We start from the raw sequence: 270,531 nt of genomic DNA, 5'->3' as shown, positions 1-270,531 counted from the left end.
ACCCTGGAGAAGCAAAGCTGAAACCTCGCTCTATGCGACTTTTTTTTTGTTGCCGATGGACCCCCATGGTCCATCACTCCTAGTAGCGCTAGCTAGAGAGTGCCAGGATTCCAGCCCGTACGCGCCAATTGTCGGCTGTTAATTGTGTAATGAAGTTTTTCCTTTAAAGATGTAAAGACCGTGGAATACGGAGAGAAAACTGACCATACAAATCGAGACCGAGAGCGTGGTCAGTTGCCAAGAGCGCAAGGAATCGCCGGCAAGGAAACGTTTAACCGCAAAAGGCTAATTACACCAAGCTTACTAAGAGGTCCCCAGCCGTGGCGCATCCATTTCAATTATTTTCCCTACCATACCATGCCAATGCGGTGTCCGGTGCGTGTGTATGTGTGTGTGTGTGATTTTGCTAATTTAATTAACATTCGACACTGTTTACGTGGCCGATGAGCGCACAGCCAAGCGTCGTCGAGGTGCGGATATTTATTTCACCAGAAGATCGGCAATTTGGTTTACTTCAATCAGACACCATCCACCCAGCCAAGCCCTCAGATCTGGCGAGCACAATCCCTCCCATCCCAACGGAATATGGAGGGTATTTGTAGGGTGAGCTTGTTGCGACATTTTTTTCACCCATCATTTGTTTTCCTCTTGGTCGGTCCGGCACCGGTAATAAATCGCATAAAAGTCCCATTGGACTGACCAAAACGAACCAAATGAACGAACTCATCTTTCTTCTCTATTGCTCCGTCAGGGTGTGTCCGTTTGCCGCCGGCGGCTACCTGTCTGTCGACCCTTCGCAAGGCACAGAGCAATGAATATTAAAGCCGAAAACATGAAAATAATCAAAGGCGGTCTAATGAATGGGATTCCATGAACACGCCAATTAAAGAATACATCCCGGTGTCCGGTGTTACCCATCGTCGCTTTAATTCACCTGTCAGTCATGGTTTGTGATGACGAGATGTGATTTTTTTGCTCTCCTTCGATGTTGAACACCCGACAGGGTCAGTTGTCTGATGACCGAGCCAAACGATGGGACCTTCCGGGAACGGCGCACAATTAGGGTGAGCTTTTGTTGGTGCGGAAAGTTTTTGCCAAACGTCAAAACCCGCTTAGCCCAAGGATTCCCTTTCGCAGAAACTGTCGTCGCTGACCACGACAGGTCGCGAGAAGGTGTCATGCTCGCAAAAGCGGATTATCCCTCGTGCTGTGGGGAATTCGGGATTTGCATTTTCGTACACCTCGTTCGAGAGCGTACGCGCGGAGAGTTGATTTTTGAAATGGGACGCTTATCCTGTCAATTATCCTCCTTCAGGACACGTCGATTGCATGCGCCAACTCGGTTGCGTCAAATGGCCTGTTTGTTTCGGGAGGCATGCTGTTGTGGTAGAAATTCTTTCGAAAGTGGATATTGTCTCGCTCTACTTTTCCCTGGAACATGGTGCACCTTTAGGGGAATGGAATCTTGAGTGGCGTTTCAAGGCGTTGTTTTTTTTTCTTGCTGCCATCATCACGGAGGGAATGGACGTTCTATTTCCAGCCCGGATGACGTGCAACAGCCCGGAAGACGTGCACCATGTGTAAAAATTCGCTTCACCGCATTCGGTATGGAAATGTCGGGCAAAACTGGGATAAAACACTCTCACAATGTTCCACATGTTTGGCTTGCCAACGCCCACGATAACATCAGAATGATGGTATTGTTCGACAAGGGCGTAGAATTCTGTTCAAATGAGCTTTTGTACGTAAGGATGGTGCAAACACACCCACACACACAAAAACCAGGCTCCTCCTTGGTATCTGTGTCCGGCTGTAAAGTGTTGTCGATCGTAGGGGACAAATTGAAATGGCCCACAATCGTCCAAAATGTGCCTTTTCACTTTCCGGTCCATTGAAATATCATCCCTAGTCGGGGTTTAGTTTGCGTGCGTTGGACGCCCACCCGCGAGGACAAATAGGCAATTATCGTTTTCGATTGCAGTTAATCCATTCCGGTCGGTTCGCCGAGATTCGAGCCGCATGGGATGGGCGCAAATAATAAATACCGAAAGTGTTTCGTTAGTGGACGATAAATTTCCCTTCTCGGTGAGCGCTTCCGGAATGACGCGAGCACGCGCGCGCCAAAAAAGCCCACAAAAGAAAGCGAGCAGGGACCCAGGGGATCGGAAACGGATGACGATGATGATAATGACAATCATAAATTTTCCACCCCACGCCGGCGTAATTATTGGCCCGGTCGAGCGAACGGCAAGCGAGCTTAGGAGTGCTTAGGTTTCCGGCAGGACAACGAGCGACACCGGCTGTAATTGACGCTTCAGGACTTTCCAGGACGGATGTTCACAGGAAATCGAATGCCGATTAAGACGGCCAGCCCCGCGTCAGTCGCGGCTGAGTGATGTGACGTGACCGGCGTTTATTTTTCCATCCATTTCGAACCCACCCAACCACGGCAGGAAGAATGGATGCCGCTGACGCGCTGACCCGCTCTCGATGTTGACCTTCGACAGTGTGCTTCACCGAGTCACGGTGAAACGGGGACCACTAGGACGGCACTGACAATCACAGCAAACGTAAACATAATTTGATGCAAATTAATCGTAAATTTCACTCCCTGGTGGACCGACAGTGGGGCAGTTTGTGTTTGATTTTTACGACAAAATTCGAGCCAAACTCGAGTGGCCATTGGAAACTGGCGAATGAACGAAAAGACGCCGACGGGAGCAATAAAATTTCAATCAGCGGTTCTCTCTGCTTTCGGCCAATCCGTGGTGGGGCGGGATTAGCTTTTCCATTATGTCAGTTTCGTTTTCCCGCGGCATTGTGGCGCTGCATAAGATCGTTTGATGGGACGACGAGCACTGTGTTTTTTGAGTGGCAGATGAAATAGCACGATTCGGATTCTTCCGGTTACCCTTCAGCTACGTGCACGTCGAAGGAGCGCTGAAAGGATTATAGATTTTCCGCCAGAAGACTATCAGTTGAAGTGGTGTTTCGTTTTTTTTTGCTGTGCGTTTTCGAGCGGCTTTAATTCGTTCACGCAGTTTGGGTGGAATGGCAGTTTCTTTACGAATTCGGTCGTGTAGAGGATTTAGAATGTTATGGGAGGATATTTTTATTGCCGATCGTTCGAAATAAACCGCAAATAGTGATGATGATTGATCGATCAATCGAGCGGTTATTAAAATGGCAGAACAGCGAACAAAACCTGGGCTTTTTCATTAGCTAAAATTGATGTCAATTCCTAAGCTTGCGATGATTTAATCGTGTTTAAAGAGTCCCGTACGAGGGCGAGAACATTCACCGTGAGATACGTTTCGAGTTAACGTACTCCCCTCCGATGACCTCTCGGTCTTGGGTGTCTCCGGAGGGAACTTTCGCACCATCAGTTGCACCTGATCGAGTGGAGAGCTTGGTAAAGACCAGTGATACAGTTGCTAAACGTGCCCTCGCGCAACTCGTGCAGGATTAGCCTTCGACCGCGCCGGGATCGCATGTTTCTCGCACTCCGGAAAATATCCCCCCCGTGGCGAATATGGCGCATATGTCGGTTGGCATGCTGTAGATGGTACCCTCGCGAGTGTAAGCGAAAAAGAGGATAATTTATAGTCGAGCTTCTACCCACTGCAAAAAGGTACAATGAGAAGAGCTAGCTCACGGAAACTCGACCCCTCACAAACGGCGGGTGGCGATGTAGAACAATCGCCGATGGCTTATCGTCTGATTTCTCCGAACCAGCCACGGGTTCGCTGGCCAGGTCGAGCAAATGTGCTACCCCGGGAAACGAGTAGAATTTACGCCATTTCTTAGTGAACGGTTCTTGCTGACGCGCTCGTGTACACTCTGGGAAAAGTGGAAACTCTCCTCGACGAAGGCGAAGCGAAAAGCGTATCCCACGGTTTCCACACCGAGAGTAATCCCGCCGTTCCCTGGAGGGTTGAGCGAGGGTGGCTTTTCGGAACAAAATGAAGGGATAAAGAGATTAAAGTCCGTCGAGCCCCCGACCCGCCCAGTCTGGCGGGGGAAGCCAGCTAATAGCGGTCGAGAGCACTGGAAAGGTGAAAAGTCTGTTGCTTTTCGTCGAGTGGCAACGCGCGCGCTCGAGGGAACGCAAACGGAACCGACTCTCTCGGTCGTTATGATTATTGCCCGGGATTGTGCGGGGTCCGTTCGTGGAAGACGCTTTCGTGCGTGTGCGTTCTTCGTTCGCTCGAGGATACCACAAATCGACTCGATGGTAATCTCTATCGATGCTCAACGGTGTGCAATTGTGCAGATGAAATCAGAGAGTTTTTTTACGATGTGCTTCCTTTTGGAAGGGCATTTTTCGAAGCCCTTTTCAAAGCCCCACTGCTCTAGAGATCAAGTTGTAATGAGTTTTCGTTTCGGAAACACTCGAAAAGGAAAAATATTTACGACTTCCCAACAACGGCTTCTTCTTCCTTTCAAGCGTGCCGCGCGTGTCCTTCTGTTCGCTTGAAGATTGCTGGAAGGCTCGCGAAGCGAAACGCCAATAAGCGAGCTTGAAGCCACGCGCCAACTTGAGAAAAAAAAAAACATGACGGATGAGATCCCCCTTTAACGGAACGGATCGTCATTTCTGCGTTCGACAAGGATGCGCATCGAAGGAAGAAGGATCGCACCGAAGCGGAACTCGAGTTCTCGAGTTCGACTGATTGTTCGATGTTTGTCGTGCGCTCGCTGAGGAGGTGTTGCCAGGCTGTTAACGCCTCCCGCTTTTTCCGGTGGGGTGGTGGCATTTGGTAGGCTAAATGCAGAAATAATAAACCACCACTCGCGCCTCAGCCATGCCGCCACGCGCGCCAAGGACGCCCATTTTGAGTAATTTCATCATCGTCCCGAGCTGGTGCGGAAACGTACCGGATGCAAACAGGCATCGTGTGATGAATGGCCGATTGAATGGTGCTGTAGCGCGGCACAAATAAATATTCAATTTGCTTCATCGGCACGTGTTTTTTTGTTATTTATATTTACATTCCATTTCCGGTTCCGCACGAGAGCGTTTTTTTTCTTTGTTATAGCTGGTGGCATTGCCCCGCCCGCGTGTAGCTTTTTCGATCCTGTGGGTTCATGATGTTATCAGGCGGTGAAAAATGGGGCTGCGTTGCTGTGTACGGCTTTGTTTGTTGCCATTTCGATATCTCAAACCCTCGATGGGGACCGTGTTGCATAACTTTGATTAATGGTTGTACGCAGTCAGTAGGGAGAAGAATTTAGAATATCAGTTAATAGCATCCAATCCATCGTGTGGGTTTCCTTGTTTTCTTAAATTCGTTCATTTTTGTTCAATGGTTATCGAGCGAGAAACGCAAATCAAAAATATCCTACTGTCAAATGAATAGTTCCTACTTTTCTAGTGACAGTACTGATAGAAAACAACCACCGTGTGTGGAAAAAGAAAAACGTGCAGTTCAAGGTCAATTGTGGTAGCTTTAAAACTGGTTTTTGGCCCATTAAATAGTACCGCTACCATTGCGGAATCCCATGAAGCTTTGAATGTGCAAACTTTTATGCGCAAACTTTTCAACTACCATAAAACAATCAACTTTTCCGACCATCGGTTCGCCGATTGACCGTTTCACGAACTTCCCACAACGCCCAACTGAACAGGCCACAAATCGAAGGGCTTTGATGCCGGTTGCGATACCATTCGCCGTTCGGTTGAAAAGTTTATAATTATGAAACGCTTTCAATTAGCAGCGGGAAGAAGAATTCGTGTTCGTCGGATAATTTCACCGGCCCGAGAACTCGAGAGGGGCAATCTAAGCGAGGTGAAACCGTGCTGGAACGTAATGAACAGAAGCAATTAAGAGTCAATCGCCGGTACACAACGCGGGAGCTAGAGGGGATAATTTTGTGACGAGCGCAACTATCGCACCGGCGAGGATGATCTAACGATCCGGCAAGTTCCCCGGGCACCGATGTGGGATGGGAAAACCGACTTTTCACACCGGAATGGATGAAGCATCACCTAGCACAATCCTCGCCGTGGGGCATTACTTCACCCGCGAATGGCAGAATTCGATTCGATCCTGTTTCTCCTCCCACGGGAAAAAACGGGTGGCTCGTACGGAGGGCGGGATGTTCAGTCGCCGTATCGGTTCCGCACCGGAACGAAATCAATCTGTGATCGGGAAGCTATTCCCTCCCATACGCCCGCAGCAGTGATACGACCTCTGAGCCCCCGAGCACGCGAGGGTCCTGAGTGAAAATATTCAATTTGTCCTCGGTGTAGCCAGCGAAAAATAGCACTTTTCATCACCGTCATCATCATCATCATCATAACCGATGACGAATCAGGGGTACGCGAATGCATCCTTCCGTTGTGCGCTATCTCGTTCCAATGCCATAACGAGACGCGCCACCGAGGAATGAGCGGGAGCGTAAAAAGGTCGGGCAAATGCAGGATAAATTGCATTTTCGTCCTGGCCTGCCAACAGATAAGGTTTTGCTGTGGAACCAAATGATGATTTCGCTCACCATGCGAAGAGAGAAAGTGAGCTTTTACCGCGGTTGTGGGGAATTTCTAAAGGCATCGCTGTGCGGGTTGATACCAAAATACCAAAAGAATTTCGTTATTATTTGTTTTCCCAAGCGAACGCACCCACAATGTGTGTCCTTTGTTTTTCGCCGAAAGGACGTTCGCCATAGAAATCGAACGTGTTCCGTTCTCGGAATGGTATCGATGTGTCCTTGGAATGTTGAAAAGGACGTTAGGAGGTTGGGAGGACATATTAGAGCCGGGGGGCAACGTTACCGTCAATAACAACAAACGAACCAAAAACAACCATTTTTGCCGGGGTTTCGGTTATGCAGGACATCGCCGCATGGCTGGTTGCGGAAGGATTCTTCGACTGGGTTGTGTGAGGATTTGGGATAAAGATTTGCGAGCGCTGGCGAATGCCGATGGCCTCCAGACGGTGGTAATGAGTCGACGGATGATTTGGCATGCGCCAAATGGGACGTTTACCGAGGGATGCAGAACGGGCAACCAAAATCGTATTCATCATCATCGTTTGCCATTCGGACCACTCGGATGCCATTTGCGGGGTAAACATCTTGGTCCGCATCATTCGATGTGGAAATAGTAGTGTATGTTGTTTCATATTCGCTAAAGCGTAGGTTATTATGCCGGAAAACGACCCAAACGTTTAGAAAAGAGAAAACTCCTGCGTTCAGGGTAATAACACTAATATCGGAACATTACTACAAACAATGTAGCTAAAACTAGGTGGTCAGGGTCTACTTTCGATTCTGGTTTCCACTGATTGAAGCTACTTCGAACAAGAATATTCGTCGTCTTTAAATAAACAAAAAATAAAGAAAATTGGACTCTCGTTTTTAGCCAGTACCAAGATTTATCCACCAAATAACGCTGCTCAATTTTGGGTTCTACGGTTGATGAAGAACACATTTTTATGATCAATTCGTTTGCGATAAAACGGAAAGCTTTTGCTCAGCTTCCTCATTTCGCCACGATTCCTACAAGCTGTAGCTGACGGTGACTATCAGAGCTAATCAAAACTGTGGAAGTAACAATCGGTTGTACGCGTTGGTTTCATTCTAAAAAAAAGACGCCTCAATATTTTTACGCTTCTAGCGCAGCAACCGGAGTAGGCTATAATTTTAAAGCGAAGCTCACAAATTGTCAGCCGCCGCCTACTCGCTTTCGTTTGGCCGCTTGCTAGCTTTGCCCTGCACAGGCATATTTTATGGGTTTGAAATTTTGTTCCAGCAAATGGTGGTAGCATTTTACACGCGATAAATCGAATCAAGGCGCTTTCAGCGAAGAATTAACACCCACGGGCGGATGGCGACGAAATATTAAAACAAAAAAAATGTATATAACCCAAGACAAAAGCGCGAAAAATCCCTTTGGGTCGTAGCTTTGCTGATTGATGGGAAGATGATTTATTGAGTTTCGCCCGAAGGACTCGTCGTCGTCCTTCCACTGCTGACGTTCATGCGCTCGCGCAAGATTACGATTGATTGCATTTCTTATGGGATTTTCGGACCATATTCGGCACGGGTGTTGCGTCATGGCCGGGTGGGTCGTCCTCGCAGAAGGATTTTTCCATTGTCTGAGCTGTTTATTTATGGCTGGAGACGGGAGTGGTGTAATGAGTGGAAGAGAGCCGGTGCGGATGCTGTGTCGAGGACAGGCTAGACCGAAATTGCCATTCCTGCGTGGCGTCGGTCACGCTGCTGTCGGCCAAAGGGCAATGAAGGATTAGCTCGGCATTTTGGCACTGTCAAACAAACGGGACCACCGAAACCGAGCCGTCGAAAAGACGAAGCGAATACGATTCCTTGTGTACGAGGCACCACCGAATTGAGTGGTTCAAAGACAAAGAGACGAATAAGGGCTAAAAGAGGGCTAGGAATGTGGGGAGTTTTTTTTCTCTCCCCCATAAGGCTCATGAACCGTTTTTCGATTCACGCGTGTCGCAATGTAAGCAGCTGCATTCTCCACAAGGCTTTTGCGACCAACCACACTCGGAGGGTGTCAATTTTATTGGCATCCTTTGGACTGGTCTTCCCTTGAAAAGGCGCTTTCGCTCGCAACCACACGCCCGATCGGAAACCAGTTCGACGCCCTGCGTGCGCCATTGGGGACGTTCTCGTTTGATGGCTTCAAGCGACAGAGATTAGCTTGGTTGATTGCATTTCTTTGGCCGTGTCTTTATTGTTGGCTGGATTGGGCGCCACAAAAATAATAATAAAAAAGCCACTAGCACACACCAACACACATTCCATCCCACGTATAGCCGGAACACCGGAAGTGCCTTTCGCCCGTCGGTAACGAACGTGGGTACCGTTTGGCACGGACACGCGAATTATCCTGCCACGAACGAACGTCACTTCCTTACGCCTCTGCGGTACCGACCGGCGCTGGTGGCATGAGATGATTGAACCAATTTGACTATGGCTCGAAAGGTTCCATGGTTCAGTGGGCGGAACCACCAACCTTTGGTGCAGGGTCGGGCAAATAGGGTCAGCCACGTGACCGTATGAACCGGGCTTAAAAAATAATACCTATTGAGCGCGCGTTTTTCCCCGACGAGTGGGCGATACGTTTCCTTTTTTGAGATTTCCATCGAAGGGGAAAAAGAGCCACGGTGGTTCCATTTAAATCGGCTACAATTTGCATTCGTTTGCATGTTCTGTGTGTGTGGCACGGAAGGTTCGTAAAATCTCGGTAAGCAAAATGCAAACGCGTTTAAGGGCGCATTTTTTTTTTGCTATCGCTCTTTTGGCTTTCGTTTCAGTTAGTAAGCTCGGAGTGGGTGAATAAAAAAAATGTCATTGATCGCTTTTCGCACCCGTCATGAGCTGGCACATTTTGGGATTTATTATGTAGCGTTCCAAAGCGATAATTCGAATCGCATGGCGTCCACACGCGTGGGATTCAATTTTAAAGTGTCACCGCGTGAAATGGCCGTTTCGCGGCAGGATACGCGTGCACTTTTAATCGGATTGATATTGATAAACCGCACGGGGAAACGCGGCCACAGTATCAGTGTGACCATAACTCAGTCATGGATCGTGATTTACATGACAGTAATTAATTACTCTCAGTATCATCCTACCACCCGGTGTCTTGGGGCTAGCGTGATCGGCGGCCGATCGATCGAGCCCGGGAATATTTATTTCAGCACGCTCTCGTTTTGCTCATGTTCATGATGTGGGCTTCATTTATCGATTATACCTTCCGGGTTTCTGGATGGTGCTATAATCTCTAACCTTCCAAATCCAGCCAGCAGTATGGAAAGGCGTTGGAATGCGCAATAAATAATTCATTTGCGAGGGGCGTCCTTCGAACATGATGCCAAGAATGGTGGCTTAGGGGTGGGTGACGCCGTGAGCCATTACAATCGAAGATAAACAGTCTTTAGAGGTTCATTTAATATTAAAGGGTAAATCAGAAACGAAATGGGTGTCAAAAGTTTGTTTTGGCATTCGAAGGCGGAGAAGTTCCTAAATCCACCCTTTCGTACAAAATGTTGATCTTTGAGCTCCATTTGAAAGCGCATTTAGAATTATCTGCACAGAAGAACGCTTGCGGTTTGCATTCAAAAGTATATTCTACCACGAGCAAACCAAATTCAATCACCTGCGTCAGAGTGCCGCACTATAAGCATGTTGTTTTCCCCTATTTTGTGTCCCTTTTATTGCACGATAATTGATGAAATTCCCTTTGGTTTTTTGGCCCAATATTTGTACATCCGATACATTATAGCGGCATGTAAATGTTCGGACCACGATGTCAATCATGATAAAAAGCACGTTGGCACCCCAGCGATCGGATAGCGCGTTGGATACTGTTTGCGGACAGTGGTTTGATATCTTCTTTTTTTTTTGCTGACAAAGCCAACATATCAAATATTTGCTCTACGTCCATTAAACGTCCGCGGTGGTGCACTTGCGTGTGGCATAAATGGATGTTTTAGAGCGAGGAACCACTTTTAGACGGGCCAACGGTGGAAGCAAAATAGCTCATCATTCGAGTGTGAGTTTGAAGGTGACGGTTTGAGCGTGGCCATGGCACTCCCGTGGCACCGTTTGAACGGCAGCTCATCAGCGGCCCTAGCGGGTGCAAATAGGGGCACTATTAATACACCGATGTGTGATCGTTGGGCTGCTCATGTCATGTTCGCCAACCGGTTGAAGGCAATACCGAGAACGGTTTCCCTGTCACGCGCGCCGATTAGTTCTGGGAGACGAGAAAGGCCGTAATGATGATGAACCACGGACCGTCACAATTCGCTGTCGGCGGTTGGTAGACGTTGCACTTGCCGCCTGGTAGAAACTGCACTATTAGTGGCGCGCCGTTCGCGAAATGACCTCCGAAAATTCGTTGCTAGCGCGTCGCGAGGATACGCAGTGGAGTAAATAATTGCGACAACATCATCACCGGAGGGCACGTTCGAGGAATTAATTAGACATGCAAAGAGAGAGAGAGCGAGAGAGAGAGAGAGAGAGAGAGAGAGAGAGCTGTCTGATGCTTTTCAAAATTGATGTACTAACAGCGTTTCTGAAATTGATTTGAATATGCAAGCGCCAGGGGGATGAAGGCTTAGCGATTCGATGCAGCATTGTAGAAACTTTGTTCGAGCGTTCGATCGTTTAGATCGTAGCGCAAGCGTTCATTATGGAGGTTTGAAATTGGCGAAAATGCGTTTCAAATTAGCTAAAAGCTTATGAAATATCGTGGTAATTTTCTAGTGATTTATCTGTCTACTATTGAGCTTCTCTTCAGAACACGCAAGATAACGCAGTAAACATCTGCCAAAGCTGCCGGATTCGACCATGTTTTCTCTACCAGCTCTGGGAGTAAATTTACCTCGCTCGATCAAATTTTCCACCCGCAAAAAAGAAAACGATGTCTATTGGTTGAAGTTTATTTATTGCGTCTGGACGTTGAGTACACCAAGCGAAACAAAGAAACGCATTGGAATGGATTGGTCACTCCAACGAAAATTTATTCGAACGGAAGAACAAATGCTTTCGGTATCGCAAATGTTTCACCTCTTCTTCGTGCAGTCTCGTGGTGCTTAGACCGGCATTGCGGTCGGTCGGAGATAAGTTTGTTTTTAATTTGAACAGACCAACAAGGAGCTGGGTGAAGGAAAGGAGCAAACTTGGTCGTTTGTCGAATTCCGGGAAGGAGAATTTTGCACATTAAACAGACCAACTTCACGCACGGTAGCACCAGCGCAATCGCCATGCCGGAAACTTTTATAGTTTCCCACCACCAGCGAGGGGTTGGGTAAAAAAAAGGACGACTAATCAGCACCCCGAAATACCCACTGGAAGTCGTGATGATCATTTAATTAACGTAAGTGAATTGAGCGGCACGTTTTTTGGTGGTTTTTAGCCATGTTGTTCGGCAAAGACTCACACAAAGGCACGTAAACCCTTGCGAGCAGCTCGCGTTTTGTGGAACGGATTGATGACGGATGTTTGCAAGGGATTTATTAGAGACCCACTTCCGGAAAGAGACGAAAAACCATATCCGTGAGTGAACGTTCCACTGGGCTGAAAGTAACGAAAGCGAGGAGGAAAAAACTCGAAAAACGTTCTCATAAGCTCCCATCGGCAGTTTTTGCCAACTGCGGAAAGGCGCGCTGAGTGGAATCTAAAACAAAGCTCTCGTCGCGGTGTTGGTAAATAAAAGTGAAGTCTAGCTCCCGCACAGCAGATCCCCGCGTGTCTGCTGCATAAAAATTCGCATTGAAACTAGAATGAAGCAAAAAAAAAAGTAAAAGAAACGGCACGCCATCGTGCACGCGCGCAAATGGAGGCGCCTGGTGGCTAAGCGAATGAAGAACATCATAATCTCTTCATCTTTTTTTTTCTTTTTCGCTTTTTTGGAATGTAATTTCGTGCGACGTATACTACGGTGCCAAACCGGTGGCGACGATAGGTTTCCCGAGGAACGAGGACACCGTCACTCACGGATTAAGATATTGTGGAGCTGAGCCGCCATCCTGAGCCACCGAGGGAGAGTTGGTATTCGAGCGTGGAAGTAAACGGGCGGAGCTTTTTTCTGTTTGGCTCACCATCGCCCACCGGATAAGGGACCCTATTTTTAGAGGCCAACAGTAGGTGTACTTTTTTGTCGGTTTACTTCTGTCGCAAAGGCTGCGTGGTGTCGTGCAAACGACAGCGCACCCCACGAGTGACAGTCGGACGGGAGGACATTATTATAATTTTTCGGTTTTAATTCCTTCACCAGCGTTAGCTCTGGTTGTAGCAGCAGTCCGATTCGTACTAATGGAATGGCTTTGTTTGTTTCCCTCCTGGGTGTTTACTGGCTCTATGGTTGGTGCGTTTGAAGGCCTCATCACCTGCTGCTATCGCATTTGAATCCGGCAAAATGGGCTACTGCAGCACTTTCGGCAAAGCGACGTGTGCGTTTCCCGTAATGAAGTCATATCTTCGAGTTTAGTTACGGACAGTTGAAACAAAAAAAAATGGTAAAGAAAAGCTCCAGTTGCGAGTGAGGAATGATTTGATATGTGCAGTATGCTCGCTTATCACAAGAAAAAAAAACCCATGCGATTCGTCCCCCACCAGTGGAACTAATTAGGTTAAGCTCACAAAGTCTGCCGTGGTGAGATTCTGGAGAATAACGAGTGTATTTCCGCTGCGGTCAGAATGTGGCACCGGTCGCTCCGTTGATAACAGACTCTATACCGCACAATTTTGGCAAAACACGGACGTTGGTCGGCCAACGAGATGGGAAAATTATCCACCAGCCCACGGATTCGATGCAATCCGCTTTCGCCATTCGAAATAGCGAGCTCCGTTCGTTCGGTCTGTGCTGTGGATGCGATTTCGCTGGTCTGGTCGTTTGTGTGACTCTCTCTTTTTTTGTGCCGGACAGTGCGATAAATTTCAAATCTGTCACCGCGGTGACCACTGTCAGAGCCAAATGCCGTCGCATGAAGGACACGAACGAGAGCAAATATGCTGCCGCTACAGGCTGCTGAGTTACACGTTTCGATTTGCATCGGATTTTGGCAACGCATCCAATCATAAGTGGTTTTGTGGGTTTCGCGTACCAGTTCACATTGGCGCTTCCGAGAGGATCGCTAATAAATTTCCCTCAGTCTGTCTTCTTTGCTCTGGTAGTGGCCATGATCTCCGCTAATCGTGCGAATGTATGTTGGTTTTACAAAACGAAAACATGAGATTCTTCATCCTTGAGGAATTTTTGCAAAGACGTCTATAATGATAGATAGGAATGTATCACTCACCATGCGATATGAACATTCGCAGAATGCCGATTTATCGTAATGGTCCAGAACCACACGCCACAGGTACGAAATTGAGAATGGAATCCTTTGCGGAATGGTACACTAAGGACGTATATGGCGCTATTTGGAAGAAAAAGCGATGAGCAGCTGTTATCGTTTTAGCAACAGCTTCGAGGAATAGCAGCACCGGACGAGTTAATACGATACTCATGGCGCATTTTTGACGAAACGTATTGCAGTGTGTTGGGGTTCCTGATAAAAGATGCTTCTCCGTAGAATTCTGTTACCGATGCTCTATGTGCTTGTGTGTATGTGTGTGTGTGTGTGTCAAACATGACGGATGTGATTCCGCCATAATGAGATGAATTCCAGCAACCGTTCCAGTGTCATTGTTGATGTGGTGTTACGTTTCCAGGATGGAAAATCGAGGAAGCACCAGCAAAGAATGTTTGATACCGGAATGTTCGTTCTAAGGCATAAGTGAAAATCTATATGAAATAATCCAACGAACCAGCACACCGGAATGAGAATGCGATTTCGTTGAATTCTGAGTACAACAAATCTCAGAATCTGCAATCCGATTGGCATTTCAACTGGAACTGGCTTGTTGTTCGACAAATTGAATATTTGTCGCTGCGAAAAAGCGTCGTTGTTAGTGAGTTTTGTAGATGTATAAATCAATAGTACAATCCACAACAGTACAGCATAGGAACGTTCTGAATGCAAATGAGCAGCTTTCAGTGAATGCCAAGGGCAGCAGAGTGTAATCTCGGCATTTACCCTAGCAATTTGCTGTCCCAATCGCAGCCTGCCATCCGGAGCGCTTTTCAAACGAAGGGAAATGAATTAGATTAAGCTTTCCAGCCGTCGGACAGCCAGGCATATAAGCCCTCGGGAAATTGATTTTACGAGCAGCTAGGTGCGTTCTCGGTTCACATGTGCCTCTGTTTTGAGTTCCACGAACATTTTGCGGCGCTTTACGAAGAAATTCTACCTCTAAAAAGCCGGCTCACTGGTCTCACCGAGCAGCACAATTTTACCTGCAGTTCGAGTGGATGAGTTTCACCGGAAAGGCATCCGCGTCCGATGGTTTCAACCACGATCACGTGCGCAAACGGTTCAAAGCATTCATGCGACCAGGGGAAAAATGCGCAAAATGACTCATCATAAAGAAGGAAAATTTACGGCTAACCCAGGGCTCCCACCCTCTCGAGAGATGACGATGGCGTGAAAAGGCTGCAAAGCTTAACCTCACTCAGCCGGCACTAGCGGTACGAATAAAATGTACAACTTTAAAGCGACTCCGTAAACGGTGGCACTCGGGATAATGTGCCACCAACGAGAGCCGAAAGGCGTAACCATTTTGGTAGCTCGAGAACCGTATGCTGCTACGGACGGCATCCATTTCGGGCTCATCCGGCTCGAGAAGCGAACAGTCCGCCGATCATATCTGTAACACTAATGTTGAAATATATCCTCCCGGGGCAAAATTGCCCTCCATGGCTAGTGCGACGACTCGTACCAAAGGCGCAATGTGCGTCATCATCGTGTCTGGCCGAGGAATGCGTTGTCTTCCGGTGGGTTCGCAAAGGATCAGAGGATGGAATGCGATGGCAGCACTATCTTACTGCTGCACGAACCCTCCCACAAGCGTTCCGGTTCGTCCTACCACAGTGGAGTGCAAATAAGAGCGTCCTTTCCGAGCGATGTGCAACCGATGTGCAAACTGCACTTGCATGCACCGACGAACTGAAGAGTGCAAATGGATGCCGTTTTTTTTGTATGTTTTCTCGCAATCGACCCAAAAATCGAACACTTTGTGGTACTTTTGGAGTGCGGGAAAACGGAACATCGAAGTGGCGAAGATGTTCATCGACGACCTAACCATTGAATGGTTGTGTTTGTACTTCCGATTAAACATTTCCGCAAACAAGCGACTTGAGCGTTGTAAAAGTAGCTTTATATACCCCTGCATCCATTTTGTGTAAAGTGGCACTCGAAACCCGTTTAAAATTAAAGCGTTTCAACGCCTAACTATTTTGTTGCATTTCACTATCACTATCACCCCATGTAGATAGGAACTTAGGGCGAATTCAATCCCCTCAGCCTGCTTTGATGTTTCGCTTTGTTGCTCACTCGCTTTCTGTCATGGAATCCTCCCGAAATGGAGAAAAAACAGGAAAATACCACTCACAAGATGTCTCGTATTCAGTGTGCTCCAAATTTCCTGCTTGTAAAACTCGTTGCTCGTAACTGACGCTCGGGAATGTCGACCGGTTCAATTGTTGAATTGCTAGCGTTTTGTTTTTCACCGTCTCCATGACCGACAGTTTCCGGAGTGGAGCAAAAAAAAAGCATCTCATTGCTGCTCGACATTACTGGCGCACAAATGGCGGACTTTTTGGATGCTTTCGGTTTACTCTTTGTTGAACGAAAAAGCTATGTAATCCCTATCTTTCGGTGCTGTGACGGGTTAATGGGTTTCTGCTCGCAAACGTTAATCGGAAATGTGCAGACAGAAAAAAAAAGTTTGTTCCCACTGAGCCGTGGCTGCGTTGTTGGCTCACGCATGAAGGAAATATTAAATTTTATAAGATTGACATTGATGTGTCCTTTTCAACGGCATAGGCTCGGGATGTGCTTGGTTCGAGTTTAATGCCATCGTGCGTTTTTTTACCCAGCTGTGTGTTTCGCTATGGAAATCGGATTCTGCCCGTTTGCCCGTGCTGAAACCCTGCAAACCCCTGGCAAAACCCGCCTGCTTCCAGATGACTGGACGATGTTGAGTGGGGTTCGACTGAAGGCGCCAAAAAGGCTCTCCATTTGACTAACGCTCTTATGAAGTCGCACAACTACCACCTGCAGCCCACATACGACCCGCTCGCACGGTTGCGCTCGTGCGTAGGATAGGCTTCGGGTCAGTTGGGATCGAATAAGGTGGAACAATTTGCCTTCGTTGGTGTGAAACTTATCGGTTCTTCGTTTCGTTTTTTTTTGTGTCAGTCGTCCTTTCGTTACTAATCCTCAATCTTTTCCCGCCCTTTCGGGTTCATTTACAATTGAATTCACAGCTCACGTAGAGAAGAGATTGTTTTTTTAAAAGGCACGTTCAATCTCCTGCCGAGAGTGGCACAGCATTCAGGATTTCTACCTATTTTAAATCTGATATGTGTCATCCACAAAGGAAAGGTTAACATTGCCACCCTAGTTGATACATTTTGCAAACGTACTGCTAAACATAGCCACGGGACAATTCTCGGAACTAATGCCGAGAATAGACCGTAGAAAGACCAGGGTAACATCGTAGGTGTTTACTGACTGTACACTCTTTCGTAAGTGGAATCATTTTCGAGCCATTTAAATCGTCCTGTTTGCTTCAGAGCAATTCAAAGCAATTGAGCTCCAAGCGTACGCGTTAAATTGATTGACAAATTGTTGGAAGGAACCTAATCGAATACCGTCACCTTTGGCACGTGTTGTGATGCTTTGTTTTGAGCCGGTGTACCGAACGACATCAACTTTATTGAACGTACGCACGGTACAAGGGATGACTGTTGTTTTTTCCCCCGGGTAGAGCAATGCAGGACATAAAAAAGAGGGGTTTCTTTCGGTTGTCTACGAGCTACTCCCATTCCAGGGTCGTTTGGACAGTGTATTTGTCGGCTGTTGGGAGTAAACAGTGAAGCAAACACTTGCACAATTGGTTGATCAAATTACAACCGCTCCGGAGCGGTGCTTTTATCTCACTGCTATCGTTGTAAAAGATGAGTGATCGGATCGGAACAAACTTTGTGACAGAAACAATTTGGAAAACAGTGATCGGACAACTTGCCTAAGGAGGATGCTTTCCCAGGAAATCTGTGCAGATCTCCCCGTGGAATGCTTAGTGACTCGAACATAAAATGCATGTATGCGGTGAGGCAGGTTTTAAGTGTTTTGCTAACCCCGACCGTCCGACTACAGGGGCTAATCCGACTCCGAAAGCCGTTCTCGATTGCTCGGGATTGGCTCCATCACCCCGCCGGGAGTTTGCTGACGAGGGAAAACTCTCGAATGCCTCGAAATTGCTGCCGGGAAGCGAGAGAATACGCAAGGATTCGCGTCTTATTGCTGCCGCCTGTTGGGAAGTTGGGCCGGGCAATGGTTTCCGGGTCCGATTGTCCGGCGCCCGCACACACCGATACTACCTAAAAACCGCACACGAATGGAATCCTCGGACGGGGCGTAATCCTTTCATAAAAAGCCACAATTGACGATTATTGCCTTGGGAGAGAAGAGAGCAAGGACTATTGCCCGTCGTGCTTTCTACTCCTCGTCGAGGATCAATTTCCTGCTGACAAGGGCAACCTAACCGGGAGATGGCTGAATGAGCGAGAGCACAAAACAACGATAGGAAGCAATTTTACCTTTATTCACCTGCTAGCATTTGCGACTACGCTTTGTGGCGGCTCTAAATCCGTCGGACGTCAAACGATCTCGCAAATATTTTACGTACATTTCGCAAGGTCCATTCTTCGCCTTGACCATTTGAAGAAGGTTTTATTTGCTTCCCAGAGCTCTACTTCTCCCGAAGTGGTGCCCCACAACCGTCGTAAGGGTATGTGTGGGGATAGGATTCGTGAGATTAGCAAAAAGAAATTCGGATGTTTTGCAAGCCCGCAGCAGCAGGAGCAGCATAATGGAAAGAAATAAATCATGCCTCTTCCCTATTCATTACTCACGAAACGAGCGAAAACCTCATCTAAGCTGTCATCTCGACCATCTGCTGCATCCCGGAAGAGACGCAAAGTGGTCCAATAATTGCAGAAAATCCGGCATAGAGACCTGTCCGGTTGAGAAGATTACAATCGAAGGAGGAGTGTACCGTTCCCCTTGTGGAGTGATCCTGACATCGAGCGCCATCTAGTGGCGGGTCCGTGCCAACTGCCAACTACGTGAAAACGATGTGGACAGGTTACTTTTCGTTTCTTTTTATTTTCACAGTCTCGCCTTCGCTTCCACTTCGGTAGCTCATTTGTTTGACTCTTGCCATCCTTTATCTTAATGCTGAAGCGCATTTTCGTGCAGCAACGCCTTCTCTATCCAGCTTGCTCTCTCTCTCGGTAGCGGCATCTCAACATTTCCCGGTTCTGAGGCAGATTATGGAAATTCGTTTCGAAACGGTGTCACATGGGACAGATAAAGTGTTATAAGTGGATCTTCACGCCACCCGAAACCTGTGGCATATGGTCCCCTCTCGGTATAGTGGCATACGCGTCGAGGACCCAGGGTTCTCGGGTTCTCGGCTCCATGCCGATCTCCCCGTATGGCTCGGCCTTTTGGGGGTAGGATTAAATCAGGACCTTTGGCAACGGGGGTTGTCTCGAAACTCCCAAGTTCGCTCGCAAGGAGAGAGGGTATTTGTAGTAAGATTGTTATTGGATTTGAAACCATTTCGGGGTCTCGGCTTCCGCCTCGGCGAACGAACCTTGGACACAGCAAGGAACCCACCGCGTGCTCGCAGGCTTTGTCGCCGTTGAGAAGTGTTGGGAAAAGTTTCACGCTTATCCGCCGCCGTCACAACGCGTCGTCCATAAAGTTTATCTTCTGCAATCATCTCCCGGGCCGGCGAAAACGGGTGCGCCAAAATCGGCTTCGGCCCACCGATAAATGGGGTGGGAAAATTAAAGGAAACGAACTTAGGAAAAATAAAGGATACGAACGAGAAGGATACGCCGAGATACGGATGATGGGCATCGGTTGAAAAGCTGTTTTTGGGTCGTACCGCCTGCTCGGTCAAATTGTTTTTATGGGCTCGAAGGCTCTGGAAAACGGGAAAAGCAAAACACCGACACGGACAAAACCGTTGCTCCGATTAGCTTTAGGCGGTTGTTTTGGGACGTTTATTTTAGCGAAAATTGCGCTCCCTCGCCACCTGTGATGAGGATGAGCAGGCGTGCTGCAAATTGAGGTAATTTGAAGGATAAACAACGATGGTTCCGTTTCCAAAGCAACGTTTCACTCGAAACGATGCATCGAGCGACGTGATCGAATGCCACCGAGATCGACCCGTTTTGGGACCGTTTCGAGCTGGGAAATCAACATCTCACCAGCTCACGAACGTCTTTTCCCTGGGTGGTGCGGTGCGGACATGGCGCAAGAAGGCTTGCTTGCTTATTTCATCGTCCATTCCGCAAGCATTTTATTTCCCACTGCACGCGTTGCAAGTTTGCCCACGGGTTGGCCTAGCGGTGATCGATGACACGATTGCGCTGGGATTGGGTTGGTTCAACAAATTGCCGTGGCACCGTTTGAAGTCGAGTTTGCTGTTTATTTTGCCGATTGCCACCGATACACAATCAAATTGAAAAAGTTTCATCGCACTAAACAAGTAAACCTGTGCACCGCTCTTGCTTAATGGGTGTAGAAGGCAAGGTCGCCGACAGCGATAAAAAGTTGCTGCTGCTTTTCGGTTCGAATTAATTTTACCAGGAATTGGTTTTCCGAGCTGCGTTTACCTCGGTAGACCCAACTTCAATCGTTTTATTTTTTGTTGTTGCCAAACACACAGTTGCCTGCCTGATTTCGTAGAACTATTTTAATTTCATTATTTACGAGAATGTCATTAACCACTTTCTCTGGCATAATTGCACACGTTTCGATCCATCAGGACAATAATGTGTAGAGTCAATTGTTTGACTGGCTGTTTTCTATTTTAATCCTCAACAACCATCCGATCGGATGGATTATTTGCACGCAAAAAAAAACGCCCCCATCAAAACACCGAGGTGCGACAGTGTGCTTAAATGTTAAATGCAAATAATTAGACATGATTAACACGTCCACATTTTTTGCTGTCATGTATGCTGTCCTTCTCTCACGCACCTGTTTGGCGTTAAATAACCGCAGGCTGCATTTGCTCGGAAAGCGTTGGACAACATAACGCAAACCAAACAACGACGTGTATCACACCATTACAGTAAATGAACCAAAAAAAACACCTTCCTCCGTTGACCCTTCGTGGAAATTAATAATGGTAATATTAATTATGCTCATGCTCATCGATTTTCAGCAAAACGGAACGACGGTGTTGGGATCATGATGCTGACCGTCGCACCTGGTGTTCCCTTTTCGCCTACGCGTGTGTGTGTGTTTGTACGCTGTCGGAAAACAAATCATGCACCCCGGCGTCCGGTTCGATGCCACAGCGTAAACATAATTATGAAACGCTCGATTCTGCTGCAACCTGGGAACATGGCTGTGAAAGGGATTACTTTTTCCCGGGCGCGTGCACGTGCGAACGTGTTTGACGCCATGTGTTGCGTCCGGTAGGGTCGATGCAATAATGGTGAAGCTTTTCCACCTGGCCAATGATGCGTGGTTTGCATGGACGTGGGCCAGCCGAGCGATGCAGTTGTCGTGGCAGGGCCACGGGATCGGTATGAATTTTCATCATCACCCTTGCAAAATTGGCCTCGGAAATTTCGTGGGTCCTTTTTGGCCCAGGGAGCAACCGGGGCACACATACATATATTTCATTACACACCCTCTAAATGTTGACGCCTCTGTTCGGTCGTCCGATCCGGTTAGGTCCCTCTTGGGAGGGACGTTTTGTGGCAAATCCCCACGAACGGAGTCGATGGCGCTGGTAACCTCTTTCCTCTCCGGTTTGAAGCGTACGCCCCTACGGAAAGTTTGTACCAATTCCGACATCAATTGGCAATGCGATGGAAGCAAACGATGCCGATTTTCTGGGCAAAATCTTCCGACGGATGAAGGACAAAATACGGACGCCATTCGTTCCGTTTCACGCGAACCGAAAAGTTGTTACCGGCAGGGCGCGAGGCAAGATTGAGTGAAATTGATAAATGAAATAATGCCGTCCACTTGAGGTCCTTCCCATCGTACGTCGCTGCCAGTGTGAATGCAAGCGTTAAAGAGTTGTCTTTCGTTGCCCCATGTCGGGTGGAGAGGTTTTGTGATTCGTTTAAGGGCTCGCGTAACGATGGGAAGAGGTGACGATATGACGCTTAAGTGGAACATTCCACTTCGTTTAGGATCAATCTCATCTCAATGTGTTATGTGGGTCTTAAGTGGCAGTGGCACGGTGTGAAGCAAATTGAGGAATCGTAAGTGACATAGTAGCCAGCTTAGGCGATTTGCTTTTATTTTATCTATAATCACAATTCATTGCAAAGCTTCCCTAAAGAGTACATATTTTTTTTTGACTCTTTGGTTCATTGGTATCTAATCGTTAACCGAATGGTAATGACCACTGTCAATTTTTTGGGAAAAGAATACATTTGTCACCGATTGTCTTTATATATGTATCAGTGAATAAGTATTCTAAAAAATACAATTTTGTAACTTCCTATTTCCTATTCCTTAGCAGCAGTCACTCACCTGTGTTAGTCTTCCCTTAAATCCATTACACGTTAATGCTCTTAAAACCCAACTGCCGGTGAAGGCACAGCTCCGGTGTAAACTAGCACATTAATCACACCTTCTGAAAGCCACCTTTTCGTCGGTACATCTTCCCAGGTCTGCGGTGCCTCGTCCCAGACGCCGTGTTTCGCTCAAAGTTAACCATCGCCGTAGATCGCTACTCGGTACCGGTGGTTGTCTCCGTTCGAAAGTTTCGCACCACGATGGCTCAATTAAACTTTTCTTTTCACGTTTTCCCTCTTTTGCTCTCGGTGATGGTCGCGCAAAGTTCACAGATACCGCGCGAGCAACGCAGCATTCTTTTTGTGCAGCACAAGGAAAAAAAATCTACCAGCGTTTTTGAATCAAATTCCATTCCCCATCCGGTCTCTGCGCTTGATTGCGGCCGGGAAACCTGTGTTGGAATACACAACACAGAAACACCCGCACCCAGACGCAACTCTTGCTCCAGTGCGATCTCCATGGACTGCAGTCTAATGGCCCGGTAACCTAATAATAATAGTATCGGGATGTATACAAGGCAAACCAGGCGAAGGAAATATTTCATCTTCACACATGAATTATTTCATCATTTTTCATTCGACTTTGGGTGAAAAATGATCTTCGCGAAGATTGTGTTGGAATGCAAGAGCGATAGAGAAAAGAAGCAAAAGAAAATTGTTTGCGCTAGGGACAAAGCGAGAGGAAATAAATCGTCGTATCAATTTTGCTTCGCCAATTTTTGCCCACCAAATCGTGCGGGATGAACAAAAAAAGGGTAAAAGTCAGTCGGTGGTGGGGTCATAGCCCCACCTACGAAAAACAGTTCGGAAACGTTTACACATTCTTCTGAGGGTACCAGAAAAAGGAGTCGGAGTAAAGGTTGCGATATGTTTTTCTTTTACGTATTTTCTGGCTTTCCCACAATTTCCAGCCACGCTAACCTAATCCCAGTGGGTTTCAGAAGTGGAAAACTCGTCCGCATCGGATAGTTGCACGTTCAGCTGAATCCGAAGTTGGGCCGAATGCGTATCTTGAATGCGGTACTGCGAAGCGCTCCGTGAGCCGGTATCTAATGGTTATTTTATAGTTCTCTAAAGAGTTTGACAAACCTTGCTGGGCGGCGTGCTTACTGCTTCGTTAGATTCGTTTTTGTGGCATCAACGTTGTTCGCTGCCCTCCGTCCTTGGTGATGGCAATCATTATCGAGATAGTTTGCCGTTTGATAAAATTGCACCACATTTTCCCTAATTTTTCCATGTTCCTTTATGCTGCCAGCATCTTAGCGGGTGGCATCGAGCGACATTGGTGGTCGAAATGTCACGAACCGTGAACTCGGTCACATAAACGGGAATATCCACAGTGCGTTGGAAAACCACGATTGCTACGACATCCTTATAGTTCGCTTTAGACCGCTTCTATCGCCACTAGGTGTTGTGGTTTAGACGGCCGATTCTCGCTCGTTACGAGAGCTTGGAGTGAACATAATAATAATCAACGAAATCCCCACCGCCACGAGAGTGTTCGGAGCAATCAGAAAGGTGGGTAAATATTAGCTAGCGCTCTCGGGGACACGTGAAGGATGTGCTTCAGGTGCGACACCTCATCTGCAGTTCTCCTCCGTAGTGCAACGGGAGGAACCGTGTACCGCCTCGAGACACGCTGCCTGCCAGTGACATTCGGTGAACCTCGGTGACATTTCTCACGCGATCCATTATTTGTCCTTTGCGCAATGAAGGATGCGACCGGTAGGTGGGAATGTTGGGAATTTCACGAGCTTTTAGCTCCCACCGTCAGAGCCGTAAAGTCTGACGAGTGCACAAGGATTATAAAAAGCTCTTTCTGACACGAACGCAGCCTAGAAGATCGTCCGTTTTGGCTTCCAGGAGCACAGGAGTATAAGTGAAACTTTAATTCAATATTTACCAACTTTTGAATTTCATTCCAGCTTGATATAGTTGCTAGCTGCAAACCGGTGTCAGACGTTCGTTTGCATTATTTTTGCTCCTTTGAAGCGAGAAAGAGAGAGAGAGAGAGGAAGATAGAGAGATATGAAGACTTGCAAATAAGATGAAGCACATCTAGCAAGGCAGACAAAACTACTTTATAAGAGCTGCTGCTTGAACGAAGGTGTAAAAATAAATCAAAACCCTGCCCTTTAAAATGGTATGGTAGAGGTATTGTCCTTTAAACAGGCTGGGTGTATTCAGTGGACGTGAATATGGAAAATTAAAAAAAATCATAGTCCCTAAAATAGCTCCATATCGTTATCAACATGCCATCTGTCCACACTCTCACCATTGGCCGATGAACCGGACGAGCAGTACCGGAGGAACGTTTCTACCATTATTAAGCGTCAAAAAATCGAAAACAACCGTGTTTAACAATATTCGGCACTTGTTGTGTTGCGCTTTTCTCTCCCTCGTGTCGTTAGTTGGTATAAATATAAACCGACCAAATTCAGTGAACCGTCGCAGGGCTTCCCAAGGGCCACCCACGGAGACCGATTGTAGCCGAAAACATTGTTATTCAGAAAAACTGCATGCGCTCTGAAATGCCAATGCCATGATCTTATATCAACATGGGGTTTAAATCGAATGAAGCGAGAATATGCCCTCCCCTGTCGGTCGATCCGGTGTCATGTACGACGCTTATGTGTGTTATTTTTGGTAACCTTCTGCCTCGGGCCGCTTCACTCTCGCACTAGTGGGCCCTGCCTGTGTCCTGAACTTGGTTGGCAACGATTTTCCATCGTCGTCCGGCACGATCGTGTTCTGTGCAATTGGTGGCCGGTCGCATCTGTTTCCACTAAAAACGCGGCTCAGTTCGTAGGGTGAATGAAGCTCACGCACACTACCCGCTTTCATTCTTGATGGCAGATGAGTCGATTGGATTTTGAGGGTGCACGTGAAGAATCGAGACGCCAGCGGGTTGGCATAACCCTGGGTTGGGTGCTGACGGTGAGCCGCTGGCAAAAGAAGTGAGAGCGGTGGCCAGCCAGCACCACCTTGAGTGAGGATGGATGAACCTGTGACGAAAACCTGTCATTTGGCGGCCTAACCATGAGTCGGTGGTTGGCGTTTTCCCGGCTGGTGCGGGTTCGATTGCATGGCTACGCGGTTTCGTGCGTGGGCACGGATGAAGAGCCAACGAAAAGAGCACAAATAATAACGATGCCATGGTCGTTTTTGCTTCGGAAATTTTTTGTTTTGTTGAAAATCTCACCGTCCGATGTGGGAAATCTCTCCACTGTGCGGTGTGGAAAATCACCATTGACGTGGTGTTTGTCGCGATGCAATTTTATTTTTATTTTCAAATTTTTTTTCCCACCAAAAATGTTTCCCCGACTGAGCGAAGCTCGAGATATGATAGCCATCGTCGATAATGGAAAATTATTACGCCGGCTGGCGAAGCAGAATTGCAAAAACCCAACACCGGTCTTTCGGAGGGTGTATCATTTTCACACTCAAACACTGCATTTGAGTGTTGAGAACAGGCATGAGAGGCGTCCAGGAAACCGTCTGTACCGGCTGCCGATTTTTGTTTTATCGAGACAGCCGGTAATATGCGGCGGCGCACAAGATGTTTTATTTATGCATGCCCCCACTTGTGGAGCTCATCCGACGGCAGCAAAAAAGCGACGCGTTGTGAGGAAATAATTCAATCCCAGCAATCCATGAGCTACTTCAAGCAGGCTCAAAGAAAAAAAAATCGGCAAACGCGCTCCCGCGCGATGTTTACGTGATTTCGTTAGCACATGAGTGGAGGGAAAAACGCGGTGAAAATGAGGTGAAATGTGCCTCTTCTTTATTTGATTGAGTCACAATTTTGTGCGGGGTGTTTTTACTGTGAATGTTTATGTGTTGCTTTTTTTTAATTCTCGTTGTCATTCTCCCCACCACGTTCGTGCGGGCGTGTTGTGTGAATGGAAAATTTCCAGGAAAATCACACACAAGCTGGCTGTGGGGTGACACATACGCGTGTGTGTGTGTGTGTGTGGGGGGGGGGGATATTGCGTTTTGTTGTCTCGCGTTAGGCACGCGGTTGTGATCGTTAAAATGAGCATCTCTTCGTCATCAACGCGGTAAGCGTTCGGGGTCGAGTTTGTTTGATATTTCTTGCTTCCCTTGCGAAGCGGCGCCCGGAGTCGATGAATCATTCCTGGTGAATAATTGTGTGACAAAATTGATTATCCTGAGTGATGTATCGTTCCATCCTTAAACGGATGGCCATCGCGAATGGGTAGTACGGTGGTGTACCACACTCGAAAGACATTCCATACGACACACACTCCTGAAGTGGGTCACACAAGCTGTGGAATGAATTTAACAGGAAATGTTATCGCATTTTGGTCTCGGAATTCAGATGACGACGTTCTTCGTGCTTTTGATCGAACGAAACGCAGCTTCCGAAGGTATTCCTTGCGTTTTCTGTGACTAGCTTTTAAAGTGTTGCAGGAATCTGGCATTTCATTATCATCAGATACGCTCGCACGCTTATTGAGGAGCATCAGCTCAAATTCAACCTCTTGAAGAAAATTGATTGCTTTCTGGTTTCGTGCGTCGGAAAAGCAATTTTCAAAATCGTTGCCAACCGTACGCAGCATTCGCCATTTCGGTTCGAGCTTCGATTTCCGTTCGAAGAAAATAGACAACACACCACAACGCTGCACCGAAATGGAACGGTTATGAAATTAAAGCACCAATTGATGGCCATTTTGCCCCCAAACGAGGGTCCACTACGAAAAAAAGCTAGAGCGCCTCTTCGTTGCCGAGCGGCCGATGCACTTATATTGTCAGGTCAGATTGCTTCCACACGGGAATGGGCAGAGAAATTGCGATAGGTCCTTGTTTGCCGGCTTATGATGTTGTTTGGTTGGAGCGCTTTTAAATGACCACTACACCACTTCGCTGACCGACAAAGAAAACTGCCCGTTCGTTCGCCCCACGCCCATGGCACGGAGGAGCGATATCGAAATGAAAGAAAAACATTCACTAACAACGCGAACGAGAGAGAGAGAGAGAGAGCTCGTGAACGAGAGGCGGTGTAGAGTTATACATTTTTCATCTACCCTCCGCAACGTTCGTCCTTACGATCACTGGCACAAACCGGGAAGTGACTTGATGGCCGACGTGGGCTCCACACGTAATAATGCCAAGCTTTTCCCATCACTTCCCACACGACCCTGGACTATCGCCTCAAATGATGGTCTTGATAATGGCGAATGTGATAAAGTTACCCATTTTGTCATCAATAAAGTGTAGTCTTTCTTCTCGCTTGTTGCGCAAAGCTCGCGCTCAAGGACATGTGCCTGTGCGATGGAGCACGTATTTTCCCCACCAAGTCCGAGAGCTTTTCCATGCCACGTCATCGAAGTGACCTCCCATTGAACTGCGTTGTCGATCCCGATTTACGACCGAGTGGGGTAGGAAAAAGTAAGCTTTTGTACAATCGCTCATAATTCGCAACACAAGCAAACCGGAAGTGGCACCACAGCTGTTTTGAAGGATCACCACCGATCGACGATGTCAATGGTGTGTCAATGAGTTAAATTAAAATCCAAAAGCTTCGAGCTGTCCTAAGCTCATATGGCAATGGCATTTCTGTTGGGATTTCGTCATATTTCAATGAATGCAGTTCAATTAAAACAAAACTTGGTCATCGATAGTGCCAGAAGGAACGCCCGAAGGTTAGCAGGGCATCGCAATATCTACAGCACCTCGTGTCCTAGCCGATCAGGCACCACCGATAGCATTCAATTACACGAAATGCACAAACCCAACCCCCTGGTGGCTTGTGTCCTGTTCGATGCCAACACCGGTCGGGGTTGAACAGAAGTTACTGCAAGATTTATAGCACCGACCACAGCCCTCGACATTTGCGTTTGCCAATGGTTGGGCGCAGCCTGTTGCGGTGGTTCTGGGTTTTCTTTTGCCCTCGAGGGCGGAACGGATTGGTCTGAGATCGCTGAGTGCACTCGGTAATTGAAAGGAACCGCACTGTGCGTTGTTTCTGCTCTGTCGAGGACAGTGTTTGCGAATTTCACAAAAAGGATTGTAACACCCTGGTCTCGGAAGGCGGCAACTCATGTTTCCTAAACCTCACCTCAAACCCGAACCGGAAGGAAAATGGGATCGTTTGCAGGTCGTCGTTCAGCTCTTTCCAGCTAGCGATCCGTACTTCAAACCCCCATTGAGTTCAGTGTAATCGATGCAACCAGATGACGTGGAGCCCATCCACACGGGGTCCACACGAGCACTAGACAACACACGGTAAACAACCGCAAAAGAAGCAAATCCTTTGAGCAACACAACCACAACAGCGCTGTGGTGCAACCGCTGCCAATTATGTGTAACTTTCTCGCTGCAAAGTAATAATAACTTCCAACAGGATGACGACGACGGTGCATTGCGGATTGGGTGGGTACGATAATTGATGGCACGTATTAACTTGGGTTGGCTTGCAAGCAAAACTTGTCCCTACGGATGCACCGGCACGAAGGTATAGAATGTTAGAAAAACATTATGCATTCGTGGGAAGTTCCGCTTTTCTTTCTCAGAACCTAGACAACTGGGTGAGTTACGCCACCCTGCAGCAGTTAATATGTTCTTTTCCACGTGATACCGGATACCACGTTTACCGGAAGGAAATACGCACCAGATACACCATCAGAGTATGTCTTCCGCTAACAACCGGTAAATGGTGATCGATTCACTGCCTGCCAAGATCTAGATCTAAATGCGCGTGTGAAGAACGGATAATACCTGTTCCTAGCTTTCCCATTAGCAACTACTGGCTCCTTGCAGGCGGAAGAAAACGGATTGCTTTGCCGAGCTTCTACAAATTGACGAACATGTCTAATTGCTGGCTTTCAACGTTCGCCAATTTCTACAGCCAGCATAAAGCTGACGATGTACCGTGCTAATTGGCTCGAAGTATATGCGTTGGGATTTTTTGCCGCCCCAAACTGGGGACGTGTGAAAAAGATTGGTCGAGCCAGCATTGCTGTAGCATCCCTGGACGACGTTCGTCCTAATCTAGCTGTCGTACAGACGTGGACGCGGACGTTTTTTCCCCGATTGGGGTTGGGATTAGACACGAGAGCAGCTCGCGCGTGTGTTTGGAAGGAGGATGGATTTTATCCGACTTCGTCTTCTATCATCCTGCACTCGCTTATGCCTGTGTGTACTCTCAGGCACTCGTGTGTCACCCGGAGTAAAGCGGTGTTGAAAGACGAAAACACACCACCAATCGCCACCGCCCATAAGTGTCCGTTGACCGCATGATGTGTAAACCACGTTGGTTCCCGGGGATCGGTTGACCCGCCCTTGTCAACGGTGTGTAATTGATGGTGCAACGATATGTGGCAGTGTGGCTGAGCGAGCGTGTATGGTATGGGGTTTCGGGCACGATTTTCCCTCTAGTTGTGCCGTTTCCGACCGCGGGAAGGATACGTAAATCCCCCCGGGTCGCATCCGTACGGTGTGTCGGGAGAGCTTTACTCGTTTCGGTGCGTAATTGATGACCGTCGCAATTCGTGGAGAGGAATTCGTTGGAAAAGTGCCTTTGAAAAGTGCCGGCTCGCAAGGTGCACCGGAGTTTGGGCACTTGGGCCACGTGGAATGGGTCATTTTCTGTCCGCTTTTGCTTAACGAACGGTTCGGGAATTTGGGGAATTTTGGTAATTTAGCAAAGTATGCCCCAGCTGATGGAAACAGTTCAAACTAAAATTTCTCACACACCGATAGGTTTCGTAAGCCCCCAGGAATCTCATGGAATCATGGTGAGAAAAACAGAGAAATTTGCGCTTTGATCGTTCCACTTGTTAATGAAGTCGTTCGAAAAGGATCAACGTTCTTCTCCCTTTGACTAGAGAGAGAGAGAGACCAGTCACTAGCCGAGGCGGTGACATTCCTGCAGAGTGTCATTATTTACGTCAGGACCTGCGGCGGTGAATGAACACTATGACTACGGTGTGTGCGTGTGTGCTTGTGAATCCTAGCGTGATCTTCGGAGGGCTGTAAATCCACTCGACAAAGGACAAAAATGGCCCCTCGGGAGCAACGTGTTCGCGCACACACGTCACCATCTCTATCAGCACGTAATTCTTCACGCCCAACCACAACACTACAATCACGACCGTCATCGATAACAACGCACGATTGTTATTGATGCTTGCTTTGTATTCCACCCACGTCAGATAGTAGCATTCCCGTGGTGGCATGGTGTTTGTTATTGGCTGTACCTGTCCCCGGCATTTCTGGCACGGGATGCAAATCAATTGCACAAGCGGTTCTTGCTCGAAGCTAGTTTTCTCTTCGTGCACACATCCGTTTAAAGGAAAAAAACCCACTCACAGGCAAAACGAAAGTAAGAAAAACTTCACCGAATAGAATGGGAACCAATTTGTAGATCGCTGACACTGAGCACGATGAAGCTCGGTGCGTGTGTCATTTGTGTGCGGCAAAATTCCATGGTACGATGGCGCCCCAGATGTGGTAAGGATAAAGACTCCCAAACTGGTGCTGCTGTTGGGGCCTTTCTTTTTTTCTTTTTTTGCCGTTCGATTTATGCCGCGGGCGAAAATACCTTCCCTTTCATGGCGTTTAAATTTGGGGGGTTGCGTTTTTTTTCTTTTCGTTCGCCTGCAAACAAGCAAAACTGGCACAAAATGGCAGTTCGTTGTTCCGTTTCGGCCGCCATTCGAGCACGCCAGGTGTGCGCCATGGACAGCTTTATAAATTTAGCCCTCCGGCGTGTCGTAATCCGGTTGCCATAAAATGAACGGGTTCCTAAATTTTCCTTACTTTTCCGAGTTTGGGGGATCCGCACGGATCGAGAGGACGCTTGTTTGTTCGCTACCTCGAACGGCTTGAATGTTCTTTTCCCGAACATCGAGTTGAAATGCAGAGGGATTTTTTTTTGCAGTTCCTTCGAACATCGCCTCGCAAAAGAACCTTCGGCGGATGAGCCTAGCAAAAAATTTCGGGGTAAAAATTACGATTTCCGCCCCCAACGGGGATGGTGCTTTCACCACGCCGGGATGGCTACTCCGGGTGGCGTGAAAATCTGGCTGATGATAGCAAATAATAACTTTCCCAACGCGGGCTAAGGCCGATCGCGCCCTTTGAAAGAGCCTCCGTTATCGATACAGCGCTTTCAGGGACCAAAATCAGCGTGCAAAATTGCACCACCATCTCCAGTGGTCCGAAGGTGAATGAAGTAGAAAGAAAAAAGAAAGGACACCTACACACCCACACCCACACACACACATACACTAAACTCCCAACCCGCTTATAGCGTGCCGGAGTGTGATGTTAGACTTTTACCTCTCACTTGATTTACGAACCTTCTGACTGACTCGTTCGGTGGTGTTTTCGTAACGCTCGCGCTTCTCCACGGTGCAAGCTTTGTCTGGTGTTTATGTTTGCTGACTCTCCCCTGTACCTATTGTCCACCCACACCACCCCGGTGGAAGCTCGTTTCGCTCCCCCGGAACGGACGTACGCCGAGAATCCGGTGTCATGTTCCGGCCGGTGGCAGTCGCCCACGGATGAGATGCCACAAAAATTAACGACCCGTGGCGGGGTGTAAACCCGATCCAAAAGGCACAGCGAAATCGAATAAAAAGGAACACTCACCCTCACCCGCACTTGCTGTAAGGGGTGGTTTTCGAGAGCCTAGTCTTCTTTGGATTCACCGCGCCTAGAGAAGATAGTGCGTCCGATTTCGTGCGGCCGGATGTCTGATGAGAAACCGGCGTCGGTTGGACGCTTCCGGTGAAATTTAGCCATCCGCACCGGATACCGCGGGTTGAAGCTTTAAAGCCAACCGACCAGCGGTAGTCCGGAGCGCGAAAATTCGGACCCAACCCCACACACATCCTTCAACCATTCGCAAGCGCTGTGTTCTCCGGTTTTTGTTTGTCTACCGCCAACACACACACACACACACACACTTTATCGTAGGAAAATGGAAACATTTATCAACGGTTCCTACTCGAGATGTGGCCAAGCGCAAAGGACGCATTCGAGTGGGCACGGAGGTTTGGAAACCCTCGGCACACAATTTATCCCACGGACGGCATTTTGTGGAAGCTGATGCCGTTTGCCCTCGTGGCCTACTCTTGAGGCGAAGGTACAGATCCTCTTCCTCGGCATTGGAGCATGATGGGCGTCGAGTTTCGTTTTGTTCATCGCATTGAGGGCGAACTTTTTGGGTGTTTGTTTGGAATCAATTTCGTTCGGGCCCGATTGGCGTTTCTTTGGGTTCATTCTTCGCCTTTTTGTTTTCTTCCTTGTATTCCTCTTAGTGCTAATTAGTGCGTCACAGAGTATTACCATTGGACGGTTGCGCGAAAGAGAAATTTAATTTTCATCACACCACCATTCACGCCGGCTTGTGGCAATGTTTCGTCCATGTTTGGATCGAGTTTCGCGACGGATTAATATTGTCCGAATGATGCGAAGCAACCTCTATCGCGTTTTCCGCCCACCGGGCACCCCGGGTGATGGTTTTTCACTCGTCTAATCTGGTGGCCCTTCGCTGTCAATTGATGATCGCCGTAATTCACGCCCACGCGGGATTTCCCTTCGCGGATTATGTAAGATGAGCTTTTTGCCTCGGGGTTTGTGGTGAGAAAATGTTCGCTTCATTTGCGTTTTCTTATACACCTTTGGTACGATTTTCACGTGCACCGATTTTGCGTGGGTTTGCTGACCGTTTATGCAAGGATGAATTGAATTGGCCGAATCTGAAGCAAACTGAAGTGAACTAAGTTCACAAACCCCCGGAACGCCACCAGCTGCGCTGGTTCGGGTGTCGAGCGTGCGGAAGGATTTGTTTGCAATCAAACTTTGCTCGCATCAACGTGCCAGAAAATGAGTTTCCGAGTCGGGAAGGCGAAGTTAACTCGTTCGCTCGTGGTCGTGGAATACTAGTTTTCGGTCGTGGAAAGTTTCGGGGTTCCGGCCCATGTTAAGTGATCACTATTATCGACTTCATCGGCAGTTAGGCGAGGGAAAACTTTCACCGCATTCACCACCAACCCACCTACAACTCAGCTCCGACGTTTGTGCCGTTCTATTTGTGGTGTCCAAAAATGTGTGGAGGCAAAGCTGACGAAAATTAATTCAATTCTAACCCCATTCATCGCCGCGTGCTGACAGCTTTCCCATGGGGGGAAAAGCTTCCGAGTGGATCTTCTCTGATGGCCATGACGGAAACGGCCGATCAGGCTGCACGAATGCAAATGCACTTCCGTTCAGAAATGCCCCCTCTGCTTTTGAGCCATTGTACCATTAGGATGACACAACCGGCCGTCCTGTCTCACAGAAAGAGCCCGGTAAATTGATTCCCCAGTAATTGAAGTTGAAAAGTTATCCCTCTCATGCTTTCGGTATCGAAGTGGAAGCAGTGGTGGCACAAAATGCCAAAGTCAACTGTCGGTAGTGAAATATGGAGTACTCCTATTCCGTCTCGAGCAACATTCAGTTGCTTGGCACGCGATCACCATCAGCGCCATCAATGTTGCATGCAATTGTTCCAATCCAATTGCTCGTCCGTTCTAGGCCCCCAGGGACGAAGGAAATGGGCTTTCTATTTATGGACCACAAACGGCTCCCGTTATACCTATTTCCGGGGAAATTCCGAACGGAAGCAGGCATGAAATTCTACTTTAGCTCTCCCAGGGGCAACCTTTTCTTCTAGGCAAACGAAAAATGACCGGTAGAAGAGTGCGCAAGAACAACGAAACGGAAGACCCTTAGGTGTCTTTTTTGATTAGGATTTTTCTGCCGACAATTTTTACCACCAACTGTGGAGTTTTTCGCTTCATTTGTGGTTTACTTTGCTTCAATCGCATCGCCATTGGGGCGAGGCTCGTGAATATCAATCATCCTTCGGGGAATAGTTTGACGTCACTCAAGCAAGTAACGAGTTTACGCGACCAGCGTCTAGCGGCGCTTCCATTCGCCAAAACTTCATCATTCTCCCACACCTCAGAATAAGGAATCATATCTTCTAATCTGTGGTAGGTGATTTATTAGCTGGCATCATTTTTTTCCCCAAAGTTGGTCTGCCATTTCTGACCGTCTTATCCAACGGAAGCTTTCCCGAAACGGTTTATCTACGCTCCATCGAACACCGAGCCGGATTAGGAGCAATTAGAACGTTCTTCATCCTGCTCTCGCCTGTACTGCGGTCGATTCTGTCCGATGTCTGTACGCAGCCCTTAGGTTGGAGCTTTGCACCCCCTCGATAAGCTCCCAATTAGTAGAGCGGAAATGTCATTAAAAGAAACGTTCATTCCGTGGATAAACGTGCAAGCAAAAACTGCATCGAAACCACACGGACACCAAAAATGTGCCACCTATTAGTTGGCGAGTAATTACTTTTGAATCCGCCACCATAAACGCGCTCGAACGTCACCCCGTTTGTTAGGCTGTTGTAATTGGCGGAAAATTAATTACACCAAATAGCTCCCGGCGCACCAGGCGAAACTCAAACGCAGTGGTTCCAACGGTTGGAAGAGGATCACTTTTCCTCGGGCTATTATTGTGACACGAGGTGAACGTGGTTTAGAGATATGAACAAAGCGCGTCAGTTAGAATAGGATCGCCACCACCAGCGCTCGTCACTAATTTGTGTGAGCCACGCGACCTCAGGAGGGACGACGAAAGCCAGGACCGCGAATAGTGTGCCCCAAATGATTTGTTTGCATGCAGCTGTACGCCACACTTTTGTCACCTTGTCACGGGCAGCACAACTCCCTCCCGAGGGTAATCTACGCATCTACTGTCCTCCATTAGTGGTGAAGCCGAGAAATTGTTGGCACACCTCGCCAATCTGCGGTCCTTTGATCAAAAGTTGGTCCGTTTGACAAATTTGCCAATAAAACCGTGGCTAATAAAACTGGCGGTCCGGGCGAATAGTTGCCCCACTGCGGAAAGTTTGTTGTTCCGCTTTCGCTTTGACTATGGCAAACTCACTCACCACCGCGTGCTGTGACCGGTTGTATGTGTGCAGGTGAGATGATCATTTTTTGTTTGTGCTTTGTAGCGCTCGTTTCACTCTCGCTTCCTGCTCGCGCTACCAGCTGAAAGTCGTTAGGATTCATTTTCGCTTTATCAGCCATCTCTACGAAAGAACTCCTTTCATCCTGGCTGCCTAGTGTTCTGTTTGAACGTGAAAGAACCTCCGTGTGACGGTTGCAGAAAGTTGACCGTTCGTCCTTCCGCTGGTGCTCTGAAGGATGGCGCCTCGTGTATCGTCCGGTTGGGTTGTGGGAATGATGAACAAACCCCCCACGCCGGAACCGAGTGCTCTCGGCGAAGAATGGCGAATTTAGTGTGCTTGGCGTGCTTAGTTTATGTTTTCTATTCTTGCTTGCACTCCATCGCGTTTAGCAAAAACGCACACGGGCACGGCCGCGAGGTCATTTCATCGTCCACTAGCTAGCAGTATCGCGCGAAATAAACGCGCCATCGAACGCAATTTGTCAACTTTTAATGAGCTGAGAAGTATGGAGAGCTGGGAAAACGCGACAGGCTTAGGTCGGTACAACAACTGGCCCGCGTGTTGCGGGTGGCAAGTTTTAATTAGATACACGCTGGTGGCAAACCCGATTGGCGAATGTGTAAAGTTGATATGGCAATCAAAAGCCGTTGGTTAGGGGGCACATGTGAGGAGATATGGTGGCGTGGTTAATGTTCTGCAACCCCCAAAATACCCAAGGTGTTTTCCCATCGTCAAGACATTGTCAAAACATCACAACAAAAACGGTGAGTGCGTGTGTGTGTGTTTGCGTGTTTTAGTCTCTCCCGCTAACCCCTTGGTAAAGAACGGAAACGTGCCGAGAACGGTGTAACGCAATCATTAGGGGATATTGCACTATTAATAGATAAATCATTCGACCGAATACGCCGCGGTGTGGAGGTGAATTTAAGAACCCCACGTTAAACGCACAGGGAACGTGAGCCACCTGGCGCCTCCATTGGTTTTCTAAGCAACACGTGGGATTTAACCACTCACCGATGCGATATAAAGCAAGGAAGGGAAGATGGCAAATTTTTGAAAGTAACATTCATCACATCAGAAACGCCCCCCAGTTGTCGTCACCCGAGGATAAGTGAGTCCACCTCGCGGAAACGGCCAAATTACATCCGAAATGGAACAATACGAGCATTTTCCACGCGGATGAAAGATATGCACCGTAACCTGGCGCATATTAAAGTGCGCCATAGCACAAAAAAAAACAAGTGTACATCGTAGAAACACGGCGAGTTGCGCCGCAAGGAAGAAATGTTTCCTTGCAAATTGCGTTAAAATTTGATAAGAATTTATATGAACTCCCCGCATCCGCACCGTGAGGCAGCAAACCGGTGAAGCCAAATCGGAGCCAAAGTATGGAGATGTCATAAAAAAAATCCTATCATCCAACCCCATCGCAGTGAACGGACGAATTATCTCGATACGACCTGGTGCTTTTTGGTGTAACCCTTTCAGAGCAATGTTGTGCGCCTCCATTACGGCATTCTCGCCTCTTTCGCTTGTGCGGAACTTCATTAGCCATGATTGGAACAGGGAAGGGTTTTCTTTTCTTTTTTTTTCTCTCGTACCATCCACCCACGCCATCCTCCGCTCGACCAGCGCCTGCCAGTTAAACACACAGCTTCCGCGGATCGAGGTTTTTCTTCTCCGTTTCTGTTTACGGTACGGAGCGAGATAATCATTTATTTCATTCGTAATCGAGCCATTGCGAACCCAGGTCCAGGACCTTTGCACCTGCCCCTAGGGGCGAATGGATACGGTTGAGGTCCAGAATACGCCACAAGTCAATTCGGAAGCTTGAAGATGCTTACGTTTCCTTTGCCGCCCCACAAACCCCGACTTTGATCTCGGGGCGAACCCTTTTACTTACGCCTAATTATGCTTCCAATGTGTACCACCCTCTGTGTGGATATATACCTTCGTTGTGTTTGGTGGCTCCTCGAGGGCTCCTCGGTCGCGTACTTTCGTTTAAGTTTGAGTTTTTCTCGTTGTCCACTGTTTCGTAGCTCCGATGAGGTGCTCGAGATTTAGGCGAAGCATACACCAACCTATTGGGCAGCCAGTCTACCGACGGAAATTATGCAACACTCTCACACACACACACACCCACGCTCGCACAAAATCGGTCAGCCACTTCCGGCTCGTTAGAGCTGGCTAGTTGCTTTCTTGCCGACGGGTGGGCGCAATATTCGCCGTCACTCTTCACGCACCGTTTGTTCGCACGGATTTATTTCATTTTCCGCCACTAACAAGGGATTCAATTTTTGCACATTTTCTGTTTCGACACTGGCCTTTTTGGGGTGTTGGATTTTTTCTCCCTCTCTCTCTCTAGGGGATCCCTCTATTTGTGCTTACTTACTGTACGCGGTGGTGATGGAAGGCCTGATTTGTGATTCCAGACAGGATTTCCTACCGACGTCAGCACTGACTTCGAGAGGCGCAGAAATACGCACCGTAATGGTTTAAGGACCGTGGGTAAAGGCCACGGAAAATATCGCATTACCGTTGCAGATGAATGACGCTACACTTTTGCACCGTCGGATTAGGGCGTCTTCTTAAAGGGACTCGGGAGCGTTGTAACACTCCGTCCGGCGTAACAACCCGATGTAACCACGGTCGGAAGTTAAAGCACGGCCAATTTTATCGAACCTTTATTGGCATCGGTTTTGCGCGGCCACTGCCACAGGCTAACGGCTAACGAGCGAAAGTTAGCTCATTTCGAAAGGGCGCATCGATAGCGAAATGCCTTCCCTCGATGGGACTCCACTCGACTGACCGGAAACGCGCACACATACACACAAACACACCCACGCACATACACATTATCGGCCGGGCGACATGCGGCCTCAGTGCCACTGCATTCAGGACACTACTTTTTTAATTAAAACTAGCACAACAAAAAGTAATCACCGCTCTTGTATACCACCACCCCACTTCGTAGCTTTCATCTCTTTTTCTTATCACTCGCGATCGTCACACCGACAAACGTGCGGGATTTTCCGCTTCCACACCGTTCACGACACTTCCGCTCGGCTTTTCTATCGCAAATAGTTAGCGTCAACTGCAAGCGTGTTGTAGATTTTTATTAGTAAAACGGGGAGAAAAAAAGAAAAACCGTTAGAAACAGGCGCTTTTCTTCTGCTGGTGGTTGGTGCCGGGCATTTCCATTCAATTTTCCAGTGGTTCGACCACTTGTACAACGAGGAATAGGGGAGGATTCGATGGGCGAACATTCCGCGCCTATCCATCGACATCCGGCAGAGAGCTGCGTGCGGATCAGATCGAGCGGCAATTAATTTGTTTTTGTGTCCTCTGTTGACTCGACCAGATACACAGCCGCTGGGCCAACGATGCGCGTCAAGGGCGAAACTACAATTTTCACCATTATGGCGCTGCGGCCGTTGTTTCGAACCGATTTATATTATTTTGCCCCCTTCTGGTGCGAGCCCATTCATCGTGCTTATTTTTTGTTTTGTTTTGTTTCGGTTGTATGTTGCTTCAATGTTTGAACTCAGGGACAACCATTTAAACCTGTGCCCCCATTTGAATGGGGTTTCTTCTCGCGTATAACGAGTTACTTATTTTTGTGATGTTTATATGTTATGTTTTCCATTTTACAGAACGCGCCCTGAATAAGCCATTTTAGGTTCTTATCGGGTCGAAGTTTTCCTTTGAGTCGATCATCCCCCATCCCGGTCGATAGTGTGTTGTTTTCCATTTTTTATTCCACATCTTACATGCGTGGCTGTGTGTGTGTGTGTGTCTGTGTGTGGAAGCAGATTGACCGATCGCAAGGACGGCCGGTCGGCCAAACTTGACCGACACCGATTCTCGCGCACCACGACCGCACACGACGGTTCCTAATTATTTTTATTCCTCTCCCCAATCGCGTTAAGGCAGCATAGCAAAAAACAAGCACCTCAAGCAAAAATATGGGACTTCGAGGGGGCGTTTCGGGAGCAGCAGGTTTGAGTAGCAAAAAATCAACTTAAAACTCGAACCCGCGCGGAAGGAGAAAAAACGGTGCCGAACAGCCGCTAGGCGATGTTGGTTGGAAACAAGGAAAAGGTGAAGGATCAAAGAGAGAAACACAAATAGAAAGCGTACTAAAAAAATCACAAACACACATCCACACACGGTCACACGTTTAGTGTCACTTTAATGCACGCACGCACACACACAAACACACACGCGCGCGATCCGCTAAAAATAGTTAATTATTTCACATCGCCTTTCGGGAAGGACCCCATCGTCGGGTTGACTTTGAATTAGAAGAAAATAGCAAAAAAAAACGCAATTTTTATCCACCGATCATGCAACGCACACCCGAGGGGATGATCGGGAAGGATTTGAACCGGACAGAGCAATGAAAAACAAAGCAACAACTCGTCAACGACAGATCGTGAATCAATGGAAACGGCCAAGCCTCCCGTTTGACACACGCATTTCGATCACGGGACGGCAATCATCCGGCAGGCGGTCCGACAGGCAGGATTAGATGAACAATTTCTCAAACATTTTACGCACGAAAAACCCGTTCGCGGAAAATACACTTCACAGATTGAGTGGGGAAAAAAACCCCACCTACTTCGATTATGTCACAGGTTGCTACGATCTACCAAAGCTGACTAGCTCCGATGGCTGGGTTTAGCGGTGATACTGATCGCCACAAATTGATCGCGTTTCGTCGAACAACGTTCTCGTTGTGGCTTTCTCGAACCAAAACTCCCACCGGTGAGGTTCTTCGAGCACGAACTTGAACCTCCACCATTTTTGTTTCGACTCTGGCCTCGTCCTAGCCCGTTGATCTTCTCGGATCACACTGTCACCAGGCGGTATTCCCTGCCAGAAGGTGTTATCTCCTTGACACTACACAATTTTCACATCTACCGCCGGGAGGTGGACTTACACATTGTTTAGCCGAGGACCGTTAAACCACACGTTCGCCTCACAGCGTGGCGCGTACGTCAAACGCGATGCTCTAGTCACGGTTCGCGCTGACATAGAAGGGAAAGTCTCGATTCCGGTCCGTTCCGTTGCGCTTCGGCGACACAACTGCGAGGCACTCACCTCGACAGCTCGATGCGGTTCGAAGTTCGGTTGTGCAACCCCCCCTAGAAAACGCAATCGGTTAGGAACTCGCATGAACCGGTGGGGAACGCGAGTTTGTGGCACTCACGTTTAAATATACCCACCAGCTGATGAACACGCCGGTCGTGGGAACGGACGATCACTGTTGCTGCTGCCGGTTTGTCTGTTCCGGCGTGTTTCTTCGCGCGAGATGGTCGAGAAGAGCAACACGAGATCGGTACCATTATAGCGAGCGACTGATCCATCACGTTGATCTTAGCGACAGTTGACGAGGCGTGGTGCAGCGTGCGAATGTTTATTTTTGTTTAACCGTTTTAGAAGCGCCCGTGTTTGGGCACATCGAAGTCATGCCGTGGTGTTTTCGTTTCCAGATGGAAGTATGTGCCGACACCGTTTATCGGCTGGATTCCTGCGCGATGCGGATGCGATTTACTGCCTCCTGTCCTGGGGAAGTTGTTCACATCGGTGAACAAAAATAATCCACCTTCATCCGTCCACGAGCCGAACAGAACATGCCGTTTATTACACAACTCATCGAAGGTTAATGCGAGGCTAAAGAAAGCGGTGTCTTTTGCTTCTCTTCAATCAAGCGATTGGGTTAATGTGCTCAGTTTTTACAAACCTATAAACCTCTATCGAACACTGCTCCGATAAGATAGCTGCCGGCTTGGCTGCTGTGAAACTATTTCGCTCTGCTTTACCCATGGCACTCTCGCCACAGCAACACTCAGTGATGTAAACAAACGGGAACTCACCCCATCGGTTTGGAAATGTTCATTTTAGCCTCCCCTTTGGGGGGCCCATGAGTTCCACGAGTGTGGCTCTCGAACGTTCCGTGGTTTTCCCGCGCGCAATATTCAAAAAAGCCTCGAGGTTGCTTTCGAACTCGCGTGTGTTTTTGGGTGCCGTTTACTGCTGCTCAAAACACCCCCCGTAGCACACATTGTGTTAGTTTGTTTCAAAATTCGAATTGACATACGTTTGTTTTTTGATAGAAAATGGACTTCATTTCTACACCAGCATGGTAAATATTTAACTCGTCAATATTATTTAAAAGACACGCAAGTTGCATAGGGAATGCCTTGGAGTCATTGATAAAGTGCAGTCGTTTGTTGGGCAAGCTTAGAAAGCTCAGCAGTTGGTTTAGAGTCATCAAAATGAGGTTCAAATCCCAGTTGAGATACATACTTTTGAAACTTTTGTACCAATCTTGTAACTTACATTCGTCGAGCTGCATATTTCGGGCATACAAGACGTATTATTTATTAACAAAACCCACGTGAAAACGTTAGAACCTGGTACAAGCGCACCCGCCTTCGTCATGGCTTGAAAAGTGACCATACCAAAAGAGCTACCAAATACACTTAGATCACCCACCGTGAAGGCACTCCATTCACATAAGACGACAAATATGACGTCGACTTGCTAGCAATCGGTCCGCATACATCGCGTCAGACACACGGTGATGAAGCACGGAAAGAAAAAAAAACCAACGAGAATGATTTAAGTGATGAGTTTGGCTCTTTTTCTACTCGTAAGTCCGCAGCTGCTCGCGAAACATATTGCTAACCTCCATCGTACTCCTTTCTCGTGTCGTCGACTCGTACCCGTCTGATCTGATGACCTGGGATGCGAGTTTGCGAGATAATTTTTTCTGCCACATCGCGAAGATCATTCAAAAACGTTTCCAGTTTTGTTCGCTTCCTGTCGTTTGCCAAAAATCATTCAGTTGCTTTTGAGTCGCGCTTGGTGTCGGCTGGGCCTTGTATAGTCATGCCGAAAAACTGTGAGTAATGGCACATAAGCGTGGGTTGACCCTTGAGATAAAGCTCCGGTGTCGTGTTGTTCTCTGCAGGTGTTGCAATTGTGGTCGCCCTGCTGACGGTTGGGTTAACCGTTGGAGCTGCCACTGAAACGAACGGGCGTGTTGTGTGCAGCTTCTCGAGTGCAGCCGCCAATCGAGCTAACGAGTATGAGTTTCGTATCGAAGACATCCCGCTGCCACTTTGTACGCACGTTGTCTACGATGGCATGCAGCTAGACGTGTTCACTTTGGAGCTGATCCCGGGAAATCCACCGTTTGATGTGCTGGAAAATGGATGGGAGAAATTTTCCGACCTAAAGCGTACCGATCCTGACGTGAAGCTGTTGCTGAGCATTCGCAGTCCGTTTTTAGCACGCGCAGCATCAACGGCGGAAAACCGGGGAGCACTGATCAAAAGCATCCTCTCGTATATGGATTGGATGCGGTTGGACGGGATCGAGCTACTGTGGCTCGAAGAATCTTTCGACTCCTCTGATTCAACGGATGCAAACGAGTCGATATACACGCTGCTAGAGGAGCTGAAGCGAGCCTTTGAGACGGCTGGACATCCGACCTGGGAGGTGATCGTGATGCTCGAGATCGAGCGTAACCAAATCGATCACGAACGATTGTGCAAGTGAGCAGCAGATACAGATGTGCATTGGTGATTTGTGAACGCCTGCGTTAGCTCACGTTTTCTCTATCGCTTTTTTTGTTGTTGTCAGGTTGGTTGACTTCGTGCACTTTGTGGCCATCTCCGAGCAGAAGGTGATTGATCCACCCGGAACGAAAGAGGCTTCGTTCACGTACCGTTTGTTCAACATCGGTGATCGCAAGCATCTTACGCTCGATCGTGCGGTGCATTACTGGATTGAGCGTAAATGTCCCGCCAACAAACTCGTCCTTGGTGTTCTGTTTCCGGCCCGCACTTACACACTTCCCGAGGGCGTACGATACGGTCCTTCGAGGGAACCTGGACGGGCTTGTGCACAGACGCAGGAACCGGGACTTTGCGGGTACTTCGAGTTGTGTCAGCTGCTCAACGGCACCGACTGGACCGTGGGATGGGACGATGTGCAAGGGATTTTCCCGCGAGCAACGGACACTACCGATCAGTGGGTGGCGTACGAGAACGAGATCTCCGTCGGACGGAAGGGCTACATCGCGAGATCGAACGGGTTGGCCGGAGTGTACGGTTTGTCCATAGATCAGGATGATTACCGGGGCAAATGCGGTGATGCGTTTCCACTCACGAAAGCTCTTTGGCGATCGTTCCTGCACACGTTGGACGCGAAATTCAACGTTTCCGCAAGTTGGAATTTGAATTGAAACCCCTGTGGGATCTCTTTCAGGAATTATGAGGTCACAGCATGCTTAAGAATTGCAGCAATAGGTTTGCGTTTGTCTTTTGGAGCATTAAAATGATGATACCATTCATTAGGGTGTTGATGAAAGTCGATTAATTAATTTGTCCAAGTTCGTCCTTCGCCGCCGCTTCCGTTCGAAAACAACACATTCGTCCGCTCGCAAACAACCGAACGATAACGATTGTTCTTGTCTACTTCCGCCGAACAAATTGCCAATCGTTTGTTTGCAAACCCGCGGCGTGGGCGTCGAACGCAATCCGGCAGAACGTTGGGCCTAAAGTTCGCACAAAAGTTTCCTACGCGTCGCCAAATGGCGTTGCCAAATGTTTATCTCTCGTCACATAAACAAACGCGCCCGTTCTCTCTTCTCACTGCCGCGACAGCGAGCATAAGTCGTGGCCGCCATCCTGTCGGGAAGGGGCCGTATGAATGAAACCACCCAGGACTACCGAACAATGAATGGATCGCGTGGACCTTGCTGCGGCTCGATGGGTTCGATGCCGCGAAGACAAACGGCGACATGGCGTTACGCTACGCGCGGAACTTTTTGGCGATTTGCCATAAAGAACCAGCCAGCGAATGCGTCGACGTGTCGCCGACGACGATCCGTTGACGACCTCCAAAACCAAAAAAGAGGGCCGATGCTGGTTGTTAGAGCAAAACCCCCTGTGCAAAGGGGTTCAATCAGTGGGCAGAAAGAGGCAAAGAAAGAAGAAAGTATCATCCTCGCGTGCCCTCAAATCCTCGAAGTTCGCTTCTGTCCGCACGCCATTGGAGGTCACGCAGTTTTCGGTTGGCCTTTTGCGTATGACAGGGCGTTGGGACAGCGATAAGGAAATTCGAACCCGCTAAACAACGGACGGAACCATCGTGTGCTTTACAACAGCGAATGAAACACGCGCTCTATCGTGCTCCAGTTCACATGCACGCGAATGTGGAGGCTGTCGGCGATAACGGGGTAGGACAGTGGCATAGGGCAGATTCAATCTAAGCTCCAATTCTCCGCTGGCATCGATTTTTGGCAGATGAAGCCACACGCACGACAGGACAGCAGAGGGATGTTTTTTTCTTCGTTCCTTCCTTCGTTTTATCTGGTACACGTCGCGTGCTTTGTTTCTGACACAGATAAATATATTCATTTGTTAACACACTGTTTAGCATAACGCAGCGTGGCGCCGCTGGCTGGCACAGTTTGTGAGTGTTTTATCATTTTGTATCATGTTCGCATCTTAGCGAACCCAGGATTGAGCCCTTTCGTTCGCCTTTAGATGCTACTCGAACGCGCGCGCTCGCTATCTCTTCTCTATTGCGTTCGTTTGTGAAAGCAAACCAATAAGTAACGTAATTGGCATGATGGGTGGCCTGTTTTCCGCACCATTGGGTTTTAATTTCGCAGTACAAGTGGAAAGCAAACCGGAAATCAAACGAATCGCGCTTCCACCCTTTAATTGTGATCCATTACCCAAATGAGCAAAATGGGCGCTCAAGGATGGCTTCCGAAACGAGCTGCCATTAGAAACAGGGACATTCGGGTGGTTGCAAGCCTGCCAGAGTACGCCTTTTGCTTGTCCGTCGTTTAAGCGAAGCCCTGTCCTAAAGGGGTCCAGGATCGTTAGATACAATCTAGCAGAGAGAGAGAGAGAGAGAGAGAATAGCTCGTGTTGCACGTATCACGTACGTATTTCTTTCGACGCCAGCTGCGATATTTTTCAACTAACAAAGCAGCTTAAAACCGCATCTCAAAGCCGTGCGCTTCGCTTATCAACCGATTGCATCGCCCGGTGGATCGGATCGGAAGCGAACGATATCCAACCTGCAATAGCGCCCGAGGCTGTGTTCCGGGAAAAGGATACTAGAAGCCACATCGCAACTGGTTATCAATTTCCACACCTAACAGCTAGCAACTAAGGTAGCATACGCCGCCGAGGAACGACGGTGAGCTTTTTCTTTGGGAGGTTTGGTGTCGCAAAAATAAAAAAAAAACCAAACACACGGATGGACGACGGAAGTGCATGGAAAACTGCATCGACAACATGGCGTGCAGCCAGCCAGGACCAACCTGTCGTGTGTGGTGGTGTGTAGGCGACACCAAACGATGTCCTTTTTTTTCTACACAAAAAGAAACAAGCGCTTCCGACGATTGTTTGTTGCTTCTCGTGTTCTCGTGAGGGTGGTGAAATACGGTGCTTTAAAAGCGATAAAAATCCCATCCCCAACGCGGTGTTGACATTCTTAGAAAAAAGCTTCCCGTGTTAGCGTGTTGTCGATTGTTTTTTTGTAATCTTTTTTTTCCCACTAATCCCTCCCATACACACACATGCTTCGTTCCATTCCGACATGGCTCCTCGTTTTCTGGGGCGCATTCTGGTCGATGAACATTCCGTTATGGTGCTTTGCCTCCCGGAATCATGTCCCCACGCTAAACGCTTGCATCCATTAGCGTCCGGTTCGGAGTCTCTCTTCGTGGGTGAAGTTCGTCCTTTTCCGGGCATTAATTCTTCCAGGAACAGTTCAACCGCCAACGCGCGCGCGTGTGTGCGTTGATTGGGAAAGGTTGCTTCCTGGGATGTTTAAAACACAAGCGACTCATTCCCGGAATACGGGTGCAGCAGCGGCGTGAAAGGCTTAAACACCACGTCAACGCGTGGACATCGCTCACACGCGCGTAAGCTTCTTCCGGTTCGATTAAATTCTCTCCCGGGGAATGCATAAATTCAACCACCGTTGGACGGCACGTCGTTCGTGGTCACCTGGATTGATAAATATGACAGCGTAATTAAAACGTAACCCATCACGCAAAACCCACCGCCTGTCTAGCGATGCTCGATCGTATGGGCCGGAAGGAGAAATGCTATTAAAACGTTTAATAGAAAAATTGTCCCTCTTGGAACGGGACTTTGCTTCCCGTTGCCGGTAAATTGTGGAAAGCATGTAATTATAATTACAAACATCGTTTCGGGACACTCTCTCTCTCTCTCTCTCTTGCTTCTTCTGGAATGTTCGCCTTTCCGCTTCTGGCCGTGATGGGTCTCGTTCCGTTCGCGTTTCGTATGACTTTTTTTTACCTTACCCATGTGGTTTGTGTGGTTTGTTATTTTAAGCCTCGTGTGGGATGTTATTAAGCTCAAGATGTAATATTATATTTTGTGGTTATCGATTTAATGTGTGCTTTTTTTTTTTGGTCTCTCGTTTTAGTGACCCACTCATTGCCTGCCTTTCAGAATGCCACGAGAGATAAAGGAAACTATTTAATCAATGAAACACGACTCCAGCTTCTCCATGGGCTCCAGTCCTGGTATGTGGAATTTCGTGGAAGTAATTTGGTGCAACTCCATACAACATCGTCTCAACTAATCTATTTTAAAGACACAAACTTCGTCCCCAGCAGCTTCACGCCGCTTAATGTGTTCTGGCACCTCTGTACCGTCGTGTTCTGGTTTAATACTCCCGAGCGTTAAAAGAAACTCGTTCCTCACTTAATTATGGCCCACTTAATTTGCAACTACGGTGGGCTACTCTGTTCAGCATGCAAGCATCGGTGCCATCGCACGCGTTGTGCACGAGAAAAATTGCTCTCTGATTCTAGTTAATTCCCTCCCATTTCCCAACGCAAAGAAACGCGCCCCAGCACGCGACCCTGGTGTGTGTGTGTGTGTGTGTTAAAGCTTCCGGTTGCGTTTAATCTTTTCCCACGCTTCTCTCCTAAGCGCGCGTCCTTTTCCACGCCGTGTGTTCCGATTAGCTCCAAAGTAATGATGCTCATTAGTCACCGAGCTGAAGCCACCGGGTGGCGTATCAAATCTCCCTGTCGGTTTCTCGCAACCTCGAGAGACCATTTTTGGGACGTGGTTAGCCCGGTATATGTGTGTGTGTGTGACACGTGCCACGCTGTCATCAAGGACTGCTCGCAGCTTGTCAAAACCATCGTCCTTCCTTCCGGCGATCGTCTCATTCGATCGCAGGCTCTGAGCAAAGGAAAAGGACGACCGAGGACATATTTTGCGAAAATGTGAAAAGAACTTTCCGCTCGTGGGTTTCCTTTTTTTGTCACCATTGCTTTCTTTTCGATCTTAATGGCCTCGCCGCATTGGCTGCTTGTTTGCTGCTCCAGTCCTTCGTCCTCTCCCATTGGGCGTTTGTCACGAGTAGTTAATTCAATATTTGTCCACCCGCCAGAAAATGCCGGCCGTTCTCGCCGTCGGGAGACCTCGTTTTGTGCAAATGTATTCCAGACGCGTGCACCATCGACTCGGCACCAATTTTTCCGAGCTATCGCGCGAGCCCGCGTGGCTGGAAAATCCCAAGACACCACGCTCATTGCGTTTTTGTTTGCGCGAGGCAATGTTTCTGTGCTCCTGCTGTCATACATTGGCGGGCGTGTCGCATTCCCATCTTCATGCCGTCGAGGAAAAGCTCTCTCGAGTGAATTTTGTCGTGCCGCTTTTGAGTGATGGCAATTGAGGCTTCATCCTTCGCGCGTTCGTTCGTCCATCCACACTCTAAAGGATGCGCCTCGAGCGTCTCCCAGACATGCCGTCGTCTTTTGACGGGCGTGTGTTTGTGTGTCTGTGCTTCAAACCGATACGCATGGGATGAAAAGTTGATTGAGGTTAAGGTGCAATATGATGCGATGTCGTGCTGCGATGGATGAAAACGGTCCGCGAGACCAGCTGTTTGCTTTTTGGTTCCCATTGTGCACCTTTTTTTTGTGTGACGCGCGATTTTCCACATTCCTTCAGCTCCCATCAGCCGATAAGCGCGTGCGTGATTCCTTACGAATTTGCAACTTGCAGCCTAAGAGTACTCTTCAAATTTTGCCCCTCCAATGAAAGAATGGAGTGAGCTACAGAAAAGCGTTGACTCCACGCGGGCAATTGTGAAATTGTCTTTATCCATCCTGCTCATTCTTCCAGCGACCTGTGAAGGAACCGACGATACGACAGCGCGACATCGCTTTGCTTTTGCGAGGGATAATTTTTCAAACTTCGCACCCGGAAGGATTGACACGCCACTTAAGACGCCGAGGACCGCTACGAAGCCCTAACGCAATTTCGCGCGAGTTTTGTCAGCTTTCCCGGGAACCCCCGGCACCAGTGGTGTCCCATCCGTGTTCCGATTGTGCTCGCTCTGCAGGGGTTTGGATTTTTCGTGGCCTCATTTTTGGTCACCACCTCCCGTGCGGCCGTTGTGACGAGAAGTAAAAGTGAAACCGAATCCCCGGAGCGGTCGAGCGCAATTGGAAACATTCCGCCGTCTGGCGTGGGGACGGACCGTTGGGAAAAAGAGGACAGAGCAAAAGGAAAATACATTCTTCTTCGCATGTGTCGAAAAGGGAGAGAGACACGCACACACACCCAAAAGAAGCGACACTACGATGTCCTTCGGCCCAGCACCCGGCAATGAATCATGGAAAAAGTTCTAGTTGGCCCTCTCCGCTCACGCCGCTTCCGAATTTCCGCTTGCCCGTGAAAAATGAGACGTTCTTATGGCGCTGAAAGACCACACGGATTGCGTCGCGGAAGCGGAAGAAGCAACATACACACATTAAGCTCGGACACAATTTATGGCCACGTTTCACGAATCCTTACGTATCGCTTTTTTTTCTCTATTTCACTTGGCTCTCCCACGCAACACCGCTCATGGGGGGGAGAAAGTAAAAGTTGTCCTCACGCCTCCAAAAAACCCCCTTTCCACCTCCGGGTGGCTTAGAACATCGTGCAGCATCGGGCTTGTGCTTGTGTTCGATGACAACGTGGGCAAAGAGCCCACGCACGCGTCACGCATATAAATCAATTCCACCGACTCGGACACCCCGGAAGTGAGAGCCACCGTTTGGGGGGCTGCTGAAATATGGCTGCATCATCGGCTTTGATGGGTCAGCTGTGGGCGGCAGCTATGGTTGGTTGTCGAATCGCATCGGTCATCATATACCGTCCGGTATCGATTTCCCGTAATATGCCATGCAACCATCGACCCCAAACCCTGAGGTGCTAGAGAAAGTCTACGGCTTCAGGTCACCGTTGCATCGATGACGACGAGAACGGGTTCTAGCGTTTGATTAGAGTTTTGATTGAAATCGTGACCAAAACCGGTCCGTGAACTAATTTAACGTGCACCCACCATGTGCGTGGAGGAACCGTGTTCCGTTCAGACAGGTTCCTTCGCTCCATTCCGGTGACCCACTTTGTGGCTGGCGGCAGAAGAGCTTTCGACTTTTATTTTTTAATCACCTTCTTCTACCACCGAAAAGCTGGTGGACGTACGTTTTGGGGGTAAAAACCGCTGTGTCGTAGAGTGGGCCTCATTTTTTTTCCTCCAAGGACTGAAGCTATAATTCACCGGCGTCTAACGGTGGTACTGTGGAAGTGCGTCCTCAAAGATCGCCACAAAAGTATATAAGTGCAATGCTAACGAGCCAACACCACACAAACGTGTACCTTATTTTATGCTTGCCCTAAATGGGGTGTTTATTGTTTGGGCGATGCTCAGCATTCGAATACCGAGAGCCAACCAGCAAGGGCACAAAATGTAACCTTAAAGCATCTCGCTAAGGCCGCGTTGCAACATGGTTTCGTTACGTGAAGGACGAAAAAAAACCCCACAAGAGCTCATCCGCATGATAAACCACGGAAGACGAATGCCCGAGTGGTATTAAAATATAATAAAACTAACGTAAAACCGGATAGCAAGGACGAAGTGAAAGAAGAATGGGATACACCCTCCCCAACGGGATAACAAACGGTTTGTTCAGTCCAAACACTGAACCCAGAGACGTAAACGCTCACTGTGGCACCCTTCACAGCGTGCTGCGATGCTGACTCCGATGTGGTGTGGTATGGGAGCGATAGTTAGACAACTATTCGAACAATTTCGCTGAAGCAAACGAAAACAGACTTCCCCGAATTCCGGGTCGCGGTCACCCAACCGTCCCGACCGACGAAACTCTCGCGGTTTGGAAGGAAAATTTCTCGCACCCGGCAGCTTGAAGCCAAATTTTATTACCACAAAAAAAACGGCGCGCCAGGCGTGAGTGAGAGCGGGGATAAATAATTTTACGACTTCCCGCACGACTTCTCTTCCCGAAAGCTGCTCGAATGACTCCATCAATCGTCCCTTTCCACGGCCTGGTGGCACCATCGGAAGCAGGCGGTTGGTTGATGATGGAAGCGTGTCCGGGCGAAAGTTGAACTTTTCACTTCATAAACCTTCCAACCCTCGGAGCGAGTGAGTGAACGGCCAACAGGCACGGCTAGAAATGGTTCCCGCATCCTTTGAAGTCGGTCGACGTGGTAGATAAAACAAGCGAGGAGTCGACCAAACTAGGTCAGCCGGATGGTTTGTTATCAATCATATGGTAAGTCTCTTTTTTTTCGGTGGTGGAGACGCAATTTTCCTGTTGCAGAAAGCGAGACAACAGCGTGTCTGCTTTCCAGAGCCGAGGGTGTCCGGCATTCTGTTCAGCCCACGTAACACCTGCGGTTAACCTCACACACGTCCTACGCATGCTTTGAGATGAAGCCCATCTGTTTCGTTTGGCAGATCCTTATCTATTCATTGGTATACGGGTAGTTCCCGAACCTGGTTCCAGAGATTCCAGAGTGACAAGTGTCTCTCGGAAAAAATGGCCAATCAACTATGAGTCGCAACCGGTGACAACACTGGACGTTTGTTGTATGTGATTCCTATATCGAATCGCTCCCAAGACACGATGTTTGTGAACCCGGGAAAGAACTGTTGATTGAATCAACAAACACCCCAAGCACAGTCTTTTTGCCCTTACGGAGGTTGACCTATCGAACGGGACACACCAAAGTAACCACAGCCCATAACTGGCGGAAGGTAAATTCCTTCCCACAACGAGTTGACATTTCGTTAGGCGCGATTTTGGCCCTCCATCGAATGCCGTTGTCAGAATTCTCCTGCGGCCCTACGAAGCATACCACCATTGCGCTCCTTCGCGCACCAGATTGATGGAGGAGGGATCATTTATCATCCCTTCGTGCGGCCTTGCGAGACACCCGGTGTCGTCGGATTTTCTTCACCTCCGGCAAAGGCGCTTGTCCAACCTGAGAGGTGTGGTGTGGGTCCCTTTCTATCTTTCTTTCTCTCTCCTGCCCAAGTGGTCCGTGAAGCAATGATTTGTAATTTTCCATCCGGCAGCTGTGCCCCAGCTCGGTGTGTCCCGAGAGATTAGCTCGATGATGAAGCCAACCAGCCAACCAACCAACCGGCCATCCGAGAGCCGCCTGATCAACGCCTTCCAGCCCTCAATTGTGGGTCTACTTTCTTGCACCCCGACAACCGACCGACCGCCCAATTAGCGCTCCCTTCCGGCTGAATAAGGCACCGCCTCCACACGGTGTACCTTCACGAAGCGATAAATGGACATGGGGTTGGTTATTTGGTGGCAAGTTGCAAACGGGCTTATAGACCACCTGTTTTCGGTAGGTCCAGCGGCACCAGATCCGAAACAGGTGGCAGCAACCCCGGCACACTTCTTATGCGACATGCAAATGCTTTCTGAGTCCCGGTGGGGGTAACAAAGCCACGTGGTGGTAATCTCGGGAAAGTCGATCCGGAAGCCGACGGAGCACTCGTTGGTAGTCGCCAGAAATTTATGAGATCATCATCAAGCGCCGCCGTTACCATTCAGCTAGCGGGAGTTATAATTTATCGGAAGGCCATCCACCTTTGACGGTTGGCTCGATTTATTACGCAAATGTTTTCTTTTTTAGGTGTTTGCCGCTCTAATACCCCCAACAACGACCTGCACCGTTACAAAGGGCGGCCAAGGTAAGCCAACCTGTGGCGTTGGGGTGCATGATTAATTAAATTGAATCGTTTGGTGTTTGTTTTTCCTTTTCTTAAAAAAGGAAAGTGTTTATGATACGCTCTGGGTTGGAGTGTCATTTAGATAATAATTCACGAGATGTACGGCGGATCGAAGCGTTGTTGCTGCTACCTTTGCTGGGGGATTTTCATGCGAAAAGTTTCAACGCCTGCTGCGATGGAGCTGTAGACGTACTCTCCAAGTCGACGTGCGCGCTACGCTTGACAACCCAATGACCTTGGTAGACACACATCAAGATCTCGCAAGACCTCACGCGCTCTTTCGAGGCTTTTTCAAGATGTTTCTTTCCGACTTTTCGGGAAACTCCCTACTCACAGTCACAATTCTGACAGTCGAGCGCCAATGTAGTGTTGTGTGCGGAAGCTATGCCGTCAAAACATCGGTTTCCTTTCATCCCTGGTTCTGGCTTGCTGTCTGTCATCGTCATCAGCAGAACCTGATCGGGTCTTTTTATTTCGACTACTCAAAAGGGCCGGTTTCGGCTCCTTAAACGAAACATGAAAGGGTCTCACTTCGGCTACCGCACGCTCAATCAAACCGAGAAACCAGATGGCATTGATGGTCTAAGACCTCATCAACCGGGGCCCAGTGTTACCGGTTCTCATCCTTTTCTCTATTTCTCCCACCCCCATTTAAAGCTCTCGAGGTAAGAAACTCGAGTCAAAATGGCCAAAAATGATTGGACAAAATTCCGCTCGCCTTCACCGGCTGGAAATTGGAGCGCATGGCTCACGGACCCAGCTCGGTTGTTTGAATATTAATTTCTCCAGCTCTCACCCAACGCCTTCGTGTGGTCGCCTAGACCTTGGTCGCCCAAACAAACTGTCGGACGACCGGGCTTTTGTGCCTGTGCCGTGTTACTACGAGGTTGTGGTTTCAAAGGCCACCGGTGGTGGTGGGATTGCCACGGACTCCGACTCACTGAGACTCCGATCGTACGATCGTGTACCGGTTTCTGTGTTCTGGGATTTCCTTGTGGGAATAAATCCCCCTGCCGTGACGCACCATCGACCGCTCGCTAACAGCAGAAGCCACAAATTAATTTTCCGAAATCCAAACACTGCCAATGGGGGCGCATTCGGTCGGCGGTTTAAAGCAACCCTCAACCATTGCGATTTCACTCCGCCGCCGTTTTAGCTCAGTCGTATGTGTGCCCTAAAACACACTCATACTCGCGTGAACTTCGACACGGAATGGTGGGAGGATTGGTGATTCTACGTCGGAAACAACTTAAAAGCTAGTGCTTCCTGCTGGGGCGCTAGTGCGCTAAGAGGGGTTCCAAAATTCCCTCGAGTGCTAAATGGGAGACCGTGAGCGTTGGGGATGGACGCGCGCGCAACACATTCTGTTCCCTCCCGGGGCGGTCTCGCGTACCGGATGATGATGAATCTGCATCCATTTCCGACATTTCCGGCACCACTTCCGGTACCCGTGGCTCGTCGGGAAGGCAAGGAATTTGTTTTAAGTGCAGTGAAGTTGGGAAATTTAGGCGCTCGCGGGGAAACACCTGCACTGGATGCTGCGTTGGGTTGGGGGTGGTTCCAAGGATGCCTTTTTTCTTTACTCTTGTCAGCGCGCCTGCTGGCTTGCTGGCAGTACGATGGGTCTGGGTGTGGGTGTGTGTGGTCGCACGTGGTTTCCGGCGAAGCTTGTCATTGCCATTTACGAAAGATGCCCGTCCGGTTTGCGGCGAAGTGGATTAAGATGATGGAATTCATAATGCATGGGTTCATCGTAATCGGCATGCGGAAACCGGTTGGATGCACCGACAGAATGTGAAAATTTCTACCACCTGGTGGGCGCGCGCTCCATCATCAGCTGGTCCGGAATTTCCCAATTCAACCTGCCCACACCCATGGATGGTGGGATTGGAATCGAAGGATCATCTCGAGCGTAGGTAAGGATGCTTCCAGATGCTGGTGTCACCAAAGGGTACAAGATGTTGGCACAAATTGGGCTTACGATGGAACGCGTCGGTTCGTTTCCACTTGAATGAATGGAATTCATCGCCTATCGGGGGTAATTGAAAGGAAACATTATCCAACTCCTAAGAGAGAGAGAGAGAGAGCGAAAAGCATTGAAGGTGTCACCATGTCTAGCGTCACATTTCTTCGGTTGACGGTCACGCTGTGTTTGATTTTCTAATTTTGTCCAGCAACGCCATCAAAAGGACGACGGCGCTGTGACAGCCATGAATACAAAATCAGACTCAGGCGCGTCGCGTGGGGGAATGCGACCACCCGCGAGCGAAATGGACTTTCTCGCCAGAAGAAGTCGATCCCAAAAGGCGATATGATTTGCAAAATATTGCGATTTTCCAGCTTTTCCGGCTTCCTCAAAAACATATTTCCCTCCGATTCCAAGAACCTTTCGCCCGGCGAGGCGAAGGAACGATAGTAGATGCCGAATAAAACTTCTGCTTCCTGGAGGTACATTGAATTTGTACCGTCTATCTAGAACGTGCCGCCGTCGGTTTAAAGAACTTACAGTTCTGAAACATGTTTTTCGCGGTACAGAATTCTAGAAATTCACGACGGGTTAAATTTCTGAATCGAATGAAATGGGGCAGTTTTCCGCAAGTTTTCCGTGGGGGCTGGTGGGCTTCGGCATCAAGGAGCGAAACTTGAAGCATTGGAGTAAAAGATAAACATTGACATATCGCAAGAATAGCGTTTACTTAAGCTTTATCGTTTGACTGTTTGAATCAAGCGAGCGAGAAGTTAAATGCCGGAAGGTGTGGTTTTGATACGCCATAAGCATTTGTCGTGGAACATTAATAATGATAAACGCGCAGATTACGACGTGTAGGATTCTGCTATCAAATCCAATATTCTCGGACGAGCCAGAAGCTGATTTATGTGCTAATTAACTTTAAACACAACGTCTTTTTTGAATGTAAAATCGTCAAAACGAAGTAATGAAAGCTGAAACAAAACGCTTACCCTTAACCGCCTTTCCGTTAAAATGTCAATCGTGCAATAACACAGGGGGATTTAGTTTTAAATTACATTCCACCATTCTTCATCGTTCCTTCTAATATTCGATAGCGTTTCGATGGTCTCCAGCAGCAGATGAAGAAAAGCGAAAAGCGGTACCACGAACCACCCACCGCAAAGTCAAACTAAATCGAATCAGGAGGTTGTGAGGTTAGGTTGTTGAAAGGAGAAAAAAAAACCCTACCCAATCTGAAAGTGAGCAACGTTCGACATATGGAGCAAATTTCTACAGTGGCTAGTCACCGCGTTGCTTTATCGCTCCGTAAAAAATGAAGAATGGCGGCTAGCAAAACCAAAAAGAATGAAGAGTTTGTTGTGCTTTGTCTGATGCACTTGTTTTTAGCCACGACAAACAACACCGCAACCGGCATACGTGATTTTAGTTCGCTTCCACCGCATTCGTGGAGTTCCACCGATTTTCCACCATCGAAGCAAGCGGTGATATCCTTCGAACCATGGGTTGCTAGGGATGTTTCATTCCGAAAATTCGTTCAAAATCCCCGTTTGCTTACGCCGTTCATGTTTCCTCATCCGTTGTTTCTATTGCAACTCTGGCCGAGGTGTACCGTCAGCATCTTGTGATGAAAAATAACGATTCTTTGTCGTTCCGAACTGGTTCTCTGCTCTCTATCCTGATTCGTGTGATTTTTTTTGCATTCCTTCTTGTTGGCGTATATTTCAACGCTCAAATCCGGGCAGAGCCACGTAGATAACCGAGCTGATGCCGCATCCGTGCCGAGGGAAAATGGGGTTTAAAACTCTTTCAACCGCACCATAATTTGGAGAAGTGATTGAATTGAGCGAAGTTTGCGAAAACAGCGAATAGTGCTTTAAGCAGTTGTTTCCTCCCATTTCTCAAATCCTATTCTCAACGATCTCACGTTCATAGGAAACTAGCATATGCTTCGTTCGTTTGGTGTAAGAAATTTAAAGCTCTCGATGGAAATGTTTCAATTTCGTTCGAGAAACGTCTCACATCTGTTGCGCTTACGTGTATCGGAAAAAGAAAGATAATTCACCGCACTGCTCGTGAGTTTACTAGCTGCGAGGAGGAAATCTAATAAGGCGAGCAATTAATTGAATAAAGTATACTTCATCAGGCTTCGTTGGGAGAGAGCGAGATCCCTTAAAAATGGATACGTTCCTCAAAATCAGACTTCATTTTCTTGCTCATATCCACGTGCCCTCAAGTGCTGCTTTCTCTATCAGTCTCTTTTTTTGCCTCTTATTCTCCTTTTCACTCTCATCAGCTTATCGATTCTACCTTCACGTCGCCATAGTTGAGGGTGTCGTCATGAGCTTTCGGTCGAAATTAAATTGCTTTTAATTCAATTTGCCATAAACGCCCCTCGTCATGGACCGGTTACTAGGCTTTGGGTCTAAATTGGTTCCATTGGCTTGCAGCTTTCTTCCTTCGGCACACGATGGTGACATTTGTGACGGCTTGGCAGCAACAAAGTAAAGCGTTATGTGAAGTGCATGGCTTTGAGACAACGATTGAGCTGTCCAAAACATACGACAGAAATTGAATCATATTTTATTAGAGAATAGCTCAGCAGCTTGCTCCGAGATCGATGTGAGCAGTTCAACATCAGCAGTGAAAAATTGCCAATTCTTTATTGCAATCTATCAATGTTCGATGTAAACGTTGAACGTTCTCTTGTCAGTGGCATCTCTTGTCAGTGATAATAGACATAGATGTAAATATTATCTCCACATTGGTGGACAGGTCTCGATTTAGAAAAATCGCAAGACGAATGCAATTTACTTTCGAATTTGCTTTTGTTTCACACATTTCAGCTTTCTTGATTAAAATGCAAAATTGTCAAATTTGGGCTAGAGCCCTTAAAACTAGTAGTTCAAAGCTACATCCAAAGGCGTTTGCTTTTTCTCAACTTTTTAAATTTATATGCTTAAACTATTTGTGCCTAAAATTTAAAACAAATTCTCAAGGTCACAAAATTTATTTGACGTATATTTTTTTAAATTATTATTTTATTCATATATGATTTTTCATACTCAATATTTTATATTCCACCCCACACCATCGACATGCTGACAAATGTAATCAAATATTTAATTTATTTGAATACTTATCTAACCTTTAGGGTCAGAAAGTTTCCGGCTTCTTTCTAAAAAAAGGGAACCAAAAAAGAAAACTCATCCCGACATTCTGTCAATCTCTTGTGCATGGAAATAACGAGTCGAAAGAGACGACAGCCATTTTTTTTGCCCGTTTTGCCTGGCATCGCTTATCCGCTCGAGCAGTTAATTAAACAAGTTCTGACACCGACCTGTCTATCGAGGCTCATCACTGAGAAGCGCCTGTTAGTACGAGAGTCTTCACTCTGTCCGCTCGAATGCTTGCGAACGGTTTGGGTTCCCGAATTTTGTCACCCGGCAAGAGTCCCATTTATGCGCGCAAGTTGACCGTGAAAACAAATCGGTTCCAATCAAACCTAACCCTTTTCGTCATCCCGAAGTGGCCATTTGCCGAAAACCAAGAGTTAATTGGGGTTTAATTGTGACAGAACCGCGTCGTGTTGCCGCTGCTCCGCGAGAAGCGAACCTCTAATGGTCGAGAGGCCGAACTTTTAATAGTCCTTTGGCCTCGATATGCCGGAAGCATCCTATCACCACTGCCTCGTGCTGGAGCCACAAAACGGATATATCATCCTTACCCGGAATAAAAGAAAATGCTCCCACAGGCTGTGCAGCTGACACAGCAGCAAAAGATACCCAATTAAACGATCGACAGAACACCCCCGAGGGCGATGAAAAGTTATAATGAAAAAGTGTCTAAGATTTCAAAAATCATTAGACATTGTTTGCGTGTTGAATTACCGCCCGGAAGCCGACAGTAGAACGTCCTTGTGCCGAAGGATGGTTGCGCTGCTCGTGGGCTTTCCGCCGCGTCATCGATAGCCGTTCCATCGAGGGATAAATAGGCGGCTCTCGTGCTAACGACTCCTTATTCACGCCTAAAAGCTATGCAAAGTGCCGTCACAATTCACCGCTTTGTACAATTTCCTTCCGCAGCCGGGTTTGGTTTCGGCATTGTTACACCTACACCGTCACCGATTGACTTGTCTCGCCTAACCGCGTTTCGCGTGCTGTCGGTTTTGTGGGAAAGCGTAGGCCATAAAAATGAGCATATTTCGACGGTCGTCGAGGGAGCGATAAAAAGCTAACACGTGCTCCACCTCCACGGTGGCAGCCGCCACGTGGCTGGCACGTCGTGTGGAAGTCGCAGAATTTGTGCCATCCTTAATAGGACACTAGCTTAACGAGATCCACGCATCGAGTAGGACTTTTTCCTTTCGATTTCGGCGTTCATTTGGCCCACTCGAGGATTTTCCCACCCGAAAAATATGTGTATTTGTAACGGGTCCTTGCTTCCCTGCCTACCGAAGCTGTTGAACGTCATGGCATGCTCTTCTCTCGTCTGTCGACGGTTTTTGCGATGGTTGCTGTGTTTGTCGAAGCGTAATCAAAAAATATATGCCCAATACTCAGGCACTTCGATTCTTCGATCACTTGCGGCTCAATGGTCGGTTTGAATGCTTCTACACTTTCTTCCTTTTGTTGCGTGTCTATCCTTCGTCTGTTCGATTTGTGGCTACATTATGCTGCGGCCGTTCTGCGTCAAACCGGATCGGCAGTCCGGATCGATTTATTATGCCGCTGGGCACCGATGTGCCCCGCACATAGGCTGGCGGAAAATGGTGTTCCGAATGGTGAAAAAAAAGTGCCATTCATCAAAATGGGAAAGTTTGGCTGAAAGGAGCCGGCTCACTCTGCTTAATTTCATCACCGCGCTATATTGTTGCAGATTTCATAGCTCAAATGATGCTCTGGGCTACGCGGATGGGACGACGATGCGGTGCTTTTCTTTTCCATTCTAACTGATGAACCAATTGGGCTTTTCCTTCCGACCATTCGGTGGCGTTTAAAAATGCACGAAAGCGTATCGTTAAATTACGACCATTAGGGCGATAAAATGTACATTCATCGCGTTGGACCCACGTTCAAACTTTAGTCGTTCTACAGCTTTTGCGATGGGACAAAGAAGGTCGATCATTGAACTAACTTTCGTATGAAAACGTGCAAGCATGCGAATAAAAGCTAGTCGCCGTTTCATAGTATTCTCGAACATATACTCACAGCTGCGGATAGGCGTCGTTTATAAGACCCGAGATCACCTGACGGTCAGGATCACCTTCAATCTCTGCTTGCTCCTTCAAAACAGCGTGAAGAGAGAGCGTCTCGGGATATTTCCCCACGAACCAACCGTCGCCTGTTTTCGAGCGCCTGCGAGGTATGCAACCATCTGATGTCAGGTGACGCACGACGACGCTTCTCACAGGCAGGAATGCGAACGATAATAGGATTTCCGTCCTTAAGCTACAAGACAAACCCCGCCTTGACGGGGCAAATTAATTCGCGGTAAAGCCTGCACGAGCCTGCGTGCCGCTATTCGGGGCCTCATCCGTCTTGGGGTCTGTCGAAGGAATCAATAATTTGATTTGTTTACCCAAATTACATTCGGTTTGCTTTATCTGCATCGACCCCGAACGAAGGCCGTTATCTCGGGCCATTGTGTCGGGATCATCTTCGCACTCTCTCTCCTTCGTTGGCTTTGTCAGGATAGTAGAAAAAAAGGGATCGCCCGGAATTAGCTTGTTCGTCCGTCCGATAAAACAGCCCGCCGGTGTTAAACGGATCGACCGCTTGAACCAAACGTGACATCAAAGGGACGATGAAGTTTCGGCTATCATTCGATCCAGCGAGTTGCTGCTGGGCCGGTAGTATTACGCGGGTGAATTCCTGGAACGGATAAATTTGCCATTTGATTGGTTTTTTTTTAACCCCGGATGAACGAAGAATGCGTCCCATTTCATGCGCTAACTCGGGCCCTTCGGTCACGGTGCACGGTGACTTTGATTTTCCCGTTTTTGCATAGCAGCCGGCATTAATAATTAGTTTTACCGGCATGGAAATAGTGTTTGATCGTTTCACTTTTTTTCTCGCGGCTATTGATACTCGAGAAGGTCGAGTAATGGTATTATTTTTGGGCTTGGTTTGTCAATAGCACAAGGCAATTCCCTCGTGCCATATCAATGTTAAAAGTAATTTCATAAACACCGAAAAAAAATCCTCTATAAATTTAAAAATTCGCCTATCATTTCAATTTATGGCTCCGGAAGCAATTCTGGTCGCATCTAATATCGTCATATTTTCCACTCAATTACCTTATTAGAACCATCGATCAAAGCTCGGACCTTTGTTTGGCGGCGCTGCCCGTCGAAGGAGCACAAGGATTCGCATAATTTCACTCCACCATCACTGGCACGATGGCGACGTGGCGAATGTTGCGCGTCTTGAGCACGGCAATGTAATGATCAGGTCGGGCAGCTTTTGTTGCATAAATTTCATCCTTCCCTGAAAGGAAGAAAGGTCTCGCCGCGCGATGATCGAAGACAATCGAAGCATCCTTCTCGAAACAACGGTCCGTTCCGACACCTAGGGCGACTTGGCGCGTTAAATCGACCTCCGACCGGTCGGCTTTTGGGGGAAGGCAAACGCGAAGGCATGGAGGAAATAAATCAGGCATACGGTAACGTTAAACGTATCGTCGTGCGTCTCCATTCGCTGCCACCTGCATTACGAACGAACGACGGGGCCATCCTGATTTACGAGATTTCGCCCCCTCCGAAAAGCCACCTGATCGCGCCTAGGTAAGCTAAAGGACGGCACCAGCATCGAACGCCGGCATGTTGTTGTTGGCCATTGTTGTGCTGCCTCGAATTATTAGCGGTCGGGGTTATAAATTATAATCAAAGCCCTCCAAGGCTCGCCGATATCTTCGTCCGGCTTCTTCTTGTGCGCAGCCAGTGCGCCCCACAACCCGGGCCGGGCCATGTATTCATCATCGGCAGCGGACACTTCTGCATTCTGGCTTTGGACCAACACTTGTGGGCCGGGATTGCGTCTCGACTTTCGACGATTCGATAAATAATTGTAATAAATTTTACCATGCTCGAGCACGGGCCACCGTTTGCGCTCGTCAGGTATTACATTGGCTCCTTGAATTCCACCCCCACAACATGCAGACTCTGGACCGAAGTTATGTGTATCATGGCTCCACGTGGAAACAACATGAAGCTGGGTGTTTATGTCGAGTAATGGGTTCGCCCCTCGGAATGGGGTCGTCGGGAAAGGATACATCGTTGACCCGATAACGCGTGTAGGCCGCCGTGGGCTGCGAATGGTTAGGAATTCATTCATTCCAATCCAATTTCCACTCGATCGGGCGTGCGAAACCTTTCCGCCTCGGAAGAAACCCTTAACCCGTCAAACCCTGAAGCTAGCTCACGGCAGGGAGGGTGCTTGGAATAGATAGTTATTTTTTTTTCTTTCATATCCATCGTCCGGTCTGAAGTCCACGAAGGATGTTGGAGAAACGCTGCCAGGTTGAAACGAATAGATTACGTTCGAGTCGGGCGGAAGGGATATCCAAGTTCGAACATGCTATTGATTTTTCACCTGTCTCGACCTCACTGGTCGGAAATTGAAATGGAATAGAAACAGGTAATCTCCAGCGTGCGGTTTCCTCTAGAATTGATCCATAAAACATTCGTATAATGGCGTCCACCGAGGAAGACATGGATGTGAGTTTAATCTCGAAAGCAGACAATTAATTTTTGATGACACGTCAGTCGAATAGATAGTAGCCTTTTCCCAAATCCTTTTCAAACGGTGGTGTAACATTTCAGCTTACTTCATTTTGCCTGGCAAAATATCCCATAATGCGATCACTGCATTTCCGTGTTTCGTGCGTTTGTGCAATGTTTGCAGTCATGCAATCATGATCGGCACTCGTCGGAGGTGCAACATATATTTCTTCCGCCTTGTTTCCAGGAAGCTTGCATCCAGGATAAGCTGCATTATTCACATCCTGCTGGAAAGCAAATCAAAAGAGATGCATGTGCACATGTGTTTGTTCTTGGAAATCCTGGCTGAAATGTGAAATTTTTGCCGGATGTCGGTGATGACACAGTGAAGCATTCTACTGAATGGTCTTATGGCCATGTTTAATTGGAGCGGGCTCGTTACGAATTTTCCCATTAAGCTTTTCATGTAGCATTGGCCTTGGCCACTACAAAAAGCGATCGACTTATGTTATGTAACAACAAGTTTTCGATGATAGCCACCTAAGGCACTTTATTAATGCTTTCATGCGGCACACATTTTTGTCCAGTGCTTCAAAACATGTTAACTATTCTATCATGACCTACCCACCACCATGGATGGGGGGTGGCCAGTGTTTCTCAATCAAGAGTGCATGAGGTACTTCTTATCGCATGGAACGTTATCTATTGAGCTCTCCTGCGGGTTGGAAAATACGAATAAAAATTGTGATATACCGAAATGTCGTTGTGTGTCGTCATTTTTCACTGGTCGACGTTAACGACACTCGTAGCGTTTATACACGTTTTCATCGCACTGCGGTGAAGAGCCGCTGGCATTATCTATAATTTGGGCGTTAGATGCGGTTGTACGTACACCACCAGCATTAAGCTACTGCTTTTTGCTGGAATGCTGTCCACGATGGAACGCACACGGCCACGTTCCACCGCAGCAATAGAATACTGGCGGTGGTCTGGTCAAATCGGCTAAGTGGTCATTCAGTTGTGAAATTCGTTGTTTTTGGTCGGGTGCGCAATTCTTCGCCGTGATCACTTAAGTCACGCTGGGGCCTTCGATTTGCTTCCCGGGTGCTACCAAGGACGTTCGTGATGTTTCTCGTGCTGCTAACGACCCTTCTGGGCATCGCGATCTCGTGGATGGTGGTCACTATCGTACGGAATCGCGCTGCAGCGGCCAAACTAAGAAACCTGCTGCCAAACTTCACGTGCATACCGTCCGTTCCGGTGCTCGGTTCGGCGTACCACTTCAAAGACCCGACACCTGAGGGCATCTTCAAGACGTTCTCCAATTTTCATCGGTTGTACGGGCGGAATCTCATCACCGAGGGGCTGTTTAATCAACCCTCCTTGCAGATCTGTGACCCGAAGGTGATCGAGCAGGTTATGCAAGCGCGCACGATCGAGAAAACGATCATCTACGACTTCATGGTACCGTGGCTCGGCACCGGGCTGGTCATATCAACAGGCTCAAAGTGGGCCCAACGGCGAAAGATCATCACGCCCACGTTTCATTTCAAAATCCTGGAGGACTTTCTCGTGGTAATGAACCACCATGCGGACGTTCTCATGCGAAAGCTGGAGAAGCATGCAGGAGGTGGTGATTTCGATGTCTACGAGAACGTGACCTACTGCGCGTTGGACATTATCTCCGAGTCTGCCATGGGGGTGAAGCTGAACACGCAGCATCAGCCCCACTCTGAGTACGTCCAGGCGGTCAAAGAGTAAGTTCGCGTCAGCTGGTGAATAGGGAGAAGCGTCACTAACGATCGCGTCATATTTCAGGATCTCAGACATCATCTTCAAGCGGCTGTTTTCGTTGCTACGCGAGTACAAGTGGACGTTTCAGTTCACCAAAGCACACCGGCGCCAGGAGGAACTGGTCAAGGTGGTACACGGATTCGCTCACCAAGTCATCAGCGAGCGAAAAAAGCAACTGCAGGACGAACGCGAGCAGCAGCGCACGCAGGAGCAGCTTCAGGAGAACGATGTGTATGAAAAACGGCGCATGACCCTGCTCGATCTGCTGCTGAATGTCACGATCGACGATAAACCGCTGTCGGATTCAGACATCCGGGAGGAAGTGGACACGTTCATGTTTGCCGGTCACGACACGACCACGTCGTGTATCAGCTTTGCAGCGTATTATCTCTCGCAGGATCCTGTCATCCAGGAGCGCGTGTACGACGAGATACAGGCGATCGTTGGTCCGGATGCAAAGAGCCAAGAGCTGACGTATGGCACGCTGCAAGAGCTGAAGTATCTCGAGATGGTGGTTAAGGAAACGCTTCGAATCAATCCCTCTGTGCCGATCATGGGTCGTCGATCGGCCGGGGATATGATCATCGACGGAGTAACCATACCGAAGGGTATCGATTTTGGTATCTTCATCTACGCACTCCACAACGATCCCGTGCTGTATCCGGAACCCGAGCGTTTCGATCCGGAGCGGTTTAGCGAGGATGCATCGGCCCAGCGGCAACCATACAGCTACATCCCGTTCAGTGCCGGATCGCGAAACTGCATCGGTCAGCGGTATGCCATGCTGGAGATAAAGGCAATCCTTGTCAAACTGGTGGCCAACTTTCGGCTGCTACCGTGTGAAAAAGCCAACCAACTGCGCATCAAGACCGACATGACGTTGAAGCCCGTGAACGGAGCGTTCGTAAAAGTTGTCCGACGATAAGCCAAGGATAGAGCAGCATGCGTTTCTCGTAAACCAGCGTCGATAAGATAAGCCCGCCTAAAGAATGGCTGACAAAACAGCACAGGATCGGCAAATCCATCCATTATCGGTTGATGTGATAATTTTACCATTTTCTCATGCAAACATGTATAAATAAATATATTAAACGGCGATAGAATCACGCTGCAATTGGTCTTAAATTCTCAAAATCGAAGATTACATTTAAAGGGCACCTACTTAAAATTCAGTTCGAGATAACCCCCAGCACGACACCAAGCCGGCCTTGGTGATTATAATCCCCCAGCCAGCTGCTGCAGCTTAAAAATAACAGTGCTGGCTTAATCGCATTCAGATGTAAACGGAAGCAGCATAAGGAAAGTTGCTTCTACGTAGTCCACTGTGTACCCGTGAGAGATGGCGTTGAGCTCGCTCCTGTTGCTGACCATAATACTCGCCACAACCGTGTATGTCGTGCTGAAGGTGCTCTCGAACAGACGCCGTGCTGCATCCCTGGTGAAGCAACTTCCAAACTTTCAAACGCTACCGTCGGTGCCACTGTTGGGAAGTGCACATCTCTTCAAGGACACCTCACCCGATGGGATCCTGCGCACGCTGGTCGATTGCCACCACCGGTATGGGAAGAACTTGGTACTTCAAGAGCTAGGCAACGAGTTTAAGCTTCTGATCAGCGAACCGCGCGTCATCGAGCAGGTCATGCAGGCGAAAACGATCCTGAAACCCAAATTCTATCGCTTCCTGCAACCGTGGATCGGTTTAAGCAGTGTCCTGTTGAGTGGAGAACGCTGGAGCACCCGCCGGAAGCTGATAAACCCTGCGTTTCATTATAAAATGCTTGACGACTTCTTGCACACGATGATCGCACAAGCGGACGTGCTGGTGCAGAAGCTATCGCAGCATGCAAACGGTACCGACTGTGATATTTATGAACCGCTGCGGTACTGCGCGATGGACATTATCTGCGAGACGGCGATGGGCGTACAGTTGCAGTGTCAAACCAACCCGAACGTGGAGTTCGTACAAGCAACGGAAGAGTAAGTGCAACACCTCGCGCGATCGGTAAATTCGATCATATTTTCCACGTGCTCGATTCTATTGAATTCCACCCGCAGAATGATCGATCTGGTACACAAGCGCATGTTCAACCCGCTGGTGAGCAATGATCTCGTCTACTCCTGGACAGATGCCGGACGTCGCGAAACAAAACTCAAACACACGATCCATCGCTTCACGAGTTCGGTGATTCGCGAACGTAAGAAGCGGCTGGTTGATCCACCGGTTCGCACACGAGACGAGGAAAATCGCACGTGCAAGATGACGTTTTTGGATCTGCTGCTGGAAACGCGCTTCGACGGACAGCCCATACCGGACAAAGACATCCGTGGCGAAGTGGACACGTTCATGTTCGCCGGGCACGAAACTGTAACGTCTTGTATGAGTTTCCTGTTGTACTTTATCTCCCGTGATGAGACCGTACAGCAGCGGTTGTACGACGAGATCGTCTCCATCTTCGGTGACTCGCGGGATGCTCATTCTGTGAGGCCAACGTACGCCTCCCTGCAGGATCTCAAGTACATGGAGCAGGTCATCAAGGAAACGCTTCGTATTAGCCCGTCGGTGCCGATGATTGGCAGGACGTCCGCGGAGGATATGGTCATTGACGGTGTGCCGATTCCACCCGGCACGGATATTATGCTGAACATCTACGTCATGCAGAATGACCCCGATTACTACCCCGAGCCGGATCGTTTCCGGCCGGAACGGTTCGCGGATGACGGTGCCGAACAGCAGAAAGCCTTTAGCTATCTTCCGTTCAGTTTGGGCGTGCGGTCCTGTATCGGGCAACGGTTCGCGATACTTGAGATGAAAACCATGCTGGTTAAGCTACTGACGCGGTTCCGTTTGGGGCCGTGCGAGGAACAGAATGTATTACAGTTAAAGGCCGACCTATCGCTGAAGCCATTTCAGGGGGCTTTTATTAAAATTTTAGAACGATAGTTGCTCACCTCACAACAGATGCGATGGAACGGTTGAATTTCATTCGAAGGCACAGTAAACAACACCCACACTCCTGGAGTGTGCGGAGGAAACTTTCTAAAGTACGCGTGTTTCGTGTGTCATGTGTCGTTCAGATCTCGACTGCGCTGCTCGACGCCCGTACGAAGAGAAGGACACTCGTGTAATTGTATTATGAATTTATGCCATCATAATTATGACCGTTGCACTTTCCGACCCGTAACGACCCGCCGTTCGGCCATTTTGGTCATCATCGTCTGGTCACGCTGGCGTCATAACGCAGCAAGCACTACCGGCCGGCCGGCAAGCAGACCTAGCCACTAGCGTCCGCCTAGGATACGGTTGAAATTGTCCATATGGCCTCGCAGCTTGTAATCAAACGCAAACATCAAGTGCAGACGTCGGTTTTGGGTACGTGTCCCATTCGAGAGAACATCGAAAATCATCCGAAGTGAAGTGACGTATGTCCCAAAGTCCCTTGCATGATGGCCGGCCTGACGACACTTTGTCATCCGAGATGTGCGTGTGTCGTCCCTTCTGGGGGTCGTTTGTTAAATTGATATCTTGCGGGGTCCGTTTTATGAACTATCATTTTGCGTCTTCCCACAAGGGTTTGCCCACCACGTTGTGTCCTGCATTTCCTGCGGTCGCATTCCGTGCGGGTGCAATTTCCGGAAACCTAACGCGCCGCGTGGTTTACGAGAAACAGCACGCGTGTAACGGTGGGAAAAAATAATGAACAACATAAAAATGTTGATTACGAGCGGTGTAACGATTTTCTGTGCTGTGGTACGCGTGTCAATATGTTTGCGAGAGTGCCACAATATGGTAATTTTTATATCCCATTGCAGCGTGGGGGTGGGGAAAACAAGCCTTCTTGTCGAAACCCTAGGGATATCACCGGTTCCTCACAGGAATGAAAGATTTTGCGAAGTTAAAAATATGATCTTCCATAAGCGAGCCATAACTTCTCGTTGCCAAATGCAATCAAAGTTCCTGTCAGTATCAGATTTCCAAGTAGAGTGTCCTTCAGGCGGGGGACTCGAAAAAATCATGGAATATGCTCCATTCAATCTCATTTCAAATGAACGGGGAAAAAGTGGCGCTCAATCCCACGCCGCATTTGTCGCTTTCATATTGTGTTACATCTATTTTCCTTGCGCGAGATTTCATATGAAACGCCGCGTCTTCTGTTTAGTTCGGGGAATAGCTAAGAAATCCCTTTCCCATATCGGAGATGCGCAACGAAACAATATCCTTGACACAGATTTCGGCTAGGGTGTACGTTCGGATGTTTCGGACGGAGCGACGACGCTATTGCCCCTTTTATGCTCGAGGTCGTCCGAATGCGCGTATTCCATAATGGCGATTGTAAATAATCTCAACGACCGACCTCCCTTCCACAACCCAAAAGCCGGACGGGGAAAATCAATAATACAGCAACACCGCATTTACATTCAATCTTCACGCAAGAGCTTTTCCCATGCTTTCATGCTCTTTTGCGACAATTTATTGTTCTTGTGTTCTACTATAAATCTAAATAAATGACATTAAACTAGGTACATTGGACTAGGCTGACGGTTGAGCCTTTTTCGGTGGCTCGTTAGCAGTCGTTTCTTCCACCACTGGAGTCTCGACCGGGGCACTGCCGGGTACGATCTGGGCGGCAATTTCCGCGTACTTTTCCCTCCGGTAGTCCTTTTTCGCTTCGTCCATCAGCAAATTGTGCAGCAGGTTTCGGTTGTTGGCTGGATTGGGCAATAGCGCAGGGTACGGATTGCCTCGTAGCTCCAAAACCGCTCGCTTGCGATACCAGCCCGGGTACTCCTTTGGGGCTTTGTACATACGCGTCGCCGACACTTTGTATTCCTCGAAGCGCGGGGCCAGCACCTTGAAGAGCTTGTGAACGAGCTGCTTTTCCAGCAGCCAGTAATCGGCCATTTCCATCGTCGGCTTGTGGCGATCTCCATTGCGTATAGCGTCAGATATTAAACGTTCTGCGTACGCACGAGCCTCATCCGCTCGTTGGTAGTTAAGCTCGATTCGCTCGTGTTTCACTAGCGCCGTCACCGTTTTGCGTAATTTAAGCAGCCGTCCTTCGGGACCGTCGATATTTTTAAGGTTGCGATGCCGCGGGCGGATAGCTATTCGCAGCTGCGACATTAACTTCGTCACCTCGGCCTGATTCATTGTAAAAATCTATTTAATCCTGAAAAACTTTAATAAAATCGCGTGCGTTATTTAATCAAAACACATTACCCGGCTGTTTATGACGTTCGAACTGTCAGACAGAATGTTGTGTGTCAAAGTGACTAGATGCGAGGTGGTTGCAGAAAACACAATTCGCCAAAGAAAAGTATGTATACGATAGTTTAGATCACGTTTTGTTTCTATGTGGATTGCAGATTTGTTTAATGAATATCCATTTTTGGCCAATCGAAATCTAAACACCCCCGTGTGGCTATTAATCGACCGTATAAATGTCAAACAATCAAGCTGCTGATGGCAGTCGCGAAAAAAAAGCTGTGAGCTCAGCTCACGTATACACACCTCGAGTGCGGCTTCTTTCTCTCTCATTCTCGCGCGTTCGGTTGAATTCGAGTTAAACAATGGAGTTGTGCCTCGGAGCCTAGCTCAATGCCTAGTGTTTCTTATTCCAGCATCGCCCGGCTAACGACGAACAAACAACACAGTAGTGTCCGCCGTCATTGTGAATTGCTTCAACGTGTCCTGCCCCCCGACAGGACACCTTCCTTTGCGTAAGTGCGTGTGTACGTGTGTGTGTATGTGAGGATTTAAACCAAGGATCTTGTCGCGTGGCAGGATCAGGTAGAGATAATCGCCATCGGGCTGTTCTTTTTGTTCGATTTACGGCATTTCTTCTTCGGGCTTCCCGTACGAGTTCCACGAACCGCGCGCGTTCTCTTTTTCTTTCCCATCTCGCTTGCTCGCTCGCTCTTTCCCTTGATTTGCACAACGGTCGCGCAACCCGGGCGGGTTAGTTCGAATTCTGTTCTCCTCGGTCCGGGACGAAACCGGTCAGCAGCAGCTTCTCCGTGCGTGCGCAGCGACAACAGCTTCCACAGTGTCAAACCACGGACGGGCCGGAACGGGTTAATATCGATCGAGCTGCTTGGCCGCGTCGTGTTAGCGCACGTATTTATACGCGATGCGTTCTTCTGCGTGTTTTCAATAGCATCCGGCAGCAAACGGGTCGGGTGATATTTTTTTTTCACCATTCGGTGCAGTGAGTAAGAGTGTGTGCAAACCGAACGAGGCTCCTCTTCTGCGCAACCCCTTTCTGCGTCGAAGCGTGCCCCGGTGTTCCCGTGGTGGTGTGTGAAAGCCAAAATCTAGTGCCCACCAGACAGGACGCACCAGGAGCAGAGTGAGAACGCGCGCAGCACCACTACTGGTCCACATTGGTGGCCAGCTAACGAAAACGGCGGTGCAGTTCCATTTAACCAACGCAACGTGGTGCCTAAGCGAAATCCAAAAAGTGCTTCTAAACTCGCGGCCGGTGGCTTAAGGACGTCTGAAATTAGATCCGTTACGTGTCGTCGCTTTTTTCGTGGTGTGTTCTCCTTTAGTGCACTGAGCGTAAGTGTGTCCTTTCTTTTGTCTCGGGTTTCGTCCATGTGTGTGTGTGTGTGCGTTTGTTTGTGTCTCCTTGTGTGTGCGATACTCGCGGCGCGTGGTTGGTTGTTCTGAGCGAGTGAAAACTCGATTAATTGCATGCATGCGCGTTAGAAGGTGGCCAATGAGTTGGATGGAGTGGAGGACAATGGCGGCCACCTACACCACACTCACAACCCCCCTCCCGACCATCAGGTTGACCTCAGTTCTTGAACGGTCCGTTACAATTTCCTAAGCTCCATGGCATCTCCCATTCTGACGACAGCCACTATCGATGGCTGGCCACCGTGTGCACTTGTTTTAATAGGACCACCGTCGTGTGCGCGTGCGTGTGTGTGTGTGGTGCTATTTCTTCGTCGGGTATTTATGATGGGTATGGGAAAATGCTCCGGCTCCGGCTCCGGTCGCAAAAGTGTGCTGTGAAAATGGGCGCTGGGAATGAGCGCAACACCCCGGGACCACCGAGCATTTAACAGCTATGTGCGAGCGAGATAGAGGGCCGAGTGTCGTTGGCCTCGTCGTCTGAAGCTGGCTGACTTGCTGGCTGGCTTGTGACAGGAAGGACGACGACACGCGTCCAACACCACAACCGGTGGTGACACACCTGACATCAGGGCGCGAGAAAGAGAGAGTGCGTACGAACCGAAACGTCGGTGGCTTCATAGAACAATGCACGCACACGCAGCACAACGCTTGACGGGCGGAATCCAGAGCATCAGCATCGTCCATCGTCCCAGCAGCAGCAGCCATCCGATGGCGGCAACCGAACGAAAAAAGGGAAAAACCGCACAGAGAGATGGGTGCGCTTGCGTGTGCACGCGTGGGAGGGAGAAAGTGCGATATTTAGAACGAAAGAGCTGAGTGTGAAACAAACGAGAACGAGAACGAGAACGCTTTTGATGCGAGTATCCGTTCGCGCATTCACCTGTGATGCCTTTCTGCGCGAGTGAGCGAGAAAAAGACAGAGAGAGAGAGCGAGAGATAACGAACGAAAGAGCGAAATGGCGTCTCATCTCATGCAAACGGTGGCAGAGATTCGATAATAAGCCGGGGCAGGGTGGGTGCTTTCGATTGCGTGCGTGCGTGGAGGAAATGCGCTTCATGGAGAAGAACGAAGAATCCCGCTGGTGGGCTCCTTCCACCGACTCACGACCCCCTTCTCGAGCCCAGCAGCAGCAGTAGAGAACAAAACAAAAGCCAGCCTGAACGGCTGCTGACTGCTGGCTGGAAATAGACAATGTATTTCCTTCGTCCAGTAGCGCCGGCAAGCGTTTCATACGATCACGATGGTGTTAGTAAACCTGTGTGCCTCGCGCGCCATGATGCAAATGTGCTGTGTTGCGCTCTCGATCCAGTTTCTGGTTTCGTGGCTGTATAAAGGGATAGGGATCGTCCGGTGGGCGGATAGGAAGGTGGGGAGTTGACGTGCAAAAAGAGTTGTTTGAACTCTCTTCAGCTGCTGGCACTTTTCCATCGCTTCGCTGAATTTCTATCCCATCGCTGAGAGCGGCATCTCTCAGTGGTGTGGAGCACATTTTGCTCTGTTGTGATCGGTCGGAGTTTGACGGGCGCGGCTCCTTGTTGTGTTTTCGCTTGTTTTTGTTGTTGTTGGGCTTCGTTGTTGTTGCCTACTTCATTTTCTCGCACACGCACGCAATGGGGCGCCTCGATGGTGGTGATTTTTCCCTTCACACGTTGGCTTTTCGTGCCGATTCGGCTTGTTTTTCCCCCACGGCCGCCTGCTGTGTGTTGTTTTGTTGCTTTTCCGAGGGCCCAACGGGTTAGGACGAGCGAGCGAGAGAGCATACACTTTTGACAGCTTTTTTTATTCTCTCTCACTCTCGCGCGGCCTACGTCGTTTCGTGCGTTTGGTTGTACTTCCTGCTGTTGTGTGGTGGGTTGTTTTTCGTCCGTTTTTTTTCTTTGCTCATGCAGCCCTGTTTTCCCTTCATGTTTGGTCACTCGAAAGCTGCGATTTTTCCCAGCCGCAGGGCGTGTTGCTGGGAAAACAAAGTTCGCCCGTTTTCGCCGGGTTGTGTGCGTAACAGCAGCGGACGGGCGTGTACGGTGACCTTAATTGGACGAACTAACTAACAGACAAACGCGATTCTGCAATAAAAAATCGAACACCCTTGTACGGGAAGGAGTCACGAATCTCGCGTCCTTCTCTCTTTCGGTCACTTTGATTTATCTTATCACGCGGCGTCGATGGTCGCGATCATATGATTGACAACGTTCGGAGGGTTTTTTTGCTTCCTCCATTGGCGCTGGTTCGGTTGCAGCCGCGTGATAACAGGCCACGCAGATAAATCGAGCAATAAACATAAAAGCAAGCCATCGAGTAGTCTGGGGACATGACACACGAACCCTACGGGCATTGCGGCGTATTCCAGTGGGAGGGAAAAATCGAACACCACCCTCGATTTTGCGTCCTTTTCCTCCCCAGGAGGATGAGTAGGCGGGTTTGGAAAAAAGGCTAGATTATCTGCCTGCCAGCCTTCGTGTAGGGGCTGTAGACTTGTTTCGTCGTCGTTTTAACATGCGCTTGGTATTGATTTCTTGTGCCCCCAACCCATCATATTATATACATATATCTCTTCCTGGCCACACGATAACGTGGCTATCTGTTAGGAACCATCATCGTCGGCCAGAAGGTGACCGAAAGGCAATGATAAGGGTTAGGTGAAACCGAAACCGACCCGGAAATTAGAATGGGGAGCGGCCTTTTACGGACATCGAAGGACAACCCGATGAATCATCGACAGCTCCTGCCGTTCTCCACGCAAAATGACGTTGGAAATTTTCCATCCATCGTTAGCGCGCGCTTGGTTTTTTTTTCGAAAAGGGAGGCAAAAATGTAAAGCGTTTTCTGTTCCTGCACTGGCCCCTCCACCCGGGGAATGTTGGAAAATAATTGATTTAATTCAACCCCAAACCAGCCGCCACCAACCCTCCAACCCTCCCGGTGTCCGGTGCGTAAAAAAAAGGGGTGGTTTCATTACACACCGCTGGTTCAGTGACTCGTCCGCACGGTAATGAGAGACCAGATTATCAATTAGGGACGGTTTCGGTATGCGGTGACGAGGGATGGGTGGGAGGAAGCATCGCATGCCAGCGGAAGGAAGAAGAGAGGGAAAAAAAACCGTGATGCATCAACATGAATCGGCGAGTAATCGGCCAAAGCCCATTGACCAAAACCCAGCGGCCAAATGAAGGAAATTGATTCGCCGGTGGTGTGGTGTATTTTTTTTTCTTTCTCTCTTTCTCTCGTCACCCTGTTACTTTTCTTCGTATTATGAAATCGTTGGGTTGAAAAAAAAAGAGAAAAAACATACCACACGCTCGCGTTCACCCCCAACAAAACGCCTCACCTGGGGGATGATTTTTTTTTCGGTTAGTTTTTCACCCCCCCCATCCATCGCAAGTCAGAAGAACATATTTGCTACGCATGAAAACACGCATAAGCGCGCGCGCACCTGTGTGTCGATTCATCGTTTTGTTTCGATTTTTACTTACTTTTTCGCTCGTTTCCATGTGTTTCGTTTGCAGTTTTGTTTTTTTTTCTCCCCCAGGCCAATGGACAGGCGCGCTAGGCCAACACCACCACTGAACTCTGTGTGCTCTTGCGTGGCACTTGTGGCACCGGTATGCACGCAAGCGCAAGTGTTGGCCTAGCCATGTGTGTGTGTGTGTGTACGTGTGGGGATGGTAGGTGAAAGTATCCCAACCCGACGGGGCAGATGAGAGCCGTCCTTGAAAAGACAATCTCGAAAAGCGACGTTAAAAAAAACTCCACCAGCAGCTTCAGGGCCGGTTCAGGGAGGGAATGCTACGAGGCACGCATATGTTATGCTGGTTTGCCATTTTTATGCACCAAACCGGTCCACCGGTGACGTTGGAGCGGAAAAGCGCTACAAAATGAACGAAACCAAAACGAGCAATGGGCCACGGTTCTCTTTACTCCTGGGAGGTTTTTTTTTTTAAATATTAAATGGCAAACAAAAACCAGCCTCTCCCGTCGGTTGTTGGGTGGGTTTTGTGAAACACCTGAACCACCAAGCCAAGCCCGTCGCTATCACACTCGGGTCACTTATCGGGAAAGTGGACACTGGACTGCAGAAAAGAATGTGACCGCCAAGGGTTGTTGTAGATCGGTACCGGTTGATAAGGGCCCCGACAGCTACACATTCGTCATGGAGGGCCAGCAAACAGCCAAAAACGAAGAAGCAGAAAACACCTCCGACGGGGTGGACAATCGGTGAAGCACCTCTCTAAAATGGCGAATTCCCCACTTCAATTAGAAATATTACATGCTCTGGCACACGCGTGTCTGTTTTTTTTTTGGGCTGGGGATTCGTGGTGCGCCCTTTTCATTCCCTATGGGTTGTTGTTTTATGTAATTTGACTCTCTTTGTTAAATGAAAATGTCCAAAATCCGATACACACTGCCCGTAATATCGCTTCCCGAGCCACACTCCACGCCACGCGAAAGTAATTAACCGATCGGTATAATTTATACTTTCCAAAAAGTAAAACCGACCTCACAAATTACACCACCCGGTGGTTAATGTTTCTATCGAGCTGTCCGGGAAGCGAGGGTGCGAAAGTAGAACCGGCAGGGGGGGTGGAATAGACAAAACCCCATGCTCAAAAAAAAAATTACTGATCATCGTAAAACTGTTCCGATACCACGACCGGGAAACCGTGAACCGTGGGCCATCAGATCGCCTTTCCATAATGGCACCGGATCGTTTTAAAATATGTCGAAAGCTGGGTGGAAAATCAGAATCTTCCACCTCCCCCTGAGGGTTGGTATGTCCCCCGGCCAGCATTTCCCCATCCCGTGCAATCGGAATGTGCAATTGAGAGATGCGATTGTTGCTTCATATCATTTCACAGGGAAAATTGGGCCTTCCCCTTTTGACCGCCTCGCCCAATCTCGACCTCTCTCTCTTTCTCTCTCTCCGTGAGGGGGGGGGGGGGGGGTTTCGTTTTCGGATTTAGTGGAAAATAATGACATATTTGCATTTGAATGGTCTGGTCGGCTGCTGCACCCTCCGTCGCGCGGGCTTTCTCACGGTTTCATCGCGTAGAAAGGTGGGATGATGGTGGGTTGATGGGAGCACGAGAGAGAGAGAGAGAGAGAGAGAGAGAGGAATCACCTAGTGGGAAGGGAATATTTTCCAAACAGTGTCAGCAGCCCCCCCCCCCCCCCCCCGTACCAGCGCAGGTAATTAAGTTTAGGAAAGGGTGAAGACTCGTATAGAAAGAAGAAGAAAAAAAATACTAACTCCAAACTTAGTGAAAGCAGCCGTCAACGTTGGCGTTAGCGAAACAAAAGTAGCTCAAAATCAACAACAACCAACCCGCGCTGGCTACAATTAACCTATTTGTCGGCATCCGCACGTCGGCCGTTGTTTTCCCCCGGTGCCAAAGCACCTGTGTGTGTGTGTATGTTTGTCCCCCAGTCGTTGTGTGTGTATGAATAATATGCTAAATTGCTACCGAAAAGAAAGATAATTGCGCCTTCCTCCGAGTGTCGCTAATCTAATCGCTTAACTATTTCATCTTTCATTCATGTTCCCGCAAACTGTATCGCATCGTGCAGGGTTCGACAAATTTCCCTAACAAAAGTGCCAAGGACACAGTGCGACAGGTGTCCTGAAGTACGGCAGGACGATTCCTGCAAAGACGCAAACGCCCTGCTTGATCCTTGATCCTCGTTACGATCGCTAACAGCATGATGGCCGATTCGCCCGCCAGCAATACCGGCCCGGCCATGGCTGGGGTTCCTGCAGGGACGGTGGGTGGTGGTGGTGGAGGCCCTCATGACCCCACCGTTATCCCCCAGTGGAAAAAGGAACTGATCCAACGGCGCAAGAACCTAGCCAAAACGATCGGAGCCGTCGCAACGCAAGTTCACGATTCGGCTTCGACGGTGGCCGCGGCCATTTCTGCTTCCGCTTCGTCGCCGGTAACCGCTCATCCGCGCACACCCACCGGAAGTGGGGCGTTCCCTGTTGGGAGTCCTTTTTACGCCGGTTCCGGAACGAAAGGTAAGTCCGGTGGGAAGAGAGAGAGAACCATGTAAATTGTGTGTACAAAGATCCAATGATCCCTTTCCCAATGTGGAGGTTAAGAGGATCCTTTTTTGTTAATTTTTTGTATTACTTTACTTTATCAAACCTATTTTAAACCCCTTCCTCGTAGCTTGGATATAGCGTCGACATCAATCTCACTGTTACCGATGGTTATACCTAAATAATTGCACGTTCAGTACATCAAACCTCTTAACTAAGCTAACAGTGTAAATGTGTAAAGAAGGTTTATTAGTAAGTAGAGCTCGCTTCAAAAGACTTCACCGTATTTTGCGACTTATCTTATCAACAGCAGAACACTACAACAATTGTATGTTTTGTTTGATTGGATTAACGACTGCGATAAGATGAAGCGATCAAATCGCCTCTCGCCAATGCTTGCAATCAAACCCCGGAGCGATCAGTTTTTGCTCCAATAAAACGGCTTCATGGTTTGTTATCACTCTACTCCTGGCTACCGAAAGGCCATGGGAAAGGTCATATACATATGTTGACCTCGCATTAATCATTGCCCAATTCTAATCATTGAGGCACACCAGAACGGCCATAACCATAATGTGCGTGATAATGAGCTCATAATCTTGTTTTCCGACCTAAAGCCCAGGGTGAACGAAATGAGTCATCAGGTTTGGCTTTTCGATACCGACTGTTAAAATTCTCCATTTTGTTGACTCAGCTTTCCCAGGCTGGTCGTTGTTTTTCGCGCATCGATTGATCCTTGCTAAAGGTTCTCCCACTAACAAAACGCGGCAGATGTGATAAGAATCCGTCCCCTTCATGTTCGTTGGATTTTGCTTCCGTTTCTCTCGCAAGCAGAATGCCGATTATCTTATCATGCGTCGGTGGTGGGCTTTGGTTTGGTAACCGGCGATATATCCACCCTTATCTCACAGGGTGGTTCTTTTAGGGTTTACTACCCAACATGGTGATCGTGGAATCATGCGTTTTTTTTTTGCGTGAGTATTCCGTGCCGCAAGAACACCTTAAAAACCGAAATCGTTATGCGTATGGATGAGTTTACGATCCTTTCTCCTGCGTTCGTGTGAACAGTTGACCTTTTGCCGATGCGGAACGTTTGAACTGGTTAAACTATATGCAACAATTCGGTTTGTTCGCGAATTACTACCGCATACTGCCACCACCTCGCCGTTTTGTGGTTCTTCGTTTCGTTTCATCAATTCCATGCCGGGGCGATTTGTTACAATTTGCCTTGGCGATTGTTCAAAAAAAAACAAAGGAGCAAAAAATGTGTCATCGCCACCGTCCTTCGGCACGTACGAATTAAATGGCTTCTTTTGAGCAGGACGCAAAACTGAAAAGGCTTCGCTGGGTTGAAACCCGCTCACCCGTTGGTTTAAGGTTTTGTTTTGTAAATAATCAAAGCAAAGTGCAAAAATTATAGACTTGCTTAAGACCCCAACACCCAGCTGTACTTCAACCTTCCCCACCCACCTTCTTCGAGATTCCGGGGGGCGTGGGGATGGAAAGTGTGAGATGTGGAGCGCGCGTTTCGGGTGCAATTAAATTCGAAACCGTCACCGGTAATTGATTATGCAGGTTTTTTTTGTGTTTTCGGAGGGGTCGGTATCAAGCGTAATGTTTTTTTTTTCACGATCTATTGGTGGCTTTTTTTGTGCCTCACTTTTTGGAGTGTTTTGGCAGCATTAGTGCGATTTGCGCTGTGGCTAGAGCTGTTGGACGGGGACGCATTAGGCTGCTGGTGGATTTGTGCCATAAGCAGCAGGTTTGAGAGGGCGCTGAAGGGGACAAGAGGTTCATTAATTAGACGCGTTGCACTAATGGGGTTGACTGGGAGCATCAGCGAACCATCGTGCAGTCGTGTGGGGAGACCTGATATGATGTGGTGCGCGAGACGGAAAAGCCGGAAAGTTCTTCTCTACGGTGGTTTGTGATGAAAAATTCATTAGCCTCGTCGCTACTGGAGCTCGTAGAAATACGGGGCACAGCTTGGCAAAGTTTTGGACAATTTTCTGAATAGTTTCAATCAGCGGTAGCTTCGCGAGGAACCGCACGGCGGAGCCACGTTTTCTATAGACATTTTCCAGCTCAAGAATGGAAAACTTGGAAGAATGAAAGGCTCGAGAGCACGCTCCAACAAATGGTTGGAGAAGAAAAAATGCATACTTTTTTGCTATGGTAGCTGATTTTAAAATTGCTCAAACAGCGGTTTTCTGCTTGAACTTTTCGACGCCACTTCGTGCCAAATTGCCATTTTGCTTGGTTTCTTTTGTATAAGGCAGGGACCCTGAGGGAGTGTTATTGCTTTCAGAAACTGTAACGAAAACTTCAATCCGATTTGTTTCTTTTTTGAACTAAATTTCGTACAATTCCGCCTCGCAAAGGTGACGAAAATATGGGCTGCCTTTTTTTTCGAATTCGTATACACTCGAATGGCACCCAATTTCACTTCGTGCGTTCACAAAGCAAATCGAAAAAAAAACAACAAAATTAAATCCACACCGAAGGTAAATTTGTGTCGGAATGCAAATACGAAACCGTGTTGCGTAGTATTCATTTCTTTTATTCTCTTTCCTGTTGTTGTTTTTTTTTTATTGCTCGAAATATATCAGATACTCGTCGCGGCGTCTGCAAAGTCCAGCACTAAACGGCCAGTGCTCGGAGACCTGCCACAGGGGCGCATGAGAAAGGGCGTTGTTTTATTTAGTGCTTTATTCGCGCACACACGCGTTCATATGCAAATTAAACCAGCCGATGGATGTGTGCTGGGATTGTCGAACGAAACGATGCGCGGCGTTTCTCTGCCATTGGAATGTCTCTTGTGCATGTGGCAACAGTACCATCGCCCAGTAGTGGAAAAAGGGGAAAATAGCCCATTTTTCCATATGCACGTTGACCTCACGTGTTTATCTAGTTGAATTCGATTTTCTGCATCGCTCCCGGTAAAGGTTTTCTGTCTGTTTTTGCTCTCCCGACCGCTGACGTGGCTAAAAGGTGGCCAGAAAATCCCCAGAAATAAGCCAGCGAGACACCTCGGCATTGGCCTAGGTGTAATTTGCGAACGAAAGATCGTCAGCGGTATAACACCGTGACATAAAAGGAAAATACGATCAAGCGGCACACGCGTACACGCCCGTCCGTATACACCGTCACATTGAATGTCGGAAAAGCGCATTAACCACCACGATCGTGTGCAGCTGCAAAGTGGTGGTGCGTTTCCTTTGGTTTTCGGGTCAAAGAAATAACACCTTTTTTCCTGCTGCTAAACACTGTGTTTGTCGCTTACTCTGAACTGCTCGTACTCGTTTGTTTTGTCTGACGCAAGCAGTTTTAATGCTTTTGCTATGCGAAACGGTTTCGATGAACATTGGTCATAAGAATATTGCTAGGGTAACTGTGAATATTTGAAAAATGAGGCTTCTGTGGGATCAAACTGCTCGTTTTATGGGCCCATATCTTAAGCAGAGAATGGGAAAGAAGCCCATTGAACAATTAAACCACCTTTAATGGCTTCAATTCATCCTCTCGAAGCCCTCGTGGCAAGAAGCTATCGAAATCAGCGATATCGCACCATCGGCGGTATAATAAGGATCATCATTTGAGCCACGATCTCTCTGAATCGGGAAAATATCTGGCCTGGCCCTGAAAACGTCTAAAAACACACCTCAAAAGGGAGTTAGAATGAACTGCCCGCGGGACGATAGATCGGCGCGCGCGCAGAGCAACCGGATAGCTCCGCTTTGGTGGGCTTTATTTATTTACATTTTATTATGCTATTTATCTACTCTCCCCACCATCCATCCCTCGAGCCGGTTAATCCACGCATGGGATGCCTCACGGGAGGAGCTGGAGAAAGGAACGGAGATGCGAGCCCCCACGAGCCTGTTTATTGCTTTTCTTTCTTTTCCATCGCCGCTTCAGGAACGGGTTTTCCATGGACGAAGGAACGGAAAAGAGTTGATAAACATGCGTGCACCTCTCTAGAAGCCGCAATGGTTCGTTCGATATTTCGTTTTTAAGGGAACAGTGATATGCGCCCGCCGAATGGACATTGAATGTGCAGTAATAGTTAACACCAGTGATCCTGTTTTCCCTATCATTGAAATCGTTCGATTGTCGATCGAGCTACCAACAATTCGTACTTTTCACTGCGCACATGCTCAATGGAGCAATGATCATTTGGCGTGTTTTCGTGTTCATTTTTTTTTCTTCTTCTCTCCTGGGGAAATGGATTGCGTTATTCGGATGCCTTTGACTTATCGGTTGGAAAATGGTATTCATTCGTTCGCGATCGCATCAATGAACCCACCTCTCGGACGTTGCGCTGGGCAATGAACTCCGTGCAGCAGCGGTACTTTGATTTATGTGGTTTTGTTTTTCCTTCTCTATCTCCCACGATCGAGCATCTCGTTCGCGCATGCGTGTCTTTCGCTCCGGTACTAACCGGCGAACGCGTGTAGTTCGTGGCTCAATTCATTAAATGAATGGTCGTGGTACCAACACTGGGAAAAAAATACACCGGAGGAGAAATGATCGTGTGCTATAAAAATGTTCACTTAACCCTTGTGGTGATCAGCTCAAAAGCTATCTATAAAGAGGGTGGAATTTTCGACGAAAAAAATAAAAGCTAGCTAGGAAATATAATTCATATTTAACAATGGTTCATAAATCTTCGTCACTTCAAAGGGCTTGTACATTTTTTGAGCTATCTGATCATCTCAAGTTTCTGTAAATACTGCACCAGTACGTTGTTAAAAAAAAAAACTTCTAACCCGTAATAATCCAATCAATGTAGGAAAATCCAAGAAATAATACATCTATCAGTGAGATTGCTGTTCGGCGGTATAAAATAAAGCCACTTCTTGCTGGTTTGTGTCTGGGATAGTTTATAGCACACTATTTTGTGTTCATTGCGTATCGTCGAACTAATCATTCATGTTGTTCATTTTCCTCTTCCCTTTCATTTTCGCTCTCTGTTATTCCTGGTAACTGGTACGAACGTCGACGCGTGTTCAACCACACACACACACCCACACACACATCCATCTCCATTTGTATCCGCACGCGCTCCTATTGTTGTTTCACCGTGTGTGTTGTTCATTCGTACTGCCATCAACCCATCGTTGTAACCAACTAATCCGCACACACCTGCGTGGTTTGTGTACATATGCCGATCGTACACTACACGCTTGTCCACGTTGTGTGAGCACGTCACCATCTCTCTCCCGCACAAACGCACACACCACCTTCACGCACCTACATTGGGTCTGGAATTTGTTTACTTCCTGCGATTGCGTGTGTGTTGCTGCACACGCCAGACACCACCACATGTGCGCAAGCCGATGCAACTACAGTGACTGCCAGCGAAACGCTGCATCAGCTGTCCGGTGGCGCAGAACAACCAGTAGCAGCCGAATCGTCAGGACAGTTGGCTGAGAACAGTGGAAATAATAACGATTTCACATCTTGCTCCATTTCCGACCATGCGACAGTCACGACAACAGCATCTCCAACGTCACCTGGCGGTGCTTTTGCCGGTGTTCATTATGGAGCAGCGAATGAACACCTCCAGCAGCAGCAGCACTATCACCACAGTCAACAACACCACCACCAGCAGCAGCAGCAGCAGCAGCAGCGAGGTGGTGTTGGTAGTGCCACACGCGGCCCAGCTGAAGCCGTAGCAGTGTTGGTGCCACCATCGACAGCTCCAGCAAGTGGATCATCGCCATCGTCGCTCCCCACGGCTAACGGAGCTCATTCGCATTCCAATGCCACAACACAACACAGTTCGGAACAGAGCGGCAGTAGTGCTGCCATCGGATCCGCAACACAACACCGCACCACGGGCGGCACAGTGATCGTCGAGCGTGAAAGTTCGTCCGTCTGCTCATCAGCAGCAGTAGTTGGTGGCAAGGTGGTATCGGGAACGCACTCTCCGACGCAACAACAGCAGCAGCAGCAGCAACAACATACTTCGAGGGACGGCGTTGCAGCCAGGAAGATGGTGGCAGCTACGGCCGCGGAAGAGATCGTCGTTGTCTACGAAAAAAGCTCCGTGCTCGGGGGTCTGGATGTGACGGGTGGTGGCGGTGGAGGCATCGTGGGCGGTGGTGGTGTTGGTGGTGGTGGTGGCGGTGGTATCGGAGATGCCGGCGAGGAGCTAAAGTACGGGCCAGGGATCGTGTCGCGGTTGCGCTGTCGCTATCTCAGCCTAGCCCTACGCCAATCCGTGGCCAAACAGCGTCCTTCGCTGAATAGCATGCGCCGTGCGACAAGCCTCAATAACCTGCTGGATGAGGAAAGTGAGGATCTGAGTGAGCGCGAACAATCGATCGGTAGCGAAGGTACCGGAGGTGGAGGAGTAGGTGTTGGTCCAGGTGCCGGTCATCATCATCATCATCATCATCAGCAGCAACAGCAGCAGCAGCAGAAAAAGTACCAATCGCAGAATTATCATCACCAACACCAGCACCACCAACAGCAGCAACAGCAGTACCATCGCGAACACTACACCAACGGAAACGGCAACAATCATAACCATAACCATAACCATCATCAGCAGCAGCAACAGCAGCAGATTCATCCAACGGTAGTTCTGCAGGCGCCTCCATACCTAAAGCAGCAGCAGCAGCAGCACCAATTCGCCCCGAAACAACAGCCGTGGGTCCAACAGCAGCACCAGCAACAACTCCAGCACCAAGAGGAGCAACAGCCAGGAGGTGGTGCGGTCAAGACGGCACCGTTTCTGCGCGGCGTGCAAAACAGTTATACGCGAGCGAGCCGTCAGGTGGAGAAGAAGAACGAGTACAATCGCTACACCAAGCACCATCGAGGCGCTGGTGGTGCCGATGCGATCCTGCTCAAGCGTGCCCGCTCAGTCGAGGCTTTGGTGCGCTACGATCACAAGGCCTGGGAGCGAGACGCAGCCAACCCAGTAGCCTCAGCAGCAACAACGGCAACAACAGCTCCTCCGGCACCGGTTGCAGTAGCTCCAGCAACCGTAGCAACAGTTCCATCAACAACCATCACCACCGTGTCGTCCTCTGTCGAGGTGGGCAGCAATGTGATCATACTGGACGAGATCGCGCAGCCAACGACGGCGACGACGACGACGACGGTAACGGCGACGCCGCCGGCGGCGGTGGCTGCAGCAGTAGTGACCGCTCACTTGAACGAGGGGCACGTCACAAGCAACGGTATATCCAGTTCGAACTTGATCACCACCACCGGCAGTCCAACGGCGTCGACGGCGACGGCGACGGCGACGACGACGACGACGGCGGCGATGCTGCTGAATGGGAAAGGTGCCACCGGTGCAGGAGGAGCACCAGATTTGCCGCTTTTGGTCAGCGATTGCGTGACGATCGAGGAGAAGATCATTAACGGGCGCGAGAAGGGTGATCCGAAACCGAAGCGGTTGACCTCGTTCATAGACGCCGACGAGCGGCCACCGCCGGATGTGGTCAAGCAGACGATGAAGATCTTCGAAGCGAATGCGAACCGTCGTGGTGGCCGACCAACGGCCGGAACCGGTGGCGGTGTTGTGACGTCGGTGGCCACAACGGCGGTTGCCGCCGGTAGCGAAGTCGCACACAAAGTGGCCAGTTATCGATCGATCATCATCTCGGGTACGGTGACCACACCACCGGGCGTAACAACGACGGCAGCAGCGGCGGCGGCCATTGCGGGTGAAAAACCACCCATCACACACCCGAAACCTCCGTTAAGCCCCAAAAAGCCAAATATCAAACCACGCACCGCTAGTCCGAAGCAACAGCAGCAGGTTGTTAGTGCCGCCGCAGGTAAACCGCCACCGACACCGAAAACGCTCGAGGCGGTTAACAATCTGAAGAACGTCGCTTTAACACCGTCGTCGTCGTCGTCGCCGCCGCCGGTGGTAGCTGTTAAAAACCACAACAAACCGCCGACGGTGGGGATGACAGAAGCCCCCAAGCAACAACAACAACAACACCAACAACAAGCTACGCCTCCATCGCCTCCAGCACGCAGCAAACACACCACCCCGGTGGTGGCCAATGGGGCCAACGGTGGTAGTGGTGTTGGTACGAAGGGCCCACAAAGCGACGCACTCAAGAACGGTGCGACGATTCGTGATCACAACAACTACGAGAACGGTACGACGCAGACACCATCAACGGGCGCTAAGACGCTGTCGTCGACGACGACGGCAACGACGTTGGCCACACCAGGGTCAGACCACCAACACATGCACACCAGCGGTACAGGCAATACGGCACGGGAAGCGGCAACATCGCCGACGACGACGACGACGACGGGAATTTGCGACTCGCCTTCGATCCAGCAACTCACGGGTAAGCTCGCCAGTCTGCATCTGGCGACCTCTACGCCGACTGGAGCTGCGAACGGGTCGGTTCTGGTGCAGGATCGACGCAACCTTGATTACGTCACGAGTGAGGAGGACGACACGACCACCGCCGAGGAGGAGGAGGAAGAAGACGAAGAACAGGAGGTGCGGGATAAGGTGGATCACGGGAAAGCTGGCGGCATCACCGGCGCCAGCGGTTCTTACACCGTCAATCCGGACTCGAGCGAAGAAGGTGAGGACGTGCCAGCAGTGGGTGGTGGAAGTGAACACGACGCGGACGGTGAGGACGAGGTGAGTCCGGACAGTAGCGAGGAGGAGGAGGAGGAGGAGAACGAGGAGCATCGATCTGTGCGGAAAATTTCCCGCACCGCCATGGAAAACATCGCCCGTGCCGGTACTACGACGCAGTTCCGGTTTAACGGAGCTGTCAAATCATCGTATCTTCCGGGGGCCAGCGGCGCTGGTGGTGGTGGGATGACACCCGTGGCCAGCAACAAACCACCCGCCCCACCGATTCCGATGTCACGGGAAAGCCTGACCGGTGGTGGAGTAGGAAAGCCACCACAGATCGAGGCCAACGGGCGTCTGCCGCCAGAGGGCGCTAGTGTGGTGACCTCGTCGAACAGCAACGGTGTCAGTAGTGGTAGTAGTAGTGCCCTCTCAGCAGCCAGTGTTGCCAGTGGAGGTTCTAGTGCGATCGTACCGGGTGGTGCTTTGATCCCAACAGCAGTGCCGGTGCCGGTGCCTTCGTTAACGCGGCGCGAGATCGAGAAGAATCAAATCAATCGCGAGAAAAGCGGTGAATCCGTCGCCGTACCGGTGTCGTCCGGAACGAACAACGCTAACGGTGCCGGTTCGGGCGTGCAAGTGGCAAGTGCGAATAATGGTTCTGGTGGTGGTGCGAATGGTGCTGGTGTGAAACCGACGATGGCGCCGACGACGGCGATCGACAGTACCACGTCGTTTGTGGCCAAGTGGGGAACCGGTGGGAGTGCCGGAACGGTGGTGAGTGGCCAATCGCCCCTGGCCGGGTTGGTGCCGGTGCGTAAGAAGACGAAACCACCGCCAAGCCACCAGCAGGATGGCACCAACACGATGGTGTTTAACTTCAGCGATCGCAAGGACGTGCCGGACTACATCGAGAACGATGGCGTCATCATCCGGCCACGCCCGAGAGAACTTCCCAAGGTAAGTCACGAACCTTTGCGTCAGGGAATTTGGGGGAAACATGCGAGGAAAGGGATGACTCCTTCATTTACTCATCCGCTTTGCCACGCGCGCTATCTTATCGATCCGTGTTTTCCCCTTCGATTTAATTCCCCAAAATCCACAATGTGCCAGCTCGGGAAGGAGGGTGCTTTAAATTCGTGCGCTGTTGCACCTCTTTTTTGTCGATAGCGCGCAGTACGATGAGTCACGGTCGCTGTTGATGGAGATTTCCGCTTAACGGCGGTCGCAATGAAAAGCGTGTCAATTGACGCACCACCGTGAAGTGCGAATCCAATTTTCTTCCCTCTTGTGTGGTTTCGAGTTCAAGGTTGATGGACAAAAATAGGCAACGGGCGAGTAAACGATGATCATGATGATCGGTTGAATGCCTTTTATCATTATCAACACGAACGAGTTATCGCATACAGGCGATCTGTAAAAAATTTGCAAACCGGTTTTTGAGAGGCGTATTGCTCACACCTTTCTTACGCGATCATTCATGCATTGGATTCTCTTTTGTCGAGTGTGATGAATATGGAAGACCGTAGTTTAGGTTTTCCAATTTATTCAACTCAAATTCTTTTAGTCTGTAGAGGTAAAAAACCCTTGCTTAGCCCTTTTAAAGCCCTCCTATATGAGTGATTTGAGAGATTCAATGACAACGTTCTTCATCGATTTTAATCTGATGCGCTTTCTAAAAAAAGCGACCCCCATCTAAACCAATTTACGTTGGTTCATTGGTTTCTTGCTTGCCTTTTATTCATGAGTTATTCGGAACCTTCGTGACCTAACTTCCCGGATGTTTGCTCTCTACATACTGATATCAGTAAATCATAATTTATCGACAAATAACGCGCAGAGTTTCATCGACTTATCGTTCATTGCGCATGCTGGATGTCTCATTCGCGCCGTGGTTTTTTATTCGCTGAAGAATCACCAACAACAGTTGGGTCATGCTCTTGCGCATGCTTCAGTTCGGCTTCTAGTTCACGTTTTTTCTTCAGCAATAAGGCCAACCGTGCATCCAGCTGACATTTTTCGCACGGCTGCGTTTGTTCGTTCTCCAAGTCCGAATCCTGTACGTCTGAGTCTGAATCGTTCAGCTGGACGTCCGAGTCTGCATCATTCAGCTGGACGTCCGAGTCCGAATCAAAGTCCGTGTTCAAGACAGATGACGTACTCGGGATCCGCTCGTTTAGGGTCCCAGAATCAACTGGCTGTTCTGATTCTTGCCAGGTGAAGTAAGCGTACCGAAACGGTATAATAGTGCCGCTGCGACATTCGGGACAGCAGTGTTGTATTGCGATCCAGCTTAGTATGCAACGCTCGTGAAAGAGATGCCCGCACGATGTGGCCACAATGCGCCCAAAATTCAGCTCCTCCCAGCAGATGCTGCAAATGATATCCATGGTTCTAGTTGAGAACTGATTTGATGAAATTCGCACCACTCACAAACAGTAACTACTTCCAAATCGTGAGCAAGGTTGTTTCATGAGCAAGGCATTCTAGATGAGGAACAAATTCTGCTTACTAGATTGTCTAGGAAAGGATATTGTCTAACAACACCATACTAATAGCTGTTAGCAAGACATAGATGGGTGTTGCTTAGCAACAAGAGAGAACATAATCGGCTATTTTGGACTACGCAGTTCATAAGCCGCCATGTTCGAACTTTTTTTTTGCCAAAACGTCCTGTTCCATAACCCTAAATGTGATATGTTGGAGGAGATTTAAGACGAATTAAAATTTGCACGCTAATGTTGAACCACTCTATATAAATCGTCACGATTTGAGATCGATCGTTTGATTTGGCTTTTTAACGGTGTTAGCTGGCATTGGCCAAAGAGACCTTCTCCGTTCGTTCTCGCTGCAGAATTCGCGCTGCCCAAGCGATGAATTCATTCCCCGGAGACAAGAATGATATTTACTCTACCCTTCCCCATTGCATTGTTGCAATCGTAAATGTCAAGCAAAGATCCGGGCGTTGCACCGTCGTGTCGTCGCGACGTGAGGTGATTATTTTCGTGAGCAAAATCGCTGAACTCCTCCTGCTCACTGTGCACGATCGAGCTGTGTGCGCATATCGTGCGCCCGTCACGATCCATCATCACCCGTAATCTGCCATTGGGGATAGGTTTGTTTGCAGAATGTACCCAGTGTCGGTGGAAGTACCTCCGATGCACCGGAGCGAATTCTTTGTCAAGGGATCGAGCCGATATAGACCTTTAGGGAGAACTGGCTCGGATTGGGGTGCACAGTTGTGACATTGCTGAGTTACGACATGCGATCTTTGCCATTTCGCTGTGGTTCGCTTTGGTCGATCTCTGCATTCCTCCACGGCGCAATCGAGCCCAATGTCGACGAGTTGTCGATTTGCATTTTAGATTTTGCGCCACACTTTCCGGCGGCTGTCAAACTCTGTCTCAGATCGCACACCGGCGGTGAGACAGGTATGTCGGAATAAATTCTGGCAACTTCTCTGGGACGACAACTTCACTGAGGCCGCGCCTCGTCTGGCGAATCGATGCGTTGACACCACCGTGCGTTTGTGTAGCAGCGACAGCGTCAGTTCCTGGGTCGTAAAGCTAGCAGCGAATGAATTATTTATTAGGAAGCTCAAATATTGCCGCTTCTCGGCGCCGTTTGATAGTGCAAAATTCACTTGGAATCACCTCACAAAAGAAGACCATCATCTAGAGAAGAGTCTTCTACAGGACGTTGTCGATACAGCTACTCACTGGCTGTGCAAAAGGTTTGTGGTGCTTGTTGTCGGTTTGAGAAGATACACATACGGGAACTTGAATATTTTAAATCTTTCCACGGGTAACGGCTTGCCAACGGTTGCGCAGGCTTACAATTTGGCTGTGGAACAGGAAATTTGCATACGCGAACGTTGGATAGCCTGGAAGTATGACACTACACGCAGGTTTGATTATTCCCAAGGCAGTAGATTGACGGTTTGGGCTCCGTGCAGTTTTCACGTTTGTATCCGCTATATCGTTATGTTTTTTTGTGTGCAAGCTATAGGTAACTTTTTTTATGTGCATTTTGCGGAAGGTCTAATTGTATACGCTCAATGTACTGTTGTTGTATCCTCCGAGTTTCTAGCCCGTGTGTGTTTAATGTGTTGCACGTGGCCTCGAGAATGACTAACGAACCGGCCGGATGGAGATGATGACGCATTCCACAGCCATGACTTATCGATGCAGATAGTTGCGACACAGAGATAACAAAGAACTGCAGCCTTGCATCTTTACAGAGCCTTATTTGAGAAGCTCGTGTATTTCATTCAGCAAAAGCACAGTTTCCATACGTTAGGAAGAATCGACAAATGCATGGCATGTCCTCTCTGTTCCTCATTTTCTTTAACGACCAAAGTTTCGACAGCTTACGAAAAACGTGGGAAATGAACAGAGATTCGGTGACGTCCCAAAAAAAACAAAAAAGCCAGCTGTTGATCGAATAGTACCGTATGGTTCTCATAAATATTGTACCGCATATCAAATGGGCACCTGCGACTGCAAACGAACGACCATGAGGTGGAAAACCGATGCGAGTGAATCAACACGCGTGAACAAACCAGATACTGGCAGAATGCTGTCGAACATGTTATTTTTTCGTGCGATACACATCAATTACGATCGGACCCTAATTGATGGAGCAAATGGCGCGGCACCCTCTTGCGGATGGTTGGGCGTGGAAAATCCTACCTCTCTTGTCACCCCTTGCCACAAGGGATGGACGCGATAAGACGCGAAAGTCGCCGAAGTTCAGGAGGTGGTAGACGACCAGTTGGTCGAGGAAAGGACCACCACCGATTAGGTTAGCACATCATCACACACGACTGATAATGAAGCGGTGTTTTGGGTGCGCGTTCTCGTTTCGATTGGGCCGCGTGCAATGGGAAAGTAGAAAGCGGAAGTGCCGTGGAAGGGTCCGTTGTATCCATCGCCGGTAATGAACACGGCACGGAACGTTGAGGCTACCGTGTATTTACACAACGACCTCTGTTTAGCGGGGTTTTTTTGGGGAAAAGATCGCGCGATCGTCATAGGCAGAACGTCTAATGTGGGTCATGTAGGGAGGTGCATGCTTTTCATCACACCCTTATATTTTCTCTTTCTTTTCCTTTTCTTCTCCGCCATTGGCATGACGTGGAGAAAACAGTCATCCAGGGTATGCTTGTTTAAGGGCTCTTAGGTGGGGCGCTTCTTTCCCGCTGACGGAAAGTATCAATTGCGTCCGATCTTGACGGATTTGATCGTATCCCTAAAGCCCTCTCATTGTGCCGAAAAATGGGGGCTCGTTGTTTTATCCGTCCAGCCGGCCGTTCGTTGTTGTCTTATTGCTTCTCCTTTCGCCTAGGGCTGTCAGTGGAGTGGCTGTGGATTAATATGCTACTTCTGAAGGCACGCATCCAACGAATCATCAACACCACCTCGCAAGGGCTGTGAAAATAATCTCCCTCAAGCAGCGATTCCGCTTTGATGGCGTTGCAAACGGCGAGTAATGGATAGAGAGAGAAAGAGAGAGAGAGAGAGAGAGAGAGAGAGAGAGAGAGAGAGATCGAGTGCTTGGGGCGGTGTAAATTTTTCCCGAGATCGATAACCGAAAATGAGCACTCAAATCAGCATTGCGATTATCTGTTTCACCCTACCCAGCTTCCCCAGGATCGGGCCTTCCGCAAACACAGCTCTGTGATCATCATCCGGCACTGAGCGGTGGGAAAGAAGATGATCGCGAAGGAAGGGAACCAGTGGCCATTGCTGGAGATTGGGAGGGTTTTTCGGGAGTTATTTGCCCACTGGCGGTTGATGAAGCTACATACTCCGACCGGAAGTCGGTGAAGTGATCAACCGGATTGTGTGGAGCTTCGCCAAGGTGCGGTGTGGGGCCACATCACGCGTTTCCTTCTCCTTCTTGGCCGCTGGCTCACTTTGGGTCAAGTGGCGGAGTCTGTTTGCAAATTGCCAATTCCGGGCGCCTTTTCCCGTTTCCAGCGAGTGTGCAAATATACACTTTTCTGAGGAGGCGAAATAAAAAAGGAACAACAATAAAACAACACAGGAACACAGGCAACATAAAATGGGCGCGCTGTGCTGGGAAAGAAAAGCGGCTTGCGAAGGCCACTTTTCTTCGTTGGCTTTACGGGAAAAATAATTTGAGGCATGTTGCGGAATGTATGAAGTAATGGGGCTCCTCGCGAATTTGCGAATGCTTCTTATCTGCCTTTTTTTTTGCTATTCGCTATTGGCCGGCCTCTCTCTCGCTCTCTCTTCATTCCTACAATAAGAACCAACACCCCAACGTACGGGGGAACTTACTTTCGAATCAATTTGCAGTGGTTGCTAGTGTTGCTGCTGCCTTCGATTATTCGAAGGTATCCGTTAGTTCTGTGTAAAATCAAAAGTCATTCCTCGGCACCGTTCGGTGGCGAAAATTGAGTTGTTTCCAAACGATCGGTTGCAAGGTCCACGACCACGATGACAAAGAGTCGCGCGAATGCGCAAACCTGTTCTGGTTTGCGAATCCGGTTCGCTAAAGATTCTCGTACAACGTACAGATCACTCGACGGGGTAGTCTCGCGGGCAGACTAGTATAGAAGAAGCTGAAGAAGGAGAAGCAAAAAAAAAGGTTACTCCACCAGCCAACGTCACACGCCCTGGCTCAAGTTGGCGGGTTACGCTCTCTTTTTATTCTACGAGCCCCCCCCCCAGCTACAGCGAGCGACAACTAAAGGAACTGGATCTGGAACTGGAACCTGCAGTGGATTCTTTGTTGGGTTGTGTTTCGGGTTTTTTTGTTATCCTACGTGTGTCACTTCCAACCACTCATTTCACATTCTGCAAGAAATTTTGCAGTCTCCAAGGACATTAAGTCTACGATCGCACCAGATGAAGGTTGGTTTTTTTGGTTGCTGTCCTTCCCTTGCTTCCCTCGCGAAACCAACCCGATACGGTGCGTGGAGTGCTCTGTTGAAGTGAATTAATTTTTAAACAAAAACTCGCCACCTTCGAGGACACTTCACGGTGTGGCTGGCTGGCAATGGGACAACTTTCGTTGTATCGATCAATGCGCGCCTGTCATTTTGCGATCCTTTTGCCGCTCCCGCCGGGCGTGTGTCTTTTTCGATTTAGACGTCTCTGGAATTGGTCGCCGAGCCATAATTACACAGATTCCAGTGCAACGATGTTGCTACCGTGGTTTGCTGAGTGATGTAGCCCAAAGAAACTGTCCTTGATGGATGGTCTTTTTTTTTCCTTTCGATGAAATGAAGGCGCATCGGATTGACGGATCGACGTGTGGCGAAGGGACAACTTCTGAAACCTTCACAGGACGACTCGTGCATCTGACCGAAAATGGGACCCCCCCCCCCACACACACACACACACAGTTCATGACTTGGTGCCATACGCGTACCACAGCAGGCTGGAGCGTCAGGCTGGGTTACGTGACATTATCGCATTTAAAAAAAGGGCAACCAACCCACCCTGTGCCGTTTACTGCCGGTGGGGAAATTTGATGCCGCCTCCACACATGTAAAGTCCGTCACGCTCCGAGGGCTTCCCTCGTCGATGTACCGCGTCCGTCCGTCTGTCCTTTCCCTCATCCGCCATTTTGTAACGTGGCATTGCCGCAATTGTCCGCAGTGATTTCGGTCCTTCCGGTTGACGGTACTCGGGACGGGGGCACCCTGTAGTTGACGCGGCCGTTACGCACAATAATCTTCCGACTCCCCTCCCTTCCACCCGATCTAGTCCAGGCTTGCTACCTCCCAGGGGGTGGGTGAAATATTATGAAATTTCGGAATTAGTTACGCATCGATTGCGCGGCGGTGGCTCGCCCCCGGCGCAAAATTGATAGCTGGGCGGGGTGCGCTATGTTTCCACGATTCGATGAGGATAGTACGCGCGTTGTTTAACAAACCAGGTAATAATAATAGACCACCGGCCGTTGCGAACTTCGAGCTGGAGAGCGAAGTCATTCACTCATTGACCAGAGACCCTCCGATGCCAGTTATGTGCTAGGTGTATAGGAAGCACTGCCGTAAAAGAAAACAACAGACAAATGCAATGGTTGGTGAAGAAACCCTTCAAGATGATGACTGTCCATGCTAGGAAACGTAGCTATCTTTCTCTCCCCCTGGGGGTGTAGGTCAGCTCTGTAGAAGGGGCGCATCTGCAAAGTGCACCCTAACAACTACTTTTACGGTGTGTGGCCGAGGTGTAAATTTCTGCACAATAAAGAAGAAGCTGTTCAGCATTAAGAGCCTCTTGCTCCATTGCGGCGGCCTTCTTCTTTGGCGTAGAGCGGTGGAAAATAGGCGGAAATACTCTCACGAAGCACACGGCGGAGCGCATCGATCGCCGGAGTTGAGTTGTTGCCTCAAGGAAGGGAAGCCCTGGTGCTGTTACTGCGCGCACCCATCATCATCATCTTCGACAGAAGAGGCATGCGCAGGCCTCTTTGTTCGAAGGGAACCGGTTCTCGTATCTCTCCCATGGTGGGGATGCAGAAGGACGACGACGGTGACGCCGATGAAGAAAGGAGGTAGCGGGAGGGAAAGGGAGGAGGATCGACGGGGTCGCGAACTGCCTTGAACTTATTTCATATCGCGCGAGCCCACAACAGGGGAGAGAGCGGTCGTCGGGCCCGCAGGCTTGTGTTGCGGAAATTCGCAAACGGATGAGGCATCTGCTGCTCAGCTGGAAAAGAGGGGTTTGTTCTTTAATGCAAAAAGTGGATGACGTGACCCTGCGAGGCAACTTTTTATCCCTCGCATGTGGTGGCATTAATTTTCATTTTTATGTGGCTAGCTGCTACTACGGCTAGTTTTCTAGATGCTTCAGATTCAGATACTGACATAATATGTCGCAAATCGGTGGCATGTTTTTGTTGTATTTAACTTGAACTCTCAGAATTTATTTTCTACAAATGTCACTCGTGTTACTTGACAGCTGTCAAACGTGGCACCTGCTGTTCCGTGCTCAGTAGGCGTTGCAAATCTGATTTTATCTCGTCCCAATCCACTCCGAATCAATGCCATTTCATTTCAGAAGCAAATTGAATTGAACTTTAATTTTAAAAGGCTACAGACCGCCTCCTATTCTTGTTCGGGTGCACCGATGTCCAAAGCGCCCGTGATATTTCATTTCATGAGGGGTGAAAAAAGTAACTAAAATGAAGCAAAAAAAAAAAAACACCCAAACTCCGATAGTAATAGCCGGCCCCGTTCGCTCTAGACAGGCCTACGTTCACTGCCGTAAAAAGTCAACCAACCTGTGCGCGATCGCGGCGTATAAAGGCGTACCGCGTGTGCCAACTATCGCGCGAACAAAAAGGAATTCCTCGACACCCTGCTCCCAACTGGCGGCCTCTCTTGCCCCGAGCTATGGAGGGCGATTACTCTCGACAACCTTTGTGCCACTTAGTCACCGGTGGTGGCGTTCGTTGTTCGTTGACATTGCCTTTTATGCTCCCTTCAGACCGCGTGTTCCTCACCACGCCGTAAACGCTAATGACTATGTACCGTACTACGCGCGCTCGAGCACATGGGAGGACAATGACATCGATCGTGGGTCTCGTAGATCTCGCGATGGTTTCGGCTTATTAGCCGTGGTTTATCTGTTTCGTGTAGATCTCTTGTCAAATGTAGTCCGCGTGTTTGGGACGGCTGTGACACGGACTGGCAAGTTAGCGGACACGTTTTTCGCTTAGAACCTTCCCAAAGTGCTTGTGTCTAGCCGATCATCACGAATCATTCCCTTGTCATCGACCTAACAGGACTTACCTGGAAGATGATGTACATCACTTGAAGACCCAAAATTGAGGAGGGTTTTGGAACAACGAGATTTAGTAGAAATAGACAAACTTTTGCAGCTCACACATTTGCACCTGGCAAACAACTAAACCCACTGGAGGAGAATAATAACGATTAATTCCATCTGCCCGAGTAGAACCGTTATCAAAGAACTCAACCACAAGAGAGAAATAATTTATGTCACAACTTGGCCGCTGTGTCGTTAGAGTACCACAATGGAGTGCTCGCGCGCCTCATTTCAGCACGGCAATATTCACCAGACGACGAAGAACTAAACCGCCAACACGAAATCCATTAGTTCGCATTATCGTGTCGTGTTCGGTGCGCATTCTGCAAAATACCGGCGCACCAAACCCAGCTGGTTGCCCGGTGAAGTCCGTCGGGATGCAGGACAATGTTTATTGCCCTTCCATCGCACGCTATTTATTATACGCTATCGTCGGTATTCGCACCATTTAGCGCAGGCTTGGAAGCCCTATCTTTGGATGCATGTACGTGATCGTTCCTTGTGTGTATCGGGTTTGTGGGCGTATAAGATGCGCATAAGAAATCTGCACCCATTAGTCACGTCCACCCGGTGTCTGGGTAGACTCCATTTGTCCGGACGCCGATCGGATTCGCAAATGCAACAGCCCATGCGGCACAACACCGGAAAAGGGAATCTCAACTGACCGGGCTTCTCGTACCATTCATCCACCATTTGATGGCTTTTTTATCCTGCCAATTATTTAACCCATTCAGGATGCGATTTACCGAGAAAGGTTTTTATCTGCTGGAGGTTTTGTTTTTTGTCGTCTGTTAGTGCAGCGATTTCACGTACGGCTGAAATACCGTCAGAAGAGGACATGACGTCGATGGTGTCGCGAGTAAAAAGGAAAGTCCTGGTTCGCGTGCCAGTTGCAATTTGCGTTCTTACTTCATCCAATTTGTGCGGTGACGCGCGCTCGAACCTGGGAGGGACAAAATGGACCACGACTGCTGCCCCTCCCTGATGGAAGCCATTTTCAAACGGTCGAGAATAGTCACGTGCCGCCATCGAGGGTGGTTCGTGGAAACCGTCGTCACTTCGAGGGCACCGACTAATAAAATATCCTCTCCACCGGTGTGTCCGGCTGATTGTCTTGCCTCATAGGACCAATGAGTATGATAAATTTAGAAGGGTTAAAAGGGTTACGCGTTGGAATGTGCGAATGATCAATCGATCGTTGGTGTAGACGTGCCGAAAGAGAGGCGTTGTTGAAACGACAATCATCGCCACCGATCGAGCGCACAAAAGCCGATCCTCCTAACGGCCATCGGTCTCACGTGCGCGCTCAATGTTTGCGCCAACGAATATTAATTACGATCGCTATCGCCGGCATATCGACAACCTTTGCCCAACCAAACGCTTTCACCCTTAAGCGTATCTGCGCAGCGACGTGGGATAACGGTTTTTGTTTGTGCTGAGGGGGGTTTATTACTTTTTGTTCGGCCCAACTCCCTCTCGCTCTCGTTGTCGAGAGAGGGATGTTGATTTTTTCGCGCATTCATTTTGTTAGTACGCAGCAATAGCGATCGAAATTGAATCGAATCGATTGATCGCCATGACGCTCTGGCTCTGTGTATGTGCTTAAGGAATTTTTTCGAAGGTACTCCTCGCCAAAAACGACTCTTTGCCAACCGAAACATAAGAACTCTGGTGCTGCTGCGGACGTGTACAAAAGACAATAAACCCATTCGAGGGTTACGTGAGCTTACCTTACTGGTTGTGGATTCTTCTATCGCAGTTTGCCATCGTAAACAATCGCGCACCATATTCGATCGATGTAATCATTCGTACGTACGTTTGTACAGCTTTGTTTTTCGGTGTTTTCGCGTTTTTACGTGTTCCGGTTCGATTCCGGCGCTTTCAACACACCAACCATGTGCGAGCTCTCTGCAGCTGTGTGTGGTGCGCTTCCTCGTCCTCGAAACTCTTTTGGCCTCGCATGTGGAAATGTGCGGATCGAATTGCGTCGAATCGCCTCATCCGTATCTGAATGTCATCTTAATTAAAGTACTCACTCAGTGCGCTTTTTGGCCACCACCGAACCTCGAGTGTCGTAATTAGATGGATAATTATCGCCGCAATCACCCTCGGCAAAAGCACACCATTTGGTCAATCTTGAAGAGGAAGACGCCAAAGCGAACGCCACCAGCCGAAAATGGGTCATTTGCATGTTATGATCATGACGATGATGATGATGATGATGATGATGATGTTATGCTTAAACTTACATGGGCCGCTTCTGGTTGTAATCAAGCCCGGAACTCGCGGTTTGCTACCGCTGGCCATCATGATGGAGCGTTTTGTGCCTCCCTTTCTGGCTGGTTCGGAGTGTTGTAAATGATTCAGTCATTAGCACGAAGTCGGCGACTGGCGTGTACCGAGGCTACCGAGATGGATCCGTTTTTAATTCACTACACTCATTTGACACCTTTTCACTCTATTTCCGTTGCTTAGGGAGTGGTTATCTTTGCAGTTAATTTGCATTTTACGTTTCGTCCACCAAAAGGAGAGGGAGTGTTAAGGAAAAGATTATTTCAATTTTCGAGATTGTTTTTCCTCCCAGCCTAAATCCGAGAGGGGATGCTTGGGAGTTTGTCCCGAGGTTCTCTCATCTTAATTAAAAGTTTAGAGTTTGTGCTGTTTATTTTTTTCCCTTTCACAAACGTACGTATCTGATTGTGTCACGTTAATTGCGGACTTCTCCTCCTGCTACTGTGTGTCGCTCGTGTCTTTCCAAAACGTTCACCCAACGGAAACAACGAAAACTCGGCCATTAAGCGTTAAGCGCATTTCTCGCCCGATTTCCGGCTTCCGTCCAGCCTGCCCACCTCCTTCGGAGAACGTTAACCTTCCTTCTGGATCGGGAAAATGGCTGGATCCGCAGGTCAACTCCCAGCGCGTGTTCCGTGACCTCATTTACTGAATCGCGAATTCCGGACGCTCACAGTCCGGCACGGTCGAGCTAATTGCTCTTTGATAACTTTTGCTAGAATTTCTAATTCACCCCCCGCAAAGTTGAACGAACGGACGAACGGCTGCGGTTGGACATTGTTTCGCGAAATCCAAAATCATCCCCCCTCGGCAAATTTGTGGTTTTCATTTCTTCTTCCCCATCCAAGACGCTCAAACGCGTTTGTTTTTTTTGTTAACGATGATGATCATTATTAAATTGTTTCCTTATCTTTTTGTCAGGCACAGTTGGTAATATTAATCGGGACATTCGTTTTGTTTTTCTTCTTTCTCCAGCCCGGCGAGTCCGGTTTCGTGGTGCTGGGCGACCTGACACTGGAAACCTCGACCGATCCGGACGACGCGTGGGCCACTGGACCGCCATCGCCGTGCAACGGTGAATTCGCCAACGCCTACATCGTGATCAATGGCAAATCGAGCATGAGAAACAAGACTAGTAGAAGTAGTAAGGTAAGTGTTGCGTGGGGATCTTTCTGGCCCAGAAATGGTCACATCTTCAACGACGGATCGAGACTTAGTAGTATCAAATGCACCTACGGATGGATCTACGCTGAGCTGATGTACAGACAGCAGGTGATGGACGAACCTTTGAGATTATCGTAGATATTTGAAATGATTCCCGATTTTCTTACTCTCGAACGCCAGCAACGGAATAGTCGCGATGGTATTGTCGCTTGACGCAGTCGTTGGGTGTTATCACAATGGATGTGTGCTTTCGTATGTATGTTTTTACCATTTCGCTATGGTAAACATTCCTTCTCCCAACCAAAACGCTTTGCAAACAGCGCTCAAGAGCCCTGGAGGGCTTGGCCGTACCGGACGATCGTGTCACGTGTGCCACCGCGGTAAATATCGCTTGTTTCCCGTTTGATGATAAGCCCATGTAGTCACCGGGTGTGTGAGGTTCGTCATTTTCCGTCCATTCCGGGCCTTGAGATGGTGTGAGAGTGCAAACTCGTGATGAGGTGAAACTTTTCTCCCCATAACGATTTTTGCGAAACGTGGCACCGTATGCCGGCGGAAAATCAACTCCCCACGTATGGAGGAAGAGCACTCCGAGTTTGCGTTTCTGCGTAAGAGTGTGTGTGTGTGTGTGTTGTGGCCCCAATGGAAAGGAAAAACCCCAGCACTAGGGGTGGGTAGGCGCATGGAGTCGAGTCGAGGCGCGAGGAAACAAACATCGGTGTGGATATTTGAGCATATATTTGAGTGTGGCCGCATGGCTGGCGGATGAGCTGGCGGATGATGGCTGGAAAATTGCTTCCATCGCGAGATAGAGAAGGCGCCCACGTCCAAGAGCGTTTCCAACAGCTTCAAACACGCACATGCTGCTGTTGCTGCTGCTGCTGCGTCTCAGCTCAATGCAGGCCAGACGGATGCGCTCAATGAAGGAAAATGAAATGGAACTCCATCGTCTGAGCGTCTGAGAGTTGGTGTGAAAGAGACAGAAATGGAAGACGAAAGCGAGAAAGGAAGTACTCTTCATTCGCACTCACACACACGTTGCACACGTTGGCCACATCATCGATTGGCGGCGACGCGGTCTCGTCTCCAGTGGAAGGTTTTGCGAGATGAAGATGAGGCTTTTTTTTTCCATTGCCTAATGAATGTTGAAACGCACTTTTCCGCCCATCGGACGGTTACGCGGGGGTAAGACTGGCGAGACGCGGGAGTTCGTGTAAAATTCCGTTTCCTTATGTTGAAAATGAGATTTTCTCCGTTCGGGTCGGAGTCGTCTGTGTGTTGCAAATGTAGTGTAACGAAAACGAGATGTGACGCCCAGACGGGGGTGATAAAGAAAAGGAGGAAAAGCTACTACCCCACTACTGCTCCACGGAGGAAAGCAAAGCGCCACGAGATTGGGGAAAATTTATCGTCATTTATCGGAGTGTGCGCCTAGCTTTGCTTGCCCGCTGGCATGAAATGGCGCGAAAGAGACCGCTGTAAATAAAGGGAGCCATTTTTTGTTCGAGCAGCCATCCGACTTTTCACGGACACGAGGACGGGAAAAGGACACTTTTAACCCAATAATTAGCCTCCTTCTGGGTGTGAGGGAGACTGGAGAATAAATTATTAGTGTCTTCGTTTGCGAGATTGCATTCTTAACGGGTATTGGCCAGCAGAAGGAAATACGAAAGTTATATTTTCGTCTCCTATCGAGATCTAAAGAGGCGAATTTTTCCTTATCTGTCACTATAAAGCGTGATAAATGGTGCAAGATATGCTTACTTCTTTCCAAAGAGAACTAAATCTTTAAATTATGTATCTCACGGTCAGAGATGGCAGCTAGGGAAAATTAAAATGTCTTTCTTTGAATGGCACAAGTTTTTTTTTTTATCCAGAAATATGCCGCATAAATCCACACCAATCTGTATGCACATTGATAGCGTATCAGATTCAATTATCGGTTAAATAGATTGATGATTGCTTGAGCACCAACACACCACCACGTAGTGATCTCCCATCATCTCATGGCATCTAAACCGCCATCGCATTAGTGCTTTGACGCCTGGAATCCTTCGACATCACACGTGAGGCTTTCAATTTCTCCGCAAACCAATTATCGCCCCACCCCGACCATCGATATTGGAACATCTCCCCATGGCGGAGTCTTGCGTGTGTACGAGTCCAATGTGAAGAGCATCCGTGCACGGACAGAAGATCCGTCCGTTCGCGAAGAAAAAGCATCCATCTTGGCACTCGGCAGCAGCACCCTTGGCGCGTGCAGCCTCTCGCCATAATGGGGAGAAACCACGGCCGGCGGCGTGCTGCGTGCGATTGGGGCGCAAGTTTTCCCCCTTTTGGCCTTGGCTTGCGGACGACACGTGGATGAAAGTGTCCACGAATGCTCGAGGAATGCTGAAACCGGACGGACGGACGAACTGCGAGTACACAAGGAGTCGCTTCTCGCGGGGACAAGATACACAACTTGTCAATCGAGCATCACTAATCATCCTTCTAAGGCTTTGGAAATCAAACATCGCACCAGTCAGTGATATGTTTGTGTCCTTGTATTGAGTGAAAGCGTCCATGTCGTGTCGATCCATGTCGATATCCAAGCGTCCAGACGGAAGATTTTAATTACTAATGAGTCGGACTTGGGCAGGGCTGCGCGTTGTCAGTGATGAATTGGATTTGTTGCAAACCGCACGGTGATTATAAAAAGCCAAGTTTGCTTTGGTCATGTGCCCGCAAAACGCCTTAATTCAGATCTTAACAGATTAGGGGCAGAAAAACGACACTCCGCAGCTAAATGTCGTTGGGAAGGTTACGTTTGCTGTACCTCCCATAGCAAACCCACAACAACGGAGTTGGTTGGTGCTAAAGCCTCTGGCAAGCTGATAAGAAGGTGGAGGTTTTTTTTTGCTCCCTTCCCGTTAGTTGCATTTTGTTCTTCCTATCCTCTGTACTGAGAACAGGAACCAACGTCGTGTACACAAAGAAATGGAATATTTTTATTCCGATACGGGTACGGGTGCTCCTTTGCCAGCAATGTTATGTTTAGCTTCGCTTTATTCCGCCCGCAAGATAAGCTATATCAGCACCCGCGAGTACATGCCAGACGCGAGTTGGCAGCGTCGTTTGAAGGCGATTCTGACCGGTAGCAGTTTGTTCCGGGGCCCGTCACAAGCGCTTACACGGTGCATCCTCCTGATAAGCTCCAAAATGTAGGCGGAAGGATAGGAAACTCAGCCACAAAAGCGAGTGGCAGCTCTTGTCGAGGGGTGTATATTTGCATTCACTGTCAGAAGTCTATCACCCGGCATTCAATGTTTTTTTATTGCGTTTCAGCACGCAATTATGATGTATCGGGATTAGCTTAGTACGAAACGCATGAGCGCAGTTGGGTATAAAGAATTCTTCCGGAAGAAATATTAACCAACTGACTCGAGGTTTGTGTCACGTTCTTTTGAAAAGCTGAAGTTAGCTATCACTACTCTGTTCTGTCGTTGTTCCTCATGGAGAGTTCCTGTTTGCTTTTTTGCTGTTACGGTGTTTACCTAAACCACATGCGTATTTATTTTTATCATTATCAAACCCTTGGAATTTTCTTCTTGTTGATCGAACTACCGAAGACCCACGATCGTGTATCAATAAGCAAAGCTATGTTTATGCTTCCGTGCGATACGTTAAAAAGCCGAAATCGTGCGATTATGCTGCGCGTAAAATGGAGCGATCCGTGAAAGAGTGAGTGAAACGCATACAAATGTTGATAAAGGAAAAAAGGGGTTGGTTTAATATTTTCTTTTCATTTTCCTCGCCATCCCGCACTACAGGTTTCCCTTGCGAACACCCAGCGATTGACGCTCGATATCGGAAACTATTCCCTTGAGTGAAAGTGATAAAACCACCATTCGCATGCCGTGTTTGCCGTGTGCTCCCATTAGTGGGGTTGCATCTTCGGATCGTGGATACGTAGCTGGATGCAGCTGGCAAGTGGTTTTTTTTTTATCTCTCCTCATTCGATGGCCTATTAGGCTGTGATTGGGTTTTATGGTCCGCCATAAAAGAGCGCGATAGCTGCGCGCTGCATTGGTGATCATCGTGGACTGTTGCACCCTTTCACCCTTTTTATGATCGATTTTATTTTCGTCTGCCTAAAATCCCCCAACCTTGCGTTGTGATAGATTTCTCCAGCAAGAATGAAAACGAACATATTTGTAATTCAATTTCGGCTAGCGCATCCAATGGCAAATGGAAAAATTAATTTTAAACTACTGATAATTACCGCTCAACCGCAATCAACCTTTTTCCCGTATGCCGTAAGGTCCCACGAGACTCTAGCTGACGCGTGTGTGGCTTTTACCCGAACTGCGTTTGGTTTTTTTTTTGTTTGCCTTGCAAATAGGAAGCTGGAAGTAATAAATTCATCCCGCCCAAACATGCCCAGGCCGCAAATTAGCGCAATTGTTGGCTGTGTAAGGTAACAAGCAAAACGTGGCTCTCTTCCCTCCAACGCAAAGAAAGGTGGAAGTTCGTTCACGACGGTGAAATAACACGAATTAATGCTCTGCACGCGTGCGTACCTCAGACAATCGATGCCACCGTGCACCACCGACAATGTTGCTGCCTTTCCCGGTAGTAAGTGTGTGTGTGTGCCGGGTTGGGAAAATGCACCCAGAAGCTTACTCCAGGAACTCCGAACGACTATTTCGTCGATCGCGGTGGGATCGTCAGTGGATTAGGGCGTGGTGTTGCGTTGCGTTGTGTTCACCTGCCACGCATCAATAAACGCAGCACACCTACCAAGTACTTCCCGCAGTGCCGCTCACCTAGCTTAGGAAGTCGCAGTCGAAATCATCATGTGCTTTTCAAACAAGCAGCCCTCGTGGGTGATGGAAAATCGCCCAACACACAAGCAGGGGGGTATGGTGATTACGAAAATTTTCCCAATTTTTCCAACATCCTGAGTTGGGGATTCCGAGTGTGGAATGCATCGCTCGTTGCGTGCGTATTTTAGCGGCGAATTTGGTCTCGCAAAATATGACCAAAATAACGAATTCCAGACGTTGTGTTCGATCGATTCCGCGCGTGCCGAAAGCAGCCGCCTTAGCTGTAAACATCGCCCAAGGCGGATGAATGCTGAAACGCAAATCACCAACCCTCCTGAAAGCGGACAAACAATCCTATTCCAACACCCAACCTCCATTCCGAGCTCGAGATACAATCAGAGCAGCTGCTTATCAACTGATGGTGGAGCATCATTGCCTGCGAGATTTTCTCCAATACCTTCGATGTGGAATCAATCACGTGTCTTGTGCCTCACATCCACCACCGGGTCACCACGTGTGAAAGTGTGAAAGTCAAACAAAACTCCCTTTTTTCCGGCACGCTTTTCCAGGGCACACTCTCCCCCTAGAGAAGGAGTTGAATCTGATTGATTGCGTCACGGTGCAATGATTGCTTTTTTCAATATTAGTCGCGGGTTGGTTTGCGATTTTCTCACCTGAGCAGAAAAAAAGCGGGGTAAAAAATTACACGGAACATTATGCAAGCGCGAACCTAAAGCATAAAACCCTAACCACGACCCAGTCAATGGCACAATGGCGTCGTCGCAAAGGAACCAGGTGGCTACAATTGGGTAATCCCACCAACTGCAGCATATTGATTGCTGCTGTAATCAGCTGTTACACATCATCTATCGCCCCTGGCTGTTGGATTTGCTGATGGATTGCTTTTCCTTCTTCTTGGAAATCTCTCAGCTCCAGCGATCTTATTTAATTCAAAGCTCTATTAAGCTAGAGCAGCACCGCACATTAATCACTCCGGGGCCGAGTGAATGATGATAAACTTTAAAGGGCTCAATTTAAACTGCAAACGGACGTGCTAAGGGTTCTGACCTTACGATTCCTCGATTGCGACGGCTGAAGCCACACATCAGCAGCAAGAAGCCGCCCCACATGTATAAAGGCAAAGATGCATTCTCCGCGCATTCTACTGGTATTTGTTGTAGCACTTTGAGCTTTCTTCCCAGATGGAAATCAGGTTTTGGTTCAGCCACAACGACCCCAAATCATGCTCTTTCTCTCGGGAATCGTTCGAGCAGAAAGGACAACCCTTCTCCGCCCTGCGATCTAAAGAATGTCGTCGTGAAGGGTCGATCGTTCCGAGGGCTACTCACTTGTTTTCTGCTTCGTTGGGTATCGTTCGCCCTGCTCACTCCGAAACACTGGCTGATGATGGCTTACTATGGCATAATTTTTTTTGGTTTTGTTTTGGGGAGATGCTCTGCGGTAAATTGACCGACCTGGCCAGTTTGAGAGCTAGCGCGTGGCCATGTGTGAGAGACGACCGAAACGGACCAAGGGATGGGAACACCAACGATCGAGCACACGCGAGAAGAAGGTCACGCTCGTCTCCACGGCCGGTGGCTCGCCACTAACGGGAACAAGCTGGAACGTTTTCATTACCGCAGGCTGAAGGCTCTCCCCGGCCTTGTGTGTGTGTGTGTGTGAGAGTGAGAGGAAAGCCCACCCGATGGCTGGTGGTTTAACATTCCTCGAAGAAGTCGAGCTAGAAAGTGGACGGTGAAAAACATGGCCGCGGGAAAATGATGGCGTGAGGGCGAAGTCGAACGTAAGCCGATCTTCGTCGGTAGTCGAAGAAGTTGCACAAGTGCACGTGGCGAGAAGAAGGCAAAAGAAGCTGTGTTGCGTCTTAACCCGGTCCCAGTTCCCGGTTCAAACGCCGCATCAGGGACGCGTACACGAGTGTGCCTGTGTGTGCGTGAGCTTCCCAGTCCATGTTCCCGGGCGTACCAGGCCGTGGGGCGGCTAAATAGTGGTCCCGGATCGCGAGCGAACGAGGTCGCGGAGAAAAGCAAAAGCGCGCGCCCGGAAGAAGCCAATCAATCTGGTCTGGTGTTGTCTTTCCTCAAGCGAGCGCACCCTAGAACCCGTTGTGCGTTTTACGTTTGCGCAAGAATCGGAGTGGCAAGAAAGCGAAGGGTCTTAAAAGAAAGAGCAAAGAAAAGGCGTGCGCACGATCATTTCGCGGTTTGGCGACCAACGCGACGCAACTGTTCTTGTTTCGGCAGCGATCTAACTGTACTTTTCGCGTGTTTATCCCATCTTGCTTTTACCCGACATTTGGGATCTTCTCGCGATCGGCTTTTGCGTGATCATCGCACGCTGCTCCCTCTTTGGTCGGGTTTGGGCCACAATTAATATCGCTTCCCTTTGCTCGCTGTTGCGCAGTTTGGCTTTCTTTCACGCTTCTCCAACACCATGTGAATCACAGATGGCATAAGTTCGCGGCTCAAGTTCACCCTCCTTTATCATAAACCGGAAAAAGGCTGCCTCGAACTGCGCTTTACCCACAGCCGTAGCTGCTTTGACCGACAAGGGTGGACGTTTAACGATAAATCACGCCCGTCCAATCCTTCAGCTGACCCAATTTTTGCTCCAGCCGAAACCATAATTGGACCACTTTCTCATCTGCTGCCCGTTGCGGATGATCGTTCATCCGCTTTTCGAGCTCCAAAATGTGTGTTGTGATCGTACTGATCGTGCTCGTTCACGTCGCGTGTTGTATTTCGCGAACACTTGCTCCCTACAACAACGGAAGCGCAGATGACGTTCGGACATCGCTCAAACTCGTTGCGATGCAATAAAATCCGGACGTAATTCTCGCGCAATTTGCATGCTTGCTTATACCCCGGGGGTTGTACAAGAGAGCACGTTTCCTGTTTGAGGTACTCTATCAGTGTGTCCGAAACGGCGGCAGTTAACCGAGCGGGGCACTGTGTTTGAAAAATCGCTTAAACGTGTGTTGTCCTGCGACCGGATTAACGAGAGCGAGCGAACAAAAAAAAACAATTAAATTCAAACCGGAAGCGAAGAGGGGAAGTGGGCGTGCAAAAAAACGGAAAATGATCGTAGAGAAAGTCACAGGAAAACTGATTTACTCTGACCACGTGCGCCTGACAAATGTGGGCTTATGCGAAAAAGAACCCGCACTAAAAGCAAGATAAAAAACCCAAACTATGGACGTACATATCCATGTATGCAGTTTGAGGAAATGCTGGCGACTAACGCAATGTGTAGTGAGGGCAATAAATGTAGAAGCGGAGGAAAAAAAATGCAGCATCAATTGTCAAAATTTGATTCCGGCCAACCGTCGCCATGTGACTCACGTAAATTCGTGTGCCATTTTTCTGTTTCCCTTTTCCGCTGGGGCGATTATTTATCAACAGCACCATTTGTCTGCCACCGTCGCTGTTTTTATGCCGATTTATGCATTTTATATCAACGTCATATTTCACGAGGTGTGGCGTTTGCATGGTGTGGTCGCAAAAAACGGAGTCCTAACAAAAACGCGCCCCCAGTTCACGTTTAGCCCATAACGGATGCATTTTGATCGCACCGCGGCTAGGGTTATGTTTCCTGATCGATGCGTCAATATTCATTCTGGCCTCCATTTTGTGACGATGTTTTTTTTTTGCTTCGCGATTTCTCTTTCACTGTTTCTCGTGGCCATACGTGAGCTTTTTTGTTACTAGAGAAATCCACAAATTTGCACCAAAATTCAATGCCGTCGCATTAGCAGAATAAAGTGCACTACGAAATTGCACTTTTATGCATTCACCTGGTGTGCACCATAATCAAAAAAACGAATTGCGGAAGCACCGATGGACGTGCCTGCTGTTGCGAATGTACGCCAGCTTCTACGCCGCATGATGCAAGCGATGGCGCGCACACTGGCGCATCGAAGGGGGGAAAAAACATCCCCCACATACAAAACACGCATTTGCATTCAAAAGCAAACACATGCGGGCCGCTCCGGTAAAGTGCGATTAATTTAACACCACGCATATTCCGATTACATAAATTAATTGTGTGCTTTAATTCGATTAAAAGGCGAGGTCTTCGTCAGCTGGCCGGCGACGGCTTGAACGAAAGTGGGGTAACGCTGAGTTTGCCTTCGAAAGCAGGCGAGAAAGAGCAGGAAATCGATGTCGGCCAAAGGACCGAACACGAGGGCTTTCTATTTGCCGTCGTTGCATAATGTTCCATAGGATGCGCCATTTATGGCATTCGGGTGTGATTGTTGGGGGAAGGTTGCCAAATAAAATTCGAATACTGCCCCTATTTACTGCAAATGGCAAATAATTTCACATGACGTCTTCACGTGTGTTGGCGTCGGCTCGTAAAAATTTCACCTACTATTTTCCGGCCTGCAAACAACATGAGCTCCAACATCCGTGTACTGCATTCGACAACTGTAATTTGAAATTTGACAACCCATCGCGAATTAGCTTTCCGATTGTTCTTCGCACGTTCGCCTGGCGCTGTTTATGACAGTAACAATGTTTGAAGCGCTAAACCCGGGCCTGTAAATTGCACGCAAACAAGACGTGAAAGTCGATGCCTGCTACGATGCTGCCAGCTAAAACATTACCACTGTAATGAGCTTTTTTTTCGTATGCCTACGAATACCAAGCATCATCATTGTCCTATTTGACGGGATTGTCACGTGTCGTCCCTTCTCGAGGATACGAGTTCGAAAATGGCGGATGGGTGAAGAAGTTCAACAGCACCCGTCGTGTGCTCAGTGCAACGTCAGCATAATATGGAAAGCATTAATCACACGGAGCAGTCTATTTTTTACGACTTTACAATGTGCTGCACAAAATGATGCATTATTGCTGGTTCTCGTCATCATCCTCGGCATCCTCCAGAATGTGTCCCCGGCCCCGAAAGACTGTGCATCATTCCTCTCCAGCTTGGTTGAGGGTTGGGACGGGCGTGCAAATAATAAACTCCCAGTCGCAAGCAAATGTTACCCTCCCAAAGGGACCGATGTTCCCGGACAAAGTGCACCCAAGTCACAGCCGCCGGTTGAGGCAAAACATTATGCAAACGATGGAACGCTGCAATGTGCAATTTTCGAACCTTCGCGTTGGACCGCGCTCTAGGTCGCATTTTCACTCTTATTTCCAGCTGATGAACATGACGAACGTAATTTGCTCGCGGAGCAGTTGGAGGTGTGATACTAATGGTAATGACGATGTTGGAGCAAAGTTGTGAAATCGATGTTAACGACTTTCAAACCGCCAACGGTCCAACGGTGCTAGATTTCGGGAGTACCCTTGGTCAGGATGTTTATTGGAGCACTTTGTGCAGCCGAGTATCCTTCAGCGACACGCAAGAGCACCGATCCCGGGGATGGGACAGTTGATAAAACTTTCCGGTGAACTCCTTCATCCTGCGTCGTGAGGTTTAAAATTTCCATGATTTGTTGAGCGTAGTGAAGGGGAACTACCCCGAAACTGATGCGCGCGTCGTCATGGTGGTCCCGTAAGCTCGTTGAACCGACGGGAAAACCCTCCTACAGGGGTGGAATATTTTTGCATATCATTTTTACGACGACGCTCCGACGACAAAGTTCAAACAAGTTCGATGCTCGTCCGGCTGTCGGTTTTCGGCTCGCGCAGCAAGGTCAAGTGTCACAAAGGGGAACCGATATTTCATCCAGGTTTTCTTTTGATGTGTACTTCCTTCGGATCCATTCCCAGTGACGACTGGTGTTGTGTGCGAGCTGTGATAAAATCAGCGTCTCGAAGCAGACGAACAAGAGAACGCGCATGAGAAGTCACACTTTTACACGCCCTGACCTCGAGCCCTTTTTGGCCCGTGAGAATGTGCTGTTTGGGGGGTTCTTCGGGTTTCATTTCTGGCATTTTCCTCGGTGGTGGGAGTCGTCAGGAATGTGTTCCATCCGGTGGAACTACACGCCGGCGTGTTGACCGTGCATGAGAGAATTCTCAGCAAATGTCTTGATCTATCGTCTCATCCACAACAAGCGGACAGAAATGGTTTCATTACAGCGATCAAAACGCTCGTCAGGTTCTACGCGAAGGTGAGGTTCTGAAGTGTCATGATTTGGGGGCTGTTCCTTTGCTTTTCATGGTTCTGAATGGCTCGACTTCTGGTGAGACCTCATGTTTTAGTTCTCTGGAATGTTTTACCACACCATAGCGCAAGAACCTCCGTCATCTCCGTCGTATACTCGTTTACCATCTGATTGTCCCGATAGCAAGCAAGAGAAAACGAGCAAGATGTTATGATAGGATGTGATGCGTGTCTCACATTAGTGTCACATATCTAAACTATCATCTTAACGACCGGTTGGATGGAGTTTGTGCTATTTCGGACGAGGACAATGGCAGTGATATCGACCCAAATCACTTTCTCATATCGCCCTCCCAGATAGGGTTGAGAGGATGGAATGAAAATTTGTCCCATCCGGCTGGCCATAGAATGCACACCTTGAGCGAAGATAACCGGTCACAATCTCGTTACACCTCATCTGGGATGTCAAAATAACCACATCAGGTGTCTAGAAGTCTATAAAAAGACACGCCGTGTCTTGACTTTGACCACGGTTTCTTGGCTTCACACAAAAGTTAGGTAGGCGTCGTTAGCGCTTCGTTCGAATTGGGGAAAAGATTACGTAGACGATATAGCCCAATGCCATCCGGCAAATCATGGCAATCGAGAATAAAGATTATGAGTGTTTCGAATCATCGATCAAAGTTCATTGTTAACGCTCCCTCATCTCGTCTATTGGCGCTTTGGAGCTAGTACATAGATTTATGCCCACCGTGTTAAGATGAAAACCCACACTTTTCATCTAAAACAACCCACGAGAAACCTCTCCGGTGGTTGGATGTTGGAAACAGCGGTCAAAGGCGTTCCTGGTAGCAGGTAGAGCTACCTTGTCCGTTGAGTAGGAGGAAAACTTACTGGTTCGAGAAGAAACGCCCCCGCTTTTAACGGCATTCTATAGTTGGTTGTCTCTAAGGGTGGGAGCTTTTTATTTCTAAGGTCTCTAATTAAGATACGCACCAAGTAGGACCTTCTAGGGCGATTTAACGTTCTACGGGAGTGCTTTCCATTCATCCATTAACCATCGATCACGAGCTTTTAATTTGATCGTGTGATTGAGCTGTTAAGCTACATTTTCGTTAGTATCGGTCACAAGATCTGAGAACCACCTTTCTCCAGCATAAAACTTAACTCTACTGGAGCACAATGTTTACACAACCCTGTATCACCAATTGGTTGGTGTTGGTAAATCACATTTCACCCACTACAAACGCCCTGCCGTGGTTATGCTGATGACATCAAAAGCGTTGCTTCCGACATTGCATGACATCATCGAGCAATCCGCCAGCCAGCCAAATTGGATCATCGGCCATCCGTCGACCGAGGTTATTCGTAGCAAAGGAAACAGCTCGTCCAGGTGCTGGTGTGTCACCTGTTTTATACCTGTACGGCTATTTACATCGCGTATCCACTGGCGCACGAAACAATGATAAGTCCCACCTGCATGGATGGGGGTGGCTGGTCGCTCACATAATCATCAACCAACCTCCATGGCATGCTGCTGTCGCTGTCGAATCGGAGAAAGAGGACCGACAGGAAATGGAAAATCACCGCCAGAGAGCGCGTGTGTTTCGTCGTTCGAAGGTGCCGGTGTCCCTGAGTTTCGGACGTGAGTTTGTCTCTCTACCCCCTTAGCTTCCTCTTAAGGGAAGGGGGTGGTATTATGCTTAGTGACGCCGGTGTGTGCGTTCATGCAAATCATTCCGTGGTCCACCCACAACGTCCGTATCGCGTTGGAGCTCAATTTGCGTGACGGACACGAAAATTGCTTCATTTTGGAAAAGGCGAACCTTCTCTTCCTTCGATCCATCCGATCCAGTGTCATTGCCTACGACGTTTGCTTGGATTGTTTTGTGTGGTCCTGGCGTGATGTCGGTGGACGGTGGGGAAATGCACCGGAAAACTCACCGTACCGTGCGATTTGTGCGATGGTTTGTTTGCAAGAGTTTTCCACCCACCACCATCTTGTGTGACTGCATCTTCCGAGGGGTTGACTTTGGCGAAAGGGAACAAAAACAAACATTTCATGATGACAAAAATGTGCATCAACCCACCCACCAGCAGACAGCGGGCATTCGCAGACGAACGTCTGCTAAAATAGTCGTTCGTGCGATGGCAGTGCAGGGTGATAAGGCTTCCCTGACTAGGGGAGGATAAAAAAAACCCACAACACCCTCTAACACAGCCATCCTATCGATTGAAATCGTGATTTATGGCCACATTATTTCTCTTCGGTTTTCCTCAACGAAACCACGGGACAAAGGTTCGCATCACCACCCTGTGCAAAAGTAAACCCAGTCGCGACCAGAACGAAGGACTCCACCACCTCGTCGTGTAGTGTAGCGTTTTTCCGATAACCGTACAACGAGGTGCAACCAACCATGGAGCCATTTGAGGCAAAAAGTGAGGCCGATGTCGACCCCCAGAAGGTTGAAGGCTTCAAGTTGAAGCTGAAGTCACTGGCACGGTCGAAAGGGGTGAATATATGTGTGTGTGTACCACGGGCATTGTGCCGCACACGCGACGTTTATCATCCAGGCTCAGGTTCGTCGATAATTGCACCATCGCGTTGGTCGCGCGACAGTCTGCTAGAATTCTTCGAACTGCAGCACTTCCCGAGGTCGACTGCTGCCGCTAGCGACCGGCGTTTGTTTGTTTGTTAGGTTGCAAAATCGCTCCGCAACGTCGTGGCGTTTAACCGCGAACGATTGCACGATTGCATTAAAAATTGTGCCCCTCTGTGCACGCTGCAGAGCCGCGTGACCTTAGTCGCGCGCATTGTATGCACTTTTGCTACTTATCTTGCATTATCGATGCGATGTTGTATCGGTATTTTAATGTAAACTGTTGATAGCAGCCGTAATGGAAAGAACCGTACGGCAGCACCCGGTTTAGAACGATTCATTTGTCTAAAAATAATGCACTGCAGAGAAAAAGGCAATCGGCATAAGGAAAGGCACACCACTCCAGAAGTAGTGTGACTCACGGTCGCTGCTCTAAAACAAATGGCACCTTCACGATCCCCATGACGGTCTGGGTCGCTCTCCCCGTTTCATTGCGATGCATTCAAGTGCACGCATTTGCAATTTCTCTTTTTTGTCTTTCGTTTTCTCCACTCACTGCTCTTGGGAAGGGTGCGTGCAGTCGTTGAATGGCACCTTTGACTCGCTGTGGAAAATTCTGTGCCATGTCTCTGGCTTGGGGTTCGGATCATGTATGCGTCATGGCGTTTTCCATTTTTAAGGAGACTCACAGTGAGTTTTCCGCTTCGCTTTCGCGGTAGTGCCCTTGGATGGTAGCGCCCATGTCTGCTGCGAATGTAGTCTGCCCTTTTACTCTGTAAGCGGCGCTCGCTTATCGCAAGGAATAGCACCGGGAATGAAAATGGAACGTGAATTCGGTTGCATTCACTTTCAAGCTCGCCCTTTGGCGTTCTTGCTCTTTGCTCTATGCATACTATTCTTCCCCCTGTTTGTTTCGCCGGTACAATTTTGCAACCTAGTTGCCAATGCTGTGCCTCTCAGAGTTGCATTAAGGCACGTGCTCGCGGTGCATTTGGTTGGGATTTTGCACCCACCGCTTTTTTTTAGTGCCAGGTGTCTACTATCGGTTGCAATCGGTTCTGCAAGCTTCGTTCATTCAAATTCCCTAATGGCCTTCGTTTTATGATGATTCCGCACACCGTATGGTTGCCCATTTTCTATTCTTCCGAAAGGATTTCCAAACCGGGGCGTGTTCGAAAGGGACCTTTTGGGGAATGATAAGCGAGCCAAAGCGAAACTAATGCAGACAAAGTTGATTCGTTTCCAACTCACCACGTGTGTCTCTTCGCATTGCATTGTATTTCGAGGCACGTATACGAGAGAGTCCATTACGCCGAGTAAACCAACGGTGAATCGGCAGCTTGTCATGGATTTGTTGCGGCATTTTTTTTCCCTAACAATACACCATTTGTGCCGACCGTAATTACATTCGTAACTGAATTTTTTCTGTTCCTTTTCTGAGATGATTATTGTTTAACAACGCTCGGACCTCACATACATCGGCACAAGACGGAGAAACGTGTCGTCTGCCCTGCAATGACGATGGGCAGCATATCAATTGGATCTCTGTGCAAATATGTGAATGAAGCTGTACAATTTGTCATGCCTACTTACGGTGGAAAGCTGCTACTCCCAAGCTAGCAACTTGTTAATTTAATCGCACCGCTTTCGTCGGGTGAATAGATTTTTTTAAGCTATCCTCACTTCGATCGATCGTACCTCAATCTATTGATTGCTACATCTCGTTTTCTCTCCACACAAGGCGACGTGTGCGCCACGGGACGGGACTCAACTGCACCAGCTGTGCAGGACTGCTGCAATCGGAGTCACAATCTGTCACAATGAATCTGGCCCCCCACAAAACCGGTGGACAAATCGATGCACTTCAGAAGTGCAAGCACACGATGCAACAGTACCGGCAAACTGCATATGCACCAGCCGCCTCAATGCTCCGTGGACAATGGTCCTCCGTGGATCGTGATTTGAAACTCGCTTTTCGTCCGTGACCAATCCAATGCACCGTTTCAAAGGTGGACCTCGTGAACAGCTGCCGCTTGAACCGAACTCCGAATGCGGTGCAATGAATAAATTGTAAAAGAAAAAGCGGCTACCACCTAGCGGCTCTCGGTCACGTAAGGCGTTGTTCAAGTTGCACGGATTGCGTCAGCTAGCCCTCGCTTCAAACCGTTTCTCCTTCCTGCAATGGTTTAAGAAAACATCTACACCGCCGAAAGAGATTACCATTCGGGTGTCGAATGTGCAAACAGAGTGTGCCTGTTTAGTTGCATTTTAAAATGGCTGATTTGCATCGCCTCGAAATGTAACACGTTTCTTCGGGTGCAAGTGTTTTATTTACGAGAACATGACCCGACCGGAGCACGTGTTTGGCTTACTAAAGATACAGAAGTAATCGGTTGTTGAGCCAAGGGCTTAATTGATCGGATTTAATTCGCAATGATTAACACACTCAGACGTTTTGTTGTTCAAATTGAAACGTTTTCTTCGAGACACCAGATATTCCAACGTAGTTTAGGCACATATTTGAGGTGCAAATTGGTTAGCTTCCTTGCCTCGTTCTCGCAGAATTCATTCGCCAATCGCAGCACGAATAGAAATAACTCTCAAATAGATGACTGTGTTCTTACCTCCTCTTTTTTTTTGTTGGACACGCTGTTGGTGAATTAATCCCCATCGAATTAGAAAAGCCCCGCAAAGTTAATGGACGGCTTAGTCTCGGAGGGCTTCTTTTCCTCGCCGCGGGAAATCAGCCAACGGCGAGTTGCTCTTTATCAAAATATTATCAGCTTAATTTTCGCGGGGCTTCTGTTTCTAACGCGAACAATGGTTGGCTGGATTTGGACGGAAATAACTAAAGAGCAGAGTCCGTTATAAATGGGCTTATAAAAATGCGCTGTTTTGTGTGGCGAATGGTTTGTTTACATTTTTTTTCTCCATTTTGTGGTGTCTCAAAAAAGAAAGAAACACGCCACCACCATCTTCTACCGAGCCGATGGAGGCGAGCCGGTCAAAGCCCGTGAAACGTATTCGCGAATGTAACCGCAAAGGAGGAAAATGCGCTTGAATTTACAAGTTGACATCAACGCAGACTGGTGGCAGTGTTGGTGCAAAAGGAACACAACAAAAAAGTGATGTAATAACTGGATTTTGCACTCAATTCCTTTTCGCGCATTCGGGGCGGCACGGACTGGGGAGGGGCCCATTTGTCGGATGAATTCGGAAGGCTTTAGCGGTGTCTTCTTCACCGCAGTAAAGTCTCTTTTCACGATGCGAAACGACGCGCTGCCTTTGCTTCTCATTCGCCCAATATTTATATCCTGCGGGTTTCGGTTCCAGAGGCCCCCTCGCGATTCAGCACAAAGTGGGAAAACTTGCTGTTCTAAAACGCTTTTAATTGGCACGGTTCCGTTCGCCAGTTTCGGTGATGGAAACTGCCGGAATCGCTTTGCAGCGTCATAATTACAGCTTGGTGGCACTGTCGCACGCTGAAAGATATTCTCGATCGTTGTTACGTACCACGCCGAAAAGTAAAACATCCGCTACGAGAAGCGGCTTTAATTGCACAACATTTACAATCAACAACCACAACAACCTCCTCCAGAGAAAAAGAAAAGGCAGAGGCCGCCGGCTCTCTGCTGGAGCATCATCATCATGATCGTACGGTTCGTACGAATCCATTAGCTTTCGTCTTTTTGATTGCTTTGATCTTCTCGAGAACGGGAATGGAATGGAACAGCAAGCGAGCGAGTTTCAAGAGTTGTTGATGATGCATTCATTACCCAGGGAACTTGTGTGTGTGTGGTCGTCATATTTCATTAATCAAAATTTATCCCGATCTATATTCAATCATCATCCTGCCCCAGCATCCATCACAATCGCATCGGAAGCATCGTTGACTTTAGGGAGTGAACGTTATGCATATCTCCCATCGCGCAGGGGTAGAATCGCAGTCCATGGTCGATGTTGTTGCCGGTCATTCCTCCCGATCGATTTGCGCCCAGTAAAGAATCCCCCATTGATGGGTTTTGATTTTCAACCCTTTTCTCTCGCTGGGAACGAATGTGCTGTGTGGGAGACTCCGTTTCATCGATATCTTTTCGACAAAGAGCGAGAGTACAGGGCTTCGCATGTAAATCACTCCTGAAGGAGATGTGCCTTAAATTGGTTTTCATTATTGCGCTTGAAGGCTAGTTATTTTTCATTTTCCCTAGAGCCCCGGCTAGAATGGTAGCAGCAGACTGTGGGTTTTTTTTTTATTCATATCCAATGAGGAAAAACAGATTTTTTGCTTTCGCCGGCCATTCCACTTCGAGGTGATGATTCACAAAAACCAATCCAACACTACTTCGTTAGCAGTACTCGGTATCTCCGGAGTGAGCTGATATATTTAGCAACCCTGCTCGAGTGCAGTTTGGCATCGTAATTTGGTTCCACTGGCCCAGAGTAGTGGAAATGATGCGTCATGTTCAATAGCACATTTTGAACCGCAACACAGTCAGTCATAATTCATCAAGCAATTTCAGCCAACATTATTTGCTGTTGATTTATCATACCTGCAAAGAAAGGTTTGTGGGTTGATTTATGGTGAAACATTATTATTTCTTTACTTGAGTGAGTATTGGAGTATTTTTAACCCATCATCTTAAAAAAAAACATAGTAAATGCAAAAACCGACGTTTGCTTTACAGCAAAAATGCAAGATCTTGGGGGTGTTATGTGACCTCATAGTGACCCGAAATCGTGTCTATTGGACTAAATTTTATCATGCCAACTCCGTTCGGTAGCCAATTTCAAGTACACGTGTACCGATATCAACTACCAACCCATCCCATGGCCATGAATGAGCAACCTGGCTCGCTCTCGCCCGAGAAAGGTCATATATTTTCCGCACAATTCAACAGTCAGCCGACCAACGGCTGCAAGAGTCATAGACGAGGGAAAACTCACCCCGTCCGACCGAAATAAATAAACAGTAGAAACAATGTACTGTTAACACCGGCAGTATATTATGTTTTGATAGCCCGTAATCACTAGCTGCGTGTGTGTGTGTGTGTGTGTATGTGTGATCACACCCACGCACTCTCAAAGTGCAACGGTTCGGTGGAACTGCATAATGGAAAATGTGCGTGTGTGTGTTTTTTTTTGTTTCTTCTTTGCGTTCGATCTACCCAGGGGCGCGTGTTTTAGTGTTCCTGTCGAAAAGCATAATCAAACTGACACTGTTTTCCGACCACCCCGCCCACCCACCCACGCACCACCCAATTATGCTACCATGGGCACAACCTGCGCACGCGTCAACCAAGCCGCGCAAATGGAACCGATGTGATTTTTCATGCTTGCGCTTTACTTGTTCGCCACGGAAGTGCCGCAATAGCGCAACATCGCGTCATACTTACACCCCATGGGGGTGAACCACGGGTGGCGTAGTTTTTCCTCCCCCTATACATACGGTGGTGTTTTATTGTTTTTCGCTCCTTCTCTCGCTCGAGGCTCGTGTCGTCGTTTCACGTTGAACTGGTTTGTATTTTCCACTAGCCGCCGTTGCATACTTTCCCTCTTCTGTTTTCCACCAATTTTCAACCCTCACACACCCCCTGTAGGTGGGTGGAGGATAGGGGGACTAATTGTCTGGGGCTTCCGAGTGGGTCGCGGCCGGCAGCGCGGTTAGTTCCAGGCCATAATAATGCAAGAGCTAATTCTCACTCGCTCGCCCGTCGTCCGAACTCGGCGCTCTGCTGGTGCTCGTGGCAGAAGCTCGCACCACTTCCCTGCCGGTGGATGGAGAGGGAAGTGTAGGTGGTAGGTGGAGTGGGGGTGTGGTGTTGTAATTTTTACTTTTCGCGACCCACATTCACGGGCAAAAACAAAACCTGGGCGCGGTCTCTTTCGCTCGCTGTACGCTTTATTGTAGTATTTTATCCACACTTCCTACGGACAGCAGAGAGAGAAAGAGACAATGAGAGTAAAGAGAACGATAGAGAGAAAGAGATAGGGTAAGGTGCGTGCTTGTTTCATTTTTTTTTTGCCAACAACCCCCCATCGGGTGTTGGGCCGTGTCGATAGTAGTTAAATTTTGTAGTGGCCCAATTGTCGGTCATTTCGGCCATTACGAGACGGAAGCGGTTTTTGGGGTTGTTACATGCATGTGAAATTGAAAACGCACCGCAGAAATACGGTACAGTATCGCACGCGGAGGCTCTACACGATCCTGGTGATCGAACGCCGCTGGTAAAAAGCTGTTTGAGCATTCGCATTTCATTCACGCGAATGTCACGTTCGATTCTAACTCAATATTTAGACATGCTCGGGCAACTGGCGGATGTTGAAGGCGTACTAAGTTGTTCCAATAGTAACCGTTTTGCTAATTTCAATACGCGAAAAACAAACGTTCGTTGTGAGTGTTTGCACAACATCTGCCCACCATTTTATGGTCCCGTGCAATTGGCTGGATTAAATTGCATGATGGAAATGATGTGTACGTTTCACACGTCTACAAATATGGTTTTATTTGCAATCAGCAACGCATTGGGTGCTATTTGCAGACGATAAATTCACAAACGAGCTTCACCACAAGACTGCACCAGGTTTCATTCGCGTGAGGATAATCATATTTGAAAGTGCCAAGTCCATTTCAATGACTTCCTTTGGACCTTCAGGCTTTTGCAAGGCTTCTAGCCAACGTTTTCGAAGAAAGAATCCGTACCTATCGGCGTAAAAGAAACCCCAACAAAACCTTCCAATTTTTGCTATTGATTTGCGTTAATCATTCTTTGTTTCTTTCTTTCTTTCTTTCTCCTACAGTTCAAAATTCAGTTCGACGATTCGCTCACCTCCACGTACGAGTATCCCTCGGAGACGTCCCTGCTGGAGGCGAACGGGTATGACGACGCGGACACCGGAACGGACGCGAACGGCGCCGCAGGACTCGCCTTCGTCGACAACGGCCTCCTGTCGCACACCAACAAGCTCCTTTCCTCGGTGCCACTCGGTAAGTGTGTCCTTCCTAGTGATCCTCTAGTCCAGCCCAAACAATCCTTTCTCCTCGAGGCTCTCACTTACCTTTCTTTTCGGAACAACGATCCTTCCGACATCCGGACCATATTTAAGCCTGAAGTAGAGAAGCCTCCGGTAGTTTTTCGCCAAAAAAACGTAATTTCGTCCATTGTTTCTTCCAACTGCTCCTCTCCAAACGGAACTCTCCATTCCATTCTCCTAGAGCTGAGGCTGACACACAACCGCACGCTCGTACACACACTTCCTCCGTCCCAGCCCAAGTATGTCCTGTAGGTGGCGTGTCCTTATCCCCCTTGTTATCCTGTAGCACGTAACCCTCCGAGCCAGAAACAATCGTGTATCATATGCATAACGTTTTGTGCGTTCGTAATTTCGTTTCTTCGCTGCTAAACGGCTATGGTGGTTGCGTTTACCACCGGCCGGAACTGTAATGTGCCGCACACCAACCCTCCCTCAATTATCACCTGCCTTCTTGCCCTTCTCCACCGCGACGCTAGACATTCATTCCGGGATAACGTCGTGATTCGGTAAGCAAGTAGCCATACTCTCTCTCTCTCTCTTTTTCTCTCTAGTCCATTATACACCCACTCACACAAACACACACACACACACTTTACATGCCTTTCGTTCATGCTTTATGTTTCGTTGTTTTGTTGTGCTTTTTGTTGCATGTGTGAAACATTAGCGATCAATTACCCTAAGAACGCAGGAACGCGATCGTTCTGTTGCTGGTGCATCTTTGGATGCATCTCTGTTTACGAAACGAGAACTCTGTTTACGCTTTTTTCCCGACAAACACACAGATGCCCGTTCTCGGGTGCAGAACGCCCAACATAAACATGCTCCCGAAATAGAGAAAATGGACTGAGACCCGTCAAATTAGTCCTAACAAAGCACGGGTGATTAATCGCGGGGTAAATGGCCCACTGCAGGCACCATTAGCTGGTGTGCGGATGGTTTTCGGATTCCCCCGAAAACATTGCAAAGAGGAAATGTTTTTTTGACGGAAATCCACGACGGTGATTTCATGGCGATTTCATCTCTCGATCTCGTTTGCCGGACAAACAAATGGGTGGTTCGTCGTTTTCCATCACACCTCGAACGTTTTTACGTTACACCGGTGTGTGACATCATCACCATCGGGACGAACCGATTCTCCAGCGTTTTCCAGTCGTTCCGGCCAGATTGGGCTCAATTAACGGCGTATGCAACAATTGCGCAACCACCACCCCCAACGCAGGCGGCGAGCTATACTACCGAGAGCTGCCTGGGCGGTCCTTTCCCGGGGGCAAGAGTGGCAATAATATGGCTGGCGATATTGCATCAGCTGCAATTCGATCCGAAATTGGAGCCCGATTGGACGCCGCGGTCCATAACAATAACCAACCGGACGATCGCGCGGGACGTTCGGAAATGAAAAGGAAATCTTCCTTCCCGGGTATATAGCTGGGGGATGGTTTTGGGACGGACAGCCGGGAAAGAAGAAATGAAACTGCATTTATTAGTGCAATAGTTGCACCCACTTGTGCGCAATGACGCAATGCCGGGTGGTGATCCTATCGAAGGGATAATAAAATTAGTACAATGCCAAACCGCCCCACGGGTGTCGTATGGCTTTTGTTTTCGTTTCATTTTTGAATTTCTCTCGATTTTTACGGCCGTCATCGATCCGATAGATGGGCCATCTTGGCTATGATGATGATGATGGCGCTGCTAGAGAGAAAGCAAGCAGTTTTTTCCCTCGTGGAATGAGAATTGTACTCCAATTGAAACGAAGCTGAATGAAGTTTGCATTACTACAACTGAAGCTCTCGGACGTGGAGGAATTCGATCTTCCCTGACAGAGGAGAACTTCCCAACACTCTTACCCTCGACCGAAGTGGGCTAATGAGTGCAAATCACTGGAGGATGGAGGCCTCGAGTAAACGGGAAACTGGCCCTGGTAACTCCACGACGCGGGATCTGATGTCGTTCGAGCGGTGTAGTGCCCGTCGAGAAGATGATCGCATTTTTCATTAACCGGTTGAGATGACCGGAGCAGAGTGTGTGGAAGAAGATGGCCACCGTTTTTTTTTTGTTCCATGTGTTAATCGAGTAACTGACTAATCGAGTAAGGCAGACATCTTCGCATCGAATCAAAGACATCAGCCACGCCTTCTCTGGTTCTTATGGAAGAAAATTTTATTGTATTCATCGTCACCACACTCATAACGAATGGGAAAAAGGCAGAGCCCAGACAGGACGCAAAGGAAAAGAATGTTGCGATATCTTACGGGTGCATTCGCAAAAGGAAATAGACTGAATTCTTGTCGGTCTGTGGGTTGAGTTCAGTTTGCTTCCTCGCATCCGCCTGATGACTTCCGGTAGGGACGGATGACTTGTGGGAATTGGCACTCGTTTAACCTTGTCGAAACAGGCATTTCTGTGACTCGCATCATTACCAACGTCGCGACACACGATCGGTGCTTCTCTAGGGAAGGAACACCAGCCTTTGAATTTGCTCAAGCCGTAAAAGTAAGCACAGTGCTTCCGTTTTTACATCAGCTCTATCACAAATGTTTGGAGCTATGGTTTTTTTTTCAGTTTATTTTAGATCACAATCGTTCACAGCTTCTGAAATAAGGCATATTTTGCAGCTTGTGTTGTCGATGAATTCGCACTGTAATTTGCAAGCTCGCGCCTTTCGCCGAGATAAATCCACTGTGAAAAGCGAGATAAACCCGCCGTGATTATACGCTTGCCTGGTGTTTTGCCCAAACCCCGTGCCATCGAAAGAGGAAGAAGGCTGCTTTTGTGCTGAAGTCTACTCTTGAACGGAAAGCCTCGTGCGCGAAAATCGATTGCGACGATCGCGCGCTCAGCCACAGAAGCTCAACCATCAACCGTGGGGAAAAGCCGTCAACGAGACGATGCCAGCAAACCGAGCGAACGAACGCCAAAGATCGCTTCCCAGGGCGCACCCGAGCTGAAAGCTGCTAATTTGTGTAATTTAACGGCGAAAGCACAATGGGAAAAGCTCCATCTATAGCTGCGCAGATGGAAAAATGTGCGCTTATCAATGAAGCAATCTGTCCCGAGCGGAAGCGCCCGATGCCATTGTCGATCACAAACACGTTTGTTTATCGTGTTCGTTCGTACGATCGTCGGTGTTTGTTCTTCGACATAAATCCGCCAAAGTAAACGCTAAATTTTCACGAGCAGGGTTAGGGTCTTTGCATGATTGAACTGCTAAATGATCGGCAATTGAAGAGTGTTGAAATTCCCACGTCGTCCGGGAGACGAACAACGGCTACTCTCTGTCCCAAAGGGCGCGCTGTAGCTGTAGTGGGTGGCTGTGCAGTCCTTCGAGTGGGCCGCATTTCACTCCCAACCGATAGACACGATCATGGGGATCCAATCCGACAATCACCCCCCCCCCCCCCAAAAGCAAACCAAACGTGCACATATCGGTAAGGAAGGGAAAGCTCTAGGGAGCGAGGGAAAATGCGGTCCGGCGGCATTTTAATTGAGCCCACAGACAGAAACCGGCTGGCTGCGCTTTTCTTTCACCCTCTCGCGCCCACCGAAGCCAGGGGGTGGTGCACGTTTTCTTTTCGTCTCCATTACGTGGAAGCCCAGGGAGATCGGCAAGAGGATCCTTTGGCACGCGAAGTGCGACGTGTTGGTGAGGCGTTTGTTTAATTTCCCCCGCATGGCTAACAGCCCTCACTGATCGTTGCCGGACAGTGAAAATATATACATTTTATCGAAGAAAAACAAAGCGTGGGGAAGATTGAGGGAAAATACTCCTCAACTCGGCCAACTATCGCTTTCTACCGCTGTCTCGACGTCCGGCCAAAAGCGCCAGGCGTTAATATTGCTATCGGAAAATTGGATGGAAAATTGGATGGAAAATTGATCCCTTCCTTCTCACTCTTTTGCGCCGTTTCACGTGCTGATCGCGTGGAAATTGTCACACATTTGGCCCTTTATGCGAAAGAAAGGTCTGTTTGTTAAAAGAAGCATATTGCCATCTCGTCGGGAAAAATGTGTCCCCTCAACGGAGCCATAGCTAGGCTTTGTTGCGCGCCCCCCTCTATTTGGTGGCGCAAGTTTCGCTCCCTCGGAATGGCCAAACTGTGAGCTTTCACTGACGTTTTCCCGGGGAAAAATCGTAGCCACCCATCCGGAGGTCAGATGAAGCGAAAATAGAACACGACGCGGCAGCATGATGGTGTATGAATTCCCTCAAAGTCTCTCCTCACTGGCTACCCCACACAGCCACCAGGTGGTCAGTCAATCGGTTCACGTCTAATTGGTCGAGAGGAAAAACTAAAAACACACAAAACGCGGTATTATACCGTTCGATAACCTTCGCCTTTGCCTTCGCCAACCAAACCCCAACGAAGGCCCGCGCCTGTTGCCGATCGATGTTCGATAAATTATGGCTCCAAATATTTTTCACCACTCCACCGAAAGTACCGTAAACCGCGAACGGCGCTTTCCTGGCTCCAACCCCCCACACATACACACACACGCGCACGCAAGCAAACGGGTGCGCGCGTGGCGGCCAACGGCCTGGCCAAGGGTTCCGGTGTTGTGATTGTTTTATATGAGCAGCGTGGTTTTTGGTGGCGATCGCTCAGCTGGAAACGATGAATTTCAGCAACATAACTCCCTCTCACCTCCGGTACACGTGTGCGCGCCCCCGTGGATTGCGATGGGGTGGGGTGTGTTTCTTTTTTGGGTTAGACGCAGGTGATTTATCGCATTATTGAGATTAATAATGTTCCAATGGTGCAGAGTGGAATAGAGAGAGAGAGAGTTAACCTGCGCATCATTTCACTCCGGAACAACGTACGGGCGGGCGAGCAGCGTGTTTAAGGGACTTCGTTCTGATCGGTTTGGTTTAAATTCGGTCTCAGAATGTAACAGCACCATGAGCATTGTAACACACGTTCACGAGAGTTTAAATTGTACGTAGCAATGGCCGGGTGGCCCATTTTACGGGCACCTTAAATAGAGCAACGATCATGTAAAATCGACACCATAATTAGTTCGATTTCGATTTATTCCCCGCCCTGTCTCTCATTATATGCTAGTGTAGTGAATCATACGCACCCTCCATCGTTGTGCCATATTGCTCTCATACACAGGCGCTAGAAGAAGATCCGCACCTTTCCGATTGTGGCTTCTTCCAAGAACACCAACCATCTAGTAGGCGTCGTGCGCGCTCTGTCAAAGCGAAAATGCCGCCTCCTGTGATTATTGCCATATGAACTGAACGCGCAGTGCAGATGAGAAGAATTCGTTTATCTTGTTCTTTTGCCTCTCATACACACGACCTGTTTCTCACACGCTGCGTTCCATCAGTCGGGCTGCAAACCACCCACAACAATCATCCGCACCAGCGTCTGCAAATGGCAAAAGGCCGCGACAAAAGCATTCCGGAACGGCGCCACAAACGCCAGCTCGTTGCCGCGGGCCAGGTGAAAGCGACCACCGAACCCATTCCAACGCCTACTACTAGTCGGCTGGAAAATTTGCGATCTCAGCAGAAGCAACTGACGGCATCACAACCCTTGTTGTGCCATCGTGAGGAACCGGCTTTTATCCTTCGTGCCGGTGGAAAACCCTCCGGAACGACAGCTCGAGTGTACTTCCGTACGGTGTTGAACCCGCAAACACGTCCATTGGCCACCACCGTCACTCGGCTGGTAGTTCTACCGATTGGCACGGAATCGATCGTCTAACGCTGTTTGCGGAAGGTGATCCTGAAAGTTTGTGACAATTTCTATTTTGTTTTGTTTTAGTTTTGCGTTACACTTCACCCTCGCTCATGTTCAATATGTGTCCCATAATTCGACCACGAGTTATCAGAACCGTGCACTAAGTGAATGTTGTTCTTTTGTTTCCTTCTGTGTACCCTTTCTCATGTACTACGACAGGTTCTGCGCCGTTCGCTAGTTACACCCCAGTAAAAGCCGCCATAGACACGACCTTCGAGCTCGGCGTGACCCGTACGCCGTCCCCGTCGGCAGCCAGCACGGCCAGCAGCACCGGCTCGAACGGAAGCCTTACCACATCGAGCAACAGCAGCAACCATAGTCAGCACTCTGCCACATCCGCCACTTCAACCCACAGCGAGCAGAAGGCACAATTGCAGCACTCCACCGTTAGCAGCAATGGTCACCATCACCACCAGCTTCAGCAGCACCAGCTCGACCGGCCGAACAACAACGGTCTGCACAGCAATGGCCACAGCAACGGGGACGCGATGTTGAACGGCGAACCGCTTCTGGGTAGCAGTGGGACTGGCGAACCGGAAAGCATCCAGTACCTCAAGCCGGCTTCCGACGAACAAACGGTCAACTGGAGTCAAGGCACGCGCGTCACGGATCTGCTGTTCTAAGCTCGTCGCCCTCGTCCCGGTGCCCGTCGTGGACACATCCCCTGTACAGTTTATGCTTTAGCGATTTAGTGAGAGACAGAGTGCTCCCGATGGAGGTGTTAAACCCCTCCCGGAAGTTACTTCTGCCAACTGGCCACCCGTCGTCGTTGTGGTTCTGCCGCAAGCTAAGAGGTGGTTCGATTTGAGAATTTGTACATCGAACTCCATATCCTTCGTGCTTACCATCGAAAAGAGTGACACAGAGAGAGAGAGAGAGGCAGACAGAGAGAATGAAAGCGACTCGAAGCGGCGCTCATCGTGGCTTTTCGGTGGTGGATTTTAGTCTTATCCCTGATATGTATTCTCAGTTATTGAATTTCTTCCTTCCGACCTCATCTGAAGGGAACGGGAATGAACAGTGGATGAACGACGACGATGGTTCTGTTCTCCGTATCTTCCCTGCTCCCTTCCCATAATATCGCCCCACGTGGGTCGCATTGATTGCGATTCTTCCGAGTTAAATTCTTTTTCCTCGCGAGGAGAGTGTGAGCTCTCCTCACAGGACGAGGACATTCCCTATATGTTTTGTTTTGTTTTTCTAACTTCTTTATGGAAATCGGGCTTTTTCCGCGTTCCTTTCACCCCGCGCAATAGATTGCCACGTTTTATGAACTAAAGTGAATAAAAATTAGTAGCATAATAGAGATTAACGGAAAAGGCGTTGCTTATACATGGCCACACCACACCAGCACCGTTGCTTCTGCACGCTGGGACTGATTTTTGCTGCCTCAGCACATGTCGTTAAGCGAGAGGGAACTGAAATCAGACTAATTCCGAGAACATTCCTCAAGATCCTTGGCGCCCTTCTTCCCTGCGACACATGCGTGTGGGGGAAATCGTGAGCTGGTTGAGCTGCGAGCAGACACACCATGCCCAAAAATATTGTGATTTAATGAGAAACGCCCTTGCGAAGGAGCTGAAGTTGGGTGAGCGAATACGAGGGCTGGTGTTGAGAAAGCAGCACGATCCAGGCGAAACGAGACACAAGAATTATTGCTATTGTCACTACTCGTATAACTACTATTATTATATTATTATTATTGTGAAAACTTATACAGAGACGGTAGACACGGAATACGACGGCTGCGCTAGGTAGCAGTAGAGTAGAATAAGATTTTTTTCTCTTTTTAAGAACGTACATTGTATAAAGCACGCATCTTACGATCGGTGTTTGACCACCGGTATGGTGGCAAAGTGTGAAAAGAAACGTTGGAGAACAACGGCAAGAGGAAACACCCGACACGGAGAAGCAACTTGGCCACCAGAAAATGAGGATTACGAGTTTTGATTGCTGATTGCGAGTATTTTAGCTTTCCGACATTGCTGCAAATTAGCCGGAGCTTTGCCGCTGCAGATTGATTGCGCTCCTTGCTGGTTTGTTTGGGCGCATTTAAAGCCTCAAAAGTACGACCTCCTGCCTGTTAGCGATCGATGGGCACCATAAGCATGTGATTGAGCGTAGAAATTACAGAGCCTTTTTTCGGGAACCAGCAATAGTGTGTAAGGATGCCGAGAATGAGAGAGAGAGAGAGAGAGAGAGAGAGAGAGAGAGAACGATGCAATTTGAAAAGTCGAGCGCGCGCGAACCCGTTCTACCGAAACACTGCCGGACTAACGTGTACGTGCCCTCCCAACCAAAACGGTGAAGGAGTTGCCTCAGAGGTGCCGTGCTTTTATTGTTAGTGTGATAGCAGGTGATAATAGTGCAGTTTTTGCATGCTTGCAGAATAGATTCCTTTCCCTCTTGCCCATAGCTAGCTTTCTCCTCCGGTGCGTCGGTTGGCTACCATTTCTGGTTTCTGGCCGCTAGAGCGCGCTTGCATTAATCATTATCCTTATTACTCTCTTCGGCTTGGCTCCTTTTGCATGGCAGTTCGCATTCCATATGATGCAAGAGAATTAATGACCGCGAATGGCTTCAATTTTACGGGAACCTCGATCCAGTATCGAAAAAAAAGGAGAGGGAGTGTGTTCCGTTTCGAGGGGTTATTTTCTTCGTTCTAGTTACGCTCCCAAAATTCCATAACGTTCTTTGCGTATTTTTTATACATATACATGCATATAAATCGTATACAAAATAAATCTATCGACAAGACAGTCTTAATGCATTTTATGCAACCAGAGTAATTTACTAAAGGTGTATGAATCTGTAGTGAAATGGGGGGTAGTGTTATTTATTATATGGTGAAAATTTGAGAGAGTTCTGACGAAAATATTGAGCAAGCCTTCAACTCGGAGCTGTACATCATCGTTTGTACAGAAATACTATTTTATTTACAACGTGCTACACCTATTCAGTCAATCCGTGCTTGGATGATTCGCCTTTTTCGAAGACGACATCGCTTCCATGGCGATTTTTCACCAACGCCGTGCCGTTTAACCTTCCAGCGATATGCCGAGGCGGCATGCAACCCTCAGGAAGGTGCTGGTTCAGTGCTGCTTCATATGTCATGTTGACTTCGTATTTGTTCTTATCCTCGATTTGCTCTTCGCTGGAACTTTCCTGGTCTGAAGGTTCCTGCTTCTCTTTGCTCTTGTCGGTGAGAAATATTCGCTTCATCCGAAACACCTTGTCCGTTTTGTCCACGTACTTGTACATGTCTTTTATGTTGTTTTCGAATACAGGATCCAGCATCGCCGTTCGCTGAGGATCTTTTTCGAAGAAAACGTTCGTTCCGAACGCGAAATCCGGCGTGGCCCGATACACCTCGTCGTTAACCTGGATGATGGGATTTTCCGACTCAATTCCTATGACTTTGATGAGTAGATTGGGGTCTTCCAAATCCAAGCATATATCAAAATCGACAAAAAGCTTCATTTCCTCTTCGTAAAAATCACTCTCTTCGCCGGTATGCCCGCCGCCCAAAGCAGCAATATCTGGTTTTTGCTCATCCACGTCCATCGTTACCTGTGGTGCGTTTGATCACTCGTTTGCATTAGTCGTTGGGTTTTAAATTAAAAACATTACATTTGAGCAGCAGAATTACAACTTTTAGAATTTCTAACTAATTTACGGAATGCTGGCATGCGAGCGCACGCTAGATATCTATATCGTGTTTGTTTACGTTTGATCGCCTTCCTCATTTGACAGCAGCTGCGGTGCTCAGAAAGTAAACATCAGTTGGGTGATTTTCGCAGCGATGGTGAAGCGTTTTCGCTAGCAATAATACTAATAATTACCCGTTACTAGTTTATTCTACTGGTATTGATAAAAGAAAAGCATAGACAGTGCCGTTTTCATTTTTATTGTCAAGCTGCTTCGTCCGCAGCTAGGTAAATTACAAAAATAATTGTTTAGGCTACACGTCCAAGCCCATCAAATGCCCGAAGCGAGATGCGATGTAGAAAGTGATCAAACCGTACTCATAAACAGCGGCGGACGAACAAGGGCCATCTAGTTGTGGATGTCAGAGTAGTGTCAAACCGAAACAAAAAAAAAAGTAAAAAAGTAGTTTAAGTTTTGTGAATAAATCCGACTTCTCTCTAACCTTTTCTACTCCTTGCTCCACTAATTCTACTAACCAATCTGCACCACTTGTGGCAGACGTTACGGATCCCTCCAGATCCACGGTGCAGTGGGGGAGAGGCCCAGAAGTACGGGATTCCTGTGCCGTACCGTGGGATAACCTCGTAAAGAAGGAAGAAGAAGAAGATGTGGACACGGCAGAAAAGTGTATTTATCACAGTTTTGCCGTAAAACTCTCCTATTCTGCTCCCACTATCTCCCCGCTGGACGGACGTTTGCTAAGCGCGATCGGCAATCACAAATGCGGGAAGTGCAGTGACCACAGTGAGGACGTTGCCGGGCCTAATCCTCCCCGAACGGGAGCGGGTGCTTTGTTTACCCACCTTCCGTGGTTCCGAGTTTCGTGCGTTGCCGGAATCGACTCTGGCCAATGCTACCGACGGGTACGCACCCGGGTGCACCTTCCGACAGCAGGACCAACGACGTCGGAACAAGTGGCGGCACTACGATGTCTGGTAGCTCGATAGACAACCGCATCACGATGATGGAAAGGCTGATCCAAACCCCGACGCCCCGTACGACTCCGACACCCACACTGTCACTTCCGATCTCATCGCAGTCCCCGGGGAACCGCTTCAATCGTACGGGAAGTGGTGGTATGGGCGGTGGAGCTGGACGTAAGTATCGAACTGTGCCTATCTGCTTGTGTCGTGTGTCCCACCAAACCCCATTTGCTAATTGAGCTTTCCCCGTTTTGCCGCTCTCTAGCCAATAGACCATCGTTGGATCTCAACCTACCCATCGTTTCTGGGACGCGCCGGAGCGAATCTGAGCTCAAGTTCCAGAAAATTGTAGAGAAGAGCGGACATCTCAAGATAAATGACAAAAGCTATCGAACGCAGCTGAGCGATCTGGAGGATTTGGGCGAACTCGGGAACGGAACCAGCGGTCATGTTGTCAAGATGCGTCACAATCCCAGCGGATCGATCATTGCTGTTAAGGTAAAGCGTGCTTTTAACCGGTTTTCCGTTCATAGGACGTTCGAGAACTCACTGTTACCGTGCATTTGGTGTCCCGTTGCAGCAAATGCGACGCACCGGAAACGACGAAGAGAACAAGCGAATCATCATGGATCTGGACGTAGTGCTGAAGTCGGAAAACTGCAAGTATATCGTCAAGTGCCTGGGCTGCTTTATCACCGATGCGGACGTGTGGATCTGCATGGAACTGATGACGACGTGCTTCGACAAGCTGCAGAAAAAGTCGAAGAAGCCGGTTCCGGAGGAAATCCTCGGCAAGGTGACGGTGGCGACGGTTCGCGCCTTGGCTTACCTCAAGGACAACCATCGCGTGATCCACCGGGATGTGAAGCCCTCGAACATACTGATCGATGACCGGGGCAACATCAAGTTGTGCGATTTCGGCATCAGTGGTCGGCTGGTGGATTCGAACGCTCGGACTCGTTCCGCCGGGTGTGCTGCATACATGGCGGTAAGAGCGAATTTAAGGAATTCAAGCAGTCTCTGAAAGGACTGAATAAACGATCCTTTTATTCCAGCCTGAAAGAATCGATCCAGCCAAGACGGTGTACGACATCCGAGCGGACGTGTGGTCACTCGGAATCACGCTGGTCGAACTGGCGACGGGTGTGTTTCCCTATCGCGGATGTGTGACCGATTTCGAGGTGCTCACACAGGTGCTCACCTCCAATCCACCACGCTTGCCCGAGGACCAGAACTTCAGTCCCGAGTTCCGCGATTTCGTGCTGCGCTGTTTGCAAAAAGACTACCAGGCGCGCCCGAAGTACCCGGATCTGTTACGTCACGCGTTCCTGCAACGTGCGGAGCACGACAGCAACATCAACGTGGGCGAGTGGTTCCGCAATGTGGCCATCAATTGCGGCATACAGCTCACCAGCCCCCAACCGCCTGCTGCAACGGGCTCGACTAGTGCGGCTGCTTCGGTTGCTTCACCGCAAACCTGGACCGCGTCGTCGGAACAAACCAGGTAAATGCCCACCGGGCTTCTCCCCTAGCTCCTTTATGCCATTCCTGAGGCTCTCGTCGTGCCCCCTTGGACCCCGTTGACCCATTGCGGTATGTTGTAGCATGACGAGATATTGCGGTTTTAAAGCGTGTGTATTTCCCAACGATTTATTTGTCTTGATTTTCGATCGTGTACACGAACGCCCAGTCAATCATGACTCTCAGCACACTCCTTTTTTCTCGTTTTCGCGTGTCCTGTGCGCTTCCACTAAACTCCGATGTTGGTATACCGATGCCGGTTTCCTCGCTCTTCTAACGAATGCTAAAACTTTTTACTAATGACTTCAACTCAGACGCCCCACCCCGTGTCGCGATTGAACTCTCAACCCTCTCGAACGCTCCCTACGCGGATCGAACGAGAATCGTACTGCGAATCACGCCCTTCCTGCGCCTTCTGTTTTCCTGTTATTCCGTTCCGTTTGTCGTTTGTTGTTTGTTTGTTTTACAACTTGATTTCTCTTATTTGTAGGTAACTATTTCTTTAGTAATTTTTAAGTTGTTCTATGAGTAAGTATACCACACAATCAAACCACCCTTACGATCACGTTTATGTACGCGTCCCTTAACTGTCGCTTGCTGTCGATTTCATCCCACACATTTGTACGCACGATCTGTGTCTAGTGTCCTTCCACGTGTCCTAAGCTATCGCTTCTATCTGTTCTATCTCTATAGCTCTATGGCGCGTCCCATCTAATTCTCCTCATGCCTTGTGTTGTGTATTGGAATTTCTATTTGCCTGCCCGGCCACGCTTACCCCACTAACATTCCCATTAATATTGCTTCATTACGGGCTCTCCCGACCTAACAATCTCGCTAACATTTCGCCACCATTACGTAGGTTTGGACCGACATGCTAGCACCCGCTTGGGTATTGGTTCGAAGACAACCGAATCGATCCGTGCCAAATTCTTCTGGTATTGGTTCGAGAGAATAAAGAGGAAGTATCTGCTCGCAAAATCGACCTGGGTCATGTGCCACCGATAATAGAGCGATTGAAAGAAGCGCGTATCACGTTGCCACAAAGTTGTACATTATATAGCCCCATTATGATTAGTGAATCCCTCGCATCTCTGAACCATAGAGTTGTACATTTCGATGTGGGGTCGTACTAAGTGTTGTGTGTCTTCGTTCCTGCTTAGTTTCACTGACGGTGTTCTCTCTCTCTCTCTCTCTTTCTCTCTGTTATCTTTTTGCTTTATTTCTCTCCAATCTTCCTTCACCGTATGTCCTTTTTACTGACCGCCCACGTGCTTCTAGAATACCGACCCCGCTGGGAAGCTTGACCGAAGCAGTCCAGGCGCAATCGAATCAGCAAAAGCAAACCATCGCCATCGCCGCCTCGTCCATACCGATCAAGTCCACCGCAACGATCCTTACGCCGCACATTGCCAACGAAGCCCCGACCAACGTCGGCCACGGCCAGCAGCGTCCGCAGCAACATCAACACCAGGTTCTCCAGAGCAAGCTTAGCAATATCAGTCTAGCGTCCTCGTCCTCGTCTTCATCGGCAGCCGTTGCGGCGGCAGCGGCCCTTCCGCCACCATCCTACACAACTACCTCGTCTTCCTCTCCCGCCGGCTTCGATCCTCGCCGATCGCCCTCTCCCCAGGCCCTCTACCTAGCGAAAATGCAGCCAAAAAGTGCCATTACTAGCACCAGCGTACCTATAGCAACGGGCGGCGTCAGCTCAAGCCCAGGTCTCGAACGGAACGGTTCCCTCGGTCCGCCGGTGGACACGGCGCGCAAGTACAAACACTCACCCTTCCTGACGCGCCGTACGGCCTCCGAATACGGTAGTGGCAGCCCAAAGAAGGAGTCCACCTTGAGCAGCTTGGGACAGAGCATCTTCAAGAACCTGACGACGTCACCGTTCGCACAGCGGAAATCGGCCCTTCAGCCCGGGGAACCGAAGCTCACGGTGTGCTTCTCGTCCGGATGTCCATCACCTCCGGTACCGGTGGCATCGACGGCGATCTACGCCAACGGAGCGGCACCCGGAAGTGGCCCATCCTCGCCGCTGCTCGTGCTCAGAAAGGCCCCGGAAGCAGCACCGGAAGCGGATACTCAGTACAAACACCTCCAAGGAAATACTAGTCCAATTGGTAAGAGATCTACTTGATCGCGCCCGAAATGGAAATCCGATTGGCTTCATTTCTTTATTTTGTTTTGCTTTCAGTTCTTCAGCGATTCTACCATCAGCAGAATCAACTGATGGAGCAGCAACGGGAAGCGCTTCACCATCATCACCAACAGCAACATCAGCAGCAGCAGGCCGCCGTTTACGGGTTCCCTTCTTCTCCGCCGATCGCAACCAGTGGGGTGAGTGATGCGTCGCCTCGTGCGATTCGCTACAGCCCACTGCCTTCCCATCGAACCGTACATCACGGCGTACATCCCGTGCTGGGAACGTCCACGATACACCAAAGTGCGATCCCGCTCTACACGCATCACGAACCGGGTCATCCGATGGTGGCGCCACCTTCCGGGATTCCGGTGTACCAGCAACAGGCCGGCGGAAGCACTGCGAGCCCCAAACACAAGCCAACGTCCTCCTCCTTCTTTAACACGTTCAGCCGTGGCATGAAGAGTGCCGGCCGCAGTGATAAGGTGATCGATCGAGGTGGCACGTTACCCACATCCGATCGTGTGCATTATGCGCCCACGGCCAACCCAACGGTGTACTCTCATGGACCGACGAATGTCCTGCACCGGCACGGAGCACTTGGGACAACGACGACGGTCAGCAACGGAGGGATGGTACCGGATGGCGTCAAGGAGGAAACAGGTACCGTACTCAGCCACGCGTGTCCTTTTCGGCAGGTCCTGGCATGCATTCCAAACCCACTCATTCATCCCGCATCCATACGCATTGGGGGTTTTTGCTCTGCTTTAGTTGTAGTTTGTATGGCTTTGTTGATCGATCGCTCTTTCATTCTTGTATTATTTTTCTTCTTCCGTTTTCTTGTCTTTATGTTGCACTTATGCTCACCGCTCGCTCGCTCGCTCGTTCGTTCGCCACCGCCAAAATGATGCTGTATCGATGCCGCGTGTTCGTCTTTTTGTCGATCACGCGCTTTTCCCGCGTTACTGCACCATCACCATCATCTGACCCCTTGTACGCACGTTGAATGCCAAAAACCACCACCACCACCATGCACGCGTCCCCGGATTGGAACTGCGATCGGAACACTTCCATGGTGCGCGTCACCCGCACCGCTTAACGGAAATCGCGATGGCCGTGTTATTGTTGCTTGTTTGCTTGTTTTGCTCTGCCTGCCGCCTGCCGAAACGAACGAAACAATCGAACATAGGTTGGTTGAATTCCTTTGCAGATATTGCCAAGCGGAAGTTCGCCTCGTTCGTGAAGCTTAACCTCAACAACAGCGGTAGCCCCGGTGCCGGTGGAACCACCACGATCGGGGACAAACGTACGCTCAAGGAGAAACACCTCCAGCACCAGTTGCAACAGCAGCAGCAACAACAACAGCATCAGTTTACGCAGCAAAACCCATTCGATCCGTCCACCGGACCAACCGGGGGACTGATGTATGGGACCACGAGTGCGTACGGTGCTGGTCCATCACCGGTGACCGGAATGGTGCAGCCTCCGTCGGCGATTCCAGCCATGACGCACGTGCTCAGCAGTTCCTCTGCCGCCGATCGACGCCACCGCAGTCCAGATCCGCCTCCAAGGTGAGAGTGTCTATTGCTCGTGCCCCGTTATGAGCACTCTCATGATCGTTTACTTGTTTTCACGTGGATTGCAGGTTAAACCGAGGTCAGTCACCGTTGCTGCTGCAGCGCAAACTGGAACAACTTGGACACACAGGCTCGCCGTTGCTGAACAGGAGACCGTAAGTACGCGTGCTCACACAGGAACGATGCAAACCAAACCCTTACTAATGTCGATTCTCGTCATCTTGCCATCAGGTTCACCTCTACCTCCCCATCACCACCGCTGCCACCCCGTCGAGGCTCCGAAAGCGTGCCGGGATCACCGCAGCATGTACGAACGCGAATCAACTTCACACCGGAACCGCACCGTCGGCCATACCGCACCACGATCGATCAATGAGTGGGACTGCAAATCCTTGCCATGTGATCAAGGTACACCTTTCTCGAGTAGGCAGGATCGTCGTGGCGGGAACCGCGCGCCACCACCGTCAGGTTGGGATTTTGGAGAGCGAGTTTTTTAGGGGGGAAATCGAGACGCGCGAACCCCGAGAAAGGAGACGACCAGACGACGAACGAACAAAACACATACACAAACACACTCACTCGAAACGAAAGTCACCTCACATTTTCCCGAAACTCTCGAAGCGAAATGTACACACACACATATGCGAAATGCGCATGCTAGAACCCGTGGGGAATCCACGGGCGCTGTAGTTTGTAGGTTAGAAAGTTTAGAAATTTTGCCACCACCCGCTCTCTCCGCCACACGGGGGAAGGTTTTGGTCGGTGGCAGCCATTGTGATTGTACGCGAAAACGCCTACCACCACCCTTCGGTAGATGCTTCCGGTTTGTGTGTTGTTGTTTATATGCATACGTGTATATCCATCGATATATATATATATATAGACATATATATATCTATATATTTTTCTCTCTAATTCCCATTTCCCCCGTGGTTTCGGCTACGGCTACGGGACTAGAACGATTTTACTTTTCGCGTTTGTTTGCGCATACGCTTCCGCTTTTGGCGATGTTTCCAAATTAATACCTCACAAATGTATATGATAATCAGAGAACGATAGGGCGACAGAGATAAAGAAGAAAGAGAGAGAGAGAGATAGAGAATGGTGTGTGCGCACTTGTGTTCCCCCGGCGTGTGATGTGGATGTGCCGGGGTTCCCGAAGTGTCCTTTACGCTTAGATTGCGCAAAACAAAACAAAAATCCCGACCCCACTAGGGGCGATAAGGTTTATAGCTTTCTTTTTCGTTTAAGTAAAGTTCACAAACTCTCTGACATGCTCAACTGCGAGAGGGGGGAAACAGACGCATTAGAAACACGGCACGCATTTTTGCATATACATACAGGCTACGCTGTACATTTGTCTGTGATTTGTGGTTTTGCGAATTAGCCTACAGAAAGCTTCTAGCGCTTATACTGAAAGATTCTAACGATAACATTCTCCCGTACGCAATAAAACCGTTCAGCTTGGTTTGGTTTGCCACTTTTCGTGTCGTTTCTTGTCCTGCAGACGCGATTGCAGGCTCCAGCACAAAGTGTTAGAATTAGAGACGCGATTTGCAAACTATTTCAGTTGGAATTCGATCGCAGGAGGCTATATTGCTTTCATCTCGTGATCGAGGGTTTCCTCGACTTGGTGCTTTGGTCGCCCTTGGTAACGCGCTAGGGAGTGTCACCTTGGTTGCTAGGATTGCTACTGTTTCCTTTTTTCGTTGCTGTGTTGCAATGCTTTGCGTTTTTGAGTTACCTTATTTTTTTCTTTTTTGAACTCTTCGGAAACAATAGACTGGGGTCAGTTTGTGTCCCCGTTGAGCGATTCCGTCACTTTTTGTTGCTTGCTGCACGAAGCTTTGTGATGGAAGGCAACCGTTGGAAGCCACTGAATCCGTCTTCCCACGCTGCTCACTTGTGCTTTTGCTAAAATCGTTAAAAGGACATAAAAAAGAAACGCCATAGTAGGCGACGAAGGTACCATACTGCTGGCTCTCACACACTACACTGTTTGCAATATGGTTAAACCCTAACCCTATCCTATCCGCTGCCGTTGCTCGGGCGAGATAAATTATTACACGTACACGCTGCCAAAAATTAGCCCGCGTTATTACCGCGCAATTAGGTCGCACTCACTCTAATCCGCCGTTGCGCCGGTCGGGTAAAGGGGGGTCGGTGGACGAAGGTGAACAGAGGTTTTTCAATATTTAACGAATTATTACAATTCAAGCGTTCATAATCAAACATAAGCCAACAGCAAAGCTCTCGCCCATCAGCCCTTACATACATTAGGATCAATTGTATCGCGTACACAGTGTGGAGGATCATTCAGAGGACGAAATCGGAAGTTGTGTGAAAGAGAAACAGGGGGTTGGGAGGCATACGTTTGTAGTTCGCGAGAGTGACAGAGAGAGAGAGAGAGAGAGAGAGAGAAAGGAAGTGTGCGGTGGTATTGTGCAAGCGAAAAAAAAATCGATAAAAACGGCAAAACCGAACGAGAAAAAATAGTCATTTATTATTATATATTATTATATTACGATATACTATTATTATTATTACCTTAAACTATTGACGAAACGAAAGAATGTGAGCGAGAGCTGGTGACACCACTCTAGAAGACAGAGAAGAGCGAAAGAGAGAAAGAGATTAGGAGAACAAGACGTTTAGGAGTGATTATTTATGAAACAAACACGAAAATAGGACGCAGAATGGAAAACAGTGTGATGTAAAATGGAACGGATAGGGAATAGGTGTGAAAGAGATGGAAAAACGAAAGCAAAAAGATAAGGGAAAGGAAAAACTTCACACACACACACACATACATCCACACAAAAACAGTCTAAATAGGTGAAACGAGAAGAGACAGTTAATTTTGTAAGCTGCGCAAAAGGATAGGATGAAGCTAAAAATAAAGAGAGAAAAAAACAGATCAACCTGCAAAACAAGCATTTTCCTCTTCGATGAAAAACACAGTCATCCGAAATTGACTAACTTCAAAATTTCGAAAATTAAAAAAAAAATTTTTGATACCTCCAAAAAATCCTGCTCCCCTGGTACTAAAAACCGAATTTTTCAAAATTTTGAAAATTTTTAAAAAATTTTTTGATACCTCCAAAAAATCCTGCTCCCCTGGTACTAAAATCCGGATTTTTCAAAATTTCGAAAATTTTTAAAAAATTTTTTGATACCTCCAAAAAATCCTGCTCCCCTGGTACCAAAATCCGGATTTTTCAAAATTTCGAAAATTTTTAAAAAATTTTTTGATACCTCCAAAAAATCCTGCTCCCCTGGTACCAAAATCCAAAATTTTCAAAATTTCGAAAATTTTTAAAAAATTTTTTGATACCTCCATAAAATCCTGCTCCCCTGGTACCAAAATCCAAAATTTTCAAAATTTCGAAAATTTTTAAAAAATTTTTTGATACCTCCAAAAAATCCTGCTCCCCTGGTACCAAAATCCAAAATTTTCAAAATTTTTAAAAATTTTTTTGTAACCTCCTAAAAATCCTGCTCCCCTGGTACCAAAATCCAAAATTTTCAAAATTTCCAAAATTTTAAAAATTTTTAAAAATTTTTTTGTTACCTCCAAAAAATCCTGCTCCCCTGGTACCAAAATCCAAATTTCAAAAACGAACGGGTATTTTTGGATGCCTCTTTTTTTCCTGCGCTCCTGTTACTTCCGAGCGATTTCTGAATCTCCCTAGAGTCCATAAAACACTTTTTCTTTCATATTTTCGGATGCCCAAGCAGTATTAGCTTGAAAAAAACACACACAACACAAGTTTTTTTATGGTTTTGCAATTGGCATTATATAAATAACGTCTCTTTATTCATAAATTTGCAAAAAACTATAATTTAACACAAATAAACAGTTTATCATTCTCTAATCACTGCTGCAGGTTCTTCGTTACTATTCCTCCCTCTCTTCTCAGCCACCTCGCGCTACACCTCCTCCAGCAGGAGGTTGAAAAACACAACAAAACCCTTCGTTTCGTCATTATTTTTTTCAACTCGATTTCCTAGCACTCTTTCTCTAGCTCATTTTCCCTGTCTCTTTTCTACTCTTTAGCTTGCTCTATTTTGCTCTCTCATGTAGGAAAAACGTGATTGTTTCTAGTTTCTGGGATACTACCATATTTTTATCTTGTTTTACTTCTTTTGTTCCTCGTCCTTTGAGTGGTTTTTGTCCTTGTTCTGCTCTTTTCCTCTTTTTTTTTGTAGAAAAAAAACGATCGTATCAAATTTGTAGCCGCGCACGAGGTGAGTTGTATTGGTGTGCTTCATTTCAGGTGTTTTGTGTCGTTCAATCTCGCTTATTTCTCGCTTATTCAAGCACGCCTGCACTGTTGGTGTGAATCAGGTATCCACCACCCACGCACGTAACGCACTGTCAAAAAGGTGTTCATGTTCGAACGTTCGAATAATCCCACCAAACGTGGATCTGACGAGTCCTGGCGGCGTCGGCCGCGAGAGGGCAATCGATGGCACTGCGATGGTGTATGTCGGCCGGAAGAGTGGTGGCCAAAGACGTCGGTCCGCCGGTGCGGAATGATAGCTCCATGGTGCACCGATCGGACCTTCCGGATCATCTGTCCGCCCGCATCTTCCAACCGCATTGTTCGTCGGATCCTGCACTAAACCGACGACGGAAATGGCCGTCCCACGTAGTCGCCCTTCTCTGCTTCCGCATAGCGTATCACAACCACGGAACGGCCATTTGGGAATGATCCGTGCAGCTTAACGACCGCGAAGGTCCTAACCGAAGGAGTAACTCCCCCAAACTCATTCCTTCGCTCGCCTTCGACTGTCCTCGCGGTTACCTTCTCTGCATAAAGTTTAGTCTTTTGAGTGGGTTACGAATTAAAGTACAACAGTAATCATAAGTGTATCCAATAAACGTCCAACGCCTCGCGCCCTCACCGGTTACAGGTCTTTCTCTTTTTCACTCCATCAAGTTTCGTCCTTTCGCGCTGTAAAAATTCACTCCTATTTCGAGCAAGATCGCTCGAGTGGCGTCACAAAAAGCCATCATCAACCGTGGCAATGAGCTCCATTCCGGTCTAGATCCGGTTCCCTAGTAGTCACGCGAGACTGTTTCGTATCCTTTCGCCTGATCCTGCGCTTTTGGCACACAACCCTGCCATAGAGACACCTTCGTTTGTGCACAATCCCTCAACACCTCCTGCCAAGCTAAGTAGACGCCCTACCAGTTGTGTGCTTGCCCTGTATTTAGCAGCTAAAACGACAATATTTCTACGCACGATTACACCAAAGATACGGTAATACGTTATTGCTATGTTGCGATAAAATTGTGTGTGTGTATGCCGTCGCCCCCACGTGTTGGGTGGCGAACAATGCCTTTTCACGCCCATTCCGGCTTTCACACTCACGCTCGAAACAGTCCGGAGTGCAGGGACACTCCTCGGTGGCCAAAATATTGCTGCCGGCGTCCAATTCCAGTTCCAGTCATGATGTGAAGCGGGTTAGAGATTAGATTTGCTTGCGATTAAGTACGGTTGCACCTCCCGCCGGCTACTACCGGGATGAGTTGACGAACTACCCGGGATAATGATGATTGTAGCAGCTCTCACGCCGTTAGCACAGGAGGATGGATGCCGGGTCTGTCTAGTCGAACATCGCCATCGTAGTCGTTGGGACCACTTCGAATAGCATTTGGAAAAAGAGCGTCACGTTATCTGAAATGAAAGAGGAAAAGGCAAACAAACATTAATACGTTATCTTAACGTCAAGGGAAGGAAAAAAATGTGCTGGCTTCTTCTTATTTTCCTCTACAACTGCTTTGTGAGCATAATCTGGTATAGAGAGGTCCTCTAAACGCATTATTATAGCACCGTTGTTTGCTAATCATTTAACCCAACCCTTCTGCCACATGAACACTATTACTCCATGTCATTTTGGACTTATCGAAAAGGCCTTTTTCGACACGTTTTTTAAGAGATTTTCATCATGTTTTTCTCCGTGAAACATTGTCTATATCTACACGCAATTGTTGTTAATCTGAGAACGATGAAATTTAACTTATTAGACAGTTTTTCTAAAATATTTGGAATGCCATAAAGTGTCCAATAGAAAGAACTATGAATGAATTTTCCCACACAACGGCCCGCCACAAAGTAGCCCGGTATTTCACACTGGCGACAAAGTAATCAATGAGCCTTGCTTTAGCTGCAGAATTCAATTAGTCAAAGGCACACACACACGCTGCCTGTAAAAGCGTGTTCCATGGCCAACTGTTGCCATGCTCAGTGCTCACGTAAACAATTCGCGACTCCCTTGCCAAAAGCTACCGACCGCGTGTAGTGAGTGAAATGACGCGATTTTAATCGAATTAAAAATCCCCTATCTCGTGGAGCTCCAACTAACCCGTTACTACCTCTCACCCACCTATTATCACTTACGTCCTGTGTAATAATTTTTGCACCACAATCTAACCTTCACCGAACGTTGACCGTTTGGGTGAAATGGGCGGAAAAAATGTTGGCAAGAGAAAAACGAATAAAAAACCCGCCACAACAGGCAAACCACCATCACCACACCACCGGTGTGGTTCCGAGGCGTATGTGCGGCCGAGCAGAGAGAAAAATTGCTATTTTTATCGGATCTGCAACTTACCCATGAACTTTGGATGATACCCGTAGTGCACAAAGGGAACGTAGAAGATCAAACCGGCCAGTATGAACAGCACTGCGTACAGGTACTCGATCTGTGGTTTCTCGATGATGGGAGCCGCCACAAGGTAGCCGGAAATGACCATAACCAGAATTGGAATGATAAGTGGGACCTGGCCGTGACAAGAGAAAATTGGAGCGTTAAATGATTGTGAGACACGCACGACAAAGTTGGTCACTTACTTTGTAGGGCCTCGGGTAGTTGGGTTTGGTGTAGCGCATCACAATCAGAGCGACCATGGCACCACCGTAGAAGATCCACGCGGTGAAGCTGAAGAAATCGATCAGCGAATCGATCGTTCCGTAGAGCACCATCGCGCCCGCAATGAGAGACTGCAATTGAAAGGGTGGATGGTTAAACGGATCCTTCAAAAAAGGACTCGGTTGAGGTTTACACTCACATGAAAGATCAAACCAGGTGCTGGTGTGAGGCGACGAACGTGCACGTACGATAGAATGTCCAGCAGATGTCCTTCACGACTGGCCGCAAAACAGAGCCTGAAACGAGAAGAGCGATGTTTGTTTGTGTGTTCCAATCTACTTGTCCTTCGAGATCGATCGCTCTTACCGTCCAGCAGCAAACAAGGTGCCATTAGCACTACCGAACGTACTGATAGTGACACTGAGTGGCATAAGCCATGCCATCACTCCGAGAATGCGGTTACCAAACGTAACCGCGACCGCTTCCGATTCAATCATTTCCGTCGGAGACATAGCCGCCAAATAGGAGACGTTGATCAACGCATAACACAGTGTCACCAGCGGGATGCCGATGATGATCGAACGAGGGAGGTTTCTGAAAGAAAACAGAACGAATGTTAGTGGAAACAGGACGAATCACTTCCGCCGGGATATACGTACTTGCTCGGATTTTGGATCTCCTCCGTAACGTAGTTGAGATTGTTCCAACCATCGTACGCCCACAGACCGGTGTAGAATGCGGTGGCGATCGCACCTAGCGAAGGTGTAGTGCCAGTGAACGCATTCTGCAGGTGTTGGGTGTTACCCTGACACAGCTTATACGCACCGCCACAAATCACGATCAACACCGCGATCAACTTGGCCGACGTGAACACGTTCTGTACCGCCATGCCGAGATTTACGCTGTAACAGTTCACGAACAGGATGCTCACTGCAAGGGTCGCATGGAAAAATGGGAACGAAAGCCAAAAAGCCCGGTTAGTGTCTGTTCCTGTGAGTTCTTCGGTGTTGTCACGAACTACGGCAAACGACGTTAGGCTTTGGTTCGCGAATGGGATTTACGGGATGGAGTACGTAAGTTAACAAGCTATAGTGTGGCATTTTCCATGCGAACAACTGTGTTGGGGGTTTCCCCCCACCTGCTTTGGAACAGGTTTGGCATGGAAAATGACCACCTAGAAAAACAAAACATGAATCTACTACGAGGAAGGATGTGAAGGATGCCGGAATGGAAAGGACACTCGGGCACGGGAGATCGATCGTGCTCGGTGCACGAAACGAAAAGGGATGCGATAAATGGCAACGAAACAAAGAAAAAGAAACCTAAAAAATGATGGCCGTGCACCACGCGGCCACATCTGACCGACGCCGGAAGGATACGCAACGTACACATGCACGCGAGCACAGATAGAACCACGCAAAGAGAGAAGCCGGGGTGGCGGCGGGAACCGTGTGGCCATCGTCGTGGATTCCGCTCGCCGGATGAAAGCCATGCCCGGAAGTCCCGTTGCAGGAGGTCTACAAGAAGAGAACACTTTAGAGCCGGTCCGACCGGGAGAGGATAAGGTGGTCTGCCTGTTCGAGACGAGTCTGTCCCTCGCCGTGCTGCTTCCGGTGCTCCCTCTCGCTCTCTCTCTCTCTCATTTTTCTCTATGTATCTCTGTTTTTTTCACTTTCCCTCTCACACTTATTTCGTTTTCTTTCGTTTTGTGTCGCTTTCTCTCTTTGGTGGAAACTCTCTGGAAGGCGCTCGTGGTGTGCGTCCTTCGCTACCGGATCGCCCGATACATTCAGATCCTGCTCGCTTGTCTGCAATAGAATGGGAACGGTTCTAGCGACTACAAACCAAGAAGCACAAAAACAAACGAACGGAACGAACCGAAACTCGGCACATCAAACACGGAAGCGCCCCCACGGGCCGGAAGGAAGGATGAAAGGTAGTGGTTGTGGGGGTGGGTGGAGTTGAGTAGGTTCCCGTCGCATCCACACCGATCCGACCGGACGAAGGTGGAACGAAGCACTTACCAATCGCAAGGATCGCGACCATTTTCACGACCGCAAGTGGCGGATCACATTCCGAGACGAACGCTTCGACGGCGTACTGCGCGAATGACAGGCAGATGATCGCCATCTGGGACGGTTTTAGCACAAGCGTCGACACCCACGAGAACAGGAAAGCCGGCCAGGCCCCGAACGCGTCCATAAAGTATGCCCATTCTGCTCCGGATGATGTATTCATCGTGCCTAACTCAGCGTACGCCAATGCACCTGCAAAAGGGGAAAAGCAAAGGGAGCAAAAATTAGTATCAAGAAGTCAGCGACTGGCCACAGACAAGGATGGTGCAGGACATTCATCTCGTTTAATTGTTGGCCGGTGTTGCCGCCGATTGCACTCGTTGGAGTTAGTGGTTTGTTGTTCAACATGATCTGGCACATTGACAACTGCATCCTTCCGCTGTCACGCTTCGTTTCGCTGTCAACGATGCACTCAAGTGGCAAATAATGTCAACGACGCCCGTGCTATTATTACAAGCGGCGATTTATTATACGCTACCACTAGCAACAACCCACTCACACATGGTCACGAAAACAATAGATTTGGGATCCAAAAAGCCAACTCGTCCAACGCTACACATGAAAGTTCGTGAATAATTACACTGACTTCATTGGTAATGCATGCCGGCATATGCTTTGTTTCTTCTTGATCGCTCACTATCCCCGATTACTCGTCCTGCAAGGGGTTTCGAGCTTTGGCGTTTTCGACAACCGTACCACTCATAGATATTCCAGGCATGCTTCGGTTCTTGATGCCGCAAACAGAAAGCGGATTAAAAGATAAGCTGGGGTCGTGGTATAAATTAGCTCGCCATCAGCGCCAGAAACTTCTAAGCACGTCGTCGTATCTTCAGCGGTATCTACGCAATACCCATTCGTGACCTTCCACCAACATTGGGCGTAGTCTGGAGCCTTCTCTTTTACTATCAGTGTGTCTGCCACAGGATACCGAGTTAGTTAGAGCACCCCCAGAAAGACATTCGCGAGTGGGATGCACTTTTCGCTTGGTGAATAATTAATTTCTCCCCTATTTCTTCCTTTTTTCACCGTTCCTACCAAACCGAGGTTGGTGAGGTCTATTTTTAGGCGACCCAAACATTCTTCAACAATTTATTGCACTAATCATGCCCCCTTCGGTCGGACAATCGCGATGAGAAGGAGCACTTATTATTATCAACCTCTTTTTTGGTTAGGTCCTTCACATCTTTGTTGCTGTTGTTACTGCGCTCGATAACTGCTTCGGCGTGCAAATTAAGCTTGCTTGCTATTAATACCGGCCCGGTGCTGGTTCGGGAACGGAAAAGCGTCTTAAGATGGGAAGGTGTTACGCCGAACGCGCATTCTTCGGAAACGTTGCGAGGCAGTGTAAATGTTTGTAAATATTGACCGTACAGCGATAAGCGGCAGCTCGGTTCGTTCGTTCGCCGGGACTTTCGAAGAAGTTTTCGGTTGTCTCCGGATATCCGTGCTGGTTGGGTTGCGATGTGAACGATCGATAGCGGTCGTGGTGAACCTCCGCTTTGATGGGACACTATTTGATGTGGTTTAATTTCCATCTACGTCGTAATGCTTTGCCTCGACGGTCCCGTCGTTCGGTTGATATTTATTGGGCAAAATATATCACGCGGCTCGCGGCTTTGCGGAGCCATCTTATTTCAACCTTGGATCGCATCGAAACACCACCACCACCATCGAAACGCTTGAAACAGGACCAATTTATCTCGAGTGGCCTAACGCAAAGTGATCGGTCCTGTTAACGACCAGGCGCCTCCATCGTCGAATTTTGCGAAGGCAAACGAAAGTAGGAAACCCGCGTCAATGGGGAAATTGCTTAACGTTACGGCAAGAAGAGGAAAAGGATTGAATAGAACGCTAATTACCCTAACAACACAAAATTTCGCTAATTAAAAAGCAGCGACAGAAAGAGAGAGAGAGAGATAGAATTTCTGCTTTGCGACCTCAACGCCACTTTCGCAGTTCATTCATGTGCGTATAAATGGCGTAGCAAGTTCGTGTGTTGGACTTGCGTTTTAAATATACTTTTACTTCTGCTACCACCTGCAAACCAGCAAAACTGCACTCATGGTCACGGGAAGGCGTTTACTTTGATTTGCGAATAAAGATCCTTGATTCGCGAAAGAAGAAAAAAAAACAAACAACGACAGAACCAATGCGAGAATCGAAGAGAAATGTGACGCGTTCTAGCAGGAATGTGGGAAAGATTTATCGCCGAACCGGGAGATAACTGATCGCTTCAATTCACAAAGTCCTCCCGCCGCTACCGGCCCCTTTTTACCGCAACCCTCCTCCTTCACCGTAATCATCAACAAGCAACAGTTTGATACCATCGCTCGACGCTCTCGGTGGTATTTTATTATTATTTTTTTTTTACTTTTTTGTCGTCGCGAATAAGAAATATTACTGCCGCTTCTGTTGTTTTAAGCGCTATTTTTGGCGTGCAGCCGCCATCAGCGAACGGCGGATGGTGTCACACGACTCGATCGTACGACACACGTTGCATCCGTTTTTGCTGCGATAGGCTAGGACCGGATGTGACCGCATCGACAGATGTGTGTGTGTGTGTGTCCGAGAAACCCTAGAGTTCGAACATTTCGCACGTCCTTATCTCAAACGGGAGTTAAGCTCCATTCCACTGGAAATGAAATCTTCTTTGAGAAAGCTTTCAAAAAACAAAAATCCCACACATTTTCTCATGGCTTGAGACGTGATCCTGCGGAATTGTGTGATTACTCAACCGCTGTGCGGTGAACTGACAGTTCGTCAACGTTCACTGTCCGGGTGATGATGACGCACGAGCGTTACACCTAGAATTGCTACGAGATTATGGTCCCAAACTGTGAGAAATGGTTACACGCCAACACGAGCATGATAGAGTTTTTAACGTTTCACGTTTCATATAATTAATTTCAGCACTTAGAGTCAAAACTTACCTAACAACGAGAGCAACCCACAGGCCATCCAGATGATAAAGCTCACACCAATGGAACCAGTTCTCACCAGTAAACCAGATGGCGACACGAAAATTCCGGACCCTGCGTGTGAAGGTAAAGCAACATTAGCATTAGAAAGACATTCATTTTGCCGCTGTCCGGCCAAAGTCTACCTACCGATCATGGTGCCGACAATTAAAGCAACCCCACTGAAGAGTCCCACCCGTCTCTTGAGGTGAATAATGTCGTTCGGCGTTGAGCCCGGCCCCTCCAGCGCGTCCCGCATCCCCCCGGTCCCTGGAATGAGAAATGCGAAGGTAAGTGGAAAGTTTTGCGGAAGTTCGGAAAAGAAGGTTAGGAAATTTCGCAACCGATGAAACAATTCCGCTACACATGATCGGATAGCAGCTACAACCTGCGCGAAAGCAGTAGAGCTTTGTTTAAATACCAATTTTTAACCACCAGTTGCCTAAAAGTATGACGCCTTTTCAAAACGGAATGCATTTAATCCGATCCGCCGGGATAACAATCGCGTTCCGTTAAACCCGTTCGCTAACGACGAAGCATGTAAATGGAAATGCTCGCAAGTGAAGACGTTTAATCGCTGCTTTATCTCGTTTAGCTTCTCGGTGGTGCTTTACCACCAGCAGATAGCAGCAACCTCAGCCGGAATGTTGAGTGCACTTCACTTGCGGTTCATCCGCACCTAATTAAACCATCCAGGCTGCGTTAATGCTGCTTGGGATTACCCGAGTTGGGATTTTATCGCAACCGCTCGATGAAGCCACACCACCGTTGCAGTGAAATAAGTTCACGGCCACATTCCGGCAGTGGGTATCGTAATCTTTCCATCGGAAAACTCCATTAGCCGCTTCCTGGTGTACGAAACCGCTCGTAAATGCTAATCGCTTGCACTGCTGACGTTGTTGCACTCGACTTCCTTCACAAAATCAGCCCATTTTTGCCAGAGCTTCGGAGTTCTTCTTGTCGCACCTACCTGATGAGTCGGTCTCTGCCGTTTCGGACGTCCCTCGCCCGAGAGTCCCGTTGTGTTGCGCTGTTCCGTCCCCGATGCGGGAATTCCAGTCTGTCTTTGATACATCTTTAATTGATCCACTGTGTCCTGCGGAAGAGATCGGGTGAAGGAAAGCATCAGCAAAGGCAGCAAAAATTCAACATCCGACACATCAATCACACCACCACCGGATGGGGGGAACTAGACGAGCGAATAAATAACAATCAAGGAGACAGTCAGTGGCTGTCATGGCGACGCCACGGTTTGTGGACGTGTTTTTCATTTTAATTATGGCACATGCACATGCTCGAATGGTGCTAATTAATTTTACGAAGGATATATTTATCGTGCGCCACCGTCCCGATACGATACGATTCCCGAGACACTTGAAACCGGTTCGGCAATCATCGTCATCCGCGTCGACAGTCCGAAGCATCCCGGTTGTCCTCGTATGGATCCTCGTATTTCCAATTTAGTGGACGAACGATTTTGCTGCCCGCATTGTTCGATCAGCAAACTGGCCAATTTAACCACGTGATGGGCGATGGCCAATGAACTTTGCTTGCGGTTTCCGTTCCAGGCTTTAAATTAACCAATTGTGATCGCTTACGCATTCGATCATGTAATTTATAACTGACGCATACGAAAAACCGATCGATCGTACAAACTGCTCCACCTACACACGACTAATGCGTATCAATATCAGCCAGGCAGGCCAATTCACCCACCGCCTACATGAGCTAATTTCGAATCAACGCCGCACGATTTATGGTAGCATTATGCTAGCTTGAGAGTCCCGAATAGCAAACACACACAATCACACACACACATGTGGTTGTTGTTTTCGTTTGGTATGATTCACGCATCGGCCTCTCGCATCAAGATGGCCTTGAATCGTTTGTTTTTCTTAACTCCCCGTTGAAAGACAAATAAAAGAAAAAATGGAACGAATCCGCTCTAAATGCTGAGAAGCAAGAATGCAAAAAAAAAGGTTGAAAATGCTCGGAATTTCCGACATCTAGTTGCTTTTCGGCGTTTTCCTGCCAGGTTTGATAACATAAGTCTGTTTAATTTACGCGCCAAGTTTTTGCGTGTCTTCCCACGTGGTCGATGGAGACGCCTGGTGCTTCACGCCATTCCAGTGTAAAACGCGTTTCACTGACGGTTGGCGCTACGGCTGGCCGCGAACGTTGGCCTACTTTCGATAAAGATAGAAACACACGCGTCACAATCCGTCTTAGCGGTAAGATCTTTGGTATTACGTGACACTTTGACTAGAACCAGTATCTGTGCCCGTTATATCACCACCCGATGGCGGGTTACACCGGACGTTGGAAGGATCCAATCGAATCCGTACATTTCACGTACGCGTGTGTGTGTGTATGTGTGTTTTGGTGCCGGAAAAATGATTTCAATAAACACCAGAGCATTGGTGATCGAGAGCTGGAAGTGAAAATCCCCTCCCGCGTGTCCCATCACTCGCGCGTGTCCCTTCGACATGTGCTCTCACGGGAAGAGCATCAATTTTCACTCTCCTGCCCAAAGCGACAGTCCATCAATCATCGCCCAATCTGTACGCCGCAATTACCGACTGTCCCTCGTCGCCATTCGTCCCTTTCTTCTCCACCTCAATCACCACACCCATCACCCATCATCATGGCTATTTTAGTCCCACACCACTGAGCTCCCATTTTTTTTGCCGGAAACGATGATCCTAACCGACGGTGTAATAGAACGAGAGGACCCTTTTTGCCGACGCCTCGAAGTGGAAAGAAAACGCACCTGCATAACCGTTAGTGCATTGTAGTGTAGGGGAAGTTGCTGGTCCTGCCGCCGTGAGCTGGTGTGTGTTACGCCCTCTGGCATCGTGGTCTGGTGCTGCCGAGAAGAGCTGGGAGATTGAACTGCGCATGGCATGAGCGTTCTGAGCAATGTTCGATCCCGACCGCGTTTTGCAAGACCTGGTGCACGTTCAACAGGCGAACCGCGGAATCACGCGGAATGGTTAGGGAAAAGGAGGAGCGAGGTTTTTGCGGAGATACGATTGCGATAGGATGATGTGGATGAGGGGGGGGGGGGGGAGCGAGAGTGAGGGGATGTTATGCTGTTATCCTTCAGCCCCGTTAGGGAAAAAATCCGCTACGTTATCACGCTATGCAAGAATCGAGGTCACGATCAATCAACATACAAGATATCACGGGTCGATACACACACACACACATACACACACGGGTGGGGTTGAACGGCTCGACACTTGAAATGGCCACGTGGTAAACGTGGGTCCTGTGGACTAAGTGCTACAACGAGTCAATCACAACACAGAACGAGTCGTGTACACACGACAACAAACACATACGTTATAAAAACAAAAAATAGGAACACAGTAAACACAGCCACGAGATAAAAGTGAGTTTCACACGTATAAAGCGCGCCCTGCTTCTACTGGTCAGTACCTCACGCGCGAACAGTAACAACCGTGTAGGTGAACCGATCACAACCAACTTGTGCCACCTTGCGATCAGGCGCGAGTGCTGTCAACTAGCTCTGGCCCGGTTCGGTTTCAATGTTCAACTGAAAAGATACCTTGGTTGTGATTTGCGTTTTTATAGATTTACAGATGCTGCCTGGCTCAGACCGAGAGAGGAATCGACCGATCAAGAGAGAGAAAGAGAGCATTCGATCCGGTCGCAAAACAAAGCGGAATTCGGTGCTGTCAAAATCGAACCTCTGACGGCCGGTCCTGAGCTCCTGGGTACGAGTATATCCATCGCTAGCAACCGGCGTCACCAACACAAACCACCACGGGATCGGTACTGTTTGGGCGTGTGATAGAGTCGCCCGTATCGTGAATATTTTCCCGCACTAGCCGGTCGGTAGGGTTTTTTGAACAGACAAAAATAGCTCAGACTAGCCGTCATGGGTGGCATAGTTCACTCGCTCTGGTCACGATCGTGGTCGATCTCGCAGGACGCCAGCTGCGTAACGATCACCCACAACCCAGCTTCAGTTCTCTAGCTCCCCGTTCCGTTCACGTTTCGTGCAGGTGCAATGGTGCACTTCTCTACGGAGCACCTCGGCAACGCCTTTATCGGTGGAACCACTCTGTTGACATGCCCTATTAGCAGCAGGTTTCTAATCGACGTGACGCGATATGTTCGATCGCCGAAACGAAATAATCACATGGCAGGAAGCGACAAAAAAATGCGAATTTTATGACCAATTCCATATATTGTAAACACGGTTCGAATTAGCGCAAACAAGCGCATGGTTATGGCAAATGGGTTATTGGGAGGAATCACGTCATGTTTATCACATGATACGGTAGGAAGATGATGCGAGTTCCTTGAATGAAATCTTCCTTGAATGAAAAAATGAACATATAGCGACTGCACTGCACAAAGACTCACAACATATGGTCAACATATGTGCGTGGCTCAAACTCACACAACCTCTAAAACCCCAGCCAATATGCTGTTACAATTTTTCCCAGTTTCATCCGATTAACTTCCCACCTTCAGTAGCAGCAGCTGGTGCAACCGAAAGAGCATACAGAGTCCTCTAACGCGTTATGACACACCTGTCAACGCCAGTCGCCCGCCAGACGCCAGAAGGTCCGCCGTATAAAGCCCCCAAACCCCAAGCCCAAGTGTGGCAAATTGCTCGTTTAAATTGATTCTAAAAGCGCTGTCCGATTCGGTAATTGCTGCTGTCAGCAAATAGCGAAGGGATTACCGGCAAAGGCCTCGTTCGATCTCTGCCAGGATCCATTGGGTGACGGTGTCGGTGGCCAGTTTTTCACGCCTCGTTTCACTTTTCCATCAACCGATGGAGTCTCAGCTTATCCCAGCCGTATATCAGGGGGCATCGATCAGGTCCACAAATCGACGGGCGTGTGCAGGGTTGTCCCGACATCATGGAGTCCTTGAATGAGTCACACAGTTCAATGCGTTGATGCTGTGTGCTTCACAACTTGTGACCGTAGGTCAGCGCCATTTGCTTCTCGACCTCTTCAAGCGGTACGCATTCTAATCATCACTCTATTTCTCTCTCTCTCTGAGTCTGACTCAACCCTTTGCATTCTTCTTTCTATCAAAATCATCCCCACCCCAAACCATTATACATCAAGCGCGACAACATGGACGCCGATCGGGTGCGAAAAAGTAACATATTTCTCACATACACATAAGCAACCTGCTGGTGTATAGGGTTGTTGTGGTTTCTTCGTTGTTTCTGTTCACCATTGCGTCAGCTACGTTTCGTTTCCGTCGCCGGGAAACAACCTCAGGAGCTCCCGGCGGAATGCCGAACCCCGGAATGCTCGGACAGCTCATGCTGCGCTTTGGGGGTTTGACCGTGCGTGTCGTCTATTTTGGGAACCTCGTGACCCACCGCTTGTCCCACCTCTTCCATTCCACCCGACACTGACCTTCCTTAGCCGCCCAAGGTTTCCTCTCCCAGTGGTTAGACTTTTTCTTTTCATTATTTCACCGCAAGACCCCAGCAACCGAACACGATACATTCTTTTTTCTTCATTGCGATGATTTCAGACAGATAACAAACGGACTCACCCGTAAGAAGGAGTGGTCAATTTTCACCCATTCAATTCCACCCCATTTTCCATTTGGCGCCCATCGCGCCCCCAATCCCTAGCCATGGAACACGATGAAAAATGGTCTTATGATGGGGCAGTGTCACATCGCTAGCGAATCTGCCGAATCCGTACGGGTTCAGCGGCTCTTCATTCATTTTCTCACACACGTATCCTCGTTTCTTTGCGCTATCCATCCTACGGCAATAATGGCCATAACGAGCCGCATCCCACGCCCTAATCAACAAGTCCTGCAGCGTGACGTCTCGCCGAAACCGACGGCGCATTGCCAACCGCATCCCGACGGCTGTCAATGGTCGCCAAAATTCCTGAGATTTTATGATAGCCGCTAGAAATGCGCCTCAGAAAGCGGCGGCACGGTCCGGGAGTTTACATCAACGCCCCACAAGGGGCCGATGTACGTGTCAAGTAACTGCCAGGAACAATTATAAAATTAATCCGTCAACCGGACTCGTCTATCGAACCAGGGAGGAATAGTGGCCACTCAAATTCTGTGCCAGGACGAGATTGCTTGAAGTGTCGCCTGCCACAGACCACCGCACGGTGGACTCATTTACACCTGCAACCCTGTCACGTTGTTTTGGTGGCCCATCTGTGGGCTTAAGAGACGGACATCGTGTTCACGTCCTTCGAGATGGTCGTTGATAGTTAAGCGATAAAAGTGTTTTGATTTCATTAAACCAAATCCTCAAGCACACGCGCTGGCGAGCGTTGTGTGTATTTTGTTATAGTTTAAGCACAGTCAAGGGCTCGAAAACGCTAACCAAAGATCGTAAAATGTTCGTCTTTGGGTCACGAGGATTGCTGAATTGATTTACGGTCCGTTCGCGGACGTGACGTCAGCCTGTGGTTCAAACAACCAGAAACAAGTCCCGGGCTTCCTGCTGCTGGAAAATCAATGAACCATTATGACCGTACTGTTGTCGAACATTCTCAAACCCGCGGAACAAATCATCGTACAGCTCGTACGGCCAAATTTGCACCAAATGCGACATCAATTCAACAAACAAATGCCTTTAGCCTGCCAAACAAGAGTACATCCTGGAGGTCAGCAGCGGTCGTTAGGACACGCACTGTAAACAGCAGTGCCCAGTACTCCGCCAAAAAGGAACGCGACCAGAGCCCGGGTCGGTTTCCGCCAAACAAATGAAGCACGTGAGAGCGAGCGGCTGAAAGTGAGGTTAGAACAGGACGATGCTGGTTACAAAAAAAAAGCCCGGCCCGGTTCAGTGTCCTTGAAGCGTCGATCCGGACGCTCCAGCACGCAAGCTACCACGTGGAACCGGAACCGGCCATCAGAGAGGAAGAGAGAGAAGTTGAGAGGGAAGGAAGAAAGGTGGAAAGAGAAAACCACTCCAAAAAGGATAACAATTCAATCTATCAGGACGATGTGCTGAGAAGCTTCCGTTCTCGGTCTCATTCTCATTTCGCAGGGCGCGGATATCAACACAATAGCGCAATCGCAGAGAGAAACGTGAATAAAGAGAAACGTAGAGCACGAGTGAGAAAGATAAAGGGAGAAAGCTCACTAGATGAGTTGTAGCGGTTTCACTGTACTTCTCACGTCAATTTGCCGCACGTGAGTGACAGCGAGCTCACTGAGTGAGATCTCACTTCTCACACACGATGGAGGCGCCATTCCCGCGGTGGAGCCCGTTTTGAAAGAAATGGAATTCAATTTTACACCTGCTGAAAGCACACGCACTGTGCTTCATGAGCATTTTTTTATCCATTAAGAGAACCGTTCAAAAAAATAGCGTCACCCAAACCGATTACACGAAACTCACTAATTGTATTGCCGCTTTCATGGTCCATTCAAATTGGCGAAGGATACACGTCCTCTCAGCGTATTCGGAAACGCGCAGTTTCGAGATTTCAGTTATTTTTTTATCTTAATGTCGCTAACACCCTCAACTATGCACCCGAAATGACGCAGTTGAAAATTCGTCTCGTTACAAATGGAAACGCTTTTGATCGCTATTTGCTGATTGAATTAGTTAATGCGACAAAGCTCGATGGAGTTATGCTAATCTATGGTTGGTTTAGAAACATCACATCCCGGCAAAGCCAGCAGGTCTTAATTTTGCTATAATTTCCAACCTAAATAGTGCTCTAGGGTTTTTTAAGCTTAGAAGCTCATCGTACCACAACTCGCAACATCGAGCGGATCACTACTGGCGACCGTTTTGCAACTTCAACGATCGGCTTAATTGGATTTCGATTTTTGCACATCTGCTGCCGGACACTATAGCTGTGGGCTCACAGCCGTTGGACGAAAATCGAATTACATCGCGTTGTAACGCCCGACGGTGAAGCTCGCGTGAAGCCCAGCATTGTGGAACCAATCACTATCGGTGTAATGGATAATGGAGATGGCCCAGCGACATGAGTGTTATACAAGTTCTTCTAGAAGCATGTAGCATATGAGTTATACGTTCAGTTATGTTCATGGTTATTTTTATAGCTCTAAATAAATGCAAAAGTTTAGGAGCAAGATAACAGCAGGATTTGATTTTAAACATTCTTGGCCATGCCGTACAGAACTATCAGTAAATCAAGAAGGAAACGAACGAAGCTTATGCACTTTCCGCAATGTAAATGCATCCGGACGGATGAGGCTTCCCACGGTGCATCGCTGCGACCAATTAACGATATTATTTCCATTCCGGTTGAGTACATTTGCATTGACACCAATACCGAAATTGAAATCGAAGCCGTATGCCACGCCGGGTAGGAAGTTTCCATCGCAACTGGCGAGGAAATCGAATGAACATACGCCATTTACCAGGCCCCCACCCACCGTGTCAACCATGTCACGTTTCACCCTTGACTCACGCTCCCACGCTTACCTGGCTGCCATTCCTTGGCCTAACACCCGAAGGCTGTAATAAACCGAACAGGGTCTTTTCATTTCGTTCCGAGGCACATTCCATGAAAGCAAAGCTGTCCAATAAAATGTCGCTCTAAACAGGCCGCGAACGGAGATACGGTTTGAAAAGAAATGAAAAACGATATACAAGCGCATCGGGCGGGAATGTCCGGGAATTAATTGCATTCGCGAATGCACCCGGATGCCCGTTGACCGGAAGGTGATACGGCGCAAAATGGGACAGAATCTAACCGAGATGGGAACATTTTTGGGAGAAATGCATCGTGTGTATGAAGAAAAGAAATCCAACATTGCTTCGAACGCTCTGCAATAAACCATCGTTATCTGTAGAATGGAAAATTTCGTGTCTTTTCTTTTCACCACGGCCACATCCAACCCGATGAGGTCAGAGCCCTTTTGACGGTCGATTTATGAGTGACGCACAGACTGATGCGCACCAAATGACCAAAGGATATCGTTCCGCGAAGAAATTCCGCTTGAAAAGGGATCCAAGGACTGGAAATCAAGTGCCATGCCTCAGTCGAGATCGCTTCCAAGTAAAATGATGGGATAATTTTAGAGACAAATTTACTATGCACAATCGTTTCGTGTTTCGCACGGTCATATCCGACACACCATGTTGCGCAGGCGTCCATGTACAAGAAAAATATAAAAAGGAACATGCGAAAATGTTTTATCGTCGCAAATTGAGCAGCATTAGCAGCACCTGACGCCATGTAACGACGATGGAATTAAAGACAACGTCTATCAAACGCACAATAATATGTGATCGATGGATTGGGAAGTTCCCACTACCAAAAGTCGTAGCGAAAAATCGTGTGCACACTTAAGTTAAGAAATTAACCACTAAGAGGAGCATTTTTCGCCACGTCGATCGCCATTTGCCACTCTCATCGCTAGGAAAGCCACTCTCATCAAAATTAATGGGAAGTGCGGTGAAACTAATTTCAAGATCCCGTATTTCAGCGAATAAAAATGAGCCACTTAGTTAACCCGTTCAGCGCCCCCCGAGGGTGAGTTTGAGCCACGAAAACTCCATTCACGTGTTACTCCCTGACGACATTAGCGGCAAAAATGGTGATGGTGATTTACTGAACCATCCCGCGCGTTCAACATTCCACCGAGAGCTGGATCGAGTAACCGTCCACGTCGGGACGCCTTCACGTCGTTTGCATCGATTGGACCCAATTAGTATTAATTGAACGTCAATTGGACTAGCGAGTAGAACCGCGGGCCAGCGCTAACCGGTCCGCGTACCGACGATCGGCATCTTGATAAATTCGCAACCCACCATCGTCACACGGTGTTCCATTCCATTCCCATTGCTTTGGAGTGGGGCAGATTTATGCCAGCGTATGTTTGTCGTAGCTTCATCCGCGTGGACTTGATGCCGAGAGACCTCCGTCGACAGGATAACGTCGAGATTGTCACGAAAGGAGTCTGGGGCTCAGATTCGTTTACATTGGAGAATCGTCCATACGCGATTCCATCGCCGATAATGCATATATTTTTCATCCGAAAATTAAGTGCCTTGCAAACTGACGAACCACCGACAATACGAGGACAAATGTTATCAGGCTAATAAACGTGATGGATAATGCAAGCTGTGGAAAAAAGATTCCATTTTTTTTATCTCCCCATGAAGATGCCCCCGATCGTCGTCATGCGTCATTTTTATGCGAGTATCACAAAGAAAAGGAAATCATTTTGTGTCGCTAATCTGGCTTGCGGATTTGTGGTGAATAATTTCCCGAGCAGCTGCAATATTTCCCATAAATCTTACGGTTTCATGGAATCGTTAACTGATTTCAAATCACATCGCCCGGAAAGGTACGTTTTCGTACACCCAACCTAATCAGCACCTGTTGGGGTATTTACATAAGCCAATCTTTTGGGACCGACACGCAGATAAGGACTCGTGCGTGGAAAACCCCATCGATTTGCGTGTTTATAAAAATACTTTTTCATCGTTAAAATCGTTACCAACCCCTTAGCCTATGTTACTTGGAACCCGCTTTCTTACAAAATTGCATACATTCATTTGCCTTTCGTATCTCCATCCACCAGTCTTACATGGTAACCATGTTGCGCTCGGGACGCAATTCATTCATAAACTACGCGTCAATTGATCAACCACGTTCAGGCTTCTGGCTCGGAGTCTGTCCGCGAGATGGCGCTTCAATTGATGGCTCCCCAACCCTCCTCAGTCAATCAATCTCGCTTCCCCAGATGGAAAGACGATCGGGATGGTGTGCCTTCTCGCGTAATCAACGTTCAACGAGTTCGCACCAGCGAAAACCGATCAAACCTTGACCTACATCCCGGGCCAGGATTCGCTAGGCCAGTTTTTTTCCTTTTGGCGGCAGTACCACCGAGTAGCCCGCGGGTCACAACCGGCCGGGCGATCCAATTCACGCCCAACTAATTCCATTTAGTGTCACCAGGAAGGCGCCACGCAGGAGGAACCCGTCCAACAAGCAAAAAAGAAGCCCTGACCGTCCGTCTGTCGCGTGGCTGCTCGTGAGGTCGAGTGAAGGTCGCTCTAGAACTCGGGGCGGCGACAGTTGCATTTGGGACAGGGGATTTTGGCATGGCTACTCGTTGGGAAAGGCCATGGAAGGAAGGAGATTACTTAGGCAACGGACGTGTAACCGTGGTGCCGTGAGATGTGAGACGATCTCACGCTGTTAGCAAGTGGCGAGAAAGCCCGTCCTTCTCACGTGATTCAAATCGCTCACGTCGCTTCTCACTTCACGCTCACGAAATCCTCCGTCGTGCGGCTAACCTCAAAAAACGACCAACACTTCGAATAGAAAAAGCAAAAAAAGAAGAATCACAAGATGATTGCCCACTAGACAAACGTTTGCCATAATACCATTGCAAAGTTAAGTTGTCTCACAGCACGCCGTACGGGCCCAGCTTTTGAACCAGACGCACACCAGCGAGGTGCTAATTAATGCCAACAGAGGCATGCATCGAGAAAAGCACGACACGCAGATTTTGCACCGGCGGCAAACCGCAATGTTCCCGTTCTGTTCCGTCTATTCCCACGCATCACGCGGCCCTGGTGACGCCGAGACATGACGTCAAAAAACAGCTTTGGTTCACTAATTCCATTTCTCTGTACACTGCGTTATCCCGTTTGGCCAAACCCATCTCCAATCTGGCCACGATTGCATCATCTACGGTCACTAGTGGGGCGACACACGATGAGGACGCTGCTATCGGTGAACTGTTTGCTTCCGACTAGTGAGCGGATATCGCAAATCTTGGCACCGGCTTCACACCGCCATTTTTAAGCTTCCCGTGGGTCTTCCGTCGAAATGGCATGGCGATTTGTCAGTATGGACAGCACACACACTAGGGGTGTACTTACCGTTTCCAAATTGATTTGTTTGAAAAGCATGCTGAAACATGTCTTGCAGTCGATCACTTTCGATGTCTTTACTCTCATGTCACTCGGCACAGACTGAATGGGCTTCGTGAGCGAAATGGGACCGATTTTATACGCGCGATATTGCAGGGCACTTCCACTCGGTTTTCCCAAGGACACCGAGTCTCGCATAATGATTTCGCTTTATCGTAACACGATTTTCATACCCAAACCTTGTCATTAGTCAGGATACCATGTTGGAGTATTTTTGCGTACAATTTGGTGTGTTCAAATAACTAGTTTTAATTTTTACGGCATTGCATAGTTTGGACGAAATCCCCTGCATCGTAGTGCTCTCATCGTCTGCGCTCTCTCTCTCTCTCTCTATCTCTCCGTTTATTTTAGTAGTTCATGGTACTAGCTCACCATACATGGGACGTCGGTACTTTTAAAAACCTTCTCGCCCACTCCAGCTCATTAGCCTATGCTCACTATGGAAACGGAGCATATTGCGCAGAATCCCTCACGTCGAGAGCGAAATGAAAGCGAACGATGTTCGGCGTTTTCTCGGCCTTCCTCTCGTCCCGTTGTCAATCCTCCCTCAACAAACACGAGTTCCCAGCTCGCAATTCATTCAGTAATCCGGAAATTGTTTGCCTTTCGCTTTTCTTTGCATTGTACAAAAGGAACGACACATAATACGTTTACACAGCTCGACCTCTCTAGCGTGCTCACCACTGACCATTATGCAGAACCCTCCGATCTCCGGTCGTGGGCGAATAAATGAGTTCGATTGCAACCGATCGCAGCACGGTTCAAGTTTATTTAGTCAGACAGTTGGAAAGGATCGACGGAGCTGAGCCACTAGGCAAGTACTGCAAAAGAAGTGTTGGAAATACTTCCCAAACATCTCTATTTGACAAATATATTATTCCCAACCGATGATTTTACCAATGCATGTGATATTACACAGATGATAGCAGGTACCGTTAACGCGGAGTACTAAAGGATATAAAAATGCTTTTCTTAAAATTGCAATAGCACAATTAAACACATTCAAAGAACAACTGACATAGCACATGGAGCGTGCCGTTGGTTTTTGAGGGTTTTTGAATTTGTATTAGCCCAAGGTGAATTTTTATTAATATTTTTTGGATCGTAATCTGTTTTGTATAAAAATAAATCATTTCTCATTTTATGATTTGCATCTCTTTCAATTCGAAAACTACTATACTCGTTATGATATTCTTAGTCCAAAATTGTAAAATATTCATTCATATGTAAAGATTTTCTTCTCTATGGATTATGGCATTTCGTGATGTCACATTTGATTAAGGAAGTTTTAAACTCTTTCTCTCTCGACCCATTTCTGAATGAAGTTCAATGTAATAAGCCATCTATGTCGTCGTTGAAAAGAAAAAGCCACAGCAAAATAAAAACAATGAATGCTGTTATTGGTTAAACTGAACTCGACTCTCTCCACATTCATGATATTAAACATAATAAATGGAACACTCTGATCCTCTATACAAAAAGTACAACTGAACAAAAAAAGGATTTGCTTCATTTGAAAAATATACCAGAATGCAATTTAAACCATTGTACTACTGCAAAACCAGGCATTAACAAAGATTTGTTATGTGATTGATCAAATAGTATCCATCTGTCTCCTACGTTTCCGAGTATCAGTTCAGTGTTGCTTCTGTTGCTTAATTTCATAAGATAGTTTTACCAGTACAGTTTAGTCTAGATTGATCGAATATGTTAACACTTGATTAACATGTTGTATACTGCATTGCTGGGGCAAATGGTAAATATGAACAATTTTGACCTTAATTTCAGTCTTGTCGAACGTTTGTTACATATGAGTTTTAGTATGTAAAAACCATCATAATAAGCTTCGTTTCGTTTGCAGTTTAACTTGATTGTTTTTTTGTGCGTCATCAAAATCGAACCACACCAGTCATTTATCAGTTAACCTCAAAGTTGATTTTTTACCGGTGATACACTATTTACTTCCAAGCCGCAGATCCGGTACCACTGCTCGCTATTTTCCACTATGAGTTAAGCGTTTTATTGTTTTCTGGCGTTGCCACGGAGTGACATAATTGCATCACATTATTATTGAATACTTTTGCGTGTGTTACAAATATTACTTATTTGGATTTACTCTCTTTTCTTTACAACAGTCTATCAGCAGACGAAAGAAGCACTTCATTTGCTGTGTGTCTCACTATTTCATGGCTATAGCTCAATCGAAACTCAGTTGTTATATCTTTTTCGCAGCCCTTGTCCTTTGGATATGGAAAAAAAGAATAACAGTTCTAATATACCACTTCTATTGGATCGAACAAAAATTAACACCCATCGAATGGTTATTAATTTTGTTTTAAAAACAGTTTTGCTGCTATGCTTCAAAAATATCACACCGATTTCTTACGATCGGGACTTTGTTTTCTTTATTGTTCTATATTTTTGCATTCGAGTGGTGCCTACTTTGATTTCATTTTTGTATAGTACCTTCCAGTATTTGTTTTATATGTTTCTAGCTTTAACAGTAATTTCCAATATCCAACTGCTCGAACCTTATTTGGCAATATAAATTGTCACAAAATGATAATACATACAGCACAGTATCACGTTTTAAAATCGCAAAATATTCGAAACAATATTTTTCCGGTTGAAGGTTGGCGAAGGAACGACCGGAAAGAACTCGTACATATTTTTTTATGTTTTTGTATCATTGCTACTGGCCTATTTTGAGCTTCATTGTTATGTTTGATGATTTAGGTTATTAGCCCACACTAATTTTTTAATTTGAAATCAAACTTATAGAATACCCGTCATGTTTAGTGATGTGCAATTTTCAATTCGCATCAAGTTTGAGCATATTTCACCCAGTATAAGCGAATGTAAGTTTCGTGAATTTTTCAACAAACGGCAACGACTATTTTTCAAAAAAATGTTGAGACTCATTATCATTGAACAGTTTTCTTGCTATCTTGCAAACAAATAGTGTCTTATTCTGATGTATGCTGTTATGTTATAAATGTTCCTTTATGATTCGATACCATCTCATCATCCCATCATAGCACGAATTGATCGGAAGCTTCTTGTCATGCATTTATAACAATGTTACTGTCAAATTTTGACCGGTTCACTCTACCTCTATCAGAGATTTAGTTTAAAAGCAACCAATTGCTTTTATTCTTTTACCTATTGCTAAGTGGCTACATATCGACGAACGATTCGTTTCTTTTTCAACATGTTGCATGTACTTTGAGAAGAAATTTAATAAAAAGATTCTTTATTTGCTTGGGTTCGGTTTAACGTAAATTTTACATATCATTTGAAGCGTTTGGCAGTAGTGAACTGTTTTTAATGCGTTTTTGCCTACTCCAATTCAAGTGTATTTTATATGTAAGAATTACAGTTTACCAGCTCAAATGCATCTGACGAGCCAAGTTTCTTTTGTTATATACTCAAGATTATTTTATATATTAATAGAACGGCAATTGAACTCTAAAAGTACACCCAAACAGAAAACAGATTTGGGTTGCGATTCAAATCGAATCATAAATCCAATTGAAAACAATATATGAATAACCAATTCCGTAACAGTTTTTCAAGATGAGCTTGTGTTTTTTTATTTAAGCATAACGCCTAATTGGCGAATTGTTAGCTCCTCGGGAACGTAATAGCGACAGTTAATATAAAATTTGAGGTTTAAATATGTATGCTTTTATCACTGCATTTTAACAACAAAGCTATGAGCAAAAATCCATGGAAAATAATGATAACTTTAAATATCCAATCTCCAAAGTGAAATGGTATGCTGTCTAACATAGTAATGGCAGCCATAATAAGAGAAACATTTAAAACCCGTATCGTATAAACAGGAAAAGTAGCTACTCAACAGAAAGAATATGCCTTGTAAAATGGATTGAAAAAATACAAATTGCCATTTTTGGAAATCACAGCTTATGAATCTTTGTTGCATTGTTGTGCTAATCCTTGAGAGTGCATAAATAGTTTAGGAGTGTTGATATTTTGTTTCGTTCTATCCTGTATCACTGTACAGCTTTCAATGCATTTATCTTTTGATTATTTCAATTTATAATAAATTTCTTAGTATTAACGATTATAATCATTAGCAGGATATAGATAAATGTATGCGGAACATAATAACGGGACAATGTTTATGATATATTCGAGAAACTGGTTGGCATACGATTCATAAGGTTCTGTGCGAAGTGAACCTAGAAAATCTTTTATAGATCGTCGTCATTTATAATGACTGTGGGAAAAGACAATTTCCATCAACCATTACTAAACGATCCCGTCACTTTACCAGCTAACACAACTAACTATTACAGCGATAAATTGTTAGCCAAGTATATGCCACAAATATGTAGTGTATATGCTATCGGAAAGGTAATGCCGCTGAAAATGGTAGACAATAACACTGAATTACTCATTATCAGATCGTTTTTTCCCCCTTCGGCGCCACCTTTAAACGGTCGGCCCGCAAGAGAAGCTTCAGTCGCCCGAGATTTAGCATCTTCATATGGACAAATAACACAAAAGGACTTAGTCGTTGAACATACTAAAAGATTATTTGAATAATAACCGTGAAAGATTATTTGGACCATAAAAGAGTATTATTAACCGTAAAAGATTATTTGTACAAATAGTTCAATATAGAATCAATATGCGCTTCCATAAAAAATGTAATTTGATATACAGCAACTAAAGTAGTATAATACGACAATCCAAAAAAAAACAATAGTCGAACTGATATAAAATTATGTAGTGTGCGTGGGTTGGAAATTGTATCAACTTTGGATGTATTAGCTTGAATAGCCAATAATAACCTTTAATACACTTTGCTTTAAATGTTCATGTCGATCATTTCTAAGTATAAACTGATACTTAAACATTGAAACTAATGTTCCAATGTTCATTTACTAAATGCTACGATTGTAAATTTATATGTCATCGTTTCGTTCTAACAATCTATGCATTGACATTAATTTTATAATAATATTGTTGGTAGCGTATTTCGGTTATCGTTAATGTTACAGATCATTAATGAAGGTTTTCCGATTATTACATACCCAGCGATGTTTTAGAAGAATAGATTTTTAGCAAACGCCTCGATGAACTTTGCAGTGTACGCGTTGTACCCGCACAGCTCAAGCATTCCGCCTACATCTTTGTTCTCCGGGAAGTTTATCGATGGCTCATTTCCGCTGAGTGAAATCGCAACATATCTGAAATGAAGGTACATTAGTCACAGCGTTATTATTGTGACAGGTACTGCACTACCCTGCAATACGCCGCTACCTACCTTGCGAGATGCAGCTTGAACTTTTTGCGATATTCGTTCAGTTCGGCGATCGGTGGCAGCCGACTCGGATTGACGCGAATTAGCGAATCGGTAATGGTGATGAACATGTCAATCTTAATTTTTTCCGCCGTGGCCAGCTTGATCGGAGCAGCGAGGGATACCTTCGTTTTGGGTAACACCAGCTTTGCGCAGCATTTGAGAGCTTGCTCCCAATTCATAGATTCATCAAATGAAACGGGGGAAAGAACTAAATCCGTTTCGGTAAACGACCCGATGAAAACTGATTTTTCCCGTTTGAAGATCGAAAATGCCAGCAACACCATAGCTTCAAAGCAGGTCACCACCCGGTTGCGGAACACAAACTCTGTGCAAACGAAAAAGATGTATCATTGTTAGTTGTACATCGTTGATAGTCATATGTGCCAAATTTGCAAACAAATAAAAACTCTTGTCACTGCTTACTTTTGCTATGTGCAACGCGTAGATCGAGGGTGATAAAATACCGAATGCCCGTTCTCGGGTGGTGAAGAATCGAATGATCGAGAGCCCCTTTTAAACCATCTAGGATTGGCTTCAGCGGAGGGCTCATTTCGGGCTGTGATCGCTTGTGCATTGCTTCCTTCACGAGAAACTGATACCGTTTCCCTGATGAGTACAGCTTTTCAACAAGCTGTACATTGATTGGATGTATCTGCTCCGTCTCCAGTGCGTCGAGTCGTTTTGTAAGCATTTCAGCGTACACATTTGCGTTCGTATCACCCTCCTTCAGCAATCTGAAGTCCTGCATGGGCAAAACCGCATTCAACAATTCACGGTATGTGAGACCCGGATAGAGCGCCTCCCAGATTTTGGCAGAGCGTCTTAAATGTCGCGGTAACAATTCAAGCTTTGTTTTGGCACCATGCTGTTTAATCAACTCTAAAGCCTTCGTAACGTTCGGGGCTGACTTGAACTGCAGCAGCGTCTCATAACGTTTAAATGCTTTCACCAGTTCATCTACACCATTCTTCTTCCCGTTACTCTCGTCCAGCTTCATCTGTCCCAGCTGACTCGTGCGTTTCATGGCGGCTTCGATGAGAAACTGCTTATTTGGACACGACACCTTCGGATGGACCTTTGCAATCACGTCCTTATGTGTCCACCCAGCAAATCCATGGGCCCGCGCGAACATTTCTACCAGCTCCATCGGTGTATGTTTCTCGTACCAGCGCGTAATCGCTTTTCGCAAACCATGACCGAATCCGGCATGTCCGGATTTTACAGCCAACTCGATGTAGAAAGAAATAAACATGAACAGATCGTGTGAGCTGCGGATTACCTCCGGAAGCAGATCGTACACTGCGTGTTTTTCTTCACAGGTTGGAAACTCCCGCGCACAGAACGCTAGCGCAAACAGACACTCGTCAGTCCGACAAAGCGTCTTGTTTTTTATAGTCTGCAAGAATACCGAAGCAAAGCATGAGTTAGTTAAATAGAAGAAGAAATATTCAATTGATAATTTATATTTAAAACTCCAAGATACTTACCGTTTTGATCATAGCAAGCAGCGGCGACATTTGCGGAACTTTTGTCTCAGTGGTATCCTTTCCGTTCACTGCCGTGCTAACGCCTGGTTTGTTCAGCTTTTTGGCGACCATATTTGCGGATTTGGTGGTGCCTGTGTTTTTCGGGTTCGAATTACCTTTTTTTGGTTTCATTTTCTGCATAGGCTCCTTCGTAGCAGCAGGTTTCACCACTGGTGTAAGAATTTCGATTCCCATTGGTACGTCCAACGGTTCGGTAAGATCAATGGCGTACGATCCATCGTTGCCGATGAAGAGGTACCGCTGGATCATTTTTAGATCCATTTTCAATCGAAATGAGACTCCGATCACGGAAATGCGTCGATGATGCTTCTGCTGACGACCGTAGAACAAAATCGGAATTATTCGATGAAACCATCCACAGACAAGCGTGAAGCTTAGGCGAAATCACGTTGTAGATGAAATCACCGCGATGCTGAATCTTTTGCCGACTGCACCAACAAACATTCACATACTCTAGATTCTTCGCTTCGAGCGGCAAAATGTTCTTCCTTGCGTTCTATCGCGAAACGTCAAACGTCAAACATGTAGCTAAGTTTTTGCGAGCCAAATATGTATCGCTAGTTCTGGATGAGAGAAACCAAGAAATATGCTCTAATATAAGGCCCGGATCCTTTCGAAGCACAATGACAACATAATCTGCCCAAGCACATGTACTTCTACTGCATTTTGATATGCTTACCTGAGGCGATCGTTTGGCAAGATAACATGCACACTTTACGAGCTACACTGAAGCGAACAAACGCAAAAAAGAAAATGGTAATCCTGGTAATCTTTACCTACGACCACGTTATTTGAGACGCGCAGCTGCCGCCTTCCTTTTGTTCTATTTGACAGATGAGGAGTTGCTGGAAGACGTTCCTGTCTTCAAGGAAGGAGACAAGAAAGGAGCAGAAATCCCCTGGCAATAGGATGGCGATCGGGTTTTGAATTGTCAGTTTTCTCCTTCAATTTATAGTTCGCACTTTTGTGACTATTAGTTGATTTTATATTGAGCAGATGTAGTTGAGTTGAGGAAAAAATAAGTGTTATTACTTTGCATTAGCAAGGACGTTCATAACTTACCATATTTTTTTTTGCGAACAGCTGGTATCATGATACCTGTTATTTCAAGTTATATACATCTAAATATGTATAACTTAGGTATATATATATACCTCATTTCGGAAATCGCTCAACTTCTATCTTATTCTATAGAATGCATTTATTTATTGTTTAAGGACATTTCCAACGTCCTAGATTATTTCAATGCACTATTTTCCCCAGGTGGAGTACGACTACAGAAACACCTTGACCCGTTAGCTGGCTCTGTGCGGCAACGGAAAGAGAATTCAATGTTCAAACTTGATGATATTACAACAAAAAGAAGCTTCCTGTGTCTAAAATCCGAGAAAGAGATTAAGAATACGGTTGCGGTTCTGTATGCTTAATTGATCAATTGTTTCCTAATGAACATTGAATCACATTTACCTGCTTATCCAAGAGTTTTATCACGCACAGCTACGTTTCCGTCTTTTGTAAAAGTATTAATCACAATCCTACTCAAATGGTTTAATGCAGGTGAGTGAAAAATATGCCCATCTCAAGTTCTCATACATCACCAGAAAGAATTTCACTTTCCAACACTTAACACCGACTTTTTAAATCGGGTATCAAAGTTGTTTCTCGCTGAAGCTGAGTCACAAAAGTAATTTAAAAAAAAATTAAAGCAATTTAACAATCCTAGACATGGAAACCAACTAACTTAAAACACAAACATACCTATTGAGCTTAAAACATGCGTAAAAACTAAAATGCTTTCCTTTTCTGATGTATAAAAGTAAAAAAAAAACACTATCTCTTAGTAACAAACGGCTGTTAACGAGATTATTAGGAACGTTCCGAAAGTAATCGGATGGTTGGCTCAGCTTAACTGCAACTGAATCATTATTTTGGTTCGCATTTCAACGAAACAAAACAAGAATGGAAAATGTTCGCTTGTTCTCGTTATCTGGATTGTGTGTACATTGTTTGCTTCTCTCCGGAAAGAATAAGACTAACGTGAATGATTACAAATTCCAAGAGATGCAACGAACAGCATCATGCGAATGGCTATTTCTATCGATGTTAAGTCTACCGTGCAATACTCTCACATTGTCCGAGACACGTGCGCTATGAAGACAGGTGCTATTTTCCCGCAAATTTGAATTATCATTAGTTGTGTTACAAAATATAACTTGCTGCTGAAGTATAAAACACAAAATAAATAAAAAAATTCTTGCTACCACCTCATCAAACGACATGAATGGCGTTTTCATGCCGGCAAATAGATCGATGGTAATGCTGTTGCTACAGTATTATAAATGGCCTGGGTTTGGCTTGCCATTGACTATAAGATAATCTACCTAACACGGGTACAGTGCATATTCTGCTGCTACAGCATATCCTCTTTCACAAAGTATATACTCGACTTGAACCATGAACAATGCACATTGTGTTTGCTCAGACTGCGGCTCGATGCGAAAGTGAAGGCCTTACACGGATTGATTTATAGAACGGACATTACACTTAAACCGACGAGAGTTCACCCGAACCCAGGGAGGCCTTTAAAATAGCTTCCAGTACTGAGACGATAGCTGTCCACCGCAGTATCCAAACATCCCTGTCGGTCGATCAATGTTTAGGAAAAAATCTTTTGTTTTCGAAACAATTTCCTTATGAAAGATCTGCAAATGTGGGAAGTTGAGAAATGTACGTATTGAAAAATTAGAAATGCACAGAAAAGTATGCTGTAACACTTACATCGTTTTCGTTGATTTCCAAAACTGACGAAAGATCCCATTCTACGCTCGGGAGAGGATTCGAGATGAATCTGGCTGCCGTAGCCACTGTTGGCAGTACATGATTTTGCAGAGCAGCTACCTCCCAGAGCGAGCTTTCCAACGCTTTTGATTTCATCGGATCGCGCTCCTCCATTACGTACGGATCGCATGACGCTTCGCCACCCGTCGGATGAAAGATAAGGCGCTTAAGGGCTGGATGGCGTAGTATTAGATTGCCGATGAAACGCAATATGATAACTATGTCCTGCGGAGGGGCAATCAGAGCAAGCCGAGCAAGCCGCTTCACAAACGCAGCCACCAGTCCTTCCGGAAGATGACTAGAACTTAGGAAGATATCTGCCAAGTAGAACAGGCGCGCCTTGAATTTGGTGTGAAAAATCTCCGGCTCAAACATGGAGTAAAGTTTCTCGTAGATGTTCGGGTAAGTCAGGTTATGCTGCTGGATGAGCACGAACACTCCCTGCAGGGCAAGCACACTAACCGTACCCCCCACATCCAGTGAATCCATAAGGAAGTCGGTTAGTAGTACGGGTTTATCAAGATGGACAAACACTTTTTCCAGCAACAGTATCAACAGCTGCTCGTGAACGGGCTCGATGTTCTGCCAGTTCATTACGAAACCCCACGTTCTATTGATCTGCTTGCGCACGTGTGCGTAGTCGAAACCATCGACAAGTGGCGCACACAACACGTTATCCGTTTCCTTCATCTTGTCCTTTCCAAACGATATGGCATCGAGCAGAAATAGAAAGTTTTGCTTGAATACGTCACTAGGAGCACTGTTACGCGGTACCAGCGAAGGTACCGCTTTCCAGCAGTAGTAAATGACATCTAAATACGACGAATACTCCAGGAAACGATGAAAGAGATGCTTATTGAGGCACTCGGAAGACAACATCGCCATAAGGACTTGCTTCAGTCTCGTCGCTGGAAACTGCTCAGCGTCTGATTGATGGTGAGATTCGACAGCGAGAAGTTTCATCGCAGTCGCAAGGGCTTGAGAAGCTTCTACCTGTTTTTCATGGTTTATTCCTTCAACGATTAGCTCGAACGTTTCCGTATACTGCTCCAGCAGCCATTGTCTGTGGTTCGCTTGCAGATCATTATCTGGAAGCATGCAAAAAAAAATAAATAAAGATGACATCACTGCACCATCGTGTAACTTATAGTGAACGAAAAGTCCTTACCAAAAGGCACTTCACCGTTTGTCGAGAAAGAGCGCATCTCTCCTCGACGAACTAGTTCCGTGAACAAATATTCCAATGTCAGCAGACATGGTGTCGTTGGAGCCTTCCGCGCAAGACATTCCTGCGAAACAAAAGGGTCAATACGTAATCATATGATAATTCAACGTCACTGTACGAAAGAGCCTCCAACGCCATTCCACCAGGCTACACTTCCCACAATACACTCCTTGGTACAGCTAACAGAGGATATGCATAGCATCTGGAGCATACTGACCGGGCCCTTGCTAAATGACAATTGTTGGCTTGCACTTCGCTTACCTTAAAGTACTCTATTATCTCTAAGAGGGTTGCCGTGGTTCTAGTGCATGCTAGAAATTCAGCAGCCTTCTTTTTGAGCAACTTCGAGGCTGATTTACCAGACGAAAATTGCGTCGAATAAGGGACGAACGGCAACGACATCTTCCTTTTCCTAGACTAGCACGCACTTTTGCGAGGAAAGAACACACATGAAACACTTTGTCTTGAGCAAACGTCAGTCTACGTGAACGCGTTCATAGCCCTACATTCAAAAGTTATTTTGACAGTTGTTGAAGTTACGCTGCGAGCGGTTATGCCGAATACGAAACTACGTCTCGTAAACGAGCTAGATTTGTATTTTTCGTTCGATTTCTATCGTCAATTCCTAATCATACTCTCGGTTGCTTTTGCGAAATATATAGACTACATCAAAACTACAATGACTTCTACAGCTCAGATAATAGAAACGCAAAATCAACTATATATAACATATTTATTTTTTGCCAATCCGTGGATTTGCAATGCCGTAATGTTTCATGATAGAATTTGGGTTCCGTTGCTTATCACGTTTCCTTTGCTGGTGCATGTTATAAGACTGAACCGCTCCAAAACCTATTTGACCCTGTCTTCTTTTCGATGCGGTATCCCCATCATTCTGCTTAGCAGCTTTTTGCTCCTCCAGCATTTCACGATAATTCCGGTATTGATTTTTGGGGGGTTTAGCTCCCAGTTTTATCGCCAACTGGACGCTTGCTTTGTGCTTGCTCTGCTTATCAAAGCCGCTAAAGCCGAAGTTCATGACATCCCGACGGGCCTTGTCCATATCAAATACGGTAGGATCTTCTTTTCGCTTGGGTTTTTTACGAGAAGCATCAAAGAATATGTCGTCGATATCATCCTCGTCGTCTGCAGAATTGTTCTTCTCGTCATCGCTCTTGGGAGGAGGCCGTGGACGAGCGGTTCTCTTTTTCTGTAACGCTGCCTTCTTCGGTTCAAATACGGTCACTTTGAACGTCTGAGGAGCGTCTTCATTTAGTGCTATCGAAGCTTTAGTTTTGATAGGAACAAAGCCTTTCGTTTCCGAACTTGCCATAGCTAAAATAGCTCAAACTATCTTCATTTAACTTCTAAACATCACTCAAATGTAAACAAACTTTCCAATACCAAAGCAATATCACACATGTTCTCTAGACGCGGTACTAGATTTGACATATTTCTCGCATAAGGTTCGTACAGCTGAGCTAACCCTTCAACTATGTCGGCAAATGGATCGGATGACGGTTCGATAGCATGCAACGACTCAAGCTTTTTGTTATATGCTAATGTATTATTCATAAACGTACGTCTCGTTTCCGGCAAATAGTGTTTTGTCACTGATGTTACCGCCCCATTGCTTGCCCCATTGAAACTGCTTGCCTGCGTTAGACGGAGTGATTCTCCTTTAATCCTACAGCATGTTACAGGATGCGTTGTGCCAGTGGCTGCATGTGTTTCGTAAAAACTAACTACTATAATTTCCTTTTTTTACAATTGCATCTAGTAGTTTACAGATTGTTTGTTACTACTATTAATAATTTCCAATTATACCCTGACCGATATCTCTTATTCCTTGCATTCATTTATTCTGCTACTTATCATTCTCATTCAGCGCGTAGCGATGTGCGCTTATTCGAGCCATGCATCCAATGTAATAGAAAAAACGTTATGGATTGTTGGGGTATTTCCAAACCAAAGCATCAGAAGTAGCGCCGATGCCATCTAAGCGAAAATGCACGCTGTTTTTCCTTTGGCAGTTCTGGTTTGTCTTTTTGCAACGAGGACGGGCATTTTTGTGTAGGGTAATGTTTGTGTTTCGAGACTTAACAAATAATCTTGTAAAATAAACCGTAGATGTATCAGTATCACAATATATAATCGTTTTCAAAATTACTTGCTCAATTAATGACTATCATGTTTTTTTTCCTTTCCGCTATCTCCTTCTCTTGTCTCGTTCGCTGTTATTGGTCGCTCTATATGACCATCTTTTCAAAAATATATTTTTTTACGTTTCCATCGCTGCAACAAGATAAGAAGTGAATAAAATGTTCCAAACCGTTGCAATACAAAACGCGCGTGTTATGTTGAATGTTAATCTGACATATACTTAAAACAGAGCTGGACGCTTTATGTATGCGAACGAAACAGCGAGCGAAACAATTACAGTCTTATAATTTTGATTTTCTTTTTTCAATAGGTGCGCATTGTGTAAAGCAAAAATATAAGTATGTAATTAATGTATAAGTAACGCACTGTTTGCAGTGCTTACTCGAAAGCATAGGATATACTATTGGCCTCACAATTCATCTCCGTATCGATAAACTCTTGTTCATTTCCTATAAGTGTAATATATCAGCATTCTATGGTATCTTCTCTGACCGCTAAAGCAATAACAATCGAATACGTAGCTTCTGTTCAACGGGGTCTGTGGTATCATTAAATTTGCCAGCAATTAACTCGACATTTCCCCTAAATTGTTTGACCATGCATTCCATAGATCATGCCATCGCATCGTCGATGCATCTGCGCAAATTCGCTTCCTAGAAAGGGATCGCTCAAACGCTGCAGAAAACGTTTTTGTTACCTCTGTACGTTTTCCGTTTAGGTCATGGAACCGTAACGAAGGGACGCATCGCCCGCCGCACCGGAAGACGACGAAACATCATCGACATCGTGGGCGCTAGAACGCCGGAAGTTGAATCGCGGTACACGAACCGATTCCCGTAAACTATCCATAAGCCGCTGGTGGAACGTCTTGTATTCCATATCGTCGTCCAACGAGCTTGTATCGCCGAAGTTAAAGTCTGCTACTTCAACGATAAAGCGATCCCGGTTTTGAATGTAGTACGCCATCCCGAATACTACCATTAGCACGGCCAGCAGACAGAACCCGATCGGCACAATAATCACGGACAGCTGTGACTTTTGTTGATCTGTAATACGCAAACATTAAAATAAGCCACTCGTATGCAGCAGGGTCGTATTGAATGCAAGAAGCACCAAGATAACTCACTTTCGTAAAACTGGATACCGATCTGGGTGAAGTAATTCGACACCCGGTTTCGAACGAAGATTACAACAGAATACTGGTCATTAGTAAAGAAAAAACGGTGGATTTTGTATCGACAGACGCCATTTGTGGCCGGTTCCCATTCACTACTGCACGTTTCGTTATTCGTCATATTGTGCTGACCTACAACCACAAAGCATAGAATGTTGCCAAACTTAACTTAGTACTGCCAACCAAATTCAATAGAATACTATACTTACCGTGGTTTAAATTGTAGCAAAATTCAAACGGTGGAGTTCCGCTACACTGGAACACGAGGTCTACTGGTTGCCCTTGCTTCACCCACTGCTGGCCGGACACGTTGAACCGTGAGATCGGATCTACGAAAACGGTCATTCAATACATGTTACCATACGACTCAACTGGAGCAAACAGATTTAATAATCTGTGTAATACTTACTCTGCACAGTAACCGTTCGCTGGAAGTGGCCATAAACCTTCTTCGGGTCCGGTGCAACCATAGAGCTATTGCCGCAGACAAACGGCTGCAGAGCATCAGCCAGATTAATCTTTCGGTCAGATTTCTTTACAACACGAATTAGCGACTCATCCTCCGGAACGCTGCCCATAGACATAGACTCTCCCGACTGTCCTGGAAGCAAAATATCTGAAATATTTACAAATTGTATACGTTCATATTGCATACAAATTTATAACGTTTTCTGGATTTCTGTTGAAATTGCACGTACTTTTTCGATCGGTCAACTTCAGTAGCGCTGGATTGATGCCCCGTAATATGTCCTGCGTATCACCAGCTTCCATGGCTCGCTTGTTTCTCGTGCTACTCGATTGAGTCGGTTCCGGGAGGCCACTTACAGTCGGTACCTTCGTGGAGGTGATCTCCGAAGTTGATGATTTTGGCGTAGTTGTTGATGTGGTGGACGACGACGAAGTAGTGGGAGGCGGCGCCGGAGTAGTCGTTGTGCTCGTTGTTGTTGTTGTTGTTGTGGCTGGAGTCGTCGTAGTCGTTGTGGTAGTTGTCGTTGTGGTCGTGGTTGTCGTAGTCGTCGTTGTGGGCTCGGGCAACTGAAACAACAAAAAAGCCTGATTAGTTTTTATTCCCATAATGGCTACAAAAGTTCACATCACGTAGTACCTTTTCAAAGGAAGCCACCACAAGGGCTTCGATCGTGTAGGTATCGTTTTCCTTGGTGAAGTTGCTTAACGTGGATAGCTCGCCCGAAGTGCCTATGTACTGGCAATTGACGAACCAAAACGTGTTCACGTATACCGCTTTTTCCAGCACACGCTGGTCGCTCATGGAAAGGACGATCGTTTGATTGAGCGGAACGGCGCTCGATATGTAGGACTGGTCAATTTCGGTATCATTTTGCTGCAAGCGCATCTGCCCGTTGAGCATACCTGAAACATTAATGAAAAAATGACCACGGTTTATCCGTATGAGAAAGAAAGTTTGCTTAGAAAATTTTTAAGTCCTCGCATACTAGTAAGATTGAAGTTCACAGTTGCTGTCTGCAGCGTGTATGGTATGTAGATGATTGTTTTCTTCACTGAGATTTTTGCCTGGTAGCTTCCAGGCTTTACCGGATACGAGTACATGACCGTCCAATTGAACCGGGGGGTGTTGGAGGTAAGACCCTAAAATTAGAATACGGAATCGATTAGTACGACCTTCAACGATAAGACGCCAGTAACAATGTTAGCGATGAAAAAGTTTCACAGGAACAGGATATCAATCAAATAACGATAAAATGTAAGCCTAGGATTATTTTATGACGCAAAAGATTTTCGATGAAAGCACACAAGGAAGCTGTTCAAAAGAATCGGTTTGATTGAAATGTGCATGTAAAGAGAATGAAAATAACATATATAAAAAATTTATGATTATTTCCTGGTAGCAAAATTAGTTAGTATCATTGATCTAATTTTTGCCATGCGCAGCCGATTTTACAATTTAATTAAATCGCCTTTTGTGTAGTGTGTGTTTGAGAAATTTTCTAAAACACGTTGATTGATATTTAACTGAACGCTTTTTCTACTCATTTTCGAAATGTTTCTGTGTGATAAGCCAGTCATGATTTCGACAACGGGACAGCGGGAGCTATTAACTCACTTCTAAACTATGCTGGGGGTTAGTATTGTCTGACCAGTCGATGATGTAGTCATCATTCACCAGAGCCCCATCCGAATACAGCACGGCATAGAACTCCACCGTCGTGTTCAGCCCCAGCACCACTGATCCGGAGGTTCTTAGGTCTATGCGGTATTCGGTGGCATTGACTACCATTGCGGAGCAGAGATACGCAGCAAGCCGAAACGAGAAATGTAAAATACAAACAAAACATAAGTTAGACATTGTTGGTGGTGGAGCGCTGCGATGAGTAAGCTGATAAACCCATCGGTAGCTGCGCTGTTCGCAGCCAACTAGGACCGGCTTCAGCTTTGCTCGCAAACTAGTCTTTTTGGGGGATTTTCACTTACCAGACTGCACCAAAGCCGACACGATAAGAGCGACAGCGACGGGAAACGTGCTCCAGCCGATCGATCGGTGGATAAACCGCGGGTAGGACCACATTTTGTCCGCCTATTTTCTTTCTTCCTACTGTAACTTTACAGTCACAGGCGCGACTTGATTGCGTGCGTCTTCGCTTTCACTATTCGATTTCGTAGATCTTGTCGCACACGGTTCGGTGGCGACCTGAACGCGAATGCAACTTGCAGTTGGGATTCGCCTCTCTCGCACCCGTTACCCCACACTAACCACGACCCCAACCCAATTAAACTCCGACGGTACGGCTTTGTACGAGCACTAGTGATAACGCGCGACCTGTCACAAATCGTTTTGATGTGAGTACGGCGGCTTCGATAGCTGACTAAAAAGTGAGACGCACTTTAGCCTTCGCCCCTGTTTGTTCACTTCACTGTTACACGATGATGGGAATCTATTGCGGCTTGCTACAGCTTAGCACCCGTACATGCCTGATCCAGCCACTAAGTATTGTGGTATGAGCGTTTATGAATACGCGCCCAGATTACAACTATGTTGCGTATTTTTTCCCTACGCTTACGCGTGAACTCATACTAAGCACACTTCCACACGATCCAACAGTTGTTGTTGGAATGTTCGATATATACTTTCCTTCTACTGGTCCAATCAAAAAAAATTAGAATAAAGATTAAAAAGGCAAAGATTAGACTCCAAATCGGTCCGATATAGTCTACTCGATCGTAGATAATAGAAAGATTCGCTCAATATACAAGCACTGACCGAAACGCAGCCCCTTGTTGTCCGTCACAACAAACCGAATGTAACTTTTCTCGTGTGCCTTGTTTTCACCTGTCTTCACTTGCACTCTTTGGGACGCTTCTTTTGCGTCAGCGATTGGCAATAGCAATAGCAGAGACGATGAACTGGTGATAAAATTAAATGATGCGAGCAAAATACGGCAAAACAACGATGTTCCTCATCGCACACACATTCTTACATGCACTCCAGGGCAATTGACAGCGCATGCTGCTGTCAAAATATTATTTTAATTCAACTGACAGCTTTCCGGATGTTTCAGAATCCATTGTGGCGGTTACGGAACTACTTTTTTGCAACGTCGTTTTTTTGGTACGTCGATCCATCGAACCCATTTTCTTGGCCCATTGCCTATATTGAGGAAGCGGATTGCTTGCGCAGCATGTACGCTTATGAATATTAATGCACTGTCGTACTCGTATATTACCTGTAAGTCAGCTGTTTCTGAACCATGAAAGGAAACTCCATACTCATCGGAACGGAAAAGCGCAACGAGGGTTAAGCACGAGACGCTTTTCTTCGTATGTCTTGTATATATTTATGTGTATATATACTTTTTTATTCATTAGAAAATAGATTGTTTTGTTTGCAGTTGGTTACACAATTATGATCGATCAGTTTACCTTTTACGTTACTTCCGACTTAGCGCTTATTTTTCGCTGTTGCTCACAATTTGTGAGCTGGTTTTTACAAGTGAACGCTAAAGTAATAGTTATGAAATCAACGATGACGTTGATTTTCACATATTGCGGGGTTTCTATGAGCTTTTATTTTGACCATTTCGATACTTTACTTCGAATATGTAGTAATACTTTCCATCGTACAGGTGACTGGAGAAGGCAGAGATGGAGAGAAAGTGAATAGTATGCCGTAATTCCGCATGCAACCAGTAACTTATTTCTTCACTAGTTTTCGTTATCGTTTGATTTTACGCTTCCCCATAACACACTTTGATGTTTATGAGATTGCATTAACAACTGACTGCGATCGCATTCATCACACATGGCAGCGTAGAAAGCCCTTACGAGGAAGCTATAATATTAAGAAAAAATATATTAGACGTCTTGCTTCACACTGATTCTCTTAATGTTCCCAATGGTCCTAATTTTGTCCTTTTCCTACTGATTCTATACTTGTTCGAAATGGTGACAGATATTCATGCGCTTGATGAATATAACCGATTACGGAACGGGTCGCACGATCATTTTCCAGTATTTGATTCATGGACACACGGCTCATGATAAATGCAGTTCGATAGCATGTGTTTCGTTGGTATGGGAACTACAGCTTCTAGTCACGATCAAGAAAATAGCTAGATCATTCCAAGATCACCGAAAATGGCTCGTTGTACGTGGGATGGTAGACTTTTATAGGAAATTTAGAAACACCTAACGATACCTATCAATCGTGCCGAATGAAGAAACAACCCCGATGAACAGCAATGCCCCACCAGCTGGGCTGTCTCTGAGGATGTAACGTTGTTTTGGATCCTTTCTTCTATTTTGCTTAGTGATACACAACTACAACAAGACGACCACACGTTGACCGACGATCACACACCAAAGGGAAAACTGTTCATTTGCTTTGCTCCTCGCTACAACGACTGTGCAGCAACGTTACGTTACATTATCGTCATTTCGCTAAGTATGTTTAACTATGTAACTGCTTTGCATGTGTATAGTAATTGCATTTACTTAATTTTGTTTCCTAATACCACATAATACATTATTGAAGTTGGTAGCGAGAATTCATCTATTAGCTTATCCTCCTGCACATATACATATCAAAATGCTGAGCAGACAGAAACTGACTACATCCGAACAGCGTGCGTCTTACGGAACAACGGTGCTTGCAATCGACATCAACAAGTCCAACCAACGTGTAGGGTGGGAGAGTGTGTACCGGAAGATCTGCTGAGAGCCATCCCCGGCAGGAGCGGATAATATTCCAGCAACCTATGCAAAATCAGTGGAAGGTAACTATGCAACAAAGGATCGTCTTACGGATCGGAGGAGCTAGAATCTATTTTCGTAAATTCTTTGTTCTTGATATTTCTTCATGCGCAGTTAAGTGCTATCAGCGCCAGTTCGCAGTGTGTTATTATTGATTTTCATTCTGCCTGCTAATTTTTGGCACCTTTTGCCACTAGCAAGAGTGGAGCTACACTAACAGATAAGGGCTTGTCGAACCGGGATCAAGCTCAGGAAGGACAGTTCACTTTCACTTTCTCTCTTCCCTTCTGCCTTTCTATTTCGTTTTGTTTCTAGCATACATACACGATCATCTCGTCAGTGTGTTTTTTGTTTTTGCATCAATTCGTTACCTAGAAGCATAATAAATGAGGAGTTTGGTTTTAAACGTAACACGTGCATCTGTTTTACAACGTTCTTGTCAATAACTTTGCCCATTCCACTGATTTGCGTGCTATTGCACTAGAACACGTTTCTCTTACTGTTGCTTATTCGATTATTCAAATTTAGTTTCATGAACGATTAGAAGGTTTCCGATTGTTTTGAAAGATGAATATACCGACAAACAGCTTCTATACCGCAGCACTATCCTCGCAAAATCAATTTTGTTCAGTCAAAGAAAGATAGCACGCGTCGAACGTTGAGACTAAAAACATACGCAAGACGCAATCCGCAAGGGATCACGTGCTACATCATCGGCCGTTCACTACCCGCTTCGATACCGGCATTCCTCCCCAGAGCTTTAGATTCTCACAATTCTTACTACACAGTATCACACGCCGTTCAATTCCATTGCCAGTTTTCGTCGCAAAAGTCGCGCTTTGATTTATTTTCACTTCGTCTCTGCCCATAGAACAAAATTCAGATAAAACCTATAATCTTAATCGCACGAACGGCACTCATCAATAAGCATGGTTCTCTAGCTCTGGTGACAGAGAAAGTTTACTCAGCTCGCATCACATCGTAACAGTGTACAACATAAAACCCTTCTTTCAATACAAACCAAGATGAAGGCGACAATAAAGTACAAGCTATGTGTTATAGGTAAAGTTGTTTTTCTTTTACTCCATACTAATGGTTCTGATTCCTTCGCTCGTTTCGTCGTCTATTGCAGCAAATAATGTAGTACTAAACTTGGCCTTCGTGCAGCAGAGTGAAGAAAGAGAGGAGTTACACTATGACCATCTCTCGATATGCACAAGCGCCGCAGTCGCCTTCTCTCTACCTCACTTTATTCGATCCGCTTTCCCAACCCCTCGAACAGCGTCCCCTAACGCTTGCAGCAGCAGGACAGTGCCACATCATGACCAGCGGTATCATTATCTGGATTGATTTGTTCGGGTTTTGCAATTAGCAGCGTGATCCCCTTGAACCCCTGCCACATATTGGCGCGTCTGAGGATGTGTTTGAAATGTCTAGATCTATTACCATCCATCGCGTTCCTCCTCCGTCGATGGATGTGTTGTAAATGGAGATGTGTTCTCTCTGTTTATGATCAATTAAATTTAGCAATTCTTAACCAACGCTGAGCCTTAACGCTTCTTTATAGTCAAACCTAGTCGTCTCCTTTCCGTGCCCGTCTCGTTTGCTTTGTGTATGCATGCATGGTGTGTACGTATGTATGTAGGTGTGTATGTTTCTCTGTGTGTATGCACGTGTTCTCGAGATGCGATCATGCCGTCATGAGAACGAGTGGCGTGTAGTGTGTGTGTGTGTGTATGTGTGTGTGTGTGTGTGTCTGTGCTTGTGTTTAAGTGTCCGATTCTTGTCCTTAAGATTCCTAATTATTTCCACCCTTTTTTGTTGCTGTTGCTTGTTTATCCCTTATCCTGCCCCACACACACGTCCTTCGTTCTAACGCTGATTATCATCTTTTTACCTTTTTTTCTGCCTACTTTTAAATCCTGATCGTTTTAAATCCTTTTCTGAATCTCTGCGTTCTCACTCGCTCGAAAACTTCAGATTCCTGTGGATTGTTCTTATGCGAGCGCATGTGCTTACGTGTGTGTGTGTGTTTGTATGTAGATGTTTGTGAGCGTTTTACTTGTCCACTTTGCTCCTAAGTAGTGTTTTTACAGAAGCACACATAGAGATTTCTTCTTTTTATTGGGCTTTCGTTCCGGTGATTTCTTGTTGATTTGTTGCACTAGGTCGTAGAAGATCTGTAATGCGTAACATGCGCAGAAGGATGGATTAATAGCATCGGTGAAAGGTTCGTCATTCAGTAGTTCATCAAACTTACGTCGTTAACATTAATTTTGGCTTTGGCAGACGTTTCCATGAATGCACAGTTGAACTGCGCGGCAAGACTCCTGCCCAGATCTTTTCCTACGACTCGCTCGTCTTCGAGATCGCATTTGTTGCCGACCAGCACCATTGGAACATCGTCCGTATCCTGTCCGTGCAACAGAAGGGAATAAACGTGTCATTAACTGATACTTCGAGGGGTCTCTGTTTCCTTCCAACACAATCCGCGCATTGCCACTTACCTTCACCCTCAAAATTTGCTCCCGCAGGTCCTGGAGATCGTTGAAGGTCGATTGCGCCGTAATGGAGTACACTAGCACAAAGCCCTGACCATTCTTCATGTACAGATCTCGCATGGCGGTGAATTGTTCCTGAACGGCGTGATATCGTACATTAGTGTCGTGCAGGTTGATGAAGTCTATTTGATGCTTGTGGCTTTCGCTACTTACCGTGCCGGCTGTGTCCAAAATTTCCAACATGCATTGCTGACCGTCCACCTCAACCTGTTTCCGGTAACTGTCTTCTATCGTGGGATCGTACTTTTCCACGAATATACCCTGTAATCAAGCGAAACAGCAACTTCATTAGATGAGCACCCACTGCCTGATGTTAGAAACTAAGGTTCAATTTGCAGTGATACTAAAAATGATTTCTGTGAATCCTAAAAATGTGTTTTTTTATGAATCCTACTATCAAATCTTATAAAAACCTGTTAAGCAAAGATTTATTCCCGGTACGTTCAGAGGACAAAGAATGAGATTTTCCATCAGGTTAGTGTTTTTTTAGGTGTAATAAAAAAAAGAGCAATCGCACAACACGAAGGTATAAGGTATGATAAGGTATGATTTAGCCGTAAGAATGAATAGCTTGTTTACGTAATGAAAAGCAAACAGTCTGCCCCATATCCTGGCTCTATCCGTTTCGCTTCCTTCTCGCGTCACGCTGGGGGAGAGCATTGCTTGTGCGAGGCTTGCAGGCTTCATTTCTTTCTTTCGCCGATTTCGCCCCCAAAAAACACTCCCTCCCCCTCTCTGCTGCTCCGACCGAGGGCAAAAAGTCCATCAGCTTTTAAATCAAATCAAACGCAATCAAATTGGACAGCTCACCGCGCTTTCACCCAGGACGAGTGGTTGGTTTCCTTTAGCCCAGATTACCTTTAATCGTGGAAAAGATAATGGAAAGCGCCATGGTCGCGTTTGCTAATGATGACCAACTCTTTACGCCTCAGAGTGAGCGAGCGACCACCTCCAGGCAAGTCAAGTGGGAAACCAATCTCGAGTTTGGTTCAGCCATTTGCTTCTTGCTCAATTCTAGGAAAAAAGTCGCGCTAATAATCACAGTTTCTCGACTCGTTCGAGTAGCCATCATTAGTGGCTTTCGTCCTGCAACACCATCGCCGAATCGTTTGTGGGGTACGCTTTTTTTGGGACGGAATGTCAAGCTCATCATTATCCTTGGTTCTGAGATGTGCCACCTGCCCACCCCGCTGGATTTGCCAATTATCGCCTAGTCAATTACATTAAGAATTTATTTCCTCACGAACTCGGGGTGGGGAACGAGAATCATTTCGGGATAGCATTCCGCATTGGTTTCCTTTCGCGCACGGAGCGGCCACGCGATATGCGCCCGAGCGTTCGTTTTATGCCGATAACGAAGGAAATGAAAATTCAAATCCTGTCCTATATAGCATAGCTTGGCTTATTATCCAGAGAGAAGGGAGAAAAAAAGCGCGTTTCCATGGTCTTTCAGAGGTCTTTCTTCGTTTCGCTGTATTTGCATTTGCTTGTGGCAAAGAGACGCCAAAACTCAAGCCAAACTTCTAAACAAGTTCCTTGCATCACCGCGTTGGCTGCAAACATCGCGACATAATGTGTGCGTGTGTGTTTCTTGCATTTCCCTTTTCCGTTCTGCTCCAGCAGAGTCGAAGTGGCGGCTTATCTTCGCTTTTAGGCCAGATTGGCCGCCGCCCGCTCGTTGGAATGTTGAGCAGAGTTGTCTTATCAGCTACAAGCGAGAATAAAACCATAAGAAGAATAAAAAGAAGCTAACGAAAAGACCTCGTCGAAAGTTCATCACTCGAAATGGGCCCAACCGACGGGCAAACGGACGGATCGATGATGCCACAGTTGATAAGAACGCACGCAGTGTTGAGGGTCTATTTTTTATCAGTCAGCAATGCAACCCACACCCTTGAAACCACTCTACTCTGCCCTTCGCTCGGTTGCCCAATAATGGTGCGGAACAGCGACACAAGCGTTACCTACGAGACGTGGAATATTTTTAACATCCTCTGCCGGGAAGCTTCGCGTACCACGTACTGGGGCGAACTCTGTGATTTGATTAATAAATTGACACGTGATTTTGGATTTCTTTTCACTCTCTCAGTGTCCCGTGACACGTGGGGAGAAGAGGACTGGATTCCGCATGGAAGCGTCCAATAAGCAATATGCTTCCATGGAGATCCGTTTGATGATGAGTGAAGCTTGCTTGTTGCTAAACTTGATTGGGAAAAGAAACGAGAATCGCTCGTTTTCATTCAATTAAAATTTACTTTATGCCGAGCAGCCGTAAAGTCGTGTTTTTGCTCATGTTTGAATGAACAGTTTTTCGCTTCTTCGAATTACGAAGCAATGCGAATACCGCTAGCGTGGGAGAGAACAAGGACAAAGGTCCTGTGGAATACCGGCCAACGGGAGGACGCGCGCATTCCGCAACTCACAGCAGCACAGAAAGCCCTTTCAGGCGCACCGAAGCCACAACAAGGCTCTTTCTCGGTGCGCGGGTCCCGATGGAATCGCTGGGTAAATATTTCCACCCATCTGCGATGAATGAATAAATAATGGAAAATAGATTAAATTTATCACATCCATCTATCGGCTCCGGAGCGATATTCGTGCGTGAAGCTGGAGCTAGGCAAAAGATGGCAGAAAAAAAAACACACACACACCCAAGGGCTTAGGGCATGCTACTGGCACTCTCTTTCTCACTCTTTCTCGGTCCTACCTTTGCACCAACAAGCCGGACACACCTCTGGACGATTCCCGCTGCACGTCGTCCGCGGTTCTTGCGATATCGAAAGAGAGGAAGAGAGATAGAGAGCCCTCCAGGGGGTGGGTGGGTGGGTAAGCATTCCGCCCAAGTTGCTGGCCTCTTGGCGCCCTTTATCAACCCACACCTATACACGCACGCCCCATCGGAACATGGTATCGACTGGGAGAAAGGTTGTTGACTGCACCAACCATGTCTACCCTCCGTCTCTCGCAATAGTTGGTTGGGGAGGTTTTTTTTTACATTTCCTACACACATGCCGCGGAGAGTTGAGTGCCTCTTTCTTTGAGGCGAGCAAGAGGCCACGAGACCGGCGGGAAGGAGGGCACATTAATGGTAGAAATCAATTTGTCTGTACGGTGAAGCATGCGTTTGCCCTAGTTTTTTCGATGCACGGCCGACGTGGAGGACGAGGCGAGGGGGCGTTGTCTTTTCGAGTGAAGGGAAACGCTAACCAGATGGGGACTATGAGGCGAGGCGGTTGTTTGGTTATTTACTTAAAATCTTAAATCTTGAACGCTATTTGCCTGCCAAGAGAGCTCTTCTTTTTCGGTAGTAGAGCCATCGAAAAAAAATAGATTTTCTTAGAACATTTCTCGACTCACTACAAACCAGGGATAGTGGGTCTTCAAAACTCTGCTCTTAAAGCTAGCAACGGATTCCGATTAATTTGAAGCTAGCATGCTTGAACCGTAAGCATGCGACATCCACCGGCTAGGAACGTTTCTTTTGGGGAGGGAAGAGGGCGATTTATTAAAAGTGAAACTAAACATGAAAGCAAGTAAAAAAAACAAGCTGTAAGCTACCGTTGCGAGGTAATTTAGAAATGATTTCCATAAACACACGTGTACGCAACGGTCCGATAAAGTCCGAGTCCGGATAGCGGATATTTAGGCCTTCGCTGGTTACCGCCTAGTGTAGTCGTCAGCTGCTCTGCTGGAAAACCGAAGGAGAGCGGTGGCTTCCTCTTTACTGCATGCGTGCTGAGTGATCGTTAGAAATTACCAGCAACAGCACACTAAACACTCTCTCTCTCTCTCTCTCTCGTGTTCGCGGTTGGTTGGAAGTCTGCAATCGCTTAATTATTTCCCTGCACTGCCTCCATAAAGGCGCGGGTGGGCCCGGGAAAAGCATAAGCCCTTATGAAAAAGCAAATAACCTACCGTGGCTACCACCACGCGTTCACACAAGGTGGAAAGGAGCAAACGCACAGAGGAAATAAAACTCTGTACACCCCCTGTATGCAGCAGCAACAACAAAATCGATACGATTTATTCCGCACAAATTTCCCTGCGCGAATGAGCCAATGAAGAGAGGATTACTGGCTCTAGGTGTGGGTGGGTAGGTTTCATGGTAGCACTCGATCGTGAAAAAACGAATAGATTAGAGCCAATAGCTTGGGGAATGGGCATCACACCAAAAGCGAGAGGTCTCAAGTTCCCTGAAGGGAGCGAAAATTTCTAATCAACAGCTGAAATTGCATTACATCGAAAAAGGATGCGCAATCAGCGAGTGTAATTGAACACACACACACACACACACACACACACACACACATGCTCACCTCCGACGCACACCACCCACAACTCGATCTTGAGTGCATTGAAATGAACAAAAAAAAGGTCCTGAAATTGTATCACACTCGACGAGAACGGTGACGCGTCGTTCCGGGTTTTGTACAGGTTTCTCTCGCTGTCTCTCTCTCGATTTTCCGAACAGAATTAACCATTCCAAGTGGGTGGTGGAGAATGGGAAATTAGACCAAAAAGTCTGAGCCCGAGGGCACGAACAGGATGGTGGTGGAGGGTTTATTCAATCAAAACACCCCCCATCCGAGGCTCGTGTGTCTCGAGTGTCGTTCCATTTGATTGCGAAATCTGATTTGTTTAGTTGCACGAGCGAAAGCACTGGACGGCAACTGATGGAATCTGGAGCATCCAAGCGCAGAGAGTGAAATCAGAGAGAAGACACTAAAAAAACACCTCAAAGGCGCTGCACAAGTGCTGCAGAAAGGTCACTTTAAAACAGCACCACCAGGTGCCGGATTCTAGGCCAGGCTCATATTCCGTTTGTTCAAGTGTGTCAGTATTGGACCGCCGTTGTTTCAGGGTGCGTAGGTACGATCCGAAGGACTTCTGCTTCGCCGGAAAATCGTGGGCGAAATGTGGCATTGAATCATGCCCAAAAGTCAAACCCACTCCGCATTCGCAGAAGTGTGGTTCCACCTACATCCTGCTATACAGCTGCGTCTCATATACCCACGCTGGGAGGGTGGCACAAGCAACCCACCACCACAACACCTAGATCTGGACGCCGACTGTTCGCACAGGTGAGTTGTAACTGTTTTCTGTACTCCATATTTGCTCAATCCATGACCATGGCTCAGGGGTCTTTTCCCGAGTAAACCCACGTGCATTCAGGATGTTGATAATTTGGATCCTCTCGAAGCGAAAGCCACAGGACCCCATCTGTCCGCAATGGATTTTCCCTCCTTAACGCTCTCTCGTTCTCTTTCCAGTGCGTCTAACGGTCCAATCACGCACCAAACCCACACCGTATCACGTGCGTCATATCCTGTGTGGAGCAGCGTGCATATGTTGCAGCTCTCTGTCATCATTGCACAAAATAACATTCACTCGCCCTGTTCGGGATGGTTAAGGGAGAAAAAGGTGGCCAGCCATTTTTTTATAACATCCGATCCCTCGTTGCCTCCTTGCTGCGCACCTTCTCTGAGGGGTTACACACTCTGCATTGGTCGTAAATTTTCACTAACCTTCATCGTTACACCGCCCCTACGGACCACCCGCTACAGACAAACGTCCCGGCAATAAATTTCCATATCCGAAATGGACCGACCACCGCCGCGCAGGACAATGCGCTCGCGGAGGACGAGTTTATGTGCCGCTCTTCATGATGGATTGAAAAGTTGATCTCCCGACGCACCAACGTGACGGACGGACGGGCAGCGGAAACGCCCACGGATGTGCACGACAAATTGGGGCAAAACCAGCTGGCCCGGATGGCAAGGATACAACCGACAATCGATCCTGACACGGTTGGTGACAGTTCTACAAAAGCTACCAGGTCTCGTTCACACAATCCGAATTTGATGGCAAAATAAAACGATTAGCAACACATTGAGTTGTACGTACAACCAACATGATGGATCTTCCATTTCCACTGATTTTCATGATTCCACCGATTGGAGTTCCTTTGGCTTGCGGGGGAATACATCTAGTGCTCACATGGGTTACCAACGGTCAGGAGGCTAGTTTTAATATTCAATCCAAACTCAACATGCATAGACCTGCTCAATGGTGATACTAAACCAATACGACCATCGTCCACCTGTGTACTCGACTGGCCGCGAATTCTCACGCTAAGAAGACTCCCAGCCGTATCACACCCTGAGCAAAAATGCCATCAAATGGGGGCTATACTAGTAGGGGACTACAAGGTACGATTCTCCAGAGCACACCTCGGTTTGGGTTTGACCAGGTCGCAACTCATGCCCTGCAGTAAGCGGTGGCAAACAAAACACCCACCCATAACACCCGCAAGCCATCAAATTGATATTCAAATGCGCCCACGACTTCCTGTCTATTTTCGCTGCCAAAACGTGTCTGCTGCTGTTCGTTGGGCTACGACGAGCGAGAGAGAAAGATAAAAAGTGAGAACGACATGCTGCCTCTCTTTAACGTTCAACGCATACACTGGCGAAAATCCCACCCACCCCCAGGGGGAGGTGATATGCTAACTAGCTTCGGGCCAGGGAGCGTGGGTTTGAATGACAAAATCATTAAATCGGTCACCGACCAGCGCCAGCCCGTGGGGGTGATGTTCGATGTGCCTACCGCACACGGTGAAGGCAGGTCAGAGATAACGTCCTGTGCCACGTGATCGCCTCTTGCCGTCACGAGCCATTCTGCGGATACCCCTGCGGATCGATTATGATAAAACAAATGACAGTGTTTTACAAAAAAAGACAATAAAAGCGTCCTGATTGCACTGTAAAGCTGTCATGGTCCTGTAGCAAAAGAATTATACACATTTTTTAGTGCCTCAAAGGTCGAGCAACAATGACGTACAAAAATGACTCCAATACATTCCCGGAGCGATCGGAATTAGTAGTCAAACACAGACAGCGCATTTAGCTTGTGAATTTCCTAACATCAGCAGCAAACACCCGGGGGTCAAACATATGGTGCTCTGGCGCGAAACCAGCTGACGTCTTTCTGACGTCGGAATTGTCAGTTGATGCTTCCTCTAGCTGAACCCCAGCAACTGCAATGACGAACAGCAGCGCAAATAAGAAAACCGAAATCAATCACGATGGCGAATTTTATCGGCCCACGTACGCGCTCTCAGAGGCAAACAATCCCAGACATCACCGACGTGGTGGTTCGTGTGCGCTCTACACCACCTCACAGTAGGCGAAACGTACTACTATAATCTTCTCATGACGCCAAACTACGTCGGATGGTTGATAAGACGGCTTAAATGGAGGGTAGAGAAGAAGACTCTTAATGTTTTGCACGTGATAAGACGACAAACGATGGTTGGGAGATAGGAGTTGACATCGTGTGGGATGCATTGCACCAGACTGTTGTTTTACATTTTCACAGTGTCAAGTGCAACCGGTTCCAGTGGGATTGTATCAAATTAACGTGCCTCTACAGGGGCTGATCAACGACAGAGACTCCTCCTTCCTTAAGATTCACTTTAGGAGATCCTTTAACTTATTGATATTTCAATCGCTTGAAGCCATCGAAATGGAAACCTCGATGAGCCGTTTAAGAACAACAACTCCGAAGGTTCCGAGTCCGAATAAGGTTCTGACGTTTTCTCGAAATTCAACAACGAATCCAACGCATCATCTGGCGCGTGTCCTTCGGTGTCAGAGCTGTAGCAAATAATAATCAGTCTTGCACGTCTGCCACAACGTAGTTCGCCGAATACAACTCCACCGGTGACCCACATACAGCTATTATACACCAACCAGTGTCCACGGAACCAGTGTTGATCCTGGGCAAGGCAATGGCGTACCACGAGTTCGTTTACTTCTGCACCACGCAGTGGGTCAGCTGTGACAGACCGTTGGTACTAGCGTAAGGCTCTCTAATTCTACCATTCGTTGAATGCGCAACAGACAACGTTTCTCATCATTCAAGCGATCCTTCCCGTCTCTCGTCACGGTTCCTGTTGGAAGTGAGTTTCACCCATTTTGCTTCTGTCTGTTCCCTTGCGTGTGCTCCATGGAAACAAGGACACCAACAACACAACAGATGCCATCGAACCGTGGGGAAACTCGAGGGGAACACGATGGTGGTGTCCGCTTGCTGCGTTCATCATGTAATGCAGTGCAAAAGCACACACACACACGTACGCACACCAAGCAGCCTGCTATGATGAGCAATTACCGAGGCTGTCACGGCAGGAGCCCATCGTTCAAACGCCTCCCCATCCAGAGTTCGTTGCGAATTGTCGAGACTACGGCATTGGCAAGCAATAAATCTATCGATTACGATGAAGCCAACCGTATGCTGTCGCATTGCTCCCGCGTGCACGTGTTTGTGTCTGTTTTATTTCTCACTACATCGCTACAGCACGTTTGCCGCGTTTGTGGTTGCACAAACTGCAAAACCAGCCAAGCCAAAGCAAGCGCACAGGAATGCGATCGACAACGTCTCCATCTCCGTCAATGACAAAGGTGTTGTCATAACAACTGGCCCGGCGATGAGACAGCTGCGTTGCATTGGAGCAAGTGTGCGTCTATAATGCACGCGTTCGGGAGTTCGCCGCTGAAGACCCCATCAGAGCACAAGGGTGGTGTCAACTGGAACGATCGGAATTCGGGCCAATTCCGGCAAACGGGCCGACGGATGTGATGTGATTCAACGGTTAACGTGTGGAGAGATGCGCGCCCGTGCTTACGAAACAAGCAAAAATTCTCCATCTCGTAGAGATAGGGTTATGAATCGCCAGATAGCCAGAAACACAAGCGACACGTATCGGGGAAGATCGAGGTGAACTCGCGGCGAGGATTGGAATGTCCCTCCCCCCTCCCCCACCCTTCCTGCCGACTCCGCCCAATGGGGGAGTGACTGACGTGCTGCTCAAAGGACCGGAACACCGGCTGTGGCAGCGTACCACCAAGCGCATCAGGCAACAAGGGGTTGTTGGACGTCGCACAGATGCCTGCTATTTGTCGATCAATACAAATACGCTACCCCGAGAAGGCGATATGCGCGCCTCTGTTCTCTGTCTGCCACCCCTCCCCAATCGGTGACGAGGAAAAGGGTCATCTCGCTGGGGAAATGGTGCGGGTGGTGTATGTGGGTGGTTGTCGCAATGTTGCCCTGGCGTCGCTCAACCGTTCGACCTCGTTCTTCGCTGTTCCGAGGTTCGGTTCCATCCGCCCGCGCCGGGAAAAATCTGCCCGCTAAACAGACATTCACACACACGCACACACACACACACACACCGGGGGAGGTCTGCTAACGAATAAACAATAGCTCACCGGCGAACGTAATTCGTCGGGGCAGACCAGAAACTTTCCGAGCCCCAAAAGGGGTTCAAATTCCTTCCGGTGAGGCGATCCCACCAGCTACCTATTGTGGGGGATCAGACCAACCTTTAACTAGACGCGTTTAGTCACTGGAAAAAAGGAGGCGACTATACAAAGTGTGTCTGCGCCCCCAAGCAGCAAATAAGCTGAGGTGAATTGAGAGATGGAAGCTAGATCGAAATTTGTCACATTTTAGCTGTAACTGATATAAGAAACACGAAGCTGCTCTCTTTCAAGTAACGTATTTTTTCATTCCATTCCCACTGCAAATGATTTTATTTATTTTTTCCTTACCGAATTTGCCCACCCAAAAACGTGATTTGGATTAAGAACATTCGCATTCTTCGATACCCTACCATGTGGTGGACGGCAAATGTGTTAATCTTTATTTACGACCAGCAGCCCTCGTTTCTTGTCCTGCTTCCTCAAGACACGACCGTCGCAAACTTGTCAATCAATGCAAATTTGATACTCAACAATCGGTGGGGTGGATTGCTCTCGGACTAGGCCGAAGGATTGGGGAGATCAATACGAAGAAGAAACGCCCTTTCTACCCTTATGCAGGAGGCATAAATTGGAGTCGTTTGTTTAGGATTTGACACAAACACATACACCCCCCTATTCGGCATATTGTGTTTGAATTTTGTGCACACATAATTTTAACGAGATTCCATTTAATCCATCCACCGGAAACGATACCGGGTGCCAGAGATAGGGGGAAGGACCACACGCTGCTTGCTGAAGGTAAGCGAAGGAAGCGGATTAGAAAATCGAATCGCAAACAACAAGATCCCACGCCCGTCGACAACGACGAGAACGTAATATGACGCAACGTCAGCTAGCCGGTAGATTATTAACGGCACCTCACTTCCACAAATCGATCCAATTTCGCTTTCTTTTACCAGTGAGTTTGGGATTTGATTTCTGCCGAAGGCCCATCGTTTCAAGCGATAGTGTTTTTCTTCTCTTCGTTACGGGAACTCGAGAGGTTCAGCGAGAAGAAACAAAAGAATCCGCCCAGTTCCGAAGGATACCCGGGTCTAACGTTGGTGTCATCGTAAAAGTCCTCCCACACGTGGGTTTTGAGAGGGTTTTCCAAGCGAAAACAATGTCTCTTGTCACTTATTCTAATCCCCTGGGTGAGAGGTGACAGTCGAATTCGTAACCTGCAATTTTCCCATCTGCAAAATGGTTGGTTCGAGAACACTAAAACTGAAATTAGATTTAATAGCGTAACGTCATGTGCCAACATCGACGTCCACTGAGGGCGAACCCCCAGAACGGAACGAATATTCTCGGTGGTCCCATCTCAAGGCGGTACGAAAGCGAATGGTTAATCAGCTCTGTTAATCAAATAAAGCGATAACTAACTAACAAACCCTAGTTCACTAGGAAACCCGTTAGCACCGGGTAATATTCGGATGTGAAACAATAATCATCATAGCTCTGACCAGCTGCGTTTGCGGATGAAACCGTGGAGCGAGTGTTCAATTCAACGAAGCCGATTAAAATGGCAATTGGTAATTAATAGCGCGAGTGGTAAACTGCTATCGATTGCATTATCCGATCCCCCAATAGTACGGTCAATTATTAGTAGTGGTTGGATGGCCAACGGAATGTTTAAACAAAAAATTACCCAACCAAAGATAGGGGAGTAATTTTGGGGTGAGATAAATCATCGACATCGAGCAGCAAATTAGACAGGCAACGGCTTCGGCGTAGTCCTTCCATTCTACTGCACAATACGCTACCACCGCATTTTAGTTTGATTGAAACGAAGGGCCGCACAGCCGCAGAAAAGATCAATTATCAAAATGATACGTTAGTTTACCGCAACATTAGTTTCATGATTGAATTTCTCCGCGCATCTCGACCGTTTGCTTACTGTGAACTAAATAAAAATTGATTTCCATTCGCCGAACGCTTCATTTGTGTGCTGACGGAAGTACGTGTGTCCTTCCCACACCCACGCGGGAGGTCTCCGGTCCGTCCGAAAAAGGTCCGGTGCAGGCGTGGTTCAAACAACGAAACCTTCGCCAAACATTTAGAGCGTTTGCCGGTAACTTTCGGGACGCGCAAAGAAGATGGAATTTGATTCTTCCGAACGCGTCCCTTCCGATGATCAGGTGGCAATGGAAGAGCACAGCGCCAGGTCCGCCCTCAGTCGGATGATGGAGAAGAAAAGCTGCGCAAATTCCCCGATGACCGCCGTGTGGCCGGGTGTCTAAATTCCCAGCAAAAAAAACAGTCGCCTAATTCCCGCTAAAAGCAACTTTTGGCCGGAGCGATTCGTGGCTTCCTTCACCACGCAATATCGAGGCGATATTCCATTGAAAAACGCCATTTTCCTTGCACTCGGCAGTAGAGAAGAGTTTTTCAAAGAAAACCATCACTGTAGAAAGTTGGAGCGGTAAAGGTCCTGCTGCCAGGACGCCTGGTGACTAGAAGTCATCCAGGGAATAATTCCTATATTAACAGCTTTAGTTTGGATAATGCCAAATCTTGAAACAACTCCTCCACCAGCTACGTGCTCCCAATTACGTGGTCGATTCCAATCGCAACAGGTTCCAAGAAACCTCCTCTCCCTCCAATTCAAATTCATCGTTCATCGAAGGACAATCGAACCGGGGGTGGTTTGTTGAAAGCACACGCAACACCTTCCCCGAAAAAGAAGGTATCCCCGAAAAAGAAGGTATCCCTGGGGTCTTTTCGTTTTCCTGAGGCCGCACAGACCTCAACACACGCACTCAGCCGCCCTGTATCCTTTTTTTTTACACGGGACGAATTATTTGCACATCCCGCCATCATGCTGTTGCCGTGGCTCCATTTTCTTTTTGCATTTTGCTCATTTTTCAGTGCCGTAGATGCCGTTGCTGATGACGACGCGCCCACAAGCTCTTTCGGTTCGTCTTCTTTGGCAGCAAACAAAAACCAACAAAATTAGGCAAATGTGCGAATACCCACGTTTTGTAGGTGAAAGAAAGAGAGCGCGCAAGGAGGTAAGTGAGAGTGTATTATAAATATTTCTAATTTCAGATCGCATTACCACACATTGGCTCGAGCACCGGGCGCTTCCTGCCATGTCACGGAGTGGTTATTTGGAACCCGATGACTAAGGTCGAGGTTCGAACACAGGCGGATGCGAAGAATGAGACACCACACTCATCCGTTATCTTCGTTCTCTCTCTCTCTCTCTCTCTCTTCGCATATATCCCGAAGGACCAAAGTCCCCGACCCAAAAGGCGACGTCCTATTTGCCAAACATCTTCATTTATTATCCCCTAAGCTCACCTCTCTCGCTCTCATGCTGTCGCTTTCGTTGTCGACCCAGCAACAGGTCCATCCCACCCACCCACCCACCCATATTTATCCGAGCTTCCGCTCTCCCCCGACAGCCACACCGAGATCCTGTGACAGCTTGGAGCACCCTCTTGCAGTCCGTTCTATCCTCCTCGTCTCCTTGGTCGTATCCTCGTGGATGGAAGGCCCGTATTGCCAAGGCGTTAAGGACGAGTGTATGTGTGTATCTCCCCCCCCCCCCCCCCTCATGTACCGCTTCCTCCTAGGACATCCGAGCTCTCCATGCTCTCTCGGTTGCCTGAATTGCTAGATTATGCAGTAGAATGAACAAAAAAATGCGCTCAAAAAGGGAGCATCAAGTGGCATGATGCATGTTGGCCCAACCGCACACCACGGACGAATACGCACACACACACTCTCACTCTCTCTCTTTCTTTCTCTCTCGCTGTGCGGCTATGCAAAATGATCCTGTGATAGGATAGCAGGAACCGGGACCGAGAGCCTGGATGCGGTGGTTATTGCTAAGAAAAACAAACAAACATCGACGGGTGGCAGGGCGTGCTGTGATTGCGATAACAGGCCTGCGAATTGCCTTATTTAATGCTGTGTTTTGTCCGATTCACGGGTTATACTGCCGATCGTCACAAATAGGCGCGGCTTTGGCTAACTGGCGGCACTACACCAACCGAAGCGGGGGGAATTGAATAGTCATTCTCCACGCATTTAAGAGGTGATTTATGTAATCAGTACTTGGTAAAGTTAGCTTATTAATTATTCCCTTCTAAACAAACGGGAGACGCAACGTTTCTCTGATATGAGTGAACCTATTACAGTCCTTCCAATGATCCTTTTATGGACGTTACATACAAGGATCATTTTTTGGATGAAATATACTTGAGTTTTCATTCACTTATTTTGAACATTTGTAACATCACAACGAAGCTCGATGAATTAAAAAACCAAAAAACTGTTGCAAATATATGTCTATAGATTCTACTTGCAACAATCATCATCCGGCTGTTTTACCACATTGAACTAACTGCCGTACTGACTCACAATTCCCGCATCAGAAAAGCTGCAAAATGACGAACGTACAACTCCCATCCCCATCATCTACGCACGTCTAGCCATGGTTGTTTGTCTGTTGTATATTTACATTTGACAGCATAAAACCATCAAAGGAACCTCTTTTTGATGAGACGGTACACGAAGCGCGGCACGTGACTCATTCTCCGTTTAGAAAAGCTGATTTCTGCCACCCAAACTGTCGGTTGGAAATTGTAATGCCAGCTCCCACCCAACTGCGGAAGAAACACACGCCATTTTCTCTCATCATTTCACGATCCCCGTGTCTGTCTGTCTTATTTTTCCTCCCAGCTCGGAAGACGTTGAATGCAAACGTTTTCAAACAAATCCTTTTACCGGCTTATGCAATTGAAGAAAATACGCACAAGCAACGTGGGAGGGAAAACACACACCAACACACATACGGTGCATTGATGATGACAGGACACTTGCAGAAAACAGCGATCAACCGCACCAGCACGAAGCACGAGTAACGAGGATAGTTGCAAGGAAGTTTTACTTCTCGCATTGTTAGGCGCTTCTTCAGCGCATTCGGAAAGAAAGAAGGCAAAAAGTTTACGCATGCCATCCACCGATTCCGGACGGTACCGCACAACAAAACCGGCTGCCAGGAAAAAGGAAAAGCTCTCGAAAGCCCGCGGGAAGCCGCGTACCGTTCCGTATGGCTGGCCTTTAGCGATTTCCACCGTCCTGCACTCGACTGCGGATTGATGATGGTGGAGATGGTAAAGAAACAACAAAAAAAAGCGAATCCTTTTCATGTGCAAAAGGACTTTCTTCTTTCGGAAGGGCAACAAATCATCATTTTTCAATCCCTTCCTTCAGTAGCGCCACTGCGTGCCCAAGCAACTAGGCCAAACGAAGCTGATTTTGCTTGGATTGGATTATATTACAAAGGAATGCAGCAGACAGCCTTTTGAAGTACTTTCTCTATCTCTCTCTCCCTCTCGTTCTCGCTAGCGTTGTACATCATATTAAGCATCTTACTGCTGGTCTCATCCTACTCGTAAGGATGTGTGAAGGGTTGGCTTTCGACCTTCCGGAAGTGAATGAATCGGATTAAGTGCATTCATGTCCTGTAATCCGCAAATAGCCAAGCCATTCATTCGACACACAGATTGCAGCTCATTTAAAGGCACAATTCATTATCTAACAAACGCGTCAGCTAAACCGCTGGCTATTCTCCCATTTAAGGTGTTGTTTAACTACGCGAATGAAAACATCCGTCTGTCATTTTGCGTGTCCTGCCGTGGCATTGTTGCCGATCGGAGAAATACCTATGCTGCAAATGGAAGCTCTCTTCGTCGTCCTTCCAGCAATACGACATGAGCGCCGAAAATTTACCTAAAATAAACCACCCCCGCCTGGGGGTGGATGTTTGAACATAGAAAACCGCCGTGACAAGAGCACCCAGCACCAGCATTTCCGGTGAAACGGAAAACGAACCGCTATCTGGTTGGCACCTCTTTTGGGTTGCGCTGCCATCAAATTTTGGAAAAGGCTAGAGAAGATCACCAGCCAACGAGGGTGGAAATTCAAGCCTACAAAATCAACCTCCCCGGGCGGGAGAAAAAGAGCAAGGGGTGGGGGTTTAAATGGTGCCGGTGTGGGACGGTGTTTCCTGTGTAACAAATAGGTGCCGAGAGAACGAGAGGTGACATCCTGCGGATTCTGGAAAGCGAACTTCGACTAGCTTGCACGGGGTCAGATCCTTCACCGAGATACCGGGGGTATGGAGACACCGAGAGGAGCACCATTTCGCGTGTCCTCCAATTCAACGGAGTGGGGTGAGGAAGGAGAATGAAGGAGGAGGAGGAGGAGGAGGAGGAGGAGGAGGAGGAGGGGAGTATGTAACTCATGGAATTAACCCTCAGCTTCCGCCGGGCACCGAACCATCAACGTACGGCCAACAAAAGTATGCAGAATACTACACCGCGTCTCATGGCCGCCCCCGCCCCCTCCCTTTCATCCACCATCCAGGATGTACTCTGGATGAAAGTTTTAGCTACTTCCGAAACTCCGACAAGCCCGTTGGCCCGTACACAGGGCGGTGGTTTGCAAATAAAACAAAGTAAACTAACCCACTCTGCCTGTTGGTAGCGCTTTAATGGCACAAGAACGAGGGCTTGTGGTGGGGGTTGATGAAGGCCACCGAATGAATGTGCCGTGCTTTGCTGGGAACGTAACCACCATCAAAGCGGCCCGAATTGCACACCACGTGTGGGGAAGGAGAGTCTTTTTTTTATTCATTCCGCTTCCCACAGCGGCCCCAAAAGCTGTACGAGTCCTGCCGAGCGGGAGTTGTGCAGGTATAGGAGGAAGATAAAAGAATTCGTTCAATAAACCCGGTAACTCATACATCCATACCACAGGGGGTTGGTAATAATGGCATATTCCCGTCACCGATGATATCCGATGGTAGATTCGACAATTTACAGCATGTCCAAACTTATCTCATTAAAACATCACCGCACTCGAAAGAAGAAAAAAAAACGTCAAAGACAGCTTTTCGACGGTCGGCTAAAAGTTGGCAGAATGCAACGAAAAGCACTCCTCTTAACTTCTAGGCTGCTCAAACGACGACGACGACGACGAAGCTTCTTTAGAGCTGTATGATAAAATATTTAGTTCTCACGCTCGCTCCTCCAAATGGTCGGGCAGGGATAACAACATAAAAATAAAATGATCCAAGGGCCAGAAACACATCCACACTTACCTGAACGAACTGCACTGTCAGGGCCGATTTGCCGACACCTCCGCTGCCGAGGACGACGATTTTGTATTCACGCATTTTGGCTGAGGATGAGATCTACTGCCTACTGCTACTGCTACTACTGCTACTACTGCTGCTAGACGGCCGTTCTATTGCTCCACGTCCTTGGCGGAGCTGGGAGATTATAGAAGCACTACTGTCCTTGCCGTTCCGGTCGATCCGGTGAAAGTTTATTGCAGCCCGGGGGCGTTTATTTGCGAATCTCGCGTACCGACGACGGGGCAATGTTTCCCGCAAGACTCGGCGACTTCCGTTCCGGCGTTATCCTGGCGATGCGTTGTCGCGCTGGGCCGCGATTTTTATTGCTATTCGGAATGTGAGAAGGCGTCGTAGCTATCGTCTTCGTCGTTCTTCGCCGCCTAGCCCTCAAAGGAAGACGGATTCTAGAGGACGAAGAAAGAAAAAAAAAAGATTAGTTGGGAATATGGTTGAATGTGCGTGAAGTTCATTGCCGTTGAAATTTATTCTCTCGGGTCCAGTATTAACGAACCAGTGAATCTGAAAGGTATTAAGCTTGCGGAAAACTCAAACGAGATGCGTAATCGTCTCAAATTTCGGTAGAGTGCAAGCCGAATTTTTATCCCAAGACCATTTTACATACAACAACAGAAACAGCTCGATTTAGTCGACCTTTTAATTGAAATGAAGTTCTCATGCGAGCTGCCTTGTTTAACTGAGTCCACAAACCTGATGAGTCGTCTTTTTGCATCAGCGAACATCAAACAAAGTTCTTCGAAAAACGCACATAAATAAACGGATCAATAAAGGGGAAAGTAAGTGAATACTTTTCTGGATTTCCAAGAACTAACGTAGGACTAATGCTAGAGCGCAGAGTTAAAAAATAAATCAGATGTTTTATTGTGTTCGTGTACTAAAAGAATCTAAAAAAAGTAGAACGATCCGCAATGGAGGCAGAACAATTGTATCGAGCTTTAAAGCGATGAATGAACAAACACTAGAGGAGATTAGGGACAGCGATAATGATCAATCGCATGTGTACGATCGATCCCACAGGAAGCATAGGACGATGAAATGGTAGAACAACAGGATCGGGAAGGAGCAAACAAATCTCCAACCAGCTTTGAGCGACACAAATGGAGCAGTAAAAAGCAATGGAACAAAAAGAGCACCAGCCGGGCGTTAGAGTCCATCAAAAAAAGGGTAGCATTTTTACGCCTCCGGTCATCATCCATGTAACAGCTCCCCCGTGGTAGAGCGTTGGTTTGCGGCATTTTTTTTCTCTTTTCGATGCAAGCAAAATAAAACAATATATGCACACCACCGTAGCCCAACCGACGTGTTGTGAGGGATGGACGTGTGCCGACGAGGAGAGCTATCATAACAAACAATGTGCGCAAAAATAAACACACGCCGGACAAGGAAACGCAAAACAACAAAAAAAAAGAAAAGCGAATGCACGCCACAGCGATAACAAACCGCGTCGAGCACTGCCCTTGAAGGGATACATTTTCTTTTTTGCGCCATACTTTTTTTTGACAAAAACTCTCAAAACCTCATTGCACAACCATTGCGGAAGTTCACAAGGTGCTCCACGCAGGCATATTATCTCGTGCACAAACATTGAGGCTAATATTGGCATGAATTGTTCGACTGTATGCGGTTTTGGAAATCGCACACTTGATACAGAGAGTTAGCGATATAATATGCTCAAAATTGTAATCCAACCTACAGCACTTCATGTTTAACCCATGATTGCGCTTTTACATCTTGGCGTAATTTGGGCTACTTCAAACTCCCGTGGGAAAGGCTACAGAGGTTGTACTTTATGAGTAGAGGCAAACAAATATTCACCCAACCGGCGCCAACCGAACGAACCACCCCGTTGTTGCTAGCCCCGTCCGAAAACGGAACTGTATGCGAACCATCACCCGAACCCGAACCCGTCCTTAATTCCCTCTTTCTCTCTCTCGATTTCTCTCTCATTCGCATTCGCCAGCAGCCGCGAAAAAACTTTACAACGCGATATGCAAATGAGTCACGAAGTACCAACGTGGAACACATACACGCCGTCATACCAGGTACTCCATTTTCATCTCTATTATTCCTTCACTCACTCTCTCTCTCTCTCTCTTTCTCTCTCTCTCTCTCTCTCTGTGCGTAATAGACACACACGCACACCTTTGGATGATTAATTAGAGGAAAAAAAAGCTCGTCAACAAGTGTCCGGCTCTGCCGTCAAGTGTGCAACTAATTCGCGGTGTGGTAGCAACAGCGGGTACCGGAATTACGCCGAAGGAAATGACGTCTACACTCTGCCTTTTCCCATATGCTACACACCGTCCGATGCGAACACCACCGGAAGTTCGTTTGCGGAATCGTTAATCAGCTGCAAGCGAACGAGAATCGCAACGGACGCAGATGGCCACAACTGACGGGAAAGTCGTCGAATCTAGATGGATTTTATATTACTATTCCACCTAGGGAGCAGGGCCTTACAACGGCCGAGTAATGCGATAAGTTCTCTAAAGTCGCAGTCACCAACAGATTCGATCAATTCGTAACCATTACATGGTTATTAGTATGAATCATGCACATGTAAAAAAAACTTCTACTGAGCATTTGCTATCATTAAAATTGATTCAAATAAACTGTGTGGCTGTAGGTACTGATTAAATTTACTTTTTGCCATATATTATGTGTTATTAATCTGACTCAAGGCATGTTGACTTTGTGTATTAACGTATTATAACTCAGTTAAGAGGAAACAAAATATAGGCGCAATGAGCTGTCAAAGTTAAGAAAGCATTATTGTACACACGCTTTCATAATGATCCACTAGAAGACTTGCGGTAATAAATTGTCTTCCTGTTTTGTTCGTTATTATGTATTCAATGAGAAGAATAGCGCATTCTTCATGGAAAAACACAGACCACACAGCGACACGTTCTCGGTAACAAAGCGCGATTAAAAATGCTCCAGATGCAACGATTTCGTTGATACAAGGTTGCGTATTCCTTCCCTGCTCGTGTTGACATGAACCAACGTAGAAGCCCTTGCCAGAACGTCTGGAAGACGGGAATAACTCTCAAAATTCACCTCCTTGTGGGAACGAGCCTGCATCCTCGTTCGCTCCGGTTCCCTCCGGAAAAATCCGTCATCTCCGCGTCACAAATCACAATCGCCAGCATCTTCATCCACCACGCGGTCTTAATCGTTTATCGTGCGACAAACAACCGTTGTGGCCCGTTCTTTCTTTGACTCTCCCTGGTTCCGCATCATTTGCCCTACACCATGCCGGGATTTTGATCGCCAGCATTGGAAACACACCCGCAACCTTTCCCACGCATCACTTCGGGTCGTCTGCTTTTATGAGCTTTTTTTTAGTTGCTTTTGTGGTTTATCTCACTGGACGCGTAAACGATTCACGGCCCAACGCAAAAATACGCAAACCTGGTCATGTTCTTCTTGGCTTTATCTCAAAGCGACGAATCAGCCGCCCTTTTCACGAGCCAGATAGCACGCGGATGGCGCCAAAATTGTGCCACGAAAGCTTTTCCCCCATAAAATTCGTTTACAACGCCTATCGTGGGGTAAGATGAAGCAGTAACAACAGGAAAAAAAAACCACCGCCAGCCATATTTTCAATCCCAGCGAAACGGAACACTCTGCGGGGGGTTGTTGGAATGACGGTATCGTTTTTGGGTGATCTTCCATAAAGCGACGTTTTGCACAGTGGCGTGCAAAAAAAAACGACGAAAACGATAACTCCGCGGTTCTGGCGTCTTTGCACGCAACAACACACAAAAAAGTGAACCTTTCTCTCGCTCACAAACATCTCTCGTCTGATCGGCCCGTTGTCACAAAATGGTGCCCCATTGTCATGCTGCTTCGAAGGATAATGCCTAAACGCTTCCGTCATTAGCAGCAACGGTAGCAGCAATGGTAGCAGTAACAGTAGCAAGGTCACCGCAGCGTGAAAGTTTATTTAAGCGCATCCGGGTACATCCGGCGTGCCCTCGGGCGCGGTTTGACAACATTCAGGAACGGATCTCCGGTCACTCTCGCTGGTGTTCCTCCCACACTTGTGGGGTGTTTTCTTCTTTCCACGTTTTTCGCGCTTTATGCCGGGGTTTTTCGCCTGTCGCTCTCGTTAGCACAGTGCAACAAGTCGGAAAAGTGCGGCTCGCTGTGGACTCTTCAACCTGCTCTGGCAGCGGGAGCAGGTCAAGGCTGATGCTGCGACCAATGTGGACAATGGATGGCAACATCGCGAATACGTCCGGAGCCGGAGGCACAACCACTACCATACCACCGGTAGGATTAAACGTAGCGAAACCTTTCCAGACGTCCTTGCTTCGACGGCGTGGTCCCGAATTTCTCCGCAGGGATTACATCATCAATCTTCGCGCGGGATTACACGTGTACTTCACTCCATCGGCCCGCGGCAATGATGCTGCCCCGGAGGCGGATTACGACGGTTCCGGAATAAATTAAAGCTGATCACACCCGCCCGGGCTGAGCCGGTTCCCGTATGAAATTGACTTCGAAATTAACAGCTACAATTAGCTGCGGCTCTCCTGTGTCAATCCGGGACGCCCTAATCGGACACAATCCATGTGTCTGCTCGGGGCGCGTCAGTAAAGGACCGCAAAGGGGATAAACAACGTGCGTCCGGCTCCCGAGGGAGGGGTTGGAAAAAGAACAAAAAAACGCTGGACATCAATATTCATGAGATGAGCCTCCTCTTAGCCCATTATACGGGCCAGGGAAGGGACAACCCGCACGGACGACCATAGTTCACGGGTACCAACACTTACTTGGCAGGATGCACACCATCAAGGGTGAATCATCACCGCGGCAATCGGAGCAAAATGGCCTCATGAATAGGGCCGATAACGTGTTCAGCAATTGCTCGCAGATCGCACACGCTAGAAAAGGAACCCACCAGAAGCTACCAACAAGTGCATTGGCGTCGCCTGCAGTGAAAAAAAGTGAACGCATTTTGCGCGACTCAGGCAAACGGCATTACACGCAATAACTTTTGTGATGGTGCACACACCGATCAGATGATTCATGGGTGATTTCGTGTTACAATTGCGCAAGCTTCTCATCAAGGACCTTATCAGGAAGCAACGAGTCTCGCACAACAGCGTGCAGCATCATCGTTCTGCGTTTGATAAGCGTACATCGAGCACATCTGAGCCGGTGATCGATTGGAACCGAAGCAGTAGTGCCTCCAGCTCAATTTCCATATTCATTCAAGTAGCCTGGCCAATTCCCCCCACAACCGGCACAAAATAATCAACGGCAAAAACAAAAGCATATCATGCTATGGTTGCAAATTTGAGTCGTGCATTGCGTGCATCTTTTCACGCCCCCTCAATAGAAGGGGTTGATATCTCTCGGTCGTTCGTTGCCCTGGCGTTGGTTTGCTAGATTGATGTGACCTTCTTCTCATCCGCATCTGAAATAACAACAACAAAAAACAGCCGCCCAACACGGACGGGGATTCACGACGAACCGGGCAGGGGCGATAGGAATGGAGGCTAATTGAATTTGTTCAATTCGATTATCGAATTTTGAAATGCTACGCAACCTCCTGCACCTGCTCTGCCTCCAACCAACGACCATACGGATGGCAGGACTGGGACAACATACGACGAAGGCTGCTCGTGAGCCAGCCTGGGGACGTCGAGTTTTTTTTCTCTTCCTACGCCACCGGGTGCCCTTTCTGATGACTTTGCTCGACTTCTCCCGCATGATGGTGACAGTTTGGGACATGCCGATAGGTCTTGCTGGTGCTCTCCTCAGGTCGCGGACGACGGTAATGTGAATATGCGATGACGTTACTTCGCCCTGACAGCTGCCAACCAATCCAGGAAGATAAAAGAATAAGATTCTATGCTGGAAGGGTGCACGTTTTTCTCTGATGGCATCAACATTATTAAAGGCTGGGACGCGGAAATGCCGGTATCGAGAAGCAAATGCTTGAAAGATTAACCGCATTGCTTCCAAATGATTTCCGACGCAGGCACAGAACGTTCTCGTCGCCGTAGTCGTTTGCGATGAGTCATAGTAGAAAAAATAACTCGAGTATATTGGTCGCAGTATTGGGGGCAACAACAAGGAGTACTCTACAAATGTCGCGAAAGATATTAGCCGACTTTGATCGTTGTCGTACGAAATCCATACAAACCAAGATCACCCAGAATGGAGATCGTGATGATGCGCTGTTATGTTCGTTGCTAAGATACTAGCAGCGAACCTTTATTGTTCTCTTTCTTTGGATTTTACCATGATGCCAACATAATGCAATGATCATGACTATGAATGAACCAATCAAACCAAGAAAAAACAAAAATTCACTTTGCACGTTCACGAAGGAACACTTATTCTTGATAAAAAAAAACTGGCAAATTTTGGGTTTAACTTTCAGCACAGCCACCACACAACCGATGAAGTCAAAAGTTAGTCTTATTTTTCTTCCGTCCTTCTTGCACGAATCGGCTGCGAAAGCGAAGGAAGCAAAAGCGACGAGCCAACCAGCCAGTGTGCAAATAGAGAGAAAAGAGGTAAAATATCGTCCATTTGCTTGACGGCTTCTTCAGGCGACAATCTTATTGCTTACTGCTCTGTTCTGCTTTACTGCCTCACATTGCCACATTCCACATATTAACATTAATTTGAAAACGATACACAATTGTGCCAGCGGAAAAGCTGTCTCGCCAATCCTTATAAGCTTTTAGTGCAATTTCACACGGTATTTCGTTCTGCCTGTTCCTGTTATAAACAAATAGCGCTAAAATCATCCAAAAATGCTCGAACCCATTAATAACCAAACGAACGAACTAAATGCACGGACGCGTAGCGCCACCACGCACACGGCTGTTTTGTTGTGTTCACACACCGCGTCGCACTGTGTGAGTGCGTAGGGATCTTTTTTTCTTTAAATTTGCAGTGCAGTGTGTTCGTGAGTTTGAAGTTGAACAAAACCTTCGGAAACCTTCGGCCGACTGAAGAAACCTCGCGAGTGAATATTATTCACACTGAATTCTTCTCATCTCATCTCATCACGTATCACATCTCACACAGGCTCCTCACTTTGTGACTCACTCTCTTCTTCCTCTTCCACGGAGCTGCCTAGCCCAGAAGAAATCCGCTTGCTATGACGAGTTTCCGAGTTGCCTTTTGATCGCCTACGTCCGCTACTTTCGGCCAATGCTACTCGACAACCGGTGCATATGGCTAACTAGATCGAAGAAATTGGGAACCGATGTTCTGATCCCAGGATGAAATTGCACTTTGCGCTCGACGCTCCTCCCGACGAACGACACGCACGCCGTGGAAACTGAACCGAACTGACCGAGAGAGAAACGCACAATGAGACTGGTCGGGTATCGTGATCGCGCTTCGCCTCTCTACCGTCGATGCTTTGAAGCTAGGGGAGCCAGACACCAGCAAACAACCGGAAGTCGGCTAACCTAACCTAGTACGGTTTCACTATGACCTGGAGTAATTGGTACTTGTATCTTTACCTTCGGAATCCGATGGCTACAATCCGCTACAATGAACTCCCCAAACTACGAAACAGTCACAATTTGCTCCAAAAACTAGTACTATTCACACTCTGCCACTTTTAACACTGTCAAACGCCACGAATACCACGCTCATCGGACTTTACCCTATATTATTTGCACAGCTCTTTATCTACTATATGTAGTGCATGACAAACAAACGGGCTTAAATTCACTTTTATGGTAAAAAATTACTAAAAACCTTCTCTAACAACAAAATACCGACCAGAGCAGCCGCATTCACACACACATTTACTTTGACATCCAGAACGTCAGAAAGACACGTCTATTCGTTTTCAAACAGCATCGGACAACTTCGTAATCTTTTGAAACAATAAACTAATGTTTTACAAACAAATCTTTGATAAAGGTAACAAAATAACACAATTATGTTTAAATCGCTTAGTAACTAATTTTACTTTTCTAGGCATAAGACTAATTTAACGATTTTTTGATGTTCAAAAAGAAGCATTGCACTATGAGCTGTCACCGCTACCGTGGACATATCGAGTGACAATTGACAAACAATTCAGACGCGGTTGGAAATTATTTGAAATCAAACGGTTTATTTGTCGGCATTTACTCGTCTAAAAAAACTGCTTAACGAATGTTGATTTTTTCAAACTAGCTATTTCGCCCAATAAATTTTCTACATTATTCTACTTACAAGAATAATACGATTAATTCATTTCGTTTTACTTTTATTATGCATAGCATCCGTCTTAGGCACATAGTATAGTTAGTCATCATGTATCAGAAGAGCGCATCATGCAAACGACTGGCAGATATTTTTCTAAAAAATGTATTCGTCAAAATAATGCGCGAATCAAATAAATTACATGCTACCATTGCGTATCCTTCGAACTCTGTGTGCATGATGCTTCTTTAATCAATGTTTTCTCTTCGTGCTTCCTTTAATGGACCTCTATCTGCATGCTTTACAGCAGTATCGCCCCCCGGAGGTGGACTTTAGCAGCACTTAACAAGTGAATAGCCGATGAAATGAGCTCTTCTTAACCCTACCGATAAGAAACTCTAGCTGATAAATTATTTCATGTCCTGCGTTTCCATGTATCCAGCGGTACTCGTTCAATGCGCTCGTCAAAAATGCACCAGCATTGCTTTTCTTTAAACATTTTCTTCAACGTTTGCGTCACAATTTACAATATATTTGCACTCGAGTCTACTTTGCAGGGGTATTTCATTATATACATTCATTGATCCCAACTTCGTCGACTGTTGAATCCCATTTTTCATTGCTTCTTTTTTCTATTACAAACATGCTTTTAATCTACACGTTGAAAAATAGCAAAGAGTATAGTGTTAAAGTAGGTTAGCATCAAATAAATTTAAAATCCCGCCCAGCTCCAGGAACGGTCGTGTTTTGGCCGAATGATATTTGCCTACACTTGGTCTCCCGTAAACAGGAGCAATCGTTCCCAAAACAACAAACAAAAGCAAGTCTGCGTTGTTTTCACATTAGTAGCGTAAAAGCGTCATATATTCTGAAAGTAGATAAGCCCTCGGTTTTGTGCAAATATGTACATTAACAGACACTGAATTCACTACTCTCGATTTCAAATTGCTTCCATTGCTTCAAACTAGCGTACCCAGATAAACAGCCTTTCAATATAACGCTCGTCACAATGCCTTTGTTTCGGTTTATCATCCGATAAAACTATAGATTTTTGTTTGGATACTAGTTAACTCTTTATACGGCCTTAACGCCATAAGAGGACGTTTGAATGTATCGGTTGGCGAGGCTATTCACATCGCAGTGACCGAACAAGGAATACTTTAAGTTGGAGAGGGAACGGGAAAGGCTGGTCTAAATCTTCCTTTTCAATGCCCAATTGGTATATACATTTGGACCAACTTGTATTGTGTCATAGAATATGTCACATTTTTGTATTCCCTTGAACATCCACGAATCCCTAGAAGTACACTAGTGTACAAACATAAGGTACAGCTGCAGCAAGTGGTCAAAATAATGTGAATACTAACTGCGATCGAGCTGGGAGATTTGTTGGATGTTTTAACCAATTAACAGCTTCGAGAATGCAACTTAGCATGCTGGTTGTACAAGTATGGTTCTAAGTATGTTTGAACCTTTCATTAAAAGCAATACAAATAACTGATGATGTCATTCTATCCATTATAACATCATGCTGCGCTGTGCGGACGAGGAGGCAGCAACATGCTGAACAAATAACACAACATCTACCTAAACCTAAACGTGTCTTACAAGCAACGAGATTAGTAAGAGTTAATAAAGAGGTTACAGCTGGTGTGCCATCCGTTTGCCATTCCACGTAACGAATGCGGATAGGGGAAGGAGTGTTTCATAAATCCATGACATAATTCAAACAAAATTAACCTAACTAACTAATCATTAATGCTGCACGATCTGTCCCTTTGCAAATGCTCTCAGCGAACCACCCCGGCTCGACTGTTCCGAAAACTTGTGCTGATGGGATTCGATTACATTTAAACCAGGGTAGATATTTTAATTGGCGACTGTTCCTTAAACTTACGAACACGTCTGTCTGTTACGGGTTGGCATAAAGTAATTGTAATACTAAAATTAACCTCTAGAAACCAATGGATGATGTGTGCAATTTCTTACAGAATCTTTCCTAATTATGAAATGTTGCTAATTATCGTTAAAAGAGAAACCTAACAAACGTCTGTGCAATAACTGTGGTTACAACAATATCCTTACGCATAGGTTAGATAAAACCATCAGAAAAAAGTTAATGTTTCCCAGCGACCTTTTCTCGTCCAAGTGGCGGCGTTGTTGAACATTACGCACGTCTTATCCAGCAGGTATGTACATCTTTCTTTAATAGCCTTAATTAATTACTTTGGATAAAATGAGGGTTTGAGTGCAGCACGAGGTACCGGCAACTCGAGTAATGAAAGAAACAAATACGTGAAGTTCAGGATTTTGAAATAGCGCTGCATAAGTAGGTAGATGCTATCAGTACTAGAAGCATGCATCATGCAGGAATAGAAAGGAAAAATAACAAAATGCATGCATATCGATGTCTAATTTTGGGCTCGTTATCGAAAAGGAACAGAACGAGAAAGTAGGCTTAATAGGCGGTAATTTTACAACCATTCCCATACCATTCCATTACTCAAGAATCCACCTCCGTCATTGTCATATGTTTTGACCTTTTGCCAGCCAATAGAGCTATTTTTGATGCTGTTTGCCGGTGTTTGGGGCAGTGGTGTTTCACTGAAACTAACCGTTATTATCCGGAAAACCATCGGAAGGTGGTTACTGTTTGATGACGGAACCGCCAACGAGTGGCAGCGACGATTGTGGTTTCATAGAAATCACACCACTAGTGGAACCAATCGCACCCATTCCCATACCTTGGACTGCCGGTGGTTTCCTGTAGTCGGCATTGTTGTTGTTAAGTGTTGCAATATTTTCACTATTGCTGGACAGTACCGTGATAGGTTGTGCGGTGGCTGGCTGCAGTTGATGTTGCTGCCTTCGTTCCCGTACGCAAGGGACACAGAGCGTCCGCAAATGTTCTCGTATCTTCGTCAGCTCGTTTAGCCCGTACTCATGCGTCCACTCAGCAACCATTGCTAGCTGCTGTTGCTGTTGCGCGGAAAGATTCGGATTCGGATGCCCTTCCGGTGTTTGAGCACCGCACATGCCACAAATGGTGCAGATACAGCAATGCCACCGACCTGCATTGAAAAAGGACGGGAAACCCGAAATACGTTAAAAATACACTCCCATTTTCTCTGTGCACCAGTGTTCGGCTAACCCGACTTACCTTCTGGGAGATTGCGGAGGCCCTTGCAAGCCAGATGGTAACCACGATCGCATTGATCGCAGTACACCATTTTGCTGTCGATGGCGGACGGTTTCCGTTTGCATTTCATACATATTTTACACTCCGAACACTGCCACTTGTACTGCTGCACGCGCCGATACATCACCGACGACATACCGATACAAGACGGATGGGCTGAAATGGTACGAATCACGTCAGCGGCTGTTGCAAACCACAAACTGTAAGTTTTAAGCTATGCGAACTTACCTTTCCGTCGGCAACGGTTACAACGCACAAACAATTCCGGTTTGTTGTACTTATTCTTGTTCTCCGGATTGAGACAAACGGCGCACATGAATGGATTCAACGGAGGCCGCTTGATGGGGGGTGTTACCGATTCCTGCATCCTTTTACCACCTCCTGCCGAGGGTCCGGTAGCGGTCGCAGGTGAAGTGGCTAAGCTGAGGTTCTGTTTCTTTTTCACGGCGTGGGCAATCAACGGCACGTCGGAATCCTACAAATAAAACGTTACACCAAACCGAACGTACGACACGCTACGAGGATACTTACATCCGAATCGGTAAGCTCCTTGCACTCCACCATCGCCGTAAGGGTCGACACACCGGCACTCATTGTTCGGCTTGACCTCCGCACGGGACCGATCACAACCGTACTAGCAGATGGTAATGGAACGGCACCCGGTTTACCGTCGGTGATGAGCTCCCTATTCGTGGTTTCCCTCCGATTGCGGCGACGACGACGTATCGTCGATTTCTGTTTCCCACTAGCTTCACCTTCACTGTCGCTGGAAGAAGCTCCACCATCAGATGGGCCACTGCAGGACGTAATACTGCTTCGTCCATCAGCGTCGTCGTCATCACTGCTGCTATTGCTACTATCAGAGTCGTCACTACTGCTGTCGTCGCTATCACTATCACTGCTACTGCTGCTGCCACTGCTGCTATCAGCCTCGAGCAGGCGCGCTTCTTCTGCTGCTAGCAGCTTTTGATAGCGCTCAGACGATACGATTTCCTGCAGTTGCTTCGGATCCAGCAAGATCGTATTGATGGGATAGCAGCTGTTAGAGCACGGAAAAATGAAATTGTAAAAGCCCATTTCGGTAAACAAAAACATGAAAAAGCTGAGGCCCTTTCTGAGCATCACACTTACGCCAACTCTTCCGGTGTGTAGGTGGTGTAATATTCGCTGAACTGCCCAGGTACCAGGGCTACTGGGTAATTTGAAGATTGCTGTTTCACAACGGGCTGCTGTTGTTCATCTGGACGTGCCGTTGTCTGTCGTTTGGGTACCTGCACCACGTAGGTTTGCAGATCCATGCAAGCGCGTCTGGAATCCCGCCGTCTGAAGGTGCGAAATGTACAACAGATTGATGATGAATTAGTACATGAGATTGTACCGACGTCAAAGGTCGATACTTACTCTTTGTTGAAGCTACAATTCCAGTTGGCCGCCGATTCGATGGCTTTGTCCTTCTGCAGCTGCGCCCGGTCAATTGGAACAGCAGCCACCGCACTTATGGCTTCCTGCTGCTGCCGTTGCCGGTTGCTCAGCTCGCGGAAGTGCTTCTCGTGCGTGTACCGCGTGTACTCCTCATACTTCTCCGGATAGTCGGTGCACATTATGTCCAGTATCTCGGACGCGAAGACGGCCGTCAGCCCGAGATCACACATCTTCTCCGACGCAAGTCCCTTCTCTAGGATGAAGTTACGCTCCTCCATGTCTACTGGCCGCCGCATCAGGTCCGGGTACTTGCGTTTGAAACTTTTCACGCCCAGAAACTCCGCGATCTGCTCCTGAATCATGAACGTGTCGGCTCCCTTTGTGCCCGGAGCTGGCGGTGGCCATTCATACTCCGCTAGTAGATCCACAGTGAACCGAGCCCGGCTGTAAAAAGTGAGAAATCAACAGCAGCGGGGTGAGTAAAAATTTGCACTGCCGAAACAACTGTCATCAATGGGAATGCTTACTGAGAATCGAGCACCTCCATCTTGCCCTTGTTCTTTCGACTGCTGCTATTGCTGTTACTAGCAGACGTTGCCGCCGCGAGGGCATCCTTTTGCGCTTCTGACGGTGCGGTTCCCGCTGCCGTTACCACGGCTGTTCCATCGGCCACCGCACCCGGTGCACCCAGCAACAGATCCACCTGTCCTATGGACGCGTTGGCAACGGAAAGGTTGGTAGCATCCTGCGTAACGCTGGTACTACTCAGGTACGAACTTTGGGATTCTTCGTTTTGCTGTAACAGACATCCGTCTCCGCTGCTTATCAACCGCACCGGGGTCGTGAAGTTGAAGTCCCCGCTCATGCGGGTATCCTCTTCGAACACCTGCAAACCGCTGGCATTACTGGCCCCGCCCGGGGTCGTCGCTCCCGGCGTACCCAATGGTGTGGTGCCGCCGGACGGTGTGGCCTGGGCGCTGGATGGTGGTGTGTTTGATTTAATTGCATTTTTCGGTGTTTTCAGCTCGCGCACGTGTAGCTTCGGTCGGTTAATATCCTGCAACAGAATGCGACAAAGGAAAGACATTTAAAATGTGAATTTAAGATGCAAAAAAAAACAGATATTCAAATCGCCTTTCCAGCAGTAGATGCCTCCCTCAGGCGCTGTGTGTTGGTGTTAGTGTTCGCTTTGTGCTTCGGAAATACTTCTCTTTCTCTCTCTCTCACGCGCGCTTTTTCTTCCATGCCGTTTCAAGCAGCGCCCTTTCAACAAACATGCAGCATTATTCCGGGGAAACCGGATTCAAGATAGCAGGCGGCAAAAGCAACCAAAAAAAGCAGTTGTATTGAGTGTGCGTTTTACTTCCTCCCACAAACGCACGCAGTGTTCCGAATGTCTTTCTTTACTCGCGCCCTGATACGTGGTGCGCGACTACACCTACACGATGAACGAGGGGTGCCATTAGAATACCAGCGCACGTGCACATGTACGCGGGAGTCTTATTGCACCGCGGCGAACAACTATGTTGTGTGATTGCCGTCCTATGTCTTCTCTTGCATCGCACCTGACCGCTCCTTCTGACCACCTGGCTGGCTGGCAGGGTTATAGCATATGTTAGATTGGAGGAGAGTTCGCTTTTGTCCATGGCGGTCAACCACCTTACCACGGCACCCCCGCCGCAATGAAAATACATCACATTTAGCTTTTCTGTCATCGTCACCTGTCACGAACCGTTCGAGGTTGACGACGACGAGGGACATTCTGCCAAATGGTGATTCGAAGCAAATGACTTCATGTTCTATCTGTACACCGATCTAAATCAACTCGCCGAGATCTGTGGCGTGCGCAGATTGCGGGCAAACCCTACAGTGGTAAATAAATACATATATATATTTTTCCATTTAAGCGCATGACATGAAAAATAAGCATTTGCTCAACCCATCGGCAGCACAACACGATTTCTCTGACACCACACCACCACCATTGCCATAACTGATACACCACACCAGCTAGCAAAATACACACGCTTGCTGTCTGATTTTGCGAGTCAGCGCCTACTACGGCAACTCTACGCTGCCTCTTCCATGCAATTTTTATGGCTCCGACAGCGATTGTTGCGCAAATGGAAATTACCCTTTGCAGTGTGATGTAATTTGATCGATTCCCAATGCCAAGCAACTGATGAGCCACACCGCATATCGTGCACCTGGAGAAGAACGAGCAACGGTCACAAAGGCAAGCATGAGGCATATTGTCGTTTGAACAGCAATATCCATCCAGCCAGGTCGTCGTATGACTCGACGCATGTTAGAACTCCTGCAAAAACAGCCGATCGATGGTGAAAATGTTTGCAACGCTTCAAACGTTTTCTACGTCACCCAGGTGCAACAATGACGAGGTCTTACATATTCTAAGATTTATTTCTCCACAACCAGCACCAGCAGAGAGACAAAACGATTATCATGTCGGTGATACCGGCGAGTGGATGAGAATTGATTATCAAAGAGAACCACCACCCCTCGGTCGCTTTTCACGCGAAACGTTTTCTCCGAAGCAGACTTTCTCACGGCGCATCATGTAAGCATGTCTGCGCCGTCAAGACCGTGGTGTATATTCTCCTCCTTCGGCTTCATCACACATCCGACGGCTATGACGATTTCTATTTCAAGTTGGAATAAGCAACGGGCCCCATAAGAATAAATGCGCACGCAAACACGAGTACATTGCACCCGAGGCACCAAACCAACACACCAACGCGTAGGGAAACTTTTCTTTTTCTCTTCCTGCTACCAGGTTGTTTTTCTTCGTCCATGATTTCCACCCCACAAGTGACGCTATTTCTGGTGGCCAACGTCCCGATTCTCTCCAGGGAGGTCTCCATCATCTTAAACACATCAGCTTCATTTTGTTACTATCTTTCTAAACAACTTCTAATTCTTCTAACGCAACACAAATTTGATATTGGATAGGAAAAACCAATAACTTATTCGCAGAGGGAAACGGAAAACGGAGCCTAACATTCAATCAATCATAAGGACGGGACGTCCTAGAGTAAAACGTACAAAACCGTAGCAGGAGGTCGCAACAGCTCATCGGAAAATCTGCAAAATTCGATCAAAATGACGATGCAAACCCGAACCGCCATTGCGCTCTGTCAATTCTCGCCGGATTCGTTCGTGATTATTTCGTCTGCAACTACCAGGCAATCATAAGCTCCCGAAGTATCCCACCAAAAAGTCCCTGGGCATCGTCGTACTACTCGCACACTATGCTCGCGAACGGCTAGAAACCAGACAGCCGTCGATTGAAACAGACTAACGAAACAGCGCTTCTTCGTTCAGTCGTCTCGATACAATCATGCTCGAACGCGGTACATGCGTTTTTTGGGGCTTTCACTTACCAAGCCTCCCGCCATTGGCGTCATGAAGATGGCATTGTTTGTTTGTCCTTCCACCGGAACAGTGCCACCACTCGGCGGTAGCTCTCCTACGACACCCGACATCGCAGGACTCTGGAGTTGCTGAAGTTGCTCGAGTGCTGCCGCCATCTTTCGTGCTCGGGCCGATTTAGGGCCAGCTCCTCTCGTCGATCTCCGTTTGTTCGGTGACGTTCCCGTTCCGACACCCCTAGATCCACGTCCACGGCCTCTCGCCTTTGGTGAGATTCCAGGTGTGACCGATGAAAGCAGCTGCTGTTGTTGCTGCAGCAGGGGATCAAGCAGCTGGTTTATACCCGCCACCGGTGATGCTAGCTCTGAGAAGGAACCAACCATGCCTGGTTCCATCGACTCGGACGCAGCCAGCAATGCCGCTGCAATTGCCGCTTTTCCTGCTCCCCTACCTGTACCGCGCGGTGTCCTGGATGTTCTTGCGCCTCGTCTACCTCCACGTGTTCGTCCACCAGCACCACCACGTGGCGTTCGCACGTGATTGAACAGCAGATGGAAGTTTGACAGGTCCGTGGTGGCATTGGGATCGTTACTGTTGGGAGCGCCTGTAAGGAAGAATTAAAGCATTGAAGCACGTGACCATGTGCACACCCCCTCAAGGATCGAGGACGGTTACTTACCAATGAATAAGGGATCTGGATTTCCTCCGGCACCCGATTCGTCGGGCAGTGTGAATTTCGTGGGACTTTCACCGAAAACGTCATCATCTTCTGCTCCTGCGCTTTCTCCTGCTGCTGACTCCGCGCCACGGGCTAACTTTCCTGCTCGTCCTCTGCCTCGTCCACGACCTCTCGTCCTGGCGGGAAACGTAAAATACAGATGAATTAGAGCACACGCAAAAATGTCATGACCTTGAAATGCACCTCCGTCGGATCTGTGTACAACCCCCCTACCTAACAGACCTCCTTGAAAAAGGACATTCTACGTTTCCCGGTGAGGTACAGCACAGCATATTCGTAACGCACCACCAACCCCAGCAACCTTCAACGTCCGGCATCCCGTTCTAGTGGACTCTCTGGGCGTCGCACCCCTATTCAACAACCCGCAACAACAATACGCAGCATAAAATGGGCGGGAAAAAACGGGCTGCATGAGAAACAAACTCGCACCGGCAAAAGCGGCAACATGCCGAGCGCAGTTGGCTACCATGTTGTGAGCATAAAAAAAAGAAACGAAAACGATTGGCACCCACACCAACACGGACCTCGGGGTTCGACACATCGCGCGCGCGACCCCCCCAAGGACACTATTTGGAGCAAAAGCAACACTCTCAAGCTGCTGCTGCGTCTCGTCAGCTGATATGCGTCCGTCGGAAGAGCGGTTTGGTGGTGTGTGGTTTCTCGCTCACGCTTGATCCTGGGTGCGTTCTCTCTTTCGCTGCTATTTCTCTCGCCCACCGTCGTTTTACCCTCATCTCGATGGGATAGGTGTTTGCCGGCACGTTGTTCGTTTGAATGGTACAGAGCGTGGCTGGAGGCCGGTATCATGGGATCTTCCCAGCAGAGATGGAGCTGGTGCTGCTTTGCTTGTCCAGAGTATGCTGGGAACATTGTTCTGTTCCTACAACATCACCTCATTAACTAAGCTGCTCATGTTATCTAGCAGAGCATGGACCTATCGAATTTAATACACACGCCTAAGAGTCTGAGCTTTGTACTCACTCAGATTCTAGGTGGTTATGCGCAGTCAAAATGAGGAACGGGACGAAACTTTAACATTTTTTTCCGAAAATGTTATACGGACTAATAGCGAAAAACATGCATAGCTGCTTGTGTGAAATGCTCCATAACATAGAATCAATTATGCTTTACTATTTGAGTACTACATATCTTGCATAGTAATGTGTTATAAATGTGCTATGCTCTAGTGGTTTAGGCCGTATCGTCAAACAGGAAACACAAAAAATCAGTTATGCAAAGACGGATATAGGTGAAACTTTTTCATCTAGGATCTTCAGATGCAGGACCTGAGTGCAGACTAGAAAGGTCACCTCTAGAGGCTCATCCGCAAGTAGGCTGTTCGACTTAGTAATATACTAAGAAACGATTTAGGGCGATTACTCTGCCGTTTAATCTAGTATGCAATGATCTGACATATCTGGTCGAGAACAGAAGTTATTGTTGTTAATTGTTTAAGGACGGCCTGGCCGTATTTAGATTTATATAATTATTTGTGAGCTGGAAGGCATTTCCTCCCAACAGCCGCTGAGAGCCTTATCCCGGGCTGACTCGGTTGAGAACAGAAGTTGTCCAAGCTGCAATTGCACATTTCACCTGAGACCGTAAAGAGCCCAAGCTGTCCAAGCTGCAATTGCACATTTCACGTGAGACCGTAAAGAGCCCACACGCCAATTCCGTATCCTTGCGTGAAACAGAGGAAAAACCAACCGACCCTCCGATAGAGATTCGAGGTCACCCCATTTGGCCCCACCCCACCACACCACCCACCCGGAGAGCCGTGTAAGTGAAAGGGAGAGAGAGCGAGAGAGAGAGAGAATGGGATCTGAAAATCGCACGCCGGGAGAGCGTCTCAAATGCACACGAGAGAGAGAAACCCCGCGGGGCGTAAGAATGCACACGCTACATCGCATGCACGTGAGTCAGAGACGCGCGAGCAGACGCGCAGGGGAGGGAGAAGAGGCCTAACTCACGCTAGCGGGCGGCCGGTGGGTAAGGTGAAAATTTGTTATGAAAGGAAGCATCAAAACGGAACCGAAAAAAACACCGCACCGGATTCAAAATAGGCGGCCGGGTTGCTGCGCGCGATAGACGCATATTGCAGACGTTAGTGCGCGTGCTAGGAGAGGAGCACGTGGAGGAGGATTTAGGAAGGGTGGTGGGTGGTGTGTAGAATTCGACGGTCGGGCGACGGAACCGCGTGTGACGCGCGTGAGAGTGTGTGCGAAAGAGGGCGCGATGCTGCTGCTGCTGACCCACCGGTTTGCAGGAGGAGATGCCGTTTTATTCGTGACGCGCACACACACACACACGTATACCAAACGGATGCGAGATTGTACCGGCTCGGGAGTTTATTGATTCGGCGACAAGATTAGCCTCCTGCAGTAGAGCGCGGTGACCGGATGAAGGGGGAGTTGATTAATGGGCCTTTGAGACAATTGGATGGTATCTCGGTGTTGCAATTGTAGTTAACATTTTGCACAAAGAACCATGTACGCATCTGTCCGCAACTGGTGTAAGCCTATGAGACCTTTGACATCCTAGTGGTCGGTCTCTTCGATCAGAAAACCTGCTCAGTTTCGATTGCTAGAATTTGCAATCATACAACTAACATCCTTTCTATTTGGTATGAACCGTTAAAGAGTACAACCTAGATAAACCCGAATCTGCGAACAGGACTTTTGCAATTACTACAAGTAGGCTGTGAGATCGGGTAACTCAACCGTCTGACAGATCCACTGAGTTCTTCCCGTGCGATGGCAAATTTATGTTTGTTTTGATTGTTATGAAGTTTCTTTCCCAAGACCCTAGATCTCTGTACCATCCTACCATCTGTCAACGTGCGAAGACCAAAGGGTTAACAGCAGCAAAATGACATCGCAGCAGAATATATCCCTAACCCGTCAGCGTTCATTACAACTCTGTATGGATCAACAGCTGAACAGATCGAAGGATCCTTTCGCTTTCAGATCATTCCACTTACCTCGGTGTACGCCCGGTCGGTGAACTCGGAAGTGGCATGATACCGTCCATCATCAGGTGTGGTCCTAGCAGCCCTCTGCCTCCTTCGGGTCGGGAAAGCAGCGAAGAGCCACCTTCCATACCCATCACCGCCATAGCCAACAGCATGTCATTGCTGACAGCATCCGAAGTTCCGTCCACCGAACTACTGCTTCCACCACCGTTCGTTTCCATCGTCAGATCGACCGACTGTTTCTTAGGCCGGCCACGGGGTCGCTTCGAAGGAGTCGCACCTTCTCCATCCGTTCGGGCCTCATCAACACCGGAATCTCGATCCTGGTGTTTGCTCGCTAGCACCTCCTTCAGCAACTGTCCGGCGGCACGTCGTGTACTCATCCTCACTCCGGCGGTCGGTGTCCGATGACCACTCGGAACCGGTGTCGAAGCAGCCGGCGGTATCGACCCACTAATCGAGCTTGTAATGCTCCCGATCGAGCTGTTACTGGCTGTACCGTTTTTGTCCACCTCACTGCTACCGGGTCCACCGGGACCAGTCGTCGAAACGCCGTAGAAATTGCTACTCCCCGTGCCGGATGATGCCACAGGTGAGGGTGCAACTTTCGAGCCTCCTCGCAGGAGATTCTCCAGTGTCAGGTTGCCATGGACCGCGGAACTTGACGATGCTCCACCGCCTTTCGTGGTTGTTGCCGCAGGTTCATCAACAATCATGCAATCCGAACTGGAACCATCTTCATGATCATCCTGTTCGAGCAGTCCCAGTAAATGAGGCATCACCACCGAATTGGCAGCGATCTGTTGTTTCACGTTCGTCGAAGCAGCTCCACGTCCAGCACCTCTTCGAGATTGGCGACTTCCGCTGGCACCTCGGGCAGATCCCCGAGTACGTCGCGATTTCGTACCCGGAGTACCACTCCCAACATGTCCCGTGGCCGGATACAACTGATGCTGCAGATCGTTCACGGCCAGTGGATCAAGCACCGTGTTTGGTGGCATCTTTCGAGAGATCCTCGCAGAACCACTACCACTGTCACCTTCCTTTGGTGCCTCGTTCTCCGACTTGCTGTCGTCGTCTATCACAATAACGTCGGTGACATTGTTAGCTATGGGAGCGCCTGATGCCGAGGGTCGCATCTGAAGTATCGATTGGCGCAGGATGTTGGAATGCTGATCCATCGCGCCCATCTGACGAGCCAGCGATTTCTGTGTGAGATCCAGTTTGCTCTTCTTGGCCTCGGGCGAACCCGGATCACCCTGGTCTCCTCCACCGCCGGATGACGGGGACGCCGGGTCGGAACCGGCCGACGACGAGGTACCCGACACCGACACCGACGTCGACGAAGCGCACGACGACGACATCGACGATGAAGAGCCCGAAGAGGATGAGGAGGACGAACCCGTGGCGGCATCGGGCGCAGGTCGTTTCAGTTCGTTCGCAAGGATGGAACATCCGGTGGACGGTTGGGCGAATGGTAACGCCCCACTACTATCCGTACCGGCCGTTTCCGACGGATCTAATCCAGTCGTCTTTATTGACGAGGATCCCTTGTTGATCTTCAGAATGATTCTCGGAGATTCCGATACATCCGATGGTCCACCGCTGTTCGACAACGAATGGCCGGTGCTGTTATTGGTCAGACCTGGAGAGCCCATGGTTGGGTGTTGCTGCTGTGGATGTCGCTCCAGGGGACTTCCGGGCGCTCCGGACATACCGTCTAGAGATGGTTTCGGTATCGGCTTCAGTGTTACTTTTGGCGTGGACAAGATTTCCGTTTCTTGGCCTCGCGGATGGGCTAGCGTCTTGATGGTCACCTTCGGGATTACGATTGGTCTGTGGGATTCCTCGCTTGAAGGAGGTGTCGAATCACCTTCATCCGACGTCGTCGTAAGCGTATCCTTGTGTCCTTGCAAATGCTCGTGGCCATCTTCCTGCTGGTTCGGGTCCGATTGTTGCTGCTGTTGCTCTCCAGCCACCGGTTTCAGGATAGGCTTTATGTTCAGCCTTAGCACACCCGTGGAAGCCGGAACCGGTACACCCGCCGGGGAAGAAGAAGTCAGCACTCCGGACAAAGCCGACCCTCCAGCGGAAAGCCCCGCGAGGCTGTTTTCGTAGTGCTGCTGCGGTGCAGATGAAGGTACCTTGATTGTCATCTTTAGAGCCGCCGTCGGAGAGGTCGTCACCGCCGCGGATGCCGCCACCGACGACACCGAAGAGGATGAAACGGGCGATGATTCGAGTGAGTTAATACTGGTCTCGCTGGAGCTGCTGCTGTCCTCACCGCAAGCGGATTGCTTGGCTGGGGGCAATATCGGTTTGATCGTCAATTTCGGTACCACCGTACACTCAACTGGGGCATTCGACAAGCTGCCGGGATCCACAAAGCGTTCGTGGTTTTGTTCTGTCTGTCCCGGTGTCCCTTTCGGTGGCAGCGGTTTTATAGTAAGCTTTGGAATCGAGCTAGAGCTGATGCTCGAATGCTGATCACTTGGAGATGCCGGTTGCTGCTGCTGACCGGATGACCCAGCAACGATGGCCATCAGGTGCGGTGGTAATTTCTCTCCCGATGTACCCTCTCCACTGCCACCACCACCACCCACGGAGGGTAGTAACTTCGGAGAGAAGCTGTTGCTCGTTGAAGACACCAACGCAGCGTCGCTCGTTTCCGCGATAGTGCCTAGCCCGGTGGTTTTGATCGTCAATTTCGGCAGCTTCGGTGGTTCCGGAAGCGGCTTTATCGTTAGCTTCACACCCTCGGAGCTGGTCAGCACGGGTGACAAACCGGTGGCGGAAGTGTTGCTACCTTGACCACCCGGTGACAGAGAGGAAGCGATAGTGCTCACGCCATCCTGACCATGCTGAATGGTTTTTATGTGCAATTTCGGTATGGGAAGGACCCCAACGATCTGTCCTGGTGCCACACCATCACCACCAGCCTCCGGAGGATCCTTCACGCGTAAGCTGTTGGGGTGATGATGCAGATGATGATGATGCGGATGGTGATTATCCATTTTAATCGTTAGCTTAGGAACTAGAGGCGTAGGCGATCCTGTTCCTGCGTCACTCCTGCCGCCTATCGAAGCGTTAGATGGTAATCCCTCCAGTACATCGTCCGATGCCACCGTTCCGTCGTTGGAGTACGACTGCAGCTCCGGTTGATTCTGTGGAAAGTGATGTTGCTGCTGCTGCTGCTGGTAGTGATGATGATGATTGTGGTTATTAACACCACGTATCGTTAGCTTAGGCACAATGTGGGGCTCCATCGCTCCCTCGCGGCCGTGGCTCGCATCGAGCGAGGAACCCTTTATGAGTAACTTAGGAATAATATGCATTTGCTCATTTGCCACCGCCGCCAACCCCGGCACCGAGGCGTCATTTGCAGGCGCGTCATCCGCCGGATTGATGACCGGCTTAATGGTAAGCTTTGGAATGCTGCTGTACAAGGGCATCCCGGATGCGGAAACCACGCAGTTACCCGTGAGGTGTTGTTCAGCCCACGACGACGTCGAAGCCGCTGCCGCCGAGGACGATCCGGCCACAGCCGGGCACGTCTCCACCGACGGTTGTGGCGGTTTCGGCGGCTTTATCGTTATCTTCGGTGAACCCGGTACGTCGCGTATCGTAGGTGACAACTGCTGGAAGTGATCCGCCGTAGAACTCGCGCCCGGTGTCAGCTTGATGATCGTGCGGATTGGTTCCCGGTCGCGCACCAGGTTGATTTTTAGCGGTTCCACCTTCCTTTCAGTCGACGGTACGACGACGCAATCGCTGTCCTCACCAGATTCGACCTCACCGAGGGGAGCCGGGGCCGACCGGTGGTGAGATTCCTGCGGATCGCGCATGGTCAACCTCTGGCTTTGGCGGATAGTTTCTTCGCGCTCCCGTTCCGTCCCGTTCCCGTTCGATTCTGGCTCAGTCCGTGTCCGTGGGAATTCTCCGTTACCGGCGTGATGATCCGCTAGAAGGTACGCCGTCGGGACATCGTTTTGTTGGTTATGGTGTTGTGTGTTCTCGTCGTAGCCAGTGCCAGTGCCATCGGGCGGGATGATGCGTGGTGTTCCGATCGTATCCGCGTTATTCCTACCGACGACGTTCGCGTGCTGTTGAAAAGAATCATCCATTACATTTTCGTTAGCATGCGGCAGCAGTATCCTGCAGATGGGTATGTTGCTGATCGTACTACCGTTGTCCATTCGTTCTCTTCTTCCCCGGCGTTATCGTTTGTCACCAACGACTCCTGCTGAAGGTGTTGCAGGAACTGGTGGTTGTTGCTGCGTACCGGCTGCTTGCTTGCGCACGTCACTAGCGCACCTTCCGCAATAATAGACACTACTTGTTGCTCCTGTCCCACCGGCTCGTCGCGCTGAATCCTCGCATCAATTTCTACCGGATCGTTTTCACCACAGTTCATCTTTTTCACTTGGGCGCGTGTGAAAAATTCTCGTTTGATGCCCAGCCCGAGACGAGATTAACGCACGGTAAGATGTCCAGATTGCCACCAGCTTTACGCGATTTACATCCGAACGGCGTTTGGTAGTAGTGGTCGATGCACACTCCCATCGCTTGCCGGTGGAGCACACTTCACCGCATGTACGAAGCAGAGGACAATGATGTCCTGGCGATGGACAGCATGTCGTTGCACTTCAATGGTATCCACTCACGCACACGACGCACATGCACATATACACACAATGCACCGCCCGTCAGCGCCTGCTGTCTACGATGTTTTTCTTTTCTTGTTGTTGTTGGTGTTGTTATCCTGCTATTCCTTACAGCGTTTGCTGCAAAACACCCACTTAACCCCCTTTTTTCGTTAGGCACTTTGACGCGAATTCGATAATTACTCGCCCCGCGCTCGACTCATCCGACCCCACAAGAGTAGCGTCACGGTTTCGCCGTGCGAAAAGCTTTCTTCTTCACTGCTCGCGATTTTCTTCCCAACTTTTCATTCAAAACACGATGCACGCCGTACGCGCGCGGGGTCACTGTTTTCGGGCAAATTGCACATTGCAGGTTTCCGCTTCCACTTCAGAGACGCGCGCTAGCGACGGCCCGCATTTTTCATCCACATCCGGCTAGGCATTGCACCACCACCACGATCTCACCATCAACAACTACTGAGCGGTGCAAGGGCACTGTGAATGGGGAAAAGGGGGTAAAATATTAGAGACTTTCTCGTCACTCACCACACCTGGAGGCGGAGGGCGGTACACAAAGCAGAGCGCCGTTCCGGGACAGCCCCTTGCGGAGCAGTCGGAGGAGAAAGAAAACTAAGAAATATCGCAACACTCAGAACCAATCTATCGCGCGCACCACACACCATGCTCTTTCTCACGACCGACAACCGCCACCCAACTACTCCCCCTGAACCTGCAGTTACAACTGTACGTTCGTTGTTCGTGTTGGAACAACCGTACAAAAAACGACGTTTCAACTTAAGCAGCACCACACAACACCACCGCATAAGACACCGTACCATGGATCAGCATTTACGCACTCTAATATTATTGATTAACGTTTCGCCGTCACTATTTCTTTTTGTGCTCCCAGCCGCTCTCCAGTTCAACGCCAACGAACTAGTGGGCGCTGGCGAACACGAAACGACGACCGCGACCCCACAGCTGCTGTGCTTGTTGGCTGGGGCAAGCTGCTTGCTTGCGTATGTCGACGACCATTTTCTTTCTGCAAGTTAACCCTCAACACCAACAACCAACCAACACATACTGGCGGACAGCGCTCCCGTCTGTCAGCGGCTCGTAACGACATGAGGGTTCTCTGTGGTTGAGTACTTCACTTCTCGACCCGTCTGCCAAAGCGTACTCATTAAATGCTCCTGAGGGCACTGCTTGCTTCGATGCGCCGCCTCACACAAAACGAGGATGAAAAACAATTATTTTGGAGTACATGTGATTGACATTCCCTCATGGCAATTACGGCACTGCACTCTCTGAGCCCCTGGATGGCGGCCCATTAATTGAGCTCCTCATTACCCACTGGCGCTACGGTGGCGTTGAAACAAACTGAACTTGGAACCGCGAGATTCGGCGTTCTGGTTTCCCGTTGGTCACTACTCGGTTGGATTCTCCCGTAGGCTCCAGTTTGGCAAACGTACCGACACAAAGCCCCACTGATGCAGACAGTAAAACGCATGCAGAAAAGAAGGTCGTGGGGATGAATGAATTCAAAGATGCCCTCGATAACTTTCGAAGGCACGCACACACACCGGTACCAGCTTGCACGGACACATCCAAACGATGGCAACCTTTTTCATCGGCCATCGACTCGCACGATGGGCGACGAACGAATTGTAGCGGATTTGTGCTTACTTCGGAATAGGTGGGAAAACTTGTACTAAGTAAACACCACACGAGGCTTTCTCGAGCTGGGGCGACGCAATCACTCTATTGTTTGCGCGCTAGTTCGAGAAAATCGCCACCATTTTTACCCACCAAACAAACACTTTGACACTGGTGACGTTGACGTTTGGCTGGTACGTCCCTTTAGAAACCGACTGAGACGGTATAGTGAGGGCTACGTTTGAATATTGTACGTAAGTTGCCCGGTAATAAAATATAGCACGAGAAAACAAATATTTCTGAGAGTCAATTATGAAATAAAGCTTGCTTATTTATAGAGATTTTTATGCAGATAATCGTGTTCAGATAAAGTATCAACATTTGCCATGATTCCATAACGATTTGCTTTGACGCTTTTTTAAGTTTTACATGCCAAAAACCCGGAAGAGACATTCCCAATCGAAGCTGTAAAACATTTGAACGATTTAAATCTATGTATCATTGAAATTAAATTCGTTTTACATATAATTGTTTACGGTTTTCATTTTTGAAATAGCTTCAATTTGATTAAAAACCATTTTACCATGCCTTGACGTGCATAACGTCACTGTAGATGCGTGTGTACACTCACAGTTGTTTTGGTTGGTAAATTTTAAGATATAAATTTTGCCGTCAGCGTGTAACGCTAGAGCTGAAAGGATCTGCCGGTAAATTCCTTACTCGAATCCAATGGTGTTCAATAAAATCCTGCTTGGATGATTTCCGCTTTTCGTGTGGTACTCCAACACCCTAGCTCCTACACCAATTGTTAAAAATAGAGAATAGAAAGCAACAAACATGTGTCTGATTGCAAAGAAATGAATTTTGTCATCCTATGAAAAAAATATTAATTTTGTAAATTTTCTACAATTTACTATAAACTTTTACTTTTTCTTTTACAGAAAACTTCTCTGAAGTATAATCTGCGAAATTGGAACATAATCTCGCGTACGGCAAAAGAATAGCGGGTTCGTACAACAGCTTGCGGTAAACCTCGTCACTTGCTACAAATCGCAAGGATAAATTGTAATGACTTCTCTAAGACCATTTACCTGTAACGACATGTTTCGGTTCAACAAAGTGTATGTACATATAGCGGAGCAAAATAACTGTTCCTTGCGTAACGATTACTTACGATCATCTTTGTTGCCTCAGGAACCTCGACCCGCTCACTGAAACCTACTGTCTTTCATTCTATATGCAGTACCTCGCACATTGGCCAGAATATTTTCAGGTGGCTGAATCCCCTACCGGAGAAATCATGGGTTACAGTAAACTATCTTTCATTACTATAAAATCCTAATAGCAACATGGTAATCATTAATCTACTGAAAAAATGTTCCTTCTAAATGCAGTCATGGGCAAGGCCGAGGGTCAAAACGAAAACTGGCACGGACACGTAACAGCTCTCACGGTATCTCCGGATTATCGACGACTCGGTCTAGCGGCTACGTTGATGAACTTCCTGGAGGACGTTAGCGAAAAGTAAGCTATATTCGTCCCGATTTGGTTATATACTGAGGAGTAGCTCATTTTACTATATCGCTTTATCCATCCACGTGCTGCAGGAAACGGTGCTATTTCGTGGATTTATTTGTCCGCGTGAGCAACAAGGTCGCCATCGACATGTACACTAAACTGGGATACATCGTTTACCGAACTGTGTTAGAATATTATGTTGGCGATCCCGACGAAGACGCGTACGACATGAGAAAGGCCTGTTCGCGGGATGTACAACGGAAATCGGTCATTCCCTTAGAACACCCGGTTCGACCAGAGGAAGTAGACTGATTGCTTTTCTGAAATGACAGTGACAGAGCCTAAATACACAGTGAATTTTGATGTAATGCGTAACCGCACCGAGTGGTTTATTTCTTTTCCTAAAATTACTGCTCCTCGTTGGCATCGTTCGAGTGTTCTTCACTTTCCTCGGGAGGTGACAACTCCTCGTTTACGGGAACAGGTTCTTGTGCGCTAGATCTGGCTTCGCTACTTGCAGCTCTTTCGACGGTAACGGGCGGTTCCGTGTCTTGTTTGCGCTTCCAGTTCTTCGCAGCGGCAAGCAGCTTCAAATTAGGACGTGTCATCTCATCTTCAGGGAAGATGAAATCGAATACCTCCTCCCAACCCTCCTCGACGCCAGACTCCGAGATGATTTTCTGTCGTTTCTTCACCTTGCGGGGCATTTTCTCTAGCACCTTGTTCAGGCTGGATTCGTCACCGTGGTCGCGCTCGAAATCACGCCATGCCTCTAGCACCAGCACACGTGATTCCTTCTCCGCCAGGCTTTTGAGACATTCGTTTGCTCTTTCGTAGATACGCCGGGCGAGTGGGACGTTCAATCCTTCCTCCTCATTTTCAGCACTTATTTCGAACTTTGCGTACGAGATCCACACCTTCACGTGAATCGTCCGCTCTAGCAGCCGTTCGTACAGCTGGCGTGCTAACAGAAACTCGCTCTGTTGCACTTCGAAATCGATGTAGCTCTTCCACAGCAGCTCGGGCATGTCGAGCCGTGGTTGTTGGATCGCAAGCTCGTAAATAGCTCTTGCTCGATCCGTATCGCCCAGCAGCGACTCCAACTCGGCGAATTTCATCCAGGTGGTACAGTTTTCCGGACCGAACTCGAGGAACTTTTCGTACAGAATCCGGCACCGATCGAACTCACGCAGCTGTATCTCGAGGTCGATATAACCGCGAAACAGCTTATCTCTCGGACAGCGTCCGATTGCCATGCCGAGCGTTTTGCGAGCGGTTTGCAGGTTTTTGCATCGTATCTCGAATTGCGCATACAGCAGCCAGATTTTGCTGAACGTGAACACCTTGTGCGGAATCAACTCAAGAGATGTGCGATAAATTTGTCTCGTTCGCTCGAGATCCTCAGTTTCCAGCTCCTCGTACAGGGCGTAATTAATCCAAAGATAGATGTAACGCCGCCAAAGATTCTTATCCTTCGCAGGGGGAACATTTGCAATCGCACGCTCGTACGTTTCCCGTATCAGTTCAGGTTCGTTTTCGTTCTCCACCAACCGCAAGTAGTCGAACCAGGCATCGTAGTTGGTCGGATTTTCGTTAACCTCCTGTTCGTATTGAAATTTCCGCTTGGAAACTATCACGTCCTCTATTCCCGAACGATCACCGTACTTTTTCTCGTGGATCGTGTACGCCTTGTAGAGTTCCGTCGTGCGGTCCTTAGGCAGGTGATCAAGCGCGTACTTGTAGATGACACGAACGCGATCATGCTCCTTTTGGCCCTCTTCAAACCTCGCAAAGGCTATAAACAACCGCTCGTCAGCGTGATCGTCACCGAAAAACTCGATCGCTCGTTCGTACACCGTCCGCGATCCGTTGATGAACCCATGCGCTTCCTCGAATCGAGCGAACTTGATCCAATACTTTACCTCGGGATGCACCATCACGAACCGCTCGTATATCATTCGCGCCCGGTCGATTTCCTTGTAGCGCAGTTCGAAGTTTATGTACGTTTGCCAGGCTTGTTCTTCCGGTTGCCACTCCATCCAACGTTCGAATACTTGCCTAGCACCAGCCACATTCTCCAACATCTCCTCCATGTAGGTGTACTTGTACCAGAACTGGTTCACACGCGGCATTATGGTGACCGCGCGGTCCCACAGGTTACGCGCATGGTTTACCTGTCGGTGTTTCATCTCCATCTCGGCATACTTCAGCCATATCGTGATGTTACGATGCTCATTATCGATCGCACGCTCCCAGATCGACCGGGCTCGCTGGATTTCTTTTTGCGATTCCTCCCATTGGGCATACTTGATCCAGTTGCTTACAACCATACGGTTTTTGCGCAAGTTGTCTTCGAAAGTTTTGCGCTTTCGCTGTTGATAGTCAGCCAACTCGGCGGCATCGGAAATCTTTTGCTTCGGTGGCGGAGGTAAGATCTCAAGATCGCGTTCTTTCGCCTCGCGCAACAGCTGTTCCGCTGTAATCTGCACCTCTGCCGGTGCTTTGTTTTTCACCTACAATTGAACAGTCATGCGTTAGAAATCATTTGCTTGAAATGGGCTCTAATTTAATCTTCGATTACAAACCTTAGCCACTTTGGGCATTTTCTGTGGTTTCTCCATGTTTGTTTTTGCTGAGTTCAGGTGTTCTAATCTCGATTCTCACTTTTTGTTCGTACTGCGTGTTACAGGTAAGCCAGGTGACGCCGGGGCGATGGTTAAACTAATAGCGTTGAAATACGTACGTATGTATCCTCGTCGAATGACAATTGCAAAGAATTCTCTATGCATTCACTTCTGAACTAGTAACTAAATAAAACACGAACTGGACGATAACTACACATCCAATTCAACAAAATGCAGAGCGCAAACAACTTTCCGCCAGCATTTGGTAAACAGCTTTATCTTTTGACAGCTAGTTTTCCCTTACTATTGAGCTACGTTTAAACCATACACTTGAATTCGTTCCAGTGGTTTGAAATATTTCACACTGTTTCAATATGCTGGGTGTCAATATAGTTTTCAATGATTTCGATGCCAATGATCATATAAGAATAAAATCGATCAGTTGCGCTCAATATTAATAGCAATTCGTTTGTTTGATTAATATGTTCTTTAGTAACAAAACTTCATGGTTGAAACACCACGATAATTTTTTAAATGTTATGTACCGTATACAATTATAGATACCGATATCCCCACCGCCAAACGCTGAGTAAGACAAGTACAAGCGTTTTTGCAACATAATATCATACCGCTCAATATCCCGCCAAGGCACAAAACTGTCTGTTTAATAACCCTTTCCCAACCGGAGATGCGCCCTTCGGTTTCGTGCCAACGGAGAATGCCCGTCAGCAGCACTTTCTGTTCGATGCTTCCTCAATTCCGCCCTCATTACGGAGGGATGCTGCATTATTGCTATTAGTGAGGGTCGGATAATCCTGCGGTTTGGAAAAGGTGCGAATTTCTTCCCACCCCACGTCACACATACAGAGGCCGGGAGGTGCAGAACTGCTTTGTTGGCAAGCATTCCCGCTCCCAGCGCCGTTCACCGGACCGATCGATCGATCAATAAATGGTGCGACGATAACGTGCGTCCAAAATACGGCATCTTTCATCAGCGTTGTCCTCCCCGGGGTCGCAATCGGGGTAACGTCGTTGCCGCCTGCCTGCATGTGGAACAATGAGGAAATTCTCGGTAATGCAGCTTCCGCCTTACGCTTTAACGTCACACGGACGTCCTTCATGGGCGTCCGTTTTCGCCTTCCAATCGAAGCGACCGAGTAAACAAACGGGTTAGCTAAGGGAAACCACGCTAGGGGGACGCCATGTGTGCCTTTGTGCCGTTTTCCGCATTCTCGATGGGCTTACCGCTGGCAGCATTTGGCCGACAAACCAGGAAAAGGGATTGGCCCTCGGTGGAACGCGGAAGAAAAACGGAAAGCAGTGTCTCGTCCGGCAGCGGTAAATAAAGTGCACACGATAATGAAATCAACTGTTCCATCTCGAACGAAATTAAAGGGTTCGAAACATTCGCATTCTACCATCGAAGGGGTCGACTCGGTCCGCAACATGGCCGCCGCAGAGGTTTTTGGCTTTAGAACGTCGTTTCGTATTTTCAGTGGAATGATGGTTCGGACGCAATATTCCCCCATCGGCGTGTGCACACGAAATAAAATTGGAATGTAAGGATTAGGGTGATGCGTTCTTGTCACGAATGGTCACCATTTTTCTGCTAAGCGCAGCATGTGCCCTAACATTACCCCCAAACCCGAGGGATATCATCGTTCCGGGCACACGTACGTACATTGCGGCGGTCAATCCATAAAACAGAAGGATTAACCTGAAGTTGCGTTTGGAAATGTGGTCCTTCGAGCCATAAAAAGACACCGAAACCTTCCCGCTAAACGTTGCCAAAAGTCGGCCCATTAACCGGTCCTTGGAGGCGTTCCAGGCCAACCCCTTTGCCTTGGGTGGGAGCGCTTGTTGACTTTTCGCTCGACGGCAGCGGATGGAAATATTAAAGTTAAACAAACGACAATAAACCAATTCGATGGCCCTTCGAAATCAAGCGGGAAAACCCCACGTGGGAGCGTTTCTGAAATGACCGCGCGATCGGTGCCAGAAGGACCCAAAAGGGCACATTACATCACTGGTCGAAGGATTGGTTCGTTTGAAAAAGAAACTTTATAGGGTTGCGGGTGATGAGCGTTACCCTTCGATGCCGCTGCACACGGGGCACAGGCCACAGGTAACCCAACACACAGACACACACGTGCAAGTTTAAGCCGCTTTACAATCACAGTTCCTCGCAACGGGAATTGGCCGGGAAAATATTTGCATACCGTAGCGAAAAGGATTATGCCGGTCAATGTTTTTGCTGCCAATGTTTCACTGCCTTCCTTTTCGTACGAGGATCCGCAATAAGTGCCGTGTTCGCTTTTCGGGGCGGCATGGCAAGGACCCGCGTGTTGAAAAGAGGTTCCCTTAGGTGGCGGGCAAGGCGGGAACGGACATCGTTGCATCGTTATCCTGGCCAGGGATGGTCAAGGTTGGTTGGGGGTTCTCACTTTGCGAGCTAATAAAAGGCAAGATTAGGTAAAAGCGACGGGGTTGCAAATTTTCTTGTGCGAATGTCCTGCCGGTCCTTCAGTTGCTTTAACCATGTCCTTCGGCGGGATCGCTTTGGCAACCCTTTCTTCTGACCGTGCTTTTGTGTGCAAACGATGCCGGCCCTACGGAACGGTTGCATTTGCGAACTGACCAATTGCACTATGCACTATGGAGCGACAAAATTGCACGCTGGTTGATACCCTGAACCCGTTCGAAACGAACCGTGGGTAAGATGTTCAAAAACAGCAAGAGCTAGAAGGGTTTAGTGTGTCCAATAAAGACTGTGCATGCTGAGAGTTGGGAGAAAAAAAAACGCTTTGTAAGACGAACCGAGTTTTGACTAAAACACGAATGAAATCGACAAATTGGTCGGTTGGCCCCCAAACTGATGCACAGCACGCCAAAGCACATGCTCTGAAAACCCATAACACAGAGAATAAATTCTGTGCCAGCCGGGTACAAACCCGTGTCGGGTTGCCTGTTGTCCTGCCCCGTCGCGTCGTTTTTTTTGTGTACGCTTTTCGAAGGAAGAACAATATTTATCCAACCCCTTCCGAGCCGGAAACGGGATGACGCACTCCTCCTGGCGTCGCCGGATATTTAGACTGACGCGACAACGGGACAGCGTGTTATTGTTTTCGCTTTGTCTATGGATCCTTACAACATAAAAGGGCCGCATTGGGGTGCGGAAGAATTATTGTTCTACTTATCCCAGCCACAACGAAACCAGATGAAAAGAACCCGGAAGTCGAGAGGAACTTTTCAGGCGACACCAAATGCCTCCATTTGGAGACCATTATATGACACCTTATTTCGCATATATGTATGAGGAATAATCGCAGCTACAATGCACTAATACGCATGTGTTACACACTAAAAGTTTCATGATCCAAGAAAGGCGATGTTTTATCGGCATTACGTAATTTCGTTTATTTTTTACATTCGTTCTTACGTGGCTAGATGGCTTAACTATGAAATACTGCTTGTAGGTATCAGTCTTCGAAACGGGAACGGTATTCCCATTTTCGCCTGCTTCCAATATTCTCTCTCTTATTCCTACGGCGCCGGAGTCAGACCGGCTGGTCGCATCAAGCGAACGCCCACCTGCCCATACTCGCAGGCTCACTGTACATAAGTTCTTCGGACGCTATTTACAGACGTTTCGTCGTTCGACGGTACGTTACACCGCTAGGACGCAACGGAGGTCGTCACACCGTACAACGCCAACTGCTTCCGGGCAGCGGCCAGCTCAAACTTAAGCTCAATGTTTTCCCGCTCGAGAAACGCAGCACGGATCGCAATTTCATCCTCCTTAATTCGACGCCGATCGCGAGATTTCTTTGCTGCCGCGTTGTTCTTCTTGCGTCGCTCGTAGTAGGCCGAATCCTTCACACCACCACCACCGCCATTGACCGTCATGGAGAGCGACGACAATGACGTTTGTTCGCTAGCACCGGGGGCGGAGTCACACGATGACAGCCCGGTGACGTCACTCGAATCCGCATGGTCGCTTGACGGTGGTTCGGTTGCGTCCTGCGATGGCGTCATTACGTGCTGATTGGCTGACGCAATGGCGGATCGTTGCGACATTTCGCCGACACCGGGCTTCGGTTGTGATTTGGCCGCCATGTTGGATGTGAACGAATGTTCGGGCGCTTGCTGCGATGGCGGTTTTTCATCACACGATTCAGACGATGCGTCACTGAGAGCGGCCGATTGTGATGAGGCGGCTGATCGCGAGGAACATCCCGCGAGACGGCGCATTTTTGGGTTCGAAACGGTCGGTTGTCCTCCGTTTGCGGCGTGGATCTGTTCGAGCATGCGTTTCCGAAATAGGTTGTACTTTTCGGCTGAGTTTGTGTCCAGGATGGTGTCACTTGCTACGAAACCAGCCGCAAGGCTTAGCGGATCGCGAGGATATGCCTTAAAGGGCCGCGACAACTTGCCATCTCGACCCACCACCATCGGGTATTGGCCAGCTGCCGTCGGTTTACCACCCGTTCCTTCCTCTTTGATCTTGGGCCGTTGGCTCGAGCTAACTAAGGACGTGCCTTCGGAGCCGGATTCGGACAAAACGTCAAGTTCCCGATGGCGCACGGGACTGGATGAAAAGGCCACCGCCGGGCATATCGGAGACTGTTGTTGCGCAGGCTGAGGAAGTTGCTGCTGGAGATGGTGGTGATGTTGAAGAGCCACCGCTGCGGCTGCCGCCGGAAGCAAATAGGGCGACATTGCTGGTGTTCGGTGTGACTGGTGTTGTAGCAAATGTTGCTGCAAAATGTCCGTTTCCGGGTGTGTGCCTTTCGCCAGACCTAGCCCATGTCGGTGGAAGGTTTGGGGGGTAGGAAGCAGATGGCCTTGATGCGTGTGGTGCCGCAACTCGTCAAAATGGAGCAGAGACTTGGTGGGAGATAAGCGACGAACCCGCACCATATCGCTGTAGTTGAGAAGGATTGTGCTTTCGGGTCCACCGGGGGCCGCGGGTTCGCATTGTGGCGAACTATGGTTACTGGGTGGAGGCGTACCACCGACGTCACTGAAGCAGTGGTACGATGGAGAAGGCGTTTTACGGGCATCCAACGAATCACGCCGTTTCGACAGATCTAACACACCGGAATCGGTCGATTGAGGGCGGCAGTTTTGGTCGGCCATTTTAGGTGAGGCCGGGGAGTAGAGTGACGGGCTGAGACGGGGTTCTGGCGAAGAGAAAAACCATTCAATAAGCACCAACGCGGAGCTGGGAAGAAGGGCTTTATTGGGACTAACCTGCTTTTAGGTCCATCATGAATTGAGCCATCATTTTGGGGGCCGTCGTTCGTTCGGCAATTTTTTTCTCCAACCACTAAGCTAAGCTAAGGCTAACGCGTGGTCACTTTAACTAAGATGAGGTTCACAAATATACAACTCTCGAAGACACCGATCATACAACACAGCACAACACCTCCGGCGTGCGAGGTTTAATCACTTCCGACCTCCAGTCTCCAGTACAATCTCAACCGAAATGGACTCGCTTTCGACCACCGGCGTCCTTTTATACGCCTACAACCACCCCCGCCCAGGTCTAGCAGGGTCTCGCTTTATCCTTCACCACATTCGCAACCTTTCTCGCTTGTCGGCCCTTTTCTCCCTTTTCGCGTTTTCCTACCGTTATGGGCTCGTGCGAAAAAGAAGAACCCTTTCAAAACGGGGCCCCTTTTTCCTGATTCTGACACCAAATTTTCCTACCCACACTCGTGACCCAGGCGCTTTCAACTGACCGATGCCGGCGGCTCACCCTTCCTGCCTCCCTGACCGATGCCTTCTACCGTTCGAGGCACCTCTCCCGACCAATCCGGAAGGTGCCACCGGATGGCAGAAACGGTACGTACTGTTCTTGGCCCCTGCGTTTTCACCCTGCGCTAAATATCTATATCTCTCTCGCTCTCGTAAGCACCCGGTTCTACGGTAAATCGCATCGTGTGTCGCACTCCGAACGCACTGAATGCACTTGAGAGAGCAAATGATGACCCCGAGGGCAGGCAGTAAGGGGCGAGTGTGGGTTTTCCGTGAGATTGACAGTTCTTTCGGATAGCCGGAAAGAATCGGAACAGTTATGTTGGCCGCCGACGGCCATGGTCTTTTGCGGAAGGGGTGTAGCATTCTGGGAGGCTTACTTCCGCATGCAATACGCCTGCAAAAGGGTTGTCGAAGGTTAGATTAATCAATCTAAAAGCCTCACGGTTAGCGATGGTTGCGGGCGGTTCGTGTAATCCATCCAATTGCTCCATGTAGAAGAGAACCAATGGGCAATGGAGCACGAAACTAAGCCGAACTAATTAATTTTCTATGTGATAATTTGCTTAAAAACCACTCATTTAACTGCCACAAAAAGTGGCATTGTTTCTAAAGTATTCACTTCATGTTGGTATTGCATGAATTTAAGCTATTGTTGAGTCATTTGCAATTTTACGATCCTCAAATATGTGATAAGTTGGTGATTTCATTGCTACAAAAGACTTCAACGTGGCATTACGATACAAACATTATTAAAGTTCAGCAGATATTTTAATACAAGCATACGAGAATCAAATACTAACAGATACAGCTGATACATTGGTAAAGGGTCTTACATTTTCAATCAGAAAATATAAAATAATCAAAAATGTAGTTTGTTTACTGATCCACAGATCAAATGATTCCTTTCGATATGCTCCTTCATACACAAATGCAATTTCACTTCGTTCGCAATGAACCTTTGCCAACAATATCGCTATCTGCCCATCGTTTAGCAAGAGGTCTGAAGCGTGGCTAAGTGACGAACACCTCCAAACATACATGCTCATTACGGGCCACAGTGCACAAATGCGGAAACATACCCACTAAATGGAGGTGTGTCTGTTCTCGGGCTCAATCCGTCGGTCCAGCAAAGGGCCACGTCGTCGTAAAGAGGCCACGCGTCCGTCACAACCCTTCGCTGGTGTGACCTCGAGCCTCAGGACCATAAAATTCCCCCGAGGGTTTTTGCGAACGTTTGCGACCTGTGACCGAGCCAAAAACTCGTCCCCGGCAGCCGGCGAATGGAAATAATGAGCATAATTCGGTGCACGGGAAAGGTTTAATGTTTTATTAGAATCGAGCATATTTTCCCTTCGATGTGCAGGCAGCCCTTTCGAGGGTCCGAGAAGGTTTCGGTGTGACCAAGTACAGGGTCCCATTAGAGAAGGTCATTTCGCGATCGTGAGGATCGAGAGCGAAATTGTGCCACGGATGGGCTTAGCGAAATTTTCTATCGACCTTTGTCCAGCGCTGACCCCGGATTTTGGGTACCCACAGGTAAGACGTTACTTCGAAAAGAAGGATTGAAGGTACGCCCTTGCGAGAAAAGGGTTTATGGGAAAGTGGCCGCTTGATGGCACCCACGAAAATTTGCTTAACGCTTTGTGCGGTGTGATTTGGCGAAAGAAAAAGAAAAACACCACTTCCCGGCCGGAACCTGGGCTGTGTGGGAGTTTTATTTCGAGAGGAAGAAAATGTTGCACCTAATTAACAGGTCATTGTTGAAGGGCGTTTTTAAGCTCACATCTTCTAAGCCATAACGAGAAATAGCTAGAACCACGTGTATGAATCATGCCCCGTGGGATTCGTGAGAAAAAACTGATTTTTGCCTTTGATGATCTATGGCGATTGGGTGCGCTTATAATTGATATTGAGAAAATAATGCATGCTGAACAAGGGACAATTGAACTCAATTGAAACATGACAGTGAGGGGGATGAGATTTGCAGAGACAAATTATTTTTGACAGTATTTCTAATTAACAGTAATTTTTCGAGCAACCTAAACTGGTCATGTTTTATATACGTGTATATACGAAAAAACGAAAGACGTGTAAGGATATTTTATATCCTATCTGTCGGCTATCTATCGGCCAAGGAATCAAATTTCACATTGTTTCGGCATTTAGTCGATGCAGAAAACATAAATATGACGACAAAAGGCGAATTCTAAAATCAGTTCTACAAACACAAAATGTTTCCCAACATTCAACCCTACCGTTACTGACTCGTGGTACAAAAGCCACACATCCAAATCCAAGCAGGCCGGGAAAAGATCTACGTTTGATGTTTTGCAAAGGTAACTTTGTTTACGCTGCACTTCTCATCTCGCCCAACCCTCGATCGAGAGCTCATTTCCGGGCGCTGGAGCCTTTAAGGCGTCCGTGCACGAGACCGAAACCAACCGGCAGCAGGTTGCCGGAAGGAGCTTCTGCAAAGGCGAGAGATAAAGAGAACGAGAATGGCCAAACTTACATGCCGTTTTTCGTAAAGAAATCGTGTTGGGTGATGGACAAAAATTCGCTATCTCAAGGAACGTGTACCGGGGGCTCATGGGCCGTTTGGCTAATCTCTTCCTCAAACAATTACCAGACGCAAATGAATCCTTCCGAACGGGAGTGTTTGGATGCGTACGCACAAAGCACCGACATGTCCTTACGATTTTGCCGCTACTTGAGTGAGGCAGAGAAGCGTAAAACACAACGCTGCACCGCACAATGCACCCGGAAGCGGACAGTTTGGTCGTGCGAGCGTCCTTTTACTTTATCCTGCTTTTTTTTGTTCCTCTCTTTCGCATTTCCGCCAATCTCACCTCACCGATCAAAGGCTTTTTGTTGCCGCGCCTGGTGCATACTAATTGGTCTAAATCCTATTAGCCTTCGAAAGACAAGGAAGTACGGCAAAAAGAGTACTCCACGCTCGTGGCAGCGTGCTCCTGCGGCCGCAGTAAATCGGATTTACGCCGTGTTCCGCAAAATGTTCCTTTTTCACCTTAAAGGAGAAGCATCCTGGGTTGAGGGTGGAAAGCGATTTGCACCGTTTTATGAATGAATTTATTATTATCTCACTTTGGTCATCTTTTTTCCGGACTTAGCGATCGTACAACGCACAAGTGCCCATTTTGTGATAACCATATTTTTGTCCCTTGACTCGTATGTTTTTTTTTCCAATGGTCACGTTTTGAAGCGATCGGAAAGAGGACGCGCCTAATAATTATCATTATTAAGATATGGTTCGAAGGCTTGATCTTCGTTTGCTGCGAGCAAAATGAATCGCCTAGGAGAGGATTAGAGTGTCCCGATTGTGCGTTGATTGTGCCAAGTTGGGGTGGTTCCGTTGCAAACGGAAGGATCTGGTCATCCGCAACTCTTTCGAGCGTGGAATTTATTTTCCGGTTCGAGTTGTTTTCCTGCCTTCGGTACCTGGAAAGATGTGTTTCTGGTAGAGTTTTTATCCAAACTCTTTACCTTCCGAGCAAGAAGATTATAATTTTGATACCATCTGGTCAACGGATTTTTTTGGTCTTTAGCTGGACAAGTTTACGGAATTAGTATGAACGAAAATCCGAGCACCATTCACTTTTTAACCATCTGTTACTCGACAAAGATCCAGTACATGTTCATGCAGAAGGATCGAGGAAAAGGCAGGACGCGATTAGACCTAGGATTTCTAGGTTGTCAAAACCTTACGTTTGGAAAGTAAAATGAAAATATTTTTCATAAACACATCTATGCATTGTACATGATTTAATTAGGAATAATATTGAAATAATTGAAATCGTTACATCAACCTTGCAATTTTTACTATAATTAAGTACCTAAAAACTTCTATGGCCATCGTGATGGTGATCGCGCAAGGGTTAGTCTGCAAAATAACTACGTTTCAATGAAGACTAACCTTCAATGGACAACTCTCATAGTTATTTACCCTCAGCATTACATCTCTCGCCCATGGAGCGACTTTTCCCAGTAAGCACGTTACATATTACATGCACACGCCCATCGAACTCTCGCGTCGAATATTGGCTCAAATCCTGCCTGCGCAAGGACTCGTCAAGATGGACACACGATAAAGCACAACAATCTGCGCACACGAGGCAGCTTTAATTGACATCGAGCGCATATCGATCGAACATGCGTAAGGCCGATGTGCAAAAACAGAAATAAAGCGTATGGGCAGCGGCTCATATTTGGTGCGTTCACAAAACTCGAAGCATCTAACTGTACTTCTGGTCTTCCGTATTCCGGTACTTCGCGTACCTGCGAGCTCGTCCTGTCGACACTCCAATGCAACCCTTTTCCTTTCTTTCGCTCAGGCTTCAGATTAGCTAAAGCGTCCCCGAAAGGTCGCCGTCCCTTGCGCATTTGTTTGCATTCGTACGGCTGCACGCGTCGTACCGGGATTCGGACCGCAATAAACGGGGCTCCTATTTGGCATTCATGTGATGCACAGCAGCTTTAAGCCTCCGGGAGACCCACTTGGATGAAAACACTCGACTCCCGTCGGTGGCAGGGCCGCTTTTAATCCAAAACGGCAGTTCACATCGAACCGTTTTGATGAAAAATGTCATCCCAACCGATGCCGGCTGAATCGTGCGGAAAACCAGCTTTCAATCTGTATCCAGTCCCGTAATCACGTGCCTTCTTTACGACACACACGCTGCCATGGGAAAATACGGTTAATTCGACGCGGGAAAGGACCTTCGAAGAATGCGATCCCGTTAGGCAAGCATTCGATCAAACACGGGGTGGAAAAAGGTTTCACTGGTGCAGAGGCGGTAAGCGTAAGGAAGTGGGATTATGATATTCGCATGAAATGTCACCTTGCCCTTTTTCCGGGAGCCTTCCATGGCCTACTTGATTCGACGAAGTAGGCGCATTGTGAAGAGCGAAAAAAGGGGTCTATAATGTGAACGATTGATTGGCTTTTGGCACCTTTTATGTATTTTTTGAGGAAGAATCGATTTGGGTTGTGAGACCATCGATTTGGTCAGATTAACGACTGCTCAGCCTACGCCAAGTACCGTTGATGAGCCTTTTATCTCGTTTTTTTACCTTATGTGTTTGATTTTCTTTCGATTTAAGGGTGATCAACGTTCGAACAAAGCCTCAAAGTAACAATAAATTGGAGTTATTGTTATATATTTAAGAACGGCCTGGCCATATTTAGATTTGAATAATTTTTTTTTGAGCTGAAAGGCATTTCCTCCCATCAGCAGCAGATAGCCTTATCCCGGGCTGACTCGGTTAAACAATAAATAGGAGATAAACGATTCTTTTGACCGTGCGTGTTTGTTGAGCCAGATGTATGAACTATACAAGACGTTGCCCCACTGGCATGAAATAATAATCACAAATGCATGTTCATAGTCCTTCGAAAAGGAGAGCGAAAAGTAATGAAGTTACAACGATATGGCATCTGATTTTCCATGAAAATAATTAGCCCAACGCCAACGTCGTGGTGTTACCCAGCGGGAAGCTCGAAGCGTACCAAATGACAAATTGCTCGATCGCCATCCACGCGATCATCCATCAAACCGGAAAGCGAGAAGCGCAGAAATTTTCTGCCCTACACCGGAAAGATTCTCCCCTCGTCCTTTTGTCCCGAAGACCGTTGAGTGAAATTGCATCGGTTTGTTTATTATTTCTTCGCTTTCTCCGAAAGCCCATCCAACTCATGACGGACCATTCATACCGGACAGCATACGAAACGTATTTTCGAACGCCTCCCGGGACACGGCAAGAGAAAAGCGAAAACATCTGCATGCGGCTGCAGAAACTGGCCGCGGCTGGAAGTTGAAATCATTTTTCATTCTGGGCACCGGCCTTTCGGGTTGCTTGCTGGTACGCCATTCCAAAGAAAAAGGGTTTCACTAAGACCCGGTCCAGTAGGATGGGTTTGTTTATTTGATCGGGAGATTTGACGGAATTCTTGGCAACTGCAAAAGGACAAACAAAACCCTCCTGCCGGCCGATTCCTTCGAAGGCGGAGTCCTAAGCGATGATTGGAAGGAAAATAAACCGTTCATCCACTCGAGACGGTCGAAGGAAATGGATTCCGCATCGGAAATTGATTTGGCTCGTGCTGGCTCTTCCCGTTTGTGTCTGAAGGGTGGCGGAAAAAGGATACTTTGTTGGGAAGTAATGTCAAAGGCTGATGATCACGCGCCTCAACGGAATCAAATGGCGACAGGATACGACGAAGAAAAATAATCTTGCTTGTGAACGTTAAGCACTAGCATGCGTAAACAGAAGCATCGTAAAATTAAAACAAAGTCGACAGAATATCACTGCTATATTATCAGGAAATCATTGTCAACTGTGCTCCAAATTTTCTTAATACATTCTTTCGAAATTCGGGCGTTTCTTAGCTGTGAAGACATTTGACAAAAATGACCCAGAGGCGTCTGAATAGTCCTTCCGTTCGTAATCCACAGGCAAACGGAAAAGAGCAGAGGACTAATACGGCAGCTCAGCGTGCTAGCTGCATGCAAATGATCAATTATCTGCTTTCGGAAGCACGTCTCAGTGGTTTTGCCGAGTTTGAGTTAATCTGATTACAACTCAGGTTGCAAGAAGAGCGCCTGGAACCTAATTCCGTTGCAGAATCTTCATAATTCCTTGTCATTATTGTAGAATACTGAGCGAGTGCATACAAAATGTCACCGGACGAGTGGTCCCGAACAAAGCAACTCTAAAAAGAGAGGAGTTGTAAAAAAAAAGATCAAACAAATTCTCGACCCACGCGATTTACAACTAAAGCCCCAGCCTTCTTGGATGGATTGGCAGATTGAGATGTCCATTTTTCTGTCGTCTTCCGGTGGGCCCGCACGAAGGCGATTGACCGTGGGAAGCAGTGAGCCATGAAGGGTCTTCTTGGTGTCTTGTGAAGAAGAAAATAGCGGAAGGAAGCGGCTTCACTGGTTAGGATGCAAGACAAAAAAAGCTCCGATCACCCCACCGGAACCAGCTACCTGCGCACTTGACGTCGGCAAAACCGCAAAAAGAAACAAGCCCAGTAGCAATGCGCCTCAGCTCAGTACTCAATTGTGTGGTCAAGGTTGTCCGGGGGTCATCATCGATCAATCATAATTCTAGCATAGATTTCTCGCAAAGTTCCGTAGTTCAGTTCTGTTCGCAAAAATCCTTCAATTCCAAAATTCCGGTCGGAAGTCGCGTAACGAATCGCGTAGACCTCTACTGTTTGATGACGACCACCGGGCTAGTCGAGGTCATCAGAACGAAAATGAACTCGCCCGATCGCTTTCACCCGCCAACTTGTCCTAGATGACGCACCAGACGGGCTATTCCCTTTCCGGGTGCACTCCCTTGCAGGGCTCAATGACTTAACAACCGGTTCCGGGTAAAATTGCGATACTTCAGCAGGGCTAGTTAACCGGCCCAGACAAACCGTGGCGTTGCATCACCTCCGGTAGCCCTACCGAATGGGCCCATTGACCTGGTTCGCGGGTTTGGTACGAGAATATTTTCGCCACCGGAATAGGAAGGGGGAACGTTTATGTAACATATTCGGCGCCTCATTTTCACCACAAATTGGTCGTCGAATCATTGTCACAAACGTACGCTTAGAGCTGCACGTACGTCTATGGAACTTAGAATCGTTTCAATAACTAAAAATCGAAGGTTAAGAACTAAGACATGGGACAAATTTGGACCTCATATCAGATGGAATATCGACGGCTTACATGATGTGCTAGAAATGTGAGACATATTTATCGAAAAACACACAAAAACAGCGTGTAATTCTGTTCAGTACTCCTGGAACAACGAAGCAAAAATCTTTGAAAGGATCTGGTTTTAAGATCGGTTGGTGAGATGAAACGATAGGTCCAAGTTCATAAAATGACTATGCAAAAAAAAAAATGATCAACGAAAAAACTCGCTCTCTCGGAATCTACTAAACGATCGAAATGACCGCAGGAAACCCAATAGGTCACGTGGATGAAGCCAAATGATAAGCATAAGCAAATCCCAACTCTCGGCTCCATTTTCTCTACAAAACGAACCTCAGAATGAGCGTAATGTTATTACCAGATCACGCGGAATCCATCGTGAAAACCAAGCAGCTTCTGTCAATAGAGAGGGCAGGAACACGCCCTTTCGGAGGTTTTCCCATCCTCCATGTTGTTTTTTCTTCTCCTTCTCTGTCTGGCACGACGAAAACGAAATGTAATCTTGATTTAAGATTATGTTTTCTATTTTTTGAGAGCATAAAATTACACACCAAAACAAACAGAAATGCTTTATCTGTTTTTTTTTTCCTGCGCGCTAAGGAGAAAAAAAACTCACTGCTGGCCGCCTGCTGAGATGCTGACCCTTTCTGAGCCCAATGTCTTGCGGAGGATGCAATTTGCAAAGAGTTTAATCACCGAACGGGTGCAGCAAAATGAACACCTTCCTGAGACTGTGCTAATCTCCGGGAATTGGCCCAAAATCTCTTGACCTTGTGCAAAAGACACCCTGCGTTCGCTGGAGGGATGTTTTGTGGGACACTTCTTTCTTCCCGGAGGTGCGAGCGCAGTTTCGTAGAAAGTCCGGCAAGGATTAACGTATCTTGTCATTTTTTTTTCGATATATCCTTTCGTATTGTGTGATGCTTTTTTCTCATTTTTTACTTCCACACTCCCAGCTTTCATTTGTTTCGTTTGTCTTGCGGATGGAAATGCAGATCGAGAATCGATTCTATGCGACGCCCGTGGGCAAATCCTTTCGCATTGAACATTTGTCCCGTTAAACCCGATACGGTTATTCCCATGGTCAGAGGGAAAGGACTGACAATTGAAGCACGCCCGGTGAAAATGTGCGAACCGTTGATTCGTCATGCGGCTCTCGGGACACCTTTCTCACCCGGCTCAAAATGATTCAAAGTACGGAAGTTTTTATACAAATGTTGATTATGCATCAGGAAAGTGAACACTTTACACCCGTTTGCTACATGGATGGATCAATCGGGAAAGCATTTTTGTGCTTTGTGTGGCTACGTGAATAGGAGGAAGTAATGGTGGTCATATGTTTCTGGGAAATAGAATTCCACGCGACATTGCTGCAGATTAACGATGCATCACAGAACTGGCAAGCCTTTCTACATTTCTTTGTTTAGTTCATCCTGCATCTTGTAACGGATTACAGGACCAGAGCTAACGGGGTTCTTTTGATGGCTCCGAATTAACAGAGCAATCCATGAAACGTTTCATGAACACATTTGATCAATTAACAGTTTTTCAGCTGTTGGTTGTTTGGAAAATGTGTCCCATTTGAAGGCATTTTTATTTCACTTTATGGCATCACTCATGTGAAGAAAAAACTGAATCCACATGAACTGTTGCTGTCTTAAAATAGAATGAAATTGTTCGAAGTAAGTAGCGGTTTAATATACATCTTCATGATATATGCTATCGTGCATTAAAATTATGTATTACTCAGTTTCCATCTTACGCAGTGATGGACGCGCATTTTTGAGTTGGTAATGGCGCTTCAGCGACGTCTTAAACCTACAATCCAACAGGTTTCTCTAAATTGACGTTTGTTTGGGTTACTGTTCCTGCGTCTACAAAACACTCCCTATACCTAACCAAACACCAATTAAATGGTCGTTCAACACTCCCGATTAGCTTTTAATCTGCTCGCTATTACCTCCAGCAAAACATACACCTCGTACCGATGGAAAGGATTCCTTCCTTCAAGAAGCTCCTGCAACAACGTAGGGTGGAAAAAGAAAGCAAACGTTAGGTAGAAAACGACCGATCAATTGAGAAGGATCGTGCTTTTTGCCTGTGCATTTGGCAGGTCGGTGTTCTAGAAGCCACAAAGTTACGCACTGAAAGGCGAAAGAAAAGGCGTGGAACAATGGATGCCCAAAGGATGCTGCAGGAGATTCGAAGAAATCTCGGACCGAAATGGCATAATCCGCAAGACTTTACGATCGGATGCGACAATGGCCACAGCTAAAAGGGACGAAGCATACTGACCAGCAGCATTACTGGATTTTCTCTTTCTTCACGGTATCTTCGAGAAAATGCGGACACATTTCCACTTACTCGCTTGACCATTTGGCAGCTTAGAAAGGGTAGGCTGTATCATGTTTGACCATACGTATCCCTCGAGGATAAGGATGTCCAAAGCGAGGCAAAACCTGCAACCGTTACGATCGTCCACGTTAACTAACCCTTCTTTAGGGTCATAAAAGTTGCAGCAAATTGTTGCCTTGGTGTTCCATGAGCTCAGCGCACCAATACGCTCTTCGTAATGATTTGCTAATTTCTACTCAAACAATTACGGCACACCTTTTGGGACTTGGGGTACCCGAAACGGAGAGTTTATTTTCATGCAAATTTCCTATTTCTCGCTAGTTTCATTTTCATTCCTTCTTCTCACAGATGTGGTCAAGCAAAACCGACGGACATACAGCTCAGTAGTTGCAGCGGGCATTCGTGAGTTGGCAACTTTCTTTCATATTTTCTGCGCGGTAACTTGTTTGAGGTTTGCATCAGGACCCTCGCTCCCGCTAGAGTCTCGCATACTTACACCCGGTCAACCCGTTGGAACACGAGTTGCGGCTCAGATATATCCTTCCAAGAACTAACCCCCTTGACGTTGAGAAGCAAAGCAATCATTCAAAGTGCGGACAATTCGGCGTCCAATGCGGGAAGCGATTCTCCCGCTCTTTATTGTACAGTGACGACTCCACGGAACTGCGCCAGTAGTTCCGCTGGCTACGTATTACTCAAATGCGATCCGAGGTTGTATATGGCGTGGCTTACTTCTGCTTGATCACGTGCGGTAAATCGTACTTGCCTCGGACGCACTTGATCTTCACGCCGGGCAAATCCTGGCAGCGTCCAACACGCACCAGCACGATGTTATGCTCCTGCAGGTTGTGGCCTATGCCGGGAATATACGCCACCAGCTCCTTGCCCGTCGACAACCGCACCAGTACGCACTTCCGGTTGGCGGAGTTGGGTTTCTTTGGCTTCTTGATCAGTGTCTTCAGCACGACGCCCTTCGCGAACGGTTTGCCATCCAGAGGCTGACGAGGCGGTCGGACCTTGAAGTGGGGCCCTGTCCGATGCATCTGGTTCAAGGTGGCCATTGTGCTACGCTGCAGGAAGGACGAGATCGCTACAATAGAGTAAAAAGGGGAAAGAAAATCGTGAGTTCGCGACAGCCGTCTTGGCACGTGCAGTTCTCGTACGGTGTTCGGAGTAAAATTAATACCCGCAAGGCAGCTGCTCCTGGACTTCCTACATCCCAAGTAAACAAAGCAAATCGAGCGATTCGCTAGCAAATTGATTTGAGAGTGAAGCATCCAATAAAGCCATCACACCCCAAAGGCGACACTCCGCGATGATGGTGCATATTTCGTTTCGAAGAATAAATAAACCACCGGAAAGCTCTAGAATGCTTAGCTTTAAATAGGCAAGCTATCGCTTTCGATTCTCGAGGCACGTTTCTTTTACAGCCCTCGAAAAAAAAAAATCCTACCATAATGGGATCGATTCCGTACCGGTGTTTCGTGAGGGCCAATCAAACTCCCAGATCAAGCCTTCGTGATTATGTTGGCGGCTTGTCGACGAACGGTTTGTACCTTGTAAGTACCATGCTCGACACGTGCTGCTGACCGTTAAATGCGGTAACGATGGATCGATCGGTCACGATAATGCCCCTTCTTGGGTGAGGAATTGTTTCGTCTTAACTGTCCTTTTGTGGCTCCTTTCTTTGTGCCTTTTGTGTGCGTGTGCTTGTTACGAGCAGTAATAGAGAAGGAAACGAAACAATGCCATCTTTGACAGATCGATCGAGTCGGCAAGTTTCTCTTGAGAGGTTGACTCAATTCGTTTTGGTCAAACCAAACCTTTGTCCGAGCGTCCGATGATGTGCTTGCATTATTTTGGTCAAAGAAAAGGCTTGCATAAAACAAAAAGGATTGCGGTGATCGGACAGGCAACCAATTTTGTGGTACCGATCTCACTTTGGACTGCAGAATTAAGACGTCGTGAAAATTATCAACCATCGAATACAGCCCATTGTTTGTTGCGAGAGTAGGGAAATGAAAGCCCGAAACAATGCCAAATCTTTGATGCATCCCAATGTCACCCCGATCGATCGATCAATCGATCATAGGTTAGGAGTTGCTGTTCGATACCGGACTGGGCGCCGTCCTCTGGTCACATTGCACGGGAATGCACGCCTGCAGTTCATTATCTCACCAAACAGATCATCCAACTGGTCCATCTAAGGTATTAGCCTGGAGTGTTCACTTCGAGGGCGCTCTGCAAAACGGCGCAACTAATCCCAAGCACGTCAGCTGGAGGGAAACATTTTGGACACCCGGGTTCGGGCAGGTAGGTGTCCTTCTTGTGATTGAAATCATCATCCCTGCGCTGCCAACTGGACCCAAAATCTATAGAAGCTATCAGCAACAGCCTGCTTCGATTGCTGTGGAATTTCGTAGAGCTTCACCACGACGATCGTCAGTTCGTCTGGTGCGGCGTAAACCAGAACCATTTTACCGTGCCCGAAAACTCATCGATCCGTAACAAGCGATCAGCGGGCAGTGAAAATAAAATAAAAACTCCCGCACATAAATCAACATCCGCAATCTAGAAGGGTTCAAGTGTTGCCGAGTGGACCCTCCACGGAACGGGCTTTGGTGCGATGCGGCCATTTTCCGTTTTGCGGCAGCAATCTGCAACCGAAAGCGAGCGTACTTAATCAGAGGTAATACCAACACAGCCACATCAGAGCCCGCTTGACCACGATTAGCCGCCACCACCGGCCGGTCAGCATCGTGACGCAGCTAAATCCCGGACACGAAGGGACGACCATTTCGTTGGCCGCAACCCGGTCACGGTTGGTCCAGCTGAACAAAACCCCTTCCGGCAAGGCTATCTCGGGGCGGTGACATTCTAGAACGCGCTGACTAATCCTTTACGGGACTGAGGAAAGTACACCGTAATGACCACTCTCTCTCTCTCTTTTTCACTTTCTCTGCCTCGGAAAAGCCGGGTGCGATCGGGGTGCACATTTCCACGACATTGACGGGCAGATGTTTGCCAATTCGTGGTGGACAATGGACAATAAAGAGTGTGAGACGAAGAGCAATAATGCTCTCCCTTGGTTAAGGTGGACAAATTACAGAATGACCCGAGCTAGATGCCTTAAGATAATCAGAAGGGGTGAGCGAAGTGATGCAGAATGACAGAAGCAATTGCAAAAGGCGTGCGTTTGCCTCACAGATTTCAATTACGAGCGATGGTATCATTCTTCAGAATGCATATGATATTCTATCTGAGTTTGATTCCACAATTTTATAGTTTTCGTTCAAAGTTAACAGTAGTTTCGTTGTTAAGGAAAACAACAACAAAGAACATTGAACTCTTTTTGTCGTTCAAATTGCGACACATTCTTATAAGAGTATCCCGCAGAACAAAACCGACGCAGCTTTTCCCAATCTTCTAAGAAAGCTTCTGAAGTTCTTGCGAGAATGCAAAATGATGCGTCTTGCAAGAAACCCAGGCTCTCAATTTTGCTTCGAACGGCGGCTCTAAATAGCAATCCTCCTATTGGGCAGAATAATCTTGCATGCTACTCAACGACGGACGACAATGCATGAGAAGGATGTTTTCAAATGATCTCCAATTTTCACACGTGTACAAGCAGAACAACGCAAGGCATACATGGACCGTCACCCAAAAGCTGACGCATGGTCAAGCCAATCAGTTGAGCATGAAAAGAATTTTGAACGGTTCCGGATTATGTGTTTGCGGCAAGGACGACCACAGTGGAACAATGAAATTCAATCTATATGGAAATGAGCTTTCTTTTCGGACCTTTTTCTATGTTTTCTTTTTCGCTCACTTGTCCATTGCATTCCTGTTGGATTTGGGTGTGACCTTTTCTGGACAAGCTTCCTGTATTGCAGAGCGAGCCACCCAAAAGTTGCACACACAAAAATGCACATAAGGGAAGCTTTTGACACGTTGCATACAATCGCGCTTTTCATAACCATAGGGTTGCGAGGAAAAGAATACCACCAGTGAGCCTTTTCCAAATCCCTGCAAACGTCACCACTGATTTGTAATCACAGGTGTGCCGTTTAGGAGCTACAAAACGAGGCTCATAACGGTTTTATTCTTTTACACTCTCAATCGCGCAAAGCGAAAGCCAGCTAGGTTCACAAATTCGAGTAATATACCTACCAATCGCTTGTAAGCTATGAGCAAATTGATACCACTAAAATAAGATAAGATGATAAGACGTGATAGACAATGTGATGAAGTGTACAGGTAACGAAGAGCATGGCATCCTTTTGTCGCTTCATGCAAATGCCTACTGCGACACCCAAGTGTTGATGTTTAAAGTATACAAATAACTCTCCAGCGCAAGAAAATGGGAAATTTTCGAAATTAATTCCCACGACAATCGTTCAACAACTCAACCATAAGAGCCAACCTGTAATTGATATTGTATAACACCGCACATGATTAGATAACGGTAATGATTCTCTGGAGCTTGTTAAAACAGGTTAAGTATTATCTAAGAGTTCAGCAAACAAAACGCTTAAAGGCGTGTCTGTTATTGGAGATAATTGTGTCTGCTGACGACAAAGCATCCAAGAATTCTTAGCAAAGGTCCATGACGTATGTTGCTTGTGTTGACAACGTCGTTTTCCAATGCCGAATTCGATATTGTAAAACAAGGGCAGAAACCCCTAATCTGCCACTATCGGTGCCACGAAAACGCTAGCTCGCAAGAATGGACTATCAATCTGCGGGCGGTATCTAAATGATGCATCCATTTTATGGCTGCAGTTGATCGGAATTTGGCACCGCGCAGCAGAACACTCTTGATCTCTTATCGGTGAAAGAAAAGTTTTAAAGTGTCCAACTTGCGCCCCGCGGCCATTCAGTGTGATTTGCGATAGTCTACGAGATGGTAAAGTGGTACACTATGGGTCGCACGTACAGGCCCAACTGCTGCAGGGTGGTGTTGCTGTTCGTGGCTTTAGTGAAGCTTGGTGGAAGTGTTGGTACACACGCAGCGAGTCCTCTACCGGATGAGAGTTTTCTATGGGCCCCATCCGTAGACGTATCTCATGTAGTGCCATCGCAAGAAGTCGACACGAGTTACTTCCTGCCGAATGTAACCTTTCCGACGCATTACTCCATCGCACTGCATACCGACATCCACGAGGATGTGCGGACGTTCAGTGCCAAGACCTGGGTGTATCTAACCTTTGTGGAGCCTACCGATCGAATAACGATGCACGTGCAAGAGCTCACCATAGAGTCGGTGAATCTCTACCGAGTACCCAACTCGGGTGGAAATCCGGTCTGGATCGATGAACCCACGTACATGATCAACATTGCTACGGAGCATATTGTGTTTCGATGTGCCAGCACGCTACCCGTAGGAAACTACGCCCTCGAGGTCAGTTACACCGGGTCGATGCGAAACTATCAGAGTGGGTATCTAGTGTCACGGTACCGTGACGCCGAGAACCTGTGGCGTTCAGTTGGTACGACCCACTTTCAGGCGACACTAGCCCGACGCGTGTTCCCTTGCTACGATGAGCCGGCTCTAAAGGCTACGTTCGATCTGGAGATCACTCATCACCGCACGTACAGAGCCATCGCAAACATGCCCCGAATGAGCTCCGAAATTGATCCCACCAACCGGGAGTATATGGTGAGCCGCTTCCAGCGAACGCCCAAGATGTCCACCTATCTGCTGGCGTTCGCAGTGACAAATTTCGTGACCCTCAGTGAAGGTGCCCACGAGGTGGTAGTCCGCAGCAATGCGCAAGAAGCCGCCAAATATGCGGTGACCGTTGGTGCGACAATTCTGGAGCGTTTGGGTACGTATCTGGGGCTGTCGTACTACGACTATATGCCGAAGATGACTTCCATTGCCGTGCCCGATCGAGGTACGGGTGCGATGGAAAACTGGGGACTTGTGACGTACGGGTAAGTCAACGTCAACGTAAGGCGCCATAGGCGCCAAGGAGACACGAGCGGTTGTATCGGAAATTGGATCCATCCGTTATCTACACCGACCGGTCAATTAATTGCAGGGAACCATCGCTATTGTACGACCCGGCCGTAAATACCTATCGCAATCGTAAACGGGTTACAACCGTCATCGCTCACGAGTACGCACACCAGTGGTTTGGTGATTTGGTCAGCCCAAGCTGGTGGGATTACATCTGGCTGAATGAGGGTTTTGCCACGCTGTACGAGTACTACGCCACGAAACTGTCCGACCCCGGGGATGAGTACTGGGAGTTGTTCAACGGTGAAGTGATCCAGCGAGCGTTCCTACAGGATGCAGCCGAAAACATCCGCCCGATAAACTGGAATACGGCGACGCAGAATGAGGTCGCCAGTTTGTTCGACATCATCGCCTACCAGAAGGGTACGACCAGCGTTCTCTGTGCCATTTGGAGTAGAAATAGACATCTCACAAACTATCATTACCCGTGCTTTCCCTTCCAGCTGGCAGTGTGCTGAACATGTTCCGTAATGTTCTAGGAGAAAGTGCCTGGCAAGAGGGTTTGAAGCAATATCTCATCAGTCGCGGACTTGACGCAGCAACGGAGGAAAACCTGGCCACCCATCTGCAGCAGGCGATCGAAGGTAAGGACATCCTGCCATCGAGCGCGAACGTGCGAGATCTGCTTGCTTCCTGGACGGACGCAGCCGGGTTTCCCGTGCTCCACGTCCGCCGATTGTATCGTGACGGTGCGATGGTCATCTCCCAGGAACGCTTCCTGGAGCAGAGTGTTCTTCCGACCAGCCACGTATGGCACATTCCCTACAACTATGCGTTCGAGTCATCCGCAACGTTCTACGATCTATCGACCACTGGGTGGCTGTCATCACGCGCGGCTTTGATAAGTACGGCTGTGCCGGATAACGAGTGGGTTGTCTTCAACAAACAGCAGACGGGGTACTACCGCGTTAATTACGATCGGCGCAACTGGGAACTGCTAACGGAGGCGCTGATGATCAACCACTACGCCATCCATCGGCTCAACCGAGCTCAGCTTATTGATGATGCGTTTTACCTAGCTCGAGCTGACCTCCTGGACATGGCGGTTGTGTTGCGGATGATGCGCTATCTAAGCTCCGAACGCGACTACGCTCCTTGGTTTGCGGCTGACAAAGTACTGACGTACTTGTACGACAAGTTGCGCGCCACTGAACACGAGCACGCGTTCCTGGTGTACGTGGACGAGCTTATAGCGGGTGTGTACGCCACTGTATCAGTGGATACGGTCAATTCCAGCGAAACTACGCTGTACAAGTACCTGCGACAATTGATCACCGGTTGGGCGTGTCGCATTGGATACCGCGATTGTCTGGAGCGTTCTCGTGTGGCGCTAAAGAATGAGTACGCGCCCACCGCAGGATCTCCGGTGCCAGTGCATCCTGACGTCCGTGCAGTCGTCTACTGTCACGGTTTACAGGAAGGTAGTGGCGTGGAATTCCAAGCTATCTACCAGCGCTTGATGGCGTCACGTAACCAGGCTGAACGAACAGACCTCATCGATGCCCTCGGATGCTCCCAAAATTCGGATGACATCAGAACGCTGCTGGCAACAGTCCTGTTCAGTGCTATGCCCGAATCGAACTTTGTATATCTTTCCGACGAACGGAACCAGCTGTTCCGAGCCATCTACTCCGGTGGGAGGAAACCAACGCTGGCGTTGATGGAGGTACTCCGGGATACTGTCACGTTGCAACAGATGCTAGCGTAAGTTTCTGCGGGGTAGAATTTCTAAACAATTATTTCAGTCAACCAAGGTTTCTGGTTTCTTCTTCTCTACATAGAATCGTCGGTGAAGGCACCATCAGCAACGCGGTTTCCAATATTGCCCAGCGAACTAACGGACCGGATGAGATGGCTAGTCTGGAGACGTTCCTAGCGGCGGTAAACGGTTCGCTGCCACCCAGCACCATCAATGCGGCTAGAGAAACTGCCGCCTTACGTCCAAAATGGTTCACCACAGCCGAGGGACTGATTGTGGGCGAGTTTCTTGAGCAGTACAATGCCTAGTTTGGTCATTTACTCTGTACACCCGGCTTCGGATGCGCCTCGAATAGGCCAGCCACGAAAGAAGAGCTGTTATCTTGTCACTTTTTAGATTACATGTCGAACATACTACGACCGTTAGATTGATTGTAATACAATGCGACCTGAGTTTGATAAGATTTGATCCGAACGCATACATCTCGCAGGCAAATGAGAGTTGCCTTGCCTAGTCCCCTTGTTTTTTTTTGTCCATTTCACGGTTAATCATCCAAACAATCGGGCGCGAACACAGCGAACAATATATCTATCAAACGACAAGCGGTATTGCGTAACTGAAAAAGCTTTCAATCTGCCATCGGAGCAGCATATCTCCTCGACCCGTCAGGATGCTGAGGTATAAAACTTCGACCACCTTCCCTGGGGCGCTTCAGTGTCTCACTCGCACGAGATGGAGTTAAAAATGGGAAGAAAAACGGCACAGCCTCTGCTGCTGTTGCTACTGATTGCTAGTTCTTCGTTGACCGTGTTTGGGCAACGTCTGACACCGGCTGCGGAGTGGAACAATCGTGAGTTTTCACCGGTTCAGGATGAGTCCAGCCCGCGGGATGATCTCGTCGACCAGAGCTATCGCCTGCCGACCGATACGGTTCCCACACACTATACCATCCGGTTGCACACGGACCTGCACACGGGAAGCCGCACATTCCACGGTGCCGTCGATGTGCACTTTGATGTGATCGTACCGACGAACGCAATCACGATGCACAACCGGGGTTTGGCGATCGCCTCTGCCGCTCTGTTTGCCAAGCAACAAGACGGTCTGCTGGTGGAGTTTGGATTCCCGCACTACGAGCTGGACGCACGCACGGAGCAGCTTACGTTCCATCCAGGACAAGTGCTTCCGATTGGGAGCTACGTGCTAGCGATCGAGTATAGTGGCATGCTCGAGACGTCTTCTAACAGTGGGTTCTTCCTGAAGTCCTACGTCAATGACGCAGGTGTTCGCCGGTACGTTGGTACTACGCAGTTCGAATCGACCAACGCGCGCATGGCTTATCCATGCTACGACGAACCGCTCCTTAAGGCTAGCCACACTCTGTGGATCACGCACAGTGGCGAGTACAACGCCGTCTCTAATATGCCCGTTGAAGCGATCGTTCCGTCCGAGACGGACGATGGTTATGTGACGACCAAATTCGGACCGACACCCAAGATGTCAACCTATCTGCTGGCATTCGGTGTGTCCGACTTCGTCTCCATCGAGGATGGAAAGCAGCAGGTGTACGCTCGTCCGAATGCCATCCACGAGGCTAAGTTTGCGCTGGAAGCAGGTGTTAAGACATTGGACGCACTGAATGAGTACACGTACGTGTCGTACTACGACTACATGCCTAAGCTTTCGCAGATGGCCATCCCGGATCGTGGAGGTGGTGCTATGGAAAACTGGGGCTTGGTTAAGTACGGAGAACCTGCACTGCTGTTCAACCCGGATCGCAACACGTACCGTACACGCAAGGGCATTGCTGTAGTCATCTCGCACGAGTACGCCCACCAATGGTTCGGGAACCTGGTTGGACCGCACTGGTGGAGCTACATCTGGCTCAACGAGGGTTTTGCCAATCTCTTCGGCTACATTGGTGCTGATCTGGCGTACCCGTCGGAGCGCTATTGGGATCTGTATGCGGTTGAGAACGTTCAAAATGCGTTTGGACCTGACTCTACTGAAACCATCCGACCGATGACGCAGGATGCTACGACTCCATCGGCCATTTCGGGACTCTTCGACTCAATTGCTTATGACAAATGTAAGTTATACACCTGTGCGTTGGCTCCGTGCACTCATTAGCGACAAGTGGTACTAACTAGGATTCCCAAACGTTTCCCCCAAACCAGCTGGAAGCGTACTAAACATGTTCCGAATGGTGCTCGGTGACGACAACTTCCGCGCAGGTCTGAAGGTGTACTTCGAGAACCGCCAGCTGGATGGTGCCGTTGCGGATGATTTATACGCAGGACTACAGGCGGCCATCGACAACACGGACGTGCTGCCGGCAGGTGTCAACGTGAAGCTGCTAATGGACAGCTGGACGACGGAACCAGGCTACCCGGTGTTAACCGTGCGTCGTAACTACAACGATGGATCGGTGATCCTGTCGCAGGAGCGCTTCTACGATGACAAGCGCATGCCAAACAACCACGTTTGGTTCATCCCGTACTCCTACGCCAGCGCATCCAAGCCAAACTTTGACGATCTTGCGCACTTCCGTTGGCTATCGGAGAAGGCCGATCGCTTGGAAACCACCGTTCCTGCTGACGAGTGGATCATCTTCAACAAAAAGCAGACGGGTTACTACCGAGTGAACTATGACGCCCACAACTGGCTGATGATCGCGGAAGCTCTCCGTCAAGATCCGTCCGTCATCCATCGGTTCAACCGCGCTCAGCTGATCAACGATGCGTTCCATCTAGCTCGTGCCAATCGCCATGATATGACAATGGCATTGGATCTGCTGCGATACCTTTCCGCGGAACACGAGTACGTTCCTTGGGCGGCAGCTAACGGTGTGCTGAACTACTTCTACAACAAGCTGCGCGGAACTGCCAACTATCACGATTTCATCGTGTACGTTGATGCCCTTATCGGTAAGGTGTTCGATAGCCTCGGTGACATCACCGCGGTGCCAGAGGACGAAGCTCTACTGCACAAGTACCTGAAGCAGCTCATCTCAACCTGGGCCTGCCGGGTCGGCTACACCGAATGTCTGCGTCAGACGACCGAGGCTCTGCACGAGGCCGTCGAAAGCAACACTCCGGTACATCCGGACGTGTCGTACGTCGTGTACTGCTACGGTCTGAAGGGTGCCACTGACGAAGAGTACCGCTGGCTGTTTGATCAGATGATCCAATCACGCAACGAAGCCGAACGTACCCTACTGATTGACGCACTGGGATGCGCTCAGGATCAGTCTCAACTCAAATCACTCCTCTCCGTTGCCATCGGAAGCAACTCCGAGCTGGACAGTCTGCTGCCAAGCGAGCGATCTCGCATCGTCTCATCGATCTACTCGGCGGGTCGCTTCGGAGTGGAGGCTCTAATCGATTCCTTGTCCGATCCGGTCATTGCCGGCGAGTTCCTGAACCGTCTCGGTCAGGGTACGCTGAACGGTGTCGTGTCAAATGTGGCCTCGCGTACCAACAACGCAGGTGAGCTGAAGCAACTAGAACACTTTTTGGAGGCACTAGGCAATCTGATCAGCCCGGAAACGGCAGCAGCTGCCCTGCGTACGGTGAGCACCAACGAAGCGTGGTTCGATTCGTACGAAGGCGTCCTTTCGACCACGTACTTTGCTGATTTTGCTAACTGAACAACCCCCATATGCACGTGCTTATTTTTTGTTTTGCTTTTATCAATAAAAATCCGAGCTGATTGCATTTTCGGCACCATAATAAATATGCTCTTCTCTTCGCATCCATATTGTGTGATAATCAGATAAGATTCCGAAACGAATGTTATGCAATTCCAATGCTACGAAACAGGTACCCGCTACAATGGACACACATCACATGTGTCATTACGTTGGCTACAGGGCCGTACTATGTTATGTCTTTCTCTTATCGTACGCATCAATGAAGCGAAAGATAAGACGTGCAATCATATTCTATGGAGAGCACGTAAAAGCCCAGCACAGGAAAAAAAAACGAACAAACAGACCTAAACAAAATGATAAGCATTTGTTAATCTTGACTGGTCAATCAGTATCATGTGGGAGATGGAGAGCCAATATAGAATACTACTAGCACAATCCTTCGCTATCAGTTACGAGCATTGATAATTGTAAAATATGCGAAATCTGTTTAGCCACATGATTTACAAAGGGCTTTAGACTTAGATCGTAAGAAAAGCGCATCCACACACAAATACACGTAATAGAGAATTGACAGATAGCTAATCCAGAATTCGGTAGATTTTGGGCTTCATGCACACTCCGTCAGATTTGGTGTAACTACGAAACGGTGGCAGCTTCGACCGAAATGCAATGATTCGGCGCTTATTTCTGACAAACTCCTTGTGCGGTTTCGGTAGCGCGTTCGCCCAGCGGCGCTTGGCTCTATCTATATCCGGACGATCGTTCATCAACCTATCTTATCTTTGCAATCCAGCTAAGCAACGTTGAAGGAAACACAATTGCCATTTCGATTAGTATTGTCCTCCTGAAGAGGGTATAAACTAGGCAAGCGTTCACGCCGAACCACCCAGTCAGTGCTAATCCCTTCGTAGCGAAGGGATCGAACGAATCGAACGTGTTGTAGTTTAACATCGAGCCTTTGTAAACTCCAAAATGGTGACAAGGATCACGCTTGTCACCGTGATTTGCCTCTTGGCAGGTCCGGCGTTCGGTGGACGTCCTGCATGGAAGTGGCTCGTAGAACCTTCGGACATTACGCTACCCTTTGAGCAGGAGTTGAGTGATTTCCCGGAGTCTTTGGGTCCAAACCGCCGTCAGCCGGTGGATGAAACGTACCGGCTACCGAACAGTACCTCTCCCGTACATTATCATTTGGCGCTCAGGACGGCCATTCACGAGAACAATCGTCAATTCCGTGGTACTGTGACGATCCTTATTGAGGTCCAACAAGCCACCACAACCGTCACCGTGCATAATCGACGACTCGTGGTGCAGCGTGCGTTCTTACATGAGGTCGCAGAAGGGAATGTAGTAGGACCGCAGATAGAACAAGTGTCTCACAGCACCGATACGCGCACGGAGCATCTAACTTTGGCGATGTCCCAATTGCTTCCGGCCGGTTCAAAATATTTCGTGCGTATCGAGTTCGAAGGGCAGCTGCAGAACAATAACAATATGGGCTTCTTTGCTTCGTCCTACCTGGACAACGAAGGAAACCGGCATTATCTAGCCTCGAGCAAGTTCGAACCAACGCATGCGCGTTCAGCTTTCCCCTGCTTCGATGAACCTCTTCTGAAGGCGTCCTTTGAGCTGCAATTGACGCACTTCCGGGAATACAACGCAGTGGCCAACATGCCTCAGGTCGGTTCGCCCGTGTCAGATCCGGAAAACGCGGACTACGTTACGACGAGCTTCGAAATCTCAACCAAAATGTCCACCTACCTGTTGGCATTTGCGGTGAGCGACTTTGCGACCCGATCGTCCGAAAAACAGACGGTGTACGCGCGCTCGAATGTCTACGAAGAGACACAGTACCCGCTAGATGCAGGCAACAAGATCCTGGATGCACTGGGTGTCTATATGGACATCTCTTATTACGACTACATGCCGAAGATGACTCAAATCGCTATTCCGGATCGAGGTACAGGCGCCATGGAAAACTGGGGGCTAGTAGCTTATGGGTAAGTAATCATCATCAAGTAAATCATGACAAATGAGATGCTGCTGCTACTGAGATAGTAGTTACAGCACTTTACGATATGTTGTAAAACATATACGTGAGCTATTGCTACTTCCGTTAGCTGACAATCTTGGTAGACACATCCCAAGGTACACCTGAATAGCATTGGTGTTCCATCAATGTGCCCGTAAAGGTTGTCAGATAGCGACCTGGATGGCTGATTTGCTTCATATCTCAGGGGAGCTGCTGTTGCCTCCTTATCGTGTCCAAACAATCGTGTTATTGTTTTACAATCATTCTATATCCGGCACATCCACTTGCTCATGTACAATGCTTCTTCTACCTCTGTATTCACAGTGAGCCCGTTCTTCTTTTCAATCCGGCAATAAACACGTATCGGAACCACAAGAGTGTAACAACGATCATCGCACACGAGTTTGCGCATCAGTGGTTTGGTAATCTGGTCAGCCCGGACTGGTGGGAATTTATTTGGCTAAATGAAGGCTTCGCTACGGTGTACGAGTATCTCGGAGCTCAATTGGCCTACCCGGAAGGTGAATACTGGGAGCTGTTTACCGTAGAGGTGATCCACAATGCGTTCAGTGCTGACGCGAGCGAATCCGTCCGCCCAATGAACTGGAATGCGGCCTCACCAGACCAAATTGCGGCACTTTTCGATACGGTTGCCTACGACAAATCAGGCAGCGTTCTAAACATGTTCCGCGAGGCACTTGGTGATGAGAGCTGGCGCCAAGGATTGAAGAGCTACATGTTCGCTCGACAGCTCGATGGTGCTACGGCGGAACACCTGTACGCCGGTATGCAGGAAGCTCTCGCATTGAATGCCCCGGGATTGCTTCCGGCTGGTGTCACCGTACGTCAGTTGATGGACAGCTGGACGTCAGAGCCAGGCTTCCCAATTCTTAACGTTTACCGTACGTACGACGAGGACCATGAAGTTGTCCTCTCGCAGGAACGATTCCTGTCGAGCAGCCAACTCCCGAACGGCCACGTGTATCACATTCCGTACGACTACACTGGAGGAAATGCGCCAAATTTCGAACCATCGCCTGCTGGTTTCGCATGGCTCACCTCCAAGGCGGCCATATTGTCGACGAACGTCCCGAACGACGACTGGCTCATCTTCAATCGCCAGCAGACCGGATACTATCGTGTTAATTATGACGCCCGCAATTGGGAGCTTATCATCGAAGCACTGCTTGCCAATCCGGATCAAATTCATCGTCGCAATCGTGCGCAGTTAATCAACGACGCCTACAACCTAGCGCGAGCAGAGCGTTTGGACCTTGGCGTGTCCCTTCGCTTGATGACGTACTTGCGCAAGGAAACGCAATACGCACCGTGGACGGCTGCAGGAAGCGCACTGACTTATTTCAATAACAAATTGCGCGGAACGCCACACTATGCACACTTCCAGGCGTACATGAATCAGATCCTTCTCGACATTTATCCCACCTTGACGATCGATGGAGTCGCACCCACGGAAACCATGTTGCAGCTGTACCTCAAGCAGTTCATCAGTACTTGGGCCTGCCGTGTGGAGCACGGTGATTGCCTGGCAAAGATGAAGCAAGCGCTTGCTGCCGCTCACGAAGCTAACACTCCCGTTCATCCGGACGTGATGACGGCGGTTTACTGCAACGGACTTGTCGACGCCAGCGACGAAACCTTCGTGTGGGTGTACGAACAGTTCAAGAACTCCCGCAGCCAAGCACACCGTACAGTGCTGATAGATGCTCTTGCCTGTTCGCGCAAACCCAACCAGCTGAGTTCCTTCCTTTCGGTTGCCCTCGGCAGCGGTAGTGAATTCGATGCCATGCTTTCTTCCGAGCGTACGCGCATCGTTTCGGCCATTTACGGTGCAAGCCGGGCCGGTGTGGACGCCTTGATAGACTTCCTGATGGTGCCATCGCAGATGAGCGAGTTTGTGTCCCGCTTGGGGCAGTCGACACTGAATAGTGCCGTATCCAATATTGCCTCACGCACAAATAACCAGGAAGAGCTAGACCGTCTGAATGCGCTTTTGAGCAGTTTGGGATCGGCTATTTCCGAATCCACCGCCAATAGTGCTCGGGCAACGGTGCAGAACAATTTTAATTGGTTCAACACCCTCGAAGGGCTGGTGGCTGTTGAATTCTTTGAGGGGATGGCAACTACTCAACAGCTATTGTAAAACCATGTGCTGGTGGGTTTTATTTGATAGTACCTTGAAATAAAGCTATCATTCATGAACAAAACTCGGTTTGTTGCAAGCTATCCGAAAATTGTTTCAACAGTGTAAGCTAAAATCAATCGAACAATTGCAATCAATAATATCGGTAATACATTTTAATAGCAAACGTGGTTTTCCGTAACAAAAACAAAACTAATCGCAAATGACATATAATTAAACTTAACCACGAAAATAAAACATTTTACTACACAGCATCTAGTTTTTGTAAGCCTTTTCAGCGCTTCCTTGAGCTTGTATTTCTCTTCGCTGGTGTTATCCGACATTGTATTCGGAACACAAATCACGTTTAACTAAATCACTAATGGCCCTGCAATTTATCACGTTCAATTTTGATTCATACACACATACAGAAACGCATTCGTAAAATCCCCATTCATTCAACCTAACTCTTGCTCTAATTACACGCTAGTGTTTAATAAAGAGGTGAATACTACTTAAATTCTAATAGAAGAGTTCGTAGTTGCACTATTCGACGGTTACGGGGCTTGTAGTTTTTTCACCCCAACAAACGGGCATGGTTGCCTCCAAAAAACGATTAAACCATGAACGTCTTTGTAACGTGCGGTCTACGGTATTGATTTAACAGCCAAATGTATATTTCGTTGGTCGACAGACCCACAAAATAAAGAGTTGTTTGAAATGCCTCCCCACATTAAGCATTTGTGCGCGGCCAAAATTATTCGCGTATGGAGGGATGATTTGTGACAGGGGTTTTCCTCCACCGTGCATACACGACGGGAAATTATGGCGAATTGTAAAATTTTCCACGAAAACAAATTTGCTGCTTTCTTCACATCAAATTATAATCCCAACATCTTACAATTCCGTTTACACCGTTCGAACAGTAGCCGATCTCGTTGTGCTGATTCTGGTTGTAAATTAAAGGGCTTTACGCTCGCTTTAAAACTTTTGGCTTTTGTTTTCATCAGCCCCTTTCAAGCCCTTGGAACCGCGCTCTTGATATACACTGATTTAACGTACACAAATCACAAAAGTTGAATGCTTCGCGATATACGAAGAACAACATAGTGTGGCACATATTGATGATGTATAAAGCCCGGAGTCTCCCGGACGGAAGCCCGGAGCAAAAGGGATCAGTGTACAAAGTAACACCGGTTCCTGTGATTGTCTCTTAACCACACAGATAGCCGTCCGTGAGTTAGTCTAACAAGTTTAGAGACCCTTGCTTTAATCTAATGCATTTATTTCACACGAACAGATTGGTTCAGCGATACTTCTCTCATAATGACATGCATTAGCTCATCAGTCCCTATTTATCATTCGATTTGTGCCTTGCTTGAAATATCCTTAAGCTGTTAGTGTCGATTCAGACAGCAGAGCAAGATGTGGCGGCGGGTTCGGTAACAAGAAAGGAAGGCCGAGCCTTGTGACTGAGGCTACTCCACTCAGCTCATCGATGGAGCGAATTTCGATCACCAAAATCCGCTCCGAGATCAACAGTCGTATCAGTTGTTATCAGCAGCACGTAGCAACGCTAATGGATTGGCGGTGGATGGGCTATCAGGCGGGGAGAAAGAGCGATCGAGCCATGGAATGGTTTTTCGAACTAATTGTTTTTTTGTAACTATCCATGATCGAGAGCTTGCTACTGCCGCCTTCAGTAGTTGGTACCAATTTGCTCCCCGCCCGCTAATTATTCGATGCCATGGGCAAATATCATTACTAGTCCTGGTTCCACCATCACATCTTCGTTCATATGCGTATTATCGCATTGTAAGACCAGTACGGCTTGTTTTCCTGTATGTGAACAAAAACAGAAAATTTAAAAATGATATCTTTAATTTAATCCACTATGGATTTCTTTTCCATTATGCATTATTTACCCGGAACTCTCCGACAAACATAATTTTCATATATCCTGCGATTGTTTTGTCGCGTTTCCAGCGAACTGAGACCCCGCGGCCACCGACGTTCGTGGCAATTTTCCATCAAATCGTCAAGTATATGCGGCGGACATCCCGACTCGGACAGGGCTCGTTTAATCATGAGCTAAAATGAAACATAGAGTGTTTTAGTTACGGATGATCGCAGGAACTCCTGCACGATTGCCTACCTGCAGTGCGTCGTCCGGCGTGGAGATCATACCACCCCAGCGTGTCACCCGAGCCCTTGCCAGCCCATTGCACCATCGCATCACCTCGTCCCGCTCCATCTGATCCGCAATGGCACGCATGGCGGGATTGGATACGCGCATCGCTCGCATAAAATCCTTCACCAAATTTAGCTCTCGCTTCAGCTCATTTATCACCAGATTCTGATCGTTGATTTCGTTCTTCAGCTCGCCCATCTTCTGCTGCTGGCTGTGCACCAGTGACCTGAGCTCTCGGAAGCAATTGTGATCCTTGTACTCGTCCTTCGGTATGACGAAACCACAGCCCTTCTCGCACGGTAGTGGCCGTTTTGGATTGTGCTCGCACTCTTCGATATGCGACGCCAGCGTGTCCAGCTTCAGTATAAGAGTGCAGCCGTACATAGCGTTTTCGCAGGTTATGTTCAGCCGGGAGAGCAGATTGCGCAAAATTCTTGGCACGGCGCGGAGATTGTTGTTTGTGATCGGGTTACGATCAACGGGACAAGTTGGTTGGCGGGATAGCCATTCTGTGATGCAGCCACGACAAAATGCATGTTCGCAGGCAACGGCCTAAAACAAATAGAGTGTAAATATTAGATCTTTCAGAGTGAAACGCAAAAGTCAAAAGTATGTCAGGGTACTGAAATTATCACTACTCATTTTGTCCCTTACAAACTTCTATTCTATCTGGTTTGAGCAGTTATCACAGCGTAAGTTATCTTTAGACTTGGGATTTCCAAATAGAGCACATTTGTTATCTATTGTCCTACCGAATGAAACGCACGTGTTGACTCATATGAAAGTTATCTCAACACAAATCGTAGATTACCCTAGCATCGCGCGTGGTAGTACATACCAATTTAAGATTACAAAACCTAAAAAAAGGCATACAAATTAATCTACACGAGACGTTAGAAACCTCACAAAGCAATGAACTGCGGGCTTACGGAATGGATCATAAACACCTGTGAGTAATCAATAATAATCCCTTCTGCTATACACTACTTCCGTTTTACACGAAAGCACATCCATAGATTCATGCCGGTTGCGTTTCACCTGACGTACGCTCGAATCGACGGTGCGATCGATAATCGTGTGATCATTAAGCGTTATAAGCGCATGCGTTACGAACGAATGGAAAATTGCCGAAAATTGTATTCACTTTCTCTTCCGTTATTTTCATGGCGACTGTCAATTCGTGTTCGACAAGTAAACTAAGAAAACCACGGTAGGTAGGTAAGGTCCTGACATTAAAAAAAAACTCTTTCCCGATCATCAACTCACCTGCAGCGGTTCCTCGAGCACACCGGAACAGATGGGACAGATCAGTTCCTCGTCGACGTCACCTTGAAACCGGGCCAGATCGTAACCCATTGCTAGTGTGTGGCTGAAACGGTGTTACACACACCGGCACGCACACACACGCACACGATCGTTTGCCGATCAATGAAACGATAAGATTCAATGAATCAATGAAACGGGGGGCTGTGGACGTCAGAGGAGGCCACACAGCCGCCAGCTGGCCAGATGTTCCTGGCTGCAACCGACGGGATCTGTCCTTACAACACGCCGGATTATTTGCACTGCTCACTTATTTCAGGTACCACCGGAGTGGGGATTTTTCACTGACCGTTTAGATCATAACACAACCGTTCTTTGCGATCGCTGAACACTCACCACGGACAAAATGTCTACTGTAGGTTGCCTTCCGTGACTCAATCGATAACTGCTGTGATTGTTAGATCGAGGGAGGTAAAATGTTGTTACAAACCAAACCGTACAAGAAAATACTGCATCGAAGCGTGATCCAACAACACCACAATAACCCCAAAACACCGGTATTCTAGAGCAATACATCACAAGCACTCTCCTCTGCTGGATAGAGTTTTAGTGCACCATGAGAAGGTGGGGTTCTTGTTTTTCCCCCGTTTAATCGCATATATTGAGGAAATCGTTCGCACCCTCTGCATTTCCACTAACCGATCAACACCCGCAAACTGGCACACACCCGAAAACACCCGAAGATCGAAGATGATCCTCGGCAAGGTTCAACACTGCAACAGCCATACCACTGACGTACAACGGTCAAGAAGGTAAGAGGCCACACAACATCGTCTTCGAGCAGCGTCTGCCGGATGCTACGGCGATCGCATCGTCCTTCCGCTACTGCTTGTCTCTCTCTCTTCCTTTGTCTCTCTCTAACCACCCCACCCCCCTCTCCCCTCCCCTCCCCCGTGCATACGTTCAGGTGCAGTAGCTTTTTTTCTGTCTCTCCAGCGCTCCACTACGCACACCGGTGGTGGTATGTGTTGGTGTTCCGCTTCACTCCATTTTCGCACGTTCGCCAGAAGGGGGCTTTGGCAGTGGCAGCGGCGGCGGTCAGTTCATTTGTAATGCGCCCACCTTTGCTCGCGTTCGCCCGTTTTCGCTGCGGAGGTTGGCCACAGGCCGCAAAGATACCACAAAACGAGGCTCCGGCTGTTGATTTATACGCTTTTCCTCCTTTCTCTAGCTGGGGTGAGATCCGCGCGAGCGAAGAACGAACTCGCGGAGCGATCGCAAAAGGGCCGCCGCTGCCGAGAGCGATACCCTCCCCCTGTGTCCCGGGGTGGTGGTGTGGCTTTATTGTAACCGGCCGCCTTCTGCCCTTCTACACTCCCCACCTCACCGGGTGATGGTGGCGCTGTGCGCTTGGCAGATCTTCTCTTCCTGTCGCCGGGTTCGAACCGATCTCCGCCTCCTGACCGGCTACCGCTCTTTCGACTTCATTTTCTGCCCGTTGGCAAATTTCTGCGCTCTTTTCTCGCGGCCGCCGCCGTTTGCCTCTTCCGCTTTCCGTTGGAGGGCGTTTTTGTGGCCCCGTGAGGGAAAGAGGTGGCGGGATTCGTTTGCTTTTCTTTTTGCTGGTCCATTTCTTGTGCTCTTGTACGGCCGCCGCTCTTCTCGTTCTCGATCACCCGTCTACCCCTTCCCGACCCCCTTCTTCTAGCCGGCGCGTTCACCCCTAAAAACGGTCACGGTTACACGCCACGGTACCACCAACCCCCCCGCCCCCTCTTCCACCCACCGAAATACGCTCCCACCAACTGTCGATATGATGAAGTGGAGATCGGTTCTTCTTTCGCCACCATCTCTTTTCCACGGGTCGAAAGCGCGATCGACTTGCCCCAAGAAGAAGCATCAAAATGCATTAATGAGCGACGGAGCCCCTCTTCCCATCCCACTCCCCCCGCCAACGTGCTTTTTTCTCTCACATTCGCCGCCTGCCATCCTCTTCTTGCTTGTGTGCAATGTGTGCCCACTTCTTTCGCCCAACCAGCATGTGCGTGTGTGTGTGTGTGTACACAAAGCTGGGTAGTAAATGGGAGTTTTTTTTCGAGGGTTTCGCGTCCGTTGCCAATCTTCCTACAAAGCTTGCGCGAGAAGGAGAATTAATACCAAACGAAGATCAAGTTTCCTAACCGCCCGTCCCGGAGCGGTTCAGGAAGGGGCAAGGGAACCATCGCCGGGGAGCTGCGCGTGGGGGAGCATTTATATTTCTTCCCCGTTCGTTCTTCCTTTTTCGGTTGCGTTCGTCCGTTCCCAGGCCCAGGAGAGAAAATTTGCACACATTCGCCACTCGGCGGCTTTTCGAGCGACATGTCTTCCGTTGGCCCTAGGCGTAATGGGGGAATGGAGGCTGCGGACCGGTCGTGGTGGCAGCGGTAGGCCAGGATGTCGTTTCGATTTCTTCCTACCACTCCTACCCGCGCATCGTTTTCAGTATTCGTCACTGTCAGTCTACCACCCTGCACCTTTTTGCCCTCCATATAAGCTTCGAGAACGACCTTTTTCCGTCCAAAATAAAACTATTAGCTGAGCGGCAAAAAAGCAAACAAAAAAACCAGAAAAACGAATGCCCCAACGGATGCACATTCGCTCACGTTTTCCCTCGCCGGCCAGTTAGTGCGTGTGCGGCATTGAAAGGCTCTTTAAAGCAGCGCGACCAGGCGAAGGCTCACACGCGGTTTGGGTTAAGGGGTTAACGAGACACCGTCAGTTTCTCAGCGTATCTTATTTGCCGTTTCCCACCGGCTGCCGGGTTCTTATCATTTGCCTTACCCATGCCTCATTTGGTTTATTTTTGTACCCATTACGTGCTTCAGCGTAAAAGCTTTCAAGCAACTCGTACTAAATGATCGATTTTTGGTGGTCCTCAATTAGGACATAGAATGATACTCGTACATTTGAACATTGTTATGTCTTACGAAAGCCGTTTTGTTTAAAAAAAATGCTAGCTTTCCTTGGGGAAATCAAAACCGATCACACCGTATCGATCGAACAGCAATAATGCACTGAAAAGGCGCGTGTGGATATGTTTCTTGTTTTTCTTTTTTTATATTCCAATATTTCAACTTGGAACTCATTACTCTGCCAATAATTGGTAGCTTTCATTTCATCGTCATTATCGTAACAAAATTAAGCGCAAAAACTGACCACATTGCTGTGGCTATACCATTAAGATAAAAGGCAGAGTGTGGAAAAAAAATGCGACCAAAACGGTGCCGCCTGCACACATGACGAAAGAAACATAAGTCTTTGAGTGTGCGAGTTGTGCTTAGTGGGGTAGAAACGTTTAAACCAAAACATCGTGCCGCTTTGAACGATAAACGTGTTGCGTCTTTGGGTTGGGCCAGTTTTCTTTCCACGCACAAGATTCGCGCACCATTGATCACGAAAACAAGCAGGATTTGTAAAACAATAAAAAAATGCACAACTAAACTAACCAACGTGTACGATCTCAACCCACTATCGATACGGTAAATCTAGCTCCTGCACGGGCAACCTTAGTTGCTTATTTCCTCGACGGCACCTTGCCTTAAATGCCCACCGTGCATCACACGCAACAAGTCTGAAACGTGCGAGAAGGGCACACGAAATAATGGCTTCTTCAACGCAATTGCTTCTTAGAGCAGAAAACACACGAAGAGCTTATTGCGGCAGACAAAAAAAAACAGCGTAAATTATAAAATATAAAAAACGAGCTACGGATTCCCATCGCTGAAGAGCCGTTTTCCAAGTGCTTTCTGAACCTCACGGCGGAAAACTATCCCTCCGCTGGACCGTGCGCATCGAGCGATCGTTCCTCGGTGACACTTTCTCGCTCCTTCTCGAGTCGAACAACGCGTGTCTGGCGCCCAAGTTCGGTCCAAGCTGTTTGAGGTAGAAAGTGACAGAAGATGAAATAAAAGCTCACCAAAAAGGAGTTCACCAAGTGCTGCGGAACAGGCCCTGATAAAAGGTAGGAGAAAATTGGGCTGCAAGCCTGCAGAAAACGCACACCACACACAGGAAAGCGTAAAACGCAACTCGATCGCAACCGAAGCGTCTCTCCCCGACCTGGCCCCACTCGATTCCATCCCAAGTGTATGTGTCGTGGCCTCATTTTGCTTGCCAAGCATGTTGTTATATGTTCCCTCCTCGGTTGCCCTTCCGAGGACGGGTGTGAACGTCTCGATGTCAGCCGCAGGTCCAGAGAAAGACAAGATACTCGTTGCGGATACCCGCAATCTGCACCGTTGCGGAGACAGTTTCGCATTTATTCCGAAGCTTCATCCGGCTAGCGGTGTGCAAGGACAACGGCTGCAAATTAACAGTACCGTTCGCCGTGAAGCCAGCTGCGGAGGATTAGGAATTGTTTTTCAGAATGGAAATGGTTAAGCGATGGAGACAGTATTACAGTCACTAAACTAAAACATAAATATTTCTGTAGTTTTTCCACCAACAAACACGTACTGGGTGTGAGAGCACACACCTGTTTGAATGCCTTTTTGACTTTGAATTTTCCCATCTTCTGGATAACTTCTAAGACCCACTAATCTCCCAGATTCCAGATATTGCATGATTTTTTGTTTATGAAACTTCTAATTGTTACCCCTCATATACTCGGGAGCAAGGGTTTATTAAAGCACCTCTAAGCTCGCACATGGGGCACATACATAGTTTGATGATCGATTGATATTTTTATTCACTTGTACAGCCCACGAGATTGGAGTGATGTAATTTGCCGGCTAGACTAAGGTTACGTTGGATCATTGCTTCGATGTTACGAAATTTGCACTGAAAGGCTTGATAGAAACCTGCACAACACAGCACTTTTATGACACATTCACGGTCGATTTTCTTTTGCTGATCAAACACTCCAACCATGCGGGAATGCATGCACGTTCGGCGCACATGTTACACTTTACACACCACACGTAAATGATAAGAGGCATGATACTTCGAAGATGTTCTTAATGCATTCAACACACTTGATGCATTCGTATGTGCTCGCAACTGTACGTCAAGAAAAAAGCAGACGGATGCTATGGTCTGTCGTTTTCAAGACTTTAGATTGCCAATTACTTCACTCGCAAAAGAATCGAAATGTACAGATCTTAATGCGAGTCGTACGACGATCAATTTCCCAACAATTTTGCACTCCAACCTAATGCAAACCTTGGACACACAAAGTAGCTTCACACCGTGAAATGGATACTTTCAAGCACTTGCACGACCGCTGTTGCAACTCTCATATAAACAGCATACATCGGCAGCGACCACCACCATGACGAATGTTGTGGGATTCGTCCGAACTGTTTTCCCGTGAAAGGAATACTTTTGCCGATTATTTTCCTTACTGCCGAAAGGAGAGCAGTAGTAGACAGAGCAAATAAAAAACTTTTAATGCGGACGGACACTTTCTTTCCGGACTGAACTTGGTTTTGATGTGAGTTCTTCTTATTCTCACTTCAAGGGTGTTGTCAATGTCCGAATTAGCTGTCATTTGTTAGGTAAAATATTTTCAGTCGAACCATCAACCGCTTGGATGACAAAACACGTTTTGTACGGAAACCAGCTGTTTGCTATTTTTTTACTGTTATTACAGTAAATACAGTTGACAGACATTTATATGATCAATGAATACACAACAAAATAAAAAGATAAATATAGAGAAAATGGGTATAGAGAAAACTATTTGAAGATAATAGGAACGCAAATATATACAACATAAATAAGTCAAACATTTGTAAATTATCAATCATAAATCCCCGATTCTTCATCGTTAAGCTTCATATCGGCAAATTTGCACTATGGTTTCCCCCAGTCTCAAACAATTCCAACCTCGTACGATTGAAACGTCTTAACAATGCTGAACTGAATCTTATTTGATATATAACTTGTAAAAAAATCATTGTTATCAACAAGACTGTAGAGCAATAAGCTTACGTTTACGAATAACTTTTGCTTAAGGATGTAAATACCGGTTGCGTGTTACACAATCCCCCATTACTTTAGTGAGTGAGTATTTTGCCACTTACCTTCACCGGCGATCGATTTAGTAAGATTAAAAGTTTGCCGTAGAAAATTCATCGCCCTAAAAGAATACAAAAAAAACTTTACTATTCTTCACCCCAGATCACTAATCGACTATATTACCGTTAAGTGATTTCTGTTGGAGAACAGAATTGATAATCTGCGTGATTCTCCCTCGCACACTAAAAACACTTCTTGTTTTGATTGTTGAATAAATGAAGAAAAAGACGCATGTCAAATGTTGACACAATTCCTTCTTGCCTCACTTTTCGATTTCGAAATTCGAACATTACGAAAAATTCAAATTGTACTAAACGTGACCTGTACTAAAGTGGACCTTACAAACAAAACAAAACAAAAATATCAATATTTGTGAAGTATAAAGTACAGTTACAAGTTTACGTAGTATACACCATATGTAAAATCTACATACATTATATACTTAACATATGAAATAAATTATTTATATATCTTTTAAAATCTCAATCAAATGAGTACAACAACAAATGACTAGAAAACGCGTAGTTAATAAGATATCTTCCATTCATAAAGTTGTTGGCAATTGCCATTTAAATGAGAAGCAGGGAAGCACAGAAGATTTGTGGCGATCAGGGCACGGCAAAAAGGAGTAAATATATTGCTCAATAAAATCCCAACACATGAGTTGTATAGTGTACGTAGTAAATGACAAATAATCAAATGATCTCCAGCCAACAGAATTTCAAAAAATGGCTTGTGACATTTTGGATACCCTAGTCATTGAAAATCAACGGTGTAGAATCAACAACATCAAGTCTAGAACAAGTTCTAACCTATGATTTGCTAGAGCATTCATAAGTCTGGCAAATTATAATATTTTGAGGATAGGATACGTAGCGAGGCAAAAATGGTTGTCCCTGTCGGTAAAACAACGCTGCAATGTTCAGAAAACTCTTCTGTCTGAGCCTTATTCTGTTCGGAAAATTGACAACAGCCTTCGTGCATCCGAGAAAACTTCGGAAAACCGAAACGGAAAATGTTCCGTGGGTAGCTGCCACGAATCTATAAAAGGCAGGAGCAACTCCTTTTTCTATTATTGTATCGTGTGCCGTGTCCTTTCGTCGCCACCGTGCCGAGCGTGCGTGAAAATTTCACCCTCCTAGCTCTTTTGCTGCACTCCTACCACGCACACCAATTGCGCAAATCGCGAGAGTGAACCCCAGAGAGGGAGAGCAGAGCGCTACGCAAGGAAAGCGATAGAGCATTTTACTCCCGCAATACTCACGTACGCATCCGCACACGGTTGCGTTTAGTTGTGTTTGCAGCGCTTGTCTGGCGACGCGAAATAGACAGCATACAGAGCGTGCATAAAATTGCCCACCCCGGCTTGAGTGCGTACTGGGACTTGCGAGTAAAATCTCCAACTCCACGCGTGACAAATTAGTGAATCCACACGGGAAAAGTTCATTGGAAGTGAATAGTTTTCCTGCAAACAATTCATCTCGCCCTCACAGCATTTCGCTTAAGCACAATACCCACCCTGTGTGATAGCGGCGTGTGCGTTAAGCAAGAAACAGCTCCCCGTCGGTGTAGTGGTGCGTGCACGATTCTTGCGTGTGTTTACTCGTGTCGGGAAACAGAGAGCGAAAGAGATCATCGATCGTTCCATCCCGCTCATCGGAAGGAAGTGAAAATTGGAGCCGCATTCGGCAAAGTGAGAGAAAAACGAGAAAAAGAGCGAGAGAGTGCGAGCGCTGCGTCCGTGTGGGTAAAGCGTTGTCGTTGGCAGCGCACAGAGCAGCCATTTTTTACACCCTTAAGCCAGGGGGAAGAGAAATTGTTCTGTCAACGGGAAGCGCAGGAAAAATAGACAGTTCTTTTTGCTCGCGGGCACATTTTCGGCCACATTTTTGCGTTCTCTCGTAGGTGTCGCCTCGTCTCGAACGCGGTGCTGGTTCGTCCGTGCGGAAAAAGAAAAGTGCAGCAACCTGTGAGTGCGAGTGCGGCCGTCTCTGGTTAAGGGTGAATTTTGTTGTGCTTCCTTCCGCGCGTGCAAACGCCACGAACAAGAGCACACGTACGCGTCTCCAGCGACTTGGTGTCGTGTCCATCCGCCGGACCTTCCCCGAAACGGTAACGTTCTCTAATCTCGAACTCTGCCCCGTAGCTCCCGTGGGCTTGGCCGCGGGAACACCTGAAACAGCCTCAAAATTACGACCGTAAATATGACGAACAAGGTGCTTGCTGCGGTCCAGGACCTCCAGAAGCAGCAGCAGCAACAGCAGCAGCAACAACAGCAGCAGCAGCAGCAGCAGCAGAATGGCGGCGGTGGCGGTGGCGGCGGAGGTGGTGAACCGGGTCAAACGGCGGGTGCTGCCGGTGGAGGCGCACAGGCCTCGGATAACAACTCGCGCACCAACCTAATCGTCAACTATCTGCCACAGACGATGACGGAAGAGGAGATACGGTCTCTCTTCT

At 47.8% G+C, this 270,531-nt stretch overlaps 22 protein-coding genes across 22 annotated transcripts in view; 10 read left to right on the top strand and 12 right to left on the bottom strand.

The window, feature by feature from the left end:
• The first annotated feature begins 42,098 nt into the window (after nucleotides 1-42,098).
• Nucleotides 42,099-43,458, top strand: LOC128721622 (endochitinase-like). Its single transcript, XM_053815391.1, has 3 exons — nucleotides 42,099-42,111; nucleotides 42,181-42,766; nucleotides 42,855-43,458. Exons 1-3 carry the CDS (start codon nucleotides 42,099-42,101, stop codon nucleotides 43,456-43,458), a joined length of 1,203 nt encoding a protein of 400 aa, XP_053671366.1.
• A 19,684-nt stretch (nucleotides 43,459-63,142) lies between these two features.
• On the top strand, nucleotides 63,143-64,871 carry LOC128721804 (probable cytochrome P450 4d14). The gene is made up of 2 exons (XM_053815596.1): nucleotides 63,143-63,774; nucleotides 63,836-64,871. The coding sequence occupies exons 1-2, from the start codon at nucleotides 63,143-63,145 to the stop codon at nucleotides 64,734-64,736; spliced, it is 1,533 nt and encodes a 510-aa protein (XP_053671571.1). The 3' UTR covers nucleotides 64,737-64,871.
• A 238-nt stretch (nucleotides 64,872-65,109) lies between these two features.
• Nucleotides 65,110-66,752, top strand: LOC128721738 (cytochrome P450 4d2-like). The gene is made up of 2 exons (XM_053815520.1): nucleotides 65,110-65,788; nucleotides 65,867-66,752. Exons 1-2 carry the CDS (start codon nucleotides 65,151-65,153, stop codon nucleotides 66,750-66,752), a joined length of 1,524 nt encoding a protein of 507 aa, XP_053671495.1. The 5' UTR covers nucleotides 65,110-65,150.
• A 1,525-nt stretch (nucleotides 66,753-68,277) lies between these two features.
• Nucleotides 68,278-69,016, bottom strand: LOC128732008 (39S ribosomal protein L17, mitochondrial). Its single transcript, XM_053825167.1, has one exon. The coding sequence runs from the start codon at nucleotides 68,958-68,960 to the stop codon at nucleotides 68,340-68,342; it is 621 nt and encodes a 206-aa protein (XP_053681142.1). The 5' UTR covers nucleotides 68,961-69,016; the 3' UTR covers nucleotides 68,278-68,339.
• A 7,130-nt stretch (nucleotides 69,017-76,146) lies between these two features.
• LOC128721616 (uncharacterized) lies at nucleotides 76,147-127,411 on the top strand. Its single transcript, XM_053815386.1, has 6 exons — nucleotides 76,147-76,462; nucleotides 81,802-82,850; nucleotides 82,905-86,018; nucleotides 98,135-98,308; nucleotides 118,611-118,797; nucleotides 124,751-127,411. Exons 1-6 carry the CDS (start codon nucleotides 76,147-76,149, stop codon nucleotides 125,212-125,214), a joined length of 5,304 nt encoding a protein of 1,767 aa, XP_053671361.1. The 3' UTR covers nucleotides 125,215-127,411.
• A 132-nt stretch (nucleotides 127,412-127,543) lies between these two features.
• Nucleotides 127,544-128,155, bottom strand: LOC128721612 (uncharacterized). Its single transcript, XM_053815382.1, has one exon. It carries the CDS (start codon nucleotides 128,153-128,155, stop codon nucleotides 127,544-127,546), a length of 612 nt encoding a protein of 203 aa, XP_053671357.1.
• An 874-nt stretch (nucleotides 128,156-129,029) lies between these two features.
• Nucleotides 129,030-137,383, top strand: LOC128721111 (dual specificity mitogen-activated protein kinase kinase hemipterous-like). Its single transcript, XM_053814832.1, has 9 exons — nucleotides 129,030-129,396; nucleotides 129,488-129,720; nucleotides 129,803-130,210; nucleotides 130,278-130,726; nucleotides 132,022-132,866; nucleotides 132,941-133,549; nucleotides 134,076-134,457; nucleotides 134,532-134,618; nucleotides 134,695-137,383. The coding sequence occupies exons 1-9, from the start codon at nucleotides 129,150-129,152 to the stop codon at nucleotides 134,837-134,839; spliced, it is 3,405 nt and encodes a 1,134-aa protein (XP_053670807.1). The 5' UTR covers nucleotides 129,030-129,149; the 3' UTR covers nucleotides 134,840-137,383.
• An 860-nt stretch (nucleotides 137,384-138,243) lies between these two features.
• Nucleotides 138,244-149,274, bottom strand: LOC128721599 (b(0,+)-type amino acid transporter 1). Its single transcript, XM_053815367.1, has 11 exons — nucleotides 149,145-149,274; nucleotides 147,345-147,470; nucleotides 146,525-146,644; nucleotides 146,348-146,449; nucleotides 143,367-143,609; nucleotides 142,002-142,272; nucleotides 141,709-141,936; nucleotides 141,542-141,638; nucleotides 141,324-141,473; nucleotides 141,085-141,253; nucleotides 138,244-140,147 (listed from the first exon to the last, which is right to left on the bottom strand). The coding sequence occupies exons 1-11, from the start codon at nucleotides 149,272-149,274 to the stop codon at nucleotides 140,077-140,079; spliced, it is 1,707 nt and encodes a 568-aa protein (XP_053671342.1). The 3' UTR covers nucleotides 138,244-140,076.
• Nucleotides 149,275-163,362: 14,088 nt separating this feature from the next.
• Nucleotides 163,363-165,431, bottom strand: LOC128721608 (RNA-binding protein Ro60-like). The gene is made up of 4 exons (XM_053815377.1): nucleotides 165,111-165,431; nucleotides 164,047-165,019; nucleotides 163,585-163,948; nucleotides 163,363-163,507 (listed from the first exon to the last, which is right to left on the bottom strand). Exons 1-4 carry the CDS (start codon nucleotides 165,429-165,431, stop codon nucleotides 163,363-163,365), a joined length of 1,803 nt encoding a protein of 600 aa, XP_053671352.1.
• A 986-nt stretch (nucleotides 165,432-166,417) lies between these two features.
• Nucleotides 166,418-169,635, bottom strand: LOC128730987 (nucleolar complex protein 4 homolog A). Its single transcript, XM_053824082.1, has 4 exons — nucleotides 169,495-169,635; nucleotides 169,177-169,297; nucleotides 167,949-169,096; nucleotides 166,418-167,872 (listed from the first exon to the last, which is right to left on the bottom strand). Exons 1-4 carry the CDS (start codon nucleotides 169,633-169,635, stop codon nucleotides 167,753-167,755), a joined length of 1,530 nt encoding a protein of 509 aa, XP_053680057.1. The 3' UTR covers nucleotides 166,418-167,752.
• Nucleotides 169,636-169,965: 330 nt separating this feature from the next.
• Nucleotides 169,966-170,566, bottom strand: LOC128720141 (uncharacterized protein C1orf131). The gene has a single exon (XM_053813787.1). The coding sequence runs from the start codon at nucleotides 170,564-170,566 to the stop codon at nucleotides 169,967-169,969; it is 600 nt and encodes a 199-aa protein (XP_053669762.1). The 3' UTR covers nucleotide 169,966.
• Nucleotides 170,567-172,110: 1,544 nt separating this feature from the next.
• On the bottom strand, nucleotides 172,111-175,115 carry LOC128721606 (uncharacterized). Its single transcript, XM_053815375.1, has 9 exons — nucleotides 175,022-175,115; nucleotides 174,654-174,820; nucleotides 174,025-174,178; nucleotides 173,676-173,941; nucleotides 173,269-173,605; nucleotides 172,980-173,186; nucleotides 172,780-172,899; nucleotides 172,523-172,702; nucleotides 172,111-172,442 (listed from the first exon to the last, which is right to left on the bottom strand). The coding sequence occupies exons 1-9, from the start codon at nucleotides 175,113-175,115 to the stop codon at nucleotides 172,111-172,113; spliced, it is 1,857 nt and encodes a 618-aa protein (XP_053671350.1).
• A 1,262-nt stretch (nucleotides 175,116-176,377) lies between these two features.
• LOC128721433 (ras-related protein Rap1) lies at nucleotides 176,378-204,086 on the bottom strand. Its single transcript, XM_053815187.1, has 6 exons — nucleotides 203,911-204,086; nucleotides 196,780-197,219; nucleotides 180,511-180,618; nucleotides 180,304-180,432; nucleotides 180,057-180,209; nucleotides 176,378-179,976 (listed from the first exon to the last, which is right to left on the bottom strand). Exons 2-6 carry the CDS (start codon nucleotides 196,852-196,854, stop codon nucleotides 179,887-179,889), a joined length of 555 nt encoding a protein of 184 aa, XP_053671162.1. The 5' UTR covers nucleotides 196,855-197,219; nucleotides 203,911-204,086; the 3' UTR covers nucleotides 176,378-179,886.
• A 3,568-nt stretch (nucleotides 204,087-207,654) lies between these two features.
• LOC128721603 (serine-rich adhesin for platelets) lies at nucleotides 207,655-221,143 on the bottom strand. Its single transcript, XM_053815372.1, has 11 exons — nucleotides 220,913-221,143; nucleotides 216,739-220,832; nucleotides 213,699-213,874; nucleotides 213,031-213,623; nucleotides 210,157-210,686; nucleotides 209,609-210,073; nucleotides 209,339-209,530; nucleotides 208,739-209,246; nucleotides 208,436-208,682; nucleotides 208,169-208,363; nucleotides 207,655-208,079 (listed from the first exon to the last, which is right to left on the bottom strand). The coding sequence occupies exons 1-11, from the start codon at nucleotides 221,141-221,143 to the stop codon at nucleotides 207,655-207,657; spliced, it is 7,656 nt and encodes a 2,551-aa protein (XP_053671347.1).
• A 2,493-nt stretch (nucleotides 221,144-223,636) lies between these two features.
• Nucleotides 223,637-224,919, top strand: LOC128722139 (N-alpha-acetyltransferase 20). Its single transcript, XM_053815976.1, has 5 exons — nucleotides 223,637-223,735; nucleotides 223,970-224,149; nucleotides 224,223-224,338; nucleotides 224,423-224,552; nucleotides 224,636-224,919. The coding sequence occupies exons 2-5, from the start codon at nucleotides 224,097-224,099 to the stop codon at nucleotides 224,856-224,858; spliced, it is 522 nt and encodes a 173-aa protein (XP_053671951.1). The 5' UTR covers nucleotides 223,637-223,735; nucleotides 223,970-224,096; the 3' UTR covers nucleotides 224,859-224,919.
• Nucleotides 224,912-227,167, bottom strand: LOC128722138 (protein crooked neck). The gene is made up of 2 exons (XM_053815974.1): nucleotides 227,132-227,167; nucleotides 224,912-227,059 (listed from the first exon to the last, which is right to left on the bottom strand). Exons 1-2 carry the CDS (start codon nucleotides 227,165-227,167, stop codon nucleotides 224,954-224,956), a joined length of 2,142 nt encoding a protein of 713 aa, XP_053671949.1. The 3' UTR covers nucleotides 224,912-224,953.
• Nucleotides 227,168-230,724: 3,557 nt separating this feature from the next.
• Nucleotides 230,725-232,457, bottom strand: LOC128720083 (protein giant-like). The gene is made up of 2 exons (XM_053813729.1): nucleotides 232,424-232,457; nucleotides 230,725-232,353 (listed from the first exon to the last, which is right to left on the bottom strand). The coding sequence occupies exons 1-2, from the start codon at nucleotides 232,455-232,457 to the stop codon at nucleotides 230,846-230,848; spliced, it is 1,542 nt and encodes a 513-aa protein (XP_053669704.1). The 3' UTR covers nucleotides 230,725-230,845.
• A 9,010-nt stretch (nucleotides 232,458-241,467) lies between these two features.
• Nucleotides 241,468-251,047, top strand: LOC128721600 (aminopeptidase N-like). Its single transcript, XM_053815368.1, has 5 exons — nucleotides 241,468-241,546; nucleotides 248,076-248,955; nucleotides 249,063-249,403; nucleotides 249,484-250,744; nucleotides 250,822-251,047. The coding sequence occupies exons 1-5, from the start codon at nucleotides 241,468-241,470 to the stop codon at nucleotides 251,045-251,047; spliced, it is 2,787 nt and encodes a 928-aa protein (XP_053671343.1).
• A 424-nt stretch (nucleotides 251,048-251,471) lies between these two features.
• Nucleotides 251,472-254,388, top strand: LOC128730373 (aminopeptidase N-like). Its single transcript, XM_053823419.1, has 2 exons — nucleotides 251,472-252,828; nucleotides 252,917-254,388. Exons 1-2 carry the CDS (start codon nucleotides 251,472-251,474, stop codon nucleotides 254,386-254,388), a joined length of 2,829 nt encoding a protein of 942 aa, XP_053679394.1.
• Nucleotides 254,389-255,363: 975 nt separating this feature from the next.
• On the top strand, nucleotides 255,364-258,584 carry LOC128730372 (aminopeptidase N-like). Its single transcript, XM_053823418.1, has 2 exons — nucleotides 255,364-256,391; nucleotides 256,748-258,584. Exons 1-2 carry the CDS (start codon nucleotides 255,364-255,366, stop codon nucleotides 258,582-258,584), a joined length of 2,865 nt encoding a protein of 954 aa, XP_053679393.1.
• Nucleotides 258,585-260,298: 1,714 nt separating this feature from the next.
• Nucleotides 260,299-262,122, bottom strand: LOC128730377 (E3 ubiquitin-protein ligase NRDP1). The gene is made up of 4 exons (XM_053823421.1): nucleotides 262,021-262,122; nucleotides 260,719-261,306; nucleotides 260,489-260,654; nucleotides 260,299-260,402 (listed from the first exon to the last, which is right to left on the bottom strand). The coding sequence occupies exons 1-4, from the start codon at nucleotides 262,108-262,110 to the stop codon at nucleotides 260,299-260,301; spliced, it is 948 nt and encodes a 315-aa protein (XP_053679396.1). The 5' UTR covers nucleotides 262,111-262,122.
• Nucleotides 262,123-270,278: 8,156 nt separating this feature from the next.
• LOC128730374 (protein elav-like) overlaps nucleotides 270,279-270,531 on the top strand; it is a 1,161-nt gene continuing 908 nt past the window's right edge. The window contains exons 1-2 of the mRNA XM_053823420.1: nucleotides 270,279-270,325; nucleotides 270,401-270,531. The exon at nucleotides 270,401-270,531 is cut by the window's right edge and continues 908 nt beyond it. Coding sequence (XP_053679395.1) covers nucleotides 270,279-270,325; nucleotides 270,401-270,531 — 178 coding nt within the window. The remainder of the gene's footprint in view (nucleotides 270,326-270,400) is intronic.

Source organism: Anopheles nili, chromosome 2, assembly GCF_943737925.1.
Source record: "Anopheles nili chromosome 2, idAnoNiliSN_F5_01, whole genome shotgun sequence".
In the NCBI taxonomy this organism is placed as follows: Eukaryota; Metazoa; Arthropoda; class Insecta; order Diptera; family Culicidae; genus Anopheles; species Anopheles nili.
Note: the sequence above shows the minus strand (reverse complement) of the source record. Positions and strands in the feature narration are given on the sequence as shown.

Excerpts from the sequence above, each read along its gene's own strand:
- LOC128721433 (XM_053815187.1), bottom strand. The coding sequence starts at position 196,854 with ATGCGTGAATACAAAATCGTCGTCCTCGGCAGCGGAGGTGTCGGCAAA. Across the intron at positions 180,433-180,510 it reads TTTTGGACACAGCCGGCACG|GAACAATTCACCGCCATGCG; the intron begins GTAAGTAGCGAA and ends CACGCCGTTCAG. Across the intron at positions 180,210-180,303 it reads AGCAAATTTTGAGGGTGAAG|GATACGGACGATGTTCCAAT; the intron begins GTAAGTGGCAAT and ends TTGCACGGACAG.
- LOC128720141 (XM_053813787.1), bottom strand. The coding sequence starts at position 170,566 with ATGGCAAGTTCGGAAACGAAAGGCTTTGTTCCTATCAAAACTAAAGCT.
- LOC128730372 (XM_053823418.1), top strand. The coding sequence starts at position 255,364 with ATGGTGACAAGGATCACGCTTGTCACCGTGATTTGCCTCTTGGCAGGT. Across the intron at positions 256,392-256,747 it reads TGGGGGCTAGTAGCTTATGG|TGAGCCCGTTCTTCTTTTCA; the intron begins GTAAGTAATCAT and ends CTGTATTCACAG.
- LOC128722138 (XM_053815974.1), bottom strand. The coding sequence starts at position 227,167 with ATGGAGAAACCACAGAAAATGCCCAAAGTGGCTAAG. Across the intron at positions 227,060-227,131 it reads AAATGCCCAAAGTGGCTAAG|GTGAAAAACAAAGCACCGGC; the intron begins GTTTGTAATCGA and ends GTTCAATTGTAG.
- LOC128730987 (XM_053824082.1), bottom strand. The coding sequence starts at position 169,635 with ATGTCGTTGCCGTTCGTCCCTTATTCGACGCAATTTTCGTCTGGTAAA. Across the intron at positions 169,097-169,176 it reads AAACGGTGAAGTGCCTTTTG|ATAATGATCTGCAAGCGAAC; the intron begins GTAAGGACTTTT and ends GCATGCTTCCAG. Across the intron at positions 167,873-167,948 it reads TGGAAATCAACGAAAACGAT|ATCTTTCATAAGGAAATTGT; the intron begins GTAAGTGTTACA and ends CCACATTTGCAG.
- LOC128721599 (XM_053815367.1), bottom strand. The coding sequence starts at position 149,274 with ATGCGCAGTTCAATCTCCCAGCTCTTCTCGGCAGCACCAGACCACGAT. Across the intron at positions 141,639-141,708 it reads ACCTTGTTTGCTGCTGGACG|GCTCTGTTTTGCGGCCAGTC; the intron begins GTAAGAGCGATC and ends TTCTCGTTTCAG. Across the intron at positions 141,254-141,323 it reads ACTACCCGAGGCCCTACAAA|GTCCCACTTATCATTCCAAT; the intron begins GTAAGTGACCAA and ends TGTCACGGCCAG.
- LOC128721804 (XM_053815596.1), top strand. The coding sequence starts at position 63,143 with ATGTTTCTCGTGCTGCTAACGACCCTTCTGGGCATCGCGATCTCGTGG. Across the intron at positions 63,775-63,835 it reads TACGTCCAGGCGGTCAAAGA|GATCTCAGACATCATCTTCA; the intron begins GTAAGTTCGCGT and ends GTCATATTTCAG.
- LOC128721111 (XM_053814832.1), top strand. The coding sequence starts at position 129,150 with ATGCTACCGACGGGTACGCACCCGGGTGCACCTTCCGACAGCAGGACC. Across the intron at positions 130,727-132,021 it reads GCGTCGTCGGAACAAACCAG|AATACCGACCCCGCTGGGAA; the intron begins GTAAATGCCCAC and ends ACGTGCTTCTAG. Across the intron at positions 132,867-132,940 it reads AGGAAATACTAGTCCAATTG|TTCTTCAGCGATTCTACCAT; the intron begins GTAAGAGATCTA and ends TTTTGCTTTCAG.
- LOC128720083 (XM_053813729.1), bottom strand. The coding sequence starts at position 232,457 with ATGATGGCTCAATTCATGATGGACCTAAAAGCAG. Across the intron at positions 232,354-232,423 it reads CATGATGGACCTAAAAGCAG|AACCCCGTCTCAGCCCGTCA; the intron begins GTTAGTCCCAAT and ends TCTCTTCGCCAG.
- LOC128730377 (XM_053823421.1), bottom strand. The coding sequence starts at position 262,110 with ATGGGTTACGATCTGGCCCGGTTTCAAGGTGACGTCGACGAGGAACTG. Across the intron at positions 260,655-260,718 it reads CGCCGGACGACGCACTGCAG|CTCATGATTAAACGAGCCCT; the intron begins GTAGGCAATCGT and ends GTTTCATTTTAG. Across the intron at positions 260,403-260,488 it reads TGTTTGTCGGAGAGTTCCGG|GAAAACAAGCCGTACTGGTC; the intron begins GTAAATAATGCA and ends GTTCACATACAG.
- LOC128732008 (XM_053825167.1), bottom strand. The coding sequence starts at position 68,960 with ATGAATCAGGCCGAGGTGACGAAGTTAATGTCGCAGCTGCGAATAGCT.
- LOC128721603 (XM_053815372.1), bottom strand. The coding sequence starts at position 221,143 with ATGAACTGTGGTGAAAACGATCCGGTAGAAATTGATGCGAGGATTCAG. Across the intron at positions 213,875-216,738 it reads CCGACCGGGCGTACACCGAG|GACGAGAGGTCGTGGACGAG; the intron begins GTAAGTGGAATG and ends GTTTCCCGCCAG. Across the intron at positions 208,364-208,435 it reads TAACCGTTGCCGACGGAAAG|CCCATCCGTCTTGTATCGGT; the intron begins GTAAGTTCGCAT and ends GTACCATTTCAG.
- LOC128730373 (XM_053823419.1), top strand. The coding sequence starts at position 251,472 with ATGGAGTTAAAAATGGGAAGAAAAACGGCACAGCCTCTGCTGCTGTTG. Across the intron at positions 252,829-252,916 it reads CTCAATTGCTTATGACAAAT|CTGGAAGCGTACTAAACATG; the intron begins GTAAGTTATACA and ends CCCCCAAACCAG.
- LOC128721606 (XM_053815375.1), bottom strand. The coding sequence starts at position 175,115 with ATGTGGTCCTACCCGCGGTTTATCCACCGATCGATCGGCTGGAGCACG. Across the intron at positions 174,821-175,021 it reads GTCGGCTTTGGTGCAGTCTG|TCAATGCCACCGAATACCGC; the intron begins GTAAGTGAAAAT and ends CCGCAATGGTAG. Across the intron at positions 172,703-172,779 it reads TTGCTACAATTTAAACCACG|GTCAGCACAATATGACGAAT; the intron begins GTAAGTATAGTA and ends TTGTGGTTGTAG.
- LOC128721622 (XM_053815391.1), top strand. Across the intron at positions 42,767-42,854 it reads GATCACGAACGATTGTGCAA|GTTGGTTGACTTCGTGCACT; the intron begins GTGAGCAGCAGA and ends TGTTGTTGTCAG.
- LOC128721600 (XM_053815368.1), top strand. The coding sequence starts at position 241,468 with ATGTTTTGTGGGACACTTCTTTCTTCCCGGAGGTGCGAGCGCAGTTTC. Across the intron at positions 248,956-249,062 it reads TGGGGACTTGTGACGTACGG|GGAACCATCGCTATTGTACG; the intron begins GTAAGTCAACGT and ends AATTAATTGCAG. Across the intron at positions 249,404-249,483 it reads CATCATCGCCTACCAGAAGG|CTGGCAGTGTGCTGAACATG; the intron begins GTACGACCAGCG and ends TTTCCCTTCCAG.
- LOC128721738 (XM_053815520.1), top strand. The coding sequence starts at position 65,151 with ATGGCGTTGAGCTCGCTCCTGTTGCTGACCATAATACTCGCCACAACC. Across the intron at positions 65,789-65,866 it reads TTCGTACAAGCAACGGAAGA|AATGATCGATCTGGTACACA; the intron begins GTAAGTGCAACA and ends TTCCACCCGCAG.
- LOC128721608 (XM_053815377.1), bottom strand. The coding sequence starts at position 165,431 with ATGGATCTAAAAATGATCCAGCGGTACCTCTTCATCGGCAACGATGGA. Across the intron at positions 165,020-165,110 it reads TGCTTGCTATGATCAAAACG|ACTATAAAAAACAAGACGCT; the intron begins GTAAGTATCTTG and ends GTATTCTTGCAG. Across the intron at positions 163,949-164,046 it reads ACGCGTTGCACATAGCAAAA|AGTTTGTGTTCCGCAACCGG; the intron begins GTAAGCAGTGAC and ends TCGTTTGCACAG.
- LOC128721612 (XM_053815382.1), bottom strand. The coding sequence starts at position 128,155 with ATGGACGTGGATGAGCAAAAACCAGATATTGCTGCTTTGGGCGGCGGG.
- LOC128721616 (XM_053815386.1), top strand. The coding sequence starts at position 76,147 with ATGATGGCCGATTCGCCCGCCAGCAATACCGGCCCGGCCATGGCTGGG. Across the intron at positions 76,463-81,801 it reads CGCCGGTTCCGGAACGAAAG|ACACCACCACATGTGCGCAA; the intron begins GTAAGTCCGGTG and ends TGCACACGCCAG. Across the intron at positions 118,798-124,750 it reads CCTTTCCTCGGTGCCACTCG|GTTCTGCGCCGTTCGCTAGT; the intron begins GTAAGTGTGTCC and ends GTACTACGACAG.
- LOC128722139 (XM_053815976.1), top strand. The coding sequence starts at position 224,097 with ATGACTTCTCTAAGACCATTTACCTGTAACGACATGTTTCGGTTCAAC. Across the intron at positions 224,150-224,222 it reads ATGTTTCGGTTCAACAAAGT|GAACCTCGACCCGCTCACTG; the intron begins GTATGTACATAT and ends TTGTTGCCTCAG. Across the intron at positions 224,339-224,422 it reads CGGAGAAATCATGGGTTACA|TCATGGGCAAGGCCGAGGGT; the intron begins GTAAACTATCTT and ends TTCTAAATGCAG.